The sequence below is a fragment of the Dermacentor albipictus genome, chromosome 7, assembly GCF_038994185.2.
Source record: "Dermacentor albipictus isolate Rhodes 1998 colony chromosome 7, USDA_Dalb.pri_finalv2, whole genome shotgun sequence".
NCBI classification, from domain to species: Eukaryota; Metazoa; Arthropoda; class Arachnida; order Ixodida; family Ixodidae; genus Dermacentor; species Dermacentor albipictus.
Genome location: NC_091827.1, coordinates 87407958 through 87626584, shown reverse-complemented (window position 1 = coordinate 87626584; position 218627 = coordinate 87407958). Strand labels below are relative to the sequence as shown.

At 45.7% G+C, this 218627-nt stretch overlaps 3 protein-coding genes and 4 long non-coding RNA genes across 9 annotated transcripts; 1 reads left to right on the top strand and 6 right to left on the bottom strand.

Moving 5' to 3' along the window:
- The first annotated feature begins 72857 nt into the window (after nucleotides 1–72857).
- On the top strand, nucleotides 72858–107951 carry LOC135899684 (monocarboxylate transporter 14-like). Its single transcript, XM_070522430.1, has 5 exons — nucleotides 72858–72904; nucleotides 88938–89172; nucleotides 97057–97200; nucleotides 99709–100689; nucleotides 101621–107951. The coding sequence occupies exons 2-5, from the start codon at nucleotides 88950–88952 to the stop codon at nucleotides 101788–101790; spliced, it is 1518 nt and encodes a 505-aa protein (XP_070378531.1). The 5' UTR covers nucleotides 72858–72904; nucleotides 88938–88949; the 3' UTR covers nucleotides 101791–107951.
- A 2843-nt stretch (nucleotides 107952–110794) lies between these two features.
- LOC135899683 (uncharacterized) lies at nucleotides 110795–115280 on the bottom strand. The gene is made up of 3 exons (XM_065429006.1): nucleotides 115125–115280; nucleotides 114147–114236; nucleotides 110795–112699 (listed from the first exon to the last, which is right to left on the bottom strand). Exons 1-3 carry the CDS (start codon nucleotides 115129–115131, stop codon nucleotides 112125–112127), a joined length of 672 nt encoding a protein of 223 aa, XP_065285078.1. The 5' UTR covers nucleotides 115132–115280; the 3' UTR covers nucleotides 110795–112124.
- A 13702-nt stretch (nucleotides 115281–128982) lies between these two features.
- Nucleotides 128983–138758, bottom strand: LOC135899682 (uncharacterized). Its single transcript, XR_010563691.1, has 3 exons — nucleotides 138565–138758; nucleotides 137251–137340; nucleotides 128983–129973 (listed from the first exon to the last, which is right to left on the bottom strand). It is a non-coding gene; the product is annotated as an uncharacterized lncRNA (long non-coding RNA).
- An 830-nt stretch (nucleotides 138759–139588) lies between these two features.
- LOC135899717 (uncharacterized) lies at nucleotides 139589–143931 on the bottom strand. The gene is made up of 2 exons (XR_010563705.1): nucleotides 143824–143931; nucleotides 139589–139980 (listed from the first exon to the last, which is right to left on the bottom strand). It is a non-coding gene; the product is annotated as an uncharacterized lncRNA (long non-coding RNA).
- A 3525-nt stretch (nucleotides 143932–147456) lies between these two features.
- Nucleotides 147457–157066, bottom strand: LOC135899681 (uncharacterized). Its single transcript, XR_010563690.1, has 3 exons — nucleotides 156853–157066; nucleotides 155756–155845; nucleotides 147457–148439 (listed from the first exon to the last, which is right to left on the bottom strand). It is a non-coding gene; the product is annotated as an uncharacterized lncRNA (long non-coding RNA).
- An 8708-nt stretch (nucleotides 157067–165774) lies between these two features.
- Nucleotides 165775–178164, bottom strand: LOC135899680 (uncharacterized). 3 transcript variants are annotated; one of them, XM_065429004.1, is made up of 4 exons: nucleotides 177958–178164; nucleotides 176859–176948; nucleotides 168535–168786; nucleotides 165775–166742 (listed from the first exon to the last, which is right to left on the bottom strand). In XM_065429004.1, the coding sequence occupies exons 1-4, from the start codon at nucleotides 177962–177964 to the stop codon at nucleotides 166174–166176; spliced, it is 918 nt and encodes a 305-aa protein (XP_065285076.1). In that variant the 5' UTR covers nucleotides 177965–178164; the 3' UTR covers nucleotides 165775–166173. The 3 variants fall into 3 exon arrangements, 1 of the variants encoding a protein (XP_065285076.1); XR_010563688.1 differs by lacking the exon at nucleotides 168535–168786 and having other exon boundaries at nucleotides 177958–178155; XR_010563689.1 differs by lacking the exons at nucleotides 165775–166742; nucleotides 168535–168786 and adding an exon at nucleotides 176233–176354 and having other exon boundaries at nucleotides 177958–178162.
- A 14356-nt stretch (nucleotides 178165–192520) lies between these two features.
- LOC135899679 (uncharacterized) lies at nucleotides 192521–207820 on the bottom strand. Its single transcript, XR_010563687.1, has 3 exons — nucleotides 207665–207820; nucleotides 201615–201704; nucleotides 192521–193517 (listed from the first exon to the last, which is right to left on the bottom strand). It is a non-coding gene; the product is annotated as an uncharacterized lncRNA (long non-coding RNA).
- Nucleotides 207821–218627: the final 10807 nt, after the last annotated feature.

Sequence of the window (218627 nt, the reverse complement as noted above, 5' to 3'; positions counted from 1 at the left end):
TGCAAGAATATCTCAAAGCAAACAATCCGGACATGATCGCGCTACAGGAAACCAACACCATGAAAATAAAGCTCCCCGGCTACAACACTATGGCACAGACTGCCCGCACCGCAATTCTTGTCAAGAAGACACTAACCGCACAGCCTCACGAAATTGAAGACACTGAAATCGAACACACCATAGTGGAGGTGTTGCCGACTCGCAAAAATCAACAGAGCCTATACCTGGCCAATCTCTACAGCCCGCCGCGGGAGCAGCTACTCCACTATGACCGCTTCGTCCGGGACCTTCGCAAGAACGTAAAACGGCAACCGGCTGGTTGTAGTAGGGGACTTTAACGCCCCACACGAGGCTTGGGGCTACCCCAATACCACCAAGAAAGGGGCACGAGTTCACGACGCCGCACAGCAGCACGGTCTTACGTTATGGAATGACCTGCTCCAACCCACCCGAGTGGGCAACAGCGTGTCGAGGGACACCAATCCTGATCTCACGTTCACTCGAGACGTGCGAAAGGCCACGTGGACCCGACTCCCGGACACGCTAGGGAGCGATCACCACATAATTCAAATCGAGGTTGAACAATCCCACCGCGCGCCCAAGACAGGAAAGGCACGACTCACTGACTGGAACGCGTATAGGAATGAGCTTGACAACGATTCGGACATCAAAGACATTGAAGCATGGCTGAACGGTATCGTAGGGGCGGCTGACGGCCACACCAGGACGATTCAACTAGACGAGGACAACCCGGCGGTCGATAACCACCTACTGCACTTATGGGAGGCTCGGCGATCGCTCCTCAAACGATGGCGACGCCAAAAGCTCAACCGCAAGCTCCAGCGCCGAATTGCCCTATTAAGCATGCAGGCACAGGAGTACGCTGAACAGCTAGCGAGCCATAACTGGCGATCCTTCTGCGACCAACTTCAAGGGACCCTCAGCACAAAGAAGACTTGGCATATACTTCGAGCCCTGGTCGACGACACCCACACCAAAACCCAACAAAGACATACAATTCACCGACTAATCCACAACTATGGCGGCACAGAGGATCAGCTACTCCAAGAACTTCAGACGAAGCTACACGGCTCAGCTAACCCTCAAACCACTGCCACCAACCTTTCCACCCCCACGGAGTACCAAGGAGCGCCGAACGAAGAGCTAGATCGGCCTTTCACACAGGCAGAGTTACAGGCGGCCCTCTCTAGGCTAACACGCAATACGAGCCCGGGCAAAGACAGAGTCACCAACAAGCACCTTCGACAGCTATCTCCTCGGGCGCTGACGGCTCTCCTTCGGTACTATAACGACTGCTGGATAAAGGGCGAGCTACCAACAGCCTGGAAACACTCGGAGGTAACCATGGTACCCAAGCCAAACAAACCCATCTCCATCGCAAATCTCCGCCCCATCTCACTTACATCCTGCGCCGGGAAACTGCTTGAACACATGGTCAACGAGCGGCTCACCACACATCTCGAGGAAAACGATCGCTATCCGCACACCATGTTCGGCTTCCGCCAGATGCTCTCCACGCAGGACGTCCTCTTCCAGCTAAAGGAAGATATTCTTGACCATTTGAGCAAACACAGCAAGTCTTCCATTCTAGCTCTAGACGTAAAGGGCGCCTTCGATAACGTGAGCCATGAAGCCATTCTCCGTAACCTAGAAGATATCGGCTGCGGTGCTAAAACATACGCCTACATGCGCGCTTTCCTCACCAACCGTACGGCCACGGTGGGGATTGCCAACCTCCGCAGCAAGGCATTTCACCTACCTAACAGGGGTACGCCACAAGGTTCGGTAGTCTCGCCACTCCTCTTCAACGTGGCCCTCCTCCAACTTCCCCGCCTCCTAGACACCGTCCCAGGGATATTCCATGCTCTATATGCAGATGACATCACACTGTGGACGAGAGGCGCGAGCACGGGCGAACAGGAGGCCCGTCTTCAGGAGGCGGTCAACATCATCAAACGGTACCTCAACACCTGCGGCCTCCACTGTGCCCCAGATAAATCCGAGCTGTTAGTACTCGGGGCACGCACTCGGGGCCGGCCCCCAAGCCACGACGCACCGGACCCACAAGTCCTTCTTCAGGGAGTCCCGATACCGAAGGTCGACTCACTTCGAATTCTCGGAGTCCATATACACAAGGACGGGTCCGGCTGCGCCACACTCCCTAGGCTACACAACACCGTGGCACAGCTCACTCATCTGATACGACGGGTGGCCAATCGCCGCAATGGCCTCAAAGAGCACGACACTTTGCAAATGGTGCAGGCCCTCCTTTACAGCCGCATTACATACGGAACTCCTTACCTCAACCTGAAGACAGCCGAGAAACAAAAGCTAAACCTCCTAATACGAAAGGCCACGAAGCTCGCCCTAGGACTGCCGACAACCGCCTCCACTGACCGATTGCTTCGCATGGGAGTTCACAACTCCTGGGAAGAACTCGCGGAAGCGCACCTCATCAACCAGATCGAGAGACTCAAGCTAACAACCACAGGCCGAGCAGTCCTCCGACGCACAGGATACGTAACCAACCCAGAACACGATGGCGAATGTAAAGAAAAGGTCACGTCGAAGATCCGAGAATGTCTACAAGTCCTTCAGATACCTCGAAACATGCATCCAGAACACCATCGAGGCAGACGGCTCGCCAGAGTAAACGCCATCAGACGCAAGCACCATAACAACCCGCAGGCGCGCTACGTGGACGCAGCCAAGTATCCGGGCCGAGATGCCTTCGCCATCAGCGTCACAGACCACAAGGGTACGACACTGGCGTTGGCGACCATTCTCGCCAAACGAGCCGACACAGCTGAGGAGGCCGCTATAGCACTCGCCACCCATACAAGCGAGCATGCCATAGTGGTCTTCACCGACTCTCAAACAGCGGCACGTAACTACATGAAGCGCAGGATCTCTACAAAAGCGATCAAGATACTGAAACGTGGCGACACTCCTCCCCCCTACACCTGCATCATGTGGGTTCCGGGACACGAGGGACTCGAGGGGAATGAAGCGGCACACACCGCGGCCCGCGCAAGCGTCCACCGGGCCTCCCCGCACGAGATTCTAGGCTTGTCCCACCCACCCAAATCAGCGGAGGAAACGGCAACAATACTGCTAACTTATCAAGCACTACTGCAGCATTATCGCCTTGGACGCAGGGTATACCCTCCACCACATCCAAAACTAACGAGAAACGAAGGCACTGACTACAGGCGACTCCAGAGCAATACCTTTACCCATGGAAGCTGACTGCATCATTTCCACCCGACGCTATACAGCTACACCTGTCCACACTGCAACGTGCCAGACAGCTTGGCGCACCTCCTACTGCAATGCAAGAAAACCCGAGAAACTACCACAGCGGCACAACTAGTAGCCCCAGCAGACGCAGACCCAAACCTCCTCGCTGAAAGGTGGGAGGCTGCGATCTCCAAGCCTGACCTGGTCGACCAGCGCGAACTCGTCGCCCGGGCCCGGAGGGCGATCCAAGCCAGAGGGTTCCTGGAATAAGGGACCCTCCCACCTCGAGTGACAAGTCACTGATTCAAATAAAAATTTCGTTCTCTCTCTCTCTGGGCCGGCCATATAATGCGTTGAGCACATAACCGGAGTACAAGGGAAATTACAGAATATGGGTACCAAGCGTAAGAAAGTGCAGTCGAGGACGGCAGAAAATTTAGTGGACTGATGTAATGAGGAAATTGCAGGCGCAAGTTGGAATCGGCTAGCTCAAGACAGGGGTAACTGGGGGTTCCTCGAAGACGCCTTCGTCTTGCAGTGGACATAAAACCTAGGCTAAATACGGTGATGATGATGAGTAAAGAATATACTCAGAAAATAGTGGCAAATTGGGAGACAGAATACAGACTTACATAAGAGGTAAAGCACGGAATAAAGGTGCTTGAACACCAGTCGACGGATTGAATTGCACATTCAACGAGGTGACATATACGAAAGAAAAGAGAAACTATATGAGAGAATAGAAGAAACGTGCAGCCAGAAAGAAGGACCAAATGGGAGCACGAAGCTCTGAGCAGAAAGAATACAACACGTTTGGAAAGACATCAACATAGATAAAACGACCGCTACATAGACTGCATTCTGTGTACAGGCGGAAACGTGGATGCGCCTATCAATCAATCAATCAATCAATCAATCAATCAATCAATCAATCAATCAATCAATCAATCAATCAATCAATCAATCAATCAATCAATCAATCAATCAATCAATATTATACCGAAGAATAGCTACGGTGCCTTCGTACAGGTGCACCTAATATAATGCGCGAGTCAGAATGTACAGAGAAGACAAATGGGGTAGACAAAACGATGTGAGATTGAGAAACAAATAAACAGAAAACTAGAACACGGGCGTGAGAGAGAGTTAATCATACAACATGATTATTTACATCTGATTATCTACGTAAACTGATCATCTACATTATATAATTTCGTTCTGCTCAGCGAAACTCGGCATCACTGTAACAGGCACACAGTATGATAGAGTGCATAGATTAAGTAAATGTGCAGATAAAAAGCCATCACGTATCATTGCTAAGTTGACATATTTTAAAGACAGAATGCGCATCTTGGCATCTGCGCGCAAACTAAAAAGTTCTTATTTCTACATTTGAAATTACTCCTGCTTTAATACACGATAAGCCAGAAAACAAATGATCGAGCGCGCGAATGCGCGAAATAAACCGTGCAAACTGTCAGCTGACCTACTGGACACTGATGACGAAACTTATGCATACGATGTCACAGAAGGGTTCAGTGGTAGAACTGAGCAGATAGCTAGATCAAGACACATGTGAAGCACCGCTATCTCATCGCACTGCTACATCGTTAACATCATAATTCAAATATTAGAGGCTAATGTTGAAACGCGAACTCGTCTCATCTTATTTTGATGACTGTCATCGCACTATTGTTGCTCTCCTGAAAACCTGGCTTTACCCCGACTTTGGCGATGGGGAAATACTTTCCAGTGTGTGCACCAGTAATACGAAGGACGTCCCGAAAGTAAGCTTCGTTACTTAAAAAAAAGGAAGATGGTACACAAGGTGAAATAATCGCCATAAGAACCCGCGCCAGTTGCTGGTTCAACGATGGGAGGAGCGTCAGCAGAGGAGGATTGACGCATGCTCAGAGTGCCGAAGAAGAGCGATTAGCAGCAGATCCGCGTCTTGGGGTTATTGGAATACAAATCACGATGACAGACGTGCGCTGACAACGTGGTCGCCAATGGATGTGTGTGCTGTTATACGGTATGAATGGGCATGTGGGACTGGTGTGTCTGTCATCCATGAACGCCTACGAATCGTGTACGGCGAAGGGGTCGTGTCACAGGACTTGCATCGCAGGGCACTGTTTTACTACAGTGGTTTCTTCAAACTGATTGCACGCCACGACAAATGTCTCAATGTTGGTGGCGACTGTGTGCAAAAATAGTGTAAGGTGTATATTCCACAATGCCATGGTGTAGTTTTTTTGGCGATAACGTTTCCATGTGAAAATAAATGTCGAAACTTACTTTTGGAACGCCCCTCGTATTTACCGTCGCAATCGTACAGATAGAAGAGGAGGCGGGGTTCTTCTGGCTCTTAAAACACAATTAGGTTATACCATATTGACACACCTCAGGTCTGGAGATTTTCTGGGCTGTATGCCTCTGCTGTTCTGCAAAGGTTTTGATAGGTGTTTGTGAGCGCTCCCAGAATTCTAGTGATTGATTTGCTGATTAACTGCGCTGCAGCATCGCCAATGCCACCCAGCTCTGACCTACCGAATTCACGTACTTTATTGGTGACTGTAATCTTCCTCTCATTTATTGGCCACACTTCTCGTCATCGTGTGCTTTTTCATCCGAACTCATTAGCTTTACATTAGACTATAATCTATCCGGATTATTAACCATCCTACCCATGGTCCTAACGTCTTAGATCTTACGCTAACGAACGCCACGGAGACTATCGAACAATTAACATGCTCAGATAGTTTCAGTGACCACAGCTTACTCCATGTGTCCATCAGCGCCTCGTTACCATGTACAGGGGTATCAAGAAAGACAATTCATCACCACAACAACGGCAATTATGAAGTAGAGAAGAAAAAAGTGGAATCATTTTTTAAACATCAATTTCTTTCCTCGTTCTGCACCAGGTCGACTCATGATAACTGGGTCATGTTCGGAGATAAGTTATGCGCATTGGTGGACCAGCACATTCCCCCTATCACAATAACTGAATATAAGAACAAACAGTGGTTCACTAAGTCCATTCACTTACTCAGAAACAAAAAGAAATGTTCGTACAGAGCGGCAAAACGAACTGGCAGCAAGTCAGCTTGGGAAAGATATCTTAACAGTTATATGCCTACTGCTCCGCTCTCAGCTAAGCTAATATTAAAAACTTTTCCCAAGACCTTCGTGCACTACTCAAATCTAATTTTATCTCTTGAACGCCATACTAATGACATTCCGTTAAGCAAAGAAAACAATACCCCCATTCGAAACAACGGGCGTGCACAAGCTTTCACAATTTTTTTTCATCCGTATTCACGAAAGAAAGCATCACTAGTCGGTCCGTTGTTGCAGACCTATATTACCGGTGCACGAAATCTATTGACAGTAATGTGGATGATATTGTTCAGCTTATCAATAACTTGAAAACTTCGTTTTCAGCAGGTTCGCCTTCAGCAAAAGTCGAACGACTTTTGCTGGGTACCAAAATGCGTTTCATCGCGGTGGAAACACAGCAATGTATCATTTGATCGTTTCCTGAAAGAAACAGATAACGCGCATCGGAGAGCGACACGGATAGGAGGCTTGTGTTTTGGAAAAAGGTGGCTTGATCTTTGTTGGTTGGCTCGCAACATTTCACTTGGGACGTCTTCTTCCTTCGTGGTGAGGAGAAGATTGTTTTTTTTTTCTTTTTTCTCTTTTCCTTTTTTACAGCGACGCTGCCGGCCTCTAGTTAGCCGGAATTTCTCGCGGCGCATCCTCGAGAAAAAAAAAAGAAACCACCTTCAGCGATTAAAAAAAAGACGTTCAGCGATTTAGGCAAGAAGTGCATTCATTCTTTGGTATCACGCATACAATATGCAGCACAACATTCGTTTCACTAGTCAACAAGCACAAAACAAGCATCTAAACCACATAATTGATGATAACGCGCTCCTGATAACGATGCGAAGCACGTAGCATTCACCGCCTATATTTACCGGTAAATATTGCTGTTGCGTAATCTGTCGCGACGACGGCAGCTTGTGATGTGGGGGGCGACGTTACCAGCCTTTCATATATAAAGTAACCAGCCTAGGAACTGATTAAATTGTTGTTGCAGCATCCCCATGGGTAGGCAACGCATGGTTAGGACTCCCGAGGAGAAGCGTGAATGCGAGGAGCGGCAAAGGAAAAAGAAACGGCAATACGACCAGCGGCGGCGTCCTGCCAAAATTATTATTACTCCCAATAATCTAAATTACCATTACACTGAAGCAATAAAGCATTTCATACCCCTTCAGCAGTTGTAGTGGTGGATTTCAGCAGCTTCGCTGGACATCCACATCCATTTTCGCAGGGCCGGGATAGCGAGAGGGAGAGAAATAACTTTTATTTATATAGCCGGCAGATTCGTGGGGGGGGGGGGGGGGCAACCCCGCCTAGATGGCGGCCAGAAGCCCTTGAGCTCTAGCGGCATCCTCGGCCTGCTGGACAGCCAAAAGTTGGTCTTCGGGGGCCGAGCTGAACAACACGGTCTCCCACTGCTTCCGATCCTGAATTTTTCGGCCCTGTCGTGGCGTCCGAGGGCAGGCCCAGATAATGTGATCCAGGTCCGCCCTTTCTTGACAAAGTTTACAATTGGCCGAATATTGGTCTGGGTAATAATGATTATAAGTCACCGGATTCGAATATGTATTTGTTTGAAGGAGGCGCCATGCCACCACCTGCTGCTTATTAAGTGATGGGTGTGCGGGAGGAAAACGCACCCTTCCCAATCTGTAATGACTAGTATTATCCCTGTAGCCAACCATCCGGTCCCCTGTCAGCCCCAACCGCGGCGCCCCGGTGGCTCGGTTTGTGAGTCCTCGAGCCACGGTGTCGGCCGCCTCATTGCCGGGGAGAGAGGAGTGCGCAGGCGCACAGATGATATGGACAACCCGCTCACCGCGAAAGTTTGCCAGGATACGTTGTGATTCCGGCGAGATGCGTCCCTTTGCGTAATTTAAAATGGCGGTTTTAGAATCACTGACTATTATCGTGGCCAGTGTGGAAGCCATTGCGAGAGCAATGGCCGATTCCTCAGCTACCTCGGCTCTGTTAGTTTTAATAGATCCGCTGACCTTACGCTCACCTTGCGAGTTCACTGCAACGATACACATATTCTGAGTAGTCGTGCACTCTGCCGCATCGACGTACACCACGTCCTGAGAGCGTTGGAATCTCATCTGTATAGCTCTTGCCCTTTCTTCCCGCCTTTCCCTGTGGTGTTCGGAATGCATGTTTTTGGGTAGCGGTGGGATAATAAGCTGCTTTCTTATGTCGTGGGGAATGTCTACTTTAGTGCCATACTGTGATGCGTATGTTACTCTAAGCTTGTTAAGTATGTGTCTGCCAGTAGGTGTTTGTGAGAGTCTTTCATATTGCGCTATCGTATGGGCTTCTATGAGTTCTTCGAGCGTGTTGTGGACACCTAAGGCTAGGAGCCTGTCATTTGATGTGTTTATCGGCAAACCTATGGCTTGTTTGAATGATCGTCTAATGATGGCGTCGATTTTTGTTCTTTCTGCTACTTGGAGATTTAGGTAAGGGGTTACATATATTATGCGGCTGATGACAAACGCCTGGACTAGACGTACCAGATTGTTCTCTTTCATCCCATAATGGCGATTAGCTATTCTCTTAATTAGTCTCAGTGTTTGTTGTGCGCTGTTTTCTAGTATTCTGCGATAGCGAGTCATTTTTTAATATATCTTAAGGTGAGAGCCCTAAGTGGCTCATACCCTCGGTGGCCTTGAAAAAAAACACGTCGTCTGGTCCAACGCTACAAAAACAATCATCATCAGCAATGGCTCATATCCTTCTAAGCAAGCAAAGAATGTAGTGTCTCACCCCTCACTTAATGCAGAAACTACAAGCACTCGACAAACTGAAGTGTGCAGGGCATACATTCATTCGAATCACGCATATAACGTACAGAAACTCGGCGTCTAGTCGAGAGGTACAGAAAAGCCACGTGGCCTTCTCAATGGCTTCTCTAAGGCTGAGGCTACCCGCACTCAGCAAAGCGAAGCGTACAGCGCATGCATTCATTAAAATCACCCATACAACTCGTCTTCAAGTACGCGGAGGAGTTTAGCACGCAGCTACCCTAACTTGTTCGTATCTTCGCAAACACGGCCTTAGTGTGCCCATCGAAAAGTGCGCGTTAATCGCGTTTACGCGCAAACTCATGGCACCATACCATGCTTCTCTCAATGACCAGCCTATCAAATACCAGAAGTCTCACCGCTTCTTAGGTGTGATCATTGACAGGGATCTTTCATGGAGCCCCCACCGCATCTACATGAAGCTGAGACTAATTTCGATTATGCATATAGTGAGGTTCCTGTGCGGAGAAACCTGGGGTGTGTCGGTACAGTACATGCTGCAACTGTACAGAGTCTGTTTCTGGGCTTTTTACGGTACAGCTTGCAGGTTTTGGCGAACACATGTAAAACAAACGTTCGTACCCTCGAAAGTTTGCAAGGCCAGGCTATACGGACATGTCTTGGACTACTACGATGCGCCTCGACTCACGCAACAATCATGATTGCTACAGCCTACTTGGTTCCCATGTATATAACGGTTGTCAACCTTAGAGCACACACTCAACGTCTTTGTCGCGCACCCAGTCACTATATTGCTGCTTTGCCAGCACAAAGACCTCAAGCCACATTTTTCAAACTTGTTGCCACAAATCAACGCTACCTTCCGTCGGGCGTTACACCAGCAGCAAGACTCCTGTTACTACTCTGGTGCCTACGACAGCCACAACTACGCCTCACAATTGCAGGAATTACAAAGAAGACCCGTCATTGAACAGTGGCTCTACGTCAGCCCACATTGTCATTACTGAACGAGGCATATGAACAAAGAATTGACAGTTACACTGACGTCACCAGTCACCAGCTCCACAGGCACTCTTATCATCCCGGCCTTAGAAGTCACAATTACATTCAAAGTTTCTCATATAACGACTTTTACGGCAACAGTATTTGCCGCTCTACGTGTCGCTGTTAATTACATTGCGCAAGCCAACCCTCGAAAGTAGGTCATTTTTTGTGACTCCAAGACAGCCGTTCAGAGTTTGCAGTCAACCTTACGACGCAAGACCCATGAACAACTGGTGTTTGAGAAGACCAGAGAGGTTCTCCATCAAGTCCTCATAAACGGACATGATACCGTCTTCCAAAGGCTTCCGGGGCCCTGTGGCATCGTCGAAAATGACGTTCCTGATGATGCCACTCGGTCAGCCCATAAAGAAACTCTGACATTTGCTATACCCTTATAAAGGACAGGCGCTGCGAGGGCTTTCGTTTACTTGCTCAAACCAAGACTGAAACTGAGGCTGGGGTAACGCCATCCTCAGACCTAAAATCTAGAGAGTTGAAGGAACTACGGATGGCTCCAAGGGAGTACTGTTGAAGGTTTCTCGAAATAAAAAGGGGAGCAGACGAGTTTTGGAGCCAAGGGGCGGCACGTCTGCAGGCAATGTTCACGTACTAACTCAGTAGTAGAGGGGCTGTCGTTTGAGAGTCTGCAGGAATTTCTGATAGCTGACAGGCTAAGGCAGTTAATGCCAAGTGATATCCGCTGACTAGTCACTAGCAGGAAGTAAAGGGCTGGTTGAATCCCAAAGGTATAGCAGAGTTAGCCGCAAATTTCGTAGAAAGCCTGGACACTAGCAGGCAAGGCAATTACCGCCATACAGCATCAAATAAGAGATCATAATTATAGGCCGCAAGCGAAACAGTCCGCTGGGTCGAGCTTCAACCCTAATTTTGTAGTGTATTTCGGGCGTGGCCAATTAACAGGGCCACTTTCAAAGAGATTGTGAATCCTCAGATGACAATACTGCCAAGAAAGCAGAAGTTTCGCACGTAGCTCCCCAGAAAGAGGTCGTTTGAGAACCCCGCCACACCACCCCGACACACTGCATTTACGAACAACCTACTGGTGGGTGACCTGAGAATGGAGATTCTAGTGGGAGAGATACCCTGCGGCGCGCGCATTGACTCAAGTGCAGATATCACGGTGACACAAGCGAAAGAAGTATCAGCTGAGATTTTGGGTCAGAGCAGTGGCAGAATAAAGCTAAGTGGTGCTTTAAGACAGGGTGTTGCCGCACACCCAATGTATGTGCCTCTCGGTCTTTCATCCTCGTCGGGGAGCGCTACTCAGCGTGTGCCATTGCTTTGCGCAGTAGCTGATCAGTTAACTACTAGTGCGGCAGTATTACTCACTCCAGAATATTAGGAATGTCTTCGTCACTGCCGGCGAGAGCTACTGAATGATCTGAAGGAATATGATTTGGGGTATAAGCTTTAAAGAACAGGAATTTGGACCGGAACAGTATTCTCCGATGAGAGAGCAAGAGCAGGTGTCTGTTTTCTAACCGTAACGTATCGGCTGGGATTTTGGGTCAGAGCAGAGGCAAAATAAAGCTAAGTGCTGCTTTTGGAGAAGATTTTACCGCACACCTAATGTATGTGCCTCTCGATCTTCCATGCTCGTCAGGGAGTGCAATGCGTGTGCCATTGGTTTGCGCAGTAACTGATCAGTTAACTACCTGTGCGGTAGTATTAATCACTCCGATGATTACGAATGCCTTCATCCCTGCTGGCCTGGAAGGGGCCGGGAAGGGGCCTGGAAGGAAGACAGAAGAGCGGTAACTTGTGGAAAGTAACACAGTACCACGATACACATATACAAGGCACGGTCCGTTCCGGCAACTTCGTGGTCCAGCTGAGGTGCGGAGAAAAAGTTCTAAAAAGAATATACACGCGGGGTTCGCAAAGCAAGTACGTCCTTGGGCTTAGTTTTAGGGAGCCGAGTTAAGGAGCCTCCGTGTGGTGCAGTTTTCGAACGTTTAACGGACAACTGACACTGCGTCAACTCGTGCGCATTCCAAGAAGGGGCAATACGTTACTCAGAATGGCTACTTGAGTGACAGGGCGGAGGAAACTGGATTTATTAGTTTTCCGGTCGCCCCATTGAGGTGCACGCGGAGGGAGCAGCAAGCTGCGGCCAGCATCTCCGTTTCCGAGGAGAAAACATGTATTCGTGCTTCCCTAGGAGGCCTCGAAGTAGCGCGCCGCCGTACAGGCTGGAGACACTGCCTTCGTGACCGCCATATTGGGGCGAGCGCAGATACGGCGGGCAATGGAGCGTCAGCCGATATTCTCGTTTAGCGTGCGCTTGCGCCAGCAAATTCAGGTGTATAAAGGTCTTAAAAAACGCAGGCTTATTGTCATGTATTATTGTCATGTAGAGGAAGAAGAAGATGACGCCGAGTAGGTCGGACGCGCTCCGATCGGCTCCTGCTTTTTCTCGATCTCTTGGAGGTGTATGAAGTGGTGGCCCGTGAACTTTGCGTGTATTATTTCAGTGAAGTTCTACCGAACACGTGGATAGCAGTTTTTTGGAGGTGGGTGGAGTTTCTGAACATTTATCGCCGATCTTGTGCCGACCACGCCAGACTGAGTGCTAGCCCTAACGCTAAACGCAACGGCGCCGGTCTCGACGAGACGCTGGGCTGCTACCACTGGCCTGCGTTAGCCTGTAGGCGCTAGTTCACCGCTTTTTGTGCGATGGAGAGTGAAGACGACGGGGACGATTTAGCCCCCGAAGGTTTTGGGAAAGATTCTGGCTGGATAACGGTCGCCAAACGGCGCGTTTGCAAGAACGCTTCCGGGCGTCTTGGCACAAACTCGTCCGCGGCCCACCCTGACGGCCAAGATACGCTGCCGGACCGAAATAGATATAGAGAAGCTAAACGCAAGATTATCCGGGGCAGCAAGATCCCACCACTACCAAAGGACGAAATGAAGATTGGGGTCAGACCCAGAGGCGGACTGAGTATTACCAAGGTAGGCCCAACAGTGGTCGCAAAGCCATATGGGCTGCTACGGGTATCAGTACGACGGAAAGAGAGTGGGACACTATGTGCCCCAATCCGATGCAAAATGTGATGGTGATCAGCACATCTAGTCACGAACACGCGGTTCGTTACGCCGCTGTGGAGAACATTACAGTCGCCGGGAAGCAGCATGAGGTGAGCGCGTATGTTGCTGCGCCGCACGCCACTTGCAAAGGGGTAATTCGGCGCATCGCAATCGAGGACGGACCTGAGGTCATTGACAGGAAGATCGTCAACCGGAGAAATCCCCTCGCGCTCGGTGCCAAAAGAATCAAGAATACTGGAACTGTGGTGGTGTTATTCGAGGGATATAAGGTCCCAAATTACGTTGCGTATGGGTGCACTCTGATCAGGTGCACGCTGTACCACAAACAGATGGATGTTTGTTACACCTGCGGACGCCTTGGACACCGCTCCGATGTCTGCCCGTCACCAGAGGAAGTGGCATGCAGGGGTTGTGGTGCAACCAATCCCGATGAACAACACAGCTGTGATCCAAAATGCAAGTTATGCGGCGAGGCCCATCTGACCGCACCTAAGGAATGCAAGAAACGCTTCCACACGCCGTACGTAGTTCGACGCAGAAGAGGAGAACGCGCTCGCAACGCTGAGCGGGAGGAAAGAAGCAAGCCATCACCACCCTTCAAGGATGAGCAACACTTTCCAGCTATCTCCGGTGAAAGGCACCCACGCTCTCAAGAATCGGACTCATCGGCCCCATCCGGCACCCGAGGCCGTTCCCAATCCAGAAGGCGATACAGATCCCGGGGGCGCTCCAGATCCAGAGGACGGACAGCGTCTAGAGGGATGAGAATACGCATCAATTCTGGAAGCCGCATTAGGCCCAACAGCCGCACCAGGTCCAGTTCCAGACCCAGAGGGCACCAGACAGGACCGGTTCCTGGATCGTCGAGACCAACCACCTGGGCTGACATTATCCGTGGAGGACAGGCAGAGGTGAGGTCGGGGGCATCCTCAGAGCATGCGACAGGAAGCGCGCATAAAATAGCACAACTTGAACGCGAGAATGCGAATATGAGGGACGTTATTAAAAAGCTTACGTCCGAAATCGCGGAGATCAAACACGCGAGAGGAACGCGTCCTCCACCTGCGTCCGCTCCATTGGAAACACCCCAACCTATGGAGGTTCCTATAGCGGAGGGCGAACAAGATGAGGCGAGACCCTCTAAAAAGCGAGCAGTGGCTTGTGAGCAGGATAGTCTTCCGGGACGCGCAAGGTCAGAAATTCGCGAAATGTTTTCAGCGCTAAGCGACAGCGTAAGGCAACTGCCGGAGAAGGTCTCCCAGATACAAAGCGAGATGGCCTTTCAAGCTTAAAGTATGAACAAACGTGTGTCCAAAATGGAATCGTTCCCAGAGAACGTAATGTTGCCAATCCCTGTTCCTAGCGTCAATGTCGTACCACATACTCCCATTGGGTCCACTATAACTGGGGACAATTCATCCGCAGAATATGGGGACAAAAGTAGACAGCAACAAGATGGCGGGCTCAAATGAATCTTTTCGCATTTGGCAATGGAACTGCAGGGGCTTTCTAAAGAAGAAAGCACCTCTGCAGCAGTACATTCGCAGCCATTCCGAAAAACCACATGTAATCCTTATTCAAGAAACCCTATCTGCTGAAGTCAATTTGTCGGGATATCAATCGATTCTTGGTCAAACTGGGAGGAGAGGTGTATGCACCCTTGTAAGTCGTAAGCTCACATATATCACTCACGACCTGGGGATGGCCACCTGCAAGGCAGAGCATGTGATGATAGAAATCATACCAGGCCGATTGAGACGCCAGAGCGTTTTCATTCTTAACGTGTATAGTAGCCCCAATGACCTTGGCCAGCGTTTCAAAGCGCTTCTAAGGAAGGCAATCAACCTCGCCGGGACTAATCCTTTGGTGATAGCCGGGGACTTCAATGCCCCGCACTACGCGTGGTGCTACATATACAACACGGTCAAGGGAAAGGAGTTACGGCAGAATGCTACAGACTTGGACCTTACGCTCGTCACTGATAAGTCTTTTCCGACCAGAATGGGAACATCTTCGTGCAGGGACTCGACTCCGGATTTAACGTTCGTCAAGAATTTGTCAAAGGCGCAATGGACTAACACTGCTGTTGATCTTGGCAGCGATCATTATATCCTCGCTACACACTTTCCAACAACACCTAAGAGGCCGAAGGAGTTTTTCTTCATGGATTGGGACAAGTTCCGCAAGATAAGGAATGAGCACCAACCTCCAACCACCAAACTGAGCCTTGAACAGTGGATGGACCAGATTACGGAATATATCAAGAGTAACACTCACAAAATATGCACGGACCTTCCCGTGGAAAAGATGGATAGTCGCCTAGCCCATCTACTTGAGGCTAAGCAGTCACTCCTCAATCGATGGAAGGGCCAACGGCTAAATCGCAGACTACGCAAAAAGATTGCTGAACTCAATAGAACCACAGAGGAGTACTGCCACACCCTCTCAAAGCAACAATGGGACGAGGTGTGCAACTCAGTTGATGTTCAAATGCGGAATAGTCGAAACTGGAATCTTTTAAAGCATCTTCTGGACGACACCAACACAAGGTCCAACCAGCAGCATGTGATGGCAAAGCTTCTGCATAGAGCCACACGAACCAAGACCACGGAGGAAGTCCTGCAGAGCCTGGTGGAGAAGTACCTCCCTGTTGGTCCCCGGCAAGGGACATCGGTCGCCTACGCAGACTACCTTGGGCCACCCAACTCCGAGCTGGATGCAGACATCAGCACGGAAGAGGTTAGGAGGGCGTTGCATGAGCTTAATAGCAAGTCTACTCCTGGTCCCGACGGCATCACAAATAGGACCCTCCGTAACCTGGACGATCACTCGATAGAATACCTGACAGAAGTCATCAACGAGACATGGAAGGAAGGCAAGGTCCCGGAAGCATGGAAGCGGGTACGTGCAGTACTGATCCCCAAACCTGGCAAATCATCAAGCCTGGACAACTTACGACCAATATCGCTCACATCCTGCGTTGGCAAGGTCGCAGAACATGTCATACTCAACCGGCTCACGAGGTTCATCGAGCACAAGGAACTCTACCCCCACACGATGATTGGCTTCAGGGCAGGTCTGTCCACACAGGATGCCATGAAGCTCATCAAGAGTCAGATAATCTACAATGACACGCGGGACACTCGGGCCATCCTTGGATTAGATTTGGAGAAGGCTTTCGATAACATAGCCCATCAATTTATACTGCAATCGATATCCGAGCTTGGTCTGGGCGTAAGATTCCATGATTACGTCAGGTCATTTTTGCACCGAAAAAGAGCGACTCTCCGCGCAGGAGACATGATCGCGGAAGAGGTGGAGCTTGGAACAAAAGGCACTCCACAGGGCTCGGTGATCTCGCCCACTTTGTTTAACCTGACTATGATCGGCCTTTCCAGAACACTCTCACGAGTCGAGGGCATCCGGCATACCATCTATGCGGATGACATTACCATTTGGTGTGTTGGCGGAAGTGATGGACAGGTTGAGAGTGCGTTACAGGAGGCCATCGAGGTCACGGAGGGCTATCTTCGACCCACTGGATTAAACTGTTCGGCTAAGAAGTCAGAGCTTTTACTATACCGCCCCTTAAGAAGAGGTCGTAAGCCGATGGGCTGGAGACCACTGTCTGACAGCACCATTTGTCTTCGCACGGGCAAGGGAGACCAGATTCCTAGGGTCGACGCAATAAGAATACTCGGCATGGTAGCCGAATCTACTGGCTCTAACGCGCAAACGACAATCAAGCTCACGACCAAGACGGACAACGCAGTACGTCTCATCCGGAGGGTGGCTAACCGCCATCATGGCCTTAAAGAAGATAATCTGTTACGGTTGATTAACGCCTTTGTGCTTTGCCACTTTGCCTAGGTGGCGGCTATGCACAGATAGCAAAGAGCAGAGAGGAACAAACTCAACACGTTGCTCAGGAAAATAACTAAGCGAGCCCTGAGTATACCGATCTTCACCAACACCAATCGCCTCCTCCAGCTAGGTGTGCATAACACTCTGGAGGAGATTGCAGATGCTCAGGAAAGAGCGCAACTTGCCAGACTCTCCACGACCGCCGCCGGCAGGAGGATATTACAAGAGCTCGGCTACCCACCATCTGCAGAAGCACCAAGAAAATGCCAGTTAGCACGGGACATACGAGATTTGATCTCCGTATCGCCGATACCAAGAAATGTACACCCTGAATATAACAAGGGTAGAAGGAAAGCAAGGGCTTCAACCATACTCAAACAGATCCAGACAGAGTGGCGTAGAGCCTGCTTCGTTGACGCGGCCGCATATCGGAAGGGGTGCTCCTTTTCTGCAGTAGTGGTGGATTCCAAACAGCGACTCATGAACTGTGCATCTGTACGAACCGGAGATCAGGCGATAGCCGAGCAGGTGGCCATTGCCTTGGCGATGCTTGATGACAGCAGCGACGTCATCTACAGTGACTCACGGTCAGCCATTGGGGCATTTCAGTGCGGAGTGATCTCAGAACAGGCTTTTGGGCTGCTTCGTAAGGCAGGTCCGGATAGAATCAAGTATCACTTGCTTACTTGGTTCCCAGCCCACGTTGGGCACATGGCGGGTGTCCCAACGAACCTCAATGAGACGGCCCACGCTGCCGCGCGCGCAGTGACTGACCGCGCTGGCGCTGTAACGGCCGAAGAGAGGGTTACGCATGGTAGGGACGCGCCTGCCACTTATAATGAACTTCTTAAACACTTCTATCTCTCGCGGCGACAATACCCTCCTCCTCACCCCAAGCTCACTAGGCCTCAGGCACTGAAATTCAGACTGTTGCAGACAGAAACTTATCCCAACCTTTTCACGTTACATGCGATATATCCGGATATTTACACTGATGACGCGTGCTCTGCTTGCGGGGATAGATCAACACTTTCGCACATGCTCTGGGGATGTATCTCTATAGCAAGCCCTGACCTCAGCTCAGCTAGGTGGGAGGCGGCCCTCCGCAACCCACTCCTGGCTGAGCAACGTTGGGCTGTCCAGCAGGCCCACGATGCGGCTGGCAGGCTAGGCCTGTCGGTCCCGACGTGGGAGCGGCCCGCGACGTGCTAATACGCGTTCTGCAGGACTGTAAAATAAAAGGTACTCAATCAATCAATCAATTGTCATCTACTTGTGACGGCAGTCCAGTCGTGAAAGAGGCACCGAAAGGCTCCTAAAAGAACACGTTATTAGGCTGACTTGCGCCTACTAAGAACTTCACAACTTCGCGGCGGCGATAGCAGCAAACGTGCTCGGCTGTAATCGATGAACAGGATTACCGCCACTCTCGGCCGAGCTCAATTTAAAGCCGGCAGGGAAACTTCGAGATAACATGCTATAGACAATGACAAAATTAGTCGCACATGCTCGGATCAATCGAGATAAATCTGGTCGTATCTCGCGTCACAGAAAAACTGATAATGCGGCGTGCCGGCCGCTTTAAGAATGATCAAACAAAAGCAAGCTTCGCGGCATTATTCTAACCACACAATGCTGATACCCAAAAGCAGACAGGTGCAATACTCTTATAAGAAGCCGCATAGGTGTTACGGCTTACCTCGCACATCTTCGAGTTATCACTCGCATTCCAATCTTTACGCCTCACTTTCGCCTGCCATGGTTTTCTCTGCTCCTTATCCGGTGGCAAGCGAGAACAGCGCGTGCCTTTCGTTGTCGAGCGGGCACAAAGCAGTACACAGCACCCTGGCATGCTTGTGTTTGCGATTGAACACAGTTCAGTCTCCCAGCACCTGGTGCACAACCCAGAAGCTTCGCGAACTCCCCAACAATGCTGCTTCACCAACGCTGGAAGGAAGTGACGCAGCAAGCGACTCGCCCCAATAAGGCGACCGCGGAGCAAAACGGCGGCGCGGCGCAGGCCAAAAGGTGCCACCACCCTGTACGGTGGCTCGCTACATCGAGGCACCCTACGCTTCCCAGGATTGGAGTGATGCCTCACGCCAGCAAAAGATTCTGAGAGCGAGTGGTGCCATGCTAATCCAGGTACAACCAAATTAGGAAGGCGCACTAAGCTTCAACAAAGACACTCCCTCACCAGAAGAGGAATTGGCCTCCCTGGCGCAGTATTCGGCCACTACCTCCCGAATGATTCCTGCAATTAACCCATGGCCCCAAGTCCCCAGCAGCTGCGGAGCACCTGACCAAGGTGGCGGTCAGACTTGTAACGCAGTAGAGGGTGCTAAGGATCTCTGGGTCCGGACAGGCCGCGAATGGAAACTGACCCCGTCTACCTTTAATTGCCGATCTCTGTCGAGTGAGCCTAGCTTAGCAGCACTCTTTGAGGAACTATCAGACATTGTTTGGGATGTAATCCGCCTTAGTGGGATTAGAAGAACTGGTGTGGCTTATACACTGTTCAATGACGGACATGTCCTCTGCTATAGAGGTCTCTCAGATAAGAAGCAATACGGGGTAGGGTCCTAATCCATAAGGACATACCGGGCAATATTGACGAATTCTACAGCATTAATGAGAGGATAGCTGTAGTCGTAATCAAACTTAATAAGAGGTATAGATGAAAGGTACTACAAGCCTACACTCCAACATCCAGTCACGCTGATGAGGCAGTAGATCAGTTTTATGAAGATGTTGAATTAGCGACGAGAAAAGTGCAAACTCAGTATACTGTAGTAATGGGCAACTTCAGTGCAAAAGTGGGGAGAAAGCAGGCTGGTAAACAAGCAATTGACAACTACGGTGTCGGTTCTAGGAACGCTAGAGGAGAAATGCTGGTAGAATTCACAGAAAGGAATAAGCTTCGAATAATGAACACCTTTTTGAGGAAGCATAGCAACAGAAAGTGGGCCTGGAAAAGCCCTAATGGTGAAACAATAAATGAAATTGATTTCATACTTTGTGTTCATCCCATAACAGTGCAGAATGTAGAAGTGTTAGTTAGGGTAGAGGTGCAGTGATCATAGGTTAGTGAGAGCAAGGGTTCACCTCAGTTTGAAGAGAGACAGAGTAAAATTGGTCGAGAAGAAGCAGGTCAACCTAAAGGCAGTAAGGGTAAGAGCAGACAAATTTACCCTGGTACTTGCAAACAAATATGCAGCCTTACACCAGAGGGATGAAGATGACACAGAGGTAACGAATGAAACCGTAACTAAGCTGGCTTCAGAGGCAGCAATTGAAGTGGGAGGCAAGGCACCAAGGCAACCAGTAGGTATAAGCACTCTTAAGTAACTAAGGACCTAATAAAGAAACAACAAAGAATGAAAGTGTCCAACTCAAGAGATAAGACAGAATTCGCGCGGAACTGTCAAAACTGATCAACAAGGCGAAAATAAGTGATATTCGAAACTATAACGCAGGAAAAACTGAAGAAGCCGTAAGAAATTAATGGACGCAGCATGAAATCATAGAGAAGGAAACTTGGCATAGGACAAACCAAGATGTATGCACAGAAAGATGAGCAGGGTAATATCATCAGCAATCTCGAAGACATAGCAAAAGCAGCGGAGGAATTCTATACTTACCTGTGCAGCACCCAGAGGAGTCAGGATACCTCAATTAGAAACAGTAATGAACAGGATAAAGAAACTCCTATAACTAGCGATGAGGTCAGAAGGGTCTTGCAAGACATGAAACAAGGAAGAGCGTCAAGAGAATATGGAATCACAGTCGATTTAATCAATGATGGAGGAGACATAATGCTCGAAAAAGTGGCGGTTTTTTATACGAAGTGTCAATTTACTGCAAGGGTCCTAGAAAACTGGAAGAATGCAAACATAAAACTAATCCTCAAGAAAGCAGACGTTAAAGATCTGAAAAATTACTCCCAGTATCATATAAAATATTTACCAAAATAATGTCCAATAAAATAAGGGCAACAATAGACTGTAGTCAGCCAAGTAAACAGGCTGGCTTCAGGAAGGGATACTCTACAATGGACCACACCCATGTCATCATTCAGGTTATCGAGAAATCCGGAGAGTACAATAAGCCTCTTTATATAGCTTTCATAGATTACGAAAACACATTTGATTCAGTAGAGATATCAGTAGTCATAGAGGCATTACGTAATCAAGGAGTACAGACCGCTTACGTAAATACCTTGGAAAATATCTACAGAGCGTTCACAGCTACCTTTATTCTACACAAGAAAAGCAGGAAGATACCTATAAATAAAGTTGTCAGACAGGGAGACACAATCTCTCCAGTGCTATTCACTGCGTGCTTGGAAGAAGTATTCAAGCTATTAAAGTGGGAAGGATCGACGGCGAATATCTCAGCAACTTTCGGTTTGCCGATTACATTGTTCTATTCAGCAAAAATGCAGACGAATTACAACAAATGATTGAGGATCTTAACAGAGAGAGTGTGAGAGTGGGGTTGAAGATTAATATGCAGAAGACAAAGATAATGATTAACAGTCGGACAAGGGAACAAGATTTCAAGATCGCCAGTCAACCTCTAGGGTTTGTGGAGTAGGTTTACCTAGGTCAGTTAATCAGAGTGAAGCCTGATAAGGAGAAGGAAATTCACAGAAAACTAAAAATGGGTTGGATCGCATACGGCGAACATTGTCAGCTCCTGACTGGAAGCTTACCATTATCATTGATAAGGAAGGTGTACAATCAGTGCATTTTACCGGTGCTGACATATGGGGCAGAGACTTGGAGACTGACAAAGAAGCTTGAGAACAAGTTAAGAACTGCGCAGAGAGTGATGGAACGAAGATTGCTAGGTACAACGTTAAGAGACAGAGAGAGAGCGGTTTGGATCACAGAGCAAACGGATATAGCTGATATTCTAATTGACAATAAGATAAAAAATGGTGCTGGGCATGTCATGTAGTGCACCGGTTAGATAACGGTTGGACCATTGGGGTTACAGAATGGGTACCAAGAGAAGGAAAATGCAGTCGAGGACGGCAGAAGACACGGTGGAGCAATAAAATTGAGAAATTCGCGGGCGCTAGTTGGAATCGGTTGGTGCAGGACAGAGGTAATTGTAGATCGCAGGGAGAGGCCTTCGTCCTGCAGTGAACATAAAACAGGCTGCTGCTGCTGCTGCTGCTGCTGCTGATGATGATGATTCGCGCTTCCCACTCTCACTGCATATCCCGGAGGCACGTGAGGCGCCCCGGCATGGTATGGCAAGAACTTTATTTTGGTCCAGAGACACTAGGGCCCAAGGGCACAAGCCCCCAAGCTAAGTCGGTGGCTCCGCCCACGTAGGCACCGGTAGGCCAAAGGCTTTCCCGATGTCGTGAGCTCTCCGGATGGCCAGGAGTTGATCTTGGAGGACTTCGCTGGATGTGCGCCGACTCCAGTCCTCCTCACTGATGAGATCCGAAGCACTTTGGTTGGGGCACAGCCAGAACATATGATCAAATAGACACGGAGTGTGTCCACAACTTTTACATTCCGCGGGAAAATCCTGGTCAATTTTGTTAAGCACAAAAGGTTTGAAATAGGATTTAGTTTGAATCATTCTTAATGTGACTGCCTGAGCTTGGCTGAACTTCTGATGGGGGGGGGGGGAGGAAATAACCTCCTGCCTTCCCTATAATGTGAGGTGATCTCGTGAAAAGTAGTAAGTGGGTCTTTGTAGGAGCCGCAGTCATCCCGGAGCAGTTCCTGATCTGATGCGCGGCATCTGATTATGAGTATTAAGACTGTGTATAAGTAACTTGCGTGCTTCCATTGAGACGAAGCCGGCTGTGTAGTTCCTAATAGCTATACGAGAATTGGAGAAAATCGTGGAGCATCTCCTCATTGTAATTGCAAGTGCTATGCTTGCTTCTTCGGCGGCATGAATTGAGCTCGTTCTTAGTGACGCCGCACTTATTAATTTACCGCTCTCATCGACCACGGCAATAGCGTAGCTGTTGCCCGATCCATAACTAGTTGCATCGACAAAAATAGCAGAGCTTTGTTTTTGATGCAGTTTACCCAGAATGCATTTGGCCCTGGCGTCCCTTCTGCCCTTGTTGTGGACAGGATGAATATTTCTAGGTATGGGGTCTACGACTAATTGTGTCCCCACCTCCTTGGGTATTTTGAACTTAGAGACGTCTCCTCCTCGAGGCAGTATTCCGACGTCATCTAGAATTTAGCACCCTGCTTGTATGTACCTCTCTACTCGTGTGTACGGGTGTGTTGGAAACCAGACTGCAAGAACATGACGCTCACGCATTCAATGGAGTGATCTGGTTGTCGAACGTGCCTGGAGAAGGGTAAATTCGAATTTACGTGCAGAAATACTGGTTTCTAACCCAAATTCGTACGCTTTGGCTTTGCACTACCGCGAGGCTATTGGCACCATCCAGACTGTGGACGCTGACGTTATTGTGCATTTCCCTGCTGCTGACGACGTGGCTACTGCTAAGGGAACAGCACTGACGCTCCATGTGCCACCTGACCGGATATCATCGGATATTTTTTGAGGGTCTATTGCCGATTACCTCAATCCGACACAACGTGAGCGGCTATTTACCCTTTTAAATGATATTCACGCCTCTTTTGGCTTGAATCAAGCCTTATTAAGCCGTACAAGTACCCTTTCTCGCCGCACTGATATGGGACATCACGCACCATTACGCCAGCATCCGCGTAGCGTGTCATCCACCGAACGTCGTGCCATCATCGAACAAGTTGAGGACATACTTGAACGTGGTGTTATTAGACCATCCTGCAGCCCTTGGTCATCTCCGGTAGTACATGTTAAGAAAGGCGGCTCAATTTATTTCTGTGTGGATTATGGTCGCCTCAAGAAGATTACACGAGGAGATGTCTACCCTCTACCGCGCATAGATGACTCTCTACTCTCTGGAATATCTACATGCTGCCGAATCATTTTCTTCTTTGGACTTGCGATCGGGCTATCGGCAAGTTCCGATGAATGAGTTTGACCACTCGAAGACAACTTTCATTACTCCTGACGGCCTGTATGAATTTACGTTGATGCTATTCGGCCTACGCAATGCAGTTGTGACATTCGAAAGCATGATGGGCAATACTTTGAGAGGCCTCAAATGGAAGACGTGTTTGTGTTATTTAGACGACGCGGTCATTTTCTCCCCTGATTTCACCCCTCACTTCACTCGTCTATGCTGAGTTTTTACTTGCCTTCCCAGTGCCGGCCTTCAAGTTGAAAAATTGCCGCTTCGGAGCTCGGCAGCTGACCATACTTGGCCACGTCGTTTCCAAAGACGGCGTCCTTCTCGACCCTGACAAGCTTCATGCGGTCGCAATATTTCAGCGGCCTACTCCAGTGAAAGAGCTCCGAGGTCTTGTCGGCCTCTGCTCTTATTTTCGTTGCTTTGTGCGCAATTTCACCTTCATTATAGCACCCCTGAAGAAGCTCCTGGCTGGCCCTGGTGACCTTCGTGATTGGACCCCGGCATGTGACCAAGCCTTCACCAGCTTGCGTCGTCTGCTTACCTCACCACCCTTTCTACGTCATACGACCTGAGTGCTCCGACCGAAGTTCAAACAAACGGCAGCGGCATTGGTCTTGGAGCCGTCCTTGCGCAAGGCATGCCTGGCTTCCCGGTGTACAATGTTGCTTATGCGAGTCATGCTCTCACAAAGGCAGAAACCAATTATTCTGTCGCATAAAAAGAGTACTTGGCTACAGTTAGGCCGGCTTTAAGCAAATATCGGCCTTACTTGTATGGCCATCCCTTGGACGTTGGGGCAGACCACCACGCGCTGTGCTGGCTTGCCTCACTCAAAGACCATTGGGGCATCTTGGGCGTTGAGTTCTTCGACTCCAAGGATTTGACATTCGCGTCATCAATTACTTCCAGCGTCAACATTCTGACGCAGACGCGCTTCCCCGATCACCTATGCGATTCAACGAAACGCAACCCAGATCCGGGGAATGCCCGGTCGCTACGATTACTGTTACTGATATGCCGTATGAAGAGAGAAAATATCCGTGGATTGCATCTATCATTGACATCCTTGCCAGTTCTTCAACGGCTACATGCCCTCGAGCCCTTCGTCGCCAAGCCATCCATTTCGTGCTACGGGATGTCGTCTTTTACCGCCGATGCTATCAGCCAGATAGTCGCAAACGGCTGCTAGTCATCCATCGTCATTTGCATTCCGACATATGCACGTACTTACTCGCGAACCGACAAAAACCTCATGCTGGAGTCCTCAAAACTTACGAGCGGCTCCGCCAGCAGTTCTATTGGCGCGGAATGTATTCGTATGTCCGAAAATACATTCGGTTATGTGCAGCCTGTCAGTGAAGCGAAACGTCTCCTCATACGACAGGTCCATTGCAACCTTTACCGTGTCGTACGCGTCCTTTTGACCGAGGGGGCATTGACCTTTATGGGAGCCTTCCATGCTCGGCCAACGGAAATCGTTGGACAATTGTCGCAGTAGACTGTTACGCCGAAACTGCTGCAGTCGCTTCGGCTGCTTCTCGCGATGTCGCCGCGTTCGTCTTGCGGCACGGCGCACCACGATAACTGCTCAGCGACCGAGGTCGTGTCTTCTTGTCTGACGTTATTAATGAGCTACTCGCAGCGTGCCACACTATTCACCGCACCTCTACGGTGTGTCACTCACCGACTAACGGTCTAATGGAATGGTTCAACCTTACCCTTGGTGACATGTCCACAACGTAACTTGCGTCTGATGATTCCAATTGGGACGAAGTCCTCCCTTTTGTGAGGTACGCGTGTAATACCATCACTCAGGCTACCACAGGCTTTTCATCATTTTTTCTTCTTTATGGGCATGAACGATCAGCCAAAGCAGTATCATATATATATATATATATATATATATATATATATATATATATATATATATATATATATATATATATATATATATATATATATATATATATATATATATATATATATATATATACCTTGAGGTATTTGAATAAGGCCAGGCTGAAAGACAGGTAGTGACCGCAGACCCAGATACTGAGACTGACGTAATCAGAAGAATAAGAATGGGCTGGGGTTCGTTTGGCAGGCATTCTCAGATAATGAACAGCAGGTGGCCATTATCGCTCAAGGGAAAAGTGTATAACAGCTGTGTCTTACCAGTACTCACGTACGGGGCAGAAATATGGAGGCTTACGAAAAGGGTTCTACTCTTATTGAGGACGACGCAACGAGCTATGGAAAGAAGAATGATGGTTGTAACGTTAAGGGATCAGAAAAGAGCAGATTGGGCGAGGGAACAAACGCGAGTTAATGACATCTTAGTTGAAATGAAGAAAAATAAATGGGCATGGGCAGGACATGTAATGAGAAGGGAAGATAACCGATGGTCATTAAGGGTTACGAACTGAATTCCAAGGGATGGGAAGCGTAGCAGGGGGCGGCAGAAAGTTATGTGAGCGGATGAGATCAAGAAGTTTGCAGAGACAACATGGCCACAATTAGTACATGACCGAGGTAGTTCGAGAAGTAAGGGAGAGGCCTTTGCTCTGCAGTGGGCGTAACCTGGCTGATGATGGTGATGATGAAAAACACAGCACATCTACTTCGGCGCTACTGCTGGGAGCCTGCCTTTGTCATGAATTATTTTGCAGGCGCATGTCAGATCTTTAAGTTATTCCTCCTCCTGAATAAAAGTTTGTCCTCCTTTATACCCTTCGGACATAAAGGAGGAATGTTGCCCAATGCTGCAGAATGCAACATTGCGCGAGCGGTTACAAAAATGAAGTTGCAAAAAAAAAACAAGTGAGATACTTAACCTTGAGGCAGCATTAAATAATATGACGTGCATTTTACGCCTTCGGAGAATAGTTCAAGTAATGAAGTTGCGCCTCTGCATGAGAACAGTCGCTACGTCCGGATTTCAAAGCCTTTACGCAAGTCTCCTGGACAGCCATCTACTACTTCTGCGAATTGCCAGGAAATGAAGTCTGTATAAATTATATTCCTTAAAAAATACCCATATGCTACGTACCATATTCCGGTATGATCATGTGAATTTATATCAGACCGTAAGGTTTGTTTTTGTGAGATCTCACATTATTACCATATACGATTATGGATACAGGGCTTGTGGGACCTACGGATATTTTTTATCCCTAGGGATGTACAACTAAAATTATGTCTCTCGTAATTCTTCATGTTCGCGCATCACTTTTTGCACCGTGGTCTGCGAGATCGCCACGGCGCGCCGGTGCGATCTCGAAGGCCACGCTTGCACTTGGTCGATTCGTTTGCTGCGTCAACAGGCGTCGTTTTGGAGGTTATCGCTCCGTTGGCGACTTCGGCAATTTCAGCCGCGTTCGCTGTTCGTCTCACCGCGTCAGCTGGCGGCGTTATCTATACGCTAGAACGTATACTGCCGCCACTTTGCCATATCGCCGGCTCTTCTGCTCCTCTGACTGTGTGCTCACGTGCTCGCCTGATTTCCTAAACTAGTCTTTTTCTGTTGTGAAGGCATCACAGGAGGAGCTCCGTGTTGCACTGAGGCAAGCAGAAGCAAATGGGCTGATTTTTCCTTCGAAACGGAAGAGGTAAGCTGGGAGTTCTAGCAGTTGCTATGAAGACAATTAGCTCTCAACTTCGAGTAACAACTGTAGGCAATTTGGTGCATGTTGTATAGGCGTGCATTTGCGCTCATGGAATAATTTTATCGGCAGTTAGATAGATGGGTTACAGCTCTCTGCGCCTATGCATAGCTGAGATCGATGCCGAAGCACTGAAGAAAATGTTAATTTTGGTGCGGAGTAACGTTTTCGAATTTCTACAATGCGTTCGTTGAATATGTAGGCAGGTCGTGCGATCACTGCTTAATCAGCACAATTGGGCGTTTTATTATTACGTTTGAGTGGAACCGTTGGGCAAAACAAAATTAAATTATGCTGTATTACGTGCCAACGTGCCAAAACCAAGATCTGATTATGAGGCACGCTGTCGTGGGAGACTCCGGATTAATTTTGACCACGTGGGATTTTTTAATGTGCACCTCAGTCTAAGTACATGGGTGTTTTTGCATTTTGCCCCCATCGAAATGCGGGCTCCGTCACCGCGATTTCATCCAGCGACTTGGTGCTATACCAGCGTGACACCATAGCCACTAAGCAACTATGACGGGCTTGGGCAAAACTCTAAGCAGGCTCATAGCGCATATATCCTGCAGAACTGCGCAGTGTAATAACACTTTTGTTAGTCACGCGTGCGCCTGCTTACTTTCATACGTCCCCACAACCGGTTGTGCCTTCTTTACAGCCACGTACAATGCTCACACATGGTATAATCATCAGCCAATGTTTATGCTCACTGCAGGACGAAGGCCTCTTCCCCTGCGGTCTCCAATTACCCATGTCCTGCGTCACATACGACTTAGCTGGACGACTGAGACTAATGAACGTCCGGGAAGATGAAATTCGCAGGACGTAGCGTTTGCCCGCCAAGGATAAATGTAGCTTTAGCCCGCCTATTCTTGCGCAAGTACGGAGTGCTTCAGGGAAAGAGAAATGGTCTCGCGCTCGGAGAGGTCTCTCGGAACTTGCTCAGCCGAAGTTTCTTCCTCTGTTCATTAACGAAAACCAGACATGGAAGAAGCGGAAGTTCTTCCGTTGGCCAGCTCCAAAGGAAAGCAAAACGGCTGTAAGTTCGTGTGGACGAAAAACAGAAAGGTTCTGGCAAGAAATTCTGAACGAGGACCTTTCATTCAAGTTGAAAAATTTTCATATTTGGGTAAGAATGCCTAGGCATGGCTTACATAGAAAATATCAAATGTAGCGACTTTGTGGGTGAAAAGAGTTTTTACAGCGGAGCTGTTATAGGCTAGATTCTGGCGGTTTGTGTGGTGTGCGTAGGCAAAAAAGACGCAAGAAAGCGTATCGCCGGCTATGCCCCAGCTGCATTTAATCACGAGGAGTATCAAAATGCATTGTGATAAAAAATATCGCAATAGAAAAAGTAAAACCGGAATAGACACTATAGAGTTTCAGAATAGGGGCCCTTTTATTCGTTGCTTTGCTTTTATTCGTCTGGAATAATGCAACCAGTATAGTTGACCAAGCAAAAGATGTTTCAATGCACAAAAAGTACTATGGCCAGTAGACCGTCGTAATGTATAGCAACGTATGCGGATCCTTTTCACCGAATCATTCGTAATTCCTTGCGATACCATCTATTCATATGCAACAGTTGTCAGACAAAACAACATTGCCCTACATTATCATTTAGGAAATGTTCGGCTAACTAATTCTGCTGCCCGTCGGAAACTCATAGCCTGTGTTACGGAGAGTAAACGAACTTGAGCGGCGTTTTTTCGAGGAGCGTTCCGCATTTATCATCCCGACGAGACAAGCGTATCGGATACCGCAGCCTGAACTTGTACGATAGTAAAAACCTGAACTCACACGTTTCGCCTATGAATGCCGTGCGCTAGGTCACGCAAAATTTGAAGTGGAGCGCACGCCACACTTTGAAGAAACACGTAAGGAAACAAAAAACTAGGATGAAACCGCCGCGTTGAAGTGAGCAACGCCACTCTGCCCGACATAGTAGCTGGTTTGTACGGCCTTGCCAGTCTTGCGCCAGAATCGCTGGTTGGTAGGGGTCACCAAGAACGAACTAATAAATGGAGAAATCGAAAAAAATCACATTTGTTGTTTTAGTAGGGCAAAAATACTTGAAACTGAATATTTACTCGCATGACAGTATTCTGATTAAAAATATTCGAACATTTTTTTTCGCATAGGTTTTCTAGTTTCAGTGCTTGTCCCCCTTCACCTAGTCACGCTTCAATCGTGCCCCACTAGCTGACATCTTTGGCGATAGGTTTCGGCACGCTTTTCGTTCCGAGCTTCGCGACCTATTTAGATGGACCTTGGAACACCGTCGTGAACAGCAGCGGGAATGTACGCGCCAATGGCAGGGCAGCACCTAATAAGGACGAAGATCATGCCGCAAACGCCAAGCGTATGGACCCTTTGGTCGGATCACCCCTGACGACCCCACTCCAATCTTAATTGTCGGTGATTTCAACATAGACGTGTCCCAGCCAGGCGGAATGGTTCGTGGCGTTTCTCCGGGAAAGGTTCGGCATTCAATGTTAATCAAAGTCCAACGTGCCACGATGCGTCAATGGTGTGTAGACCTCACATTGGCCAGAACGCTTTCCAATGTCGCCACAGAGCCACTGGCCGTATATCATAGCGGCCATAAAACGATAGTCACCTTGCTGACCAAACAATAAATCCAGAACAGTTAAAAAAGAAGGTGAAAAATAAAAAAAAACAGAATTGAATATGCTATTTCATAAATAAAAATAACATAGTGAAAGAAGGAAATTCCCCCATTGTGGTGTGTCTTATTTTCAATCAACGTATTTGTTGTCAAGACATTTATCACCACATATAAAGTCCCGCTGGTCATGCACGTTCACATAGTGGAATGGCCCTGAACTTTCTTTTCCTGATGCCTTCACTAACAGTATGTTGCGCATGTGAACATTCACAGCCTTCGGAAACAGTGGAATCAGTTTTGGGCCGTCACTTCATCATCCTCGCCTAACGTTCGATGCTTTTCTACTTACAGTAATGATTATTTCTTTCGAGAGCGTTCCACAGTATTAATTTTCAGGTCACCAAGCTTTTTCCTACACGCGTCCAACCAGAAAAGGAGGAGGCACCACAGTTTTTATAAGTAGCAGAAGGGCAGCTCCACAATTAACTTTTTTTTCCTTTGCCTAAGCTGAAGTGATCTCCCTGCGCTCGAGCTAACCTGCTTTTTTGGTGATTCGAGTAGTTATTTACCGACACCCCCCTCCCCTTCGTTTCAATGCACGGCTTTTCTTATCCGAGCTTGATTCTACATTGTCATCCTTATCGCTTGAAGACCACGTGTGCATCATAGGGAACATTCATATTGCCCTTTTGAGTCGCACTTTAGGCTTGGAGCAGATTATTCTGGCAGCCTTTCCAAACAGGGCTTGAAATGTTTCATTTATGAAAGGACTGACGAGGAATTTTTGGCCGGTAAGCTCGTCGTGTCCTGCATTGATCACGTTATCGTTCGCGCTCACAATCTGGCCGTAAAATCCGCTATAGTGGAAACTAAACTTGCTGACCATTGCTTCATTTGCGGCTCAATGAGTTTTTTTGAAGTTGAAGTTTGTTCATATGCAAAACATAGGTACATAAATGTAATATACAGACGAGGGTCCCAAAGCATTACTACTGAAAATGGGACTCTCATCCACAAACTGCAACAGCACTCGCAGGTACTGAAAAAAGGAAAAACTGATTTCAGTGCTTGATCCGAAAATATTTGGTAAGTTGGTGGCTCATTATGACTGGAAATCCTTTTTTTTAGCAATAGTGTCTCCTGCTGAGCAACATGACAAGCTTGAATGATTGTTCGAGAGGTGAAAAGAAAGGGCTACTCGAACAATACGTGTCAAATAACTTCACTTAGCAAGTGGATGGCGTCTGACATACTCGCTGCAATAAAAGAAAAAAATACTTACCTTGGGCCCAGTGCAAGGGTGCCCCGAATTTTCCAGGCCTACGAGTCAAACTTAAGAAAGTTCAGAAATAAAGCCAATGCCACGATCCGCTCCGCAAAGCGAATTCATTTTCGAGACATTTAAAGCTGCTAGTTATAGCAGTACTAAAACATGGCCGGTAATAACAGTTTTAGAGGCGCTGATATGCGAGCTAATACAATGAATTATTTTTCTTGCAGTTGATCCAGCGGAGACAGAATATTGCTAATGAGTAACAACCACTCCTTCAGCGTAATTAAAAACACAAACTTACAAGTATATTTGTGGGCTTTGCGTCACAGCGTTAGTGAATGGGCATGTCTGCCTTGAATTTCTCAAGAATAGCTAAGATCTATTATTTCCAGTTTAATATGTAATAAATCTCCTGGAGTTGGTGGTATTTCCATTCATGACTTGCTAGCACTATTCAATCGCCTAATTTCAAGCGGCCAAATTCCTGTAAAGTTGAAAACAGCCATATGTATTCCCCTTCATAAAAGTGGTGGGGGTAATAAGATTGAAAATTAAAGTGCGGTTTCAATTATGCATTCCATTGCTGAAATATGTATATAAATAAAAACATTTATTGTTTAACGTTGAGGCGCTTTCTGGACACCCACAGCATTTATTTCTCCTAGTCAGTATGGTTTCCGGCAGCGGAAGATCACTCGAGCTCTTCTGGAATATTTTTCCGATCTGCTGAATTAAGCTTTCGATAATAATAAAGTTTCATGTGCGCTCCTTCTTGACTGTAGCGAGGCTTTCGACAGTGTTCATCGTGGTCTGTTGTTAACCAAAATTTTCTTGTTAAGATTTCGGTGGGCTTTCTGGTGCTTGCTGGCAAAATTTCTTCGGGATAGGTGTCAACTCATCTCAGTTGGGCAAGTTCGTAGCGCATTCTCGATTATGAGAGCTGGAACTCCGCAGGGATCTATACCCAATCTGTTATTATTTAATATTTTTGTAAGCGACCCCCACAGCACGGTACCCGTTTCCCTTTATCAATACGCCGGTGACACGTTGATTTTAACTCCTGCCAATGGCTACTATGATGCGATTGCTTCCTTACAGTCTGCTACCCCAAAAGCTATGGACTGGTTTCCGAATAATCTAATTAATGTAAATGTATCTAAGACAATTAATTTACTGCTCTAATGCTTTGGGGAGGATAGCCCTTGATTATTCTCATTTTGCACTGTTCATTCAGATTGTTCATCTTCTTGTAGACCATTGCAGTATTCATTTGTCGTAAAGTATCTGGGTTTATATCTTGACAGCGACCTTTCGTGGAACATCCAGCTTGCTTACGTTTGCAGAAAACTTCGCGCCATATCATATGTCTACTGTACAATATAAGATATCTGAAAACACCGTGGTTGCTCAGTGGCTATGCTGTTGGGCTGCTGAGCCCGAGGTCGCGGGATCAAATCCTGGCCACGGCGGCCGCATTTCGATGGGGGCTGCATGCGAAAACACCCATGTATTTAGATTTAGATGTACGTTAAAGAACCCTAGGTGGTCAAAATTTCCGGAGTCCTCCACTAAGGCGTGCCTCATAATAAGAAGGTGGTTTTGGCATGTAAAACCCCATAATTTAATCTTCTTTAAAGATATTCCAAGCCCTTATCTGAAAGGAAAATGATGCAAACGCTTTAGGCTACACTCTGCCGCAATATGGAATAACAATTGACGGGCACTGAGCTGTTCGCTGGCACAACATAATAAATTCTATAGTGCACTTAAAGACTATATCTTATGATCTGAGCTTGAATGCTGACGCAGACCACTCACAATACTTTAGATGCCGAATTTCAATGCCCTTTTGATGCAAACAGTAGTTTTAAAACACTTCTGGTCTAGTAAATTTCTAGTTCCGTACGTTTCTTCCCGCTGTTTAAGGACCAAGGACCACTCTCGGAGACCGTGTTGTTCCACAAGGTACGGCACTAGAGCACGTGCTCATTATGTTACAACTTACTTTAATAAGTTACCCTCCATCACCTTCTGTACAAAAATAGAACGAAATGCAAATTAAAGAGACTGCCAAGGCGCATCTGTTTGTAAAGGCCTATTTGTTTCTTCGTGTACCGTTATTGCTTGTGTTTGTGCATGCGCGATCCCTTTGTACCATGGCAGCCTGATTGGTGCTTGCTTACCAAATATCGTATGGTAATTTTTGTTCATACGCATCGCTGTCTTTATCGGTTTCATTAGGCTCAATGAAAATTCCATTTAGCAGACACTGTATAAATTATTAATCAATGATTTTTTTTCTATTTTCTTGTATGACGCTCGAGCTCGCTGCCTAATATTATTCTGTTAATGTACCGTATATGGTTTTGCTGCCTGCCAGGCTCTACTGCTCAAGCCTTCAATGGGTTTGTCAGGCCTGAATAAATGCACTGTTTTTATTAGTAGCAACAAAAGTATTATTATTATTATTATTATTATTATTATTATTATTATTATTATTATTATTATTATTATTATTATTATCGCTCAGGGTGTAGTATTTATCCCTGCAGTTTGTTCGGCTTGGCTCAGGCCTCCTGGAGACATATAATGTCCGGAGCGATTTCGGAGTCCTTGAAGAACGGTTGGAGCGCTGCCGGTTTCCTAAGGAAATAGCGGTTGTTACATTGTCATATCTGTCATTGTCCAGAATTTGGTATTCGTTGTGGTTCGATCCTTAGCGTGGTAAGTGCTACTGCGCACTCTTACTTTAAGGCTTCACGTTTCAGTGTCCAAGCCGTCGGATTCTGTTACACAGTGGCTTATTTGAGGATTTTCCGAACCCGTTACTATCGTAAATGTGCGTTTTTTGTTGGTCGGAACAGCCTTCCGAACTGCGCTAAGCTGTTCCGCTACCAGTACCTTATGCCTTTCAATATCGCTCCTGCATGGTTTCTGCAATTTCGTTAGCTTCTGACTAACCAGCGTCATCATTTCGTGCATGAATATCTTCAGGTTTTCCGTGATTACTGTTTAGATTTGCGCTGTCATTGTGTGCGCGTTATTTGAGATTTGGGTTGTCGGATACTGCGCGGAGACGGAGGTGATGTGTGCCGCCGCGTTCGTGTTAGGTGTTTCTTTAGACTGACGTGGCGTTTCCAGCTGTTGTATTTTGCTATGAAGCCGCGCCTCTAATTCAGACACATGTTCCTCTAGTGACCTTCTTTTGCGTTCTGCTTGTGCGAGCTGTTCTCTGAGTCGTGCGGTTTCTTTTTCCGATTTCGGAATATGTACATCATTTTCGCTAGTATTAAGTTTTGAAGCAGTGGGAGAAACAAGCCTCGCCCAGCTCACCTGCTGTTTTTTAGACTGTGGCGGCTTCGACCGCTACGAAGCCCTGGAGTCGGAGGGTTGCCCCGACGGGATATTGCTCTTCGCTCTCCTTCCGTGTGGCGATCTGGATCTCTATCGGCATCGGTTGAGGTCCTCTCCCTCCGTGGATTCAAACCTGAGCCCCGGTGTCTTTGTGGCGTTCTACCCCGACCGCTCCCGTGATCGAGACTGGCGAGTCGTCTTCCCGCGCTTGGCGGAGGTCACTTTATTCGGGCCACTACGTGTCCCGTGTCCCGCCGCGTACACGGCGCACTCCACTTCAGATTCGTGTGGGTGTGGACTTTCGTGTCCGCAGCCCCGGCATATGTTCTTCCAGTTCTGACACACGTCCGAGCGGTGTCCCTCTTGCATGCACTCCAGGAACGTTTGGATTGTGGGTCTGTACTCCGTACACTGCATCTCTATTCCCATGTAGCGCCCGCATTTTGGGCGCGTGCCTCCCGAAAGGGTGAGGAGAGCGGGGTTTGAGCTTCCTAGCATTCGGGCCCCCTAGATGGTCACTTCTTGGGTCCTGACTCACAGGTGTTGCTGGAGATCTGCTGATTCAGTGTGGGCTGGGAGTCCGTGCACCCCCCCTCTGTAGCTATCTTCTGGATCCGTTAGGGGTGTTCTTTTCCTCGCAGTTTCTTCCATGTGGTTCGGCGAATGACGTCCGCCACCTCCAGTGGGGGTCTGGAGATTGATATTTGTTCCCTCTGGGACTCACAGTACGAAATCCTCTCCGGTGATTTTTCGTTGGTTCGGCTCGTTTCCTAGGATTATCTTCCAGATAGTCCGAATAATTGCATGTAGTATTGCTGCACTCAGGTATTCGTTGAGCGTTGGGTTTCCTTATTATCTTGATGTAATTTTTCGGTAATGGTGGTGGAGGCTTCCCTTTCCTTGGGCGCATGCTGCGACGACCGGTGCCAGTCTCGCAGTTTTGCTCGTCACCAACCGATGGCTGTGCGTTAATGTTTTTCCTGTTGTTGGAAGCCTGTTGCCTGTTATTGTGCTTGGCAACCTCTCGCTGTCGCCCCGGTACAACTGACAGCCGTCCGTCGCCTGGTTGTAGGCGGCTATCTCCTGGCTTTTTAGTACCCACTTCGTAAATTCGTCTTGTTTCTCTGTTTTCGCCCGTGCTGTCATTCGGATGCGGGGAAATTATTCGGTGATCCACATCTGCTCATGTAGCCATTACCTACTCTCGGTAGGGGCGATCCGGGTGTTAAGACGTGGCGAGGCGGTCGCTCACGCGCTAAGCCTATCGAGGCCTAACGGGGCTTCCGCCACTTGAAGTTTTCAAAGTCACGTGGGATAATGAAAAATTCACTCACAGACTTGAGCATGGTTTTGAAACGCAGCTTTCGACGAGTGGAATCCGGTCAAATACTCATTTCAGGTGCATTTGGTGATTATTTGGCTGAAAAGTGGATAATCGGCGGAGCCAATGTGAAGAGCGTGCGCTCCCGCAACGTCTTCTTCCTGCTTTCACTTACAAGTTACCGCACTTAATTGGTCAACTTTATATTTCATAGTTACTGTTAAGCAAGTGCCTATACCGTTGAGGCAGTAGGAGTGGTTTGCTGAGAAATGCTTTACAGCCCTCAAACAGTACGTTGTTAAGAATGGCCAGCTGCCGTGCAGGATTGCCACCCGCTTACGACTATGAGGGCAAGATACCGGGAGCTTCGCCGCCAACTTCTAGCCACAGCATGACTAAATCGACTTTGTGACGGAATGAGTTCGGCAGGCCAACTATTGTTCCCAAACTCCCCAACGCGCTACCCGGAATGGCTCCGAGTGCTACGGGGTCCCTCTGACGTCGGCTCCGGACATTGGAACGTCTGTGCCTTTGTGTGCGTAGGCCGTCCTGCGGGAGGCGGCTAGGTTGCGTTGACGAAACGAACGTTCGCCGCCTTGTATTGCCGGAGGACCGAGTGTTTAAAAACTGCTGTTGTGCGGATGCTCGACACACTTCTCTTGAGCAGTCATGTTGGACTGACACTCTCTCTCAAGCAGTCATGTTAGACCGATATAAATATTGTAAATAAACCCATATTCCTCGTTCTCGATGAGAAGCAGTCCTTCCCTTCATCAACGTCCTCAGCGTGGATAAGTTGGACGTCGGCATGGGCCAGCTACCTTCTGATTCATGCCGGACTCCAATCTTGACAACGGATCACGCGCGACTGGATTGAGCCCCCAATCCTGACAACGTTTGATGCGTCTTTCGCTTGGGGAAAGTGCTAAGCCCAACAGTGGTCACCAACGTGTGTACGGTGGTCCTGTAACAGCGAAGCAAAAGTTTGCGCAGTGTCGAGGAAAGGTTCAGGAACCACGGCATCAGTGCAAAATTAAACTTTCTTTACGCACAGCCATGGCCATCTCAAAATGTCTCAGTGGATTGCATTTGTCGAACAGGCACAGCTAGGTTGTAGCACTCAATTTTCACCTGCATGTTTATAGAGTGCGACGCCCTTATATTTTTGCCCGTGGCTGCAGATGTTCTTGTCATTAATCTTGTTCATGTTTAGTTTTAGTTCACATTTTCCGGAAATCGCATGGAGCAGGATGGAGCAACGCGGCCTCTTCGTATAGGTTGCTTAAACAAGAGGGCATTGGCAGGACGAAAAATCGCAACGACCGGGTAGCTAATTGGGGAGATTTACTAATTAGCTTTTCTGTTTTTCATTTTAAACGCATGTTACGGTTGCGAAATTAAAGATGAATGGTCGTGAAGTCATTTCTGCCAAGCGCTAGAAACTGAAACTGGCACCACTTTCGAGATATGCGCACCCAATATGTGCCAGGAATATGCATCGGTGTTGCTAAAATGCACTGCTAAGAAGCTTACCCATCGTGTGTGACTGGTGAAACTTATTTGGCATGCTGAAGCTCATGAAGGAACGAGATAAGCTTTATGCCAAATATATAGATATTAGCTGCCCTGATAGAGACTTTAAGTAATAAAGGAACAAAGTTACAAAGTAACTTTGTGCAGCCAATCAGCAATAACGCACCAATCGGCTCTTGTATTGCTGGACGCTCAGGAAATGCGCAGAAGATGACATGAGAGAGAGAGAGAGAGCAAATGATAAAGGAAAGGTAGGGAGGTTAACCAGGACTGAGCCCGGTTGGCTACCCTACACTGGGGAAAGGGAAAAGGGGACGGAAAGAATAAAAGAAGAAGAGCAAGTCCACTTGGGATATCGTTCGGTCACTCAGTCCGGATCACAGACGCTGACTCAGTCCAGTAGCCTTCAGATATCGCAGCAGAGCTTTTGTGGCCTTTTGTAGCTGCGATATGTGAGGCCACGGTCCCAAGATCTTCTTCAAGGTGAACGGTGTTCTATCGACTGATTGAGAGCTGTGCAGAGGTCATGTCTTTCGTTTTGAAAAGATGGGCAGTAGCACAGTAGATGTTCTATAGTTTCCTCCGCACCACAGGCATTACAGTCGGCGCTATCAGTCATTCCAATCAAAAATGTATATGCATTGCTGAATGCCACGCCGAAGCGTAAGCGGCACAGCATTGTTTCCTCATTTCGCAGAAGTCCATGGTAACAGCCGCAGTTGCATAGAGGGGTCGAGGGAATGTAATCGTTCTTGGGTGAATTCAGGTGTATGCCACTTCTCTAATGTCATACGGTGTGCTACCTTGCTTAGGTGTTGGGCTGCGTCGGTCCGCGATAAAGGTACAGACACAAGGGTTGCTCCTTCGTGTGCTTTCCTAGCAGCCTCGTCAGCGGGGTCGTTGCCGGAGATACCGCAACGGCCAGGCAGCCACTGAAACACGACGTCGTGTCCTTTCGCTATCATAGGATGGTGCATTTCTCGTATCTCCGACACTAGTTGCTCACACGACCCGCGACGAAGAGATGATAGAAGACATTGCAAGGCCGCCTTCGAATCGCAGAATATTGCCCACCGATTAGCGGGTTGGTTGTTAATGTAATGAACGGCACCTCGGAGGGCAACAAGCTCCGATCCGGTCGATGTTGTCATGTGAGAAATCTTATATTGGACGCTAATTGACCGTGATGGTATAACCACTGCGCCGGTCGAGTTGGTCTGAGTGGAAGAGCCATCCGTATATATGTGAACTCGGTCAAAGTAGAAAGTGTTCAAACAATCCAGAGCTGCTTGTTTCAGGGCCAAGGTAGGCAGGTCGGTCTTCTTTCTTATCCCTGGAACTGTGAGACGCACTTGAGGTTGTTCTAAACACCACAAAGCTGAGGTTGAACGTGCTGAGGGTGTGAAGCCCGATGGTAGACAGGCACGATGGACGCTGACCTCATTGGAGAAAGACGCCTGTGGTCGTCGTTCTGGTAGGCAGGCAAGAGAGCTTGATTGCGTGCGTGAAACATGACGAACATGGGCCCTAAGCGTGTCGATGCTAATGTAAGTTGTGATCGGATGACAAATTTTTTTATTGGGCAGCCACCTGAAACAATTACGTAAATTATTGGAGCAGTAACTGAGGAATCAGTGGTACGGAATTAACAAATCCTTCCATTGATTACTTTCGGTCTGTGGCGTCTACCTCAAGTAATAACAACATATGTTTCTGTATAGTACTATGCAATAAGAGTACCATGCTTTTAAAGCTGGTAGTCGCTTCTAAAGCTCGCCTTTGACAAGCCTCCAAAAGTTCCAAGTTTGTTTCCCAAAACCTATTTCGTATTTGATAAGCCTAGGCAGAGGCATGAGTGGTTTCTTGTAAATTTCGTTTCATATCGTTCCCGAGGTTCCGGTCTGATGATATCCTGTACGACGATTCTTCTAAGTCATGGTCGTTGGGGACTGCGGTTCGAGACAACCCAGGCGAGAGCTCTTCAACGCAATATTTCACGCGCATTTCGTTCATTCTGGTTAATCAGTTCTGCGGAAGTCCGCAAAGTGGAGAAAAGTTCATGAAAGGGAAGAAAAATTTTTATCCACCCATCTTGTAACAGTCGCATTGGCTGGGATGACCACCTATCACTCTAGTGATAGGTAAGCTATCTTAAATTACGGGTGTCATCAATGGGAACCTATATTCTCCCTGTAATTATTTAAAGTTTCTGCTATATAACTGTCTTTTTATGTCTGATCTAAATTATACATTTAGTATGAGGGACAACTACAATTGAAAACAACTATAAAATTTATCTTCTAGAAGATTTATCTATAGATTTACATTTATTTATATACATTTATCATATCTGTACATATTATATACATTTATGATGTACGTTTATCTTCACCATGACTGTCCATGGTAATGCGTTTAGCAATGAATCAATATTACCAGGTAGTAGTGACGGGGAATAATACAACGGGAAATCCGTGAATGACGAAACTAACTTTAATTGGGCGAACTTGTGCCCACAAAAGCAAGTTGCACTCAAAGCACAGCGACAGCGGTGAACACGGTCGGCGTTCGTCGAAATCTGATCAGCGGGTCAAGCGCGTCGGCTTTTATACATGAGTCATCAAGGTTCCAGAATAATCGATCATGCCCGCGTGTCTTCCAGAAAGTTCTACACAATTCGCGTTGCACATGCAAACGGATTACACAACTTCGGTGACAACAGAACCATCGATAACATTCGAGAGACACCTGACACATGTCGGCGTGTCGCGCGCTGAGCGATAACATTTGTTAGACGGCGGAAAACCCAAAAAAGATAAACAAGTCCACGTGTCGATGCCCCTCTCGCAAAAAGCATCGTCGCGATGCTACAAACATGACATCAGTGAAACACGCAGGACACTTATCAAAGAAACAAAGTGCAAAGTAACACAGTCAAAAAAAAAGTCCGAAGGTCAGCTTTGCAAAGTCCCAAAGTTCAAGCGCTGGTAGAACGGCTTAGGTCGCACAACGTGGACTATTTCTGGCTGTGAGCGGCGCCGCTGTGATAGCGAAAGGCAGTCTGGTACGACCTCATAGCCGGATGCGCCAAATGCGTCGGTTGATCTTGTAGGGTACAAAATAGCGGCGTAACAGCCCCTCGCTCAGTCCTAGTCGGCGTATTGGGGTCCGAACCCAAACACGGTCGCTCGGCTGTTACTCGACGTAACGTCATAGAGAGAGGAATACAACAAGAGCGGACACTCCCATAGAGCCCAGCGGCCGAATTGACTGCAGCGCACCAAGCCGTGGATGTTAAAACCTGAAGCACACTTCCGGTTTGTTTTGTTCGCGCGTATTTTGAATACTAGCTGGTGCGCGTCACGCCGGCTCCGTGTTTTTCTTTATTTTTTTCGCTTTTGCAGCAAATATTTATATATTTATTTTTTATTTATTAAATTTTTTTTTCAAATTATTTTATTAAGTAAAATTGATTGCGAACGATCTTCACAAGCCTCCATTGAATATGTGCCACGTGCAATTTCATAAAGACACAAGACACCTTCTGAAATGAGGAATAATTAACGTTTATTTTATTCTTTGTAAATGCTCATCGCGGGCTTTTTGTGCATTTATCCAACGTTGGCACCAGGTAAGCGGCAGTAGTTTCCGCAGGAAGCTCCACCAGACGACGTGAGCTGAAAAAATTACAAGCGTTATTTTGGTATTAACATGTAAGAATAATGCCTGTAGAGGCGAAGCGTGTGAAAGTGGTGAGTGGGCGGCATTACAAACAAAAGCAGTTCGTATTTACACACACGGCGTAGAAAATACCCGACTCATCCCAAGCAGTACCGTACATACCACAAACACATTCTAATTCCAAGCATTCCCCTCTTCCCAATACTTATTTCCTGCACTTTATTAGCACGACTGCACGTGCAACGGCGCGTTTCGCTAACGTGGCTACAACCGACACGATAGTACGCTACGAATACACAGAGGTGGCCACAACACAGGCTCTCAACCAGAGCATGCTGGACGCTCGCAGAATTCCTTCTACTCGCACTCAAGACAAAATACGTGGGTGCCGTTCAGAAGACAGAATTTTCGAGTTACTAGTTCCTGGCGTTTGAGCTCCTTGGCTTATCTCTTGTGCGTTCTGCAGGCGCAAGCAACGCACTCCCGTGTTATCACTCTTGATTGCTCGTCGCGTTTTCGACAAGCGTGGGTACCAAAAGCAGGCTTAAATTGTTGCGGGGACATAAAAATTGCTACAAACTTGTCGCAGTAAGGTTCAGTACGTGCCAAACTAACTTTGTCACCACGGCCGAGCTGCTTTTCGCTGCGTCACAACAGGCGCGGCGAGCGGGCCTCATAACATAAAAGTACCGAAAAAAATTTTCATCAATGTTGGGCGTCAGAGAAAGAAAAGCGCCATGAACTTGTCAGTGCATTAAAGCGCGAAACCGCGCACCACGGCCGAGCTGATTTTCGCTAACCGAGTCACGGCGCCAGGCGCGCCCACTGCGCTCGAAAGGTAGCCCAAGAAGTAATGAAATTAGTTTCAATAATGTTGGCTGTCAGAGAAAGCGCCAAAACTTGTTGCAGTAAAATTCAGTGCACGCGAAACTGCGTCAAAGCACCCTGGGCGACTAGCGTGCCCAAAAACTACCGAAATTAGAATAATATTGGGGCTTATAGGAAGCGTCGCAAACATCTCCCAGTACGATTCAATAATTCAAATTAACTGCTCCACGACGGCCACGCTGTTTTTCGTTAACTGCGTCACAAGTCTAGCCTAGGTGCCGGGCAGTAAGCCTAATTGCTTGAAGTGCGTCGCGGACTGTCGAACAAAGTTTCTCACCTTGCCGTAGTCCAATAGTGCAGTGCTGCCATGTCGAAGTTCCGAAAGAACGCAATAATTCGCCGGGAGGCCACCAAACCAGGCTAAATCCCAAAATAGAAAAACAGGCAGACGGGTGCCCGAACAGTCCAACGCTCAGATGCGCGGCCAGTCTCTGTCGCTTCGGCAGTGTCCGAGGAATGACGCAAACACCTGGCTCGTCATTCGCCGGTTCGCCTGTCGCTAGGCAACGGAAGTAAGCCGCAAAGTTTAATTTAATTTATACGCAGATATATATAATTTTTTCGGGAAAGAATACAAAAAATAAAAGAGTTTCTGTTAATCTCATTTCACATTCTTCTTTTCGATGCTCGCGGCCCCAATTCGTCGATGTTAATACTATAGCGTGACGTGTTTCCTGTTTCCAATTTTCGCCGAGTGTCCGCTCTTGTTCAATTCCTTTCTCTATGGTAACGTCGTCGAAGGTTGTAGTGTCGGCTGTCGATCCTCTGCTGGCCCTTGATCCGCAGGTGGGCGGGCTGTCGGGCTTCTTCAGCGCTCTGGAGATAGGCAGTAACGTCAACATTTTCTTCGTCGGTGACGTGCGGCAGCATGGCGTCGAGAATCGTCGTCAGATTCCTACTGTAAACCAGCTGGAACGGTGTGATATGTGTTGTTTCTTGCACCGCCGTGTTGTAAGGGAATGTTACGTACGGCAGGACGGCATCCCAGGTCTTGTGTTCGACGTCGACGTACAGGGTCGTTCATAATATGTGCGAACGCGGCGAAGCGTGGCCGCGCTCCGCGGAGCGTCAGCGCATCCGGCGCGGTCGCGCATCGAAACAATGTGGCGCAGGCGCACAGGAGACTGGAGGCGGAGCTTCGTGTCGTCTGCTACAGCGCGGAAGCGCACCGTGCTTGCTTTGCTGGGAAGCGCACCTCACTGTGTGCTGGCAGCGCCCAGACGTGCCGAGATGGCATTGTCGCATTTTACTGACTGCAGCGCGTTGTTCAGTCCTATGGAAGGGTATCAACTGGCAGAGGGAGTTAGCTTGGGCACGGCAATCTCTCATCCGTTGGCGCGGCTCATAAGCTGCTGCAAATAAGTGCCAAGTTAAGCGACTGCTCTGTACTAGGGCATGATTCTTGGATGATTTCTTGGATGATTCTTGATGATCTTGGATGAAGCACGATCCACAGCCCATTCTTTATGTTCATCGGCTGACAAACGTCAAGCTGTCAGTTTTAAAAACAGTGATGTCACTTTTTTTCATTTCTTGCTTATTTCTTATGCTGCCTCACTAATAAAAGCGGTGTGACAGTCGAGGAGTTTATCATAAGAAGGCCAACAAACACTGACACCAAGGACAACATAGGGGAAATTACCTGTACCTAATAAATGAAATAAAGAAACGATAAATTAATGGAAATTAAAGTGGATGAAAAACAACTTGCCGCAGGTGGGAACCAAACCCACAACCTTCGCATTTCGCGTGCGATGCTCTACCAATTGAGCTACCGCGGCGCCGTTTTCCCATCCAGTTTCTTGGGTATTTATGTGTCCTACTAGAACCCTGGGAGTGTTAGCCAGCGCCACCACTCACAGACTCAAAGGTCTGCGAGTCTGTGAGTGGTGGCGGAAGGAAGTCTGTGAAGGTGTCTGTGAGGCGGAAGGAAAGACGGTCATTTAATTGCGCTATATCCGTGCATGGTAAGAATCACCGGCGGTGGGAATGATCTAGATCCCTCTACTACGTCGACATCTACGATAGCGTGAATCACTTTGGGGCATTTAACAGAATAAACTAATCCAGACTAGAGCTGAGAAATTTGAAACAACACCTGCATTAAACCGAGAATGCTCCACTGCGAACACATGCTGCTGAGTTGCCGTATGCGGAACCAACAACGCGCTGCAGTCAGTAAAATGCGACAATGCCATCTCGGCGCGTCTGGGCGCTGCCAGCGCACATTTAGGTGCGCTTCCCAGCAAAGCAAGCACGGTGCGCTTCCGCACTGTAGCAGACGACACGAAGCACCGCCTCCAGTCTCCTGTGCGCCTGCGCCACATTGTTTCGATGCGCGACCGCGCCGGATGCGCTGACGCTCCGCGGAGCGCGGCCACGCTTCGCCGTGTTCGCACATATTTTGAACGACCCTGTACATTGCTAGCATGTCGGCGAGGGTCTTGTTCAGGCGCTCCGTGAGACCATTCGTCTGCAGGTGGTAGACAGTTGTCCTGGTGTGGCTTGTCTGGCTGTATAACAGAATGGCTTCGGTGAGCTCCGCTTAAAGGACGTTCCTCTGTCTGTGATGAGGACTTCTGGGGCGCCATGTCGCAGCAGGATGTTCTCGTAGAAGAATTTCGTCAGTTCGGCTGCACTACCTTTTGGCAGCTGTTTTCGTTTCAGCAAAGCGGGCGAGGTCGTCTGTCGCCACTGCCATCCACTAATTTCCGGATGTTGACATCGGAAAGGGTTCCAACAAGTCCATTTCGATCTGCTGAAACGGTCGGCGAGGAGGCTCGATCGGCTGTAGCAATCCTGCTGGCTTTGTCGGTGGTGTTTTCCGTCGATGACAGTCTCGGCATGTCTTGACGTAACGGGTGACGTCGGCTGTCAGGCGCGGCCAGTAATACCTTTCCTGTATCCTCGATAGCGTCCCGGAGAATCCGAGGTGTCCTGCGGTCGGGTCGTCATGCAGGGCGTGCTTCTGGACGCAGCCCTGAGGGAACAAGAAGAAGATAGTTGGCGCAGACTGGTGAAAGGTTCTTCTTCACAAGTAGTTTGTCTTGAAGCGTGAACGAAGAAAATCGTCGCTTAAATGACCTAGTAACAACGTCGATATTTTATTCTAAATACTCGACGAGGTCTTTAACTCCGGGTCGGCTCGTTGCTGTTCAATAATGTTTTCCGCGCTAATTATTCCAAGGAACGCATCATCTTCACAATGTTGCGGCGGCGGGTCACTAGGGGTGCGTGATAGGCAATCGGCATCAGCGTGTCTTCGTCCAGACTTGTAGTTTACAGTGATGTTATATTCTTGCAGTCTGAGGCTCCACCGCGCCAGTCGTCCTGAAGGGTCCTTTAATTTCGCTAGTCAACACAACGCGTGATGGTCGCTGACGACTTTGAATGGCCTGTCATTAGGTAAGGGCGAAATTTTGGTGTAGCCAAAACAATAGTGAGGCATTCCTTGTTGCTCTTAGAATAATTGTCTTCCGCTTTTGACAGTGACCGGCCAGCGTAAGCTATCACCCGTTCAAGTACGTTTTTACTCGGCACTAGGACGGCACCGAAGCCTAGGCTACTGGCGTCAGTGTGCTTTTCAGTATAGGCGTCCTCGTCGAAGGGCTCAGGTACGATGCGTTATTTGAGTTCTTGAAATGCGTCAGCGTGCGTGTTTCCCACTTAAACTCGATATCACATTTAGTTAGATGTGTCAGCTGCTCAGTGATGCGTGAAAAGTCCTTGACAAAACGCTTGTAGTAGGCACACATGCCAAGGAATCTGCACACTGCCTTCTTGTCGATTGGCTGCTGGAACTTTGCGATGGCCGCTGTCTTCTGCGGGTCGCGGTGGACTCCAGATTTGCTGATGACGTGGCCCAGGAACAGAAGCTCATCGTAAGCGAAAGGTCACTTTTCCGGCTTCAGAGTGAGCCCTGATGACTTGATGGCCTCTAGTACTGTCGCAAGCCCCCTAAGGTGATCGTAAAAATTTCCGACGAAGACGATGACGTCATCCAAGTAAGCAAGACAGGTCTACCATTTCAATCCTGAGAATACTGTGCCCATCACGTGCTGGTATGTTGCAGGCGCCGAGCACAGTCCGAGTGGCATGACGTTGAACTCGTATAGGCTGTCAGGTGTGACGGAGGTGGTCTTTTCGCGATCTCTCTCGTCGACTTCTATTTGCCAGTAGCCAGACTTGAGATCCATCGTTTGGAAGTGTTTAGCGTTGCAGAGTCGATCCAATGCGTCGTCTATCCGTGGGAGGGGGTGTACGTCCATCTTAATGATCTTGTTCAGTCGATGATAATCGACGCAGAAACGTAGGGTTCCGTCCTTTTTCTTCACGAAGACAACAGGAGATGCCCATTCGCTTTTTGACCACTTGATGATGTCGTCGTGCCGCATTTAGTCGACTTAATGTTTTATAGCTTCGCGTTCTCGCTTTGAAACTCGGTAAGGGCTCTGGCGGAGTGGTCGAGCGCACTTTTCGATTATTATGCGATGCTTTGCGACTGGTGTTTGTCAAATCCTCGATGATGTCAAAAAGCAGCCTTTTTATTGTCGGAGCACACTTCTGAGCTGTAGCTGCTTGATCATGGGGAGACTTGGATTTTTGTCGAAGTGTGGGTCGGGAACTATGGTAGTCGGGGTAGATTCGGCGTAATCTGAGAGGACAAACGTATTGATGGTTTCCACAATTTCCTCGATGTACGCAATCGCCGTGCTCTTGCTGATGGGCTTGAACTGGGTGAACTTTGTCAGCATCCCTTTCGTTTTCCCTTCGTGAAGTCAACCGATCCCTCTTGCCGCGCAAATTTCATGGTTGAGTAATAGACGCTGGTCGCCCTCGATGACACCTTCTACGCCTGCGGGTGTTTCGGTGCCGACGCAAAAACAATGCTGGAGCGAGGCGGGATGCTCACTTGATCTTCTAGCACACTCAAGGCGAGGTGACTACGAGAGCTCTCTGGCGGTATCGCTTGATCTCCCGACAGTGTCATCGACTTCGACTTCAGGTAGATGATTGCGGGGTGTTGGTTCAGGAAATCCATGCGGAGAATGGATTTCTCCCCAGGTGTCCGAATTTGAGGGCTTTCCTATGCAGTCTTAACTTTCTTCAAAAGGGGGCAATGGGTCAACTCGTGACGGAGTAGAAGGCACCTGTGCCCACTAAGGCGGTGACTGCGTGGCCATCAAGAAGCACGTCGAGGTCGGTGGTTCTTTCTGTTGCGCTGCAGTTAGGTCTTGCCTTCGGATCACGGCTACACCACGTTGACCTATGGCTGGTACGCGGCATCATCAGGTCGTCTTTCGTCGGCGCATACTGTTTCCATACTTCGTCCGGATGGTGGCGTCTCATTGATTTGTCGGGATGGTGGCGTCTCGTTGATTTGTCGTCGAGACAGGATTGTCGGCATCATCGTTGGTGGCAGATGATCTTCGTCAGTTCGACGAACAGCAACCGGACGTGCATCGGTTGGTGCTTTTAGTTTTCCGGATATATGCTCGCAGACCGGTCCCGGGCTGGGCCAGTGTATGGTCGGCGTTACGGAGACAGGTAGCGGCCTGGTGAGGGCAAACGGGATGGTCGTCGAGAACTCTACTTAGTGGCGGCGAGGTAGTCGGCGATGTCACGAGGGCAGTCTCCACGCTGTGGACACAGCGCGCTGACGGCGAACCCTCTTAGTCCCAAGTCGTGGTATGGGCATCGGCGGTAAACATGGCTGGCTTCCCCGCACCGATAGCAGAGCGGGCGGTGGTCGGGGGCTCGCCAAATGTCCGTTTTCCGTGCGCTGGGCGACGGGTGGGCGTGCTGGCGGCGGCGGCGGATGACGGAATTGCAGCGTTACAGGGCCCTGGCGCCATCGCGGAGGGAGATCTTGACTGCGGGCGGCGGCGGCGTAGGTCATCGCTTCTGGCTGGGGCTGCGGCGATTGTGGTTGTACTTCAGGAACTCCAAGCGGTCGCTGAACCTCTTCTTTGACGATGTCGGCGATTGAGGCCACTTGAGTTTGCCACCTTGGAAAGAGCCTCTGCAGTTCCTGGCGAACGATGGCTCTCTCGCAGGTCGTCGCTGCCGAGAGCTTGAATGTTGGTGTAGTTTGCGGTCAGTAGCGTCTTCTCAGTAGTTGCTTCGTCTGAAATAAATTTGGCAAAGGTCTTACGGAGGTTGCGTATTAAACAGGCGAAAAGCTTTTGCCTCGAACCACGGATGAGGAAGCGATTTTTTTTTTATTCCGACATGCCTGGGTCGGCGTGTCGGAATAGGCGAGTCATCGCGATATTCTCGTTCGGTAGCTGCAGGCGGGTTTCCAGTAAAGCTTGGGCTCGCTCTTTACGCAGAACGCTCGTGAACATCTACAGCAATCCGTTGCAGAACAGGTCCCATGTAGTCAGGGCTGATTCACGGTTGTCAAGCCATGTCGTGGTGGCGTATTCTAAGGCGAAGCACACATGCCGGAGCTTATCGTCGAAGTTCCAGTTGTTGAATGCAGTGACCCTTTCATATGCTTCCACCCAGTTATCCGGGTCTTCTAACGATGATCCACGGAAGGTCGGCGGCTGCCCGGTCTGTAACAGCACGATGGGGGAAGCTGGGGCTGTCTTTGGGGTTCACTAGGCGACGATCTTCCTGGTCGTCTCATGCAAAAGTCCGTGCTCCAGGGACAGTTCGTGCAGCCTGCGGCTACCTGGCTGGTTCTTGGCGACGTTCGTGTTGTCTTCCTCGTTCGGGCTGGGGTCACGGCTTTGTGGGAGCGCCGTTACGGAAACGCAAAGCACCTCCACCAGATGTCACGTAGTGATGACAGTGAACAATACAGCGGCAAATCTGTGGATGACTAAACTAACTTTTATTTGGCGAACTTGTGCCCACAAAAACCAGTTAGACTAAAAGCACAGTGATAGCGGTGCACACGGTCGGCGGTCGTCGAAATCTGCTCTGCCGTTCAATACGCGAAATCTGCTCTGTCATACATGAATAATCTAAGGTTCCAGAGTAATCGATGGTGCACATGCGTCTTTCAAAAACTTCTACACGATTTGCGTCACACATACAATCAGATTACTCAAGCTTCGTTGACAACAGAACCATCGATAACATTCGAGAAACTTCCCATACATGCAGGCGCGTCCCGCGCTGAGCCATTAGATTTGTTAGACGGTGAAAAGCGCTCACCTGAAAAAGATAAAGAAGTCCATGTGTCAATATATTGACACAGTGTACTGGTACCACCGAAACGAGTTATTTATGATGCTTGTGTTACAGTAGGACTTCAGCGTTTGTATGGATGGATGGATGGATGGATGGATGTTACAGCATCCCCTTTGGAACGGGGTGGTGGGTTGCGCCACTAAGCTCTTGCTATTATACTGCTTAATATCGTAGCTAGGGTAAAGAAGAAAAAAAAACCATGATAAATTCACGTAACAAAATTTTCTGACCCACCGTATTTGCTCATTGGCTATGGTCTTGGGCTGCTGAGCACGAAGTCGCGGGATTGAATCCCGGCCACGGCGGCAGCATTTCGATGGGGGCGAAAACACCCGTGTGCTTAGATTGAGGTGCACGTTAAAGAACCCCAGGTGGTCGAAATTGCTGGGGTCCTCCACTACGGCGTGCCTCGTAAGCAGAAAGCGGTCTTGGCACGTAAAACGCCATGTATTTGTTTTTTATTTTCTGACCCCCTATTGCGAACTTTGTTTTTGTACGTCTCTGTTTTTTTGCCATTTTCCAACTTTTCTTACACTAATCTTCCAATCGCCTCTTACTAATATCTATTGCGGACATGTTTGCTTTGCCGCCGCTCTCGCTGAACCCAATGGCTTCAAGGAGGTCGGTGGTGCCTAAATTGACCACGGGGAAGATATCTTCACCTTCTAATAAAACATGCTCCACCGTTTCCCTAGCTTGCCTAAGAATTTTGCTCGCCAAAGAATCTTCCTCTGCTTGCCTAAGAACATTTGGTGCCATCTAGCGGAGCCACCGCGAGGCTTGCGCGTTGGCTTCATTATACATGGCGCGCCGGTGCGTGCAACCGCTGAGAAACGAGCAAGGTCTGTCACACTGGAAGCGTGATTTTCGTGGCTAGCGACACAAATCGCAGCACCACAAACTGCGTTTTTGCAATGACACCCTTACTGCAAGCTTTACCTACATAACAGGCACGAAAAAATTACAAGATCTCTTAAGATCTCTCGTAGCAGGTGAACGGCGAAAGCCTACCCTTCCTTCTCTTATCATTCGCCTCTTTCTCATTGCCTGTTCTCTTTCTCTTCTTTCTTTTAGTCTTTACTGCTCACTACTAAGCATTTTTAGTCATTTGTAATCAATTGTGGTCATTACAAGGCGTTCTTAGACACGTTGGTGATATCATACTCATTAGTGGTTATTGCGAGTAATTTCCGCCATTATTAGTCATCACTGGTCATTACTAAGCATATGCAGTCATTTCTAATTGCAGTTGTTACAAGTTGTCATTCGGCATATTGGTAATCTCGTAGTCATTAGTACTCATTACAAGTCATTTCAGTCATTACTGGTTATTACTAACCATTTTTAGTCATTTCTAATCAATTATATCATTACAAGTTGTCTTTAGACATACTGGTCATTTCGTAGTCATTACTAGTCACTACAAGTCACTCGAGTCATTATTAGTCATTACTGCTCACTACTAAGCATTTCAAGTCATTTGTAATCAATTGTGGTCATCACAAGCCGTCGTTAGGCATGTTGGTCATATCTTAGTCATCAGTAGTCATTAGAAGTTATTTCAGTCATTATTAGTCATTACTGGTCATTGTTAAAGATCTTTAGTCATTTCTAATGAATTGCAGTTGTTACAAATATTCGTTCGACATATTGATCATTTCGTAGTCATTAGTACTCATTACAAGTCATTTCAGTCATTACTGGTTATTACTAACCATTTTGAGTCATTTCTAATCAATTGTAGTCATTACAAGTTGTCGTTAGACATATTGGTAATTTCGCAGTCATTGCTAGTAATTACAAATAATTTCAGTCACTATTAGTCATTACTGCCCCCTAGTAAGCATATTTAGTTATGTGTAATTAATTGTGGTCATTACAAACCGTCGTGAGACATTTGTTCATTTCGTAGTCATTTGTAGTCATTACAAGTCATTAGTAGTAATTTATTCATTACTCCACGTTACTGGACATTTCTAGTAATTTATAATCAATTGTAGTCATTAGAGGCCGTCGTTGCACATTGGTCCTTTCAGAGTCGTTAGTAGTAATTATTAGTCATCACAAGTAATTATTACCGTTTACCAATCTCTATTGTAACGTTTTAATTCACTAACGGTCATTTTGAATCATTTTTCATCCTTTAATCTGTCTTCATATGACATGATGGCGCTTCGGCGGACAATCCGGCGGTCACGTCTGCTGACACAAACTTCACCATGAGCCCAGAAAGGCTTTCGCCTTAAATTAAAATAAATCTGCAGACAATGAAATTGTTCAATTTGTTTGCCTGCTACAGCGGCTATAGCATTCTGCTGCTAATACAACGTGAGGGGTTGAATTGCAAACCATGGCAGTCCAATTCCGATGAGTGCCACAGGTAAATAAAAAGCCTTTGGGCTTAGCTTTAGTTCATCATTATTAATTGAACCCTTAAACTTTGCAAGACTATTGCATAAGGGGGGCATGCATACACAAAATATAACAAACAATACTGACACCAATCGAAAGCAAAGGGCACAATTGTAGAAGAAGCACTTTTCCTGATGCTTCGAATGTGTAAACATTCATTACATCAATATGTATTGCTCAACAGTACTGCACAAATAAGCGTGATCAAGCATAGTAATCACTCTATCAGGTAGCTGGTTCTACAGATGTATAAATGTTAGAAAATATGAATGCTCATACTACATAATAATAATAATAATAATAATAATAATAATAATAATAATAATAATAATAATAATAATAATAATAATAATAATAATAATAATAATAATAATAATAATAATAATAATAATAATAATAATAATAATAATAATAATTAGGGGTGTGCGAATATTCGAAATTTCGAATACGAATCGAATATTTTCCTTATTCGAAGCGTATTCGATTCGAGAAATACATATTCGTAAATTCCCGAATATTCGAGGATGGCCGAATAATGGTCGAAATGGCGAATATTCGAACATACTGAATAATTTAGCAATTAACGAATTATATGCTTGCTCCACATTCTAAGAACATGCTTATTCACTGAGAGCTTCACATGATCCGCTCATTATCTGTATGCTCTGCATCAAGACGGCAAGTTGGGCCAGTTGGTTGGGATATATAGTAAGGTTCGTTACAGCGCAATACAAACCAAGGACAAAAGAAAATACAAAACGACGACACAGCGTTACAGCACTGTGATCTTAAATGCTGTAACGAACCTTACAATGAATGTGTACGCTCTGTTCCAGTCTATCTGCATCAGGCCCTTGAGACATGATCAGTTTCAATTTTTTTTTACCAAGCTTTATTACAGGGCTCTTTCATAACAATGTATGATGTACTTTCGGGCTCTGTAAGTATGCGCAATAAAATATGCACCTAGAAAATGTTACCTGGACAACTGTCACACTGCATAGAGAGCCCTTAATTTCTGAACATGTTGAGCAATCAATTTTCCTTCGCAATAATCTGTAACAAGCGCTTACCTGACAGAGCATTACGTGACATTACCTGAGTGCATTACCTATAATGAGTGCCTCTTTAACCTGAAGCAGCCTCATAAAATGCTATATTATTTTTAAAAGGGTAATAAAGCTATTGCTACCTCGTTTTTCAATTTTTTAATACTGCACATATATTCGATATTCGATTCGGTATTCGAAGACAGTTTTTCGGCTTATTCGTATTCGATTCGTATTCGAAAATTTCAATATTCGCACACCCCTAATAATAATACTTTATTGACACAGGAATTCCGCCAACACTAATACATAATAGGCCTGCCAAAGCCGCATTAGGCTTGAAGGGCAGAGCCGACAGACAGCGTTTAACACGATGTAATATCGCGGATAACGCCAGATATGCAGAAACATTGTTAACAGGCACGGACACAGAAGAGAAACACAAACAGCAATGAGGAGGCAAAAAATGAAGACAAACCAGGTATCCTGCGATGAAAAGTAACATGACCCACCATTCTTAATACAGAGCAAGATAATATACATCAGGCATTTGTATGTCACTTAAAAACCATCAATTATCCTATTGACAACAGCCAACAAAAAAAACAATGAAATTAGGAACCAAAAAAGAGACAGGAATATACATATGAGATCTGCAGGGAGCAAGGTACTGAAACAAAACCAAAATACTCTTTACACGCTCTATTCGCACACATCATTAGGCGTAAAATGAAACAAATAAATTGATGTATTTGCTCCAGTACCTTAAAGTTATGTAGGGTTTTAATACACATGAAAGAACCAACCGTGTAATGGATTAGAGGTTAATGCGACGGAGAATTTGTTTTAAATTATACTTTGATTTCGCGCGAAAGGCGCTTGCTGGTAGTTTATTGAGAGAGAAAGGCATAAAGTAATTACGAGTGCGCTGACCGTACTTGGTAGAACAGCGAGGCACCCGAAAACGGTCTTTCGGCCGGAGACAACGAGCAGGAACATATTCTACCTTGTATTTGTGCGACCAGAAATGCCTCAGGATGGCCGTTTCCGCTAGAACGGCGTTAAAATCTGGCAACCTTAAGGCTTTGAAAAGGTCGATGCCGGTGGTTAAACCTAAATCATAACCAATAATTTTCAGAATAGATCGAAGGGTACAGTTGACTATTTTTCCATCGAATCGCGCAGTGACCGCACACCGTAATCCCATAGAGAGTGGCATGTAATATGTGATATGGTATAATGTACCTGAAACTGCACGTAATCTTGAGCATATATGGGCCAGATGCGTATTCCATGTGAAGTTTGAGACAAGATAACCGTGTCGTCTGCATATTGAAATGTAAAAATAGGGGCAGCAGCGGCGAGGTCATTCACATATAGATTGAAAAGAAGTGGACTTAATATAGATCCCTGAGGTACTCCGGCTTTTATTGAAGTTGTATTACTCCGGTACTGACAAATGGAGACTAACTTCGTTCTATCCTCCAAAAATCTAGAGAGTAGTTTTAGGAAAGGCCCATGAAATCCCATCAAGGAAAGTTTATATAACAAAAGACTATGGCAAACACTGTCGAAAGCTTTGCTGACATCAAGAAAAAGAGCACATACGACCTGGTTAGCATCAAAAGCTGAATTTATAATGTCTGAAATATCCTAAAGGAGAACCTGTGTGCCTCTGCCTGAAACAAAACCATACTGCGTACTTGAAATAATGCTACTGGCGTCGAGGTACGTCGACATGACTTGCAGGAGGTGTTTTTCTAATATTTGAGAGATACATGGCAAAATTGACATTGGGCGATAATTTTCGTATCTATTTCATGCACCACTCTTGAAGAGCGGTATGACTATGGCCTTTTTCATTTCTGTAGGTATAATACCATTGGTTAAAATGTGATTTAGCAGTGATAACAGCACATACTTAACAGCGTCAAAATTTCTGCGTAACTCGTCCACAGAAATGCCATCAACGCCCGGTGATTTACCGGTTTTTAGGTTAAAAAGGATTAATCTGAGATCAAGTTCTGAGAGAGGAGGAAGGTGTGCAGATATGTATACGCTGTTCCTTAAAGTACATTGATCAGGGTGTGGTTTAGCAGTACCAGAAACCTGCGAGAAGTATGTATTGAATTCATTTGAAACAGTTGCTCCATCTGCAGAAAAATGGGACTCGAGTGGTAACAGGCGGCCATCACGTTTGATTTTACCTCTTAATTTATTTGCAAGAGACCACGTCTTTTTCACGTCCGAACGAACTTCTTTGAACTTTTGGCGCATATGATTTCGCTTTGCTAGCCGAATCATAAAATTCACACGATTTCTACATGTTTTAAATTTCAGTAGTAGCTCCGGACAATTTGGAGCCCGTTTAGATTGGGCCCACATAAGGTCTTTTTCCTTAATTGCCGCTAATATTTGTGGCGATAGCCATTTGTTCTCTTCTCGACGTAATCTCACTTTTACAAACCGGGTGCATTTGTTTCTGTAATTGTGGAGAATCTGAACAAAATGGTCGTATAAATCAGCTGGAGAGAGTGTATATAACATGGACTGCCAGTCATGCTTTGTGACGCATTCGTCAAAGAGCTTAGGATCCACAATGCAAATTTCCTTTTTCATGCTGTTGACTTTCGAAGGCGTGGCATTTTCTACAAGACGACAACAGACGTAGTAATGATCAGCGACCTTGGTTTCAACAACAGCTGCCTGCATCGCATAATTGGAGCACCGAACCTTAATATGGTCAATGCAGGATTTAACCAACTTTCCACAAAGAAATTCTTCACGCCTTGCTTGATGTATAATGCCTTCTAATCCCCATTTAGATAATAGATCGAGATAGTCGGCGACCTGCTGCAGAGTCGGGTGGAGGGTGTCGATGTTTGTATCGCCTAGCACACACATGTTTTCGTCAAGAGATAGGGATGATAGGGCTGTGTCAAGCTCTGATAAGAATAAGCGAACATTGCAACAAGGCGGCCGGTACATAGACAAAACAAGCAATGAAGTCCCAGATGAGCATAGTCGCAGAGCAGCAACTTCAGCTTGCGAAAAGGAAAGCGTTATTTCTGATACAGACCACTTGTCTTTCGCAAATACCACCGCGCCCCCACCTTTACGCAACGTGCGAGTGTATGAAAACAACTTATAACCTGGTATAGAATAAGAAGACATGGCGTCCGCAGGAACATTAATTTCTCTCAAAACAAAGACGTCACAGATAGACAGGAAAGGCGAAGTCAAAGCGCAAAAATGATTCCAGTGTTTACGGATGCTGCGGATATTAACATGGGTGGCAGTGAAGGCATTACCGGTGTTAGCATTAAAAAAGTTACGAAAGTCTGAGAAGGTATGAAACGAGAGTGATCTAGCTACATCCATATTTATACGAGCTTTTCGAGGTCAATGGAAGTATCAATGCGAATGACAGGAGCACCCTAGCCTTTCTGTCCAGGACCCTTCCGTTGCGTGTCCAGACAAACTTGTAGTCCTTTTGCTTCCCTGTTAGGCGAGCCTGACGAAATAAATCTCGGTTAGCGCGTGTCAGATTGTCGTTGAAATATAGCCGAGGATGTGGGGCCATTCCATTAAATACAAGACTTGGGAGACAACTGCGAGAATCGAGCCACTTTTGCTTGATCGCTACAGTTTGTGCTTGCACAAGAATAGCCGGGGTGGAATCCTTGCGAGCTGGTAGCCTGTGTGCAACAGAAACTTTTGAAGGCTGAAACTCTATATCAAGCTTTTCGGCCACTTGACCGAGTACAGATATCAGGTCCTCGTTATGCTGAACGGGGAAACCATGTATCTCAAAATTACACCTTCTGGTGTACTGCTCAAGGGCATTGATTTCAGTAGTCATACTGTGGAGGGCTGCAGCCTGAGAAGAAACTGTCGGTGACAACGTCTCGCACTGGGCACAAAGCTGGCCAAGTTCAGCTTGGCTATCCGATACCGCCGAAAGTACAGAATCGTCCGTCAGCTTCTCTCCCGTACAGAATCAGTCAGCTTCTCTCCCGAGGTTTTGAATTCCAAAAGTTCTTCCATCTTAACTACAAGTGCTCCAACAATTGTTGTAAGCTGATCCAGTTTGTTCTTGACGTGTGTTAACTGATGTGAGAACGAAACATCGCTATTGGTGGATCCAGATTGCCTACATGTCTGGCAGGACCAAGCTTCGCGTTTTTCGGACGTCATTTTAGTGTAGGTACCCTCGGCAACCCCCGAACAACTTTTGCCAAGATGATACCTCCGCTTGCACAAAGAGCACGTTAAAGATTTACCATCCGCAGGTAACACCTGGGGGCAAACAGCACAAATATTCGGCACCTTGTTGCAGTCAGCGGCAAACGAGGACACGTGAGAAAAATACAAAAGCAGGTTGATACAAGGACTCACCTGCCGACAGCAAGGTAAAAACAGTCACTTGCTGGTCACGGTTTGCCGCCGACTGCAGAGAAGCCCGGCGAAAGCGAGGTTTAAATAACTGCAGATGGACGTGATGTCAGGGGCGTTGACTTCAGCGACATCGGTGGCGCCAAAGAGCCGACTAGAAGTGTCCCAGGCAGCAGGTCAGCATTCCGCATGCGCCGACATGTATTCCAGGACGAAGCAGCCTTTGCAGACAGAAGATCCTCCCACAAGCTGACAGGGATACAGCCACGTAACCTGCCGAGAGCAAGGTAAAAACAGTCACTTGCTGGTCACGGTTTGCCACCGACTGATGCAATGATGCAACGACATCATGCACACAGCACAACGACAACCTTTTCCAAGAGTAGTCCCTTCTGGTAGATATGAGTGGGCCATAAGCAGCAGCAACATTATTGGAGGGCATTGTGTACTACCGCTTATAGAAGAATAAAAAAGTGAAGGGGCTTTTAATACAGTACCTAATGCTACTCTAGCAGGAGAAACGACGAGCAAAAAGATTGGTGGCAGAGCACGTCAGTTAAACCGTAACTTTTTCAAAGGCAGCAAATTCCAGGTTAGAGTTGGAGGTAAATTTCGCCCATCCACACCAACAACACAGGCATACTACAAGTACTGCAGTCTGTAGAGTACTACAGTCTATGGGAAAGCTATCTTATACAGAAATAAAGAATGATGCAACAAGCTCTCGACAACTTTGTAGACTTTCTTGGCCAGTCTGTCGCTCATCTTCTGATAAGTCAGCTCATATCGACATTGGAAATAAGACCACAATCAAGAACTACCCCAGATGGCACGTTGTGCTTCACATAGCTGAACCACTATATCCGCAAGTCAATATCCTCGAATCCTCAGCTAATGTAAAACCAAAATGGCAGAGCGAGCACGTGGGCGAAACAATTATGCCATGCTTGTACACAAATATTACACCTGGTGAAAAGAATAATCTCAGAACCATAGGGGGGTGGACGAGCGGATAGTGTGGAAAATCGCAGATTCTGCACTTGTGTCCAAGGTATTGTGCGGTATGAATTACCAGCAGCAAACAAAAAAGACAACCCATCGAATACAGACGTCGGGTACTGACAGGTATTTCCAACTTTACCATGCTTGAAGACCTCTACGAGAAAGACCGAACGAACAATCACATTCTTTGCCTCAAAAGCTCGGAAACTGATTACAGGAGACTATGCCAGCTGGCATATGAGTTGCAAAGACTACTACCACTCAATTCATAAACACAACCTCAGGAGCACCTGAACTTGAAACACAACACGCCCATACCGTGCAATATGGGGGTAAGCAATTAGGCCAGCAGACTATATGCGACTGCCGAACACACCGAAGAGGCTGTTAATCATGAAGAGACAAAGAAACATCAGGCACATATAGATGTGACAATAATAGTGTAGCAGTAGTATCACACTACATAACATTAATTACCATACCACCCGAAAAACAGAACTGAACGCAATCAAAGCAGCACGTGTAGTGTAACTTCACCGACTACAACATCCGACGCCGATTAAAATAGGGAGATTGACACGCGACTTGTAAGCACACGGACAAGAAATTAAATTACAGGATACATAGACATACAAATATTCCAGGACACAAGTGGACTCGTGAGCCGAACATAAGAATTGAAAACTGGACGAGTTGGCATGTATTCATTATTAACTGCAGGGTAAAAATTGACAACGGACAAGAACGAAGCGCTCTTTGCGTTCACTTCATTCTTTTCTATTGTGCTTCTGTTGCACTGTCATTAATGAATTCAAGAGGTTGCACGAGAGAAGAATGATGACCCCCCCCCCCCCAATGCCCCGACTTCACATCCAAATCTATGCACACGCACGCACGCACGCACGCACGCACGCACGCACGCACGCGCGCACGTGCACACACACAAAAATGTTACAAGGGTGCATGCATGAAGAAGTATCAACAGGATGGCACTAGAGAGGGCTGAGGGCTAACTTGCAACTAAGGGTTATTGTGAAAATGAGTCAATTTGTACAGTTTATCATAAAAAAAAAGACAGCAATGAGACCAGGTAAAAATTGCTCCTTGATACAACCAAACATAAATAAAAACGTTGCAGAAACAAAATACAGATAAAAATTCCAATTGCAGAAAAAAACAAATCATTACAATCGCCAATCGTGCATGCCAGCACCTTTGAAGAAACACTGTTCTTTTTCAAATAGCGAGAGTTACAGCTTGCTTATGCAAGCCACTCTTCCAGCTCCATGCCATTGGAAAAAAATATTTGTTTCTTGGAACGTAGTCGAATGCGCAGTTGATGGTCACAATGCTTTTCCCCCTCTGGACTTGTATATTAATTTGTGCTTTCTCTCTTTCCAGTTTTTGCTTATGTTTGGTTTAATCAAGCAGTAGTTTTTACCAGGCTTTCTTGCTGTACTACTTTCTGGTAACCTTTTTATTTCTGCATTTTCACAATAAACGTTTCAATTTGAAGTTAGCGTACCTTCTTCTTACTGCTTCACACTATACATATTGCAACAATGCCAAATAAAATATTTTATAAGGTACACATATGTGTCGTAAAAGCCATTAAAGTGACTTGTTGCCGTCTAAAAGATAAATAATTTCCTGGCTGAAAATGATACAAGAGAACCCATAGGACGAACAAGAAAATTGAGATGATCCAACAATAAAAACGTTAATGTACATGAATATGCAGGCTGACAAGCAATAAATCGAACATACACAAAAACGAGAAGCAAGAACTAATGTATGTTTCCTGGCAGGAAATGTATTCATCTCTAACGGAAGGCATGCTGACACAAGATTCTTCCAGTGCCTTTAGATCTACAGCTTCCATAATTTCTCTAGGCAGCTGATCAGAGCTGCACACAATGTTAGCTTCTTGCTCTTACAATGCACGCTTGGATCTCGAGACATCTGAGCATGCATTGTAGAGGAAGAAGCTAGCATTCTGTGCAGATCGGCTGCCTAGAGAAATTATGGAAGCTGTAGATCTCAAAACGCTGGGCGAATCTTCTGTCCGCATGGCCTCTGTTACGTTTTCAGAGATGGATGCGTTTCCTGTCGGGATCCGTACGGACACACATCAGCTTTGGCTTCTCCTTTTTCTGTAACTTCGATTTATTGCTTGTCAACCAGCATTTACTCGGTGTGCTCAATAAACTTTCATTTGTTAATGTGCCTTAGTACCGTCTTTGTCTCTAGCAGAAAGGCGTTCATTTTTTCTTTTATTGTTTGTTAGGTATTTGATAAGTTTATGCCCTTCTTTCTTTTGTAACTGCTTTTTATTCCCCCTCACCTAATGCTCCGACCTTGCAGCCTACGAGGTATATAAATGGATAAATAAATGCATAAGCACATGTCATTCATTTCTCTGCGCACACCTCGCACCACACCTCCCTGCAGTGTGGTGTGGTGCGCATCCAGATTAACTGCCGTTTGCATTTTGGTATAGTTTGTGAACAGTGTAGTGCCTAAACATTGCATGATATTATGGTGGGACCTATGTGGTGCATAAACAAACCTTGCGAAAGATGACACTTTGGGCTGTTAAAAATAAGGACAACTGTACAAATCGCACTTACTTTACCAGCATTTAATTGACCACTTGACAAAAACTTCACATAGATTACAACACGTGAACTGAATCTGCAGCTTTTTTTGCTTATTAATGTGGCCATTACTGAATGGTCACATTTTTTAGATTTCAATACAAAGTTCAGTAAATTAGTTTGTTGCAACATATTTAAACAAATGTGTGCATGTCTGCGATTGCAACACCAGAACTTGATACAAACACGCATGCTGTAGGATGCGGACAAATGCTCAGCACAAACTTCAGAATGTTTGGATACTGAAACTTATAAAAGTCAACAGTTTCATTCCTTGGTTGTTAATGAGAGGGAGAAAAAGAACTTAATTGTGTTCACGGAACAAAATCGCATTTGTCAGCTTAGAGATATAGTCATTGTTTAACACTTTCGAAATTAATAATTATGTCTCGATATCGACACTGAAGAAGCCTCTCGACAGCAAGAAAAGGAATAAGTGTTTCCAGCTTTGAGCATTGAACTACAGGCAATTCAGACAGGCATACAATTTTGCCAATAGAATATGTTTAGGAATACCAGATAGGAGGGAACATTGAGGTTTTTACTTTGCACTTTCACTGACTGAGTAATCAAGTTAGAAATGACTCCCATCAGCGTGTCGTAACAATGTCTATCTAATATCGGTTAAATACATGACTGGCTTAAGAGATATGGATGATTGCTAAAAATTGCAGCGAAGGAACTATACCACCTAATACTATAAAATATAATAATACTGTTTATTTATACAAACAGGCTAACTGTGAGTGGCGTGCAAGGTAAAATAGAAAGGTGAAAAACCATACGGCAAGATCGCCTGTCGTGGGCCTACGTTCCTGCATTATGTACAGCAAGCATTGATATGGTCTCCTGGTCAGATGTTCACAGTATACTAACAGCACGATAAGCAAAACAACTAGTGGATGACAGGCGTGTCTCTCATAATGCTATGATGCCAGGTACAGGTTTCTACAAGTGACGGTAGCTGCTTAAAAATATTGATGTGTCGGCTTCGAGCCCTTAGGAATATTCATAGAGGACTCCTGCATATGTTAACAGCACGCGCACCACGATGGATGAGCCAGGCTAGCGCAAAGGTTGAATGTCACAACACAATTTCCATTCCACGTTCAATAATTACACACAGATAATTTGCAGCTATCTTCAGGGGCAGACGTGGGCTCTTAGTGTAGTGCTTGTTGCTGTGTTTGATGAAAGAATATGGCTAGGAGCAGGAACCGCTTATGCGCAGTCACGAGCAATATAAACACATTTCTCCAGAAGCTGACGCTGAACACGGGTATCGCGAGGATCCTGGACACGCTGTGCCATCTAGTTTTGCTGCCGAGAAGTCCGCGCTTGGCTTCCGAGACCATAAGATCGTCTCGCTGGTACCTGTGAACTCTTGAGAATTGTGCCCTCGCATGCCACACACCTAGTGGTACATACTCAGTGACCCAAGTTGGCGAGATGTTCATTTAAGAGTAGCACATAATCAGTGCATTCATGGCGCATCTCGCTAAAGCGTTGCCGTGAAAGACGTCCATTTAAAAGTGGCACACATCCAGTGTATTTGCGGCGCAGCCTGCTAAAGCATTGGGTTGCTGTCATTAAGGAACCTTTGTGACGTGGGTTTCAATCTGCCGAGCATCGATGAAAGTTAAGGGACCGTTTTCGTCATTGCAGAGCGCCCCGTTCCCAATGGCAGTCACCTGGCTGACCAAGTTGGCGTTAATGACGTTCACTGAAGAGCGGCGCGCACCTGCTAGCACATACCCAGTGAAGCAAGTTATCATCAAGGAGTTTCATTGACGACCACGCAGCACTGACCGAATAGCACATACCCAGTACTCCAAGTCAGCGTCAAAGTGTTTCTTCAAACAGTGGTACCTATCGAGTCCCGTATGTACAGTGAACTATGTCGGCGTGAAAGACGTGTATTGAACAGCGGCACGTATGCACGCATTGCAACAGACTCAGTGACCCGAATTTGTCCGTTCGTTGGTTTCGAACACTGCAACCTAAGCACATCAGTCCTATATGGTGTCCATTCGACTACGCGCTACCCAGTGACCCAGGAAGGCGGGAAAACGGTTAGATACAGACTCTCATGGATAGATACAACCCTAGGCACTAACTTAGATAACTATCGAAAAGCGTTAAGAGTACCCTTGCAATGCTAACGCATCACCAGGTACCTAAGGAGCAACAATCAAGCGATAACACACACTCGAAGCACAGAGTACATATAAGGAAGTAGAAAACAATTACAAGGAGATAGGAGAGGAGTACAGCTATAGAAACAACGCTCATGAGACAATGCGAAGCTTGGAACAGAAAGAAGAGAGCATGTTTTCAAAAATATCAAGATGGAGAAAATGACAGTTCTAACGATTCGGCCTTATGTGGAGAGGTGAGCATCCGCTAAACAGGCAATAACCTGGAAGGATTCATGTTCCCTGGTTGTCGTCTGCGGAACCCACTGTGAAACACAAGCTAATAGATCCGTTCATGTAATAATCACACCAAGGATTTTGTACAAAAACGACATCGGTACGACTCCTTTGGCAGTTAAAGTGGCGGAAGTAAAGGATGAACATTTTGTTTACACGCTCGATTAACATGCTATTTGAATTGCTCGTGCCATTCCACACCCCAGAGATCTTCTCAAGTAATGGAAGACAAATGGATATAAATAACTTCAGGAAGGGAAGTGGGGTACAGCAATCTCTTGTAAGTGTGTAGACGGAACCAAGTGCGCGCAGACCTCGTATTGCGACGTGCTTAGAGCGGACGGAGAAGCTTAAAGTATTATCAAAAATCGTGTCGAGATCGCTTATTTCAACAATTCTGGTCAACACTGTACGACCAACAGAATGCGGAAATAGGATATTATTGTCTTTACGTGAATTTGATGTAAGTCTGGTTTTATATGTATTTAGAGCGAGCCTGTTTAATTGGCATCATTCGGAAAAGGATGATAGATTGGTCTGATGAGCGCGGCAGTGCTCAGTAATGTATCTCCTTGAGTGTTTTGATGTCGTCAGTATAAAAATAGAATTGGGGACTTTTAGATTGCCGAGGAAAGGTCACTGACAAAATTTGTAGGAGAAGCCGACCCAACACGGAACCTCAAGGCCCGCCAGTAGATACCGTATAGAGAAGAGAAGATTGATCATTGTCACTCGCGAAGCAGGACCTATCGAGGAGATAGGTGTGTAGTAGAACTACAAGATCAGCGTCAACACTGTAGTACTCAAGCTTCTCGAGCAGTAGGGGATGATAGCCTACGTCAAAGAATTCGCCGAGGTCGCAGAACCCAGCATAAGCTTGACCCCTTTGCGTGAAGATAAGACTGGTGACCCGTTGAGTGGTAAAAAAACACTACACGCTAACATTAAGGAAGAACATTTTTTACACTGAACAACAACACACTGTTAATAGCAAATTCGAAAAGCTTGGAATAATCAGAGAGAAGAGAAATCGACTGATAGTTTGCGGCATTCATTGAAGGGCCAAATTTAAAAATAGAAACAAAACTGTTCATGCTCTTTCGAAAATGCGGGCAAGTGGACTTATTTAGACAGTGATAAAGACTGATGTGGGCACAGGTGCAAAGATACTGCCATGTGCTTTGATAATGGCGGCAGGGAATGCCATCTCGGCCGCACGACAAAGATTGCTTCAGGTGCTTGAGGCAGTTTTCGATTACGTGCTTGTGAAACAGTAGCGCGCTGGAAATTCCAGCAGAAAAGCGCGGCGGGTGGACAGTCCTGTCAGATGACAGTTTAGGCAAGGTCTATCAGCGAAGTCTGAATTATTTTGAAATAGCGCCAGCGTAGTGTCAGATGGGACAATTCGTCCTTTAGCTGATGCAACGGAACGACGAGAGACAAATCAAGAAGCGACCACATCACGGCCATGCGCATATATATACATATAAATATATATATATATATATATATATATATATATATATATATATATATATATATATATATATATATATATATATATATATATATATACATATGTGTGTGTGTGTGTGTGTGTATATATATATACATATATAATTTAAGGAATATTCTGTAGGTCCTGTGCATACGTAGTTGAAGAAACGAAGGAGCACACTTACGAAAATTGCATTTTTAATGATGTAACGTTTAGGCCGTGGCACGGCCGTCGACATAATAAACGCAGATACAAGTGCGCACCCGCTTTTAGGGGCGTGCGCAAGTAGGCATAATCAGCAGTACATGCACGTGTACACTTGCAAATAATAACAGAAAAAGTGTAGCAGTAAGTATAACTCAAGCACGGTAAATGATGTGTATGAAATATCCTTATGGTATCACGATGATTGTACATGAAGTTACTGAATGATATCAATTGGGACATGGAAAAACTAGGAACAACTTGATTTGGCATGCTTTGTCAATTCTATGCAAGAACATATATGGCAAGATATGGCAGAAAGGCACGACATTTTGCCTACGCTCTTGTTGGTACCGGACGACACAGTGTTAAATTTATGAATGAGAAAAGATTCTTGTACTTCTCATTTATGGTGCGACTTGAAACCTGATTGTATTACTGTTACGTTCATGTTGTCAAGCGTATAACCTGGCAGTCGAACATGTTTAGGTAATGGAAGGTGCGGCAAGCTGTTAACGTGTGCTTTGTGGTTGTTGAATCTGATACGAAAAGATTTTGCGGTCTGACCGACATACTTAATATGACACACTGAACATTCAAGCAGATAGATGATGTTAGTGCTGCCGCAAGTGAAGCCGCCGTTGATTTTAACAGAAAAATTGGATGCTGTGCTTCTAGCAGCCTTTTATGTGGTCATATGTGTACAAACTTTACAACGGGGTTTATTGCAGGGATGACAACCAGAAGGAGCAATCGCTTTAGTCTTGGAAGAGGTTACTAGGTGCCGCAGATTCCTAGAGCGACGATAGACCACTCTTGGCGATTCTGTGAAAATGATTTTAAGGCGGTCGTTCTGTGTCAGTAAGTTTTAATGCTTCCTGAGAATGTGCGACACGTTAGGAATAGATGCAAAGTGTGTTAAGATTAGGTTAGTTCGTAAAATTGGCGCCGATCGCTTGTCCGTGCAGATGAGTTCCTTACGGTCGAGACAGTCGGCCCGTTTAAGGGCATCGTCAATTATTTGTGGATGGTATTTCTGTACGGTTAGTGCATTACGAAGCTGGTTACAGTTTCCAGTGAATTCACTGTCGTCCGAACAAATTCTTTTGAACCGGATAGCTTCGCTGTAGGAAATACTCGTTTTGCAATGTTTGACATGGCTGCTTTTGAAATCCAGACATCGCTGTCGGTCAGTGGGCTTTCTGTAAAGATTGATCGTTAAGTAACCGTTTCATAGAGATACCGATACGTCAAGGAAGTTTATGCTGAGTGATGAATAGGAATGGGAAAAGGAAACTGACGGTGCGGCGTTGTTAAAGTGAGTAATGAAGGAAAGTAATGCAGCTTCACCATGGTGCCAAATCAAGAAAATGTCATCGATGAAGCGTTTGTAATAGAATGGTTTGAAGTCACGAGTAGCGAGGACATTCTTTTCTAGCATGTCCATAAAAATGTTAGCATAATTTGGACCTAGTTTTGTGCCCATGCAGGTACCACTAGTTTGAACATAATGTTCGCCGTCGAATTCAAAGTTGTTAAGTTCAAGGATTAGTGTCAGAATTCTGCCAAGGGTAGAATCGTCGATGGCTTTGTCATCTACAAAGTCGTTATATGCCCGGAGTGCAGATTGAATCCCATCTTTATGGGGAGCTTGCGTGTACAGCGACACCTCATTTAGTGTGACTAGAAGAGCATCGCTTGGAACACGCAAGTCAGCGATATCAGACAGGAAGTGGTTAGTATCTTTGATATAAGAAGAAAATTTAGGAGGAATTAAACTGATAAGGTTATCTACATAGCGGGACAAATTATCTGTGATGGTACCTATTCCTAAAAATATTCGTCGCCCTGGGTTGTTTTACTTATAGATTTTAAGAAGGCGATAATATCTACTAGCCACCGGGCATAGGGGGACTAATGAATTAACTACAGATTTTTCAATCTTGTTTTCTTTAGCGACATTGTCTGAAGTTTCCTTTACTGTGGTTTTGAACTGTTCGGTCGGGTCGTAACTCAGGTGCCTGTAGAATGACTGATCATTAAGTTGCCTGTGAGCCTCACTTAGGTAAGTGGCTTGCTCCATAATGACGACTGCACCACCTTTATCAGCAGGTTTAATGAAGATGTCGTCACGGTTAGCCAATGTTTCAATTGCATCCCTTTCATTGGGGCTAAGGTTCCGACGGAATGGTAATTGCATTTTGTATACTTCAAGTACATCTCGTTGTACAGCACTACAGCACTGATGTATAGATCGAGGTATTTATCTCTTTGAGAAGGAGTCCAGTGCTAAGTCCAAAATAAAGATGTCTTGTTAGAGGTGCACCGATCATGGAAGTACTCGCGTAATCTCATGTTTCTTTCAAAATTGTGCAAGTCGTTAATTAGCTGAAATTCATTGTATCCGTCAGTTGCGGGACAAGAGTTCAAACCCTGTGATAGGTCACTATATATTAGATAACGTGCTACAAGAAATATTCACTATATTTCCCGTTTCTGCGGAGCTCGAATGTGTCGAAGTCATTGAATCTGCAGGGGTGTTCACACTAGTGCAGATCTTGTCACGTCTCAACTTTTTATATTTCTTTTGGTTAAGTTCGCGCGTCTTATCTTGCCTGTAATTATCCAGCAATGCCCTCTCTTCGGTAGGGAAGTTATGAGTCGCAAAAGTTGCTTCTCTTTGTTTGTTACCTTTTCGCGGATGACCGTTAATGGTTAATAACAATACGCGTTAGATCAAGTGAAGCTTGTTTGAGAGTGTTGTCCTACCTCGTCAAGTTGCTATGGGACATTTCAGATGTGGCAGGTCTTAAAATGAGGCGTAAACCATTAGGCGCAGTAGATGCAGCAATGTGCGTTTTTAAAGTGGAGGCATGAAGGTTACACTGAATGCGTTTTTGAATTACCTTTCTAATCTTCAAAAAATGCAGAGGCGTCCCCAAAGGATGTCATACCCCGGGAAGGTGTTATTCAATTATTCCCGTTGGCTGGATCAGAGTGCGTGCTTCTGAGCTCAAACCTTGGCTGAAGCGACGTGGCACAGAGCGTCGGTGAAGTTGCCGATGGGCTGGCTTTTGCCTTGCGAGTCACTGGATTATCCACAGCATCACTACAAGTCGTGCTGTTGTCTGTTGTCGTCCTTGTCGATTAGCTTCTTTTCGTTCGATCTGTAGCTGCGTTTGGTGTAGGTTCACTGTTTCTCGGTGCTTTTGTACTTGATATCTTCTTTGTCACTGCCTTGCCTTTTGATGTCTTGTTTGCGGATGCCCCGCTCGCCGATGTCTTGTGTTTCATGGCATCGCTTGTAGCTGCCTTGGTTGTCAATGCCACAACTGTGCGGCTCCTCGCTGACTGGCTTTTACCGCCATGGCTGCGCGTTACTGGTACTGTTGTGTGCATTGCCACTTTGTCAGATGAAGAATCGTTGTCATGTTGAAGTTGAATTGTTGCGGTTTCAGGAGTGCGAGACGGTGTTTTACTGCTTGTGCAGTTTTCTCAAGAAGATGCTCACGCATCTTGTGGATTCTTGAAGCATAACTCTGTAGTGACAGGCTAGTAGCGCGTAGCCCTCGAAGCTCGGATGCAGGCCGTCGCCTGCGAAGACGCGAGATGGGGGAAGTCATTCGAATCCATGCTCTACGTGGAATACGAGTTTTGAACGCCGGCCAAAACCGCGAATCAGCTGGTTAAAAAATCCCGCAGACTTGTTGCAACGTAGCACGAACTCGTGCATTTGGTTACTACGGCGTCGATCGCAAGATCGTGGTAGTACCAGGCTTGAATATATATATATATATATATATATATATATATTGATACTCTGCTGTTCTGCAAATTGCTGGTCCTTTTTAATTTTCGCTACCATCAAAATCCGGCTGCCGCGGCGGGGATTGAACCCCCGATGTCGAGCAATGCTATAGCCGCCTAGCTACCTCGGCGGGCACTGAAGTATTGATATGACATGCGACTGCTTCTGTAGTGTCGCCTGGACCCTACGTTGATTTAATGCGGCTTTGTGTCTGCCCGCCCTGCGTCAGTTTTTCGCGCACTGTTGGTGCTTTCTTCTGGTGCTGAAGTTTTTCCATATTTATCTGCTTTTCGCGCATCAGCAACAGACAACGATGTGTATACTGAACCCTGAAGCTGCTACTATGCTGTGAGATCTTCCACGCAGAGCTTGCCATGAAAGAGATTGGCTTGGACTTGTCTGACTGCCAGCATAGACCGCCAGAGGCTCGGAAGCGTCTCAGTTCTTCTGTAGTATCAGACGCTACGGATTCTGAGCTTTCTGACTCAAGATCGAAAGATTTGGATGCCTTCATACCTGCCATGCACCGCCGTTCAAGGCGAACATCTCCGCCATCGTCCTCAAGCGAAGCGACTATGATATACAGCAGCATCGTGACTATGACAGTAGCTATCATGCCTGTCGACGCAATGGTAAGCCTGAATGATATTTTTCCAACAGAAACTTAATGATTTCTTCTTCAAGCTTGCCTCTAGACCAGTCCAAGAGGTTCGCGGGAACCCCTGGAGAAATGGCATCACCTTTGACATAGCGGATGATAAAATGGTGCGAAATCTGCTTGGTTTGTCTGAGATCGGTCGTGGTAACACGCGGCCCTACATACCACAGGGTGCGCATGTAGCAGCTGGTGTCGTATCTAATGTCGACTTGCATCTCAATAACGACGTTTTTAAAGACAAGCTCGTTTGCACGCCGCTATGCAAAATAATCAGCCATCGAAGACTGGGCTCGTCAAACTGTATGAAGAAACTGTTTGCCTGTGGAATACTTCCTCGTCCTATAAAAGCTAGATTTGGGCGCTTTCCTTTTCAGTCTTTCCTACCACGGCCCTTGCGATGCCACAAGTGGTTTAAGGTTGGTCATGTTCAGGGCTTTTGCATCAGAGATCTGTTCTGTGCCAAATGCGGTGGGAATAACTATGTAGATGGCTGTGAAAGTCAGGCATATTGGTGTCCTAAATGTAATAGTAAACATTTGGCAACGGATAAAGGATGTCCTTCATTGAAGGATGAACTAAAGGCACTAAAGGAGAGAGCCAAAAGAAGGCAGCAAAAGATTAAAGCTCGCGTCGCGGTTGTGCTGGTCCAGCGACTAGAAAATCAGTGCGCTCAAAGAATGGCAAAAACAACACATCGAAAAGGAAGGGGGCGGACCCTCTACATCTTAGAATCATCGTGGCCAGCGGTGCCAACGAAATCATCGGAACAAGTATCTACAAAGAGTACGACCACAGAGGAAAGCACTGCTAACAGCACCTTATCTGGTGTGAGCCAACTATCCTCTGCAACTCGTCAATCTTCTGAAGACGCTTCTCAACATCACCAAATCTCCGATCGCCGGTCGTCAGACACTAGTAGCGTCAGCAGCAGAGCACCTTTTGGAGGCCCTCGTTCGAGTCCTCGGACTCCTTCACTAGAGGTCTTAACGGAAATAATTTCACCAGTTGTCAAGAGCCTTGGCCCTTTGTGCTGCAATAGAATGTCAGGACGATGCGACCGCGGCACGCTGACCCATTTCTTTGACTCATCGCCATGAAGACTCCACCGGATGGTATAGTGCTTCTGGAAACTAGCGTAAAGAAATACAGATATCAACTGCCAGGCTTCGTGGCTGTCCACAGTAACACTCGATGCACGGACCAACTTGTAACTCTTTCCAGTGCGTGGATGCGGCGCCGACGTGACATGCTTCAAAAGCATCAAAAGCGTACGTGATGACTTAGATTTCGCGGTTCTTGACAAATACGACATCTGTGATCATGAGATTGAATGTACAGGTCTTACTGTGAGCCTCAGAGGTGTGACTACGACGGTGGCACGCATATATAACCGGCCTACACGTTCTTCAGACCTCAGTACTTGAGTGCTCAGTGTCTCTGTGTGGTGCATCGTTTGTGTTACGCGGAGATTTTAATGCCCACCATCCTCTATGGTGTAGCCGTCCCCAAGGCAATTGTGGGGCGGAGATTAATGTACCTATTATCAAGAATGAGCTGCAAATACTAAATTATGCTTCACTTACACTTATAGGTAGAGGAAAGGAGCATATCAACGAGAGAAGCGTGCTGAGCCTATTTATGCGAAGCTGACCCGTGGGGCTCAGATCACCTACCCATTTGGTTGACACCAACACATACTTCGGGCCGCCAGACTGCCATCTATATACAGTGACAAACTGGGACAAGTTCCGTCAGCTGATCTCAGAGGCCCCATCTCAAGAGAGTCTGTTCAAACCGATAAACGCGTGTTTACGAAAGCTACAACACAACGACGACGGACTATTGACAAACCAAATCCCTATATTAAGCTTTTGCGGCTCCATGCTTGCCGACAACGCGCTTACAGACGTGCACAACGCTCTAGATGGCGCACCGACTGGACTACGTATAATTTGCATTAATGCTGCCACACGGAGGCATACAAAACAGTTTATTGTTCGCTACACACTGGATGTGGTGTTGGAAGTGTATGTCGCCTACTGAAGGCTATCCGCGCTCCCGGAATCAGCAAGAATCCTACGGCTGCATTCTATATAGCGACTGGCCAGTCACCGAAGGTTCTAGCAGAGGCATTTGCAGACCTTTTGGTATCTCCGGTATCTAGTGCCACCACAAATGGCGACCTTCCTTCTTTGATAAGTCACAGTACCACAACCGCTTCCTACTGTCCAGCCTGCCAGATGGATGAGACAGATTTCACTATTGAGGAGTTGCCACACATGCTCAGCCTCGCCAAACAGCCACACTGCCCCAGGTAAAGAACGTGTGTCGTATCAAGGCATTGCGGAAAATTGATAATGGTTTTTATGACTGTGTATTCGACGAGTATAATGAAGTATGGAGAACCGGTGTGATCCCTGCTGAATGCAAATTGTCCGTGGTCACACTAATCTGGAAGCCCGGGCGCCCTTGCAAGACGCCTGCAGTCCTACCGGCCAATATCCGTAACACAAATGTCATCAAGTTAATGAAGCGAATGGCCTTGTTTCGCCTAGATGTTAGGTTTAGAGAAGCTCAATGTTTTTCCCCGATGTCATGAGGGGCTTTCATTGCCACTGTTCAGCTCTGGACAGCATCTCAGACCTTGTTTCAGCGCTTGAATTTACTAGAGGAAACAAGTATATGCCGCCCTATACGCTCTTCCCAGGCACAGAGCAAGCTTTCGACGCAGTTCCACATAAGGCGAATATTTTCGGTCTTGAAACTGTGGGACTTTCGGGACGCCTGCGCCGCTTTGTGCACTATTTTCTATCGAAGCGTCGGACGGAAGTGCTTGTCGGAGGAATAACAAGTGAATCCCGCGTTTTGAAGTGCGGTGTCCCACATGGCAGCACTTTATTGCTGCTTCTGTTTTAACACCGTACTCGCCGCGCTACCAAGTCGTTTGCCTCGGGACAGTGACTTCTCTGTGGGCATATCTCTCTATGCAGATGATATTCCTCTTTGGATAAGTGGTCTTTGGCACCTTGGTAAGCGGCTCCGCGCAAGCTTGCAAAGAGCTCTGAACGCAACTTCGGAGTACTTGGGTGAAGTTGGTCTTCACATATCGCTTGGTAAGTCCGCTGCAATAGCATATCACCCTAAACAACTCGCTCGTCGAGCTATGAGCCAACTGTACCTTGACGAAACGCCAATAAGCTACCATCAACAACATTATTTGGACTTAATTGTGGATGATTGCTTCTCTTGGCGTCCTGTCGTTAAATTCGTACGACGCAAATCGCAAGTCCACCTTAAGTATGTGGCCTCCGCGGCTGCTAGAGGTGCTGGCTGTGACCAAATAACGATTCTCTAGGTGTACCAGTCATGTGTACTCTCAAGCATAATGCATGCATCACCAGTCCTGAACGTACCACCTGTTTTGATGGCCTAACTGGAAGGAGATCATCGCGTTGTCCTTCGACTAGTGCTTGGATTACTTCCTGAGGCGCAATCTGCTCCATTACTCATTTAAGCGCATCAGTTACCCGTGAGACTGCAAGCAGACCAGAGAGCTCTATGTGATATTGAGCATCTGCGCGACGCATCGAATGGTCAATCGCTTCTTGATCGTAGGATTCAGCGCCCGTTTTATCGCATGGGAAAAATTGTGGCATTATTTATGAGCCATTTCTGCACACGCTGCTTCAGTTGCGCCTCCATCTCTGAATGATATAACCAAACACGTATTCCCTATTAACCTCACAATCACTGGCATGCTCAAAAAGTCAGAGATGGCTGTTTCGGCAATATACCACTTGGCTGAGTAGCATATGCTCGAAAGATTTCCTGAATATATTCAAGTATCCGCTGATGCGCCTGTACACAGTGACGGTCAAGGCGCCTCTGCAGCGTTTCTGCTCTTTGACTCAAGTACGACGTATATACCCCATCCAGCCTCGTCAACAGCTGCGGAGCTAGTAGCGACTAATGTTGCACTAGAATATGTGCAAGAGGAATTAACAGCACCAAAGGTTGCCATCTTTACGGACTCCCTCACTGTCCTCAGCAGACAGATTACAACGCAGTCAGATTGACTGTCCAGTTGTGCGCAGCATAACTGACTCTGTAAACAAGATTTCATCACGTGGGATATCTCTCGTTGCTCAATGGATATCTTCACATGTAGGAATCGCCGAAAATGAAGAGGCTTATCGGCTGGCTTCATCTTGCGCTCATGACAGGTGTCTCTGTCTTGAAATTTTGCGCAAGCTTGCTGACGCTCGTCTGCGGATTCGTCGCCACTTTCTCAAGCAGCAACCAGACCAGCGTGTCGCAAGTTGAACGTTCCCGGCCATGTATCGGGTCGAGGCTTGCCTCGTCGCGCTTGAGCGCAACTACTCCAGCTAAGGGTTAGCTGTGGGGACGTGTGCGAACGTTTATACAGATAAGGACGTGTGGCCAGTCCATCGTGCACGTCTTGCGGTTGCTGCGAGGCACTTCAGCACTGTCAGTGCTGTCAGCACTGTCCGCTGTCAGTGCGCAGCCCGTGTCGTTGGTTAGGGCCTATCATCTCCTTGGTCTGCGATGTACGACACTCGACGAATGTTTGTACCCCACTGGTTGCGCCTTGACGCGATCAGGCTCATCGCGCTCTACTTACCTTTCTAGAATGAATGAACTTAGGTTCAAGCTTGTAGTTCTGACATTATTTCTTCTACTTACCATTATGTAGTAGCGTGACCTCCAGTGACCGGCCGAACTGTGTGTGATATGTGCTGCGTGTTATACTTTATTCTTTGACATTTGTCACCTTGTTCCTCTTTCCTCCTTCCTACCGTCCTTCCTATCTTCCATTTCTGTTTCTGTCGCCTCCTTTCTGAAGAGTAGGGCGGCATTGCGCCTCTTTCAGTGGCAGTTGCCAGTCTGCGCCTCTCTTTCCCTTTCCTGTCAAATGTATATATGTTTTCAAAACAAATAATAATTGTCCATTTGACAAATTTGCATGGCGTTTATTTTTCAGAAATAGCAGAAACATCTAGTACCGTGCCTTCAGTTTGCCCGCAACCGCTGTCGTGTCTATAGTAATAGCGTTTTCTTATCTTCTCACGTCACCTTTTCCCTCTCCCGCTCTCTCCGGCTGTATGGTAACTGCAAGCGAAGAGTTGAAATGCTGTTTGTTATTCACTCGTTTCACGACTGCGGCGGGTTTACCCGCTCTCGGCATTTTCTCCCTGTCCCCTCTCTGCAATTATATCGGCTTCTCCTCAAGACTTCCACGCTAGTAGGAGGGTGATCGCTGCACTTTCTGCAATGCTTTGGACGGGGTGGGGGGGGGGGGCGGGGGCGGGGGGGCACGGACCATTACGGCTGTCAAAAGGCTAATTTGACAATACTGAGGAGCTCCAGAGGGCACTGCGCACATGCGAAGACATGGAAAGGTCCGAACGAGTTTCTTGAGTCACCTTTTTTCTCTGTCACGCTCATCACGCTCCGATGCGGCGTGCACGACAGCAGCAGCAGTGGGAAAGTTGCAGGAAGAGGTGAAGAAAGCTTCGCTTTAATACCAGCGCCTCTGCAGCTACCAGACGTCTGGCGGGATGAGAAGCCCCGACAGTGATGTCCCAGGCGTCGCTTCTCGATTCTGGACATCGGGGCTCGCCAGCCCCCTGTGAAATATTAGACAACGTTACCTGAACGCTTACTGCTCAGACCAGAGCGTACGCACAGAAACCCAGGAAGAACGCTAGTGTGGGCATAACGTATGCGTGCGTGTGTCTGCACAAAGCTTATGCCGACAGCAGAATGCAGAATGCTGTCTTGCTGCGCCATTGAAGCGATTGTGCTTAGCGTTGACGGTACGTCCATTTTGCATCGTCATTATGGAAGACAGTGCCTTCTTTGACGAGTTGCCGCCACTTTCTGTGCCGATGATGATTGTGACAACGATGACGCAACAAAACTACCAATAGTACTTAAATATCCTAATTGCTACGAATATACGCCTTCAGGTATTCTTACTTCCTGAATAAAAGTGAAGCTTTCTATTCCTTGTTTTCTGGAGCTTGGCACGCTTGCTTGATTGGTTCCACACCGGGTAAATTAAACAGATGCTGCAGACGATCTGATATGGGACTCGGCTTATCCCGAGAGGGTTTACGAAAAAGTAGAGGGTCGCAGAGACTGCGTAATACGAAGTTCTCGTAGGTAGCGTAGCCCGGTGTCGTGGATCTGGTGTTGCGCTGTTAAGCCCGAAGGCGTGGGATGAAATATCGGCCGCGGCGACCGCATATCGCTGGGGGACAAATGAAGAAACGCCTGGTGTACCATGCACCCCCACTGGAACTTGTCAAAATCAGTCCGGAGTCTCCCACCTCCCTACCGCGTGCCTCATAATCATATCGCGTTTTTGGCACATCAAAGAGGATTTGATTTTGATGGTTTGAGTAGTGGTGGTGACTGGAGATCTTAGTGTCTCGTCGTACGTGGTGTAAAAAATGAACCGTGGTACAGCGTTTACGGCACCATTTCACTGAAGCTTCCCCTCATGCAAGTATCAATGCGCGTTGCGATTGCGTAATATGTTGGCCTTGTTTTCTCCCGCTACTTTATGCCCTTCAGTCGCGGTGCAGACATCGCTGTAGTCCTGGAGCTGTAATCCTGGAGCTCAAGCTGACAGATTCTCTCGATAACTGCTCTTTTTGACAAACAGACAGACGGACGGACAGCTTTAGTGAGCTGCACGGGTGAGAATTGCGCAATCTAATTGGACCAATATCTAGTGGCCAGTCCAACAAAAAGTAGATTAAGCACAATTTGCATAGCTACCTATACTGCTGATGCACTTTCTCTTCTCACTTATGTGAATAAACAATTCGGAAGTACTTAAGGTATGTATAAAAGAGTCCTGTATGCATGGAACATACACTTGACACATTCTTGCAATGGTGGCCTATCGTTTATGATAAACTGTACACAACTTTGTCATGCACCTGAGAGCAAAAAAATCCCGAAACAGAACTGTCGTTGATAACGGAACATACAGAGTCCGCATTGCAAAGTGGCCAAGCCGAGGCTTACCCTGGTAAACCTCTCTGCCCTTCATCTCTTACTTTTTCTTTCTCTCCCAGCGTAGGTCATTTGTTTTTCCCCGATCTGACAAGCAATCCCAAGGGGGGTGTAGGGAGAGGAAGAAAAATCTCAGACACTTAGTTGCGTGTAAATTGAACCCTTGGATATAAATGCGGCTCACAGCAACCTAATATATTGCTACAGACGAATACTGTAGTGACGTCACTGCCACGTTTGGCGGAATGCCCGATGTGCAGCGTTTCCTTAGCTATCGGCAAAAGATACTTTTTTTCCTTTCTCGCAGTGGTTCCGGACAATAAGTAACGTGATCAGCTGCTTTGGGATGCGGTAATTCATTCAGTTTCGTCTTTCATTTTTTAAACCCCATGGCGTGATATGGGAAATAAGTATTTACCTACTCCGTAATTGTCAGCACTGGCTAAAGCTTTAAGCACTGAATGAAGCTTGTAGGAAGTGACCATCAGCACTGACAAAAAAAAGAACAAACGGTCGTCCTACTGACTCTCTCTCAACGGAGGCCGCAGGGTGTTGGTATAAAACTATACAGCTCTGACAGGTTTATGGAGAGAATCCGTCTTAGTTGGTGCCAGAAGGTTAAATTGGTTAGGTTTTGCGCAATAGAGCTGGAGTCTTCACCAAAAAGGAACGTTGACTTTTAGCTGGCAGTACTGGCGCGAACGCACGCGCACGCACGAAAGCGGTTGGGTCCAGCCCGGTACTCGCCGTACGTCCCGGCGACCGCACGTGTGTGTTATCGCGTGGTCCGCGGCGGTTACACATCATCTTGTTTTGTCGGAACACGCTTCCCCGCATGTGGCGACCACGCTCGTATTTTCTTTTCTTTTTTTCTTCGACGCGCCCGATAAGGCATTTTGTTGACGATTCATTTGTTGCCACTCCAAAGGGGGCTGCTATCGCGAGCCCTTGGCTTCCGTTCTAATCAAAGCGGCACACAGCAGCCTATAGAGAAGCTTGTTGGATGATCCGTACCCTCTTACTTGCCTCCTCGACATAAGAGGAGAACGAACCTCCGTTGAGGCCACTCGTTCCTTACTCGCTGCTGCAGTGCGTACCCGTCCGCCGCCTCCTACGATCAGGTAACTAGAATATCAGTAATACGTAACGACACAATCAGCGTGGTGTTGGATTGGCCTGGTTGGTTTGCCCACCCTAAACACTTCTTTTCTGTGATCCTTTCGTTTTATCTCGCCTCCAGAGGATGGTGGTCACCGACACCTTGCGCGCGATTCATTCATTTGGCTCTGCGCTCTCGGCGCTCTCCCGTCAGGAAGGCTGTGTCACGCCGATGCGTGCATGTCGTTCGTATCCAGAAAGTACCGGCAGCGCATGCAGCCTTAGAGAGAGGAAGTGCGGGCGATATATATGATTATCTTTAAGTGGACTAGACAAGTCGGAAAGGGCGCAATTTTTTCTAAGAGTGTACTGCGAACAGGACACCATGGGTGATGCAGACTGCAGGAAAAGGATGACGCAGGAACTATAGTCGCAAGCGCCTAGGAATTGTACGGCGGCTCGGGAGGGTGTTGCGACGTGGTTTGGGCGCAGTCAGCTGTACCAACCACTGCACTACCTACCTGGTTGAGTGCCCTGCAGGGGTAGCTCTGCCGAAGTTCCGACGGGAATGAACTCGCTTCTCCGAAGCTGCATTCCCTCACATTTCCGATGCCCGTCAGCTGACCGGAAGCTTTTTTGTGAAACACGTAAACAAAGCCTTTAGTCGTCGGTAAGAGTCTGCGCCGCCTTCTACACGAATCTCGTAGCGTGCGCTGTTGGCAGCATGAAAAAATCAAATCGACTGACAGATAGGTATGCGTAGTTTCGTGCTGGTTTAACATCCGAGTTACGAGTGACGCGGTAGTGGAAACCCTTATGGCTGAGAGCTGGGCGAGTTCGTGGCGCTCATGTCCGTTTGCAAGCCCTCAGATTAGTGCCATAAAATACCACATTTGTCGCATAGAATATACTCTACGCGTTTCGGTATAGGTACAGATTGCATACCGTAAGTGCTTCAAGCTCCGAGGGTAACTGAGTAACGAAAAAAAATTAGAAGAAAAAAGAAATGGATCGTTTGCTGCTGATGAAACTCGCCTTGCAGGGGAAATGAATTTTGCATTTGATTTTTTTGTCCGCTGTTCTCGGACGATAAGGATCCGTCATGATGGATGGTGCTGCGCTACTAAACCAGATGGCGTGGGATTAGATCCTGGCCGCCGCGGTTTCTCGTTGAGCTTCACATCGTCGCCTCCAGCATCCCGCGCTGTCAACTTCACCTATTTTTGGAAGCCGATCCTCACCTCACCCTCTTCATGGCGAAGGGGAGGGCAGATGAAGGCGAGAGCGTCATTGTGAGACGCGTTACATGTTACACGTCACGCGTTACAGACAGCCGTACGGACAGATTTTTCGAGTGAAGTAGCCCTAGAATGCCTACGCATTAAAACGATCCAGCAGAAAGTGGATCCGTTTCGAGTAATGTGGACAATGCTCTATGCGGCTGACCAAGTTTGGAACCTTCCGAAATGTGGGCTGGGGGGTACTTTAATGCTGTATTGCTACAAGGCAAGCCACGCGCGTGTGTTTTGGATCAGGAGAGCGACTGGTGTTTGAGATTACTTTTGTGGTAGGGGCACTTTCCCATTCTGTGAAGCGTTTAAAAAAAAATAACGGTGCTCTGTATCGCCGAGTAGGCATTTATTTTTGAACAATGCTGGTATTTTTCTCTTCGCTCTATCGGTTCTGGCCAACTTCGATTTCGTTCCGCTGTTTCAACCATCGGTTCTGTCCCAGTGTCGATGTGTCCTTCTGTTGCCCTCTCGTCATTATTAAGTGCCGCCAGAGTTCGCAGTCACCTTTCAAACCACTTTCTGAAAAATAGAGGCGATAGCTTGTAGCTGATAAATATTAAATTTACACGTCCTTTTCGACGAAAAGTCACAGACAGCTAGTGAATGCGAAGAGTATCGTGAACGGAGGGGGGCTTCATTTTTCTGTTAGCTATAATATAAAGCAAACAGGCAATGGATCCAGGGAAAACATAGCAAAAAAATACTGTTCTGTTCACTTTAAACGTACAGCTGATAAGGAAAAAGAAAATTAGAGTGGACGATAAGGCGACACGGCGCACGTAAAATACGAACCATCATCCTCCGCATCAGTGAGACGCGTACCCCTGGCAAGGTGTACATGTGCCCCAGAAAGTAAGCGGAATGTGCGAGCGGTGGCCGTACCACATCTCCGTGTACTATAGGGGCAGCAGTGCGTACTTTATGGCATGCGCGAACGTTATTTGCGGTGGTCATGCGATATGCGCGGCTCCGGTGAAGGAGTGTTTCCTCCAACGGTCGACGCTAGGGGAGCTTGCCGAGTTCGCTGCAACTATTTGCCAGGGGTAAGCAGTTCCAGCGAGAACCGTTTGCTCGATTGTGACGATTGCCGCGGCGGTATCGCCACTGTTTACGTCAACGGCACGAAAATGAATAGTTTCTGCAAGCGCACACAGGTTCCCCTAGCGTTGATCGCTGGAACTAGCGCTCCTTCGCATGAGCCGTTAATCAGGAAGGATTTAATAGGGTGCCAAAGGCACCGCAGGTTATCTTTTCGCGTGTTACGTAGTTTCTGATAACGCTACTAGCGCAGGGAGATGCAGATCGGCCAGCGCTCGCGTTTTCCGTTTACTTTTGGGGTAACTGAACATTTTTAATCTTTTCGCGAACAGCGACGCCCAAACTTTACCCATGACTGCCAGAAACGCCTCATCGACGGCATCAAATAATAATATATGGGGTTTTACGTGCGAAAACCACTTTCTGATTATGAGGCACGCCGTAGTGGGGGACTCCGGAAATTTTGACCACCTGGGGTTCTTTAACGTGCACCTAAATCTAAGTACACGGGTGTTTTCGCATTTCGCCCCCATCGAAATGCGGCCGCCGTGGCCGGGATTCGATCCCGCGACATCGTGCTCAGCAGCCCAACACCATAGCCACTGAGCAACCACGGCGGGTAACGGCATCACCGTCGCGGCCGTCATCGTCGCGGTTATCACCGTTAGTGGAGGTCCTAATAAAAACTGCGATCAGCACGAAAGAGCTCACGGCGTTTGGCTACATGCATATATAAAAGAAATACCGCACAAGTTTTAAAGCGAATCCTCCCAGACTTTCCTTACCGTGGCTGCTCCCATGGTGCTGGTGCTGTCTTTCCGCATAGCTAGCAGTAAAGCACATACACAAGCGGGGGATTGGCCAAGAAGCGGGCGACGCGCAAGCATAAGTTAAGAAACATGAGATCACATAAGAGCTGCTACATGGCGTAAAACGGTTTCCTACACCTTAAAAAAAAAACGAAGAAATGAAGTGAGCGAATTTGTAGCATGTCACTAACCGGCTTCGCGAAATCTTTGCTTCACATTGATTTTATAGTCTGCATTGGATATGTCGCAACGTCTCATTGAGATTTGTACAGAATGGTCTGGAGTCCGGTGTACTTGTTACGTGATTTCCGCACAAACTTTAGGAAAAGAAGAACGCACACAGAATCGATAATTCTATCAATCGGCAGAGGAAAAAAACCAACTCCACTTTTGTCCTCCAGCTGTGCGTGAGCTAGCGTACGTATTATATTCATACGAACAAAGTTTGAATGCGCCTTGGCCATCTGGAACTCCCTTCAAGGTTACCTAATTAGTTGCCTTTAATCCATAGAAAACCACGCTTCACGCTCCATTGCCTCACAGCACCACCATCATCATAGTGTTACTGACATTCAGTTATTCTTGGATCTTCCCGGTCTAGCTCACCTTCATCAGGTCAGTCGAGCCTGCATGCCTCATTTGGCGTATTAGCATTTTCCTGATTTAGATAATTATTTTTTCTTTTCTCCAACATGGACATCCTGACGGTTTTAATCCCCTCAGTATCCAGCGCCTATGCATGTCAAAACAAATTATTTTGATTAGTCATTTCTACTTGTTGTCATCTCTGTCCGATTTGACTGGAATTGAGTGTACTGGCATGACATTGCTAATTGGCGCACCCACAAGAAGTTCAAACACTTTGTTAATGACCAGTTCAAATGATGACCTCGCATCCTATATTTGTACCCTATATTACGTTGTTCGTGCCATTTTGTTTCCGTGTTTAAAGCCTTTACCTCCATGTATTTTGTGTTTGATACTCTTGTGACAACATTCTTGTGTTATGTTTCTTGCTTCCCGCATATTTAATTCCTCTCACGGGGTCTTCACGGGTTAAATAAGTGATTATGGCTGCTGACCAAGAAACGGTAGATGTTTTAGAATACCTGTGTGATGTCGCAGTGCAATTGACCAGAGCCCAGCGAAGCCCTTTGGAGATGTCATTGTCGTGTGAGAATCCCTCGAGTGTCGTGTTTATTATCCCAGAGTTTTGTGCACCCCCCCCCCCCCCCCCCCTCTTACGTTTCTTACATCTCAGCGCCATATGCGTCATGCGTTATCTTTAGAGGAGACCGTGCCCCCGTGGCTCACCTAGCCGTCTGGACACTTTCACTTCAGCCACTCGCGTTGTTCAAGTGATTTCGAATCGTGTGAGCTGATAAACCATGAGCGGCCGCCAGCGATCAGAGCACAACCCTTTGTTTACCTAACTGCATTTGTTATCTCTGACGGTGTAAACATATTTATTTATTTATTTATTTATTTATAGTACCCTCAGGGCTTACAATGAAGCATTACAGAGGGGAGGGGCTAATAAATACAGATAAGTATGCAAGAAAGGAGAAAGGAAACACGAATACTAATCAGATTACAATGCATGGTACAACGTATTAATAACTCGAGAGCGACACAAAAAAAAGCATAATGCGGTAAGAATATAATTATACAAAGAAAAACGGAAAACTTCAGTAATACAGATTAAATATAAATACATGGTGTATAGGACAGGTTAGAGTGAGACAATAAGCACAGAATGATAGAAAATAAAGTATAATACAATATACAATGTTTGCAGAATAGGTAGATAATAAAAAAGAAAACTTATCAACAATACTGTTCAGGAGAAAACGGAATTGCTTCGTTATACATTCATATCAAAGCATACTAGATAATATTAGTAAGTGCCTTACGGAAGTTATCTGTGTTAGTTATACAGACTAGTGGATCCGGTAGGTGATTCCATTCCTGGCATGATTTTCGAAGAAATTAATTACCATAGGTAGACGTTTTGTGGAATGGGATGTTCACCTTATGACGATGGTCCAAGCGTGCAGAAGTAAAAGAGGCTGGTTCGATAAGGCGTGATTTGAGTGTAGGATTTAAGTGGTATATCTTATGGAACAGGCAAAGGCGAGCGATTTTTCTGCGTTTGGAAAGGAGAGATATATTGAGGGCAAGTTTGATGCTAGTTACGCTTGATGTGCGCTGGTAATTGTTAAGAATAAAACGAACGGACCGATTCTGCACAGCTTCTAAGCTGTTAATTATTGTTAATTGATGAGGGTCCCATATTGAGGATGCATACTCTAGATTAGGTCGAATGTAGGTGACATATAGCTGTTTTTTCAGGGAAGAAGGTGCGAGTGAAAAATTTCGTTTAAGATAGCCCAGCATGCGGTTAGCTTTTGATGTAATGTGTTCGATATGTCGTTTCCATGAGAGATTATTTGTAATGTGCACTCCGATATATTTATAACAAGATACTGATTCAAGTGGCATTTTGTTAAGATGGTAGGCAGAAAAAGATATTTGGCTGCGTGAGATTCTCATGAATTTACATTTTGAAGGGTTAAGATTCATGTGCCAGCGGGAGCACCAGGTTGTAACGTTATCAAGGTCTGATTGTAATGTAAGCATATCAGTATCATTAGTTATTTTTCGGTAAATTACGCAATCGTCGGCAAACAAACAAATAGAGCTAGTGATTTGATTAGGCAGGTCGTTAATATAAATGAGGAAAAGTAAAGGCGCCAACACAGAGCCTTGTGGTACACCCGATTCTACTGGCACCTCTGGTGAGTCATTGTCATTGATGGTTACATATTGGGTACGATTACAAAGAAAGCTGCAAATCCATTTGAATATTAAAGGGTCAATATTTAGAAGGCTTAGCTTATAGATAAGTAACTGGTGATTAACTTTATCAAAGGCTTTAGAAAAGTCTAAAAAAATACAGTCCGTTGCAAAACCCGAGTCCAAGAACGCATGCAAGTCATTAGTGAATGTTATTACTTGTGTTTCACAAGAAAAATATTTTCTGAAACCGTGCTGATAAGGAGTAAAAAAATTGTTTGATTCAAGAAAGTTTACAAGGTGAGTGAAAATGATGTGCTCAAAAATTGTGCAGGGTACCGAAGTTAATGAGATGGGTCTGTAATTCAAAGGGTGATGTGGGTTTCCCGATTTAAAAAGCGGGGTAACCTTACCGGTTTTCCAATCAATGGGTAGGGCACTGTCATTAAGTGATGTAGTAAAAATAAAGGTAAGTATGATGGAGCTGTATTCTGCAGTGTTTTTGAGAAACTTGGAATTAATACCGTCAATACCACATGATGATGACCGCTTTATCGTGAAAATTCTGGCTCGGATACCTGCTGGGTTCAGGGTAATGGGATCCATCGCTGGAAAGTTAAGGGATGTAAAAGGGGGATAGTCACTTAAATTTTCTGCGCAGAATGATTGGGCAAACGTGTTGTTTAGTACAGACGCGCAAAGATGATTCGGAACTTGATCACCTGAATCGTTTACGAGACTTATAGCGCTATCTTTGGTACATTTCATAACGTTCCAAAAGCGTTTTGGGTTAGTTTTCAACAGAGACGGTAGGGTTGAGTTAAAGAAGTTAAATTTGGACGTCTTTAAAGCGCTTGTATAGGCTTTCGCAGCGGATGTATATGCTAGCCACCGATCAGCGTTTAATGATCTTTTGGCGGAACGAAAAAGTCTGGATTTTTTGTTGGATAATCTTTTCAGATGGTTATTGTACCAAGGGGCGTTAGAAGACTGATGAATTATTCTAAGTGGACTATATTTGTGGATAAGATGCATTACTGTAGTTTTAGAAGACAACCATATTTCTTGAACTGATAAGTCTACATGTGTTATAAGGAAGTAGTCAAGAAAGGATGATAGCTCAGAGTTTATAGCGTTAAAGTTCGCCTTTTTGTAATCCCTAATATACCTGGTGCATTTCTTTACTTTTGTGGGCGGGATGGAAATGTTAAAGTGTAAGATGTCATGGTCGCTTAGGCCAGGCACGTGGGTTACTGGTGAAACCTTATCAGTATGAGTGGCAAGAATCAAGTCGAGCAACGAACTTGTAGTAGATGTGACGCGTGTTGGTTTAATAACGAGCTGTGCAAGGTTAAAATCTACACAAACGTTAAGAAATCCTGTAGCCTCTGCAGATGTCGGATTAGAAAAGGGGCAGGAACGCGACCAGTCGATAGTGGGGAAATTAAAGTCACCTAAAAGAAACATAGGTGATCCAGGAAATCGAACGGATATTTCGCTTAGGGTGTCATGAACTTTGTCTGCAAAATCACTATCGGGATTAGGGGGACAATAACAGACCCCTATGATTATTTTTTTGAAACCAATAGATAGGCAGCACCAGAGCAATTCCAAATTAGTAGTTACATTCAAAAGGAATGATTCAAAACTAGAGTTAATAGCAATTAAAACACCACCGCCTATTCTATCGGTGCGGTCTGGCCGATATACAGTAAATTTCTTGTTGCATTGAAAGAGCTCGCGTGTCTCTATTTTGTCAGAGAGCCAGGTTTCCGTTAGTACAACAATATCAGCTCCAGTATCGTTGATTAAACTGTTCAAACTATCTCTTTTAGGAAAAACGCTCCGAATATTAGTAAAGATTACGGACGCTGTTGCCGATGGGCCTCCACCCCTCGCGTGAGCCTATTTATTTCCCGCATAGACATGTCCAGAACGCGTTGCTCCTGGGGATATGGCCACAGCATTGCTCGTTTGTCTGCCAGTGTTCACTTCAATAACGGAATTTTTGTCGGCATTGAACATGTAGCACTTTCCTTCCGAAAATAGTCTTTTGTAGTTTAATTTGAAGTTAGTGTTCAGGCCTCTACCGAATTCCAAAAGTTTCTTCCGAGCGTGACGTGTGGCTTCGCAAAAGTCTTCGCTTACGCTGATACCAGTTCCCGCGAAAGACGACCGTTTGGAGAACACCAGCTCTTTTGTCTTGAATGTGGTAAACTTCACCACTAGAGGCCTATTTTTGCCGCTGGCAAATTTCCCGATTCGATGTGAGCGCTCTATACTATCAGGTGGTAAACGTGTGTCCAGTTTGTCTGAGGCGATAGAGATAATTGTTTCTTCGCACTGACGCGCATTCTCAGACGGGCCATCGGGTATCCCGAAGAATATAAGATTTTCTCGTCGTGACCTGTCTTCGGCATCGTCAAGTCGCCCACGAAGCGTGGCGGTTTCTCGCTGCACGCGTTTTATATTTTGACATGTGTCACTCATTTCTTGCTGCAACGTCTCAAAGCCAATAGTCTGACATTCTAGAGCTTGTAGGCGTTCATTCATATCGGTGATGCTAAGTGTGATGGACTGCTGTGAAAGTTTAAGCTCTTCTATCGCCTGTGACATACTGGTTTGGTTTGTTTCAATGCGAATACAACGCGCGTTTGTTTCTTTTACAGTTTTAAGCAATTCGGCCATAACGCTATCATCGGGACCAGGGTTTTGCTCTATGTCGCCACTCAACAACAACAGTAATTTGCAAAAAGAACCACACACTGCTTCTGGGCATGGAAGCACCATTATAAAGCGGTTTTCATAGTTTTCGATGGTCACGTCTGCTTGTCGAGGGATTATATATACGTGCGGGAAGTCTCAGCTCGGAATGTTTACTCTACCTTAGAGCGACAGTTTTACAGCAAACTTAGTTCCGAAACAGGTTTCGAAAGGCAGCGGTGAGGGCGAGCATACTGAGACGGGTACTGTAACAAACATCAATCAACGAACAGCCGCCGCAAAATCGATTTAGCTTTCAAACATAATCATTAGGAGTTATAAAATGAAACGCCACGCCGCGTGTACTTCACTCGAATAGAAAATTTCGCTGCGTGGTTCATATTTAGCCAGCAATCTTTAATTATTTTACGGCATGTCTCGTTTCACTGGGTCCACATTGAAAGTTAACTATCGGTAACTATTAATCGTAATGGGCAAAAGGTACAACAGAAGGCCGCTGGGCTGATGTATGCGGACGATGTAGTGCTACTGGCGATATATATACAGAGACTATATATACAGAGATATATACAGAGACTTGCGAACACAAGTGACAAAGCAGCGCCGAATTTAGGCCATTTGTTTTGTACAGAGAGATCAATAATTATGATTTTTAGTGAACAGACGAGTGATGACGTGGTATCAATTCAAAGGAAGTGAAGCAATAGAAATACCTGGGTGCATACAAGAACGAAAAAAAAAAAGGCCTACTCAAGGGTCCACTAAGATAAAGGAAAGGTTAAAGGGAAGCGAAACTTAGCAATAATAAATCATAAAGCGCTTTGGGCCTACAATAAATACGAGGTAGTGCGAGGAATCTTAAAAAGTGTAATGGCACCAGAGCTAACGTTCGCAAGTGCAATTCTGTGCTGTCAATCAGAAATCCCCTTGGGGTTGGAGATTAACCAGAGGGCGGTGGGCCGACTCGCTTTGGGGTCCCACGAAAAAAACACAAATTATGCAGTGCAAGGTGAACTGGGTTGGACATCTTTTGAAGCCAGAGAAGCATAAAGGAAGATGAGTGTTGAAGGAAAACCAAGGAACATGGATGAAAAGAAATAGCTGGCGAACGTGCACAAACATCTGCACCTTAAAAGCGTGTACCGGGAATGCAGGCAGAGGTCAAGAAAGTTGGCACCGAAGTACAGGGTAATTGAAAGTGTAAGGAGAGAACCAGGTGTCTTAGAACAGAAAGTGAGAGAAACAGGGTCAGTAAACAGAGACAGCGTGAAGAATAGAAAGAGGAAAGACCACAGACATTTGAAAGAACGGGGAGAAAGAAATTAGAAAAGAAAATCTGTACGATAACACAAAAGCGGTGCTTTGATGTTGGAGGCCCGAGCTAGCCGCCTGAGGACAAAACATATCGGGGCAATTACGCGCCACAAAATAGGGCAGATGTGTGCTACAAAAAAAAGAAATAAAGGACAGGAAACGATTCGGCACATGGTAATTGAATGCCAAGATAACCCAGCGAGGCCGTCCACCTCCCAGAAGCGTTGGGATTCAAAGAAGATGGAACTAGTCAGCAGGCGAGATAAGTTAGAGACGATTAGAGTATTCGTGCAAAAAAGGAAAGACAATATTAATTGAAACGGAATCATTCCAAGTGTACAGGTAACGGTGCAACATAATCATATAGGTTGAAAATACGAAAGTTAAGATTGAGATGAAATAGGCAAATTGGTATGCAGGGATAGGTGTAGTAAAACCTGAATAAATTAAGCTGGTTGACTGTTTGCCATGGCCCTATTTCAAAAGGTTTACCAATGATGATGATGATGATGATCATCATCATGATCATCTTGCTCACGCGAGATAAGAAAGTACGTAAGTGTACTAGCGGTAAAAAATTCAGGGCAAAGTTGATAGATCCGGAGCCGTTACAGGCACATGTAAGTTTACGATATAGAGAGAGGTTTTCTTGAAGAGAGACAAGATCGCGAAGTGATAGGCACAATGCTAGGCTGCGATATATGCAGTAAAACCTGATCAGCTCAAGCAGGCTAGGCGACTATTACTCGCCGCTGTGCTTTGTAGGGGATGTCAATATAATTGATCGCCATCATCATCTGAAGGGCCGTGGTCTATGTTAATACCGTATTTTAATACTCACATGTCATTGCCCGTAGAACGCAATGATTGTAGATTTTTTCTTAGAAGATACCGTAAGCGGATTGTAGTGAGCTTGGTAATGGTTGCCGCATGCGCTCTTATCCATTCTTCAGCCGCTTCACTAGCTTCCCACGATCCTGGTACCGTGCGGCTAATGACATCCACTCAATATGCATCCATCTGTATAGGAAGCCGCCCGAATGGCTCGCAGCGAGGCGTCCCTGCGGTCGGACCCGCACTTCGGCCTGGACTCCCGCTGGAGCTGGGTGACGGCGGCCTTCCTCAGCTGGCTGCTGTGCGGCGCCATGATGGCGCAGCAGTCGGCAGGCGTGCTCTTCTTCGGCATCGTCGACACCTACGGCGTCAGCAGGGAGGAGGCGTCGTGGCCACTCGTGCTCAGCTCCAGCGTCGTTTGCCTCACAGGTGGGAATTACGGCGAACGCGGCCGGGCGTCTGCCAGTGAACGCAGTTGGCCGCGGGGCTTCAGTTGGTCGCTCGCGCCTTGGTTTCTTCGGCACGCGCCACATTGCTAAGGCTGGACGGCGCCCGAATGATAGGGCTTAGAGAGTACCACACGCACGCGGAAGCAAAAGCATGCAGGGCGGGAGATCTCGCGGATCACGGTGGGAGAGGTAGCCCTCTTTTGGGAAAGAAGGGTCGCGATGGCAGATCGTTGTATGCAGACCTACTCAGTTCGCGCTCGGTTCCGCCTCCAATGATCTCCGATCGCGCCCCTGGTGGTTAAAATTACTTCGAAGTTCCTACTACGACGTGCCTTGTAACGAGATTGTGGTTCACGCACGCGAAATCCCAGATCGTTGCTTTTTGAGTCATGAAGTGCACCTCTGTACAGAAAAAAAAAAGAGAATTCGAATCATACAAGAGTGAAAATTTATCAGCGTGGTATTTGATTAATTATAAAATGGTTTGCGATATTACACACAACAGAAGAATGCACCACACAAACTGAAACCGATGTGTACGTGGGCTCTCATCAGCACCTGAATGATTGGTCTTCGAGGCGAAATGAGCATAAAAAAAGAATGGGATCACTGCATCAGCACCACGTCGGCTTTCATCACAAAGAATGAAAGAGGGTACATTACAGCAAGAGAACGAGTGGCGCGCATGCAGGTAAATAATGCTCTGTTTTATGGATCTCGCTTTAAAGCCCATGCAGTGCTATCATTTGTGCACTTTTTGCGGCGCCTGCGTGTGCTTCGTCGTGTCCTGTTTAATTTGGCGCTGTTAGCACGAACTACGAGTGGCGATGTCTGGCTCGTCCGGTACGTCTTCGGCGCCAGAACGCCCATTATAGATCTCCGTATTGATCCAATTTTAGTGTTAATTTGTGGACAATTTTTCCCACGTTATGTGCCACCCACCGAGAGTGTGAGCCACATGCGTGTTTTATTATCGTCTTGTTGTGCACACTCCCCACCCATTTTCTTGTCATTTTCCCTCCCTCTAAATCTCTGTCCTTCTTTTCACGCACTATTATTTTATCTACGTATCGTTTTTCTTCTGGCGCCGGCAGGCGTTGTGCCCGTCCTTGTGGCAATTGCCAGCTGGCGCTTTTCCTGTTCTCTTTGATCGTTTTGTCTGTGTGAGAGCCAAATAAACACAAAGTTTGTTACGCTAAGGCTGAAAGCTCTAAATTCTGATTTGGACGCGGGAAACCCAACGCGAAGTCCATAGTAGTATTTTTAGCGTGCTGGAGGGAGTTTCCAGTTTCGGGTAGTTTAGCAACCCGATTACTAATGAGAGAGAAAAAAAAAGGAAAGACGCAAGCAAATTCCCGACGAGAACACAGGCTCTAACTTGAACTTGTCCACCTTTTCTGCCCCTTATATATTGTACTAACGTTCTTTCAGTGTCTAGTTTTCACACGTTAATCTTGCTTTCATATTTTTTGAAGAATCGCTCGCTTTGATTAGCCTATGGTAATGCTTGTGCAGCGGTGAAATAAAAAAAAATAAACGAAAGGGAGCTTAACCAGAGGTTGTCTCCTGTTAGCAGCGCGGACCAGGATAAAGGTGTTCGAAGGCATGCAAAATGACAGAAAAGAAAGACAAAAAGGAAGAAAAAAGACGGCGGGGGGGGGGGATGAACAATGTAAGAGTAAAGCTATGCTGGTGCCTTGCATGTACACCGTGCTCGTAGCGTCGATACGGTTGCATCGTTGTTTGAAAGGCTGACGATGGCAATAACCGCGTACGACTGTCGGGACCCTTTCCAAGGTGTCAGCTGAGTGCGCACATTGTTACGAAGTCAAACGCTGTGTGCGGTCGCTGTTTTAAGTTGACACGTGTGCCGTGGAGTGCGAAGCAGATAAGGCAAGATGCGTTAACAGGCCAAGGATTCGCATCGCCGAGGCCGCTACACTCCGCAGTGCGAGGTCGCCGAATAGCGTCCGGAATTTCTTCTTTCCCAGCTACGCCGCAAACGCGCTGGATAAGGTGGAGAATGCAGCGGCCGAAGAAAAGGAGGTTGATAGCCTGGCTGGCCGAACGACAAAGAAAGGCAGAATGGCTTTTCCTTGCTGACGGACGAGAAGTATTGAGCGAGATTGGTCGTTCTTTGAATGGGGGAAATAACAGAACAATACGTGATGGGAACGAGATCAGTCGTCGAAGACTAAAGGAAAGCGGTCATAGAATGTATACACTCGGCAGAACGAACACGGGACCAATCGGAGATCGCTGGGAGGGGCCTTCGTCTTGCGCTGGATGTACAATAGGTCGTTGTTGTGGTTGTTGTCATTGTTGTTCCTGCTGCTGGTGCTGTTAATGACGACGATAACGATGATGACGAAAGAAAAGGAAGTATTTTGCGGACGAAGTGCTTCCTTGAGCTCTACGTACAAAAAACGGTTTCAGTTGCCCTCCATGTCCGTTTTCCATACGTTGCCATATTTCAGAGTTACTTCTACATTACAGATAATTATTTTTTCTTGCTTACGACACGCTCATCGACCTTGCCTCTGGGTGCCTTAAAAATGAACGCAGCTGTCGCCCAACTTGCTAGCGTTCCCATTTCTTAATATTCAGGATACATTTGGTCGATGCCATGTCGGCACATTGCGCACGGTCTGAGAGTATACGGTGACAAAGACATTATCGCGGGAGCATTCGTTGTCTTTAGTCAATGTCAAAATATAAGAGAAATTGCTTTCTTTCTGTTGTCTTTTTGTAATGGATCACTGGTTCTCGCTTCATGTCGCAGAATGGGTCGCCAGCAAAAATTGGCAGCGTGCGCTGCTTCTTATATACTGCCTCAGAAGTATACGCGCACTGCCGCTTACGCTGTTTCGTGAAACCAGCCATCCAGGTCATTCACCTCACAATTTACCTCACGCGCAAAGACGGTGAGCTTTGGTCCACTGCTTCGCCGCTGCTCGGACCTTGGTTCACCGCCAAAGGAGAACAAAGGATGCGCAAGTGCGCGGTCGTGGCTTCCGAGATGGGGCGAGAACGCGCGCTTCCAGATCTCGAAGGGCGTGGTGCGGTGAGGGGTCATGATGACGCCGAAGAGTAATGCCCAGCGGTACAGGCCAGTTCAGTATGATGCTGGCCACCGAAAACGTTTCACGCTTTGAAATCTATGCGAAGCGAAGCTGTCGTGAAGTGGTTAATCAAATGCTATAAATTTTAAGATCTCATTATTGTTTCTTTGTCGTGAAGGAAAATGGCGTGTGCATATGCGTTCTCTCGCGCACCCATTTCACGTGCTGCAACAAGTGTTATTCAGGGTGTCCCACATAACTTGAGCCAAGAATTTAAAAATGAAAGGCGTGTCGGAAGCGAATTGAACCGAACGCATACTATTTGCAATAAGCTATAGTAACTCAGACGATTTCTTGTTTTCCTCATAACGCGTCATTTAATGAAGTTTAATTTAATTGAATGTGCATTACAAATCTGCGTATCATATTTCGGGTCCTCAGCCAATAAGTAAAAAAGTTGGGTAATTAAACCTAATTAATTAGTGCGTTATGGGGAAGAAATTGTCTGAGTTACTATAGGCTATTGCGAATAGTATGCGTTCGGTTCAATTCGCCTATATATATATATATATATATATATATATATATATATATATATATAGCTCCTTTTCTCGGAGCAGTGTCTTCTAGAGAAGACAGATGGCGCTTTCGGCGGCGCGCCGCATGTAGCCTCACCGACAGCGGACGAATAAGCAACGATTACCGCATCCAACTTGCTTCTGTGCGATCAGCTATCGGAAATGCAACTGAGTTTTTGCTAGCGCACTGTGCGCCAATCATGCACGATTGAATCAGCCGGATTGAAGACGTTTGCAGTCGTTGGGTGCAAAAATAGTGACTGGCATTTAAAGGAATGGAGTGAATCTGTATAGCCAAGTTCGCGGACTGTTGCTGCAACTGTCCGTATGTGTTACCGACACTTCGAGATGTACAGCTTCCTTCCAGGATACAGAAATTCGCTCATCCGCCAGCGTTCTATCACTAAGCTTCAAAGAAAGTGCTTCAGCCCTGGAACGTCAGCAAGAGTTAGCACCACTCGTTTAACATCGACAAATGGAGTAGCCCAGCGTCCTGTCAGTAAATTTTGCGCAGAGCTTCAACACACAACTATCCCAACTGGCACGGAATCTTACGCCCACTCTATCGCCAACGTGTCAATAAGGGAACGGGCGCAAACTCGAATATATGCGCACCACATACGAACAATACCACTACACTACGACTACAACGATAGCGCACAAATGGTCGAAATTGAATGTTTCGTGACGGTCCACAACAGTAAGCGAGTCACTAGCGATGATAAATTCTCTCTACAAGGTATTACAACGGACGAAAAAGCTACGTTTCAAGCCTTGCGCGCAGCGAGAACAAATCTATTGGAACTGAGCACACCCGCGAGCGATTTGACAGGAAATAACCAGGAAGCGGTCGCGCTGAGGAAATTTACTGAGTCAGAAATGTGACAAGCCGCTGCCTCAAAATATTTGCCAACTAAAGAACGAAGAGCGAAACACACTAATCTTGATTCAGTTCATGAGTACAAAGTTTGGATATAGCTTGGAATGCATATTTTGCTTCCCTTTTAGAACAATCACCATAACTACGCTGCTCCCGCCGTTTGGACATAGGTTAATTAGTTCCGAAAGGGATTTTGCATGTTCTGAAGCTGGAGCCATAGCTTCATGTCGTCCAGCCAGTCACCGTCTACGATATCTATCTGCCCAAACAGAGGGTTGCTAAGCCGAACCGGCGTCATACATGCGCATTGTAAACACGGAGGCAACGGGGGCAGTTGAGGCAAGCAATGGACGCGTGACCACGTGATCAAACATGGCAGCGCCCACGGTACTGCCACGAAAAAGGTAAATAATCGTGTCATAAGATAACAAAGACATGATAGGGGAAATAACCTGTACTTACTAATTGAACTAAAGAAATGGTACATCAATGTAAATGAAAGTGGATGTCATTGTTCGTTGGCTTCTTATGAAAAGATTAGTAAAAAATGGGCCCCTCGGTTCCTTTCTTCTTCTTCATTCGACAACGAGGGTTTCGAATCCGGAAACATTGATGACTTCAGGTAGCATGTGCGGGTTTATTTATTCAGTTATTTAAAATGTCCTGACAGGCCTCATATGAGCCATTGGGTAAGGGGCTCGTTACAGAAAGACTGAGAGTATATATAGTGGGCATATGACGAAACGCAAAATACATAAATTAAAAATGGGCAGTATAAAAATGTATACACATCTTATAGAAACATTAGAGGATTGCACAAGAATAGTACGACCGGTAGTGTACATATTAGAGGAAGCACAAAATATACAGTTCTTTCGGTTAACAATGTAAAAATGGTAGCAACTATCATATCACAGGACAAAAAATACAAGAATAATAAGCGAAATAACGAGCTCATAAACAAGAGAGCACATATAATCCATATGCCCTACAACAAAAAAATATGTATCATGCATTTTATTGAAGTTAGGCAGTGGAATACGAACTTATGAGTTGGCGGAATTTATCCGGATTTGTTTCGGAGACGATGAAATCAGGAGGAGCGTTCCATAACCGAATGGCACGAGGAAGCGCCGACCAACTGAATACATGAGTGTCCCCGCAGATGCGCGTGAAGGTGAGGGGATTATATGATCTGCGAGATGTGCAAGGTGCGACTTCAAGCCGTAAATAAAGCTTCTTAGCGGCATGAACGTACTTGTGATTTGAAGTAATGATATGAGTGCAATGTGACGTCGAGTACTTAGGGGCGGAAGTGAAATATCAAGTTTTATTTTTGAGATGCTTGAATTGTTGGCGCGACTACCTGAGATAAATCTAGCGGCCCTATTTTTAACTGATTCTAATAAGCTGATTAGGTGGTTATGATGGGGTGACCAGATTGTAGAGGCAAATTCGAGCTGAGGGCGAACAAACGTCTGATATGCTAGCTTGCGGATGTTGGAGGGCGAACTACGTGGGTTTCGATGTAACTACCCCAGTGATATTGAAGCATTAGCACATATGGTAGTAACGTGATGGGTCCCGTAAAGGCTTGGTGCGAGATTAATGCCTAAGTATATGTATGAAGTTGCTGGGAAAATTGGGTTATTATTTATGCGATATTGAAAATGAGAGATTGAGTGTTTACGAGTGAAGTATATTACTTAGAATTTAGATGAATTTATGGCAATTAACCAAGTGTTACATCAATCCAAAATAAGCTGAAGCTCGTTTTGAAGAATGAGGTGGTCACCGGGTCTTGTTATAGGGCGGTAAATAATGCAGTCGTCTGTGAATATTTTCACTCGGGTTGTTAAGCTATTAGGAAGATCTTTAATGTATATTGACTAGTGGCTTCACCCAAATGGATAACATACTCGTGATGCCTGCAGCAGAAAGGATGTTCGACATCCGCCGTCCTGGTTTATGAGTGGTGGTGCTGACTAACACTCCCAGGCTTAGTTCTAGTAGTAAAAGATAGATACCCCAGAAAGTGGATAGGAAAACTGCGCCGCGGTAATGCGAAGACGTGGGTTCGTATCCCACCTGCGGCCAGTCGATTTTTCATCCACTTCCATTTCCATGAATTTATCATTTCTTTAAATCAATTATTAAGTACGAGCAATTTAATCTTCTTGTCCTGGGTTTCATTGTTGGCTTCTTATTATGGGATTAATAAAAATCGGACCCCTCGGTACCCTTTCTTCATATATATATACACACAATATATATATATATAGAAATATAAATATATATATATATATATATATATATATATATGTAATGTGAAGACATTTTCCTGCTGTGACACCCCTAAAGCCAACGCATTACAAGTAAACCAATAGCAATCACCATTGCTGAGGCTGCTGATCCAGAGTCCATTCCCCAAAGTTCATGCGGTCGCCTTTTAGGCGCTGACAAGTAATGACCAACAGGAGCCCCTCATTTATAGGTCACTTTTCTTTTATATAAAAACGAATAACGTCGCCTACGTGGAGCAGCTTTCTTATCTAATTGGCGAGGAGAACGCTCAAGTGGAGAGGGTTTCGATGGGGCCGAGCCAGCGCAGTGAAAATATATGACCAGATGAGGAGGGTGGAGCCGGCGTCTGCGATTGGTCCTATTCCCCTTTCTTATCTTGCCGTGGCTAGGTGAACATCGCAGTGGCGTGCAATGGTAGGTGGAGAATACGGCTTGAACAGATCCCCAGCAAATAATAGTAGGAAAAACGATGCCGTATACGTGCCAAAAGGGCTTAATAGTGTTATACTGGCACGGAAAAGATATAAATTGAGCGTAAATAAATTCATGTTCCCCGGCAGCTGCGAACAGCCAGTGCCTGGACGATCGGCAGGCACTCATCTTCTATTCCTTTCGGAATAGGGCAGTCTCCGTCTATTCAGAAAAAAAATTCCATTTTGTTCGGTATACGCGTGCACGTCATTTGGACGCGGCGAGTTCTCGCGGTTGTGTGGCGTAGCGTGACAGGAAGGCAAAGCGGTCGCGGCCCGATAAGGTTTGGCTAATAGCAGAGGGCTAACGGCCAAATAAGCGTCGAATCAGATGTGATTATTTTTTTTGTTTGCTCTAATCATGATTGATCAGCGCGTACACGTTAAATCAGGTGGGGATCTACCGAGGTTTTCATGACTTGGCATGACAGACAGTCGAAGTGGCGGTGGCCCGAAAATGTTTTGAGCATTCGTGGAGGGCTGATTGAAGAATTGGAATAGAAGAGTTTGCGACTTCTCAAATTATGGCGTTCCAGTTTACGCTTCACCGTGCATTCGCTTCCTTTGCAGGCCCCGTCGTTGGATACCTCTGTCGGCGTTTCTCCTGTCAGCCGGTGCTGCTGTTCTTCTCTCTCGCTTCAGGCATCTCAGTCTGCGTCTGCTACTTCGCAAACGGTGTCCCATTCCTCACAGTCGTCCTGGGATTTGTGCATGGTAAGGAGATTACAACCACCTGGGAAACGTCACGCAACTGATTTGAAATACTGGCCGGCAGTTAAGGCTGTAAGAATATCAAAAGCTGTAGACATGCAGTGACCAACCTCGTGTGCGTATGGCCAGTCTCGTGTGGAGCAGAAACAGAAGGCATACGCAACAAACACAGGGCAATGAACTCTTAGCATAATTCGAGCTCTCAAAGGACAACTTTCATTCCTGTGTAAGACTTCGTCAATGTACAGCGGACGTGTACTCAGTAATGGGGACTTGTTTGTTTACAACTACTCCCACCCGTTGTTGTTTCGGTCGGTAATTTTATTTATTTCTGTTTTTTTTATTGAGAGGATCTTGTAGCGTAGGCCCATGGAAAAGAACATTTTTTTGATGGCTGACTAGTATTTGCTGCGCAAATTGCTAATTTCCGAATAAATGAAATGGACATGTAGGAAGCGTGCTTATTCCGTGGTATTCAGGTGGACGCCAATTGGACCCACGGTATTCTACGAAGAGTGACAATTTCAACTAATGTGAGCACGCATAGTTATTAATCATCGCAATAGTCATCTACCATATATATATATTTTTTCAATTTGTAGCAGCAGGGTATCTGTACCAGAATGCATGGCTTAACAATTTTTTTTTTCACGCACCCGCCTTCTGGCATAACTCCGAATCGAAACTCCGGAGCGAAACCTACGAATCGAACCAATAACAATATTAAAAAAAAGAAACAATCATCAAACGCGGAATCGGACATCAAATTTCTTGTAATGTTTTAAAAAAGTGAAATATGAATTTTCCCGGAGTCCTCTTTCCAAAAGAAAAAAAAAAGGAATCGGGTGTGTGTACATTGTCACATGCATGTAATACCGATCAAGTTTAGAAGTCTGGGCAACTTAATGAACTCGTGAATTATAAGGAGAACTAGTTTCAATTATTTGGAGTACTGTGCTAATGACAGTAACTAAACAAGGAAACAGCCACGTTGCCAGCTGCGTGTTAAGCCGCCTGCAAAAGTTTAAGGAGCAGAGGTGCCGCTAAAATTCCTTTTTGTTTTCTTCGCAGCTTAGGTACAGTGGCTGAAATCAAGTGGTACTGCCTACGTGCGCCAGTTGGGCCAGCGTAATGCATTACTGTAATTTCACGTTGCGCGTATGGCTAGAAAAAATACATATATTTTTTTCGGATGCCGTAGTCCCTATAGTTTTGCACTCGACTGATAATTGTTGAATTTGCTGGAGAGAAGTGCGATACTACAGCAACGCACATTGTTTTACGAGGAATGCAAACGCAGTGCCATTAGCCAAATAATGAAGCGGTACACATACGTAAACAGGCTACCTAAAAGCGAGCCATTTTTATTGAATGGCTGGGAATTATTCAGCCGAAGTTATCTGCCCCATGCATTCGCTCAGAGACTGGTGCCCCTGCGCACCAAACGCAGCTATATCCTGCAGCAGAATCATTCGGAACAGTCCTCCCGCCCATCGTCCTGTCTCTCTCAAAACTCCCAATATAAGGGTGCTGGTCCACTAAATACTTGAAAGGAACGAGCCTTCGAAAACCTTAAGTACTTAAATCCCGAATCAAATACGAATCGAATAGCAGAAACAATACGATTGATATTCGAAATTTGAAATATTCGCGTTCCTCTACTAGGAATTCTTCACCACAAGTATTTCACTCCTTCCAGGATACCCAATTCTCGAACTGATCACAAATTACATTGATTACATATGACATACATTAAATAGATACATTTCGCATATTACATACAAAATTACCTATATTTTTTGTTGCTCCGTTTATCTTATATCAGTTCAACTTTGATTTGCGCATCCTGTTACTTTTTCGCGTTAAAGCTAAGACGGGCTGAAAGCCCTACATACGCAGCAGCTATTTCATGAAGGCTCGATCCTGTCATAGGGACTTTTCACAGCACCACGGCAGTTCTGTTACGCGCTGTTAACACGAATGACTGCACAGAAATCACCCACGGCAGCAAAACCAAGCGTTGGGCCATGCCACCTTAACATATCATTCGTCTTGTTTCTGCATTTCGAACAGATTAAAAATAAATGCCTACGACAGATACACGACATCTGACGCGTATTTCTGAAAAAAGGCGCAAAATACCTGCCTGCAAAATCGGAACCTCCAAGTATACCTAATTTTAAAAAGATTCGTTATTCAACTTCTAAATTACTCGGTGCGCACGCTGCAACTGAGAAATTAAAGCCGAGTTGTACTTGATGTCATGTCCGCTTCAGAGAAATCCTAAAGATTCGCACCACTTTCGAGGTAACGATCGCTCATCGAATGCGATCACTGTTATTATATCACTCGACAATTTATCCGAAGCGCGCGTCCAGCAGCTCGGAAGCGCGTGTCAACTTGAACAGCAATGCGTGTTAAGCACATGCTTGGCCACCGCTCTGTGTGTGTATGTCTGCATCTCCACTGCACGAGACTCAACTACGTTCTCCGCGTGCCCCTCTCTCGCAGGAGCCGCGGTGTCGGGCGTGTTCGTCGGCGTCCAGGTGCTGGTGTCGCAGCACTTCGAAAAGCGGCGCGCCACCGCGTGCAGCCTCATGTTCACCGTGTGCGGCCTCAACATGTTCTTCGCCGCGCCGCTGGTGGACCTGTTCCGCGTCACGTACGGCATCAAGGGCGCCTTCCTGCTGCTCGGCGGGCTCATCCTGAACGCCTGCCCCGCTGTCATCGTGGTGCGAAACCCCACCTGGATGCAGGTCAGGGACCCTCCTACCGTCGGCGAGAAGGACGAGACCTTCCCGAAGGACAAGACGTCGGCGGAAGCGCCCCTGCTGACTTTATATTCCGAAAGTCGGGAATGCGCTTCCGGGGAGAAAAAAGCCGTCCCGGAAAGTAAAACCGAGCTGTCGCTACCCAAGGCGTCCGTGGGCTCTAATTACGCGAGGAACCTCAGGAATTTTTGCTCGATCCTCCGCTACACGGCCTCCGGGAAAGAAGCGCAAGAGGGGGTCTTCCAGGACGTAACCGCCAACGCGAGACGGTTTGCGACGCTCCGATTTGCGCTGGACGCGCTCTCCTTCTCCGTAATAGTCTTCGGACTGGCGACGTTTTTCTTGTTGTACGTGGACATAGCCACCGACAGAGGCGTCGTCCCATCTCGAGCGGCGTTCCTCGTGTACGCCTTCGCTGCCGGCGACCTGGTCTGCAGGGCGCTGAGTGGCGTTGTCATTGACTCGGGTGTCTTGACTCTGGACTCCGTGATGCTCTTCGGGTACGTTCTTCAAGCCGCTGGCTTCGAGCTGTTCGTCTGGCTCAGGACTTTCCCCACGATGCTGGTGTGCTCGGCGCTCATAGGAATCAGCAACGGATTCCGGCATTCGCTGCAAGCGCCGCTGCTTGTCAGGGACTTCGGAATAGAACACCTGCCCGGAATGATGGGTGGACTGTCTTTCTGCAATGGCCTGGTGCTCTTGTCGAGGCCGATGCTGGTGGGTGAGTACGCCGCACTCCTACGCAACTCCTACCTTGCATGAGCGAGCGGTTTGCTCGTGACGACGGAATTAAGTGAAGAAAGAAACAACTGTTTACCAAACTAGTAAGAATAAAAGCACAACACATGACTACTTTCTCACAGCATGTATAAAATCATCTTTTTTTCGCATTAAGCTTAGCGGGAAGTAAGCGCTTGTCCATGTTGCTTGACGTCCTGTCTTCTCTTGCGCTTTTACTCTAATCGGTATATGGAATGCCAACTAGTCCAAACCCATCTATGTTTTCTGGAGTTTCATACAAAAGAAGAAAAGGTGACCAAAAGAAAAAGTGCGTTGGTGCGGCTAGCAACTGCTCCACACCAGTTCCTTAGAGCAAAAGATGGGCGAGTAAGTCAAGGCTAGTTCTTCCGATAAGAAAACGTGCATCGTGCCATTTGCGGACCAAACGAACTCACCTAACAAGAAAGAATTCAAATAACCATGCGTATTCTAGAAAGTTTCATGTTGTTAAAACATTAATTGCAATAATGTAATCGACTATAGCGTTTATCTTTCGTATGTGTTTATAAAAATTAGACAGTAATTTACTTAGCGTTGCTTTGAAATTGTCCCAGTTGTTGCAAGTTTTAGTCGTAGTTATTGTAAATGTTACAAGCTTTTCGCTGGCTTATTGAAATGAAATACAAGGTGAATTCCCTTTTAGTACGAGGCACCTTCGTGTTTTGTAGTCAGTCGTATCTGTGATTGTATGTTGTCTCTTGCCGGTAGCCTTGCTTTGTTTTCCCCTATTGTCTCCTGTTGTGAAACACTCGATACGGCAACGAAGCATGTCCGCGCCCCCTTACCACCCCCCCCCCCCCCCTATTCTATGTGACTCTGCTATCGCGAGCATTAAGGCTCCCGTCATAAATTGCTGGCGTCTTCACTTCCAGGTTACTACCGGGATCAGCAGGGATCCTACGACGGCCTCCTCCACATCGCGGGTGCCGTGAACGCCGCTTTTTGCTTCCTGTGGGCGATAAGAATATTTAGCGAACGGAGACGCCAGTGGTCCCAATGCGGGCACTCCAAGCAGCGTCAAGAGGAGCTTGGCTTCTCTTGAGCGTCATCGCAGAAGAAAGCGGTGGTTTAAACAGCTCACTTCGTCGATTGTGTGCTTCCAGTCAAGAGGAGAATCGACCTCGGCTGCTCGAGATTGCGAGGCACGTAGTGGAGTGGCAGCAGAAGAGCATGTGCACTCTTCTCCTCGTGACGGCTTCGAACGCGAGGTGCTCGGGGTATCTGGAGACAAACACTGCAGGAAAGGGGTGGTGCGCGCCAGTGCAAGAGACTTGTCGCCTTGCGTCGGGCCGCTGACACCGGTATTTGTGAGGTTGAGCCCCAATCGTCGCCTTTTGGAACAGTGTATATATGTATTCCTATAGCGCTAATCACAGAAACTTGGGACAAAGACAGACGGAAATCCAGAAACGTTTTTGTGCATCTCGTCTTCTCTGCCTTTTGTTCCAATTTTATGCATTTAGCACTAGAAAAGATGTCATAGCAACAAAGGCCGGTACTAAAGACTAGCGCAATGCATGTATGGTTTGACTCACTATGGTCAACGCAAATAGGACACCTAGTAGGTGCACCTTGACTTGTTTTACTCGAGCGCTTCGTTAGTGCTCGTTTGATACCTTGGTCACGTTTCAATTGGCATTATTTTCTTAAAGACCCCGTAAGGCTGTTGCATAAAAGATGGGCATGCTTCATAAAGGTGGCACCTCTGTTTTGAAATAGAGAGAACAAGCTGTTGCACCCCGAAAAAATTGCGGTGACCACGTGATGGCAGCGACTTGACGGCCTTTCGATGCCCGGTAGAAATCGAGGCTTCAAATGCGCGCGTACGCCAACCGTGGGTTTAGCTACCTGAAGTTGGGGCTCACCAGCGCGTTGTGATCGGCGTGGCAGAAGGACAATGTGTTGTGGGCAATTGAGCAAGGAATAGATGAACTCACAGAAGAGGGACAACGCGAGAATGTGGCGACGACGGGATGGGAGTGATGAGGCAGATTTTTTTTCCTGCAATGATAAACCAAGTGAATGTGTCATGGCGCTGAATATTTGAGCACTCTTTCGTGTGGATATTGTATTCTTTCACTGTGCGCGAATATGCTTTTTCTCAGAAATCTCAAGTTGCTTCAGGTAGATGAAAATAGATTCTTTTTCAGGAAAACAAAAACAAGTTGCGAATAACTTGCTCAGTACGGATAGCTTAGATAAATGCAAGAGAAATGACAGTTTGAGTTTTTACGCATTACTTATGGTTATGGGTCTTTACGAACATGAACGTGACAATCCCGAAAATGGAAACCAAAGCTCGCGAAAAGAATGAATCTTATACTGTCGAATCAGGCGAAATATCAGAAAAAAGTCGGAGGTATGGGTAAGGTAATTAAAAATCGTTAGCGAAAACTCACCAACGTCCATAATATTTCCAGGATATAATTTTTCTTATACGGGATGTTTTTGCTGTTGAATTTAGTAGTCCGGCACGTCTTGTGCAGTCAAAGAGGAATGCGCCTAAAAGGGCTAGAAGAATTAGGCAAAAAAAAAATAGACTAGCGGAAAGCTGGTGGCAGAAAGGAAGGCTTTAAATGAGCGTGTGTTCGAGTGGCTATTGAAGTGGAATTGAGTGACAGTGATGTAGATGAAAGAGTGTTTGAAGAAAGAAGATAACTTATAATGATCGGCATGCTAGAGATGGAAAACTTTGGGCGTCAGATATGTGAGCCCGCGTGAAATCGCAACCAGGTTCGCAACAAAAATCGCAAGAAAGTTCTAAAATGAAATAAAGATGGTTCTTCTTGCACCAGCCGCAACTGAACCGGCACGTAACTCGGGAGCGAAACCGAAAAAAGAATCAATGATATAGTTTTTCGGTACATGTGGCGCACTTCCTCTGGAGGTTTTAAGCCTTGCCTTGCCTGAACTTGTGGTTTAACAGTGTTACCTCATTCGTAAATTAACGCGGGCTTGGTATCATTTAACATGTGCTGGTGCCGTTATTGTGGTTGTCAGCGTGGCGTTCAGAAAAGAGCCATCTTAGTAATGAAATAGTGAGCGTTTGACATTGTCAGCCGTCAAATAGCTCTGCGATCCTGGGAGGCCAGCATGATCGCTGGAATGAAGAAGCATTTCATAGCTAGGACGTTGGTTTTGGCAACACTACAGCACGTAAACGGTAGTAGATGCGACAGAAATCACGTATTGCTTCTGAGGTGTTGTTCTACAACATAACTTTTATTTTGTCTTGCGACACGAAGAGCAACGCATCTACCTAATTATTATTTTTTTTCAGTCTTTCCGTGTATCCCACGTGCACCGTCGATTTTCGTAACAAACGAGTTTGGGCTATTTTCCTGTAATTAGTCATAGGTAATGCAGACGCACATAAACCGTTGGAAACCGGCTCGAACCGTTACATTTCTTTTCCTCGGGAATTGAATCGGATATGAACAGTTTTCGCCAAACCAAAGCGAGAGCCACAGAAAACGAAAAAATAAAAAAAAACGCTTCGGTTTGACACTCTGACCAGGTCATTGTTGTCTCTGTTTGCATAGGCCCTTTCGCGGCTTACGGTAGAGGTTTCGGTGTGACCACTACTGCACTTAGATTTCGTCTAGAGCAGAAAATGCCATTACTGACAATGGCAAATCTCGTTCGCGATAAATGTCCAAGAGGGAACAGACAACCCTGGAATGTCGACCTATCGCTGATCGTCAGACTAAACTTCAGTCAAGGCCTTCTTGAGGTTTCTGCGTTCCAGTGACCTATATTAGATTACACATAGATATGCCCGGTGTGCCGCCAGCGCACACAATGCACGTGCACACACACACAAATGCACGCACGCACAGACGCATGCACACGCACACCCTTGTTATGCAGGACTACAGTCTTTCCTCGCTGTTCTTTCCATCTTTCTATCCCCCTTACCTTTATACTGGTATAAGGCAGCAAACGTGAACCTCTTTCGGCTAACCTCCCTGCGCTTCCCATCTCATTTTCTCCTCTCTCTCGCTATCCAAGAAGTAAATGAGCTCTGCATGGGTGTTTCACACTGCAGCTAGGAATGCTTTCCTTTCTTGCAGGTGCCGCTCCACCTTTCAAGTTCAGAAGCATTTCTCCTATCGTAGACAAATCCTTATGCCTATTTGGTTCGTACATATCTTAGCCCCTCCTTTCCCTCCCTCAACAATAGAGAAACGACATAAACACTGAGAAAAAGAAAAACGTATACTGATGCCATGACCTGTGGGAATCCATGTTACGCGAAGCATTTTGCAGCTAGCTGGCTATCAGCTTCGTTTGTGCTACCACAAAACATCACAAGATAGACCAATGTGTTTGTGTAAGGCGAGCAATCGTATGTATGACGCGAGCTTGTGTAAGACAGCAGGCGACTACGGCGACAAGGACGGTAGCACTGTAGTTCCGCACTAGTAGCTCCGTACTGCACTGGGTATATTGACGATATCACGTGACAAGAAGTCGGCTGAAATTTTCAGGGCTATTCTTACGAAATGCCTTGTCTGCTCTCACCCTGCTGTTCGCCTAACGCCAATGCAGCTGCCTTGGTCGTCGCGCCAAGAGTACGACCTGGACAAGTATCTTGACTTAGCAGGGGGAGGGGGGCTGTTTGAGCGTGCTGATGATACGGGCGCATACGCAAAGCTATTCAGAATATTTCTACTCCACTTCCGCAATCAGCCCTCCATGATTGGTCAAGAAATTTTCGGGGCACAGCCACTTCGCCTCTCTCTTTCATGCGACGTCATGAAAACCACGAAAACGCCGCATCTGATATGATGTATGCACATTGATTATGCGTGATTAGACCGGACGAAAGAAAAAAATATTTCTCGTTCGACTCCTTTTTCGACATAATACTTTGCCATTGATCAAACGTTTTCTGGCTGCGCCCACTGCGCATATCTGTCAAGCGACGTCACGAAACCTCGAACAATCGTAGCGCCAAAGTGACGTGTACGTGTTAAAGACGAATTAATATGCCGAACAATACGGACTTCTTTTCTGAATAACCGGAAGCTGCCCGGTTCCGAAAGGGATAGAAGATGGCTGCCCGTGGATCGCTCAGGAACTCGCTACTCGGAGCGGCCGCAGAGCATGGATTCATTTGCGTGTGATAAACATTTTTGCGTGGCAGTGTAACGTTATCGAGTTCTATCGGCACCTTTACGACGTTAAAATTAAATTAAATTATTGGGTTTTACGTGCCAAAACCACTTTCTGATCATGAGGCACGCCGTAGTGGAGGACTCCGGAAATTTCTACCTCCTGGGGTTCTTTAACGTGCACCTAAATCTAAGTGCACGGTTGTTTTCGCATTTCGCCCCCATCAAAATGCGGCCGCCGTGGCCGGGATTCGATCCCGCGACCTTGTGCTCAGCAGCCTAACACCATAGCCACTGAGGAACCACGGCGGGTACCTTTACGACGTCTGCCTGCCAACTCTTTGCTAAAGATACGTTCTGGCGGCATTGTTGACGTTCCGTTGCACACCGCAGCGATTTTCGACGAATCACCGCAAACTAAGGAAGGGGAAGCGGATCAGTCAGTGACGCTGGTACCACTTTCTTCATCCGCTTATCTACTTTCTTTATTTATTCTTATTCACTGCGATAGCTCGGCCCCATCGAAACTGGCTCCACTTGAGCGTGCTCTTTGCCTCGTGCTAGCCAGTTCGATAAGGAAATGTACGCAATGTAGGCAATGCTATTCATTTTGAAAGAAAAGAAGCGACCTCCTAGAAACGAGGAGCGGGTTTGAGTGGGCTTTTCAAACAAGGCTACGGGTTACCGGCCGATGCTTGCGTCGGTGGTCACGCAAATTTACGCCAGGAGATTGGAATAAAAACAGATTGGAATAGTTTTAGTTATAGGGCTCACAGTGAGGGTCGTTGTTCTATCTACGGCCTCGTTAACCTCGGTGCTTTACGCTCACCGTAAGTGTCGCGAACTCCATGCTCCGGCGAAGCAACGTTACAACCTACTGCGTTGCGACCTGGGTGGATCCAGAAAGCACTGCTATCTAACAAAGCGTCGTAGATGGCTTGCTACGACGAGAAAACAATGGGAGGAACGGAAACGCTGTATAACCGAATTGTTGTTATACGACGTGACTCGAGCTGAGACCGTGGCAAGATTGACTGTTATTGGCGCGTTTCATTTCTGTGTCCGTGGCCCAATAGAAATAGGTTCGCGCGTCCATGATGTCGCTTGTGCTACGCTACGGGCCCCACTTGCCAAATCATCGAAGAAAGAATAAATAAAAGAAAACAGCTGCGATGGCTTTGCGCTGCTAAGCAAGAGGTCGCGAGATCGATTCATGGCCGCGTCGGCCCCATTTCGATGGGGGGCGAAACGCAGAAACCCAGAACCCTGGCTGGTCAAAGGTAAGCCTGTATGCCTGCACTGCGGCGTGGCTTCTATTCATATTGTGGTTTTAGCGCGCGAAAGCACGGACTGAATTCAGTTTTGATTCTGAAAGGCTTAGTTCGCGTTGGCGCGAGATGAGTACGCGTGCGATTGTTAACTAATTGCTAGAGCACTGGACCCTTTGTGTTGGTAGACCGAGGTTTAGTGTCACCAACTCCTTTCAGCTAACCCTCCCGGACTTTCGTGACAGTGGTTGCGGCCTTCTTGCCTGATGGGCGTCTGCCTCGCGTCGACTAGCACGTGCACTCGAGACCACGTTCGCCTGAAAGCATGCGCGCATGCGCACCGGTTGCCATTAGGCTATGATCGGAAGTATGAAATGAAAAAAAAAATGATATTCGTGCCCTACTTCTTTCAGCCTACCTCTGTCCTCGCCGTTCTTCTCGTGACAAACGTCACCTTTGTCCCCGTGACGTCACCCTCCGTCGAACTCTCGCAGTGCGCATTGTGATTGAGTGACCTTTTGCTCATTCCTGTTCATTTTTACTCGAGCTTCTTATTTCGGCCTATATTGCGAGCTGTGCAGCGCACAAACATTGCAGTGCATTGACGTTGCAGCCGGTACGGTGCATAAACATAAACATTTCACGACATTACACGTTGCACAGATGAAAATAAAGACAACTGTGCGTATCGCATTTAGTTTTATAGCATTTACGCGACCGCTTCACGAAATGAATATGTGCATTGAATATGGATAATATGTTTTTGTTTAAACTTAAGATGTCCGAAACGATGTGAAACAGGTGTGCTCCGCATTAAATGAAATGGTCATCTAGTCGGTGTCTTCTCTTTCGTGTGGGCAGTGCTTATTGATTCTGTTCTTGTGCACTATTGGAGCGTGAGCATCTGCTACTCGCTATATACGCGATGTAATGTGCGCCGGCTCTCCTTTCTTTTGGCGTGAAGCCAACATTTACAATGCGCGGCCGTATGCTGTCATCCCAACGCGCTTGGACATGCCAACCTTACACATCGTTATACTGCCAACAGACCAGAATTCAAACAACATTCTCCTGCAAGTCAGCTTGGCGATATGTGTTCGAGGGCCTCAGTTCTGTTCTTCCTGGATGGCCTCAGTTTGTTCTGAGCCTATTACAGCTGGCTTAAATTCGAAATTGACAACGGGAGGAGATCACACACTACCCACAGTAGCAATCCTGGCATTGAGCAGTAGGGTCGGACGCGTCGTGGAAAAAATGCTACTAAGGTAAGGACGCCACATTACCGCAGATCACTGGCCTTTTGTCGCCAGTCGCAGTAAGCAACGGTATTGTCGAGCGCAGCTGGCATTTTCTTTTATCAGGCACTTAATGCCAACTTATCTAAACAGAGCGTTTCACGTCTTCAGCACACTATCACTAATGACAAGCAAATAATGCGCGCCTGATGCGCAGGTTCCAACCGGTGCACTTGCATCGCCGTATAGCGCGACAAACGGCGCATCGTCGCAGTCTACACGTGACCAGCACATCCGGTAAAAGAAAGCACTCAGTCAAGCGGCCGGCCGCTTGCGAGAAACACAACTCGCAGGCTTGTCTCTTCGATAAGGTCGCCACTACAGCCGCGCTTGCATCCGACAGGGTTGCCAGGTCCAAAAAAAGTTAGCAGTTCCCAAAAGTACAAAAGAAAAAAAAAAGGAAACACTTCCCCCTCCACATTATACAGAAAGAAACGTTGCGAGGCTGCGGCAATGGGCAGTCATACAAAGAAAAAAATGATATCCAGACCGAAGGAACGTCTTGGAATCTGCGACGCGAAGCTATTCGCGAAAGAGTTAATTAAACGCTATGAGTTGGCCCCTGGCGGCAGGCGCACGTGCTCTTGCACACTCATGCTACGCAGCGTGAAGCACACGGCGATCGTCTCGAGGAGTTAGTTGGCATTGGCCCGCTGGAAGCGCGCGTGCGATGGTGGCGTAATGATACACGCTATTGCATTAGTTGGTGGGATCGAACAGTAAAGGCTCCGTCCCACCAATGTGCACGCGACACACTTTTTTTTTTTAAATGTGAACGATACTGCACGACCGCAGTAGCGCCCAGCAGCAACCACGGCCAAGAAAGTCCAAGAGAATGGTCAAAGAAAGCTTTACTTAAAAAAAAAGAACAACGTTGCTTGCTTCGCAGTACTAGACTACCAATTTCGCAATGGTTCCGTTCAGCGTGCTGCGAGTCGTTGAAGTGTGCATTACGGGGAAAAAAAAAAAGCGGCACACACTCTTTGGCTGCAATGCGAGACCCGTAGGTAGGCTATCATATTTCTCTAGGTGACATATCTCCTTCATTGGTTGTTGCACAAAACACAGCAAGGTAAAAACACCAAAGTTTTACTGCGTGACATATGAAAGGAGCCGCTCATCATAGTCTCCTACAGGAATGAGCAAGGGCAGAGGAACACACCGATAAAAGAACGGATGGAAAGAAATTGACACGCTCACTGTTCAAGATTTCATACTCGTTTGCAGAAGAATGAGAAATCTTGAGAAGGAAATATTCGCTTCCAAAATTGAGTGAAAACGAAGAAGGTATTTAAAACTTATTACGTAGACAGTCAAGCCCGCCTTTCAGGACTGGGCGACAAACAGCAGCCTTTATGTTGTAATAGTTCCCGAAAGGCTAACGAATTCCAAATGCTGGAGATTTAGTCTTCCCCTTCAGTGAAATACACCCTCATACATGATGATGATGGCCGTTGCATGCTCCATGCCTTGGTACGGTGAAGCGCCATTTTGAGCATAATAACTGAATTTACTTATTGGCATTCTTTATAAAAACAAGTTGAAAAAGTAGCAAAATAACCTGCTCAACAGCAGCCAGCCTCAACAGGCTGGCTGCTGTTGAGGCTGGCTGCTTGTTGAGGCAGGAGCCTCAACAAGCAGCCAGTTTGGCTGAAAGTAAATCAACCATATAGCAACCCTGGTATCTGCATGCCTCCCCTGGGTGCTCTTGAAGGGTCGTGTTCTGGGTATGGTCAAATTCTGCATATTGTAGGATTCGCCGTGCGGTGGTTGTTTGAATATACGGCCATTGCAGAATTTGATATGTGTGGTGGAGTTTGGGCGCTTGGTTCGAAATAGCTCGAAACTAGCAGCGCCAACTTTAGGCGTTGCGGAAGCAGTTCGGAGCCGGCATTTAGCCAGTTCCCACAAGTGGGACAGCATCTGTACCTGCTTGGTGCACAGATCCCGGTGCAAGAATAGTTATCAGACGATGGTGCAGATTACTGAATCAGGGGTATCTAGTAATGGCTCATTTTCGTCAACTAAGTGTGGAGGATTTCCTTCTCAAGCTTCAGTTGCTAGTAAAGAAATTTTCCCGTCGTTCATAATTTTGCGTCCCTGAATAATGCTTTTACATGGCAGCCTCAAGAACCAAGGCCTGTACTCAGAGTACTATTCGATAATGATTCAATGAAGCAGACCATAAAAGTAATAATTTTTGGTGCTTGAGTTGACTGAATTTACATTTCCTAGAGAACATTTTTGTCAATCTGAACTGCAGTCTTGGACTTTCGCTTGAACACACACGTACTTCTACATGCTAGTTTTGAAAGGACGGTATGTCACCAGGATGGTCACAATAACACCCATTATTTGACAGCCTGTAGAATGTTTTCACATTTTATTGAAACGTTGCAATCATCAACACATGCACTAAAAGCCACACGTTAGCACGAAAACGTACGCTGCGAGGTGACCAGCTTAATGTATTCAGATATACTTGCAAGGACTACTGCAGGATATTCTTGGCAATTTAACTTCGTTGGTAGAACAGAAATTTGCTTCGACGAGCGGATCTTTATATGTTTTTTCAGAAGGGTTAAAACGGCACCCTAAATATAGCAATGGTGTGATTTCTACTAACAGTTATCCATGCAACGTTAGGAACGTAAGGATTTGGGCAAAAAAAGCTGCCCTTAGGTAATGCAGCAAATATATACCAAAACTATGTGTGAAATATTTTTTTCTTTAAATGTCATAAGTTGTTCCAGAAGAATACGGGAAACCAAGGGGGCGCTCAATGTTTTTTTCAGTTTTTGCCCATGCAAAACAGAGATAATGAAGCCAGGGAAAGCACAGGAAAAATTGAGTTACTTCTAATTCAAATGTACAAATACAGAAACATCCCTATATGGCGCTATATATACAAGTGGGCACCCCAATATAGCGCATTAAAAGCAAGAGCAACGACGAAAATATGCTTTGTAACTTGTTTCATGCGTCTCCAGACACTACTGATTGGACCTTGCAAGTCTTATAAACATGTGTAAAGTATTTTATGAAATCAAGTTGGAAGGTGCACGGCTGAATGTTCGCGCTCGATGTCAGTGTGCCGTCTTGTAGTGGCTTCAGTAAAGAATACTTACATTTTAGCGTTTTATATGCGCCGAACCCACGATCTCCTTAATAGGCACGGTGTAGTGGGGGCTCTGGGTAAAAAATTTGACCACGTGCGATTATTTAGCTGGCGTCCAATGCTCAGTACACAGATGTTCTTGCATTCTGCCTCCATTGGAATGGGACCACCACGGCTCGGCTTTGATCCCGCGCCCTCGGCCTTAGCAGCGCAACGCCATAGGAACTACGCCGCCATATGCCCAAGCGGGTTATATTGCAGACTAATTTCGTTTAGTGCTTTTCGAAACGTTTTACACAAAGCACAATTTTTTAAACTTTCAGGACAAGGGCTTCCATGTGTGCTTGAAACAAAATAGTCCAAGTTCTTGTATCGGACGTTAATGCAATAGTTCTCGAATGGAGTTCCCATTCGGGTAACCCAACAAAATCAACCGAATAATTAAACATTCTTCATCCGCTCTGTAGCTGTGTGCTTCTCATGCTTCTTATAGTTTGCAAGAGATGGGATGCAACTACAGTTTTGTACGCTGAGAAGCTTTTGTCACCTGAAGGGTATGTATGATGAAACGCAACCTGTTAAAACACTACATAAAAAGGGCCCAGTTCATTTGCTTTATCCACGAATAACTTTGTCATGACGGAACGCGCCGAACTCCAGCTCAGTATCTCCAACGCGTACACTTTAGCCAGCAGGCTGGCGAGAACGTCCACAGGTCCCGCGTAATATCCGTTAGCGACGCTGTAGACGCTCGCCGAGACGATTCCAGGCCACGTGGCGCGCACAGCCAGCGGGTGCAGAGTGAATGTTTCGTTCGCAGAAAGCATGCTCAACTGGAAGCGCACCTTCGCCACCGCTTGCCTGAAAACCACGTCAACGGCGCCCAGTACATCCTCTTCCTCGTTGCCGACAGCGTACTGTGCGCTCGCGACCCAGCTGATCTCAAATTCCGCATCAACCATGGCGTCTCCTCCTTCACAGGATGGCGTGAAAGGTTGTAAAGCGTTCTCAATGTTGGAGTGCCACGATGTCAGGTTCACGACGAGAGGGCCCGAGCTCCACTTCTCAATTACAGAGACATCGGTGGAATATTCACTCTTTGTCAATGCAAGGATGGCGTTTTTGATCGCAGCATCGGGTACGAGCTGGAGATCTGAAAATAAAAGTGATAACAAGGCAAGTTGTTCATTTCTTTTTGTAGAAGTATATAAACTGTGGCCTTATTCTAGTTTGTGTGTAGAAACCAGCTGCTATTCTGCTACTCCACACGTCAACTACTGGATGGGCGAAGTGCCTAACAGTCGCCTAGCTACAGGTGCGAAACGCGTGACGTTATTGGACATGAAAACAACGGCGTGGATTGGAGAGCAAATGGGGGTGTAATTGATGTTCCAGTTGAAATTAAGTAGGAGACGTGGAGTTTGGCAGGCCATGTAATGCGCAGGTTAGGTATTTGGCAGTCAGGAAGTGCAGTCGGTTACTCCCGAAAACTATACGTTGTACGGGAAAATATGAAGATTTGCAGGCGCAAGGAGGGGTCCGCCCACACAAGGAGGGGTCAGCCCGAACAAGAGAATGGTAATTAGAGATCACTGTTGGAGGCCTTTACGCGGCAAAATACATAGACGGGCTGGTATTTATTATGATGACGCGCTAGAAACCACCTCTAGAGCTTTGCCTTTGAAGAGACATTTATAGGGAAAAGAAAATTTGCTTTTTGCGTAAAGTTTAGGATGCTAAGCAATATTACGAAAGAAGCTTCAATAGGAGATTTACAGAAAGAGTAGGATATAATCACTTGAAAGCAACGTTCGTTTGCACAATACGTGACTTGATATAGCAGTTTGTTTCCCATGTTTCATATTTTTTACTACAGCTACTCTGCAGCAATTTATGCACTAAAATTGGTGCAGCTCTATGATACACTAGAAGGTATTGTGACTAATTGATATATCCAATTAACAGCTGCTGGAACCACCATCAACCCTGTATCGCTGCTTTCTGAAAGGCTTTGCTTTAAAGAAGGGCCGTCACATAAATAATTCGATAACTCCTCTTTTTACTACTTCCGCGTCTCGAAACTACAAAATTAAATATTTCACGCTGCAGTTTTCCTTTTAAAATTCAGTAACAACGTCTACGTGAACATCTTATGCAGGCGCTCGTCCATAGCCATGGCTTTCGTGTTGACGCATTACGACAGCTATCTGAGGAACGCCTGAAGATGTGTTCAACAACAGAAGCAGGGGTGTGTGTGTAGGCTTACTTATTATTGTAATGTCATGAAAAGAAAAAAATTTTAACTTATGTGAACCATTAGTCTCGAGTACTTACTTTGCGGTTATTGATTATGTAACTGATTGTCTTTGGAACGTTTGAATACAACGCTACATGTTCTATCCTTTTTCAGTAAAGATTATCTACACAGTCAGAGTAATCTTGAGTTACTTCGTCAGTTTGTTTCAGTTTTCTAAGCCAAATTTTGTATTTGCCTTTAGGCGCCTATATAGCCATTTCTTGCGCAGATAGTTGTTTCTTACGTGAATTCAAATTCGCAGGTAATCAGTGAATCGCGCTATCTGGCGCAAGATATTGATTACCTGGACATTCGTCATAAGGAGAAGCGAAGGAGGAAACCACCAGAGCCATAAAGAAAGCAGCGACAACAGCCGTTGCAGTCTGTCTGGCCCCTGAAAGGAAAGATTTAAGAAAAAAATTGCGTATGAGTAACAATGAAACAATTTCAGTTGAATTTAGAATGGCTGTAACTTATAACATCAATTTGTCTTCGTGTATCCTGTCCAGCGTTCCGCATTTTAGTGACTCATGCCATAATGCGGCAATTTGTGCAGGCTCATCAGATACGTTAGATAATAGTTCTTATTTTCTGCGTTGAAGTAAACGCTGGTGCCTGTTGACGGCGCCAGTGAATGCTCCAATCAATACTGCTCTTAACCAATGGATATATGGAGAACAAAGTAATAGTTTCGAATGAAGGATACAGAAAAAAGAACAATATAGTGACAACATTTCTAAGCTTCACCTGAAGTTCCCCGCAATATAACGTAAGTACGTAATAACAAAACAAATATTCCTGAGTAGTCCACAAAATGCAATGCTCTTGCGCAACTAAGAATAATGTTCCTGTTTGATGGCGCGTTCCAAGCACAGCATTCACGAGAACACGCATAGGAGTCACGGTAACACGGTAACAAAAGGAATTGCTCTAGCACTAGCCTGTGCAAGTGTCGAAATATTGTTTATTCTTGGTGAACCAGTCGAAGCGCAAGTAACACAGACACACAAACAACAGCAGACCCAACACCACGGACACTACCTCTCACGACTGGTTTATTACAGTTCCCTATGAGGACCAGGAAAGACGTACAGAATATATATAAGACGCATGAGTACAGGCTCGACACAACAAAGAAGGAGAATGAAAAATAAAGAATCAAATTTGATTCTTTTTCTTTGCATGTTAAACCTGTACGCTCGCGCTTTATTCTCTATGCATTTATTTTCTGGTCTTCCAGATCTAAGGAACTGACACACCAAAACAGTGCTGCAAAACATACCTTGCATTGTGCTCGCGTTGTGGTCTTGCTTCGAACGTAGGTTTGTCTTCCTGTATTCAGCTCAGACTATCGCGTTCAGTTTTGTACAGCTTTGAATTGGCCTCGCTTCCTAATGCCCTCAACATGACCACGTGGCCACGCCGAGGGAAAGCGCGCGTGTATCCTGGAAGTCGGCTAGCCGCTACATACGTGACGCAAACATCCCGCAACACGACGCTTCGAGCAAAAAATCAGGTAACTTGTTTCAAATGCAGGCAACGGAAGTTACGGAGTCTCCTTACCCTTAGCAACCTGCACTCACTTTGCGGTCATGCGGCTCCATTTTTCGCTTGCGCCACCACTGTAATAAATCCAGACGCACGTGTGCTGCTGTCACGCAGTGCTGGCAAAAGAGCCTGCATGGGGATGCCGAAAGTGTTCAAAGCTGCGTAGTTAGTAAAAAGAGGTCACTTAACTCTATTGTTATTCATTCATTTAATTATCTCGAAATATTTCAGATGTTAAGTTTAATTTATCCAACAAGATAGTTTACACCGCATAAAGTCACTCTAAGTAAAAACTTCTTGTAGCTTCGCCATTTGCTGGCGGGGCTTGTTTGTACAGCCGACGAAGTTTGTTTGTACAGGTGACAAAGTAGTCGCTCTTTGGTAGAAAGCAGTAAGGTAACCGTGAGCCTCTGCAGCGTTCCCGAGGCTGCCAGCTCAACTTCCCGTTCCTTTTCCACAGAGGAACCGGAATACGACTCATAATCGCAGGGCCGAAATAACTTCTAGCTCAAATGGCATCGTTAAGAAAATGAATTCTTTAAAACAGGCGGGAACATCGACCGTCGGCAGCAATAATTAAATAATCCCTAAGTATGTTAGATACGAAGCCTGTTATTTGTAGGAAACGTCAGCTGTTGTTTGACAAGTTTTCACTAAAACAGCCTTTTTTGTTATTTATTTAGATTTATTACCAGAAGACGCTCGAAGGATATATCCTTGCAAATCATGGTACAAAGGTGCTCATCTTTAGGCTAGTGAATAATGTATGCTAGCCGACACGGCGTAAATGTCGTAAACAAATGTCGACATTTTTCTGAGCTTGCTAAAAAAATTCAGCGCTCTCATGTTGCTAAAAATGCGGCAGAATATTCGTGGCATTTTCGCGGTTCTAAAGCTAATTTTACTAGCTCTTGTACAGTGCCCTGATATGATTGCGTACAGAGACGTGCCGAGGCCGCCCTATATATGACTGTGTCTGCAAGGTGCCATTCCTTCAAGGTGTCATCCTGAATTCCCCCCGCGACGTGTGACGTCATCCATGGCATACCGTTGCTGCATTGGTCGCAAAGAGCTTGGCGGGAGTTGGCAGCACTGGATGGCAGAATACTCGTGTAAGCGTCGTAGCTGGCAGTGTAGACACGCCGGTTAAGTTTTTTTCATACCATGCCCGTTGGACATCGTTAGCCCGCTAACTATGATTTAAAACGCCGGTTTCGAGACTTTCCGCGCCACTCACGGACACACTGAGCTCTTGGACTTGGAGGAGGAGAACTTTTCTTTCCTAAGTAGTTCGCGTTTTTCCCCCAGCCGGTGATTTTTCAACGCCCTCAGAAGTTTTCGCGTTCGTCAAAGTAGAGAGCAAAAATGGCCGCTCGTTATCGATGATTTGAAACGCTGCTTTCGAGACCTTCCGCGCCGGTCGCGGACACTCTGCATCATAGGACGTGAAGGAGGAGAACTATAATTTTGTTTTCAAAGCAACTCGCTTTTTCCCCTCCAGGCGTTAATTTTTGAACGCATTTCGAAGTTTGGCGACTGTCAAAGCGGAAAGCAAAAATGGCCGCCTCCGGGAGCGGCGCGCGCGCTTCGAAAGATCGCAGATCTCGCGATTCCGCGGTGTTTGCGGGCGATTTTATCCGTGGATCGAGTAGCAGCGAGTCTGAGGATGCTACTTTTTCGTCGGACTTTGACCCTGAGAGCAACGACGACGCAAGCCAGCCCGTAACATCAGCGGCCGCAGCCCGCCACGCCAAACTGTAGTGCTTGCACTTAAATTTTTGTAGTCGAACACCTGCTCAATGAAAAATTTAGATTTTCTCGGAGATAGTGTCTATTCGATAACAACACATTTTGTATATCTCATAAATGTTACGTTCTTTTCTCAGCAGATACAAACGTGTCTTTGCAAACTTTGCTAAATTTTATCCCACAATCTTGAATTTGACGATCTATATGTTTCTTCTGACGCTAATCTTGTTCATAAAAGTTTCATGCATGAAAAGTGCATTCGTTCTGCCTTTTGTTTATGTGTTACATAAAATATCGGGTGCAGTAGTACCTCCAGAAAAAAAAAATCTGACGTTACCCACAGAAAATACATATTTTCCCCATGGTAGGCAAAGAGTTAAGTAAAGAAAACTAAGAGGAAAATAACGTTGCTAGAAGACGCACGCAAACCAGAAGAAAAAATAACAACAACTCAAAACAGCAAATTATCCAATAAAAAAATTAGGTGCCTATGACATGCGGCCTGGCTTTAATAAATGTTCGGCGTTTGTATTTTGTATTTGCGTATGTATGTACTTTGCGTATCTATTCCATTTGACATCGATGGGAGAGTCACCTCTCTAGCACTCATTTAAGGGAGGAGCAAAATTGGATTAATTTGTTGTAGTGACACTCTGTGAAACTGTCTCGAACAATGTGTAAATGTGAACTCACCTAGTATTTAAAGTTTCACGAACTGTTTTCTTCTTTCTACTGTGGTCGTAAACAAACAGGTGGAAATCATGTTTTCTATTTTGCGAAGGTAATTGAGGCAGCGAGTAACCACTGTGGCGGATAAGCGTTAGTAAGACGAAGGAATGAACTGTGACCAAAAAGCGAATGGCAGTTGACCTATGGGAATCTTTCCTACAATTGCTTATTGCTTGATCAGAGAGAAGAGAACGGAATAGCGAGCTCGTCGTGGCATAAATGGGAGTCATGACGATTGTTCAGACGAAGAACCCGTGTGATTTTAGTGGTGTTTATTGGGTTTAAGGCACCTGCAATGACAAATATGATTCTGAAACAAAAATTATTTTGATGATTGCTGCCTAAGGCGGGACTGTCGTTTCCAAGCAGCAAGTTGCGAAGACGTGCTTTCGCCTAAGCGCACATATACTATATAAATCACTCAGAAAAAACGCAGAACGGTGGATCTTCTAAAACAGGATTTTTTTATTAATCAATTGTTGACATAAAAAAAGGTGTGGGATGATCCAGGAAGAAAAGAGACAAATTCGCTTTAAGGATGTGTGAAGCTCCCTTCTATATGGCATACGGTAAGCGAAAACACTGAAATATATCTAAACAACAAAATAATGACTACGGAACTAAGCATACAAAAGAAGATGCTCAAAGACATTCTTACAAGTTAGATTTTATTAGCAGCTCTTCAGAGGAGAGTGTAGTCTGTATGCTTCTAGCAGAGACTGCTTACTTTGGAATATTCAGTAAGGCTCGTTTTTGTGCAATGCCTACCGGTTATTATTTCATGTACGATGGATCATTTCCATCGCAAGCCCCAGTAACCAGCAAATGAATTATCGTGTAGTGCACGCTTTTGCTTTTCAAATCATTGCTTCTAGCGCCATCAATGAATCAGAGTTGTGCTAGGAATGGCTATCAACATCTGCCAAACTGAACAAAAATTAACCATTATTGGTGGATTAATCGTGCTGGCCGTCAAGACACACTGTACAATGTGAATTGTTACGGCATACTGAAATCTTGAGCTTTCGCGAAACACTGGCTCACATTTAAATGCGAAAGTTTGAAAGAGCAGCATATCATCAAAGTGGCGTAGTGAAACCCCATTGTATTACAACCCCCGGAAGATTTTCTGAATTTATGGAAATATTTCAATCGCGAGCACATAAAAAAGAACGGGTAGGCATTTTCACGAGGACCCATGCCTTAGAATGATCTGCATAACACATTGAGATATAGGTGTGAGGTCTTAGATAGGAGGCTCGCCTGAATTCAACCTCATTGCACACAGAAATCTGCTCGAGAGAATAAACTTTTACTTTTTTGAAGATTATTGAAGCACGACCCTAAGGAGAACGTTGGAGTTAATAATTTAGATTTGTACAAGTGCACCGTGATCATGTTTGCTTGCACATGACTGGAAATAAATGAATCATACTTATATAATGCAGCTAGTACAGTTTTTAACAAAACGTTTTGTTATATAGGGACTGTACATTTGTCCACTTTATGGATTATTGCACTACAAACCTAGGTAAGAGGGGGCCATTTTATTTATTTGCCCCTCGAAAACATTCTCGATAACAGAACGCTCCGAAATCCACCTAAGTATGAAATTTCCGTTGAGCTTACCAACTGGCTCACCAGAACATCCACAGCTTCCATGTAACATCATGGCTCATCATTGTAGAATGTGGTTGAGATAGTCTCGTGCCATGTCGGACACACTGCTGCTGGGTATAACGTGAAAGTTTCATTTCCTGAGGACGAGTTCAACAGGAACTGTACCTTGGCTACCGCTCCTTTGTAGTACAGACGAGCAGTTCCCAGGAATTCGTCTAGACCTCCAATAGTGTATGCTACATTGACGACCCAGATAAACTCAAGTTCCGCATCCACCATGGTGTCTACTCCTTTGCAGTATCGCGTAAAAGGCTCGAAAGGGCCCTCTGTGTAGAAGTATAGTGATGTCAAATTAAGGGCGAAAAGGCTGTGTTACGGTGTGTTACACGGCGTTACGGTACAGACAGGCTCTCTCCAGGGTGGGTACTCGCCAAAGAATGCTTGCTGATTGACGCGACCACTAATTGTTATCAAATCTAAAGCTACCAATCATCTAAGTTACACTATTATAGCATTTATATATCTTCACTTGACAAATTACGTACTTATTTCCCAGTTACCCGCCGTGGTTGCTCAGTGGCTATGGTGTTGGGCTGCTGAGCACGAGGTCGCGGGATCGAATCCCGGCCACGGCGGCCGCATTTCGATGGGGGCGAAATGCGAAAACACCCGTGTACTTAGATTTAGGTGCACGTTAAAGAAACCCAGGTGGTCGAAATTTCCGGAGTCCTCCACTACGGCGTGCCTCATAATCAGAAAGTGGTTTTGGCACGTAAAACCCCAAATATTATTATTATTATTATTTCCCAGTTACAGATCGTTAAGCGACACACACACACACACACAGACACACACACGCACACACACACACACACACACACACACGCATGCACGCACACGCACACACACACGCACGCACACACGCACACACACACGCGCACACGCACACACACACACGCACGCACACGCACACACACACACGCACGCACACACACACACACACGCACACACACACACGCACACACACACACATGCAGAAATATGCACATGCAGAAATATACAGGGTGTGCCAGCTAACTTGGACCAAGATTTAAAAATACCAAAAAGCTCTAGAGAAATCGCATCGACTGCATAGTAGCCGTAGTCGTATGTACGCTCGGCCAGTATTTTTTCATCACGAAGTATTATTTAAATACTTACTTTTAATTATTGAACTGTTTAATTAATGCTTGAATCGCAAACATATCAATTACAAAGTTGTTGGGCACCTCAAATAACCTCCGAATCAAACATTTGGTTAGGGCTCAGCTCTGCCTCGTTGGTTTTTCCGAGAAAAAACAAAAGCATGCGAAACATCCAAAATACCAAATAAATACGCGTTCGCGCGCCGCTACTCAAGCCCTCCCATGCGAATAGGCACGGATACACTGCTTCACTAGAGGCGACAGCTCGATACAGCACTTCATGCTATGTGGTGGTCGCGGCTGACGCATTGATAAGCGTTGAGGACCCTTGTACGATGTGGCGATAAGAGAATTCAGCCGTATATCTTTCGATGGTTGCTTGTAGGCACTTGAGTAGTGACGTGTGAGTGCGCATCTATATCGTATTTCACGAGCTTTTGCTTTCTTTTCTTGGAAAAAACAACCAGGACCACTTCAGCACGCTATAAATGCTTGATTCGGAGTTTATTTAGGGTGCCCTACAACTTTGTAATTGTTATGTTTGCTATTCAAGCAATAATGAAGACGTTCACTAATTTAAAGTAATTAACTAAGTAATACCTCATGATGAAAAAAAGGCTGGCGCTAATGTCACAAGACTACGGCTTCTATGCAATCGGTGCGATTTCTCTAGAGCTGTTGGGTATCATTAAAATCTTGGCCCAAGTTAGCTGGGACACGCTGTATATATATATATATATATATATATATATATATATATATATTTATATATAGTGCTACGGGGTAGTATTCCCAATGACGAAGAGCCGAGAAGAAGAAGACGAAGACGACGATTGGAAGCTAGCGCGGGCTGTTGCCTCTTGGTCAACTGCGGCGTATTGCCTTGTAAATATACTTGTAAATAGCTTTTCTTCGGTGTCTTCCTACGTAACATATTTGGTGGAGGTGGACGTTCCCTGTACCTCGTCACGGAGCTTCCCAGTGGACGGTACGTCGAGCCTACCTTCATGGCTCCCGGCGACGCCAACCCGACTCCGCCGGCTCCGACACCTGCTGCCGCTTCGACGACCTACATCACCCTCTCCGTTCCCCGTGATCCTGGCGTATTCTCGGCAAAAGATGGGGAAGACGTCGAGGACTGGATCAGCCTTTACGAACACGTCAGCCGCAATAACCGGTGGGACCCAACTATCATGCTCGCCAACGTCGTCTTTTACCTCGGTGGCACACCTCGAGTTTGGTATCGAACGCACGAAGATGAGCTGACCAGTTGGGATTCGCTTGAGCAAAAGCTTCGAGACTTGTTCGGCAACCCCTACGGTCACCAACTTGCCGCGCAGAAGGCGCTTTCCGGTCGTGTACAGACGTCAACGGAGCCCTACGTCACGTACATTCAGGACGTCTTGGCTCTTTGCCGCAAAGTCGACGCACACATGACTGAGTCCGACAAGGTCTCCCACATCCTCAAAGGCATTGCCGATGACGCCTTCAACTTGCTCGTATTTAACAACGTCGCGACGGTGGATGCAGTTATAAAGGAGTGCCGCCGCCTGGAATTCGCTAAAAGCCGACGTATCGACCAACAGTTTGCCCGTCTGCCCAACACCCCAGCGACATCTTCCTGTGCCGACGCTCGTCGTCCCAACAACACTGGCGATGTTACCAGGATTGTCCGGCGTGAGATCGAGGCCGCCTATCCGGCTGCGTTCGACTCCAGCCCCTCCAATGCACCTGCAGTCACTGTTTCCCTTATCCAGGCAGTTGTCCGTCAGGAGTTCGCCAACATGGGTATTCGCACCATCTGCTCGGCCCATCGCCCTGATCCCCACCCGGCATCTTCGATTCCACCCCGTCCCGCACCTTCTTACCAACCACGTTTCCGCAACCCCTCTGAATGGCGCACTGCAGACGACAAGCCAATTTGTTTTCACTGCCTTCGAATTGGGCACATTTCTCGGCACTGCCGCAGTCGCTGGAGTTCCCTGAACCAGTCTACATATACTGCCTACTCTCGCCCCCCAGGTGGCCTTTCTCGTCCCTATGCTGCCCGCTCAGATAATGCCGCCACCGATTCTCCTGCGCCGAACCGCCCCTATTCTCGTTCGCCTTCGCCCCAACGACGACAATCTCGCTCTCCCCAGCCCCGTCGTTCCTATTCGCCAACTCCCTTCGGACGCCGCTCCCAGCCGGAAAACTAGACGATGCAGCGCCTCGAGGTGACGCTGCATTGCTCCCTACGCCGCCAAATCCTCTCCTGACGTTGCCCACTAATCTGAACCTTCTTGACGTGCAAGTCGACGGTGTTCCTGTATCAGCTCTCATAGACACTGGGGCGCATTTGTCGGTAATGAGCGCGGATCTTCGTAACCGGCTGAGGAAAATAATCACGCCCGCCTCGACGCCTGTTGTCCGTGTCGCCGATGGCGGAACAGCCCCCGTAATTGGTATGTGTGCCGCCCGCGTCTCCTTCGCCGATCGCTCCACTACCGTGCTATTCACAGTCATCGCTCACTGTCCCCACGACATCATCCTCGGCCTCGACTTCCTCTCCGCACATTCTGCTCACATCGATTGCTCCGCCAGTACTCTCTGCCTCGACCTGCCTGTTCTGGATCCCGCTGAACAACACCTTCCTCGCCTCAGTTCCGTCGACTTCGTTCGCTTGCCACCTTTGGCACTGACTTACGTTGACTTCGTGTCATCCCCGCCAGTGCCCGACGGTCACTACATCGCGGCTCCTATGCAAGGCGTCCTCCTTACACACGGGATCACACTACCTCATACTATTTTATCTATTACGGCGAATTGCTTCTGCCTGCTAGTGGTCAATTTTGCCTTGACGACCCAAGTGCTGCCACGCGGGATGTCTCTGGCCCAACTTTGCTCATTCGAGGATCACTCTGTAGCATCGATTTCAGTCGACGACAATTCAACCGATCCTCCTCTACCATCGCAGTCGGCAACTTGTACCATCGCCAACTTACAGAAAATGATTGCACCCGACATGCCGTCCGAGCACGCTCGTGCGCTCTACCGCGTTCTGATTTCCTACCAAGATATTTTTGACCTTAACGATCGTTCTTTGGCCCAAACAACAGCTGTTAAACATCGCATTAATACCGGAGATGCCCCTCCTATTCATCGCCGCCCGTATCGAGTATCACCGGCTGAGCGTCAAGTGATTCACACCGAAGTTCGCAAAATGCTTGCCAAGAACATTATTGAACCGTCATGTAATTCATGGGCGTCACCGGTTGTGCTGGTAAAAAAGAAGGATGGCTCATGGCGCTTTTGCGTGGATTATCGGCACCTTAACAGGGTTACCAAAAAGGACGTGTATCCCCTACCTCGGATTGATGACGCCCTTGACTGCCTCCATGGTGCTCGCTATTTCTCCTCTATTGACCTTCGCTCCGGCTATTGGCAGATTGCTGTGGACGACCTCGATCGCGAGAAGACTGCCTTTGTAACACCCGACGGTCTTTATCAATTCAAGGTGATGCCGTTCGGCCTATGTAACGCTCCTGCCACTTTTGAACGCATGATGGACTCCCTTCTTCACGGTTTCAAATGGTACACGTGCCTGTGCTACTTGGACGACGTTATAGTATTCTCCCCAACATTCGCTACGCACCTCGAGCGCCTCTCAGCAGTCCTGGACGTTTTTCGGCGAGCCGGTCTGCAAGTCAACGCATCGAAGTGCCAATTCGGCCGTCGCCAGATTACCGTCCTTGGACATCTCGTTGACGCGAACGGAGTGCAACCGGACCCATGCAAGATCCATGCTGTTACGCACTTCCCTGTTCCGAAGTGTGTCAAGGATGTGCGCAGCTTCATCGGCCTTTGCTCGTACTTCCGCCGTTTCGTCAAAAATTTCGCGGCCATAGCACGACCACTAACCGAGCTTTTGAAAAAAGACGCCCCTTTCCAGTGGAGCGATAACGAGGCCTCTGCATTCTCGCTTCTCATCGATCTTCTCACAACGCCTCCCGTTCTGGCCCATTTCGATCCTTCTGCGCCTACCGAAGTCCGTACTGATGCCAGCGGTCACGGAATTGGCGCAGTACTGGCACAACGCCAGCGTGGCCACAACCGTGTTATCGCTTACGCCAGCAGGCTCCTCTCGCCCGCGGAGCGCAACTATTCCATCACTGAGCGTGAGTGTCTGGCCCTAGTTTGGGCGGTTGCGAAGTTCCGCCCATACTTATATGGCCGACCCTTTTCCGTTATCACAGACCATCACGCGCTTTGTTGGTTATGCTCATTGAAAGACCCTTCAGGAAGACTTGGTCGCTGGGCCTTACGCCTCCAAGAATATTCGTTCTCTGTCACCTACAAATCTGGCCGACTTCACAAGGACGCTGACTGCCTGTCTCGCTACCCGGTAGACGAGCCTGACGACGCCGACAGTAGTACCGCCGACGGCATTTTCTCTGTGTCTGCCTTCGCTAACGTCGCCGATGAGCAGTACCGAGACCTATCACTGCGAGTACTCATCGAGCGTCTGCGTTCTACACCTACCCACGCATCCGTTCGCCGATATGTCCTCCAGGGCGGCATTCTGTACCGAAGGAGCTTCCTCCCTGATGGCCCTGATCTTCTTCTTGTCGTGCCAAAACATCTACGACAGACTGTGCTCTTTCATATGCATGACTCACCCACTGCAGGACATCTTGGCGTAACCCGCACGTACGACCGCGTCCGCCGCCGCTTCTATTGGCCTGGTCTTGCTCGCTCCGTCCGACGCTATGTTGCTGCCTGTGATCCCTGCCAGCGTCGGAAAACGCCTCAGGTGCTACCTTCCGGTCATCTCCAGCCGATCACCGTCCCTGTGGAACCGTTTTTTCGTGTTGGATTAGACCTCCTCGGTCCCTTTCCCACGTCATCCTCTGAGAACAAATGGGTAGCCGTCGCAACTGATTACGCCACCCGATACGCTATCAGGCGGGCTCTACCTACCAGTTGCGCCACTGACGTCGCTGACTTTCTCTTGCGTGACATTATCTTAGTGCATGGCGCCCCGCGACAGCTGCTTACTGACCGTGGTCGTAACTTCCTCTCGAAAGTTATCGCCGACATTGTGCGTTCCTGCTCTATTCAACACAAGCTGACTACCTCATACCATCCTCAAACCAATGGCTTGACAGAGCGCTTAAACCGTACTCTTACCGACATGCTTTCCAAGTACGTTTCGAAGGACCACCGCGACTGGGACGTTGCCCTTCCTTACGTCACCTTTGCTGACAATTCTTCCCGGCACGACACCGCCGGATTTTCTCCATTTTATCTACTCTACGGTCGCGAACCGACCTTGCCCCTTGACACGGTACTTCCTCCTGCTGCGACCTCAGCAACCGAGTATGCGCGCGACGCCATCGCCCTCGCCGATCATGCTCACCAGTTTGCCCGTGCTCGACTGACGGACTCGCAAACCACGCAGCAGCGTCAGTACAACGCCCGCCACCGTGACGTACAGTTTTCGCCTGGTGCACTCGTGCTCCTGTGGTCGCCCTGTCGTCACGTTGGACTTTCCGAAAAGCTCCTTTCGCGATACACAGGGCCCTACCGCGTACTGCGCCAGGTGACGCCTGTGACTTATGAAATTGCTCCTGTGAGCTCAACCTCGTCATCTACTCTGGCGTCTAGTGATGTCGTGCACGTCAGTAGGCTCAAGAGCTACTACACTGCTTCAGAGTCTAGCCTTTAGTCGCTCCGGGACGGCGCTTTTGCCGCCGGGGGTAGTGCTACGGGGTAGTAGCACTAGCCCCGGCGGCAAATGACGAATGACGAAGAGCCGAGCAGGAAGAAGACGAAGACGACGATTGGAAGCTAGCGCGGGCTGTTGCCTCTTGGTCAACTGCGGCGTATTGCCTTGTAAATATACTTGTAAATAGCTTTTCGTCGGTGTCTTCCTACGTAACACTATATATATATATGGAACTTGAGTGATGCTACAATATAAACAAAATAAATGCTTAATTTGAACAGTTTCGACTGGTGGACCGGTCTTCATGACGGTATATAGAAAATAAAAGAAACTCATTTAGCATGTTTATATTGCCATACTTCTGCGATAAATATTTCTAGGGTCGTGGTATGTATACATGAATGAACATATTTATATCCGCTATGGCAACGTTCAGACGTTAGGCGATTCCAGAAGACTGGGGAATAGAATGAGTAAGAATTGTTTAATTGTTAATCACTCATCATACAATTGAAATTAGGTGAACCAGAAAAATCTCTTTATCCCACAAGAAGTTCCAGTCTTCAGAGAAAATATTCCCATGATCGAAAAACTACTTTCTTTGTTTCCAAATATATTTGGCACAAAAAAATAAATCCGAAAGCATAAACACCGAAAGGCAGATGTAGAACAAGAAAAATAACGTACTGGATTTCTACGGCACAATGTTATGTACTCTTAAGCTATTGAATAATGTAGCTGGCGGTCGTGGCGTAAATGCCGCAAACAAATGCTAACATTTCACGAAACTTGCTAAACAAATTTCAGCGCTCCCATGTTGATAAAATGGGCCAGAATATTCCTGGCATAGTCAGCTTCCTAATAGGTGAAGCTAGATTTAGGGGCACTTGGGAAGTTCCCTCACGTAACTTCGTACAGAGACATATCGCGGATGCCCTAAATTACTGGATCTGCAAAGTGCCATTCCTACAAGGTGTCGTTCTGTATCCCCACCACCACGTGCGACGTCATCAACGGCATACCATTGCTGCACGTGTCGCAATGAGCTTAGCGGGAGTTGGCAACGCTGGATGGCAGAATACTCGTGTGACTGTCGTAGCTGAAAATGTGGACTCGCCGGTTAAATAACGAGAACTACGGGAAAAATAACATTGCAAGAATACGCAGAGAAACAAGCAGAAAAAAAAACATGAAAACAGGGAAATATAATAAAATATTACGCGGCCATCACACGCCGCATGGTTTTAATAAATGTTCAAGGTTTTTTTCGGCTGTCATGCGTTGTGCGCGTCTATTGTATTTGACATCGCTGGGAGATCCACCTCTCTGACACCCATTTAAGGGAGGAGCCAAATATGACACAATTGGGCTATAGACACTCTCCTCATCTTCCAATGTGTCGCGAACTGTTTTTGTGTTTTCTGCTTCAATCCGTAACCACCAGGTTGAAAGCATGTCTTCAATCTTGTGAGGGTAATCTGGTAATTTCATGGCAGGTTTAAGGTGGCCACGAGTAACCACTGTGGCCTTTAAACCTAAAACGAAGGCATGAACTGTGAGCAAAACGCAAATGGCGCTTTGCCTATACGCATCATCCCTACAATTTTTCATGGCTTACTCAGAGACAAGAGAATAGAATACCGAGCTCGACGTGGTGGAAATGGGTGTCATGACGATTGTTCAGATGAAGAACCCGTGTGATTTTAGTGATGTTTATTGGCCTTAAGGCACCTGCAATGACAAATATGATTCTGAAACAAATATTATTTCGATGACTGCTGTCTCAGGCGGGACTGCATTTTCCAAGCAGCAAGTTTCAAAGACGTGTTTTCGCCTAAGCGCACATATACAATATATATCACTCAGAAAGATCTAACGCTGGATCTTCTAAAATATATTTTATTTATTAATATATCCTTTATATAAGAAGGATGTGGGATGGCCCAGGATAAAAGTGACAAATTCCTTTTAAGGAAACCTGAACTCCCTTTTTACATGACATACAGCAAACGGAAACGCTCAAATATATCTAAACACCAAAAAATGACTACGGAACTAAGCGCACAAAAGAAGTTATACAAAAATATTCTTGCAGGTTAAATTTTATTAGCAGTTCGTCTGGAGAGAGTGTAGTCTGTATGCTTCTAGCAGAAATTGATAGAAGTAATGAGTACTGAGTAATGGCTCGTTTTTTTGTACAACGCCTACTGGTTATTACTTCATGTGCGAGGGATTATTTCCCTGTCAAGCCTCAGTTACCAGCAGGCTAATTATCGTGTAGTGCGCGCTTTGGCTTTTTAAATGAGTGCTTGTAGCACCATCAGTGAATAGGCATTGTGATAGGGATAGTCATCAACTCCTGCCAGACTGAACAAAACTTAACCATTATTGGTGGAATAATCGTGCTGGCTGTGTAGACACACTGTCCAATGCAAATTGCTACGGCATACTGAAATGTTGAGCTGTCGCGAAACAGTGGCGCACTTATAAATGCGAAAGTTTGAAGGAACAGCATATCATCAATGCAGGTAGTGAAAGCCCGTTGTATTGTGAATAAAAACTGCTACAGACAAAGGATGGAGGGAGACGACAACACAGGGCGCTCCCATTGTATTAGAACCTCCGGAAGATTTTCTAAATTTATTGAAATATAAAAATCGCGAGCGCATAAAATAAGACAAGGAGGCATTTGCACGAGGACCAATGCTTTAGAATGATCAGCGTAACGCATTCAGACATAGATGCCAGGACACACGCAGGAGGATCGCCTGAATTTAACCTCATTGACCACAGAAATTTGTTCGAGAAACCAAACTTTTACTTTTTTGAAAATTATTGAAGCACGACCCTAAGGAGAGCGTTTCAGTTACTAATTTAGATTTGTACACGTGCGCCGGGATCATCTTTGCTTGCACATGACCGGAAATAAATGAATATCACACTTATAAATGCAGCTAGTAAAGTTTTTAACGAGATGTTTTGTTATTTGGGTACTGTACCTTTGTGCACTATATGGATAATTGCTCTAGAAGCCTAGGTAAAAGGGCGCCATTTTATTTATTCCCCACTCTAAAACGTTCTCAATAACAAAACGCTCCGACATCCAGCTAAGTATATTATTTGCATAGAGCTTAACCAACTGGTTCACCAGAATATGCACAGATTCCATGTAATATCGCGCCTCAATGGTGTAGAATCTGGTTGAAATAGTCCCCTGCCTCGTGGGACGCACTGCTGCTGGCTGCAACATGAAAGTTTCATTTTCTGAGAATGACTTCAACTTGAACAGGACCTTGGCTACCCCTTGGTTGAAATACACACGAGCAGCTCCCAGGAAGTCTTTCTGATCTCCAATAGTGCATTCTGCATTGACGACCCAGTTAAACTCAAGTTCCGCATCCACCATGGCGTCTACTCCTTTGCAGTATCGCGTAAAAGGCTCGAAAGTGCCCTCTATGGAGAAGTATAATGATGTTAAATTAAGGGCGAAAGGGCTCCACCGCCACTGCGCGAGCCCGAATTCCTCAGTGGAGTAGATGTTCTTCATTGAAGAGATGGCACCGTTAATCGCAGCGTCCGATACGAACTGGTGGTCTGAAAAAAAAAAGATAGTGATAAGAAAAGTACGCCCTATTTTTTGCTCGCACAAAAATAATTCAGCAGGGACACTTAAGACTGCTTACGTGCGCGAATGCAAAAGCACTATACCGTTTCTAGAACAAGGAACGTCATGAACGCACTCAGCTTAAGCACTCATGACGTGGCGCAACCTCCTCTTCCAGATCTGCGCTATTACGTACCCAATGACGCTCGCATTAGGCGGCAGTTTTAGTCAGCCAAATGGCTGTGACGTGACATGTGCCATGGCCCACGCACTAGGCACAGCTTCCGCCAATCGGAGCCGCGGAGCCGGCGTGGCGTCGGGGAAGCGGTCTCTTCTTGCACCCAGGAGGCCCGGGCTCGATTCCCGCCGACACAGAAATACACCAGATTTCTTTTTCAAAGCCATTGTTCCGCTTAATTTACAGGAACCTGCCTGAAAATTTTGACGTCAACGCGAGCATTTCTTGACGTGCTCTGTTTCTTCGCGGTGTCGTCCATTTTTGGTACCGTTTGCCGGTCACGCCGACTACGACGGATTTGCGCGTAATTGGGCATATAATGCATTCGAATTAACAAATAAAATGACATGTTGATTTGCCGTACTGGGAAGGAAGTACACTTTCTATATCAAATTTATCATTAATAACCCCGAAAGGCATATATAAAGGTTTAATATACTCAAACAGCACCAAGGCAAGATTTTCAGTGAAGCCAGAAATAGCATTACTAGTGCAAAAGCCACGTGCAAGGAGATACCTTTTCCAATGAAAGATTACCTAACCTAGCAGCACGTTGCTCATGTTAGGTATTTTTTGACAGTAGGTAGTGTACAATAATTTGTTGCCTTAAAGTTTACGCTGCAAAATGGCGCGGTAAAGGTCATTCTATGACTAAGTTGTCTCCAGCAAATTATGACGCGAACCACCCTGAGCCCTGGATCAAGGCTATCAAGATAATCTCCATTTCAAAGAAGGTTGCCACCAAATATTTAGAAAACTATTCGTACTGCTTTCTGCGTCTCGAAACGGTAAACTAAATTACTTCACCCAGTGATTCGCTTGTACATTCTGTAGCAACTTCTACCCCTGCGGCCTAGGAATACTGACAATCGTTTTAAGCTATGGCCTTTGAGTTGAGACAGTACGGTAGCTGTTGGCGTATTATTTTCCTAAGAGTGTGCTCCTTCGAAAGGAAACAGCATTAAGAACGGGATTAAAGCCAAGGAGGTAAAACGGAGCGCCGACTACCAACCGGAGGTTTATTTCGCGCAAGACGGCGTCTAAACCTTAGGAAAGGAGGCAAAACAGAGAGAAGAAACAACATATGATGAGGCAGAAAAAGAATCTAAAGACACCAAAAACAAACAAGAAAGTAATGCCGAGCAGTACAAAATTCGTACCACTCGTTCATTAATCCATGGCACCGTAACGATTTCTCTATAGCTCAACTCAACAGATTGGAGGCTGACATGGCGTTTATCTTTCGCGTTATTTAGTGTGTAGTTTTGAAATTTGATATGTCTGCAAGTGTTATGTAGCCGGCTTCTCCATAAAGAAGAAGCTTCCAATGACCGAATCATAATGCGAGGTAATATAAAAACAAAGAAAGAAAAAGCGTTCCGGTGATAAAGCGCATTTTGTAAACATGCCCAATAACTTAATGTTGAAAAACAAAACAGCATGTACTGAACTTTCTAATATAAACGCAACACCAATATACTAAGCGCACACGACTGTAATATTTTCATTTGTGGAAAAAATTATACGAGCTTGCCATCTCTGGCAAGCCTATTGTGCTTCGGCCTTAAAGGTGGTGTAAGAAAAAGAGCATTCTTTTTGGTGAGCTCAAGACGAAGCGTTAAATTTTTCGTCCTCAAGGGATCCTAGCTGTACTGAGAGACAATAAAAAATTTATTACTAGTGTAACTTCGGCAAAAACTCAAGTACTATTTACTGCATACATGGCATTGATGATATCACCATCAATGATGTTATTTACCGAGGGTCCCACTACAGTTCTTTCACTTTGGGACCCTCGTCTTTATATTTGTCATGTAATTACTTCTTTTTTTGAACTAATAAATCTGAATATGAATCTGGAACAAACATGCCAGCCATATTTGTGGGAAATTACATGCAATGTTATCTTGTCCTAAATAGAATTCCCGATATGCTGTCCGCAAAGCTAAAGAAAGGAATTGTCTACAACTCTTTTTGATTTGTAGGTAAATTATTGCGTTTTATTATGGCGAGGACACCACCTGCAGAGTACAAAAAAAAATCTAGCCAGCTAAAAAAAAAATTTGCCACCGCACTAATCTCTAGATGATTGTAGATAGTAATGTGATCAGCACTGTAGGAACGTTGCGATACACTGTATTTCTGACGTAGCGTTTGTCTGTAGCGGTCCTTCTGAGACTTCCGTTGCTACGAACTCCGGTATTGTCCCACTTTGCTATGTCACACTCTTCCCGAGGTCACCCATAACCAATGGCGTCTTGAAATGACTGTAGGACGTCAATGCAGGGTCGACGATGGAATGACGAAGCAGGAATGACGTCGATGGAAGGACAAACGTATTTTCACGGGGACGACATCACAATACATTGACGATTCTTAAGCGATAATGGTGGTATAAGGTCGACAGCGTGACGACGACGAGGCGAGGAGAACGGTATGACGACCACCAGATAACGAAGCTGGATAGGCGATGATGGCATGGCCACGACAGCAAGACAACGACTGTATAAAAATGAACGTACGACAGCGACTGGATAATGAATACACAGCAACGACATGGCAAGACTACGACGGTACAGCCACGATTGAAATACTACAGCGGGATTACGTTACAATGACGACGAAGGACTGACGTCGGTTTGTCGATGGAAACGGTATGGCCATGATGGTATGATCACAATGGGATGACGTTATTGAAGTGATGACGATGGCAAAACGACCGCGTGATGATGACGCAATGACGAGGGTCGAATGTCGAAGTTAGAATGACGACGATAGAATGACAGCGATGGCACCACCCTGAGTGACAACGACGGCATGGCGAGAATCAGATAACGAAGTTAGAAGATAACTATGGAATGAGTATGAGGGTATCACCATGAAACTATGACAAATTATGCATGTCGACGACTCTATGACACATGGACATCGATGGCATGACAACGTTGTGAGTACGATGGGAGGATGACAAGCGCATAATCATAATGGCGTGACGGCGACTGCGTCAAGGATTAAACCGTGCCTGAGGACGAGGGCGTGACGATGACGGTATGGCGAGTGCCGGATAACAAAGCTTGAGAGACGACGATGGAGCGACAACCGATGGCATCGCAATGGCGATGTGACAACGAACACATGACAACCGCATTGAAATGGTGACGTGACAATGACGGCTTCACGAGAGTCGGATGATAAAGCCGGAATAATTATGATGCAATGACCCCGATGGAATCACGAGCACGTACCTAGTGGCCCAAGCTGTTAGAAAATTTGGGGCATAGCGTTGGCGTAGAAAGTGGGAGGACGACGACGTGATGAGAGTCAGGCCACGAAGCTAGAATGACGACGATGGAACGATCACCGTGGCAGACCTCGAGCACATGCCAAGAAGCCCAAGCTGGTAGACAACTTAGGACACTAGGCTGGCGTGAGAGTCTCTATTAGAATAATTTTTAGTGCGTCCGGTCTTCCGGCAAGCGCGGCCAGTTTGGCGGTTGTGCGGGCGCGTAAATGTCAGCGGCCAGATCGGTGGGGCAGCTGGTGGTGCAAAGCTCAACCACACAAACACAAACCCGATTACTATATTCTGCTTAGCTGCTGGTGTAAATTTTCAACAGCGGCGCAATCGTGTTCACCATGACAGAAATTTACACCAACAGCGAAGCAGAATTAAGTGCAGCACAATGCGTTGGCGGGCTAGTTGGTGCGAATCCATGAATACTTTGTTTAGCGCAAAACGACAAACACAAGAAAGACAACAGGAGAAGGCGCTACTCTCAACTCAAGAGTTGAGAGTAGCGCTTTGTCCTGTCGTCTTTCTTGTGTTTGTCGTTTTGCGCTAAACAAAGTATTCATAGAATAAAGTGCGTTACTGCAGTTTCAGCTCTGTGTTTGTCTGGCTAAACTGTACGCCACCAGGCGGCTGTACCGCTGCAGCCGTCCACGTTTACGCCCCCGTGGATGGGCAAAAATAGTGGATGGGCAATTATGGATGGGCAAAATGTCTCTATTGTTATGCGAAGCGTTTCATATGTGTCAAGCGAAGCAAACTTGTGTGCAAAGAGTGGTAAGTGCGGCATGAGGACGATGGTATGACAACGTGCTGCAGGTGCTGCAGTAATGCCATTCGGATGACGATGTTAACTTGATTACAATGGCATGATGACAACAGCATGGCGACAATCATTAGGCGACGAAAATATGACGACGATGGCGCGTCGGCGATGCAATGATGACCAAGGGATGACGAAGATGGAATCGCAATGATGGCGGGAGGATAAGGGTATGCTGGGAACGGGTTGACGACAATGCAATCGCAGCAAAAACATGATGTAATCGACCACGCTGTCATGACAGTGACTTTGGGACGGTGACACGATGTCGGCGATGACATGACGACGATGTAATGTTAACGGTGATTTGATAACTATATGAAAACGCAGTGACAGCAAATGAGTTACAATGGGGAAGCGATTAGGATGACATGACAACCAAAGCATTATCACAATAACCGGACGATGAAAGAATGACGACGATCGCATGGTAACGGCGGCGTGTTAGCGCTGGAACACACGTCTGCAGTCATGCTCATCACCTGAAGTAGGGGACCACTTTAATTGACGTAATATCCACGAGTTTCTTGCAGAATGTTCAATGCATACTGGCCAATTACCAGGCCATAATCCGCACTATGTGCACTGTTTGTTTGCACTGTGCCCGGCGCCTTTTCGAACTGCACTATGTGCAAGATAGGGCAACATCTTTCATAGATCAAATTGGCGCATCCTTGCGCGTGACCTTAGTCGGACATTGGCTCCGACCAGGCCGAGAAATACTTCACGCTTACAGCAGAAAAAAGAAAAGAAAAAAGAAGGTCGTGCCGTGCCATTTCAGTCATATTAAGGTCGTCGGCGTCAGATTGCACCTGTTATAGACACCCTCCCGTCATACACACTATTGCTTGCATTTCAGTAGGGCTTACACAAAGGTGGATCGATGTGGTAACAGTATGAACAATCGCTAATGGTGAATAGCCAGCGGCTTCAATATGCTTCGCAGAAAATAAATTCCCTCAGTGCATGCGAACTACGCTGCTCGCGTTGTGTCGTTTAAAAAAAACAAACTAAACAAGTATTCTGCTTGAGAACGCTAATGAAGTGACGCCTGAAACTACGGAGGCCTTCCGCATTCACCAGTCGGGTGGCCAGCGTGGGAGTCGGCTATCGAGTACGCTGACAGAAAAATATATTTTTAATCTAATGTGCTTCTAACGGTGGGATAATATTTGGGAAGGTCTGATATATATTTCGCGCCTTTTGTTGCGTTGATGTCCGTGCGAGATGTAGGCACATGCTCTGCATGCATACTCTTCTTTCACAGGTTCCCGTGTTCTTTCCTGTAGTAAGCGCTTGCACATGCACCGAAATGTTTGTTTGAGAGTGCTGCGTCCATGTCGTTCTTGGCTTCGTGTACTCGATGTATTGCGCACCATTTAAAGTGAATCTGTTTCATTCAAAGACCCTGCGTATTGCTGCTTTCCTTGAGCAGTAGCGCAATCTTCCTACTCCCTCTCACGAACAGCGTCGTCCACCGTATCCTTCGTAACTCGCTCTTAAGAAGCGGCGGAGAATGGAATTTTCAGCCTTCAACGGCCGCTTCTACGTCACGAAAGGTAATGATGATCTCAGAAAGGAAAATTATATTCCATAACACGCAACCAGCAAGAGAGCAACAGTGAGACGAAGAGCTAAAGGTTGGGAGGCTAACCAAGGAGTCGCATGGTTGACTGCCCTACACTTGAGGGAGAGAAAAAGGGAAAATTATTGACACATGAACACATTGGTAGCTTGGTCGTCTACTTCATTTTTACCAGCCTAAGACCATGCTAGCATGAATATGGTGCACGAAGCCGGCTTCCAGGAGGATGTCCAGCAGGGCTGGGCAAAGATACTTTGCATTTGCGTCATGATACGATACAAGATACTCGGGAAACAAGCATTTGGGATACAAATACAATATACTACCGCAAACAGTGTATTCTATACGATACTTTCTATTTGTGTCTTCCTATATTCTGATACATGCGGAAATTTCATATTATAGACCTATATAATGAATATAGCAGCAAACGCGTGAAAACAAAAATGTTTGCTCGGAAATTTCTTAACACCGACCAACTTTGTTTCATTTGAATGAAATGTTTGTCAGTATCTCGAAATTTTCTCTTTCTTGCTCTAGGTCTAATGCCTTCATTCTGAAATAATTTATTGGGGTTGTTTTAGTAACATAACATGAGAGTTCTTCATAAGCTGGGTTGTCCGGGGTTCTTGCTTCTCGCTTTTGTAAGTGATGGGAGTCGCTGCTCATCTTGCCGACCTGCTAGCAGGCTGCCATATAACTACAAGAACGTCGATAAAAAACCTATATACGATGGTGCAAATACGTCACTGGAGTTTAGCCTTGTCTGTACACGTGTTACCGTTTACGGAATACCAGATTACCGAAATGAAATACAGCAGCAACAACGCTGGTAGCGAAATTCTCTTGCGACGCAACGTATATACAGCGAGCCATTAAGGCTGCAATGACCGTTCATATTCTACTTATCTGCTGGTGTAGAGCGTTCGTTAGCGACATATTCATTTATTCAGGTGGCTTTGTTGCACCATTATCAGCTTGAGAAGCGGAGTTTAGACAACGTTTATGGTGATGCGAACGTTGGTGATGCGATAGCAGTAGCTTGTATTTTAAGATACACCATGTATTCTTTGATGTATCGGAAGTACAGATACTGATACATGTCTGGCCAGGTGTATCATGATGCAGATACAAGATACCCAACGAGTATCTTCAGACATGTATACATTTATCTTTGATGCTGCCCAGCACAGATGTCCAGCGGCGAAGAATAGGATGCGTCGGCGGCGCCTGACACGCTTTCCCTAAATAGCTTTTTTTCTATGCACGTGCAGGAACTTTAGTGCCAACTTGTAGTCATTCTGCGTGGCATCTTATAGAGGAGAAATTTACCTGGACATTGGTCATAAGAAGAAGCCGAGCAGGAAACCGTCAGAACAGCGAAGATGGAGGCGACAAATATTGCCGTAGTCTCTCCTGTCCCTGCAAAGCAAAGGTGGAGTTTTCAATTGCTGCGTTTGAGTATAGTTCTTACTCTACTTTTAATGCAATGTCCGTTGGAGAAATTTACACAATAAAAATTGTAACCATGCATTTTACCGCTGTTATGTTAATTTATTAATTTACTCATGAAGTGAAACAAAGGGCGCTAAACCTTTAAGCTATTTCCAGCTGTTTCTACACCGTTCCCGACATTAGTCTTCCGCGATTGGTCAAAGTTTTTCAACATCAGGCGCACGCTGATTGGCTGGTTGAGCAAAATAGGATGACGTAGATCATCTGATTTTGCTAAAACAACCAATCCGCACGCCCTTGACGACGGACTATCGCCAAGCAGTGCTCAAGCGTGCTGTGTCACGCCCGCTCCTCTCCGCGTTTTGTTAGAACGGGGGGAGTTGAGTCGCACTTGTCAACCACAGGCTAGACGTAAGACAAGGCCTTTATGTATTGCATTGGAACTAGGGATAACAGCACATATGTAGATCTCCGCTTATAGGTCTCTTCGGCCGGTGTTGCGTTCGAAGCATCGACTTTTTGTCCTCGCTTCTGAATTCACACTGACGTGAACGAGTGCATGGATGGATGGATGGAGTAACTTTATAGAAAGGTCCTGCGAGCTACGGGGCGCAAGGTCCCATAGAGCGGGCTACTCCCACGTTGGGACCGGGAGTTGTAACTGCCTGGACGCATCGTGGGCTCACTGGACAGCCCAGAGCTGCTCCGCCAGGTCCGTGCTGCGTAATGCGTCTTGTAGCCTGGCGGAGTCTGATGTACGTCTAGTGTGCTATGGCAATTTTCGCAATATGATGTCTAGTATAGGTGAAGGAGTAACTCCGTTCTTAATACAATTGCAGTTCTACACTGGACATTGTAATGATTTTAGCGATGTCATGTAGACTGATAAGGTGTGCGAGATAAATTTGGTTTCAGTCTCTTAAGCTCGGCTTAGAAAAGTGAGCATTAAGCATTCCAACTCTTCTTTTTTATTAGGATGCCAATCGTTCACACAAAGCGTACCTTATAGGCATGTGCGTAGGAAACTAAAGTACGCATCATTAATGAGGGCAAACACGGGGAAGGCGGGAGATTGAAATTCAAGACGATGAGGCAAACGAGAACAATGTGATAGCAGGAGCCAACGGTTCGACAAGCTGACTGATTTCATTGAATATCTGAATGACTCTGGAAGAATTTTGGAAAACGTACCTCTCATTGCATTCGTCTTGCGGTCTTGCTTGAACTGCAGGCTGCTCGACCTGTATTCAGTGTGGAATAACGTGTTGAGTTTTGTGTCGAAGTTTGGATCGGCCTCGCTTGGGATCGTGGTGAACGTGAATACGCCCGTGGGAAATGCGTTTTATATAGCAGGCAGCGAGCCGCTACAGACGTGACGAAAACATATTGCGATGAAGGCTTCGAGAAACAAACCGTTTTATTCGCAAATGCAGACAACTCATGTTGCAGGAGTCACCATTCCCAGCGGTTTATCCTTCAGATGATGCAACCGGATATTTTCCTTCTTTCTTTTTTTTCAGCGCTGCCGTAATCTATCCGCATGCAAGCTGCTTGCACGCAGTTGAGGCAAGAAAGCCTGAAAGCAAGCCCTTCAGGCACACCGGTACTGAAGAGAGGTCACCTAATTGTCGTGTTTCGTTCATTCTGTCAGACTAAACAACTTGCACACGCATGCAGCAACTAATAACAAGTCTCTGTGGCTTCCCCAGTCACGGCGGGCCTTGTTTGCCGACGACTGTGTAAGCGTGAAAACCGTCAACTTCTTGCTATGAAGAACCTTTCTTCTGCTACGCAGTCAGAGTAATGTGTGGATAGTTATTTTTGATGCAGGGGGAATGGGCAGTGGACGGCCTTTTGCTGTCATGCGATGAAATCTATATGCGGGCCGAAAAGGCCACAGCGATAAAGTTTGGTGTCGCTAGCATGCATTATCAGTAAAAAGTGATTTGTATTGGTCAGCGCGTTGTCGTTCTTGTAAATGTAAAGCGAAGTTTATTTACACAAAAGGGCCTGTTTGCTCATGCAAAAGAAGGAACATGCGGTATTTGTGTAATCACGTTTATGGCGAAAATTAGATGAAAATGAAAGCTTCTTTTTAACGCGTTACGCGCATCTAGGGGCACAACTTAGGGTTAGAGGAATTTTAAGGGCAACAAAAATGTAAGGCAATACTTCAGAAAAATTTGGAATATTCATATCAGTAGGAGGACTGAGAGAGACAATCAAGAAACTTTATGTGGTCCTAAGGGAGTACACTGTCGTAGTCGCGGGCCGCACCCACGCTGGGGGCGGAAGACCGTCATGTTCAGCTCTGTCGCAGGTCCTTTGGACAGCCCGAAGCTGTACCTGAATGTCGTCGCTCTTGACGGCTTCTTCCCGGTCTTCTTGCCTATTGGAAGGTGAGTGGTGCAACGTAAAACATTGACACGGCACGTTCTTCAAGGTGGACCGTTTCTCGCCGCAGTCGGGGCAGCGGGGATCCACACCCGGAGTGTAGGGGCGAAGCTTGGATCTAGACGGAAAGGAGCCCGTCCGCAGCATTCTCAGCACCGCGGCCTGGGGTCAGCCTAGCTTCGGGTGGGGAGCCAGAAACTGCCTGCGTCCCAGCTGGTAGTGAGCAGTGATGTCGTGGAAAGTAAGCAGTAGGAGGACATAAAATAAATGTGCGGCAGATGAACACCGATGGAAAGCGTAGCATCGGCTTCGTAATATAGTGCCGCAGCATTGGCTTCGTTCCAAGTGCTTAGTAACATATCATACCAAGTAGCACACCCATTACCAATTCATTAAGAAAATCACAATTGTTAAATTTTACAACCTGCGGCGCTGTCAGTATAAAGTTATAAAAAAGGCGAAGTAACATTTAGACCGTGAAGAAAAAAAGACGCCCATAAACATTAAAAAAGAAAAGACACTGTCTAAACAGTGCAATAAGATTGTCGTAAAGGAATCCGTTTCGGTTAGTCCGGCAGTGTTTGCAGAAGGAATATTTCATTGTTTTATTCACAGTGGCAGTCTTATCTTCTGTTGGTGCACGATATACTAGTACTTTGGTATTTACATAAGACGAAGCCGATTGGCTTTCCCAGCCTTTACTTGCATTTGCGCATGCGTGAGCCTGTTCAGTTTCATTTGGCGTGTACGTTTCTTCTTACCTTTTTTGTGTTTACTGTGTTATATAGCTGCGCTTCGTGTCAAATAAAACCATACATGTTACTTTGACAGCTGTTCTGTTCCCCGCTTTGCGCGGCGCCCTTTCGCGATACAACTGATGATGCGCTTGTGCGATCGCGCCCAGCTGTGAATCAATGTGTGCGGACTAAATTATTTGAGCGGTCCCGTTCAAGTCATTAAATAAACGAGCGCTGACAAACACGCCATTATTCACGAGCTGCTAGCTGCGCAACCTTCGGGAAATAGACCCAGGCAGACGCTTCCGACCTGTGTCGGAGATAGGTTTGTGCCACGCATTAACATGAAAAATCGAGGCAACATACCTGGCTGAAGCCGCATAATAGGCTCCGAAACATGCTGTAGCTAAGAAAAAAAGGAACGATACTTCGCCCTAAAGGACAACCAAAACCACATTTCACTTGGGATAAATTGGTTACAAATGAGTACTATATATGACTGAATCAATATTGGCGAAGGTATGGGACTGGTAATTGCATAATTTCCTTAACAGCAGCTTTTAAATAAAAACCAAGCATGCGACTCGGGCACATGGGGGAGTCAGCGTATATGGCGGAGGTCAGAGTATGCGCCACCTCTGAGATTTATATGCGCGGTGCTGGAAGCCACGATCAACGCTTAATGTTGGAGGTCAATCCGAAGAGCCGTGCGGTCTGAACAGATTCGTACACGAAAGAAAGTAACCGATTACAATTACGAATACTTCATGCAAAAGATTATTCGAATACAATAAGCCATGGCTGACCCCGAAGGTAATTAAGAAATTTCTCTATAGTAATCCATTACTTTTATGTTAGCTTCCCATGAGCTTTCGTTAACACTTTATAGATACAGTAAACTGAAGGAGCTGGTCTCGCGCTTATTCGTGTGTCCTCTGCTTCCGTTCATACGTTTTTTTTCTGCACTAACGATTGCTTTAAGAAATGTTGTTTGTAATGGTTTTGATGTGGAGACATCAGCAGCGGCACTGAAGACCTCCTCGAGAAGGAAAAAGAGGGGGAAGTACGTGAAGGTTAGCTTGTTCGCTCAATGTATGCCCTGTGGGGTCGGGAGGTGTTGTAACGTATTCGCAATCTTGTGCACAATATTGTGGCTACTCAGCATCTGTGGCCTCTATGAAGGGCCAAACTACATAGTTGCTGGGACTAGCGAAGCACGCTCCGGTTGGGCCATTGAAAAGCTGAAAAAAAACACCCTCCGTATGTGATTTCGTGGCATTTACGTCCCGAGTGGCCTTCGCTATCGACGCATGCCACAAGCTGCTCAATTCATGTGCTAACATCTGGGAGAGCGTCAAGATGAGGAAACAAATACTTTCCGAGGCGTTGCCACCAAGTTCAGCTTCTCAAATGCAAATCGCTTTTTACAGCTTGCCTCGTAAACAACGTAACTGGTTATATGTAATGGTTTACTGAAATATGTAACTCAATTACAGTAAGCGCCCCCGAGTAAACGAAGTATTCATTAAAAACAGATTGGAAATAAATCTAATTGAATACGAGGTATCATTTGCGTGCGATTTGCACGCACGAGCCTGGTTCTGGACCATGTGTCGCTCCTGGTGGGGGGAAGTGGCAGCGTTTCTCCTTTTATTTTCGATATCAAAAGTACCTATAAAACAATATCCCTGTAATGGTGGTCATGACACGTTTGCGGCTGCTGTAGTTGTTTCCGGCGCTTGCTGTGCGTTTAGGCCTTAATATTCAGATTTTGATGTCTGTTTACTTCTACTCCCAGACAGCAGCCGCTGGTGAGTATAGCGGCTGGATTTTTGGACACCGCCAACTTTTGCAAGCTTTTTGTGACGCATCTTCATGCATTTCGAACACAAAATTTTGCACAGAGGCTGCTCTGTATCCACCACATCCGAAACAAAACATTTTACGTGCGCCATATTTTCGTAGCAGCTGGCCTATAAATGAGCAGCGTGCGAGGAAAAGTGCGTTAGTAGCGGGGGGGTAAGAGCTTGGTCCAGACAATGCGCTGTCGTATTAGTTGGTGTAAAACAGTGTTTTCAACGGACCGTTTTGAACAGCACACAAACTGAGAGCGACGACAGAAAGAAGACGGGACCAGCGCCGTGCCAAAGAAGGAAGTTATTGCTATCGGATCCTTCGCCGGTAGGCAGGCGCTTTGCCGAGTTCACTTCTGCGCACTCCCTTTCTGAGCGTTTGATGAAGAAGCTGGAAAGTAAGGCCTGCCCAGCCATTCAGCCTGCTTTGTCACACAGTGCACGTAAAAAAAAAGTTGGCGGAGCACTTTATGTGCGCACCAATTTGGATAGCTTGAAGAATGTTCCGCCGGCTACGACCTCCACGTTATTTCTTCCGGGGATAGGAGACTTGGTGGCCTGTGTGCTGCAGTATATAGGAGATGAAGAATCGATGCAAGCGAAATTGATTGTTCTGTAAGGCATGTTAACAAGTACACTGATTGTTCATCGCTAGTGGTTTACAATATCTCTTGGACATGTGGTAGCGTATACACTGGACAGACCAGCAGATGTATCAACGTTCGGTCACGTGACCATGCAAATTTTTTAAAAGGGAGCTGGGTCTTCGCATTTTCAGTCATTGTCGAGAATGTGGATGGATGCCTTCTGATTTGTAAGCTTTTTTTGGCGAGTATCCCGGATAAACCGTGTCTGCCACGTAACGATTTGTAACTGGGAAATAAGTGCGTAATTTGTCAAGTGAAGATATTTAAATGTTATAATAGTGTAACTTAGGTGATTGGTAGCTTTGGATTTGATAACAAAGAATGGTCACGTCAATGGGTGAGCTTTCTTTGGCGAGTACCCACCCTGGAGAAAGCCTGTCTTTACCATAACGCCGTGTAACACAGAATGAAGTACGCAATTGGTCAAGATATTACACTTAATCATTATAATAGGGTAACTGTATATGCTTGGCACCTTTAGATCGATAAAGAAAACTGGTCACGTGAATGTGTGTGATGATGTGGATAGTGGCGTGATGGCGGTGACAAGACCAGCTTGGAATGATGATTGCAGTCAAGAGTTCGACGGAAGTTCGTCTGGTCAGGTAACATGGTGGTGAAGAAATTGCGCTCACTGACCAAGTCAAAATAACACAAATTTTCACCTTGACTTGGTCAGTGACCGCAATGTCTTCATCATGATGATTGTGTTGTGCCAGTAACAAGAGAATTGGTCATGGCCATTGCGGCAGAAGACCACGTGCCACCAACAAGGAAGTGGCGTGCAGAGCACACAGAGCGTGAGAGCGAGCGGAATACTCGAATGGCAGCTGGCAGAATGGCGGTTCAAGGCTCGATGAGCGGCGACAGGGCGTCCTGGTACCGTGCGGACCTGGTCGGAGATCCCGCTCATGGCTTGGCACGCCTGCGTACCAGCGGCCTGCTGCTATAGCGGCGCTGTGCAGATGCACACACGCACACACACACACACGCACGCACGCACGCACACACACACACACACACACACACACACACACACACACACACACACGCACGCACGCACGGACACACACACACGCATGCACGCACGCGCGCGCGCACACACACACACAGAAATATACAGGATGTCCCAGCTAAGTTGGACCAAGATTTTAAACCTACCAAAAAGCTCTAGAGAAATCGCATCGACTCCATAGTAGCCGTAGTCGTATGTGCCTACGGCCAGTATTTTTTTTCATTACGACGTATTATTTAAATGATTACTTTTATTATTGAACTGTTTAATTAATGCTTGAATCGCAAACATAGCAATTACAAAGTTGTTCGGCACTTGAAATAACCTCCGAATCAAACATTTGCTTAGGGCTGAGCTCTGCCTCGTTGGTTTTACCGAGAAAGAATAAAAGCGCGCGAGACATCCAAAATACGAAATAAATACGCGCTCGCGCGCCGCTACTCAAGCACTCCCAAGCGAATAGCCACGGATACACTGCTTCACTAGCGGCGACAGCTCGATACAGCGCTTCATGCTATGTGGTGGTCGCAGCTGACGCATTGATAAGCGTTGAGGAGCCATGTCCGATGCGTTGATAAGAGAATTCAGCCGTATAATTTTCGATGGTGGCTTGTAGGCGCTTGAGTAGCGGCGTGCGAAGGCGCATCTATATCGTATTTCGCGGGCTATTTGCTTTTTTTTTTGGAAAAAACGACCAGGACCACTTCAGCACGCAATAAATGCTTGATTCGGAGGTTATTTAAGGTGCCCTACAACTTTGTAATTGTTATGTTTGCTATTCCAGCAATAATGAAGACGTTCATTAATTTAAAGTAAGTAACTAATACCTCGTGATGAAAAAAAGGCTGGCGCCAATGTCACAAGACTACGGCTTCTATGCAATCGGTGCGATTTCTCTAGACCTGTTAGGTATCGTTAAAATCTTGGCCCAAGTTAGCTGGGACACGCTGTATATATATATATATATATATATATATATATATATATATATATATATATATATATATATATATATATATATATATATATATATATATGGAACTTGAGTGATGCTACAATATAAACAAAAACAATGCTTAATTTGAACGGTTTCTACTGGTGGACCAGTCTTCATGACGGTATATAGAAAACAAAAGAAAATCATTTGGCATGTTTATATTGCCAAACTTCTGCGATAAATATTTCTAGGGTCATGGTATGTATACATGAATGAACATATTTGTATCCGCTATGGCAACGTTCACACGTTAGGCGATTCCAGAAGAGTGGGGAATAGAATGAGTAAGAATTGTTTAATTGTTAATTACTCATCATACAGTTGAAATTAGGTGAACCAGAAAAATCTGCTTATCCCACAAGAAGTTCCAGTCTTCAGAGAAAATATTCGCGTGATCGAAAAACTACTTGCTTTGATTCCAAATATATTTGGCACAAAAAAATAAATCTGAAAGCATAAACACCGAAAGGCAGATATAGAACAAGAAAAATAACGTACTGGATTTCTACGGCACAACGTTATGTCCTCTGAAGCTATTGAATAATGTAGCTGGCGTTCGTGGCGTAAATGCCGCAAACAAATGCTAACATTTCACGAAACTTGCTAAACAAATTTCAGCGCTCCCATGTTGATAAAAGGGGCCAGAATATTCCTGCCATTGTCAAATTCATGATAGGTGAAGCTAGATTTAGGGGCACTTGGAAAGTTCCCTCAAGTAACTGCGTACAGAGACATATCGCGGATGCCCTAAATTACTGGATCTGCAGAGAGCCATTCCTGCAAGGTTTCGTTCTGTATCCCCACCACCACGTGTGACGTCATCAACGGCATACCATTGCTGCACGTGTCGAAAAGAGCTTGGCGGGAGTTGGCAACGCTGCATAGCAGAATACTCGTGTGACTGTCGTAGCTGAAAATGTGGACTCGCCGGTTAAATAACGAGAACTACGGGAAAAATAACATTGCAAGAATACGCAGAGAAACAAGCAGAAAAGAAAACATGAAAACAGGGAAATATTATAATAAAATATTACGCGGCCATCACACGCCGCATGGTTTTAATAAATGTTCAGGTTTTTTTTCGGCTGTCATGTGTTTTGCGCATCTATTGTATTTGACATCGCTGGGAGATCCACCTCTCTGACACCCATTTAAGGGAGGAGCCAAATATGACACAAGTGTGCTATAGACACTCTCCTCATCTTCCAATATGTCGCGAACTGTTTTTGTGTTTTCTGCTTCGATCCGTAACCAAGGGGTTGAAAGCATGTCTTCAATCTTGTGAGGGTAATCTGGTAATTTCATGGCAGGTTTAAGGTGGCCACGAGTAACCACTGTGGCCATTAAACTTAAAACGAAGGCATGAACTGTGAGTAAAAAACAAATGGCGCTTTGCCTATAGGCATCATCCCTACAATTTTTCAGGGCTTACTCAGAGACAAGAGAATAGAATACCGAGCTCGTCGTGGTGGAAATGGGTGTCATGAAGATTGTTCAGACGAAGAACCCGTGTGATTTTAGTGATGTTTATTGGGCTTAAGGCACCTGCAATGACAAATATGCTTCTGAAACAAAAATTATTTCGATGATTGCTTTCTCAGGCGGGACTGTCTTTTCCAAGCAGCAAGTTGCAAAGACGTGTTTTCGCCTAAGCGCACATATACAATATATATCACTAAGAAAGATCTAACGCTGGATCTTCTAAAACATTTTTTATTTATTAATATATTCTTTATATAAGAAGGATGTGGGATGGCCCTGGCTAAAAGGGACAAATTCCTTTTAAGAAAACCTGAACCCCCTTTTTACATGGCATACAGAAAACGGAAACGCTCAAATATATCTGAACACCAAAAAATGACTGCGGAAATAAGCACATAAAAGAAGTTGTACAAAAATATTCTTGCAGGATAATTTTATTAGCAAATCGTCTGGAGACAGTGTATTCTGTATGCTTCTAGCAGAGACTAATAGAAGTAATGAGTGATGAGTAATGGCTTGTTTTTTTGTACAACGCCTACCGGTTATTACTCCATGTGCGAGGGATTCTTTCTCTGTCAAGCCTCAGTTACCAGCAGGCTAATTATCGTGTAGTGTGTGCTTTGGCTTTTCAAATGAGTGCTTGTAGCACCATCAGTGAATCAGCGTTGTGATAAGGATAGTCATCAACTCCTCCCAGACTGAACAAAACTTAACCATTATTAGTGGAGTAATCGTGCTGGCTGTGTAGACACACTCTCCAATGCAAATTGCTACGACATACTGAAATGTTGAGCTGTCGCGAAACAGTGGCGCACATATAAATGCGAAAGTTTCAAGGAACAGCATATCATCAATGCAGCGTAGTGAAAGCCCGTTGTATTGTGAATAAAAAACTGCTACAAACAAAGGATGGAGGGAGATGACAACACAGGGTGCTTCCGTTGTATTACAACGTCCGGAAGATTTTCTAAATTTATTGAAATATAAAAATCGCGAGCGCATAAAATAAGACAAGTAGGCATTTGCACGAGGACCAATGCTTTAGAATGATCAGCGTAACGCATTCAGACATAGATGCCAGGACAACGCAGGAGGATAGCCTGAATTTAACCTCATTGACCACAGAAATTTGTTCGCGAAACCAAACTTTTACTTTTTTGAAAATGATTGAAGCACGACCCTAAGGAGAACGTTTCAGTTACTAATTTAGATTTGTACACGTGCGCCGGGATCATCTTGTTTCCGGATCATTTATTTCCGGATCATGACCGGAAATAAATGAATCACACTTATAAATGCAGCTAGTAAAGTTTTTAACGAGATGTTTTGTTATTTGGGTACTGTAACTTTGTACACTTTATGGATTATTGCTCTACAAGCCTAGGTAAAAGGGCGCCATTTTATTTATTCCCCACTCTAAAACGTTCTCAATAACAAAACGCTCCGACATCCAGCTAACTATATCATTTGCATAGAGCTTAACCAACTGGTTCACCAGAATATGCACCGATTCCATGTAATATCGCGCCTCAATGGTGTAGAATCTGGTTGAAATAGTCCCCTGCCTCGTGGGACGCACTGCTGCTGGGTGCAACGTGAAAGTTTGATTTTCTGAGGACGAGTTCAACTGGAACTGGACCATGGCTACCCCTTGGTTGAAATACACACGAGCGGCTCCCAGGAAGTCTTTCTGGTCTCCAATAGTGCATTCTGCATTGACGACCCAGTTAAACTCAAGTTCCGCATCCACCATGGCGTCTACTCCTTTGCAGTATCGCGTAAAAGGCTCGAAAGTGCCCTCTATGGAGAAGTATAGTGATGTTAAATTAAGGGCCAAAGGGCTCCACCACCATTGCGCGAGCCCGAATTCCTCAGTGAAGTAGATGTTCTTCATTGAAGAGATGGCACCGTTAATCGCAGCGTCCGATACGAGCTGGTGGTCTGAAAAAAAAAAAGATAGTGATAAGAAAAGTACGCTCTATCTTTTGCTCGCACAAAAATAATTCAGCAGGGACACTTAAGACTGCTTACGTGCGCGAATGCAAAAGCACTATACCGTTTCTAGAACAGGGAACGTAATGAACGCACTCAACTTACGCACTCATGACGTGGCCCAACCTCCTCACTGTGGTCAGCGCCGTTACGTGCCCAATGACGCGCGCATTAGGCGGCAGTTTTAGTCAGCCAAATGGCTGTGACGTGACATGTGCCATGGCCCACGCACTAGGCACAGCTTCCGCCAATCGGAGCCGCGGAGCCGGCGTGGCGTCGGGGAAGCGGGCTCTTCTTGCACCCAGGAGGCCCGGGCTCGATTCCCGCCGACGCAGAAATTCACCAGATTTCTTTTTCAAAGCCATTGTTCCACTTAGTTTACAGCAACCTGCCTGAAAATTTTGACGTCAATGCCAGCATTTCTTGACGTGTGTTGTTTCTTCGAGGTGTCGTCCATTTTTGGTGCCGTTTGCGGGTCACGTCGACTACGACGGATTTTCGCGTAAGTGGGCTTATAATGCATTCGAATTAATAAATAAAATAACATATTGATCTGCCGCACTGGGAAGGAAGTACACTTTCTATATCAAATTTATTATTATTAACTCCGCAAGACATATATAAAGGTTTAATATACTCAAACAGCACCAACGCAAGATTTTCAGTGAAGCCAGAAGTAGCATTACTGGTGCGAACACCACATGCAAGGAGATACCTTTTCCAACGAAATATTAGCTAACCTAGCGGCACGTTGCTCACGTTAGGTATTTTTTGACAGTAGGTAGTGTACAATCATTTGTTGCCTTAAAGTTTACGCTGCAACATGGCGCGGTAAAGGTCATTCTATGACTAAGTTGTCTGCAGGAAATTATGACGCGAACCACCCTGAACCCTGGATCAAGGCTATCAAGATAATCTCAATTTGAAAGAAGGTTGCCACCAAATATTTAGAAAACTATTCGTACTGCTTACTGCGTCTCGAAACGGCAAACTAAATTACTTCACCCAGTGATTCGCTTGTACATTCTGTAGCAACTTCTACCCCTGCAGCCTAGGAATACTGACAATCGTTTTAAGCTATTGCCTTTGAGTTGAGACCGTACGGTAGCTGTTGGCGTATTATTTTCCTAAGAGTGTGCTCCTTCGAAAGGAAACAGCATTAAGAACGGGATTAAGCGCAAGGAGGTAAAATGGAGCGCTGACTACCAACCGGAGGTTTATTTCGCGCTAGACGGCATATAAATCTTAGGAAAGGAGGCAAAACAGAGAGAAGAAAGAACATATGATGAGGCAGAAAAAAGAATCTAAAGACACCAAAAACAAACAAGAAACTAATGCCGAGCAGCCAAAATTCGGACGCACCATTCATGCCTTTATCGCACAGTAACGATTTCTCTAAAGCTCAACTCAACAGATTGGAGGCTGACATAGCCTTTATCTTTCCCGTTATTTAGCGTTTAGTTTTCAAATTTGACATGTCCCCAACTGTTATACAGCTGGCATCTCTATAAAGAAGAAACTCCCAATGACCGATTTATAACGTGAGGTAATATAAAAACAAAGAAAAAAAGCGTTCCGGTGATAAAGCGCATTTCGTAAACAAACCCAACAACTTAATGTTGAAAAACAAAACCGCATGTTCCGCACTTTCCAAAATACATGCAACACCAATATACTAAGTGCACACGACTGCAATATTTTCATTCCTGGAAAAAATTATACGAGCGTGCCATCTGTGCCAATCACAGTGTGCTTTTGCCTTAAAGGTGGTGTAAAAAAAAGAGCTTTAATTTTGGTGAGTTCAAGACGAAGCGTTAAATTTTTCGTGCTCTAGGCATCCTAGCTGTATTGAGAGACAATAACAAAAAGTATTACTATTGTACCTTCGGCGAAAACTCATGTACTATTTATTGCATACATGGCATTGATGGTAACACCATCAATGTTATTATTACCCGAGGGCCCCACTACAGTTCTTTCACTTTGGAACCCTCGTCTGTATATTTATCATGTAATTACTACTTTTTTGGAACCAATAAATCTGAATCTGAATCTGATTCTGGAACAAACATGCCAGCCATATTTGTGGGAAATTACATGCAACGTTATCTTGTCCTGAATAAAATTGCCGATATGTTGTCCGTAAAGGGAAGGAAAGGAATTGTCTACAACGCTTTTTGATTTGTAGGTAAATTATTGAGTTTTATTATAGTGAGGACACCACCTGCAGAGTACGAAAAAAAATCCAGCCAGCTAAAAAAAAAAATTTGCCACCGCACTAATGTCTAGATGATTGTAGATAGTAATGTGATCAGCACTGTAGCAACGTTGCGATACGCTGTATTTCTGACGTAGCATTTGTCTGTAGCGGTCCTTCTTAGACTTCCGTTGCTACGAACTCCGGTATCGTCCCACTTTGCTATGTCACACTCTTGCCGAGGACACCCATAACCAATGGCGTCTTGAAATGACTGTATGACGTCAATGCAGGGTCGACGATGGAATGGCGAAGCAGGAATGACGTCGATGGAACGACAAACATATTTTGACGGGGACGACATCGCAATACGTTGACGATTCTTAAGTGATAATGGTGATATAAGGACGACAGCGTGACCACGGCGACGCGAGGACAACGTTATGACGACAACCAGATAACGAAGCTGGATAGGCGACAATTGCATGGCCACGGCAGCAAGACAACGACTGTATAAAAATGAACGTGCGACAGCGACTGGATAATGAATGCACAGCAACGACATGGCAAGTCCACGACGGTACTACCACGATTGAATTACTACAGCGGGATTACGTTACAATGACGAAGAAGGACTGACGTCGGTCAGTCAATTGAAACGGTATGGCCATGACGGCACGATCACAATGGGATGACGTTATTGAAGTGATGACGATGGCCAAACGACAGCGTGATGATGAAGCGATGACGAGGCTCGAATGTCGAAGTTAGAATGACGATGATAGAATGAACGTGATGGCACCACCCTGAAGGTATGCAGGCGACTGTATGATGAGGCGATGACTATGATGGCACGACAACTGAATGAGGACAATGGGACAACGACAATTTCGTCAAGACGACGGTGTTATGAAACCTGTATGATGATGATGATAGTTTCGTCGCGACAGCACGACGTGAGTCGGATGACGATGTTGAAGTGACCGCGATGGCGCAGCTACGACGGCTCCATCGCAGACAACTATTTGACAGTGGATGCATGACAGCGACTGTATAAGACGCAATGACCACGACGGCACGATAACGGTGGCGTAACCACGATAGAACAACGAAGAAGGATTGACGACGAAGGAACGATGAAGTTGGCCGACTGTATGACAATGGGATGACGTTACAGATGTGCTGGTGATAGTAAAACGAAAGCGTGACGAAAAAGGCATGGTGACAGTTGAACGACGACGCCGGAGTGACAACGACGGCATGGCGAGGATCAGATAACGAAGTTAGAAGATAACTGTGGAATGAATATGAGGGTATCACCATGAAAATATGACAAATTATGCATGTCGACGGCTCTATGACACTTGGCATGACAACGTTATGAGTACGATGCGGTGATGACAAGCGCATAATCATAATGGCGTGACGACGACTGCGTCAAGCATTAAATCGTGCGTGAGGACGAGGGCGCGACGATGACGGTAGGGCGAGTGCCGGATAACAAAGCTTGTGAGCCGACCATGGGACGACCACCGATGGCATCGCAATGGCGATGTGACAACGAACACATGACAACAGCATTAAAATGGTGGCGTGAGAATGACGGCGTTACGAGAGTCGGATGATAAAGCCGGAATTATTATGATGCAATGACCCCAATGGAATCACGAGCACGTACCTAGTGGCCTAAACTGTTAGAAAACTTGGGGCATAGCGTTGGCGTAGAAAGTGGGAGGACGACGAGGTGATGAGAGTCAGGCCACGAAGCTAAAATGACAACGATGGAACGATCACCGTGGCAGACCTCGAGCACGTGCCTAGTAGCCCAAGCTGGTAAACAACTTAGGACACTGGGCTGGCGTAAGAGTGTCTATTAGAATAATTTTAGTGCGTCCGGTCTTCCAGCAAGCACGGGCAGTTTGCAAACACAAAGCCGATTACTATATTCTGCTTCGCTGATGGTGTAAATTTTCAACAGCGGCGTAATCATGTTCACCATGAGGGAAATTTGCACCAGCAGCGAAGCAGAATAAAGTATGTTACTGCAGTATCAGCTCTGTATTTGTCTGGTTAAACTCTACGCCACCAGGTGGCTGTACCGCTGCAGCCGCTCACGTTTACGCCCCCGCAAATACGGCAATCCACCGAAACCGACCCCGTTTGCCGGAATAGTGGACAGGCGAAAAGTCTCTATTGTTATGCGAAGCGTTTCATATATGTCAAGCGAAGCAAACTTGTGTGCAAAGAGTGGTAAGTGCGGCATGACGACGATGATATGACAACGTGCTGCACGTGCTGCAGTAATGCCATTCGGATGACGACGTTAAATTGATTACAATGGCATGATGACAACAGCATGACGACAATCATTAGGCGACGAAAATATGACGACGATGGCGCGTCGGTGATGCAATGATGACCAAGGGATGACGAAGGTGGAATCGCAATGATGGCGGGAGGATAAGGGTATGATGGGAACGGGTTGACGATGGTGCAATCGCTGCAAAAACATGATGTAATCGACCACGTTATCATGACAGTGACTTTGGGATGGTGACACGATGGCGGCGATGACATGACGACGATGTAATGCTAACGGTGCTTTGATAAATATGTGAAAACGCAGTGACAGCAAATGAGTTACAATTGGGAAGCGATTAGGATGACATGACAACCAGAGCATTATCACAATAACCGGACGATGAAGGAATGACGACGATGGCATGGTATCGGCGGCGTGTTAGCGTTGGAACTCACGTCTGCAGTCATGCTCATCACCTGACGTAGCGGACTACTTTAGTTGACGCAATATCCACTAGTTTCTTGCAGGATGTTCTATGTATACTGACCAATTAGCAGGCCCTAATCCGCACTATGTGCACTGTTTGCTTGCACTGTGCCCGGCGCTTTTTCGAACTGCACTATGTGCAAGATAGGGCAACATTTTTCATAGATCAAATTGGCGCATCTTTGCGCGTGACCTTAGTCGGACATTGGCTCCGACCAGGCAAGGAAATGCTTCGCACTTACAGAAGAAAAAAGAAAAAGAAGGTCGTGCCGTGCCATTTCCGTCATATTAAGGTCGTCGGTGTGAGATTGCACCCTCGCGTGACACACACTGTTGCTTGCATTCAGTAGGGCTTACACAAAGGTGGCTAGATATGTTAACACTATGAACAGTCGCTAATAGTGAATAGCCAGCTGCTTCAACATGCTTCGCAGAAGATCAATTCCCACAGTGCGTGCGAACTACGCTGCTCGCGTTGTGTTGTTTAAAAAAAAATAAACATGTATTCTGCTTGAGAACGCTAATGAAGTGACGCCTGAAACTACGGAGGCCTTCCGCATTCACCAGTCTGGTGGCCAGCGTGGGAGTCAGCTATCGAGTACGCTGACAGAAAAATACATTTATAATCTAATGTGCCTCTAACGGTGTGGTAATAGTTGGGAAGGTCTGATATATCTTTCGCGCCTTTTGTCGTATTGATATCCGTGGGAGATGTAGGCACATGCTCTTCATGGATACTCTTCTTTCGCAAGTTCCCGTGTTCTTTCCTCTAGTAAGCGCTTGCACTTGCACCGAAATGTTTGTTTGAGAGTGCTGCGTCCATGTCGTTCTTGGCTTCGTGTACTCGATGTATTGCGCACCATTTAAAGTGAATCTGTTTCATTCAAAGACCCTGCGTATTGCTGCTTTCCTTGAGCAGTAGCGCAATCTTCCTACTCCCTCTCACGAACAGCGTCGTCCACCATATTTTTCGTAACTCGTTCTTAAGAAGGGGCGGAGAACGGAACTTTCAGCCGTCAGCGGCCGCTTCTACGTCACGAAAGGTAATGATGATCTCAGAAAGGAACATTATTTTCCACAACACGCAACCAGCAAGAGAGCAACAGTGAGACGAAGAGCTAAAGGTTGGGAGGCTAACCAAGGAGTTGCGTGGTTGACTGCCCTACACTTGAGGAAGAGAAAAAAGGAAAATTATTGACACAGGATCACATTGGTAGCTTGGTCATCTACTTCATTTTTACCAGCATAAGGCCATGCTAGTACGAATGTGGTGGACGAAGACGGCTTCCAGGAGGATGTCCAGCAGGGCTGGGCAAAGATACTTTGCATTTGGGTCATGATACGATACATGATACTCGGGAAACAAGCACTTGGGATACAGATACAATATACTACCGCAAAGAGTGTATTCGATACGATACTTTCTGTTTGTATCTTGCTATATGCTGATACATTCGGAAATTTCATATTATAGATCTATATAATGAATATAGCAGGAAACGCGTGAAAACAAAAATGTTTGCTTGGAAATTTCTTAACACCGAGCAACTTTGTTTCATTTGAATGAAAGAATGAAATGTTTGTCAGTATCTTGAAATTTTGTCTTTCTTGCTCTAGGTATAATGCCTTCATTGTGAAACAATTTATTGGGGTTGTTTTAGCTACATAACATGAAAATTCTTCATAAGCTGGGTTGTCCGGGGTTCTTGCTTCTCGCTTTTGTAAGTAATGGGAGTCCCTGCTCATCTTGCCGACCTGCTAGCGGGGTGCCATATAACTACAAGAACGTCAATAAAGACATCTGTACGATGGTGCAAATACGTCGCTGGAGTTTGGCCTTGTCTGTACACGTGTTACCGTTTACGGAATACCAGATTACCGGAATGAAATACAGCAGCAACAGCGCTGGCAGCGAAAGTCTCTTGCGACGCAACGTATATACAGCGAGCCATTAAGGCTGCAATGACCTTTCATGTTCTGCTTATGTGCTGGCGTAGAGCGTTCGTTAGCGACATATTCATTTATTAGGTGGCTTAGTTGCACCATTATCAGCTATACCCAACGCAACCAGTACCTAAACCAGTATACCCAACCAGTATCTTCATACATGTATAGATTTATTTTTGATACTGCCCAGCACTGATGCCCAGCGGCGAAGAATAGGATGCGTCGGCGGCGCCAAACACGTTTTCCCTAAATAGCCTTTTTCCAAGCACGTGCAGGAACTTCAGTGCCAACTTGTAGTCGTTCTGCGTGGCATCTTATAGAGGAGAAATTTACCTGGACATTCATCATAAGAAGAAGCCGAGCAGGCAACCGTCAGAACAGCGAAGATGCCGGCGACAAATATTGCCGTGGTCTCTCCTGTCCCTGCAAAGCAAAGGTGGCGTTTTCAATTGCTGCATGTGAGCATGGTTCTTACTCTACTTTTAATGCAGTGTTCGTTAGAGAAATTTACACAATAAAATATGTAACCATGAATTTTATTGCTGTTATGTTAATTAATTATTTACTCATGAAGGAAACAACGGGCGCTATACCTTTAAGCTATTTGCAGCTGTTTGACCAACGTTTCCGCCATTAGTCTTTCGCGAATAATCAAAGTTTTTCGCCATCAGGCGCGCGCTGATTGGCTGGTTGAGCAAAATAGGATGACGTAGATCATGCGGTTTTGCTAAAAGAACCAATCCGCACGCCCTTGACGACGAACTATCGCCAAGCAGTGTTCAAGCGTGCTGTGTCGCACCCGCTCCTCTCCGCGTTTTGTTAGAACGAGGTGGGTTGAGTTCGAGCACAACGCTAGTGTTTAGTATAAAGCTCCGCACGCTTCGCACTTGTTACCCACAGGCTAGACGTAAGACAAGGACTTTATGTATTGCATTGGAACTAGGGATAACAGCACATATGTAGATCTCCGCTTATAGGTCTCTTCGGCCGGTGTTGTGTTCGCAGCATCGACCTTTTGTCATCGCTTCTGAATTCACACTGACGTGAACGAGTAACTTCGTTCTTAATACAATTGCAGTTCTACACTGGACATTGTAATGATTTTAGCGATGTCATGTAGATTTATAAGGTGCGCGAGATAAATTTCGTTTCAGTTTCTTAAGCTCGGCTTAGAAAAGTGAGTATTAAGCATTCGAACTCTTCTTTTTTAATACACTGCCAATCATTCACACAAAGCATACCTTATAGGCATGTGCGTAAGAAACTAAAGTACGCATCATTAATGAGGGCAAACACGGGGAAGGCGGGAGGTTGAAATTCAAGACGGTGAGCCAAACGAGAACAAGGTGAAAGCAGGAGCCAACGGTTCGACAAGCTGACTGATTTCATTGAATATCTGAATCACTCTGAAAGAATTTTGGAAAACGTACCTTTCATTGCATTCGCATTGCGTTCTTGCTGGAACTGCAGGCTGCTCGACCTGAATTCAGTGTGGAATAACGTGTTGAGTTTTGTGTCGAAGTTTGTATCGGCCTCGCTTGAGATCGCACTGAATGTGAATACGCCGAAGGGAAATGCGTTTTATATAGCAGGCAGCGAGCCGCTACAGACATGACGAAAACATACTGCGATGAAGGTTTCGAGAAACAAACAGTTTTATTCGCAAATGCAGACAACTCATGTTGCAGGAGTCACCATTCCCAGCGGTTTATCCTTCAGATGATGCAATCGGATATTTTCCTTCTTTCTTTTTTTTCAGCGCTGCTGTAATCTATCCGCATGCAAGCTGCTTGCACGCAGTTGAGGCAAGAAAGCCTGAAATCAAGCCCTTCAGGCACACCGGTACTGAAGATAGGTCACCCAACTGTCGCGTTTTGTTCATTCTGCAAGACTAAACAACCTCCACACGCATACAGCAAATAATAACAAGTCTCTGCGGCTTCCGAAGCCACGGCAGGCCTCGTTTGCCGACGACTCTATAAGCGGGAAAACTGTCAAATTCTTGCTATGAAGAACCCTGTTTCTTCTATGCGGTCAGAGTAATGTGTGGATAGCTATTTTTGATGCAGGGTGAATGGCGGTGGACTGCCTTTCGCTGTCATGCGATGAAATCTATATGCAGGCCGGAAAGGCCACATCGATAAAGTTTGGTAGCCCGAGCGTGCATTATCAATAAAAAGTGATTTGTATTGGTCAACGCATTGTCGTGCTTGTACATGTAAAGCGAAGTTTATTTACACAAAACGGCCTGTTTGCTCATGCACAAGAAGGAACATGCGGTATTTATGTAATCACGTTTACTGCGAAAAGTAGATGAAAAAAGAAGCTTCTATTTACCGCCTTACGCGCATCGAGCGGCACAAATTAGGGTTAGAGGAATTTTAAGGGCAACAAAAATATGAGACAATACTTCGGAAAAATTTGGAATATTCATAACAGTAGGAGGACTGAGAGAGACAATCACGAAACTTTATGTGGTCCTAAGGGAGTACACTGTCGTAGTCGCGGGCCGCACCCACGCTGGGGGCGGAAGACCGTCATGTTCAGTTCTGTCGCAGGTCCTTTGGACAGCCCGAAGCTGTACCTGAATGTCGTCGCTCTTGACGGCTTCTTCCCGGTCTTCTTGCCTATTGGAAGGTGAGTGGTGCAACGTAAAACATTGACACGGCACGTTCTTCAAAGTGGACCGTTTCTCGCCGCAGTCGGGGCAGCGGGGATCTACACCCCGAGTGTAGTGGCTAAGCCTGGATCTAGACGGAAAGGAGCCCGTCTGCAGCATTCTAAGCGCCGAGGCCTGGGGTGTGCCTAGCTTCGGCTGGGGAGCCAGAAACTGCCTGCGTCCCAGCTGGTAGTGAGCAGTGATGTCGTAGAAAGTAAGCAGCAGGCGGACAGAAAATAAATGTGCGGTAGATGAACACCGAAACAAAGCGTAGCATCGGCTTCGTAAAATAGCATCGCAGCATTGGCTTCGATCATACCAAGTGCTTAGTAAAATATCATACCAAGTAGCACACCCATTAGGAATTCATTAGGAAAATAAAAATTGTTAAATTTTACAACATACGGCGCTGTCGGTATAAAGTTATAAAAAAAGGCGAAGCAACATTTAGACCGTGAAGAAAAAAGACGCCCATACACATTAAAAAAAGAAGTCTCTCTAAACAGTGCAATAAGACTGTCATAAAGGAATCTGTTTCGGTTAGTCCGGCAGTGTTTGCAGATGGAATATTTCATTGTTCTATTCACAGTGGCAGTCTCATATTCTATTTGCATACGATATATTAGTACTTTAGTATTTGCATAAGACGAAGCTGATTGGCTTTCCCAGCCTTTACTTGCCTTTGCTCATGCGTGGGCCTGTTGAGTTTCATTTGGCGTGTACGTCTCTTCGTGTCTTTTTTGTGTTTACTGTGTTATTTAGCTGCGCTTCGTGTCAAATAAAAACTTACTTGTTACTTTGACACCTGTCCTGTTTCCCGCTTTTGCGCGGCGCCCTTTCGCGATACAACTGATGATGCACTTGTGCGGTCGCGCCCAGCTGTGAATCAATGTGTGCGGACTGAATTATTTGAGCGGTCCCGTTCAAGTCATTAAATAAATGAGTGCTGACAAACACGCCATTATTCACGAGCTGCTATCTGCGCAACCTTCGGGAAGTTGACCCAGGCAGACGCTTCCGACCTGTGTCGGAGATGGGTTTGTGCCACGCATGTAACATGAAAAATCGAGGCACCATAGCTGGCTGAAGCCGCACAAGAGCATCCGAAACATGCTGTAGTTAAGAAAAAAAAGAAAGATACTTCGCCTTAAAGGCCAACCAAAACGACATTTTAATTGGGAAAAATTGGTTACAAATGAGTACTGAATCAATATTGGCAAAGGTATGGGGCTGGTAATTGCATAATTTCTTTAACAGAAGCTTTTAAATGAAAACCAAGCAGACGATTGTGGCACATGGGGGGGGGGGGGGGGGCTGAAGTCAGAGTATGCGCCACCTCTGAGATTTATATGCGCGGTGACGGAAAACACGACAAACGCTTAATGTTAGAGGTCAATCCGAAGAGCCGTGCGGTCTGAACAGATTGGTACACGGAAGAAAATAACCGATTGCAATTCCTGATACTTCATTCAAAAGATTATTCGATTACAATAAGCTATGACTGACCCACGAAGGTGATTAAGGAATTACTCTATAGTAATATATTACTTTTACGTTAACGTCCCATGAGCTTTTGTTAACACTTTATAGATACAGTAAACTAAAAGAGCTGGTCCCGCCCTTATTCGTGTGTCCTCTGCTTCCTTTCATACGTTCCTTTACTGCACTAACGATCGCTTTAAAATAATGTTGTTTGTAATGGTTTTGATGTGGAGACATCAGTAAGATCTTGATGAGGACTAGGTGAGGTGAGGGCAGCGCTTGTCTGTGGTATTTGTTTCCTTGTGTCCTCGTCTTTTTCGCGCTGTTTCATCTCAGTTCTAAGGAGACATCAGCAGCGGCACTGAAGACCTCCCCGAGAAGGAAAAAAGAGGGGGAAATACATGAAGGTTAGCTTGTTCGCTCCATATACGGCTTGCGGGGTAAGGCGGTGTTGTAACGCATACGGAATCTTGCGCACAATATTGCGGCTACTCAGCATCTGTGGCCTCTATGAAGGGCAAAACTACATAGTTGCTGGGACTAGGGAAGGACGCTCCGGTTGGGCCACTGAAGGGCTGAAAAAAAAAACACCCTCCGTATGTGATTTCGTGGCATTTACGTCTCGAGTGGCCTTCGCTATCGAGGCATACCACAAGCTGCTCAATTCATGAGCTAACATCTGGGAGAGTGTCAAGATGAGGAAACAAATACTTTCCGAGGCGTCGCCACCAAGTTCAGCTTCTGAAATCCAAATCGCGTTTTACAGCTTGCCTGGTAAACAACGTAACTGGTAAAATGCAATGGATTACAAAAATATGTAACTCAATTACATTAAGCGTGACCGAGTAAACGAAGTATTCGTTAAAAACATGATTGCAAATAAATCGAATTGAATATGAGGCGTCATTTACGTGCGGTTTGTAATGCACGAGCCTGGTTCTGGACGATATGTCACTTCTGGTGGGGGGAACTGGCAGCGCTTCTCTTTTTATTTTTCGATATCAAAAGTACCTATAAAACAATATCCATCTAATGGCAGTCCTAACACGTTTGCGGCTGCTGCAGTTGTTTCCGGCGCATGCAGTGCGTTTAAGCCCTAATATTCAGATTTTAATATCTGTTTACTGCTACTCCAAGACAGCAGCCGCTGGTGAGTAGCGGCTGGATTTTTGGACACCACCAACCTTGCAGGCTTTTTGTGACGCATCTACATGCATTTCAAGCACAAAATTTTGCACAGAGGCTGCTTTGTATCTGCCACATCCGAAACTAAACATTTCACGTGCACCATATTTTCGTAGCAGCTGGCCTATAAATGAGCAGCGTGCGAGGAAAAGTGCGTTAGTAGGGGGAGGTAGGAGCTTGGGCCAGACAATGCGCTGTCGTGTCAGTTTGTGTAAAACAGTGTTTTCGACGGACTGTTTTGAATAACAGAGAAACTGAGGGTGACGACAGAAAGAAGACGGTACAAGCGCCATGCCAAAGAAGGAAGTTATTGCTATTGGATTGTTCGCCGCTAGGCAGGCGCTTTGCCCGCTTCACTTCTGCGCACTCCCTTTCTGAGCATTTGATCAAGAAGCTGGAAAGTAAGGCCTGCCCAGGCAGTCAGCCTGCTTTGTGACACAATGCACGTAAAAAACAAGCTGGCGGAACACTTTATGTGCGCACCAATTTGCATAGCTTGAAGAATGTTCCGGCGGCTACGACCTCCACGTTATTTCTTCCGGGGATAGAAGACTTGGTGGTCTGTGCGCTGCAGTACATAGGAGATGAAGAATTGACGCAAGCGCAAATGGTTGTTCTGTAAGGCATGTTAACAAGTACACTGATTGTTCAGCGCTAGTGGTTTACAGTATCTCTTGGACATGTGGTAGCGTATACACTGGACAGACCAGCAGATGTATCAACGTTCAGTCACGTGATCATGCTAATTTCATAAAAGGGAGCTGGGTCTTCGCATTTTCAGTCATTGTCGAGAATGCGGATGAGTGTCTTCTAATGCGGAAGCATTTCTTGGCGAGTATCCCGGAAAAACCGTGTCTGTCGCGTAACGATTTGTAACTGGGAATTAAGTGCGTTATTTGTGAAGTGAATATATTTAAATGCTATAATAGTGTAACTTAGATGATTGGTAGCTTTAGATTTGATAACAAAGAATGGTCGCGTCAATGAGTAAGCATTCTTTGGCGAATACCCACCCTGGAGAGAGCCTGTCTGTACCGTAACGCCGTGTAACACAGAATGAAGTGTGTAATTGGTCAAGTTATTAGACTTAATCTTTATAATAGGGTAACTGCAGATGCTTGGTAGCTTTAGATCGATAAAAAGAACTGGTCACATGAATGTGTGTCATGATGTGGATAGTGGCGTGATGGCGTTGACAAGACCAGCTTGGAATGATGATTGTAGACGACGGAAGTTCGTCTGGTCAGGTAACATGATGGGGAAGAAATTGCGGTCATTGACCAAGTCAAAATAACACAGATTTTCACCTTGACTTGGTTAGTCACCGCAATTTCTTCATCATCATTATTGTGTTGTGGCAGTAACAAGAGAATTGGTCATGGTCATTGCGGCAGAATACCACGTGCCACCGACAAGGAAGCGGCGTGCAGAGCACACAGAGCGTGAGAGCGAGCGGAAGCTTCGAACGGCAGCTGGAAGAACGGCGGTTCAAGGCTCGATGACCGGCGACCGGGCGTCCTGATACCGTGCGGACCTGCTCGGAGATACCGCTCATGGCTTGGCTCGCCTGCGTACCAGCGGCCTACTGTTATAGCAGCCCGGTACAGTGCTTCCTGCTGGAGGCCGGGACGCCTGAGCTAGCTAACACGCACACACACACGCACACGCACACACGCACGCACACGCACACACGCACACACACACGCACACACACACGCACACACACACGCACACACACACACACACACACACACACGCAAAAATATACAGGGTGTCCCAGCTAACCTGGACCAAGATTTTAAACCTACCCAAAAGCTTTAGAGAAATCGCATCGACTGCATAGTAGCCGTAGTCGTATGTACGTACGGCCAGTATTTTTTTTCATCACGAAGTATTATTTAATTAATTACTTTTAGTTATTGAACTATTTATTTATTGCTTGAATCACAAACATATCAATTACAAAGTTGTTGGGCACCACAAATAACCTGCGAGTCAAACATTTGGTTAAGGCTCAGCTCTGCCTCGTTGGTTTTTCCGAGAAAAAACGAAAGCGCGCGAAACATCAAAATACGAAATAAATACGCGCTCGCGCGCCGCTACTCAAGCCCTCCTAAGCGAATAGCCACGGATACCCTGCTTCATTAGCGGCGACAGCTCGATACAGCGCTTCATGCTATGTGGTGGTCACGGCTGACGCAGTGATAAGCGTTGAGGACCCTTGTAGGGTGCGGCGATAAGAAAATTGAGCCGTATATCTTTCGATGGTTGCTTGTAGGCGCTTGAGTAGCGGCGTGTGAGTGCGCATCCATATCGTATTTCGCGAGCTTTTGCTTTTTTTGGACAGGACCACTTCAGCTCGCAATAAATGCTTGATTCGCAGGTTATTTAGGGTGCCCTACAACTTTGTAATTGTTATGTTTGCTATTCAAGCAATAATGAAGACGTTCACTAATTTAAGGTAATTAACTAAGTAATACCTCGTGATGAAATAAAGGCTGGCGGTAATGTCACAAGACTACGGCTTCTATGCAGTCGGTGAGATTTCTCTAGAGCTGTTGGGTATCATTAAAATCTTGGCCCAAGTTAGCTGGGACATCCTGCGTACATATATATATACATATATAGAAGAACTTGAGCGATGCTACAATGTAAACAAAATAAATGCCTAATTTGAACAGTTTCGACTGGTGGACCGGTCTTCATGACGGTATATAGAAAATAAAAGAAAATAATTTAGCATGTTTATATTGCCATACTTCTGCGATAAATATTTATAGGGTCGTGGTATGTATACATGAATGAACGTGTTTGTATCCGCCATGGCAACGTTCAGACGTTAAGCGATACCAGAAGAGTGGGGAATAGAATGAGTCAGAATTGTTTAAGTGTTAAATACTCATCATACAGTTGAAATTAGGTGAACCAGAAAAATCTCTTTGTCCCACAAGAAGTTCCAGTCTTCAGAGAAAATATTCCCACGATCGAAAAACTACTTTCTTTGTTTCCAATTGGCACAAAAAAATAAATCGGATAGCATAAACACCAAAAGGCAGATGTAGAACAAGCAAAAACTAACGTACTGGATTTCTACGGCACAATGTTATGTACTATTGAGCTATTGAATTATGTAGCTGTCGGTCGTGGCGTAAATTTCGCAAACAAATGCTAACATTTCACGAAACTTGCTAAACAAATTTCAGCGCTCCCATGTTGATAAAAGGGGCCAGAATATTCCTGGCATTGTGAAATTCCTAATAGGTGAAGCTAGATTTAGGGGCACTTGGGAAGTTCCCTCACGTAACTGCGTACAGAGACATATCGCGGATGCCCTAAATTACTGGATCTGCAAAGTGCCATTCTTACAAGGTGTCGTTCTGTATCCCCACCACCACGTGTGACGTCATAAACGGCATACCATTGATGCACGTGTCGCAAAGAGCTTGGCGGGAGTTGGCAACGCTGGATGACAGAATACTCGTGTGACTGTCGTAGCTGAAAATGTAGACTCGCCGGTTAAATAACGAGAACTACGGGAAAAATAACATTGCAAGAATACGCAGACAAACGAGCAGAAAAGAAAACATGAAAACAGGGAAATATTATAATAAATTATTACGCGGCCATCACACGCCGCATGGTTTTAATAAATGTTCAGGGTTTTTTTCGGCTGTCATGCGTTTTGCGCATCTATTGTATTTGACATCGCTGGGAGATCAACCTCTCTGACACCCATTTAAGGGAGCAGCCAAATATGACACAATTGGGCTATAGACACTCTCCTCATCTTCCAATGTTTCGCGAAGTGTTTTTGCGTTTTCTGCTTCGATCCGTAACCACCAGGTTGAAAGCATGTCTTCAATTTTGTGAGGGTAATCTGGTAATTTCATGACAGGTTTAAGGTGGCCACGAGTAACCACTGTGGCCATTAAATCTAAAACGAAGGCATGAACTGTGAGCAAAAAGCAAATGGCTGTTTGCCTGTAGGCATCATCCCTACAATTTTTCATGGCTTACTCAGAGACAATAGAATAGAATACCGAGCTCGACATGGTGGAAATGGGTGTCATGACGATTGTTCAGACGAAGGACCCGTGTGATTTTAGTGATGTTCATTGGGCTTAAGGCACCTGCAATGACAAATATGCTTCTGAAACAAAAATTATTTCGATGATTGCTGTCTCAGGCGGGACTGTCTTTTCCAAGCAGCAAGTTGCAAAGACGTATTTTCGCCTAAGTGCACATATACAATATATATCACTCAGAAAGATCTAACGCTGGATCTTCTAAAACATTTTTTATTTATTAATATATTCTTTATATAAGAAGGATGTGGGATGGCCCAGGCTACAAGTGACAAATTCCTTTTAAGGAAACTTGAACCCCCTTTTTACATGGCATACAGAAAACGGAAACGCTCAAATATATCTGAACACCAAAAAATGACTGCGGAACCAAGCACACAAAAGAAGTTGTACCAAAATATTCTTGCAGGTTAAATTTTATTAGCAGTTCGTCTGGAGAGAGTGTATTCTGTATGCTTCTAGCAGAGACTGCTAGAAGTAATGAGTAATGAGGAATGGCTCGTTTTTTTGTACAACGCCTACCGGTTATTACTTCATGTGCGAGGGATTATTTCCCTGCCAAGCCTCAGTTACCAGCAGGCTAATTATCGTGTAGTGCGCGCTTTGGCTTTTCAAATGAGTGCTTGTAGCACCATCAGTGAATCAGCGTTGTGATAGGCATAGTCATCAACTCCTGCCAGACTGAACCAAACTTAACCATTAATGGTGGAGTAATCGTGCTGGCTGTGTAGACACACTGTTCAATGCAAATTTCTACGGCATAGTGAAATGTTTAGCTGTCGCGAAACAGTGGTGCACATATAAATTCGAAAGTTTGAAGGAACAGCATAACATCAATGCAGCGTGGTGAAAGCCCGTTGTATTGTGAATAAAAAACTGCTACAGACAAAGGACGGGGGGAGACGACAACACAGGGCGCTCCAATTGTATTACAACTTCCGGAAGATTTTCTAAATTTATTGAAATATAAAAATCGCGAGCGCATAAAATAAGACAAATAGGCATTTGCACGAGGACCAATGCTTTAGAATGATCAGCGTAACGCATTCAGACATAGATGCCAGGACTTTTACAGCAGGCTCGCCTGAATTCAACCTCAGTGCCCGCAGAAATGTGTTCGAGAAGCCAAACTTTAACTTTTTTGGAGATTATTGAAGCACGACCCTCAGGAGAACGTTGCAGTTACTAATTTAGATTTGTACACGTGCCCTGGGAACATGTTTGCTTGCACATGACTGGAAATAAATGAATCACACTTATATAATGCAGCTAGTAAAGTTTTTAACGAGATGTTTTGTTATTTGGGTACTGTGCCTTTGTGCACTTTATGGATAACTGCTCTAGAATCCTAGGTAAAAGGGCGCCATTTTATTCATTTCCCACTCTAAAACGTTCTCAATAACAAAACGCTCCGACATCCAGCTAAGTATATCATTTGCATAGAGCTTAACCAACTGGTTCACCAGAATATGCACAGATTCCATGTAATATCTCGCCTCCATGGCGTAGAATCTGGTTGAAATAGTCCCTTGCCTCGTGGGACGCACTGCTGCTGGGCGCAACGTGAAAGTTTCATTTTCTGAGGATGAGTTCAACTTGAACTGGACCTTGGCTACCCCTTGGTTGAAATACACACGAGCAGCTCCCAGGAAGTCTTCCTGATCTCCAATAGTGCATTCTGCATTGACGACCCAGTTAAACTCAAGTTCCGCATCCACCATGGCGTCTACTCCTTTGCAGTATCGCGTAAAAGGCTCGAAAGTGCCCTCTACGGAGAAGTATAATGATGTTAAATTAAGGGCGAAAGGGCTCCACTGCCATTGCGCAAGCTCGAATTCCTCAGTGAAGTAGATGTTCTTCAGTGAAGAGATGGCGCCGCTAATCGCAGCGTCCGATACGAGCTGGTGGTCTGAAAAAAAAAAGATAGTGATAAGAAAAGTACGCTCTATCTTTTGCTCGCACAAAAATAATTCAGCAGGGACACTTAAGACTGCTTACGTGCGCGAATGCAAAAGCACTATACCGTCTCTAGAACAGGGAACGTCATTAACGCACTCAACTTACGCACTCATGACATGGCCCAACCTCCTCACTATTGTCAGCGCCATTACGTGCCCAGTGACGCACGCATTAGGCGGCAGTTTTTTTATTCAGGCAAATGGCTGTGACGTGACGTGTGCCATGGCGCACGCAGTAGGCACAGCTTCCGCCAATCGGAGCCGCGGAGCCGGCGTGGCGTCGGGGAAGCGGTCTCTTCTTGCACCCAGGAGGCGCGGGCTCGATTCCCGCCGACACAGAGATTCACCAGATTTCTTTTTCAAAGCCATTGTTCCACTTAACTTACAGGAACCTGCCTGAAAGTTTTGACGTCAATGCGAGCATTTCTTGACGTGTTTTGTTTCTTCGCGGTGTCGTCCATTTTTGGTACGTTTGCCGGTCACGCCGACTACGACGGATTTGCGCGTGATTGGGCATACAATGCATTCGAATTGATAAATAACATAACATGTTCATCTGCCGTACTGGGAAGGAAGTGCACTTTCTATATCAAATTTATTATTATTAACCCCGCAAGACATATGTAAAGGTTTAATATACTCAAACAGCACCAACGCAAGATTTTCAGTGAAGCCAGAAGTAGCATAACTAGTGCAAACGCCACGTGCGCGGAGATACGTTTTCCATCGAAAAATTAGCTAACCTAGCAGCACGTTCCTCATGTTAGGTATTTTTTGACAGCAGGTAGTGTACAATAATTTGTTGCCTTAAAGTTTACGCTGCAACATGGCGCGGTAAAGGTAATTCTATTAGTTGTCTCAAGCAAATTACGACGCGTACCACCCTGAGCCCTGGATCAAGGCTATCAAGATAATCTCAACTTGAAAGAAGGTTGCCACCATTATATTTAGAAAACTATTCGTACTGCTTTGTGCGTCTCGAAACGGCAAACTAAATTACTTCACCCAGTGATTCGCTTGTACATTCTGTAGCCACTTCTACCCCTGCAGCCTAGGAATACTGACATTCGTTTTAAGCTATGGCCTTTGAGTTGAGACAGTACGGTAGCTGTTGGCGTACTATTTTCCTAAGAGTGTGCTCCTTCGAAAGGAAACAGCGTTAAGAACGGGAATAAACACAAGGAGGTAAAATGGAGCGCTGACTACCAACCGGAGGTTTATTTCGCGCATGACGGCGTATAAATCTTAGAAAAGGAGGCAAAACAGAGAGAAGAAACAACATATGATGAGACAGAAAAAAGAATCTAAAGACACCAAAAACAAACAAGAAACTAATGCCGAGCAGCCAAAATTCGGACGCACCATTCATGCCTTTATCGCACAGTAACGATTTCTCTATAGCTCAACTCAACAGATTGGAGGCTGACATAGCTTTTATCTTTCGCGTTATTTAGTGTTTAGTTTTCACATTTGACATGTCTCCAACTGTTATGTAGCGGGCTTCTCTATAAAGAAGAAACTCCCAATGACCGAATCATAACCTGGGGTAATATAAAAACAAAGAAAAAAAAAGCGTTCCGGTGATAAAGCGCATTTTGTAAACATGCCCAAAGACTTAAAGGGCCCCTGAAACGGTTCGGACAAATTTTGTAGGCGCATAGGGTACAGCTTAAGTAGAACATTCGCACCACAATTTAAGTGAAGCGTTACGTATTAATGGAGTTACAAGCGATTAGAACTTACCCTCCTCCCTAGCCATGCCTTTCCTCCTCAACTCGCTCGCCGAGCGAGCGGCGCTAAGCTCCGCCTTCACTGGCCCTGCGTCACGATGCGACGTCACATCGTCGCCTTCCGGTTGTTGGAGCACGCCTCCTCCCGCGCGAGACCTCTCCGCTGGCCGCTTGGCCGTCGACCGAGAGCCATCGAAGCAGCGTGCGTTGCGAGCATTCTGTCGTAGCGCCGAAGGTGGCCGGTATTCCGGTAACCACAGGCAAGCTGGTCATTTCGGCAAATGAGTGGAGGCATAAACTCAAGCTGATGAAGGAACTTCAGAGTAGACGTACGTGAGCAGCCTGATCGGTCTGCACGGTCCAGACACTTGTTGGCGCAGCGCTTAACCAGTCAAACGAAGCGCTAATATTGCTCTAACCAAGTGTAAAACATTTTAAACATTTATAAGAACAACGTGTTGATGATTACACTCCTGCGAAAAATACACACCAGCAGCAAAGAAGAATGCACTTCGTTGCTGCTACTGTGTATGGTTGAGCTCTGTGCCACCAGGTGGCTGCACCGTGCAGACCATTCACATTTACCTTTCTGCTCATCTCATGGCTCATCCCGGCACAGTCAAGCGGCCAGACCCTGTCCCCTTGCGCTTGTGTTTGCCCTACTACCGGACTTGCGAAACGCTATTGCGTTAGTAATCTTCCGCTGTAAAGTGACGGCCACAAACGCGCAAATCCTGGCGCCTGTCGGATAGCCGCAGTCCGATGCGCAGCAGCCAGTTCGCTCGTATGCTGCCTTGCAGAGGGACACAATTTCGCAATTTCACATCTTTCCAGTCGCTACGTCTGCAGCCCACAACGCAATAAGGGTGATTCATCGTGCTCACGAAAAGACTGATCGACACTGACGGCGGAGCTCTCGTCAAAGACTGCGCACGTTGTAACACAAGCAGACGACACTTTCTGTGTGCCGGAAGTGCTCAAGTGTACTAAAAAACTATTCTTGTGTATTCTCTTTAAGTTATTTTCTTTTTACAAAAACAAAGTAACTAACATTCCAACTATTACGAGCATCATTTGTTCACCATAAAGTTGGAAAAATTGTCGACCACGCGCCCTGGTCAGCCAATCAGATAGCTCGCCCATGTGACGTAATATGGGTTATTTGCATCATATGGGTAGGCGCGGCTTAAAATTCCGCCGAGCAGTGCGCTACGATCGACAGCGACGTGCATTTTTAAAACCTTATATTGAATTACACGCTTTACGCAGAGCACTTAGATGTCTCAATTAATGATGACCTACTCTAACGACTCGGTACGTTTGTAGAAAATCGCCAAAATCGTTTCAGGGTCCCTTTAATGTAGAAAAACAAAACCGCATGTTCTGCACTTTCTAAAATACACGCAACACCAATATACTAAGTGCACACGACTGCAATTTTTTCATTCCTGGAAAAAATTATACGAGCGTGCCATCTGTGGCTATCACACTATGCTTTGGCCTTAAAGGTGGTGTAAGAAAAAGAGCTTCATTTTTGGTGAGTTAAAGGGACCCTGAAACGATTTTGGCGATTTTCTACAAACGTACTGAGTCGTTAGAGTAGGTTCTTCTGATGATTAATTGATGCATCTAAGTGCTCTGCGTAAAGCGTGTAATTTATTATAAGGTTTTAAAAATACTCATCGCTGCCGATCGCAGCGCACTGCTCGGCGGAATTTTAAGCCGCCCCTACCCATATGATGCAAATAACCCATATTACGTCACATGGGCGAGCTATCTGATTGGCTGACCAGGGCGCGTGGTCGATAATTTTTCCAGCTTTATGGTGAACAAATGATGCTCGTAATAGTTGGAATGTTAGTTACTTTGTTTTTGTAAAAAGAAAATAACTTAAAGAGAAAAAACAAGAATAGTTTTTTAGTACACTTCAGCACTTCCGGCACACAGCAAGTGTCGTCTGCTTGTGTTACAACGTACTCCATTTTGACGAGAGCTCCGCGGTCAGAGTCGGTCTCAGTTTTTTCGCGAGAACTATGATTCGACTTTGTTGCCTTGTGGACTGCAAACCTAGCGAACTGCAAACCGCGAGTCCAGTATTAGGGCAAACGCAAGCGCAAGGGGACAGGGTCTGGCCGCTTGACTGTGCCGGGATGAGCCACGAGATGAGCAGAAGGGCAAATGTAAATGGTCTACACGGTGCAGCCACCTGGTGGCACAGAGCTCAACCATACACAGTAGCAGCAACGAAGTGTATTCTTTGCTGCTGGTGTGTATTTTTCGCAGGAGTGTAATCATCAACACGTTGATTATAAATGTTTAAAATGCTTTACACTTGGTTAGAGCAATATTAGCGCTTTGTTTGACTGGTTAAGCGCTGCGCCAGCAAGTGTCTGGACCGTACAGACCGATGAGGCTGCTCACGTACGTCTACGCTAAAGTTCCTTCATCAGCTTGAGTTTATGCCTGCAGTCATTTGCCGAAATGACCAGCTTGCCTGTTTTTAGCGGAGTACCGGACACGTTCGGCGCTACGACAGAATGCTCGCAACGCATGCTGCTTCGATAGCTCTCGGTCGACGGCCAAGCGGCTAGCGGAGAGGTCTCGCGCGGCAGGGGGCGTGCTCCTAAACAACCGGAAGTGAGCGATGTGACGTCGCATCGTGACGCTGAACCAGTGAAGGCGGAGCTTAGCGCCGCTCGCTCAGCGAGCGAGTTGAGGAGGAAAAGCATAGCTAGGGAGGAGGGTAACTTCTAATCGCTTGCACCTCCATTAATACGTAACGCTTCACTTAAACTGTGGTGCGAATGTTCTACTTAAGCTGTACCCTACGCGCCTACAAAATTTGTCCGAACCGTTTCAGGGGCCCTTTAAAGACGAAGCGTTAAATTTTATGTGCTCTAGGCATCCTAGCTGTATTGCGAGACAATAAAAAATGTATTACTATTGTAACTTCGGCGAAAACTCATGTAATATACTGCATTCACGGCATTGGTGGTATCACCATCAGTGTTATTATTAACCGAGGGTCCCACTACAGTTCTTTCACTTTGGAACCCTCGTCTGTATATTTGTCATGTAATTACTTCTTTTTTCGAACCAATAAAGCTGAATCTGAATCTGGAACAAACATGCTAGCCATATTTGTGGGAAATTACATGCAATGTTATCTTGTCGTAAATAAAATTTCTGATATGTTGTCCGTAAAGGTAAGGAAAGGAATTGTCTACAACTCTTTTTGATTTGTAGGCAAATTATTTCGTTTTATTATGGCGCGGACACCACCTGCAGAGTACAAAAAAAAATCTAGCCAGCTAGAAAGAAAAAATTTGCCACCGCACTAATCTCTAGATGATTGTAGATAGTAATGTGATCAGCACAGTAGCAACGTTGCGATACGCTGTATTTCTAACGTAGCGTTTGTCTGTAGCGGTCCTTCTGAGACTTCCGTTGCTACGAACTCCGGTATTGTCCCACTTTGCTATATCACACTCTTGCCGAGGTCACCCATAACCAACGGCGTCTTGAAATGACTGTATGACGTCAATGCAGGGTCGACGATGGAATGACGAAGCAGGAATGACGTCGATGGAACGACAAACATATTTTGACGGGGCGACATCACAATACGTTGACGATTCTTAAGCGATAATGGCGGTATAAGGACGACAGCGTGACGACGACTGTATAAAAACGAACGTACGACAGCGACTGGATAATGAATACACAGCAACGACATGGCAAGACTACGACGGTACAGCCACGATTGAATTACTACAACGGGATTACGTTACAATGACGAAGAAGGACTGACGTCGGTCAGTCAATTGAAACGGTATGGCCATGACGGCACGATCACAATGGGATGACGTTATTGAAGTGATGACGATGGCCAAACGACAGCGTGATGATGAAGCGATGACGAGGCTCGAATGTCGAAGTTAGAATGACGATGATAGAATGACCGCGATGGCACCACCCTGAAGGTATGCAGGCGACTGTATGATGAGGCGATGACTATGATGGCGCGACAACTGGATGAGGACAATGGGACAGCGACAATTTCGTCAAGACGACTGTGTTATGAAACCTGTATGATGATGATGATAGTGTCGACGCAACAGCACGACGTGAGTCGGATGACGAAGTCGAAGTGACGGCGATGGCGCAGCTACGACGGCTCGATTGCAGACAACTATTTGACAGTGGATGCATGACAGCGACTGTATAAGACGCAATGACCACGACGGCACGATAACGGTGGCGTAACCACGATAGAACAACGAAGAAGGATTGACGACGAAGGAACGATGAAGTTGGCCGACTGTACGACAATGGGATGACGTTACAGATGTGCTGGTGATAGTAAAACGAAAGCGTCACGGTAAAGGCATGATGACAGTTGAACGACGACGCCTGAGTGACAACGACGGCATTGCGAGAATCAGATAACGAAGTTAGAAGGTAACTATGGAATGACTATGATGGTATCACCATGAAGCTATGACAAATTATTCATGTCGACGACTCTATGACACATGGACGTCGATGGCATGACAACGTTATGAGAACGATGGGATGATGACAAGCGCATAATCATAATGGCGTGACGACGACTGCGTCAAGGATTAAATCGTGCGTGAGGATGAGGGTGTGACGATGACGGTATGGCGAGTGCCGGATAACAAATCTTGACAGATGACGATGGAACGACCACCGACGGCATCGCAATGGCAATGTGACAACGAACACGTGACCACTGCATTAAAATGGTGGCGTGACAATGACGGCGTCCCGAGAGTCGGATGATAAAGCCGGAATTATTAGGATGCAACGACCCCGATGGAATCACGAGCGCGTACCTAGTGGCCCAAGCTGTTAGAAAAATTGGGGCATTGCGTTGGCGTAGAAAGTGGGAGGACGACGACGTGATGAGAGTCAGGCCACGAAGCTAGAATGACGACGATGGAATGATCACCGTGGCAGACCTCGAGCACATGCCAAGTAGCCCAAGCTAGTAGACAACTTAGGACACTGGGCTGGCGTAAGAGTCTCTACTGGAATAATTTTAGTGGGTCCGGTCTTCCGGCAAGCACGGGCAGTTTGCCGGTTGAGCGGGCGCGTAAACGTCAGCGGCCGGATCGGTGGGGCCAGCTGGTGGTGGAAAGCTCAACCACACAAACACAAAACCGATTACTATACTCTGCTTAGCTGCTGGTGTAAATTTTCAACAGCGACGTAATCGTGTTCACCATGACGGATATTTGCACCAGCAGCGAAGCAGAATAAAGTACTTTACTGCAGTTTCAGCTCTGTGTTTATCTGGTTAAACTGTACGCCACCAGGTGGATGTACCGCTGCCGCCGCTCACGTTTACGCCCCCGCAAATACGGCAATCCACCGAAACCGACCCCGTTTGCCGGAATAGTGGACAGGCAAAAAGTCTCTATTGTTATGCGAAGCGTTTCATATATGTCAAGCGAAGCAAGCTTGTTTGCAAAGAGTGGTAAGTGCGGCATGACGACGATGGTATGACAGCGTGATGCAGGTGCTGCAGTAATGCCATTCGGATGACAATGTTAAATTGATTACAATGGCATGATGACAACAGCATGACGACAATCATTGGGCGACGAAAATATGACAGCGATGGCGCGTCGGTGATGCAATGATGACCAAGGGATGACGAACATGGAATCGCATTGATGGCGGGAGGATAAGGGTATGATGGGAAGGGGTTGACGACGGTGTAATCGCTGCAAAAACATGATGTAATCGACCACGTTATCATGACAGTGACTTTGGGACGGTGACACTTTGTCGGCGATGATATTACGACGATGTAATGTTAACGGTGCTTTGATAACTATATGAAAACGCAGTTACAGCAAATGAGTTACAATCGGGAAGCGATTAGGATGACATGACAACCAAAGCATTATCACAATAACCGGACGATGAAGGAATGACGACGATCGCATGGTAACGGCGGCGTGTTAGCGCTGGAACACACGTCTGCAGTCATGCTCATCACCTGAAGTAGCGGACCACTTTAATTGACGTAATATCCACTAGTTTCTTGCAGAAAGTTCAATGCATACTGGCCAATTACCAGGCCATAATCCGCACTATGTACACTGTTTGCGTGAACTGTGCCCGGCGCCTTTTGGAACTGCTCTATAGGCAGGATAGGGCAACATTTTTCATAGATCAAATTGGCGGATCCTGGAACGGTAGCTTAGTCGGACATTGGCTCCGACCAGGCCGAGAAATACTTCGCGCTTACAGCAGAAAAAAGAAAAGAAAAAAGAAGGTCGTGCCGTGCCATTTCAGTCATATTAAGGTCGTCGGCGTCAGATTGCACCTGTTATAGACACCCTCCCCTCATACACACTATTGCTTGCATTTCAGTAGGGCTTACAAAAAGTTGGATAAATAAGGTAACACTATGAACAATCGCTAATGGTGAATTGCCAGCTGCTTCAAGATGCTTCGCAGAAGATCAATTCCCACAGTGCGTGCGAACTACGCTGCCCGCGTTGTGTTCTTTAAAAAACAAAACTAAACAAGTATTCTGCTTGAGAACGCTAATGAAGTGACGCCTGAAACTACGGAGGCCTTCCGCATTCACAAGTCGGGTGGCCAGCGTGGGAGCCATCTATCGAGTACGCTGACAGAAAAATACATTTATAATCTATTGTGCTTCTAACAGTGTGGTGATATTTGGGAAGGTCTGATATATCTTTCGCGCCTTTATTCGTGTTGATGTCCGTGCGAGATGTAGGTACATGCTGTGCATGCATACTATTCTTTCACAGGTTCCCATGTTCTTTCCTCTAGTAAACGCTTGCACTTGCACCGAAATGTTTGTTTGAGAGTGCTGCGTCCATGTCGTTCTTGGCTACGTGTACTCGATGTATTGCGCGTCATTTAAAATGAATCTGTTCCATTCAAAGACCCTGCGTATTGCTGCTTTCCTTGAGCAGTAGCGCAATGTTCCTACTCTCTCTCAGGAACAATGTCGTCCGCCGTAGTCTTCGTAACTCGCTCTTAAGAAGCGGCGGAGAATGGAACTTTCAGCCGTCAACGGCCGCTTCTACGTCACGAAAGGTAATGATGATCTCAGAAAGGAAAATTATGTTCCACAACACGCAACCAGCAAGAGAGCAACAGTGAGACGAAGAGCTAAAGGTTGGGAGGCTAACCGAGGAGTTGCGTGGTTGACTGCGCTACACTTGAGGGAGAGAAAAAGGGAAAATTATTGACACAGGAACACATTGGTAGCTTGGTCGTCTACTTCATTTTTACCAGCATAAGACCATGCTAGCACGAATATAGTGGACGAAGACGGCCCCCAGGAGGATGTCCAGCAGGGCTGGGCAAAGGTGCTTTGCATTTGTGTCACGATACGATACAAGATACTCGGGAACCAAGCATTTGGGATGCAGATACAATATAGTACCGCAAAGAGTGTATTCGATACGATACTTTCTGTTTGTATCTTGCTATATGCTCATACATTCGGAAATTTCATATTATAGATCTATATAATGAATATAGCAGCAAACGCGTGAAAACAAAAATGTTTGCTTGGAAATTTCTTAACAACGAGCAACTTTGTTTCATTTGAATGAAATGTTTGTCAGTATCTCGAAATTTTGTCTTTCTTGCTCTAGGTATAATGCCTTCATTGTGAAACAATTTATTGGGGTTGTTTTAGTTACATAACATGAAAATTCTTCATCAGCTGCGTTGTCCGGGGTTCTTGCTTCTTGCTTTTGTAAGTGATGGGAGTCCCTGCTCATCTTGCCGACCTGCTAGCGGGCTGCCATATAACTACAAGAACGTCAATAAAGTCATCTGTACGATGTTGCAAATACGCCGCTGGAGTTTAGCCTTGTCTGTAAACATGTTACCGCTTACGGAATACGAGATTACCGGAATGAAATACAGCAGCAACAACGCTGGTAGCGAAAGTCTCTTGCGACGCAACGTATATACAGCGAGCCATTAAGTCTGCAATGAACTTTCAGGTTCTACTTATGTGCTGGCGTAGAGCGTTCGTTAGCGACATATTCATTTATTCAGGTGGCTTAGTTGCACCATTATCAGCTATACCCAACACACCCAGTACTTAAACCAGTATACCCAACCAGTATCTTCATACATGTATACATTTATCTTTGATACTGCCGAGCACTGATGCCCAGCGGCGAAGAACAGGATGCGTCGGCGGCGCCAAACACGCTTTCCCTAAATAGCTTTTTTCTAAGCACGTGCAGGAACTTTAGTGCCAACTTGTAGTCGTTCTGCGTGGCATCTTATAGAGAAGAAATTTACCTGGACATTGGTTGTAAGAAGAAGGCGAGCATGAAACCGTCAGAACAGCGAAGATGGCGGCGATAAATATTGCCGTAGTCTCTTCTGTCCCTGCAAAGCAGAGGTGTCATTTTCAATTGCTGCATGTGAGTATGGTTCTTGCTCTACTTTTATTGCAATGTTCTTTAGAGGAATTTACACAATAAAAATTGCAATCATGCATTTTACCGCGTTTATGTTTATTATTTTATGTACTCAGTAAGTGAATCAACGGGCGTTAAACCTTTAGGCTATTTCCACCTTTTTCTACACCGTTTCCGCCATTAGTCTTTCGCGATTGGTCAAAATTTTTTGCCATCAGGCGCGCGCTGATTGCCTGGTTGAGCAAAATAGGATGACCTAGATCATCCGATTTTGCTGAAACAACCAATCCGCACGCTCTTGACGACAAACTATCACCAAGCAGTGTTCAAGCGTGCTGTGTCGCGCCCGCTCCTCTCCGCGTTTTGTTAGAACGGGGTGGGTTGAGTTCGAGCACAACGCTAGTAGTTGGTATAACGCTCCGAACGCTTCGCACTTGTTACCCACAGGCTAGACGTAAGACAAGGACTTTATGTATTGCATTTGAACTAGGGATAACAGCACATATGTAGATCTCCGCTTACAGGTCTCTTCGGCCGGTGTTGTGTTCGCAGCATCGACGTTTTGTCATCGCTTCTGAATTCACACTGACGTGAACGAGTAACTTCGTTCTTAATACAATTGCAGTTCTACACTGGACATTGTAATGATTTTAGCGATGTCATGTAGATTTATAAGGTGCGCGAGATAAATTTCGTTTCAGTTTCTTAAGCTCGGCTTAGAAAAGTGAGTATTAAGCATTCGAACTCTTCTTTTTTAATACACTGCCAATCATTCACACAAAGCATACCTTATAGACATGTGCGTAAGAAACTAAAGTACGCATCATTAATGAGGGCAAACGCGGGGAAGGCGGGAGGTTGAAATTCAAGACGGTGAGCCAAACGAGATCAAGGTGAAAGCAGGAGCCAACGGTTCGACAAGCTGACTGATTTCATTGAATATCTGAATCACTCTGAAAGTATTTTGGAAAACGCACCTTTCATTGCATTTGCCTTGCGGTCTTGCTGGAACTGCAGGCTGCTCGACCTGTATTCAGTGTGGAATAACGTGTTGAGTTTAGTGTCGAAGTTTGTATCGGCCTCGCTTGAGATCGCACTGAACGTGAATACGCCGAAGGTAAATGCGTTTTATATAGCAGGCAGCGAGCCGCTACAGACGTGACGAAAACATACTGCGATGAAGGCTTCGAGAAACAAACCGTTTTATTCGCAAATGCAGACCACTCATGTTGCAGGAGTCACCATTCCCAGCGGTTTATCCTTCAGATGATGCAACCGGATATTTTCCTTCTTTCTTTTTTTTTTCAGCGCTGCCGTAATCTATCCGCATGCAAGCTGCTTGCACGCAGTTGAGGCAAGAAAGCCTGAAATCAAGCCCTTCAGGCACACCGGTACTGAAGAGAGGTCACCTAACTGTCGCGTTTAGTTCATTCTGCCAGACTAAACAACTTGCACACGCATACAGCAACTAATAACAAGTCTCTGCGGCTTCCCAAGCCACGGCAGGCCTCGTTTGCCGACGACTCTATAAGCGGGAAAACTGTCAAATTCTTGCTATGAAGAACCTTGTTTCTCCTATGCAGTCAGAGTAATGTGTGGATAGTTATTTTTGATGCAGGGTGAATGGCGGTGGACTGCCTTTCGCTGTCATGCGATGAAATCTATATGCAGGCCGGAAAGGCCACAGCGATAAAGTTTGGTAGCCCTAGCGTGCATTATCAATAAAAAGTGATTTGTATTGGTCAACGCATTGTCGTGCTTGTACATGTAAAGCGAAGTTTATTTACACAAAACGGCCTGTTTGCTCATGCACAAGAAGGAACATGCGGTATTTGTGTAATCACGTTTATTGCGAAAAGTAGATGAAAAAACAAGCTTCTATTTACCGCCTTACGCGCTCGAGCGGCACAACTTATGGTTAGAGGAATTTTAAGGGCAACAAAAATATAAGACAATACTTCGGAAAAGTTTGGAATATTCATATCAGTAGGAGGACTGAGAGAGACAATCAAGAAACTTTATGTGGTCCTAAGGGAGTACACTGTCGTAGTCGCGGGCCGCACCCACGCTGGGGGCGGAAGACCGTCATGTTCAGCTCTGTCGCAAGTCCTTTGGACAGCCCGAAGCTGTACCTGAATGTCGTCGCTCTTGATGGCTTCTTCCCGGTCTTCTTGCCTATTGGAAGGTGAGTGGTGCACCGTAAAACATTGACACGGCACGTTCTTCAAAGTGGACCGTTTCTCGCCGCAGTCGGGGCAGCGGGGATCTACACCCCGAGTGTAGTGGCTAAGCCTGGATCTAGAGGGAAAGGAGCCCGTCTGCAGCATTCTCAGCACCGCGGCCTGGGGTCAGCCTAGCTTCGGGTGGGGAGCCAGAAACTGCCTGCGTCCCAGCTGGTAGTGAGCAGTGATGTCGTGGAAAGTAAGCAGTAGGAGGACATAAAATAAATGTGCGGCAGATGAACACCGATGGAAAGCGTAGCATCGGCTTCGTAATATAGTGCCGCAGCATTGGCTTCGTTCCAAGTGCTTAGTAACATATCATACCAAGTAGCACACCCATTACCAATTCATTAAGAAAATCACAATTGTTAAATTTTACAACCTGCGGCGCTGTCAGTATAAAGTTATAAAAAAGGCGAAGTAACATTTAGACCGTGAAGAAAAAAAGACGCCCATAAACATTAAAAAAGAAAAGACACTGTCTAAACAGTGCAATAAGATTGTCCTAAAGGAATCCGTTTCGGTTAGTCCGGCAGTGTTTGCAGAAGGAATATTTCATTGTTTTATTCACAGTGGCAGTCTTATCTTCTGTTTGTGCACGATATACTAGTACTTTAGTATTTACATAAGACGAAGCTGATTGGCTTTCCCAGCCTTGACTTGCCTTTGCGCATGCGTGAGCCTGTTGAGTTTCATTTGGCGTGTACGTTTCTTCATGTCGTTTTTGTGTTTACTGTGTTATATAGCCGCGCTTCGTGTCAAATAAAACCTTACTTGTTACTTTGACACCTGTCCTGTTCCCCGCTTTGCGCGGCGCCCTTTCGCGATACAACTGATGATGCGCTTGTGCGGTCGCGCCCAGCTGTGAATCAATGTGTGCGGACTAAATTATTTGAGCGGTCCCGTTCAAGTCATTAAATAAACGAGTGCTGACAAACGCGCCATTATTCACGAGCTCCTAGCTGCGCAACCTTCGGGAAATTGATCCAGGCAGACGCTTCCCACCTGTGTTGGAGATAGATGTGTTTGTGCGGCGCATGTAACATGAAAAATCGAGGCACCATAGCTGGCTGAAGCCGCACAATAGCCTCCGAAATATGCTGTAGCTAAGAACAAAAAAGAAAGATACTTCGCCTTAAAGGCCAACCAAAATGACATTTCACTTGGCATAAATTGGTTACAACTGAGTGCTATATATGACGGAAGCAATATTGGCAAATGTATGGGGCTGGTAATTGCATAATTTCCTTAACAGCAGCTTTTAAATGAAAAGCAAGCAGACGACTCTGGCACATGGCGGGGGGGGGGGAGGTTAGCGAATAAGGCGGAGGTCAGAGTATGCGCCACCTCTGAGATTTATATGCGCGGTGCTTTAGGGGGGAGGCTTATGGGGCTTCAGCCTCCCCCCCCCCCCCCCCGAAATTTTTTCGTGCTGTCCATGCACCGCCCACACAAGCATTTCCCGGTGCCGGAAATCATTCTGAATTTTCTCTAGAATGTATTTTTAACGCTCGAAAAGACATTTCAGCGCGAACATTGCGAACTCAGGCTGGATTTCGCGGCAGTGCCGGGAGTCACATAACGGGAGTCACACCGGGAGTCACATAACGCAATCAGCCCCAACCGAGCACGAAGTTTCAAGGGTGTTTTGATGGCGAACGGGCTCGCCTCGGCATCTTGAGGAGGCCGCGGAATCTACGCAGCGCATGGATGTCAATTCCGAAATTTATGGGTATAATGTTCTCATAAACTTTTGATGTGAAAGATGCATTGACATTTCCAAAGTTGTGCTTTAGATTTTCAATTGCGGAACTTTGTGGGTTTTATGTTACAATATATTGGATGCCAAAGGTGCACTGACTTTTCTAAAGTCTTACATTGGATCATACAACGAGACAAGCCAAATCAACACACTATAAGACAAGTTGACAAAGGCAGCAGCGAGGTCGGATGAGAAGAAGCGTTGTGGTAGTTAATTTGTGCCATCATGACACATAAAAGAATATCAACATTTTTTCTCCACCTACGCCAAAGCATCCGTGTCAAGACACTAAAGTCAGCCAAGACTACGTTCTTATTTATTTTTTTCTACTTCGTCTTTTATTCGCGAGGACACATTGAGCCTCTTCAATATTTTTGTACTCGCTACCCCAACCGCGGGCTGCCAGAGGCAGCGAGAGCGCATGCGTTTTTCTCGTGTTGCTCCGACCACCACGCGGCGCACTTCGGTGAGCGTTCGCTTTTCTCTGGCCGAGTGGATTTTCGCCTGCAGAGTTTTGGGCACTTTCTGACTAGCAGACTAGAAAAAGAAACTATAGTGGCTTGTCGCCATCACTGTGGGGATTCGACGAATTGCACCGCGTTTGCTTGAGCGCAACCTCTCCGGAAAGCCTTGTCGCGCCAGTGTAATATACCGAGCAGTATGCGTATGGTTCTCGGTGGACCAAGCGTTTCATGTTTTCTTCGATATTCTTTCGGTAGTTACATTAGGTGCCCAAAGTAGGCATTCGATTGTGGCCAACATACTTTGCGCTTTTTCATTTCGGTGCCCCGGCTCCACAAAAGAAAAGAAAGAAGACATTGTTGTGACGCAGCAAATTGTCGTATGGTGAAAGTTCGATTTTGTCACTTCTTTTGCGGACAGTAATGGGCCACGGGACGGTTCAGTTGCTGGATAGTGTTATTATATAGTATTGCGATAGCAATTATCTGGACACTCCAGGTGCATTCCGGCTGTCGCCCTCATGTTTCGTATGAAGTCCAAGGGCGACAACATCGTGATCGCGCACCGCATGCTGCATGTGCGAGTGAAAGCGTAGGGAGGGAGGGGGGGGGGGGCGGAATGGGTGAGACGACGATGGTGGCTCAGTCTTGTGTGCGCAAAAGAGAAAAGTGGGGAGCAAGCGCACCACCTTCCGTCGCGCGCGATACATCGGGGGCAGTGGATGGAATGGAAGTGAGATCTAGGATTCTGTGAATCTCTGATTAAGCAACATGTTTATTTGCCTTGTTTGACGCATTGTACACAGTGACTTTTTTAGATAAGTAGATTTATTGGAGACTTATACGTATATTTAAATATCTTGTTGCGGGTTTTTGTGTATACGTGCAGTGAACTTTGTTTCCAGTGGCACATTTTTGCCTTTTATCTAGCTGTATCTTCGCATTTGTATATTCCATTGTCTCCGCATTTCCAATGTACGAAGGCAAGTAAAATTAAAGTGAGCCAACCAACCTCGCGCAATAATTGTTCGGTCCATTATCTGAGGCATGCACATGACACAGAGGCATCTCTCTATTACAAAAGTGACACGCAGGTGTATCAAAGTTGTTTAATGCTCTCATACACTGGGTTGAACATGGTTGAGCGCATAAGGGACGCTCTTGAAGTTGATCAGTGTGGTGCCCTGAGGTTTTCGACAGCTGAAGGTATTTCCCAAAAAGAAATTAGTCGCCGTATGGCTGCCGTGTACATTGAGCATTGCATTTCATTGGCCACTGTGATGCGTTCGAGCGAACGCTTCAAAGAAGGACGCCAAAGTTGCAAAGACGATCCAAGGCCGGACCAAAGCTATCGTTCTATCACCCGTACCAAAATTGCCAAGGTTGATGAGCTGATGAGGCAAGAATGGAGGATAAGCATTGATTAACTGGGAGAGCGTGTGAACATTAGTCACGGTTCGGTTCACGCCATGATTCATGAACATCATGACGGTTAACCGCTCTTGTGTGCGCAATGGTTGCCCAAGATATTGAACTACCGCCAGAAGACGGAGAAGTTCAGCGCTGCCTTGACTCATCTGATCCGGTATCACAACAAAGGTGACAACTTCCTGTCTCCGATTGTGATCGGGGACGAACCATGGTGCCACTTCTACGAGCCTGAAACACGACAAAAAAGCTTACAGTGGAAACATTCGAATTCACCACTCCCAACAAAGGAAAGGCCGTAATTTCCGCCGGAAAGGTGTTGTTGACTTTCTTTTTTCAGTCGTCAGGGGCCATTACTGATAGAATTCTAAATCTTGAGAGTCTATCAATTTGTTTCGTTATTGCAAAACGCCAGATCAGCTGCGTGTCACAATCAAGAACAAGCTACGTGGAAAATTGCCGAATGGGGTAATCTTGTTCCACGACAATGCCGTCCCCACGTCGCTGATGTGGTTAATACAAAACTGGCAACGCTCAAGTGGGAAACGCTGCAACCTCCGCCATACAGCCCAGACCTGTCGCCTTGGGACTTCCACTTTTTGGAGCATATGAAAAAACAGCTTAAGCGAACCAGATTCGTGTCGGACGATGACGTGAAAGAGTTAGTTGCAGACTTTTTGAAACAGCAACCCAAGGAATTTAATGAGACGGGAATCACGCGACTCGTTAGACAACGGGACAAGTGCTTAAATGATCATGGAGACTGCTTTTGAATAAGGTACCCCGTTTGTCATATATTCCCATTGGCTGACTTTCATTTGACTCGCCCTCGTTGATTTTGCAGAACTCCGGCTTTTTATACGTGCTCTCTGTTGGGGCTCTAAATTCGGTGCAATTACTCAGGATACACGACCGGTGACAGCTGCTCCTGCGTAATATATTGGAGGAAATGACAGTGTCATTGAGATTTTTCTCTGGCCGTTGCATATGTACAAGACTCTAAACAAGGTTCTTTAATGGCAAAGTTTCATTACAATATTTGTTCTGAGCTTGTTAATTTCATGGCCTTTACATTTTTCATATCAGCGGCGTGTACTGCTTTGCTGGTGTGGGACTGATATAGTTCTAAAGTTCGTGTGATATTTTCTTTACTTACAAATAGCGTAAAAACATGGAAGCATAGATATAAGTTATTTTGGGCACAATTTTTGGCACATACAAGTACATTCTTTTATGAAAAATACATATTTTACTTGTTTTGCAGGGCGTAGTGTTCAAGAATTCTTTTGCAGCATCTTTCGCAATGGCAATGCAGTTCTTATTCATGTATTTGATCCCCATACAAATTGTTTAAGAGGAAGCTTTAGATCGCGCCCAACTCCGACGCGCCCTATTCAAGTCCATTTAAATGTAAAACGCAGAAACGCTTTTCTGGGATAACCTTCAGATTGCTTTTAATGAACTTTGTTGAATTTCAGAGCGAAAGCTAAATTCTAGTGTCTGTTGGAACGGAATTTTGATTTAGGACCTTAACAATACTTAAAATATATTGAAAAACTCGAAAGTTAAAAATAGAAGCACGACGTTTACAACCTAATAGCTCTGCCTCAAGCACATATGTCGCTGTTTAGTAAAGGGTATTTATTATAATATATTATTATATTATATTATATTATTATTATCTATTATTAGTCAAAGCGGACAAATTTGGTGTGTCAATTCGTATCCTACGTGAATTGGTTACGTTGTGTAAAAGGATTCTGCAAAAGCCATATTTCCATAATGCTAATTTTTTTGAGATTCACGCGTAACATAGAAATGTTTTCCGCTGTAGATGTACTATTAGGTGCAATTCACAGAATTGTGATATCTAGTTTCATTGCTGAGTTCCACAGCTTTAAACTTGATAATTTAGATTTCTGAAAATTTGTGATTTTGGTGAATCTTTAATAAGAAATTGACAACCAAAATGAAGAATTCGAAACCAACAGTCACTAGAATCTAAGTTTTTCTTATAAATGCAACAAACCTCGTCAAATTTGGTGCATTGGTTGCCGAGAAAAACGAATTTTCCTTCTACATGTATTTAGATACGAACACCCGAGCTCAAGCTTCCTCTTAAGAGGAGACCGAGCTCCAATGTGAGCCCCCCCCCCCCCCCCCCCCGAACGAAATTTCTGGCTACGCCACTGCGGTGCTGGAAACCACGACCAACGCTTAATGTTGGAGGTCATTCCAAAGAGCCGTGAGGTCTGAACAGATTCGTACACGAAAGAAAATAGCCGATTGCAATTGCTAATACTTCATTCAAAAGATTATTCAATTACAATAAGCCATGACTGACCCACGAATCTGATTAAGGACTTACTCTATAGTAATCCATTACTTTTACGTTAGCTTCCCATGAGCTTTTGTTAACACTTTATAGATACAGTAAACTGAAGGAGCTGGTCCCACCCTTATTCGTGTGTCCTCTGCTTCCTTTCATACGTTGCTTTTCTGCACTAACGATCACTTTAAAATAATGTTGTTTGAAATGGTTTTGATGTGGAGACATCAGTAAGATCTTTATGAGGGCTTATTGAGGTGAGGCCAGTGCTTGTCTGTGGTATTTGTTTCCTTGTGTCCCTCTTTTTCGCGCTGTTTCACATCAGTTCTAAGGAGACATCAGCAGCGGCACTGAAGACCTCCTCGAGAAGGAAAAAGAGGGGGAAATACATGAAGGTTAGCTGGTTCGCTCAATGTATGCCCTGTGGGGTAGGGCGGTGTTGTTACGTATACGGAATCTTGCGCACAATATTGTGGCCACTCAGCATCTGTGGCCTCTATGAAGGGCAAAACTACATAGTTGCTGGGACTAGGCAAGGACGCTCCGGTTGGGCCACTGAAAAGCTGAAAAAAAAACACCCTCCGTATGTGATTTCGTGGCATTTACGTCCCGAGTGGCCTTCGCTATCGAGGCATACCACAAGCTGCTCAATTCATGAGCTAACATATGGGAGAGCGTCAAGATGAGGAAACAAATACTTTCCGAGGCGTTGAACCAAGTTCAGCTTCTCAAATCCAAATCGCGTTTTACAGCTTGCCTCGTAAACAATGTAACTGGTTACATGTAATGGTTTACTGAAGTATGTAACTAAATTACAGTAAGCGTCACCGAGTAAACGAAGTATTCGTTAAAAACAAGATTGCAAAAAAATCGAATTGAATATGAGGCATCATTTACGTGCGGTTTGTAACGCACGAGCCTGGTCCTGGGCCACGTGTCACTTCTGGTGGGGGGGAACTGGCAGCGTTTCTCCTATTATTTTCGATATCAAAAGTACCTAAAAAACAATATTCATGTAATCGCGGTCATGACACGTTTGCGGCTGCTGCAGTTGTTTCCGGCGCTTGCTGTGCGTTTAAACCTAAATATTCAGATTTTGATATCTGTTTACTGCTACTCCCAGACAGCAGCCGCTGGTCAGTATAGTGGCTGGATTTTTAGACACCACCAACTTTTGCAGGCTTTTTGTTATGCATCTACATGCATTTCAAGCACAAAATTTTGCACAGAGGCTGCTTTGTATCTGCCACACCAGAAACTAAACATTTCACGCGCACCATATTTTCGCAGCAGCTGGCCTATAAATGAGCAGCAACCCGCCGTGGTTGCTCAGTGGCTATGGTGTTGGGCTGCTGAGCACGAGGTCGCGGGATCGAATCCCGGCCACGGCGGCCGCATTTCGATGGGGGCGAAATGCGAAAACACCCGTGTGCTTAGATTTAGGTGCACGTTAAAGAACCCCAGGTGGTCAAAATTTCCGGAGTCCTCCACTACGGCGTGCCTCATAATCAGAAAGTGGTTTTGGCACGTAAAACCCCAAATATTATTATTATTATAAATGAGCAGCGTTCGAGGAAAAGTGCGTTAGTAGGGGGAGGTAAGAGCTTGGGCCAGACAATGCGCTGTCGTGTTAGTTTGTGTAAAACAGTGTTTTCGACGGTCCGTTTTGAACAGCACACAAACTGAGAGCGACGACAGAAAGAAGACGAGACAAGCGCCGTGCCAAACAGGGAAGTTATTGCTATCGGATTGTTCGCCGGTAGGCAGGCGCTTTGCCCGCTTCACTTCTGCGCACTCCCTTTCTGAGCGTTTAATCAAGAAGCTGGAAAGTAAGGCCTGCGCAGCCAGTCAGCCTGCTTTGTGACACAATGCACGTAAAAAAAAAGTTGGCGGAACACTTTATGTGCGCACAAATTTGCATAGCTTGAAGAATGTTCCGGTGGCTACGACCTCCACGTTTTTTCTTCCGGGGATAGAAGACTTGGTGGCCTGTGTGCTGCAGGATATACGATATGAAGAATTGACGCAAGCGCAAATGGTTGTTCTGTAAGGCAGGTTAACACGTACACTGATTGTTCATCGCTAGTGGTTTACAGTATCTCTTGCACATGTGGTAGCGTATGCACTGGACAGACCAGCAGATGCATCAACGTTCGGTCACGTGACCATGCTAATTTCTTAAAAGGGAGCTGGGTCTTCGCATTTTGAGTCATTGTCGAGACTGCGGATGAGTGTCTTCTAATGCGTAAGCATTTCTTGGCGAGTAACCCGGATAAACCGTATCTGTCGCGTAACGATTTGTAACTGGGAAATAAGTAAGCATTTCTTGGCGAGTAACCCGGATAAACCGTATCTGTCGCGTAACGATTTGTAACTGGGAAATAAGTGCGTAATTTGTCAAGTGAACATGTTTAAATGCTATAATAGTGTAACTTAGATGATTGGTAGCTTTAGATTTGATAACAAAGAATGGTCGCGTCAATGGGTAAGCATTCTTTGGCGAGTACCCACCCTGGAGAGAGCCTGTCTGTACCGTAACGCCATGTAACACAGAATGAAGTGCGTAATTGGGCAAGTTATTAGACTTAATCTTGATAATAGGGTAACTGTAGATGCTTGGCAGCTTTAGATCGATAAAGAAAACTGGTCACGTGAATGTGTGCCATGATGTGGATAGTGGCGTGATGGCGGTGACAAGACCAGCTTGGAATGATCATTGTAGCCAAGAGTTCGACGAAAGGTTGTCTGGTCAGGTAACATGATGAAAAAATTAACTAAAGTTAGGGAACATGGTGAAGAAATGGCGGTCACTGACTAAGTCAAAATAACACAGATTTTCCTCTTGACTTGGTAAGTGACCGCAATTTCTTCATCATGATGATTGTGTTGTGGCAGTAACAAGAGAATTGGTCACGGTCATTGCACACACACACACACACATACACCCACAAACACACACACACACACACACACACACACACACACACGCACGCACACACACGCGCACACACACACACACACACACACACGCATGCACGCACGCACGCACACATGCACACAGACACAGAAATATAGAGGGTGTCCCAGCTAACTTGGACCAAGATTTTTAAAATACCCAAGAGCTCTTGAGAAATCGCATCGACTGCATAGTAGCCGTAGCCGTATGTACGTACGGCCAGTATTTTTTTCATCACGAAGTATCTTAATTTCTTTTTATTATTGAACTATTTAACTATTGCTTGAATCGCAAACATATCAATTACAATGTTGTTGGGCGCCTGAAATAACCTCCGAATCAAACATTTGGTTAGGGCTCAGCTTTGCCTCATTGGTTTTTCCGAGAAAAAACAAAAGCGCGCGAAACATCCAAAGTACAAAATAAATACGCGTTCGCGCGCCGCTACTCAAGCCCTCCCAAGCGGAGAGCCACGGGTACACTGCTTTACTAGCGGCGACAGCTCGATACAGCGCTTCATGCTATGTGGTGGTCGCGGCTGACGCATTGATAAGCGTTGAGGAGCCTTGTACGATGCGGCGATAAGAGAATTCAGCCTTGTATCTTTCTATGGTTGCTTGTAGGCGCTTGACTAGCGGCGTGCGAGTGCGCATCTATATCGTATTTCGCGGGCTTTTGCTTTTTTTTTTTGGAAAAAACAACCAGGACCACTTCAGCACGCAATAAATGCTTGATTCGGAGGGTATTTAAGGTGCCCTACAACTTTGTAATTGATGTATTTGCTATTCAAGGAATAACGAAGACGTTCACTAATTGAAAGTAATTAAGTAATCCGTCGTGATGAAACAAATGCTGGAGATAATTACATAAGACTACGGCTACTATGCAGTCGGTGCGATTTCTCTAGAGGTCTTCGTTATTTTTAAAATCTTCGTCCAAGTTAGCTAGTGTACTATTTCTGTGAGTTGCTCGTGTTATTCATATTAGTGGTGTTGTAAAATTGTGCATTGAACCTGTTTGATGTATTTCCATTTAGATGTTTTCATGTTCTCACAAATTCGGTATATAAAACATGAATGGTATGTACAATCATATGCCCACCTATATATATATATATATATATATATATACAGTGAAAGCTCGTTAATTCGAACTTCAATAATTCGAATTTATGGATAATTCGAACTGTACGATTTGGTCCGGCCAAGCTCCACAGAAGTCTATGTATAAAAAAGTTCGTTAATTCGAACGCGAGAAGGTTCCTTCACGGATAATTCGAACTACGCTCGCCTGGCACACGGCCAGAGAAACGCGCCTACTGCCTACACACAAGGCTGTATTGCCTCCGAAACGGAGAGAACGGCGAGAGAAGGCAAAATCGGAAAAAAATCTAACCGACGCGGTGTCAGTCAGAAGGCAGCGGCGGCTGCCGCCTCTCCTTTCTACGTAACCTCCGAGACTTCTTGCCCGTTGCGAATCTCGGAGGCTTAGCAAATCTTGTACAGCTGCTAATGTTGTGCGGAGATGGCACGGCAAGCGCCAAAACACAGCGAATCAAGTACGTCGCAGCTGCGCTTGCAATCAAGAACCAACGAATCAGGGCCTTCGCCACCTTCACATGTTCAGCGTCTTTGTCGCGGCAGTCTTCATCGATTGTGCACCTCTGTTTTCAGCTTAGGAGGTATCGGCCGTCGCGATTCATTGTGATGGTGTTAAGCCTCGGCTAACGTTCGTTTCGGTGGACATCGGTGGTGTGGCACAGTCGGACCCAGAGCTTCGACTTGAAGATGGCGTGTGCCGCGTGACTCGCCAAATTTCTGACATGCCCTACTGCTTCCAAATCGCAGTGTACTGTGGCTCTCCTTCACTTTCGTTAGTTCGAACTTTCGTTAATTCGAACTGAAGCGGCTTCCCCTTGCGGTTCGAATTAACGAGCTTTTACTGTATACATGTATGTATGTATACATATATATATGTATGCATGCATACATATACGGAATTTGAGCGATGCTGCAATATAGACAAAACAACTGTTTAATTCCAACAGTTTCGACTGGTGAACCGGTCTTCATGATGGTGTTTAGAAAATAAAAGAAAATCAATTAGGATCTTTATGTTGCCATACTTCTGCGCTGAATATTTCTAGGGTCGTGGTATGTATACATGAATAAACGTATTTGTATCCGCTGTGGCAACGTTCAGACGTTAAGCGATTGCAGAAGAGTGGTGAATAGAATGAGTTAGAATTGTTTCATTGTTAATTACTCATCATACAGTTGAAATTAAGCGAACCAGAAATATCTCCTGATCCCAAAAGAAGTTCCAGTATTCAGAGAAAAGATTCCCATGATTGAAAAACTACCTTTTTTGTGTCCAAATATATTTGGCACAAAAGAATAAATCCGGAAGCATAAACACCGATAGGCAGATGTAGAACAAGAAAAAACAGTGAACTGGATTTCTACGGCACAACGTTATGTCCTCTTAAGCTATTGAATAATGTAAGCTTGCGGAAGCGGTGTAAATGCCGCAAGCAAATGCTAACATTTCACGAAGCTAGCTAAAGAAATTTTAGCGCTCTTATGTTGATAAAATGGGCCAGAATATTCCTGGCATTGTCAGCTTCCTAATAGGTGAAGCTAGATTTAGTGGCTCTTGGAAAGTTCCCTCACGTAACTGCGTACAGAGACATGTCTCGTATCCCCTAAAGTACTGTATCTACGAAGTGCCGTTCCTACAATGTCGGTGTCCTCCTGTATCCCAACAACCACGTGTGACGTCATCAACGGCATACTTTTGCTGCACGTGTCGCAAAGAGCTTGGAGGGAGTTGGCAACGCTGGATGGCAGAATACTCGTGTGACTGTCGTAGCTGAAAATGTGGACTTGCCGTTTAAATAATGAGAACTAAGGGAAAAATAACATTGCAAGAATACGCAGAGAAACAAGCAGAAAAGAAAACGTGAAAACAGGGAAATATTATAATAAAATATTACGCGGCCATCACACACCGCATGGCTTTAATAAATGTTCAGGGTTTTCTTTTGGGCTGTCATGTGTGTGCGCATCTATTGTATTTGACATCGCTGGGAGAGCCACCTCTCTGACACCCATTTAAGGGAGGAGCCAAATATGACACAATTGGGCTATAGACACTCCCCTCATCTTCCAATGTTTCGCGAACTGTTTTTGTGTTTTCTGCTTCGGTCGGTAACCACCAGGTTTAAAGCATGTCTTCAATTTTGTGAGGGTAATCTGGTAATTTCGTGGCAGGTTTAAGGTGGCAACGAGTAACCACTGTGGCCATTAAACCTAAGATGAAGGCATGAACTGTGAGCAAAGAGCAAATGGCGTTTGGCCTGTAGGCATCATCCCTACAATTTTTTATGGCTTACTCAGAGACAAGAGAATAGAGTACCGAGCTTGTCATGGTGGAAATGGGTGTCATGACGATTGTTCAGACGAAGAACTCATGTGATTGGTAGTGGTGTTTATTGAGTTTAAGACACCTGCAATTACAAATATGCTTCTGAAACAATAATTATTTCGATGATTGCTGTCTCAGGCGGGACTGTCGTTTCCAAGCAGCAAGTTGCGAAGAGGTTCTTTCGCCTAAGCCTACCTATACAGTATAAATCACTCAGAAAAAATGTAGAGCGGTGAATCTTCTAAAACATGATCTTTTTTTTATTTATTAAGGAATCGTTTACATGGAAAAGATGTGGGATGGCCCAGGCAAAATGTGACAAATTCCTTTTAAGGAAACCTGAAGCCCCTTTTTACATGGCATAGAGAAAACGGAAACACTTAAATATATCTAAGCAACAAAATGTGTCTACAGAACGAAGCATACAAAAGAAGTTGTGCAAAAATATTCTTGCAGGTTAGATTTTTTTAGCAGTTCGTCTGGAGAGAGTGTAGTCTGTATTCTTCTAGTATAGACTGCTTACTTGGGAATATTGAGTAATGGCTCATTGTTTTGTACAGCGCCTACTGGTTAATACTTCATGTGCGAGGGATGATTTCCCTCTCAAGGCTCAGTTACCAGCAGGCTAATTATCGTGTATTGTGCGCTTTGGCTTTTTAAATGAGTGCTTGTAGCACCATCAGTGAATCAGAGTTGTGATAGGGATAGTTATCAACACCTGACAGTCTGAACAAAACTTAACCATTATTGGCGGAGTAATCATGCTGGCTGTTTAGACACACTGTCCAATGCAAATTGCTACGGCATACTGAAAACTTGAGATGTTGCGAAACAATGGCGCACATATAAATGCGAAAGTTTGAAATAACAGCATATCGTCAATGCGGCGTAGTGAAAGTCCGTTGTATTGTGAATAAAAAACTGCTACAGACAAAGGATGGAGGCAGACGACAACACAGGGTGCTTCCGTTGAATTACAACCTCCGGAAGTTTCTCTAAATTTATTGAAATGTAACAATCGCGAGCACATAAAATAAGACAAGTAGGCATTCGCACGAGGACAGATGCGTTAGAATGATCAGCGTAACGCATTCAGACATAGATGCCAGGACACACACAGGAGGATCGCCAGAATTCAACCTCATTGCCCGCAGAAATTTTTCGAGAAACCAAACTTTTACTTTTTTGAAGATTATTGAAGCACGACCCTCAGGAGAACGCTGAAGTTACTAATTTAGATTTGTACACGTGCGCTGGGATCATCTTTGCTTGCACATGACTGGAAATAAATGAACCACACATATATAATGCAGCTAGTAATGTTTTTAACGAGATGTTTTGTTATTTGGGTACTGTACCTTAGTGCACTTTATGGATAATTGCTCTACAAGCCTAGGTAAAAGGGGGCCATTTTATTTATTTGCCCCTCGAAAACTTTCTCAATAACAGAACGCTCCGAAATCCAGCTAAGTATATCATTTGCGTAAAGCTTAACCAACTGGTTCACAAGAACACCCACAGATTCCATATTATATCGCGCCTCAATGGCGTGGAAGCTGGCTGAAATCATCCCCTGCCACGTGGGACGCACTGCTGCTGTGTACAACGTGAAAGTTCCATTTTCCGAGGAGTAATTCAACTGGTACTGGACCTTGGCTACCGCTCTGTTGAAAAACACAGGAGCAGCGCCCAGGAAATTGTCACGATCTCCAATAGTGCATTTTACATTGACGAACCAGTTAAACTCAAGTTCGGCATCCACCATTGCGTGCCCTCCTTTACAGTATCGCGTAAAAGGCTCGAAAGTGCCCACTATGGAGAAGAATGATGATGTTAAATTAAGGGCGAAAGGGCCCCACCGCCATTGGTTGAGCCCGAATTCCTCAACGAAGTAGATGTTCTTCACTGAAGAGATGGCAGAATTAATCGCAGCGTCCGATACGAGCTGGTGGCCTGGAAAAAAAAAAGATAGGGATAAGAAAAGTGCGCTCTATATTTTGCTCGCGCGAAATGAATTCAGCACAGACACTTAAGAGTGTTTACGTGTGCGAATGCAAACGCACTATTTGCGGCGAAAAGCTGGCGCCACCGTCACGCACGATTGGCGCTAGAAAAGCTGGAGCCACCGTCAGCGTGACGTGCCATGAGGGATCACGTGGACACAGTGGCCGCGTCGGCTGCTTCGGAAGCGCCGAAACAAGCTGAAAACGAAAGTTTAAGGTCCCACCTGCGCCGCGCTTCTGATTAAGTTGTGAGGCTTTACCGCCTTGGGTGTCAACTTGACAACATCTGAAACTACTATAATAGGTAGTGGCTGCCTTTGGAGGCGTGCAGCATGGTAGGCTACTGCTCGGTGCCGCAGTGCCGAGCGTACGCAATGGAGCCTGGTGTCAGCCTTATTCACACGTAGCCACAGGAGAAGAAGCTGCGTGAAGGTTGGCTCACGAAACTTAGAACCGACAAACAGCCATCGGCTACAACTCGGGTATGCAGTAAGCGCACACGCGAGGAAGATTCCTGCTGCTGTGCCGGGACTGCGCGATGTTCGGCGAGTAGCAGAAAACGCGCACTGAGACGCTCGACGGCTGTCCGGCTAATGTCAGGATGGTTTGGTCTATGAAACTTGTTGAGGCTAGATACTGGCAAGTTCACTGGAACGGAAAGGGAGCGGTAAGGCGCTCATTAAAGAAAGGCATGACATATGGTCATGTTTGTGTTAAGAATTAATACACTGGATTACAAAAAAAGAAGCAGAGGGAAATCGCACACTAAGACCGATAATCATACAGTGCGACGTAACTCAAGAAATAGATAGATAGATAGATAGATAGATAGATAGATAGATAGATAGATAGATAGATAGATAGATAGATAGATAGATAGATAGATAGATAGATAGATAGATAGATAGATAGATAGATAGATAGATAGATAGATAGATAGATAGATAGATAGATAGATAGATAGATAGATAGATAGGCAAGCAAGCTCAAAGCGACTGAAATAGGCGAAGAATGCTGATCGCGTTAAAACGTTGCTTTTTGTGAACACGTGCGATAAGTTTTTCGACTTTAGAGGGTAATTCAAGCCGGTTAGATATACAGTTAGAAAATACTGTACAGGTATAAAAGCGTTATCGAGGGTGCACTGAACCTATTTATGAACCTCGAGTAATTACGGAAAATGAAGACGCATACATTATCGCTATCAGCCGCCTAACCAGTGTATTCGTCAAGCTCCCCTGCGCTGCTGGCAACACACTAATATTTCTTTACGAGCCACCCTTAGGAGCCTGCATCAGCAGCACATTGACATATTGACAAATAACTGCGATGGCATCTCAGAAACATTCATGCGAGGGATTCCTTAGCACATTTCAGGAACATTCTGGTAGGTTCTGTCGTCTATCATTTTGGGTCTCCTAAATAAAAAATAAAGAAACGAGCAAGAACCATTGGTGATGATTGCTAATGTAAGCGAATATTCGATATATCCTTTGAGGTATTGATTTTAAGAAAGGAATGACGCGCTTGAAGGAGTGTATTTAACTGCAGTGAAAATACGTAGGCAGCGTTATTTTCTTAATTGTTTATATCTGTAGGGAACAACCGTTAACCAGCTCATATGTAAAGTGGTACTATACGTGGCTCTACATATAGGCTAATTCATCATATGTGTGTGGTCTCAAGAGGCTTTAGTGCCTGCGCGGAAGCCGACTAGCATGCTCCTCTCGTGCCACCGGGGCCTTCTGCTTCTCTCCCGTCTGAACCTTCAGAGGTCCGATAGCAATCGAGGGAGAGTACATAGGTCTCAAAGAGCACAACGCGCATCCCAGCTCATTTTCGCGAGGGCACGCCTCCTTCGGATTGACGCCTCTGTATCGGCGAGGAAATTCCGACCAAGAACAACCACAAAAACAGGGGAAAGAGCCAATGAAATTGAATCGATTGGAAAACCATATGACCGACAGTGCGATGACAGCTTGGTCTCCCGCCACAGCAGCCCAAGTCTTGAACCGTTAGGCTACCAACGTTTCTCTACTAAGCGAAATGTGTGCTACGGTGTTCTGATTAGTTCACGATTTAATACATACTATTCTCGCGCCAGCCCCAACCCGCACTTTGAGACATAATGCGTCGTCTGTTCTTTCATAGTACCCGCGTTGTTGCGCAGTTAATATGAATCAGCACCAATTCGCCCCCCATCTGTCAGTACCTCTCGGTGACGAGTGGTGCATGCGTCGCATCACAAAACACGAGAGTGAGCAGGCGTCCGCGAGCCATTTTTCGTGCAATTTCAGCCATTTAACAAAAAGAAAAAAAGAAAATAAAAGAAGAAAGGGGATGCGCGCGCGCACTTGCACGCACGCACACTCGCACTTGCTCATAAAAACATGGGCCAGAAGCGATCCTTCATGATTATCTATGTCATGCGAAGCCTTTCATGTATGTCAAGCGAAGCAAACTTATGGGCAAAGAGTGGTAAGTACGGTATGGCAACGATGGTATGATAACGTGATGCCGGCGCTGCAGTAATGCCAATTGGACGAGGATATTCAATTGATTACGATGGTATGATAAAAACAGCATGGCAACAATGATTAGGCGACGAGCGTATACGACGACGATGGCGTGCCGGTTATGCAATGACGACCTAGGGATGACGAAGATGAAGTCACAATGATGTTTTGAGGATAAGAGTATGATGGGAACGGGATGACAGTGGCGCGGTCACTGCAACACCATGATGTAATCGACCACGTTGACATGACGGTGACTTTGGGATGACGACGCGATATCGGCGATGACAAGACGACGATGGAATGATAATGGTGCTTTGATAACTATATTAAAAGCGGACTGACAGCAACAGAGTGAGAACGGCGAAACGATTAGGATGACGTAACAATGAAACGATTATCATAATGTCCGCACGGCAACGAAATCACGACGAAGGAATGACGGCGATGGCATGGCAACGGCGGCGTGTTAGTGTTGGCACTCACGTCTGCAGTCACGCTCATCACCTGACGTAGCGGACCGCCTTAATTCACACTATATACACTGGTTTCTTGCAGGATGTTCTACGTATACTGAGTGGCCAGTTAATAACCCCTAATTCGTACTAAGTCCGATGTTTGCTTGCACTGTGACCGGCGTCTTTTCGAGCTGCACTATCTGAAGGAGCGGGCCACATTTCTTTAGAGATGAAACTGGCGCATCCTTCTGCGTGACCTTGATTGGTTCCGAATAGGCGAAGAAATGCTTGGCACTTACAAAAAAGTGGTCGTGTCACTGGGGTCACCAGATTGCCCCTGTTGTCACAGACACCCTCGCGTGACGAGCACTATTACTCACCTTTCACTAGTGCTTACACAAACGTTGATGGATCTGGTAACACTATGAACAAACCCAAATGGTGGATAGCAAGCTGCTTCAAAATGCTTCGCACAAGATCAATTCCTACAGTGGGCGGGAAATATACTGCTGCTCTTGTGTTGCTTTAAAAAACAAAACAAATATTCTGCTTGAGAACACTAATGAAGTGACGCTTGAAACTATACAGGGGCTTTGCACATTCACAAGACGGGTGAGTAGTGTCGAAGTCAGCTATCGAGTACGCTGACAGAAAGGTACATTTATCTTCTAACACGTTCCTAACTGTGCGGTGATTGTTTGGGAAGGTCTGTTATACCTTTCTCGCCATATGTAATGTTGATGCGCGTGCGAGATGTCCCCGAATTCCCCGCTTGTATACTGTTCTTTGACATGTGCCAGCGTTCTTTCTTAAGTAAACCCTGGCGCCTGCGCCGAAATAAATGCTCGTTTGAGAGCGCTGCGTCCACGTCGTTATTCGCGTTTTGTACTCGATGTATTGCGCATTATTGAAGATGAATCTGTTCCATTCGAAGACGCTGCGTATTGCTGCTTTTCTTAAGTAGTACCGGAATCTTCCTCCCACTTCTCCCAGACGGTGTCATCCGCCATATTCTTCCTGACTCGCTAGGAAGGAGCAGTGGAAAATGATACTTTCAGCCGTCGGCGGCCATTTATACGTCACTAAAACTAATTGAAATCTCAGAAAATGAACATGATTTCCACAAAACGTAAACAGCAAGAGAGCGACAAAGAAACGAAACGAAGAGCTAAAGGTAGAGAGGCTAACCAAGGACGTGCAACGTTGACGGTCTTATACTTGGGGATGGAGAAAGGGGTAATTACTGACACTTGAACATGTTATTAGCTTGGCTGTGTACTTCATTTTCACCAGTATTGCACCACGCTAACAATAAAATGGTGGACGGAAACAGCTTCCAGGAGGAAGTCTAGCGACGAAGAATAGGACCTGTCAGCGGTGCCTAAAACGCTTTCGCTGTACAAAGGTTTTCAGAGCGAAAGCTGTACTACAACATATCTCCCGAGGTCATTCATCGTGTCGCAATGAGCTTGAGCCGCCGGAGCGCAAGGGTGGCAGGTATGACGTTACGCCTCACGCTCTGCTGCGGAGAGGCGTCGCAGTTTCGCTCGTTCGAAGCCTCGCCGCTGTGGTACCACGTGACTAGGCGACGGTTTAACGGCTGCTTCGCCGGCGCTTGTCGCTGTCTCGCTATGGACGGCGCGCTGGCTCGGCAAGCGACAGCCTGAATCCATCAATACGGTTGCCACAGCCAGACGGCAGGCTGTGAAATCTGAAGCAAAGTTAATGTTGGCTGCTGAAACAACGGAGCAAAGGACGGCCAGTTTAGCACGTTACAGAGAAGCTTACCAAGCGCGAAAGCGTGCCAAGATCGAAGCTACTGCAACTACTGCTGTCGTTCAGAATCAAGAACGACAACAAGAACGAAGCCGTAGATACAAGCCATGACACCCACACCCAACGTTTGACGAAGCGCACCCTTCGGCTGTTGGCAACTCGACTGTCGCAACTGCCAAGGCTTCACCGCGACTTCACGAACAACCCGATAGCCAGCGTGTGCAACGTGTGTGAACGACTGTGGCCTAACTTTAATGAAACACTGTGTGCAATTTGGAATTACAATGGAGAGAGAGAGAGAGAGAGACAAAGAGGAGGAAAGACAGGGAGGTTAGCCAGTGTAAGTACCGGCTGGCTACCCTGTGCTGGGGAAAGGGCTAAAGGGAATAAAAGGAGAAAGAAGAAGAGGAGAAAAAAAAGGAAATTCACGCAGTAACGCGAAACTACGCTCTACAACGTTCAAAGGCGGTCGCACAATTCGCATGTCCTTAAAAACTTCAACAAAGCCCTTAAGGCCTTGAGTGCCGAAGCCCGTCTGGACCAGTGTCCTAGAGCTTTCTCCTCTGTAAAGGGGCGATTGTCCAGTTTTGCGAGCGCGGTTACGAGCACTGTTCTTGGCACGTTGTAGCTGGGACAGTCACAAAGGAGGTGCTCAATCGTCTCCTCGCAGCCGCAGGTGCCGCAAGTAGGGCTGTCGGCCATTCCAATGCGGAATGAATAGGAGTTCGTGAATGCCACGCCGAGCCACAGGCGGCACAGAAGTGTTGCTTCCGCTCGTGGTAACCCTGGTGGTAGGCGAAGTTGCAGACATGGATCCAATCTGTGGAGGCGTTCGTTCGTGAACTCATTGGTGTTCCACAGATTCTGCGTAAGCTTGCGGGCGAGGGAGCGAAGACTTGTGGCTGCGTCTGTTCGTGACAGTGGTAGTGGTACAACGTGGGCACCATCGTGGGCCGATCGGGCGGCATCATCCGCATGATGATTGTCCGAAATTCCGCAGTGACACGGTATCCACTGGTAGATGACGTTGTGCCCCTTGTTGATTGCGTGATGGTGGAGTAATCGGATGTCTGCCACTAGTTGCATATTTGGTCCGTGGTTGAAAGGGGACATCAGACACTGGAGAGCTGCCTTCGAGTCACATAAGAGGGACCATGACTGTGACGATTTGTGACAAATAAACTCTAAAGCAGCATGGATAGCTGCGAGTTCTGCAGCCATCGATGATGTTACGTGAGACGTCTTGAACTTGAGGGTGACAGACTCTGCGGGAATTACCACTGCTCCAGCTGAACTATTAGAGCAGACAGAACCATCCGTGTAAACGTGGATGCGTTCTTTGTGTTTGTCATGTAGGAATGAAAGCACGGTTTGTTTGAGGGCGAAAGATGACATCTCCGTTTTCTTTTTGATACCGGGAATATCAAGAAGAGCCTGGAGTGGATGGAGGCACCACAGCGGTAGAGATTGTCGTGCTGGAGGCGTGAAGTTTGATCGTAAAGTTCCGTGGTTGGCGGAAATAATCCTGCTAAACGCTGAACGAGGTCGAGCGACAGGAAGGGAGGCGAGATGATGCGATGGAAGTCGCGCGAAGTGCCCGATATGCATCCTTAAAGCGTCGACTTGAAGATACGTATCGATGGGGTGGTCATGCGCGATGGCTATTGTTGCTGCCGTGGATGCACATCTGGGAAGTCCAAGGCAAATTCGTAGAGTTTGAGCGTGTACAGACTGGAGGGCACGGAGGTTGGTCTTACTGGTCCCACCCAGTACAGGTAAGCTATAGCGCAGGAAACCGAGGAACAGTGCATTATACAGTTGGAGCATCGCACTCACAGACGCACCCCACGACTTTCCTGCAAGAAATCTGAGCACGTGGGTTATCATGAGTAATTTCCTTTTTAGGTACGAGACATGAGGACTCCAGGAGAGGTCTCGTTCTATTATCACTCCTAGAAAGCGGTGCGTCTTCTCGTAGGCAATCGGATGTCCATTAATTTTGACAACGTATGGTTTCATTGCTTTGCGCGTGAAAGCGACCATAGAGCACCTTTCGGGGGACAACTCCAGGCCTCGTGCTCGAAGATAACCTGATGTTAGTGTGGCCACTTTTTGAAGTCTGGCGCGCACCTGGGGACGTGTCGCTCCTGATGAGCAAATGCATATATCGTCTGCATAGATCGACACATGGACCGATTCCGGAAGGGTATGAACCAGGTCGATGAGCACCAGGTTAAATAGAGTGGGGCTCAAGACTCCGCCTTGTGGTACGCCTCGGTAGGTGTGGCATTTATTAACAGGAACGACAGGGAGGTCGATCAGTGCTAGTGCGCTCGAATCTGCTACTCTGCACTGGGGAACAGGGAAGGGGAGTGAAAATATTGGGATGGACGATGATGATAAGAGAAGTGATGATCGAGTGCTTATGTATATGGGACAGTTTCCTTGCTAGAGCCGCTCGTCGAGCTTGGTGTCCTGCAGAAACTTCAACAACACTTTTGTTGCACGCACCGAAGTTGCAGTGGGACGAGGATTAGCTACCTCCGAAAATAGGTGTTTGCCTACGCTGGCTAGGAAACTTTCTAACGTCCTTCGCTTTAGCATATATGCTGGGCAATCGCATAGTATGTGTTCTAGTGTCTCAGGCACCTGGCAGGGTTAAAAATCAGGGCTGTTCGATTGGCCGATGAGGTGCGCGTAGCGACAAGTGAAAGCAGCGCCCAGCTGAATCCTGTGTAGTAATGACGTTTTACTCCGCGTAGCCTTCAGGGGCAAACAGAATTTACCGTCTGGGTCGAACATATGTAGGCGTCTGTAAATGTTGTTAACGTGGGCTCTGTATGCCTCTATAAGGTCCTGCATGAGTGTCTTGATGATGGAGTTGGTGTCAGGTCGCGAGTAGGCAATCCCTACTTCATCAGAGGAAGAGAAGGTCGATCTTGCCTCACTGTCAGCGAGTTAATTGCCACTCACACCACAATGACTAGGCACCCATTGAAAAGTGATAACGCGGCCACTTAATTCGGCACTGTGATGAAGTTCGGCGATTTCCAGCACGAGCAGGTAGTATGGTCATTTCTTTAAAAAGCATTTTAGCGCCTGTAGCACTAAAATGCATAGATATTGCAGTATGTGCAAAATCTATGCAAAACTAAGCCAGACCATTCGCTCGTGATGACTAGGTTTAGCAGAGTTAAACCTCAGCCAATTTTGTTTCTAAGCATGTGCAGGAATTTCAGTTCGAACTTGGTCAACATGTAGTCGCTCTCCGTGGTATACTGCAGGGGAAAAATTTACCTGGACATTGGTCATAAGAAGAAGCCAAGCAGGAAGCCATCAGGGTCGTGAAGAAAGCGGCGACAAACATTATTGTAGTCTCTCCTGTCCCTGCAAAGGAACAGTGTCGCTGTCAACTGATGCATGTGGGTATTGTTCTTACTCCACATCAATTGTAGTGTTCGTTGGTAAAATTTACACAATGAATATTATAATTTTGTATTAGCCGCTATTACTTTAACGGTTTAGCTTGCTCTTCCAGTGAAACAATGGGTGCTGTAACTTTAAGGTATTTCCATTTGTTTACACACCGCTTCCGCCATTAAGAGGAAGCTTTAGCTCGGGTGCTCCTATCTAAATACATGTAAAAGGAGAATTCGTTTTTCTAGGCAACCACTGCACCAAATTTGACGAGGTTTGCTGCATTTAAAAGAAAAAGTTAAAATCTAGTGACTGTTGGTTCCGAATTTGCGATTTAGGTCGTCCATTTTTTATAAAAATTTGGAAAAAATTGCAAATTTTTAGAAAACGAAACTATCAAGTTTACAACTCCGTAACTCAGCAAGAAAAAATGATATCGCAATTCTGTGAATTGTACCTGATAGCACATCTAAAGCGGACAAAATTGAAATGTTACACATGAACCTCAAAAAATGGGGAAATGTGTAATTACAACTTTTGCAGAACCCTCGTAAACAACGTAACAAATTCACGTAAGATGTAAACTGACATAACAAATTTGTCCGCTTTGAATGGTCTAATGGATGCCGTTTACAGAATCACGATATCTGTTTTTGATGCAGAGCTATTAGTTTGTAAACTTCGTGCTTCTATTTTTTTCAAACGTCTGAATTTTTGAAAATCCTTTTAACAAAATTCAAGCCCTAAATCGAAATTCCACTTCCAACAGTCACTAGAATTGAACTTTTTCTCTCAAATGCAACTAATTTAATTAAAATCGGTCCAGGGGTTATCTCAGAAAAACGTTTTTGCGTTTTTACATGTATTTGAATAGGCCGTGTCGGAGTTGGGCCCGAGCTAATGCTTCCTCTTAATCTTTCGCGATTGGTCAAATCCTTACGGCTCCGGCTGCTTCGCTTGCCTGACGCATGACGTCCGAAAACCACGTTAATACAATCTCGAAATGACGTGTAGGCACCGATTAGGCGGAACAAAATAAAGGAAAGAATTCTTGACCGTTTTGCGCCGTTGTCGAAATTAGCCATATGCTTTTTGTCAACATAGTTTTTTCACGCCGTGCCCATTTCGCGTGTCTGTCACGTGACGTCATGAAATCCAAAACTCGCATCTCAAACCGACGTCTACGCACTAAAAACGCATTATTATGTATAATAATAATAATAATAATAATAATAATAATAATAATAATAATAATAATAATAATAATAATAATAATAATAATAATAATAATAATAATATATGGGGTTTTACGTGCCAAAACCACTTTCTGATTATGAGGCACGCCGTAGTGGGGGACTCCGGAAATTTTGACTACCTGGGGTTCTTTAACGTGCACCTAAATCTAAGTACACGGGTGTTTTCGCATTTCGCCCCCATCGAAATGCGGCCGCCGTGGCCGGGATTCGATCCCGCGACCTCGTGCTCAGCAGCCTAACACCATAGCCACTGAGCAACCGCGGCGGGTAATAATAATAATAATAATAATAATCAGCTTCTTCGTCTTCCTTCATTCCATTCTCTTTTTGCACAAACAGTTGTTCATCGCCACTTTTGGAATTCAGAATTTTTAATTAAATATGATCCTAACCGGAAGTTGCGAGAAACCATTCGATATCTTGTACCACGGAGTATAACAAGGTATGGAAAGGCAAGATGGTGTGCTTATGTGGCGGACATTTTTAATGGGTTACCAAAATAACTTTTTTCTGTAAACTCTATGCGGAACCTAAAAACTCATTTGAGGACATTGTATTTGAGAACATTCTTGAGAACATTCTTGTATTCTTTTACAGTTGTGCATAGATGTATGAGATTATGTATTATAAGTTTTGTTTTCTTGGAGTTAGTACGGATGTCCTGGGTACTGGTTTTGTGATTGCCTTGTTTTTCTATTATTATTATTATTATTATTATTATTATTATTATTATTATTATTATTATTATTATTTTGCCCCTACACAAGTCAGGGAAGAAACATAGTAATGAAAACTATCGGCCAATTTTTATATTGATGATTATTGCTCAGGTCTCAGAAAAATTTCTTTTCCACACTATGTCTTCTTTTCTTAACAAATTTTCTATCCTGACCAACCGACAGTTTGGCTTTGTTTCAGGGCGTGGTACTGTGGCACTGCTTGAGGAATTTTCAGATGAACTGTTCTCGGCATTCGATCAGAATCGTTTCACATGTGCGCTATTTTTAGATGTTGCGAAAGCGTTTGACGCCCCGAATCATGAAATCTTGTTAAGTAAACTGCATTTTTGGGGATTTCGTGGGCCTTTTTAAAACAAAGTTCTCGAAAATTACTTGAGCAACAGATTTCAGGTGGTCTTTACCGATGATAAGGGAGTTTTTAGTTCTAAGCTGTCAGTGAAAGCTGGAGTTCCTCAGCGGTCCATTTTGTCGTCATTGTTGTTCAATATGTTCGTTAATGACTTCCCTTTGGCAATTTCGATATGTTCAGTATTCCAGTGTGTTGACGACACTGTATTATTGGCGGAACACTTTTCTTATAAAACGTCTACGGAAATGTTGCAAAATGACGTGTACAAGGCAATGATTTGGTTCTCTAATAATGGAATTGTTGTAAATGCCCAAAAAACACAGCTTGTTTGATTTCGCACCCCATTTAAGACTACTGTTATTAACATGCCTCTCTACTTGCTTGAGTCGGACTGTGTTCATTGTAAATGTGCGCCTATTCTATACGTGGATTGTGTGAAATATCTAGGAATCTATTTCGATAGTAAATTATCGTGGCAACATCACTTATCACTTATTTGTTCTAAACTGAGGTCTGTAGCTTGGCTGTTGTTTAATATCAAAAGTATTGCACCCTTGTCTGTTAAAAAGATTATAGCACATGCACTAGGTTACAGTGTGTTGAGGTACGGCATTACAGTCTTTGGCTTTTGTTCGGATCGTTGGAGATGCAGGGTGGACCGGATTATAAAAAACGTTCTCAAGAATGTTGCATACAATTCAGCAATAGTGACATTTGCAAATATCTTCCCTGAACTTCGTCTACCGAACTTCCATTCATTACTTATAGAAACAGTTGTAGTTAAACATTTCTGGAATTCCGCTTTCAAACAAAAAAGTACCGTCGCAAGAGAGCTTAGAAAACATGTCCGTCATGTAGTTCGTCGTTCAGCCAAAAGGTATGGCGTGGCCAGACGCTGTGCTTATGTGCCTGACATATTTAACAAATTACCAGAAGAAATTTTTAGCGCGACATCAAAAAGCACGCTCAAACACTTCTTAAAACAGCTACAGTAAAATTAACCTCTTGAACATTTTTTTTTGCATCTCAATATTTACCTTATCAATTTTTGTTACATGTAGATAACCAAATGTTTTATTGTTCCTTTTAAATTTTTTTTCCCATTCGTGTTATTTTTAATTTTTTTTCTTGATGTCTCATCAATTTATATATATTTTTTTGCCTTGTCTATCATATTCATTGGTACGGTCCTACAAAATAACTGAGGCTTAGACCGGCCTGCTTGCGTTTTGTATATTTTGTGGCAACAACAACAACAACAACAACAACAACAACAACAACAACAACAACAACAACAACAATAATAATAATAATAATAATAATAATAATAATAATCGCTCTTTTCGACTAGCTGGTGACAGCCCTGTTCCGAAAAGAATAGGAGATATCGGCTTGCAGAACATTGTCGTGCTGGCTACTCGAAGCTGCCGGCGAGAATGGATTTCCTTCGCATATTCTTCTTTTCTTTTTGCATGGCACTATAACATTGTCGTGTCCTTTCGGCGCCACGTGTATGACATCGCCCTGCCTCTATTCGCCGTTCAGAATACGTTTTAGGGGCGTTTTGAACTCCACGCTTAGGCTGCCGCAATTGTTAACCACCCACTGCAAACTAAGCAAGGGGAAGTGAACCATGGGGAGTCGCCGGCGTCTGTCTGCACAACCCCGGTTATCTGCTCTCGCTGCACTAGCCCGGCCCCACCGAAACCATCGATACATGTGCGCCCTGCTCGCCTCTCGTCAGCCTATTAGATATGAAAAAAAGGAAACTGTCAAGGTAGGCAATGCTTTTCACTTTCAAAGCAAACAAATCTGGCCTCCTCAAAACAAGCAGAGTGCGTGATTGGGCTGTTCAAAGAACGTTGCCAGTCACCGGCCGCTGTGGCGTCGGCGGTTGCAAAGATTTGACGTCAGTGCTTGCCACGTATTCTTTGTTCCGTCCTTCGTCCCTTTTGTGCTGTGCCAAGATGTGGCGTCAGGAGACTGAAATAAATTACTAGCGGAAGTGTTTCAATTTCTAGGGCCCAAGCATCGCCATCGTCTCCGTATTGTTACTAATTGAAATCAAGAGCCAATTTACGCACACTGCTGAGCATGTGTGTTGGATTTTTCCAAACTCGCTTATCTTGCCCCGGCCAGTTATTTTCACTGTGTTCTCCGGAGTATTTCCGTTTATTTTGTTGTTTATTTTGTTGCTTGCAGAGACCAACATATATGCGCTACAATAATGATCTTACTGCGGAAGCAATTATACAGACGCACCAGGCTTGTACGGACTGTCGGCTATATCGTGCTCTCGGTGTATCGACGGCGCATGCACGGCCCGTGCGTGCAGGTTTACAAGGCCTGCATAGACTAGCAGTGCATTCTGGCTGAAAAAAAAGGACGAATCCAAGCGGGTGCACCATGCAGCGCCTCTCAATAACGTGACCCGGCGCGGTAGCCCAGTGGCAATGACATTGAGCTGCTTAGCTCGTGGTCGTGGGTTTGATTCTCGCCGCGGCAGGCACGTTTTGATGGCGGTGAAATGCAAAAAAAAGGAAAAGAATGCTGGTTTACTTGTATTAGGATGTGCTACGTAAAAGCACTCCACGCAGGTGGTCAAATTATTTCGGAGGCTGCGGCATACCACATGATCAGATGGTTGCTTTGACATATAAAAAGCGTGTTCTTTTTTATTTTCTTTATGGGCGGGGGGTGAGGTATGAGCGGAAGGGACATCAAACATCAAGCGAAATTTACACTATACTTCACTGGGCGCAGACTATCACCGTCGGTTATCCGTTGTTCCGCATTATGAGGTGCCACGTCCTATAACGCCACTACCCGGATTTTCTTAATCCCTCAAGCGCAGTGACACGTTCTTAATCTACCTGCGCGTTTTCCCCGCTTTGGAGCAGCGGTGTTCACGTGGGCTGCGTCGCGGCAGGTCCCCTCTGCGTTTCGTTAAAGCACCGTTGGTTGAGCACAACGCTAGTCGTTGCTGCCGCTTCGAACGCATCGCCTTTGTTCCCCACAGGCTGCATGTAAGACAAGGACTTGCAGTGCAAGTCCTTGTCTTGCAGTGTATTTGCAGTGTCTTGCAGTGCAGTGTATTGCAGTGTCTTGCAGTCTTGTATTTTGCAGTGCAACTAGAAGCCAACTAACGCTGCACATTTTTTGATAACAGCATACGTATCGAGCTCCGCTTTAAGGCTTCTTCGGCCGGCGTTGCGTTCGCAACATTGACTTTTTGTCTTCACTTCTGAATTCACACTGACGTTAACGAGTAATTTCTTTCTTAATACAATCACTGTTCTACACTGAACATTATAATTACTCGAGCCATGTCCTGTGGACTGATAAGGTACGCGAGATAAATTTTGCGTGAGTGTCTTCAGCTCGGCTGAGAAAAGTGAGCATTAGGTGTTCGAACCTATTTTCTTTAATAAGCTGCCAACTGTTAACATGCGCCGTACTTTATAAGCATGTGCGCAAAAAACTAACATAGGTGTCATTAATGAGAGCAGGGACTTGCGCGATACTTCGCATGTTTTTTTTTTATAGAATACCTCGCTGACTTTAAAAGAATGTTGTAAAACTTACCTCTCATTGCGCTCGCTTTGTGGCCTTCATTCAAGTGCACGCTGCTCGTCTTGTATTCGATGTAGAATGACGTCTTCAGTTGTGTGCCGAAGTTCGCATCGGCCTCGCTTGGGGTCGTACTAAACGTGAATACGCCGAAGTGAAAAGCGTCTTATATTGTAGTCGACCAGTTGCTACAGACGTGACGAAAACATCCTGCAATGAAGGCTTTGAGGAACAAACCACTTAATTTACAAATACAGAAATCTCATGTTACAAGAGTCACCATTAGCAGCGCTTTAACCTTTAGATGACGCGACCGAATATTTTCTTCTTTTTTTTTGGCAACGCTGCTGTAATCTATCCGGATGCAAGCTGCTTGCGCGCAGTTCTGGCAAGAATGTCTGGAATCAAGTTATGAAGGTGTTTTCAGGCATGCCGGTACTCAAGAGAGGCCATTTAACTGTCGTGTTCAGCTTATTCTCTCAGACTAAATAGCTTGCACACACATAAAGCAACTAATAACAAGTCTCTGCGGCTTCCCCAGTCACGGTGGATCTTGTTTGCTGTATAGGTGAGACAGCTATCAACGTTTCATTATGAAGAGCCTTTTCTCTCCTACGCCGTGGGATTAATGTGTGGAGAGTTATGTTGATGCAGGGTTAATGCGGTGGACTGCCTTTTGCTGTCACGCGATGAAATGTGTATGTGGGCCAAACCGGCCACTGCGATATAGTTGCGCTAACATGCATTATACCTAAGAACTGCTTTGTATTGGCCAGTACGTTGTCGCGGCTGTTCATGTAGACCAATGTTTATTGACACCTAAATGGCTCTTTCCTCAAGCACAAGGAGGTACACGCAGCATTTCTGAAACCACTTTTACTGCGAAGTCTAGAGGTGAAAAGAAAAGCTTCTTATTAACGCCTTACGTGCTCTGAGAAGCATCATTTAGGTGGAGAGCAATTTTAAATGCAGCAAAATTGTAAGGTAATGCTTCAGAAAAATTGGGAATATTCATATCAGTAGGAGTACTGAAAATAAATGGGCAGTAGATGAACACCAATGCAAAGCTGCAGCATCGGCTGCTAAAAGGAAATGCTTAGTAAAATATCATAGAAGTAGAACACCCATTACGCAGCCGTTAGGGATATAACAATTGTTAAATTTTACAACATATGGCACTCGGTATGATGTGAAAAAAAAAGGACAAGCAACATTTTCGCGGTGAAGAAAAAAGGCCTCCATACAGATTTGTAAAATATATATTCACGCTTTGAACAGTGCCTAGAACCACCCTAGAACCAGCCTTCAACACATGTTGCGGGGATGTAAACTATATCGAGATAAAATGGCCGACTCCCAGGAAAATCTACGGGCGCGGTGGTCGGCCGCACTGCTCAGCTCAGAACTCCGAAGCCAACTTTGGGCCGTCCAGCGAGCCGTGGAGGCCGCACGGGAGCAGCAGTCCCAGTGGCTATCTAGGCGGCCCATGGCCTGGGCCTCCCTATCGCTGGATTCCAATTAAAGTTATCTCGTCTTATCTTCTATTAGTGCACGATATATTAGTACATAATTATATACATAAAACGATGTTGATGGGCTTTCCTAGCCTTTCCTTGCCTTTGCGCACGCACGAGCCTGTTGAGATGAATTTGTCGTGTACGTTTGTTATTTTTCTTCTTGCGGTGACTGTGTTGTACACATGCGATTCGTGTCAAATAAAACCCTATATGTGAATGTGACACCTGTCCTGTTCCCCGCTTTGCGTGGCGCCCTTTCGCGACATAATTCGTAACGCACGTCTGCAGCCTCGCGCAGTTGTGAGTTATTGTGTGCAGACTGAATTATTTGAAGGGTCCTGTTTAATTCAATAAATGGATGAGGGCTGCCAAGCACGCTATTATTCTCCAGCTGCTAGCTGAGAAACGTTCGGGAAATTCATGCAGGCGGACGGTTCCCATCTGTGTTGGAGCTGGGTTTGTGTCACGAAGACGCCGCGCGTGAAATTCTATGTTCAGACTACGTTCGTAAGGCGCCGATTTTTCGTAACATACGTAAGCGGAAGCGCAACAAGCGTATGCGTCTAGTTCAGACTGCGAACGTAAAGGTACCAACGTGCGCAATTCTCGCAAAAATCGTGGGTGAGAGTGTTAAAGGGTCGGCAACATTTACGACTGTTATGTTACGACCATTGCGACACAGCCAATGACCGATAAGCTTTCGGCTTTCAACAACCGGTGACGACAATTTCGTCCTCCCGTCTGCAGACAGCTCCGGGCGCGGGAAGTGCCATTCCGCCATTCCGTGCGCACGATAGGCTGTGCTCGTGAAAATTTTTGCCGTGCGCCTTGCGAGACTGTTTTCAGTTCATCTGGTTTATCCGCCGAGGAAATCGATGGCCGCAGATGCGTGCTCCGAACTTCGATGAGTGGTCTCATTAGGTTTTCAAGGAAGCGGAACTGCTGGGGTGACATGCGCATGATGTTATGAAACATCGCAGCGTCACCAACTCGGAGCTTGGCGAAAAGGTTGTGAAAATCGCCGTCCACGGCCCTGTCGAGAAATACTTGCCGCACCCAAACCCTTCTGCGTCGCCTTCGTCGTCTTTGGGCGATTGAATTACATGACTATAAGTTTGTTTTGAGCGTGAATTTCTTCGATCTCGGCCAGCGCTCGCATGTTGGCAGGAGCCATATTGGACCGCTGGTGACGTCGATTCTGCAGCTCCAAATTTGATTGGTCTGTTGTAAAAGCCGTAATTTAAGCAGCAGTAAATGTGAACAGAGGTGCCGGCTTAACTGCCGTAACGTTTTTTACAGCCGTTACGTTCGATACGCCAAAAGAGCTGTTACGCGCGTTACGACGGTAGTGTGAACATAGCATAACATAAAAAATCGAGGCGCCATAGCTGGCCCCATTCGGACAACAGCCACCCTAACATGCTGTAGCAAAGAACAAAAAAAGAAAGATATTTTGCCTTAAAGGCCAACCAGAACGACATTTCACTTGGGATAAATTGGTTACAGATAAGTACTAGATGCGACTGAATCCATCTTGATAAAGGTACAGGGATGGTGCTCTTAAATAACAATCAAGGCGACGACTCATGCACATGGCACTTAGCGAACATGACGGAAGTCCGAGCATGCGCCGCCTCCGAGATTTATATGCGCGGTGCTGGCTGCCGCGGGCGGCGCCTTATCTTGGAGGTCAAGCCGATGAGCCGCACTTTCTGGGCAGACTTGAACAAGTTACAGAAAAAAAGGTCGCCAATTAGAATTGCAATCAATTATTACAAAAAATATTTGATTCCAAGTACCAATTACTGTCACATGAAAGTAATTAAGGAATTCCTCAATAGTAATCGTTTACGTTACTTTCCTTTGAGCCTTTATTACATTGTAGAGATACAGTAAACCGAAGGAGCTGGCCCCGCCTTTATTTGTGCGCCCTCTGCCGACCTTCATACATTGCTTATCTGCGCTAACCGTCGCACTAAAAATGTTTGTCGTCGTTTTGATGTGAAGACATCAGCAGCGGCACCGAACAGTTCCTCGAGAAGGAAAAAAAAGAGAGGGAAATAAATGAAGGTTAGGCCATTCGGTTGATGTACGCGCTGTGGGGTAGGCCGATGTTGTAACGTATACGAAATCTTGCGTACAATACTGTGGCTACTCAGCATCTATGGCCTCTATGAAGGACAAAACTACATAGTTGCAGCGACTAGAGAAAGACGCTACGCTTGGGCCAATGAAAAGTTGAAAAAAGAAACACCGTCCATATGTAATCTCGTGGCATTTGCCTCCCGAGTGGCCTTCGCTATCGAGAGATACCAGAACTGCTCCCTTCATCAGCCAAAATCTGGGACAGCATCAAGGTGAACCTGAACTTGATGCCACCAAGTTCAGGTTCTGAAATCTGCATCGCTTGTTACAGCTTGTCTCGTCAATAATGTAGCTGGTTACATGTAATTGTTTAGTGAAATATGTAACTGAAATAAAGTGAGCGTTACAGAGTAAACGAAGTATGCTTTAAATTACAACAATTACAGAAACATCTAATTGAATACGAGACATCATTTACATGCCATTTGTCACTTATGAGCTTGGTACTGGGCCATGCGTCACTCCTGGCGAGTGGTACTGGCAGCTTTTCTCCTTTCAGTTTTGATATCGAAAGCACCTATAAACGATGTCCATGAAATGGCGGTCATGACTTGTTTGCGGCTGCTGTAGTTGTTTCCGGCACATGATGTGCATTTAAGCTTAAATATTCAGATTCTGATATCTGTTTACTTCTACTCCCAGACAGCCACCGCTGGTGAGCAGCGGCTGGAATTTTAGACACCGCCTACTCTTGCGTTCTTTCGTGACGCATCCGCATATATATTTCAAGCACAACATCTTGCACAGAGGCTGCTCTCTACCTGCATTATCTCAAGCTAAGCATTTTACGTGCTCTAGAATTTCGTAGTATCTGGCCTTTAAATTGGGAGCGTGCGAGGAAACGTGATTTAGTAGGGGGACGTAAGGGCTTCGGCCAGACAATGCACTCTTGTGTTAGTTTGTGTAAAACAGTGTTTTCAACGGACCATATTGAACAGCACGCAAAGTGAGAGTGACGACAGAAAGAAGACGGGACATGCGCAGTACCAAAGAAGTAAGTTATTGCTATCGTATTGTTCGCCAGTAGGCAGGTGGTTTGCCCGCTTTACTTCTGCACACTTCGTTTCTGAGTGTTTGACCAAGAAGCTGAAAAGTAATGTTTTGCCATTCAGTCAGCCTGCTGGGTCACACAATGCAAGAAAAAAATTTGGCGCAATACTTTATATATGCACTATCTTGCATAGGTTAAAGAATGTTCCGATCACTATAACATTCCCGTTATTTTTTCCAGGGTTAGAAAACTTGGTGTCGTGGGTGCTGCAAAATATAAGGGATGAAGGACTGATGCCAGGAAGATTACAAATGATCGTTCTGTAAGGAATGTTAACCAATACACTGATTGTTCATCGCTAGTGGTTTACAGTACCTCTCTGACGTGTGGTACCGTGTACACTCGACAGGCCAGTGGGTGCATCAATATTCGGTTACGTGAGGGTGCTAATGCCTTAAAAGGGAGCTGCTTCCTCGCATTTTCAGCCATTGTCGAGAATGAGGATGGGTGCCTTGTAATGCGTAAGCATTTTTTGGTGAGTGCCTCGGAGAAACCGTGTCTCAACCACTTCGCATTGTAACACAGAAGTAAGTGCGTAATTGGTCAACTTAAGACACTTAGTCGTTATAATAGTGCAACTCTAGATGATTCGTACCTTCAAAATCGATTAAAAACTGGTCATATATTCATCGCCTCGACATAGTCATTTTATGCGATAAAAAAGTATAACAAACTGGTCACAACATTATGAGTGAACGAATGAAGATGACTTCGCGACTGCGCATAGTCGTATGTTGACGAAGTAGAACCCATTCAACTTCCTGGCACCTTAATTCCACACCATTCAGTACGTGGATGCCTAGCTGAGGCGAATATCAAGATGAGAAATAAAGGAAATGAAGGCGATGAACAACAAGCATCTACGGCGACCGAGGAACAATGAGACATTAGAATCAAAGGAGAAGCAGGTTGCCAACCTCCAGAGAAGAAGTGCAGGTTCTCTGATTCTGAATGAAACATTGTGCAGAATGCAGCAAAATAAGGCTACACTCCCCGTGACTGCATGGAATGGAATTGTGCTTGGAACCTTGTGATAAGATGAAAGCAGAATAGACATGATAAGCAACAAAAAAAGCTGAAGAGATTCTGAGGATTTCCTACCAATCAATTGACCCCAGAAAAAGCGATGCGTAGACACACATAAGCTAACAATATAAGTAGGCAAAAGTGAAGTAACAGCCGAGCCAAATAATGCTTATGAATTAGTAGACAATTCGCAAAATTTCCGTAGCATTTTTTTTGCTGAAACACTGCGATCAGAGTGTTCATGAAATTGAACAGGCGTATGATATTATGAGGAATAAGGGCATTTAGTTTAGTCAATTCGCTCGGTCCCCGCATGGGCGTCTGCGTCAGCTCGCCTTTGGTGTGTTGCGACACTACGTACCTGAGCCCATGAGGGTTGGACCCTCCTGCGTGCAGCCATGCGCGGCTTAGCTATGCCTGAGGAAAGGGGGATCCTCGCGGTTGAGCCGATGCCGGGTGTTGAGATCTTTAAAGCTCGGAGGCAACACACCTCTTTGGTCTCTGCTTCACATAGACGGCCCCTCCAGACTGGTCACCTGGAGGGAAATTGGCAGTTGTCTTTCCTGTCCTCCTCTCCAATCTTCCTCCTTCTCTCTCGCCTTTTCATCTTTCTTGTCTTCACTTCTTACCACTTCCAAATTTCCGGGCGGCAAGGATTAACCGTGTGTAATGTATCCAGTCTCGGACACGCACGCACGCACGCACGCACGCACGCACACGCACGCACGCATGCACGCACGCACGCACGCACGCACACACACACAACCTCGAAGAAGTTGCTTCCGACGACGAAGCAGTGGGGGGATGGGATGAGCTAAAATAAACGGTGATGGCCGCCTTGCCGGCCCCTAGTTACGTGTTCTGTTACAAGTTTGGCGCAGTCGCATATAGAACCGTAGGAGGTTATCCTAACGCTTGCATCCAAGTTCGAAATACCATTCGAGCTTCGAGATACAATAATATGACTTCGAAATCTTTCACCCTTCAGGCAGCCATGTGACAGACGCCGATGCTTGGTCTCGATTGGCAATTGAGCTCCCACATAAGGTTATTAATATGACCAAGCTGTGGGACGCACGCAACAACCTATATTTTAAAAACAAAGTTTATGGTACCTGTGACTGTTGTTTCAAAAATACTCCACCTGTACCACGACAGTTCAATACGCAAGACGTGGTGTCGTGGGAAGTTGTCTAGGTTGGTTCGGACGGTAAATTGAAAATGACATCGGTGCGACCTTAAAATGTCGCAGCGATGTCATTTCACTAATTGTCACTGGTCACAACATTATGAGTGAACGAATGAAGATGACTTCGCGACTGCCCATACTCGTATGTTGACGAAGTAGAACCCATTCAACTTCCTGGCACCTTAATTCCACACCATTCAGTACGTGGATGCCTAGCCGAGGCGAATATCATTTTAAGGTCGCAACGATGTCATTTCACTAATTGTCACTGGTCACAACATTATGAGTGAACGAATGAAGATGACTTCGCGACTGCCCATACTCGTATGTTGACGAAGTAGAACCCATTCAACTTCCTGGCACCTTAATTCCACACCATTCAGTACGTGGATGCCTAGCCGAGGCGAATATCAAGATGAGAAATTCACTGATTGTCACTGGTCACAACATTATGAGTGAACGAATGAAGATGACTTCGCGACGGCCCATAGTCGTATGTTGACGTTGTTCAGCAGCCGATCTGGAAGCCGGGGGAGCACTTCTGCTATAATATGGTTTCAAAATTTGGCGGTGGTGGCAGCCACCCACCACGAAACCCAACAAGGGCACGCTACAGATTCCGATAAACGTGAATACGCCAACTATGCACCACCACTATAACGAAATGTATATACCCAAAACTGGAGACATTACACACGGCTGACCCTTGGCGCCAGGTAATTCGGACGTAAGAAGAAGTGAAAACACAGGAAAGAGGAAAAGGCGAGATAGAAAGAGGAAGCTTAGAGAGAAGTGCAGGAAAAGGCGACTACTGTCAGTCGGGAGGTGCCGTCTATGTGAAGCAGAAACTCAAGAGATGTGTTGCCACCACCGGGGGCCTTAAATGTCCGATCACCCGGCATCAGCTCAACCCGCTTTCTCAGACACGGCTAAGCCAAGCATGGCTACACGCAGGAGGCTGCAACCCTCGTGTGCTCGGGAACATGGTGTCGCTGCACACCAAACACCCGCTTATGCAGACGTCCCTGTGGGGCAACCTAATAATGATAGTGATAATGAAGTATGCATGCTAGTCACACTGGAGTGTCAGTTATAGCGTCGAGCGATAAAACGTGCAGCGCCGTTTCGCACATATTCCTGTAAGTTGATTAGGTAGACTTGGATGGATGGATGATGCACATTTGAGTTGTGGACAAACAAATGTCTGGTATGCTAGTTTTCCTTTTACGGAAGGTACCACATGAAGATTACGTTTCAGGTATCGTAGTGTGCGTGATGCCATGGCCGTAAACTTTTAAATGTGTTGACCCCGAAAAATTAGAAGTCAAGTTACTACCAAAGTACCTGTAGCTGGGCGTTACGAAGATAGCGGTATTGTTAAGATAGCACGTGTAACAACCCTGTCATACGGCATGTGAATGTCATTTGCAGCGGATGAGATCACGTCTAAATGCCATTTTAGTTGCTTCTAAATGGTCATAGGGAATGACAATCACAGCTAAAGGCATTCGCCCATTGAATGAGTGTCCCGAACTCATGCAAGCGCGGCTTACGTAATCGCGACGACAGGGGCTTGTCAAAAACTTACAAAATCGATAAGCTAGAACGAAATGCAATCAGAGCAAAGCTGTCATAATTGTTGTTCTGAACTTTTTAAAGTATTTTATGATGTACAGCACGATAGATGAAGCAGTTTGTGCAGCTATATTCTTGTTCTCAGTCTCTGACTGGACGCTAGCACTTCTTGTCGACCGTGTTTACAAACGCTTTTCTGTTTTTTATTTTTCTGCATATTGTTTTCAAAGTGGTGCTGCGCTAAACCGCCAACCACGGTATCAGACTCTGCAGCTTCATTAGCGTAGAATGAGAAGTGAAAAGCACACTGGATGGACGAAGGGACGTGAGCGCTGCTGAAAGTGCGGCAAGACCACCTCACCGATTTGGGCAGGTCGAAGCATGACCTGAAATTATGCATGTCGATTGGAAGCTTTAGCTCGGGTGCTCCTATATATCTAAATACATGTAAAAGGAGAATTCGTTTTTCTCGGCAACCACTGCACAAAATTTCACTGGGTTTGTTGTATGTAAAAGGAAAACTTAAAATGTAGTGACTGTTGGTTTTGAATTTTCGATTTAGGTCATCAATGTTTTATTAAAAAGTGAAAAATATCGCAAATTTTCAGAAAACGAAACAATCAAGTTTACAACTCCGTAACTCAGCAAGAAAAAATGATATCGCAATGTTGTGAATGGTACCTAATAGCACATCTAAAGCGGACAAATTCTGCATCTTACACATGAATCTGAAAAATTTATTAATATGTATTTACAACTTTTGCAGAACCCTCGTAAACAACGTAACGAATTCACGTAAGATGTAAAATGACATATGAAATTTGTCCGCTTTGAATGATCTAATGGATGCCATTTACAGAACTGCGATATCTGTTCTTGATGCCGAGCTATTAGTTTGTAAACTTCGTGCTTCTACTTTTTTCAAACTTCTGAAATTTTGGTAATCTTCTAACAAAATTCAAAGCCCCAAATTATTATTCCGCTAAAGAATCACTAGAATTTAATTTTCTCTCGCAAATGCAACAAATTTCATTAAAATCGGTCCAGGGGTTATCTCAGAAAAACGTTTTTCGTTTTTACCAGTATGTGAATAGGCCGCATCGGAGTTGGGCCCGAGCTAAAGCTTCCCCTTAATGTCGATGAGAAATAATAAAGAATCCAGGACGATGCCTTGAGGAACATCAACAGTAATGTCACATACTGCAGATGAGGTGTTACCAAGTCATGTAAACTGCTTGCGTGAGCATAAAAAGTTCAGGAGCCGATACAGTCAAAAATGAAGGTTGAGCGAACATATTTTAGTAATAAATATAGTAAAAAATGAAGGTTAAGGAACTACAGTTTAGTAATTAAACGGCAATGTGTTACGTGATCGAAAGCTTTACGAAAATCGACATATATGCAGCCTGTCTGTGTGTAACCATCGATATCACAGAATAGGCCATGGATGACCTCTACTAGTTGGGTTTCACACGACAAACCTTTTGTAAAACCATGACAGAAGGGCCTTGCAAGGCATAAATCAAGGAAGAACGGCAGGAGAAGGTGGAATAACAGTCGATTTATTCAAAGATGCAAGAGACATAATGCTCGGAAAACTGGCAGCTCGAAGAGTCTATCAACTGCAAGGGTCGCAGAAAATTGGATGAATGCAAACATTATACTATCCCACAAAAAGGGAGACGTTAATGAACTGAAAAATTATGGCCCCAGTACCTTACTCCCAGTATTATACAAAATATTTACCAAAATAATCTCCAATAGAATAAAGACAACATTGGACTTTAGTCATCCAAGGGAACAGGCTGGCTTCAGGTACGGATACGCTACAATGAATCACATGCATGTGATTAATCGGGTTATCTAGAAATCCGTAGACTACAATAAGCTTCTCCATATCGCTTTCATAGATTACGAAAAGGCATTTGATTCAGTAGAGATACCAGCGATCATAGAGTCATTACGTAATCAAGTAGTACAGAACGCTTACTCAAATACCTTAGAAAATATCCACAGAGGTTCAACCGCTACCCTAATTCTACACGGGAAAAGCAGGAAGGTACCTATAGAGAAAGGGGCCAGACAGGGAGACACAATCTCTCCGATGTTTTTCACTGCATGCTTGGAAGAAGTATTCAAGCTATTTAACTGGGAATGCTTAAGAGTAAGGATCAACTGCGAATATCTGAGCAAACTTCAGTTTGCCGATGACATTGTTCTATTCAGCAACAATGCAGACGAGTTACAAAAAATGATTGAGGACCTTAACAGAAAGGGTGTAAGGGTGGGATCGAAGATTAATATGCACAAGACAGAGGTAATGATGAATAGCCGGGAAAAGGAACAAGAGCTCAGGATCACCAGTCAGCCTCTGGAGTATGTGAAGGAGTACGTTTACCTAGGTCCATTAATCAGAGGGAACCCTGATCATGAGAAGGAAATTCACAGAAGAATAAAAATGGATTGGATCGCATA

Coding starts and splice junctions, on each gene's coding strand:
- LOC135899680 (XM_065429004.1), bottom strand. Junction 168,787..176,858: donor TTCTTACAACCAATGTCCAG/GTAAATTTCTTC, acceptor CGAAATGACCAG/CTTGCCTGTGGTTACCGGAA. Junction 166,743..168,534: donor AGGCATGGCTAGGGAGGAGG/GTAAGTTCTAAT, acceptor TTTTTTTTTCAG/ACCACCAGCTCGTATCGGAC.
- LOC135899684 (XM_070522430.1), top strand. CDS start 88,950: ATGGCTCGCAGCGAGGCGTCCCTGCGGTCGGACCCGCACTTCGGCCTG. Junction 89,173..97,056: donor CAGCGTCGTTTGCCTCACAG/GTGGGAATTACG, acceptor CTTCCTTTGCAG/GCCCCGTCGTTGGATACCTC. Junction 97,201..99,708: donor CGTCCTGGGATTTGTGCATG/GTAAGGAGATTA, acceptor CCTCTCTCGCAG/GAGCCGCGGTGTCGGGCGTG.
- LOC135899683 (XM_065429006.1), bottom strand. Junction 112,700..114,146: donor TCCTTATGACGAATGTCCAG/GTAATCAATATC, acceptor TTTTATTTTCAG/ATCTCCAGCTCGTACCCGAT.